We start from the raw sequence: 286,298 nt of genomic DNA, 5'->3' as shown, positions 1-286,298 counted from the left end.
AGAGAGAATCATTCCCCCAGGGCTCTTAAAAAAAATACAGTTTAGAATAAGTGATTTTAGGGGCCCAGATACATACACTGAAACTGATGGTTATTTCCATGACTGTGTTCCCGTAACTAAATCTCCTCAGTTTAAGATGAAGAAAGTCCAAGCCAAACGTTTACAGGTGATTTCAAATAATCACCATCACAACCGTCATCCAAATTCCAATATACCATACCCCCACACTGCGCTAAGTACTTTCTATACCCTAGGTTATTTAATCCTCATACTGATCCTGAGGAATATTTATCTCTATTTAAAGACTAGGTAATTGAGAAAGAAACTTCATGGACAAAGGTCTAGTGAGGGGCAGGGTTGAAAGGTTAACCCAGGTCAGTCTACAAAGCTTCTACAATTAACCATGCCACAACAGTGCTTTCTTCTATCTCAGAGTTCGTGCATTAAGGCCCCTGACAGCTGCCTGTACACAGCACTGGATGACCTAATGATGCTCTCACTCAACATTATATCATGATTTTAAAACTCTGTGAAGGAGGCATGATTGTGTCTACTTTTCCCCTGAAGATATCAAGGTACAGAGAGAATAACTTGCCCAATGTCCCACAATGAGCAGGTGGCAGAGCGAATTTCAAACTCAGGTCTCTTGATTTCCCTTCTGCCCAACCACAGCATATCTCACAATGGAGACTTGTACTATAGTCAAGAAACATACATTTTAAAACTGACAGCCTCAAATTCAGTCAAGTTTAACTTAGCTTTGCTTGCAAAATAGAAGAATGAAACCGAAAAGGATTGTTACATTGAAATAAAGAACAATGAATGTATACTTCTCAGTGATGACTTACAAGCTAACAAGCCATATCTGGCTCTGTCTAGACTATATCACATGTCAATTAATTAGTATTTGGAGAACTCAAGACCATTTGAGTAAGATACAGCAAATTAAAACTACAGCAAACATGCTGAGCTTTGAGTTTCAAGAGCCTCACTAGGTCGACCCCAACCTGTACATCATGAAGCAGGGAGAGAAAGAATGAAATGCCAGCACCAGTTCATGCTTCCCACTACGGTCCTTTCTTCCCCTTCTTACATCTCAGAGAAGGAAATAAGACAAATGCTTTTGCCTGGTTCCCCTTTACTTAAACAGAGAAATATAGAAGAAGTAGAACTGCGTTTAAGAGGTCTTTATTCTATTAGATCCACAAAAAAATGCTGTAAGATATATAAGGAAGATTGCCAAACACAGTACAATGCTGGTTTAATAATAACGAAATATATAAGTAGGATCTTACGTTTAAATTTTTTGTAATATATTGTCCCAAAACAGATAATTATAGAGATGAGGATATCAGGAAGGGCATATAAATTCATACTCTTGAACTCCAAAAGACTTAAGTTGGAAGTAATAGCAAACTCCAAGAAGGGGCAATTCAAAAACTGTAATGGGCTTAGTGCTGCTATTTAAAGTAATGAAACATTTTCTCTGCTTTCTGGATTCAATTCACCAAATGATTTCCTCAGCAGGTCAGATATAGATTTGCAGAAAGTGGAAAACATTTTCCAGGAATAAAACAACTGATCCCTAAGAACAGCTGCGTTTTCTGAATAATAAATCTTAGCCTGACATGCCTAAATTCCTCAGTGCTGTCACTGATATTCTCGACCTCTTCCTAACCTTGCCAGACTCTCACACTTCATGTGTACTGAACACTATGACTGTGAGAGCACCACTGTACTACGTGACCTGGACTCAGCTGCTTAACTTCTTTTTGCCTTAGTTTATCTGGCTCTAAAACTGGGGTAACAATAGTACCTACCCTCATGGAATGGTTAATGAGGATGAAACAAGTGCTTAAAACGGCCTTGGCACATAGTAAGTATTCAGTAAACCTCGGCTATCATCATTATTCCTGTTACATAACAAAGCTTTCCTCTGAAAGTTGGAAACAACTTGGCTCACTCCGTTCAGAGGGTCTGAGATATGGACAAGAAACAATTCTGCTTTAATGCCTGACCCTTAAGTTTTGATTTCAGAATGAGAACTAACTAAAACAATCTCATCCTATCTAGTACTTTATATGCCTTCCAAAGAATTTTACATTTACATAATTTTCAGATCTTCTAACAATACCATGAAGGAAGTATAATATCAATTTATACTACACCAATTCTATAGAAAGGGGACAATAAAGTCTAGTATGACGCTTTAATGGTTATACTGCTACCAAATGGCAGAGGCCTAAATGCCAGGTTTTACGACACCCAAGCCAGTGTTCTTTCAACTATGCAAGGTAAGATCTCTTTGGAGCAACTGAACCATTCTACTTTATTAACTAAAGTCTGTTCTTTATTCAGATTTCCCTAGTTTAACCAAATGTCCTTTTTCTGGTGCAGGATCTCATTCAGGATACCAGATTACATTTAATAGTCAGGTGTCTTTAGGCTCTTTTTGGCTGTGAGAGCTCCTCAGATTTCCTTTCTTTGATGACCTTGACAGTTTTGAGGAGTACTGGTCAGGTATTTTCCTCAATTGGGATTTCTCTCTCAACTGGGATTTGTCTGAAGTTTTTCTCATGATTAGACTGAAGTTTTGGGTTTTGGGGAGGAAGACCTCAAAGGTAACATGTCATTCTTATCACATATCAAGGGTAGTGCTATCAACATGGCTTATCATCAGTGATGTTAAACTTGATCACCAGGCTAATATCTGTCAGATCTCTCATTGAAATAAAAGTTAAAATTACTTTTCCCCCTTTCCATACTCTACTCTTTGGAAGGAAGTCATGCAAACCCATAGTTAAGGAGTTAGGAGTATCTACATACATTATGTGAAATTTTCCTATGTGGGGGATTTAACTATTCTCTCCAATATATGTATTTATTCAATCATTCACGTAGGGACTCATGAATATTTATTTTATAGTTTGGGTTATAATCCGATACTACTTTATTTTGCTGCTCAGATTGTTCCAGCCTTGGTCACTGGGAGGTTCTTTGGGGGGTTCTTCTGTCCCTTTGACATACTCCCAATCATTGTGATTTCCCTTCAAGCTCTTCCTTTTTTTGTGGCTCAGGATACTCCAAACTCATCTTGTATATTTACTGCCCCAGTCCTAGACTCAGTCACTTCTCCAAGGAGTCCTAGATTCCTTTTGTTGGAACCAAGATGTGGGCACTAGATGTGCTTTCCATCCTAGTTATTTTTCAGCCACATAACAGCTAACAAAGATGCCTCATTCTGGCTGCACTGATATGCACTGGGAACTTTAGTAGAAGAGCTCAGCAATTTCCTAAATTACTTTTTTTGTGGGGGCAGTGGGGCCTGCACTATACAGCTTGTGGGGTCTTAGTTTCCCAGCCAGGGACTGAACCCTGGCCACAGCAGTGAAAGTGCCAAGTCCTAAAAACTGGACTGCCAGGGAACTCTTTTTCTTTCAAAGAACAGGTGAGTCTAAGCAGCAAAAAATAATATGCAAATAATTTCCATTATAAGCTAAGCAAATCATCGGGCTTGCTGCATTGTAAACCAACACAACAGTGTTATTACAGAACTGCAGAAGGATCCTTAGAATAACAGAGTCATTTGTCGGGGGTCATCCGGGAGAATGCTGATAGTATCTTCGGCTTTACCACATAACAGACACAGCATGGTATATTCCTGGAACAAGAGAAAGTGCACAATTACCTTGAGGAACCAGCAGAAACAGCCTTCATAACTTTCTCTGGTAAACCTGTCCTCTGTAAATTGTCATGGATATACTATCTGTACAGTACATCAATTTCTTCAACTTTCTTCCTATAAGTGAAGTCTTAGGTTTAGTCTGTGTATCCCACAACATTTTCTTTATATAAATTGAATACATGCTGATACTCTATGCTGTAATTACTATGTATACAAGAATGTCATCTTGGAAAGGCATGGCTATTTCCTGGATTTAGAAAACACATATACTGGGCTTACTTAGTGCTGCCATTTAAAGTAATGAAACAATTTGAGTGTGCGCCCCTGAGGACAAATTTCTGGTCTTAGAGCCGTTCCTTTCTAAATTATTCAACGCTAATATGCAACAGAAACGATTTTTAAAACAACAAAAAAGGGGAAAACATTTCCAAACCCAAAAGGCTTTTATAACTCCAGAAAAAATAAACAATTATGTTAAATCCACTAGTATCTCATGTCTCATATTTAGATAGCTAGTTTTCTAGAATTTGATCTTTCTAAGGAGTTTTATGTTTCCTGGACTTAACAAATGTCCAGACTGGCGACAGAAGGTATTTTGTTTAAAGCAAAAATCCTTAGGGAAAAGTTCTGTTTTTATAGCTGTTCCTTTCTAGAATTTGTAATATGGTCATAAACTATAGAAACATATTTCTTTCAAATCTTTTACTCAAAAACCTTTTATCTTCTTTAGGAAAACAAGCATCTACACTAAATCTGTTAGTATTTCCACACCTGACATTGAGATTGCTGGCTGCCTGGAAATTGATCAGTCAAGGCAGTTTGAGTTTCATGGGTCTGAACAGTCACTAGAGAGGGTCACAGAGGTAAATAGTGACTACAGTACAAAGACTCAGAACCAGCAACTGCTACCATTTCTTGCTAGAGAGTTCAGCAGGAGGACTTAGTTACAGTAGCAGAAAGACTGTTTCTTAAAAGACCACATTTAATTTTATAGTCTATTCCACTCACACAGTAGAAATAGAGGCTAGAGCTCTGCAAACAAATAAGAGTCTCATTAATCAAAAATAGTTAAAATCCACTCTCTCCAAGGTTTTTCAAATTCTGCTTTTACTCACTAGACATTATTAGTAGAATGTCAACCTCTCACTGGAAAAGAAGAAGAAAATAATAATAAAGCCAATATGGGAAAATATGTGAAGCTAGACAACTATTTGAATTTTCTACCAACCTACCCAATGACAAGTTTTCTTTAAGTGCCTAAAGGCTCTGTAATATGCCAGGCACACTGGCAGACATGGGAAAAGGCAAGAACAAGGTCTGACCTTGCAAAATTTACAGTGTAACTTGACAGAAAGAAAAAACCTAACATATGGTATAATCTGGAAAAACTGTTACATCAGTAAGACTGATTATACCTATAATCTTTAATTTATAGGCAGTATGGAATCCAAATTTCATTGCAGGTCAATTATTTGGAATGCAGAAGCAGTTTCCCACAGAAGTAACATTACACAAAGCAGTTAGGTTCCCAGGGAAATCCAGAGAGTCTTTTAAATTTATACTGTACAAGTCCTATAGAATCTAACCACACAGAGAAGTGTTTCTGTGGGAAAATATGCCTAGAATTCTCACTTGGGATGCCAGGAACATATCTTCTCATGCTGCCAAGACTATGGGATCAGGACACTTTTCACCCAAACTGGCCAAGTTAGGAGAATCAGAATTCCCCCTAGTCATTCACAGAGATCTTCAAAGATTCCACCTGGGCAAAGCCTGTGGGGAGTGATCTGGAAGAAATGCTGGGATGGGTGGAATCCCCTTTGGGCAAGATCAGATCCTGTGTTTTACGTTGAGGGTCCCATAGGCCTCTTCCCTCTATTACTACCTGCTAATTCTGACCCTCAGTCCTCTCCTTCCCTGGTCCACAGACAAAGAAAAAGCCGTCTCAGTTTCCTTCTTCTTTACAAAGGTAAATATATAGCCCTTTTAATGAATTTTAGGGTGATATAAAAAATACAGGATGCCTGTAATCACGTACAACTTATTTTCCATTTAAACTGTACATATGTCTCTACTTTCCCCTCGACACTTGCCATCAGAAAATCTTATTTTAACAACATTGTTAAAAATGAATCTGTTTACAAACAGAATCTTTATCTTTTAGAGCTTCATACTGAAATATTTACAGAAGTAGTAAATGTTGGGATTTGCTTCCAAATAGTCCTGAGAGGTACAAATAAAGCAAACTGAGGCTGAGAACTGAAGACTACTATGCTATTCTGCCTTCTTCTCTTTTGCACACCCCGTGGCATGCAGAACTTCCCTGACCAGGGAGTGTCCCTGAGGCCCCTGCAGTGGAAGCACGCAGTCTTAACCACGGGACCACTGTAAGTCCTCGTCTGCCTACTTCTGATTTAAATTTCTCATAAGACATTTCAAACAAAGCAAAATATTACCAACGCTGGGAATCCCACCCTGAACCTGAACTACTATTGGAATAAGATGGAGGCTGGAGTGGGGTGAGGCTAAGGGAAGTAAGTCACAGCAGCTGAGAATGAGGACTCCTTGGGATCATCAGGCTGAGATGGAACTAACCAATTGGCTAGTCACGAGTTGGGGGCTGCAATAGATACAAGAAGAGTTCAAAAAAGGGCTGGATTACTACGAAGCAGAAGGAGACACAATTTAAGTACAGCTTAAAAGAGGTAAGATTTAGTTAGCATGAACATAGTGAAAGGGACAAGTTAAGTAAAGGAAACTGCACGAATAAAAACAGTGAAACGGAACAGGGCAAGTACATCGCATAAGGAGTAGCAGAGGAGTGGCAGGATGGTGTGTTTCCAGAAGATTAATTTGAGGGCATGACTACAGTGTGGAGACTGCTGCAGTACTTTAGGTTTCAGCGGTATGGTCCCTCACATGAAGCGTGACAGTGGAGCCAAACAAAAGAAAGAGAAACAAAGGGCGAAAGGAGGGCAGAGGGAACGTTAGGGTTAGAGGAGACCCGGGACATGCCCTGTAGGTTTCATCAGAGACTGAGTATATGTGTGCTCAGCATCTGAGAGAGTAAAGAGAAGGTTCCTAGACCAGAGACCAAAGCTCAGGAGAAAAGATGTTAGGGAGAAATAGGAAAGGAAACCACAGAGAAAGCAAGGGAACTGTCAAAATGATTTAAAAAGAAAAAAAGTCTAGCACTATGGACCCCAGAAGATAAAATGCTCCAAAAAGACAATGGTTAAAAAAACCAGATCCAGAAAGATGTTAAGAGAGATGAGAAGGTAAGGTCATAGGATTTGGCTACATTATAGGGAATCTATGAGAATAATTTCAGTAAAGTGAAAATGAAATTTGAAAGTAAAGTGAAATTTGAAATTCGAAAGTAAAGTGAAAACCAATTTTTAGATTGTTAGGAGGAGCAAAGGGAAATAAGGAAAATAGGGTAAAGAGCTATTCAAGTAAAGAAGCAAAAGGAAGGAGAGAGATGATCAGAAGATGAATCAAAGCAGCAGCTGAGTGAAACAAAAGGATTCTAATTTACTTTTAACAAACAGAGAAGAACTAGATATATTTAATGTAAAAATGCTTTAAATCTCACTGAGAAAAAGCTAGGAGAGAAGGTAGCATGAAGTTCCTGAGGAAATGCATTGTGGGGATAACAGAGAGGAGGAAATAAAAATTTCTACAACAGGAGGGAAGGAGGAGAGACTAAAGCTGGGACAATGCTATGAATGGTGTGCAAAAGGAGAGCAGTGAGAAATGAGAGAAAGGGAGGCTGCCAACCCAGGGAGAACCTTGGGATGGGAAGATTGGACAGTATACTGGAGCCAAAGACAGTTATTCTAGAAAAGCCAAAGAGGTAGTCTGAAAGCATCATTTTAAGACAAATATGCTGATAGCAAAATAAAGAACGTGGGGCTGGCAGGGAGTGGATGTTGGGAAAGAGGACTGGAGGTAGAGTCCAGTCTAAGAGTTTATTCCCAAGAGAATTCCACACTATCTAGGCATTGTGACTATAGCCATCTTCCTTTCCCTTCTTCCTACCCCAGAGAACTTCTGGGACAGCTTTGAAAATGGCTGTGCTCAGTCATAAAGGAAAATCTCCTAGGTTCTGGTCTCGTGGTGGTGACACACTATGGCTCAATGAGGGCATAAACAGGCAATCTCACGATTCACTTAGGGACTCTAAAATCCTCACAGGTGCTTCAAGAACCACTGAAAAATAGCTATAAGCACACCCGTCCTCCCATGAATGGAGAGAGATGCTCCTTTAAGTCCTTGACATGTTCACTCCCCTATTTGGCCACTACTCATTCACTGAGATCTTGATTTTGCCCAAAGAGACACCTATCATATAAGAATCTTTGAGGCATAATTTTTGGATGCTGGGGAGATGTGGTCAGGATGTTATTTAGATGGACCACAAGATATTAGACCAGATTCTGACAGGTGACTAAGTGCCTTCTTCCACACTGAAGTAAAAATGAAAGTGGTTCTCCTGTACTATTTTATAAGATTCCACTGTAGAAGATTTTTTTCCTTAATCATGGTAGTACCAAAAAAAAAAATTCCCTTGACAGTAAAAAGCTCTTACCTGACGTTTATATCCTATGAACATGTAGTTCACAGGAAATAAGTAACTCAATCTGAAGCCTTGAAAGCAGAAGCAGTGAGGGATGGACATGGATGAGTGTGTCCTTGGGCTTTCCAGTTTGTCCTTGGCTCTCCCCTACTGTCCAGCTTTTCTTCCTCACTGTTAGATCTGTGAATCTTCAGCAAATGCAGGCCTATACCAGCCTGTAGGATTTTGTAGAATTCTTCACATGCTCTCACAGTTGTATAAGGACTGATCTTTTAATAGATCCCTATTCTCTACCCTTACAGTGATTCAGCTTCTCTCCTCCAACCATGATACACCTATCATGTTAACTTAGCAAATAATATTCAAATATCCTATCAAAATTGAAACCACAGAGTTGCTGACTACAGTCCTACAACAGAAACAGATAATCTCACTATTACGATTACCATGCTCTACAGAATGGTGGCAGTGGGCAGATCAACACTTAAAGCCAACAATTGTGCAATCAAATAACTGGGTAGAGAAAAAAGAGGCACAATGATAACCTTATAAGAAGCCATAAGGTGCTATTCTTTATAAGCAAAAATGACAGGACAGCGATATCATCTGTAAGGCATGCATTTTGCTTTGTGACTCTTGTGAAGACAGGTTTGAACAGATCAACCCACACCTAAAGTATCTGTCTCAACTTACACAAGTGGAAGAGAGGGACGGTCTCCTCTAATATCTGCAAGCACTTCATTTATGAAGATTATACCTAAATTTGTCAAGTGTACTCTTATCCCCCTTCCCCTCAATCACACCCACATATATACATTTACCTGAAATTCATCCATGATACTGAATGTATACTCATGCCTGGCTATTACGTGATGACAATTCTTACAAAGATCTGCTGAAACAGAGAGAGACTTAAATAATTAAATCTTAGATGGTGTCTGAAGACAGTAAAATTTCTATTCTTAGCATGGTATTGCTTTAAAAGAATCTTAACTCTGTCAAATTTAACACAAAGGAAACCCATTGTAATGTCCCTCTTGATAAAAAAAATACAGACCCTATTACACAGCAACACTATATAATTAAGGACCTGAACTCAGAGACTTAATGTGCAATTCCCACTGGAAGCTAAGGTAAGCAATTAACAGATATGTGTATTTTTTAAACTAGCTGGACCTACCTAATTATACAGGAGCTTTTATTCTCAGGAATGATAGAAACTGTGCTACTACCCAAACATAATCAAAAAGTTAACACAAGACATTAAAGTGAATTTAGCAGTAACAAGACTCTAGTAAAAACAATATTGTAATAACTATGATATATTGAGTGCTTATTATGTGCCAGATACTGTTTTAAACACTTTTAATCTTCTCAAAAACCCAACAAGGTAGATACTATTCTTATCACCTTTGTGAAGTGAAGTGAAGTCGCTCACTCATGTCTGACTCTTTGCGACCCCATGGACTATACATGGAATTCTCCAGGCTAGAATGCTGAAGTGGGTGGCCATTCCCTTTTCCAGGGGATCTTCCCAACCCAGGGATCAGGTCTCCCACATTGCAGGCAGATTCCCTACCAGCTGAGCCACCAGGGAAGCCCTTTGCAAGGATAAGTAAAAAAACGCACACTGTGTGTCAATAACTAGGAAGACCACGCCAAGTTAGGAAGTGTTGGAACCAGAATTCAAAACCAAGCTTTCTCACTCCAGAGCCTTCGCTTTTGACCACTATCTTCTAAGTGTTTTATTTTAGAAAAATAAAAATTAAATATGCTAAAAGAAAGAAGAGTCTTCTAATATAGCACATTTTTCTATTTTCTGACTCTATTCTAAAGGCTTAGTGTCTTTTTATACCCGTCTTTAAAAATATCATTATTTACACATTTATTTCATATAGTCAGAACATACCAAAAAATCAGGAGACAATCAAAAAGGAAATGTGACTAGTTAAAACAGCTGCCACAATATCTCAGCAGTAAAGTCTGCTGCTGCTGCTAAGTCGCTTCAGTCGTGTCTGACTCTGTGCGACCCCATAGACGGCAGTTCACCAGGCTCCCCCGTCCCTGGGATTCTCCAGGCAAGAACACTAGAGTGGGTTGCCATTTCCTTCTCCACTGCATGAAAGTGAAAAGTGAAAGTGAAATCGCTCAGTTATGTCCGACTCTTCGAGACCCCATAGACTGCAGCCCACCAGGCTCCTCCATCTATGGGATATTCCAGACAAGAGTACTGGAGTGGGGAGCCATTGCCTTCTCTGCACTAAAGTCTACATGTTCGTAAATTTACTCAGAGATTCTTAGTGCCAACCTCAGAACTGATTTTTTATTATACATAGTTATTTATTTCATTTCCCAGTATCAAGGATGAGGAACATCGCATGAAGATGGCACCATCCTTACAGCAGCAAAAGAAACGATAGGCTGACAGTAACAAAAGAGAACAAAAGCTATAAAAGCAGAAATAAGACTTAAAAAAACAGTTTCTCAGAGCCATTTAGTATAAGGACAAACAGCCCTAAACACTTAAGAGCTGCTGAAGCACATCACTGCATTATACTATAATAGAAGGTAAAAATTCACATGGATGACCCTAAGTTTAAAAAAAGTCCCTATATCTTATTTCAGAAGACACAGTCTTTAAAGATAAACAAAAGAAAACTGGTGCCTAAATCATAAGCTTCAGCTATCTGCAAGTCATTTATGTGGAATATATGATGTTGCTAGATACATGAGATGTTACCTATATTCTCCTCTTAAAAAACTAGTGATTACGTGTTGCAATATGGTAGTAATATAGACCTCATAATACTTTGCACAACCTAGTTCCCAAAAGATGACATCTGCTAACAGACTTAGATGTTAAAAAAAGTCTACTTACGATCATAGGTAACTATTTCTTCTCCGTCTTCCTCTTTCAAAGATTTGTTTGTGATCAGCATAAAATCTCGCTTACTGCACACTGCACAGCCTGTAAAGTTCAGCAAGAAAGATCCATTTTCCAGGCAGATGTTACCCTAAAATAAGAAAAATAGGGATTTAATTTTCTTTTGAGGGGGGAGATTTAATTTTCTTATATTTCAAAATCCTTGGAGAAAATGATTAATAGACTTAAAGTCTCTAGAGGCAAAAAACATGACCACAATTTACTTGCTTGAAGTTTATGCCAAGTAATTTTTGAAATTACTAGCTTTCCTCTAGAAGTATTATTCATAGTAAATAAACCTGAGGCAGTGTTAAGGCTGCAAGTCTCTGAAGTCTGCAACTGTGTTTGAGAGAGAAGACTAAATGCAATTAGGAAACAACTTAATGAAGTTTTAATATAACACATGAAAAGGAAAAGTTAGAAAATCTAATAGCCAACACCACTAAATGAGGTATCATAAAACTAGAATGAAAATTTAATCAAAATGGAAACTCTGAGCTAATAATAAAAATGATCTTATGCAATGTGATACTCAGTTGACTGTTGAAAAAGCATTTTCTCAAGCCTTAAAAATATCAGAAAATAAATACAGATAAATAAACTTTCAGCTCTTATAGATACCAGTCCTTAGGATATGTGTGATTCAAGCAAAGAAGGGAATTTCTGCAATTCATCAGATTGACACCATGACATTTAAAAGAGAAAGAAACTGTAACTAAGAAACTAAATAACATATGTTCCTGGCTCAAGTGAGGCCTTTGCTAAGGCCTTACTAGTAATTGTTCAGAACTTAATTAATTCATAAGCAACCTAACTGACCTTATTTATTTATACTGAAGTATAGTTGATTTAACAATGTTGTGTTAGCTCCAGGTGTACAGCAAAGTGATTCAGTTATACATACACATGTATCTATTCTTTTTCAAGTTCTTTTCCCAGTTACATGATTGTTGTTGCTGTTCAGTTGCTAAGTCATGTCAACATGACAACAGCACGCCAGGCTTCCCCTTTCTTCACAATCTCCTGGAGTTTGCTCAAACTCATGACCATTAAGTCAGTGATGCTGTTCAACCATCTCATCCTCTGTTGCCCACTTCTCCTCCTGCCCTCAATCTTTCCCAGCATCAGGGTCTTTTCCAATGAGTTGGCTCTATCAGGTGGCCAAAGTATTGGACCTTTAGCTTCAGTATCAGTCCTTCCAATGAATATGCAGGGTTGATTTCCTTTAGGATTGACTGGTTTGATCTCCTTGCTGTCCAAGGGACTCTCAAGAGTTTTTTCCAGCACAGTTCAAAAGCATCAATTCTTCAGTGCTCAGCCTTCTTTTACAGTCCAACTCTCACATCCATACATGACTACTGGAAAAACCCAGTTTTAACTATACGGACCTTTGTTGGCAACATAAGGTGTCTGCTTTTTAATATGCTGTCTGGGTTTGTCATAGCTTTTCTTCCAAGAAGCAAGCATCTTTTAATTTCGTGGCTGCAGTCACTGTCCACAGTAATTTTGGAGTCGAAGAAAATAAAATCTACCTCTGTTTCCACTTTTTCCCCAACTATTTGCCATGAAGTAACAGGACCAGATGCCATGATCTTAGGTTTTTTAAGGTTGAGTTTTAAGCCAGTTTTTTCACTCTCTTCTTTCACCGCCATCAAGGGGCTCTTTAGTTCCTCTTCGCCTTCCACCAGCAGAGTGGTATCATGTGCATACATGAGGTTGTTGATATTTCTCCTGGTGACCTTGATTCCAGCTTGTGATTCACCCAGCCTGGCATTTCACATGATGTACTCTGCATAAAAATTAAATAAGCAGGGTGACAATATACAGCCTTGATGCACTAGTTTCCCAATTATGAACTAGTCCACTGCTCCATGTCCGGTTCTAACTATTGCTTCTTGACCATACAGGTTTCTCAGGAGGCAGGTAAAGTGGTCTGGTATTCCCATCTCTTTATGAATTTTCCACAGTCTATTGTGATCTACAGTCAAAGGCTTTAGTGTAGTCAATGAAATAGATGTTTTGAAATAGATGTTTTTCAATGAAACAGATGTTTAGTGTAGTCAATGAAATAGAAATTCCTTCGCTTTTTCTACAATCCAACAAAAGTAGGCAATTTGATCTCTGGTTCCTCTGCCTTTTCTAAACCCAGCTTATATATCTGGAAGTTCTTGGTTTATGTACTGTTGAAGTCTAGCTTGAAGGATTTTGAGCATTACCTTGCTAGCACGTGAAATGAGGGCAACTCTATGGTAGTTTGAACATTCTTTGGCATTGCCTTTCTGAGGCTGGAATAAAAACTGACCTTTTCCAGTCTTGTGGCCATTGTTGAGTTTTTCAAATTTTCTGGCATATTGAGTGCAGCACTTTAACAGCATTATCTTTTAGGATTTTAAATAGCTTAGCTAGAATTTAATAAACTTTGACAAAAAGCCTGTTGAGGTCTGAACTGTTACTGCCTTGAATCCAGAAAAGTTGACTGTCAAAGACTCCAAGAAATTAAGGAATTTTTTAAAAACTCTTAAAAGAATAAACATCTAAATACCATGTTCAAATAAATTATTAACAGAACTCTGAGCAGAAGTGCATACATAAACACAGGCACTTAATACAATATGGTCTAACCTCTGTAATCTGACCATATAAGCAGGGCAAATGTAAACTCTAAATACTGAAGGAAGAGAAAAGATACCTATGTACATGTTGTGAGGTAAGGAAATAAATTCTTGAAATGGGAAAATGCAAGTAAAGTACCTAAGAAACTGATGGGGCTTTCTCTAAGGGCCCTGGTCATTTGAAAGTGAGGGTAACCTTCATCAGTGAGGCATGATTATTTTATTAGATAAAGCAAGATTATTAATGTCCAAATTTGGGAAAGAAAATTAAAGAATACAGTATTCAGAGAAGCGTTTGAGGTTTTCACAGCAGGAGGAAAGAAAAGAATAAAATCTAAATCAACTCCACAGTGATAATAGTAAGCTATAACAGTTTCAAGAAGATAGGAAAAAAGTCAAAAGTTAACAATCTTTAGAAAGTGTGATTCAGCCAAATCCTGATTGAAGATCTGTAAAGGTATACAAATACATAGGAAAAAATGGTTAAATACTATGATGATTAGTATGAAAGTATATTATGATAAAATCTTACAAATTTGAGAAATCTGCAAAAATATTGACAAGGATTGGGCCAGTTTGTTTCTTTCAAAAAACTATTATTTCAGATAGTATAACTTATCAGTGTATACGTTTTGACAGGGAGTACTTAAAAATGGAAAATATAGTTTTTAAAGAACCAAATTTTATTTTGCTGATTTCCTCTATTTTCTCTCTATTTCATTCATTGCCACTCTAATCTGTATCATATCTAATGCTTGCTTTGGGTTCAGTCTGCTCTCACTTTTTCACTGTCTTAAAGTGGAAAGTTAAGTTACTGATTACAGATTGTTTTTAAAATATTTATTTATTTGGTTGCTCCAAGTCTTAGTTGTGGCATATAGAATCTAGTCCCCTGACCATGGTTCAAACCCAACACCCCTGCACTGGGAACGATGAGTCTTAGCCGCTGGACCACCAGGACAGTCCCCTGTGGTTTTTTTTTTTTTTTTTAATAGACATTTTAAAATGCAGACCATCATTTTAAAGCATCCATTTCCATACAACTATTTTACAAATTATATATCAGACTCAGCATTTAATCAAATATGGTTTGATGCTGAACAACAATTTGGGCTTCCCAGGTGGTGCAGTGGTAAAGAATCTGCCTGCCAACACAGGAGTCGTGGAAAATTCCCTGGAGTAAGCTATGGCAACCCACGCCAGTATTCTTGCCCGGAGAAACCCATGGGCAGAGGCACCTAGCAGGCTATACTCCATAGGGTCACAAGGAGGCAGGCATGACTGAGCAAAATGCACACGCACACAGCAATGAGTACATGAACTTTCACAGCTTAATTTTACAGTAAAGTATATAAAACAATTTCTATTTTAAACATGTAACCAATTTACACTGATTACTTCCCTCTGATTAGTCTAAATTTATGCTCCATTTCTGTATGGCTTGGACTTCCCTGGTGGCTCAGACAGTAAAGCGTCTGTCTACAATGTAGGAGACCCGGGTTCGATCCCTGGGTCAGGAAGATCCCCTGGAGGAGGAAATGGCAATCCACTCCACAACTACTGCCTGGAAAATCCCATGGACAGAGGAGCCTGGTAGGCTACAGTCCATGGGGTCGCAAAGAGTCGGACACGACTGAGCTATTTCACTTCTGTATGGCTGCTACATTACTAAGAATGTTAAAGCTGAAACTTGAACTATATGAAGTATAGGTTTCATTTCTAGTTTGATATAGAAATGTTTTATTACAATTTTGTGCCTAATCAGTTATTTTGGAAAATGCAGTAGAGTTCTAGTTCTAACTGGTTTGCTAAATGCTTTTCTAAATGAAAAAAGTAATCTGCTTCATAGATGAGTAAAAAAAGTTGTTCAAAAAATTAGTATGGTTCATTTCCAATTCGATTCAAGTCTGACTTCAAGTTCCTGGTGTAATATTACAAACAAGAGGGCCAGAGCTCTGTAAGAAATCTAGGCTGTGAAAAACATTCACCACCAAAGTCCAGACATTTAAGGAAACCAAGTGAAATGAAAGTCGCTCAGTTGCGTCCGACTCTTTGCGACCCCATGGACTATACAGTCCATGGAATTCTCCAGGCCAGAATACTGAAGGGGATCTTCCCAAACCAGGAATCGAACCCAGGTCTCCTGCATTGCAAGCAGATTCTTTACCAGTTGAGCCACAAGGAAAGCCCAAAGATAAACAATTAAATATTTATTACCTACTCATTCTGCATTTAGACCTACCCAACATGTTAACCCATCATTTTTCTCTGCCAAATTTTTGGAATAAGTGGACTATACTTGCTACCACCACCTTAGTACCTTTTCCTTTGCTAGGTTCAAGCAGAGTGGCTTCTGCTCTTACTGTCCTTAAAAATATCTCATGACTTCAAAAAATCCCAGAGTTGGAGGGATCCCTGAGACTTCAAGATATCATTTAGTCTCTACTGAATGAAAGGAAGAGTTCAATTTCTCTAAGGTTACCCATTCCATTAAAAAAAAAAATCTGTTAGAAAGTTCTTTATTCTGATTTAAAGCCTATAGCCCCCTAACAACCATCCACAAATTATTTCTGAATCTGCCTTCTGGAATTTCAAATAAAAGTCCAATTCTTCCTCATGACAGTTTTTAATCACTTTAGAACAGAATAAAAATCAGAGAAAACTGCTTCAGGCACTTTCCTGGTTTTCCAATCACCTCAAAACTTTACTTTTATTTTCTTCTTCCTATACTTTTATTTTCACTTTCTAAATTCATTTAATCCTTGAAGCTCAGTTCTTGATAGTGGTTGATTCTCTACATTCTTTTCCTAAGTGAACAAATTCTTCCTGACTCCTTTATTTGGTTGACTCATCTGTTTGAATCTCTTACCCAAACTGTCTTCCTATATTTTTAGCCTATTTCTGGAGTGTTACAGTTTCAACCTCAGATGAAACATGATTTAAAAAAAAAAAAGCAGTCTGATCATTTGTTCCCCCAATTTTGTTTCTCCTTCCCATATGGCTCAAACTTCTGTAATACTTCCAAACTTCCCAGCTGCCTAGATAGAAAACTCTTGAGATTATGAATGCTCTTCCCTTCTTCCCTCCTACATTAAACTGGTTTAGTCCTGTTAATTCTTTCTTTGATATGACGTCTTCATCATCCCATGCCTGTACTACAGCTGCCATTTGGTTTCCCCAAATGCTCTGTAGGGCTGTCCTTTTACATTTCCCCCCATCCCATCATCTCAACATACAACCATACGATCCACTTTCCTATATAGCAGGTTTCAGAGTCATTTCCTTGTTCTTTTTTTTTTTTTTTCTGGATGGCTGCCCAAAGCCTAAAGCGTGCAGTCTAAACTTCAATATAATTTTTGTCTTCTGATGAGCTCAACTCTTAAAAATCCAACTATATATATATATGTTTTTTTTTTCCCCTGGCCTCACCTTGGCATATGAGATTTTAGTTCCCGAACCAGGGATTGAACCTGTTTCCCCTGCAGTGGAAGTGGAGGCAGGGAACTCCCCAATTTAATATCTTATATTATCCACAACAAACATCTTCCTCATGGTGCTTATAATGTGCAGTTTTCAGTACTGGATTCACAACAATCTCTCTTTAAACTTAAAAAAAAAAGTATGGAATAGACCATAATACAGAAAAGTATGTGAAATGTAAAGGCATAAGGCCTCTACCTATTAAGTGTCTGTAGGACCGCAGTTGTGATAACCAAAAATATCTCCCGCTATTGTCCAATGTCCCACAGGAGGCAAAACTGCTCCCAGTTGAGAGCCACTGCTTCATTCACTCATGACGTTCCATTCTATGACCACACATTTTTCCAGCCTGGCAGCCCACTCCAGTATTCTTGCCTGGAGAATCCCATGGACAGAGGAGCCTGGCAGGCTCCTCTGGGAAGAGCAGTCCATGGGGTCGCAAGAGTCGGACACGACTTAGCGGCTAAACCACCACCACCACAAACAATGCTGTTATGAACATTCTTATACCAGTCTCCAGGAACATGCATTTATTTCTCTAGAAACAGAACTGCCAGGTCATTCAGGATACATCTTTTAACTTTTTTTTTAATAATGCTAGACCTTTACTTTCAGAGGTTATACGATATGAGTGTTCATGATGTATTATAAAACCCTCCCAAAAGACTAAGTATTACTCAAATTATTAAAGAGACAGAAGCAGCCTATATGAGAATCCTTGTTATTTCCCCCAGTCTTCAGTTCTTCCTTTCCTTTTCCATCCTAGTCACAACTATCCTTTAAGTCTCAAATGAACTCCACCTTTCTTTGAGGAGAACACCACTATTTCCTATTGCTCTCCCCTTTCTCTACACCTGAATAGCATTTAGGTACTAGCCATTTTTTGCTAGCCAAGTGACCCTGTAAACGTACGCTCTTCGACGGCTGGCAACTAAACACACATACAAATGTTCAGTCGATATACGTTGAACGAAATGAGAGTAAACAAGCTTCGCAATTTCCTGAGCTTGAAAGGAACAGAGATTTAAAAGAAAGTTAACAGCAAGGAAACCAGAATTCCAGTCTTGCCTTTCGTACTAACTAGAATGTGAACTTTTGGCAAGAGATTTCCCGCCTCCAGGCATTAATTTCATCAGCAAAACTGGGTTAGAACAGATGACTTCAGAGATTCCTTCTAGCGCTCGAATTCGGGAGGAGCACTGAATGCCATCAAATCAAGCTTGAGGATAAGACCAGGGTAGGGGTGGGGGCTTCCTCTGTTCTCGGCTGGGTTGGTGGCGGTGGTAGGGGTTTTTTTTTTTCCTCCCCTGGAGCTCAAGAGAAATTAAACGACGGCTGCTCCCAGTCTCCAGGGTGGGGATCTGCAGGAAACGACGGCTGAAGGCCGTCCCCACTGTCAGGCGCCTAAAAACAGCTACCGGGTCACTGGATGGGGTGGAGCGGCTGAGTCCGCCCCACGCCAGACCTCCCAGGGGTACGAGAAGCCTCAGGGGCGGCCATGGGCCAAGGGAGCGGGCAGTTTTCGGCGCCCACTCGCTCACCCGGTTGGGATATTCCTTCTCCACACAGTCCACACACATCGCGACACAGTTAACAGCGAAGATCCTTCGGTGCTTCCGGGAAGACGAAACCTCGCGAGAGTTCAAAGAAGGTCGCCGCATGCGCCCAAAATACTAGATCCTGGAGTATTTGATCTCAGGAACCAATTCCAAGTCTCCGCCCCTTAGCAACGGTTGTTAGGGCAGGGTCTGGTCTCTCAGACAACAAGAACTGAGAGCCAAGAGGACTTAGGGAACCTTCCTTATAGAGCGGAAGAGACCGTGGACCTTGTGGCGGGAAGGGGAAAGGGATCTTGGACCTCGCAAAATTCTAATAGGTGCCTTCCTGAGGCTAGGCTGACAGAAAGGCAAGTCACAAAACTCACGAGAGGGAATTCTTTCTCACTTCCTCGACTTACTCCATATACATAAAGCTGAAATTATAATTTGGATACATTCTTATACCATTTCTTAGGGCAGTGAGAGTGATAGTTCAGATCTTGGCAGGTGAATAAGCAATAAATGAAGTGTTTGGGAAGAGCCACTTATATATAGGTCTGCAGAGAATATCTTAAAAGTGTTAATAAGAAATGACCATCCCAGAGCCCTCTGGAGGAAACCAAGGAAATAAGTGGTTAAAGGTCTTATCTAGGATAACAAAGCTACTCAGCCAACCAAGATAGGACTTGGTTCCTACCCTGGGCTCTGCACCTTTTTAATACAGTAGCCAGTAGCCACATGTGGCTATAAAAGCACTTTTAATGTGGCAAATTTGAACTGAAATGTGTTGTAAGTATATCCTGCACACTAGCTTTGGAAGACTTAGTATGGAAAAAATGTGAAATATTTCATGAGTAATTTTTATATTGATTACCTGTTGAAATAATGGGGCTAAATAAAAATTATTAAAATGAATTTCACCTATTTTTAAAATTTGGCTACTATAAAATTGAAAATTACACATGTAACTTGCATCATATTTCTACTACTTGGGGCTGGCCTATACAGTTCTCTCTTGATCAATTTTTAAATGTGTTGTCTGTTTTTAAAGCCTAATGCCAACAATTTTACTAACTACTGTATCTATTTTATTCAGTTTTATAGACATTTGTTGAATGCCTCACTATGCAAAGAATTGTGGGGACAACAGAAAGTTGAAAAATACATTGTTCTTTCGTACTATCCAGATATTCACAAGAAAGTCTGAGAGATAAAATGAGCACAAATAGATATAATTAACTGGCAGATTGTGGTGTCAGTTCAGTTTAGTTCAGTCACTCAGTTGTGTCCGACTCTTTGCTACCCCATGAATTATAGCACGCCAGGCCTCCCTGTCCACCACCAACTCCCGGAGTTCACTCAGACTCACGTCCATCGAGTCCGTGATGCCATCCAGCCATCTCATCCTCTGTCGTCCCCTTCTCCTCCAGCCCCCAATCCCTCCCAGCATCATGGTCTTTTCCAGCGAGTCAACTCTTCGCATGAAGTAGCCAAAGTATTGGAGTTTCAGCTTTAGCATTAGTCCTTCCAATGAACACCCAGAACTGGTCTCCTTTAGGATGGACTGGTTGGATCTCCTTGCAGTTCAAGGGACTCTCAAGAGTCTTCTCCAACACCATAGTTCAAAAGCATCAATTCTTCGCTGCTCAGCTTTCTTCACAGTCCAACTCTCACATTCATACATGACCACTGGAAAAACCATAGCCTTGACTAGACGGACCTTTGTTGGCAAAGTAATATCTCTGCTTTGGAATATGCTATCTAGGTTGGTCATAATTTTCCTTCCAAGGAGTAAGCGTCTTTTAATTTCATGGCTGCAATCACCATCTGCAGTGATTTTGGAGCCCAGAAAAATAAAGTCTGACACTGTTTCCACTGTTTCCCCATCTATTTGCCATGAAGTGATGGGACCAGATGCCATGATCTTCATTTTCTGAATGTTGAGCTTTAAGCCAACTTTTTCATTCTCCTCTTTCTCTTTCATCAAGAAGCTTTTTAGTTCCTCTTCACTTTCTGCCATAAGGGTGGTGTCATCTGCATATCTGAGGTTATTGATATTTCTCCCGGCAATCTTGATTCCAGCTTGTGCTTCTTCCAGCCCAGCGTTTCTCATGATGTACTCTGCATAGAAGTTAAATAAGCAGGGTGACAATATACAGCCTTGACATACTCCTTTTCCTATTTGGAACCAGGTTGTTGTTCCATGTCCAGTTCTAACTGTTGCTTCCTGACCTGCATATAGGTTTCTCAAGAGATTGTGGTGTGGGCGCATAAAATGGAGAGACTACTTCCAGGTGGATTGGGAAAGAGAAATTTAAATCGTGAAGAATGTGTAAGATTTCAAAATGCAGAGAGTTTTAGTACATTAATTTCAGATGGACCATGCCAAGGCGTTTGGATTTTATCCTGCAGGAAATAAGGAGCCACTGAAAGTTTGAGCAGGAGAGGGATAACAGAATGTGATTTAGAAAGATTATTTTAGCAGCATTTTATTAGGGTTGATTAGAACTGGAAGAAATTGTACATGGAAAGGCAGACACTAACAGGAACCACAAGGGGGAGATATATAGCTTTCTGTCTCATCAATAATAGAAAACAGGCATGATTTTTAAAAAACCTTAACAAATAGAAAATTATGCTGCAGTCAAAGATCTCAAAGATTCAGTTTTTAGCGTGAACAGATTTAATTTTTCTGAGGCATGAAAGACAATCTTCATATTTACCAGCATCTTTTTTACCTTCCCAGAGTGAGATAGTATCTTGTTACTAAAATGAGCAAGTGAGTAAAAGGCCATCTTATTCACAGGCGTAAAAGTTCGAGAGCTGATGGCTATCCACCTGATCTTGCGTGGCCTCAGCCTGCAGCGCTTGAAGCAGGCTTTCAGTTCCCCAGCCAGAGACTGAAGTCAAACTGCGGCAGTGAGAGTATAACAAGACCCAGGTCTGAACAGCTTTGCAGGAAATGAACTTCCACAAAGAAATGGAAAGTAGTGAAACAGGTAAAGTGTTTATCAGGAGAAAGAAGACTAAATGTGAATAGACACACAGGCGAGCTCAGAGAGAGAGTCACGCCCTCACATGCTGGGCTTAGTTGCTCAGTCGTATCTGACTTTTTCCGACCCCGTGGACTGTAGCCCACCAGGCTCCTCTGTCCATGGGGATTCTTCAGGCAAGAATACTGGAATGGGTTGCCATGCCCTCCTCCGGGGCATCTTCCCAACCCAGGGATCAAACCCAGGTTTCCCACATTGCAGGTGGATTCTTTACTATCTGAGCCACCAGGGAAGCCCAGTTCTGCATCCACATGTGATTTATCTCAGGGCTTGCGTGTGTGTGCACGCATCTCTTAACCAAGATGGACTCTAACTAAGAGGCCTGTGGATAGATTGACATCACTCCATTTTTGATCTCCCAGGAGCCTGTCTACACATGCATAGTTAGGAAGTTCTTCTTGACTTCAAGAATGAGAAATATGTTGTCTCTATTTGGGCAGGGCTTAGCTCCTCCTTTGGAGAAGGCAATGGCACCCCACTCCAGTACCCTTGCTTGGAAAATCCCATGGACAGAGGAGCCTGGTAGGCTGCAGTCCATGGGGTCTCAAAGAGTCGGACATGACTGAGCGACTTCACTTTCACTCTTCACTTTTATGCATTGGAGAGGGAAATGGCAATCCACTCAAGTGTTCTTGCCTGGAGAATCCCAGGGACGGGGGAGCCTGGTGGGCTGCCGTCTATGGGGTCCCACAGAGTCAGACACGACTGAAGCGACTTAGCAGCAGCAGCAGCAGCAGCAGCAGCAACAGCAGCTCCTCCTCTGCTTCATCCTGGAGCATCTGTCCACAGGGGCGGACTCCTGCTGCTCAGCCTGAAGCCCATCTATCTCCTGCTTCACACCCAGTGACGTTTTCCATCCAAATCTGACTATGTCCAGGGGAGAGAGGCAGCAAATGAGACTGGTGGGAGGAGGTGAGCAGGACCAGAAACTGAAGTGTGATTATGGTAATAGAAATTTGAAAGTCTCTGAGGTTGACAGGTGGAAGAAAAGAAAATAGAGACCGCAAAACAGAAGCAGATTAGCACCTGAGAGGAATGGACCAAGCAGTGGTATAAAATTTGCAAAAAAAAAAAAAAAAAAAAAAGTTGCCAAAAAATGTATTTTCTTTTCTTTTACATTAACTATATAAAATAAAGTTTGCAATAACAATTTTAAGGGTTACCTTCTAATAGCATTTTCACTGAGATAATACCCACAGGAATCTTTAATACATACGTAATGTCAATAATGTATATCATACATGCCCATGTGTTGCAGTTTACACATGATATTATCTCTTGGTAAAAGGAATCCATAGGAAACTAAATGTTTAAAATGGTTCAATTTCATATGCTAAACTACATTTCTGGGGCAAGATTTAAGTTTTCCCTTAAGACTGCAAACTGAATCTCTTTTTAACACCCTTCTTTTCTAGTACCTTTTTTCTTTTGCCTTTTATGATGCTTGAAGCCCAGAGGCTGCAAGGATGCAGTGCTGAGCATGCCTGCCCTCTTTGTCCTTTGTTCAAAGGGATAAGGAAGCACCCCAGAGCCTTAATTTCACAGGTGGAGGGAAGCTCATCTCCAAGGAGAAGCTCATTTCCTGGGTGAAGTTATGTATCATTCTTTCCATTGTCTCTGAGGGAAGTCATGAAATAGGAGTGGTGTCTTTACCTGACTTCACCTCCCTGGGATAAATGAATTAGCAGCAATCCTGGGTTAACCCTGTAAGCCCAGGTGAGCCTGGCTGAAGGCAGGTACAACAGAGCTTCTGAAAGTTCAGGGCTGGCCTCCGTTTTTTTAAATCTCAGTAGCCAAGTTGGACTTTCTTCTTTTTATGGTTCTCATAGCTATTCAGACTATAAACCCAAGCTTTTAAATACATGGCATTAAAAAGCATGGGACTAGCTACTGTTTCTTTTTATTCTGTTTTCCTCAGCTCTCCTCTCTCTTCACGCACAGATAACCATTTCCATATGCAATTTTCATGATTTATGTCAGAATCTAAGATGTAGTAGCCTTCGGGAAAATATCACTCAAATCTTACATGGATTTAATAATCAAAATGTATGTAACTGGGTTTTAGATATGCTTTTAATTTTAATCTATGTCTAATGTATGCCCCAAGGATATAGTAAGTCTCAGAGCAGACTTTTATTCATTACTACCTATATCAGCTCTGAGATGCCAATGAGTTTGGAATTTTCAGAAAAGTCAAGGGAGTAAGGAAAGGGAAGCCAAGAGGCTCCTGTTTTGCCCTGGACAATGGCCAGCAGAGGGAGGGTTTACATCAAGGAAATGCAGACACAAAAGCCATAGGAATCAAGAAGCTTGGGTAGGTTGTTTTTTGGCTACCCTACTGAGCAACTTTCACTTCACTTCACAAGGCTTGCGGGATCTTAGTTCCTCTATCAGGGATTAAACTCAGGTCCACAGCAGTGAAAGCCGGAGTCTTAACCACTAGACCACCAGAGAAAACCATGAAAAGGGTAGTTTTGACTTGGAATGGGGAAGGAATACATAAACGCTGCATGATATACTTGGGAAATAACATAGTGATATAAAGTTATAAGTTTAGATTCCAGTCCTAATCTTATCTTAATAAAAGTAGAGCCATAAGCAAGTCTCTTACTAGCTGGGCTTCAGTGTTTTTATCTGTAAAATAATGACAACAATGAATATAACTACTGTGCAGGATTGCTTTATAAAATGGTACACAAATGTTTTAGATATATGAGTAAATACACGTGATTCAAGCATCCTAAGAAAAAGAACTCTGGCCATAAGCACAAGGTAGTAGAAGAGAGGATATTAAATTAGGAAAAGGTGGGGATGGATAATGACTGATAACCTGCTCAGCTTCCCTTGTGGCTCAGCTGGTAAAGAATCTGCCTGCAATGCAGGAGGCCTGGGTTCAATCCCTGGATTGGGAAGATCCCCTGGAGAAGGGAAAGGCTACCCACTCCAGTGTTCTGGCCTGGAGAATTCCATGGACTATACCCATGGGGACACAAAGAGTCAGACATGGCGGAGCGACTTTCACTTTCAACAGCCTGCCCCATGTGTGAATCTATGGCTAGCTGAATTGTATGAGACTCTGTATTTTAATTTGTGCAAGGTGGTTTGTGAACACTTGGAAAGACTGAGTGAGCGTGTTGCTTTGAAGAGGACTCTGTGGGGGAAGAATTGTGCTTGGGAGGGAAACCACAGGAAATAGAGAGCAAAAATGCTACTGCAGAAAGCGGTCTTAGAAAGTTACCTAAAGGTCCAAAGAGACAGGCACTTCCCTGGTGACTCAGATGTTAAGGAATCTGCCTGCAATGCAGAAGACCCAGGTTCAATCCCTGGTTCAGGAAGACCCCCCTGGAGAAGAGAACGGCTAGTATTCTTGCCTGGAGAATACTGTGAACAGAGGAGCCTGGTGGGGTCGCAAAGAGTCGGTCATGACTGAGTGACTGACCCACACACACAAAGAGGCAGGAGCTTTCTGTGTAAGTGCTACTCTGGGTTCATACCTAATCAACAATTCCCAGCCCTATTGCTGGTTCCTTGTACGTTTTCTTCTTGAAAAAATCATCTTTGAGAATTAATGAGAAAGTGTATACCAAGGTCTGAGAGAACTGAGGCATGTTATTAAACAACTATGCGAGTCGGTGGGCTTCACTTGTGGCTCAGCTGGTAAAGAATCCGCCTGCAATGTAGGAGACCTGGGTTCGATCCCTGGATTGGGAGGTTCCCCTGGAGAAGGGAAAGGCTACCCACTCCAGTATTCTGGGCCTGGAGAATTCCATGGACTGTACAGTCATGGAGTTGCAAAGAGTCAGACACAGTTGAGTGACTTTCACTTTCATGCACGTCAGTGCTGAGACTGTAACAGAATCAGCCTCATTATGTCGCTTAAAAAGCTCCATGATTGCCTTCAGGATAAAGACCAACTTGCTTACTTCAATATTCAAAGCCTTTTAAACAATCTGGTCCCAGCCTACTTTTCTCACTGCATGTCCTACCTCCTCTCCTTTTGCTGTCCTTCCCTCGTCATGCACACTTCCTATTTGTAGTCTCCCCAGACTTCTCATGGCCCTACCTCACTAACTTCCTCCAGGTCTTCTCTCAAGCTTTTTGTGTTTTGCTCCCTCTGCCTAGAATGGCCCTTTCTCTGCCTGTTGGAATTATATTCAGTGTCTTAGATGCAGTTCGAACATAACCTCTTCCAAGAAGACTGAATATTAGTTTCTTACAATCACACAATTCATTCTTCAATATGGAAGCCATAGTCATCACTTGATTCCAAACTTCTTGAGAATGATGCCTGTTTCCCAGCTTTTAGCATTATGCCTGACACACAGTGGGTGCTCAGTAACGTTTTTTGATTGGTTGTAAAACCTGAACACACAGTTTCATCCCACCTACCACCTTATACCAAATTTCACGCCCAAAAGCAGTCACCATTCCACCTGTCTCATTTAGACTTCACTGTGTTCACTCCAGGTCATTTGCTTTAAGTGATTTTAAAAAGTGAGAAGGAAAACATTTTTTAGGAGAAGGAGTTTTGGTTTTAAAAAAATTTTTTTAAGTCCAATATCCTTTATTGCTAAGTCATGTCGTCATGCTGTGCCCACCAAAAGGAAGATTCTGCCTAAGGAACAAATGACTCAACAAGGAAAAGAAAAGTGCCCCAATATCATTCAATTTAACACCTCATTGCTGCTCTCTAGGAAATGATCTGTAAACTTAGAGTTCAGTTTGTCACCTCATTCCTGGAAATTTAACAATGTCTTTCTGACTTAAATTGATTCTATACACTGCTTTTCCTTTTATAGGTAATTAGATCCACAATGGTTAGTTGATTTGGGTTGAAGGGAGTAGGTGACTTCTACCAGCATGATTCATTAGTCCTCTTTTACCAATTCAGTTAATACTTAAGATGTTGACATCAAAGAACCTTCCATCAGAAAATTTTAAATGGTGTTCAAAATGTAAATATATCTGGAAGAAGTAATGTTATAACATTAAAGCTCAGGGATTCAATTTGGTTCCATTCATATAATGTTTGGAGTACCTATCCCATGCCTGCCTTCACTGTGTGTGTGTTAGTCACTCGGTTGTGTCTGACTCTTGGCAATCCCATGAACTGTAGCCCACCAGGCTCCTCTGTCCATGGAGTTCTCCAGGCAAGAATACTGGAGAGGGGTGCCATTTCCTCCTCCAAGGGATCTTCCCAACCGGGGGAATCAAGCTGAGTCTCTTGCACTGGCAGGCAGAATTAAAAGTTCAAAAAAAGAAAGAAAGAATTGGTGGACATTAGGGGTTATTGGACAGGATGTTCTCTAGAGGGGGGAACAACACGTGCAAAGATACAGAGGCATGTGGAAACAAGTTTGTAAGGCTGGTGTATAAAGTAGGTAGCAATCAAGTGAAGGATAAAGTTTTGACCACAATGTCAGGGAAGACTAACTTCATAATTACTCATAATATAGCCCTGGTAGAAGTTAACATGTAATAAATTTTTTAATTGCTCACTTTTCTTCCAGCATCACATTTATATATACCAGCATCACATTTTTCACCCAACTTGTTGTGTGGAGACATACAGATATGGATTCACATCCTGGCTGTGGCCCTTATTAGCTGTGACATATATTTAAGGTATTTAACTCCTCTGTGCCTTTTCCCTCATTTGCAAACTGAGAATACATCTACCTCATCAAGTTGTTGAAAGAATTGAAAGAGATAACCTACTTAGCATAAGATCTGATACACATACTAAGTTAGCTATATTGATGAAAATGAATCCAGAGAACCTAATAAGGATATAAGAACAAGTGGGCAATAATCAAGGTATTGTAGTTAACAGCAGCCCAGAGTACGCCAGAGGAAAAAGAACTGTCAAGAAGCTGTCTAACATAGAACTCTGCCTCTAAGAAGAGCAATGCTTAAATCAACAGTATTTGACCCTGCCTGCTATCAAAGGCCCTAAGTATATCTGAGGAAAAGATGAGGTAGGGAATAGAACAAAATAAAATCTCAAGCAGAAAAAAAGGATGAGAGAGAAAGGGAAAAGGAAGCAGAATGATTGGACAAAGGGGATAGGAGACACTTTTCAGAGGCACATCTGCCATTAAGTTGCCTATTTCTGGCTTAAACTTTCTGAAAGAGATGGTTGCTTTGAGATAATGAAATGAAAGTTTTGGGAACAATAAGAGGTTATATATTCAGTTAGTGCCAGACAGGGCTAGATATAAAAATATTCTAAGTAGAAGGAAGAGGGGCATCTCTGGGAATATTTGAGAGTCTTCTTTTCCAAGGAGCTCTTCCTCAAACTTTAGAGAACACTTAGAGACTCACTAGCTAGATTATTATGTTTTTAAGACCACTGATGTCAGGAAGGGCTGAGAGATTGCTAGTCAGTAGAATGGAAAATGTTAGGACAAAGGTTTACAGATGAAATCTCTCTGAGAACCAAATTTTAGAAAAGCAATCCAGAGTAAAGTTCCTTGCGTTATTCCATTTAAAAATGGATGAATGCTGCCTGATGCTAGCCACCTAGTTGGCAGGAGGCATTTTAGTAAGATCCAAGCCATCAGTAGTTCAAATGAATTGGTTTTCCTTTCAGGAGCTTTCCAATAGCCCCTAACACTATCATGTGCACCTTCACGTGATTTTTAAAGATATATATGTATTTATTTATTTGGCTGCACCGGGTCTTAGTTGCAGCATGCGGGATCTAGTTCCCTGACCAGGGATTGAATCTGGGCCCCCTGCATGGGGGACATGGAGTCTTAGTCTCTGGAGCACCAGGGAAGTGCCTCCATGTGAATTTTGACTTGATGCTCTTTTGTAACATGACTCTCTGTCGTGTGTTTACTCCTGAGAGATGATTCTGTCCTAATTATTTCTTTTCCACTTGTCTTTCACTTTTCAGTTTGTATTCTGGTTTATTTTTGGAACCTAAGCTATCATGACTGCCTGCTGCCTTTTTCTGTTCTTAGGCCTTAGTCTTTTCCTCTTTTGATTATTGCTAGTTTAGCAGAGATGATGCTAAAAAAAGGGGGCAGATGTTAATTAAGCAAAACAAGTCAAGCAAGTCAAAACTTCCAAATATTTGGTTTCAGGTTAGTTAGAGACAGCAGCATTTTCTTAGATGTGGTTTTATTTTGATGTGAGTTACATAAGGTCTCTTGTTGAGACTGTCAGCTTTCTTCTGTGTGGCATCATGACAAAGCAATGGAAAGGAGATTCTCTCAAGATAGAGGGCAAGGACACGGCTAAGTAACAAGGGCACAAGGCAGAATCATGTGCCAGAGGCCACGACCCAGGCCTCACCATAATCTTGAAGACATTTTTTGATGTTACTATCTCTTTCTAGGGACAAAGAGAATTTTGTCTCCCTGCCAGAATGATAATTGAGTGAATTTACAGCTTTTGTAAATTCACTCATACCCCAAGTTTCACTGCTAAATAACAGTGAAAACATCATCATGATGAAAGACAGTTCTTTGTATATTGTGTGGAAGACACTGGCCAGGCAGCAGGTGAACAAAGAGGGAGAATACGTGATTTGTACTCATAGGATTGTCTGTTTTGAAATAAAGCACATACGCTTAAATACATCCATTCATTTTAACAAACGAACAAAACCTGCCAGACAGCACAGACTGAGGGCTAAATGAGTAATATGTAAATAGGTGATCATACGCCTCAGTTTGCCCCAGCTTATGCCTGTTGTTGCAGAGTAATTGTACCCTCTGTAACTCTCAAACATCACAGTTTAGATAGCAAATTATATGATCACCCTGTGTATAGACCAGTGGTCTAGGAATTAAGGGAAGGGAGTCCTTATCGGTGGGTAAGACAGTTGGTGGGGAGTTCATGGAGCTGGCCAAACTTGAGCTGGGTCTTGACAGAGGCAAAAGGAGAGCGTTCTATAAGAGAGAATCTAGAGCAAAGGTACCGCCATGGATGTGGAAATAAAGATAGCCATGGCCCAGTTCCAGGGGACACTGCTCACATTATGTCTCTGTGCCTGAAGCCCTCTGGATTGTGCAAGTGTTGGCTCTAAGGGTGTGTCTTATTTGGGGAACAATTAGAAGATCCCTGTAGCTGGAGAAGAGAATTTGTGTAGAGGATGTGTGTGAGGTAAGAATAGAAGCAAGCAAAGAACAGAGAGTGGCGGATATTAAATGCCAGATTAAGAAATTTAAATTTTTATCCTGTAGTGGGCTGGAATTTAGCTGAAGAGTTTTGAGCAAGCAATGATACTTTCAACAAAAAGGTTTTAGAAGATTAGTATCCTCAACGAAAGTGTTTAGTGTACTGAAAGAAGAAGAACTTGCTTCAGAAGTGTTGGAGGGACTTCCCTGGTGATCCAGTGGTTAAGAATCAGCCTTCCTAGGCAGAGGATGGGGGTTCGATCGCTGGTCTAGGAGGATCCCACTTGGCTCAGGGCAACTAAGCCCAATGAGAGAAGCCCTCACACTGGAACTAAAGAAAGCCCATGGCGCTGCAATAAAGAGCCCACACGGCACAAAAACAGTGTTGAAAATCCCTACGAGAAAAGTGTTAAGTGTCTACAGTAGTGGCAGTAGAGAGAAGCATGAGGAGACAGACTTGAGAGAACTTGCAAAGACGGGATTGATAGTATGTTGGTAACTAGGCCAGTGATGTAAGGACAGGAGACAATCGAGAACTGCTCAAAATTTAGATCCTGAGAACTGAGAAAATGATAGGATCCGTGATAAATGTGGCAGAGTTGAAAGAAGTTAGCTTTTAGGGGACATAGAGGAGTTCTCCTCCAGACACGAGAGTTTGAGATGCCCATTTGGAAGTGTCCAACAGGAAGTACTGGAGCTGAGAGAGGCAGTGACAGCTAGAGATGTGGATTTAGGAATTCTGTAGATCATTGAATAATTGAATGAAAAAGTTTTCTCCTGGACTTCCCTGGTAATCCAGTGGCTAAAACTCTGGGCTCCCAATGCAGGGGGCCCAGGTTCGATCCCTGGTCAGGGAACTAGATCCCACATTCCTCAATTAAGACTCAGTGCAACCAAATAAATAAATATATTTTAAAAAAAGAAAAAGTTTTCTCCTTCAATATCAGAAGTAGTAGGCAGCCCAAATTATCATCTGAATTGCAATTATATTTTGTAGACTAGGAAGGAATACAACTTGCCAGGATTGCAGAAGAGAGATCCCTGAGGTGGAAGGAAACAGAATGTAGTCAAGAGGAACAAAGGAAAAGAAAGTTTCAAGCTTGAGAGGTTGATTGACAGAACCAAATGCTGATCAAGGAGGACTAAGCTGAGAAAATTCATAGTTTTGGGTGGTGAGGATGACATGATTCTTTATTGTAATTGTGGAAGTGGGCTCCATATTATAAGGGTTAAAGAATGAGAGATGAGGATTTTAGGGACATAATAAATGAAGGCTGATCTTATGAAAAACTTGGCAGTAAAGGGAAGAAAAAAATATGATGAAAGTTCAAGGATTAGCCAGGATTAAGGAAGGACTTTTTAAAAGAATATGATAAGGAATTTATGTTCTATATTAGACTGTAGATAGCACTTTATTTGCTTGGAATAAATTCTGATTTTTAAAATTGCTCATAGTACCTTTCTTCTTTTGAATTCCAAGCAAGAAGCTTACTAGAGCAAGGAAGGAAAAAAATACAGATAGGAAAAGAACTGACAAGAATTCAACAGTTAGTCATCAACAGGTGATGAAAATAGACCCAATCTCTTCCACGTAATTAGGGCCCCTTTCTGTTCAAGTGGAAAGTGTATGTATCTGTAGCTGGGGCAGACATTTGAGTTAGGAGAGGATCACTCTAAAATACCGAGAAGACATGGGTTTTGTTTTTGTTTTTTTGAGGGTTCTCTAAACCCTGAAAACAACCCTCAGTTAAGAACCTTCAGTTCAGTTCAGTCACTCAGTCGTGTCTGACTCTTTGCGACCCCATGAACTGCAGCACGCCAGGCCTCCCTGTCCATCACCAACTCCCAGAGTCCACCCAAACCCATGTCCATTGAGTCGGTGATGCCATCCAACGATCACAGTGGCCTATCAGTTTCACAGCCTGACATCCGTCCTGCTTGCCACTTCCTCGGCCACCACCCTATTCAGGCCCCCAGTGTTTCTCACTTTGACTGCTATAATAGACTGTCTCCTGTCTCCCACTCCAGTTCTCCTGAGCACTGCTGGCAGATTAACTTCCTAAAGCACAGCTCTGATCCTATCTGTGCCTTACTTAAAAGCCTTCAGCAAATTCCTATTGTCAAATGGAATAGGTACAGGCTCCTCACCCTGGCTTTTAAAACTAGCTACAGTAGGGCTTTGACTTAGCCTTTCTGTCTTAATCTCCACAATTTTCTTATATTCAAACTGATTTATAGCCATGAAAAAGAGAGAGTCAGTTGGTCTTTCTACCAGGATTGGTCATGTGAAATTTCTCCATGAAAAGTAATAAGGGCTTCTCACAGAAAGGAAGGTAGGAGGTATGGGGTCATTTTCCATGTCTTGTTGAATGTGATCTTACTATCTGAACTCTTCTCCAAAATTTTTGTTTGCAAGTTGTATAGGGCATTTACCAGAGTCTGCATTATAGTAGAGCCATTTGTGTGCTTCTCTCTCCATCTTATGGGAGTGACTGCAGTCTGAGGCCAAAAATCACGTCCTCATCTTTTATCCCCTCCACTGCTAAGTCACTTCAGTCGTGTCCGACTCTGTGCGACCCCAGAGATGGTAGCCCACCAGGCTCCCCTGTCCCTGGGATTCTCCAGGCAAGAACACTGGAGTGGGTTGCCATTTCCTTCTCCAATGCATGAAAGTGAAAAGTGAAAGTGAAGCTGCTCAGTCATGTCCGACTCTTAGCGACCTCATGGACTGCAGTCTTCCAGGCTCCTCCATCCATGGGATTTTCCAGGCCTTACACTAGGGGTGTTCAATACATTAAAAAAAAAAAAAAATTCCCTGACTATATTGAAAAGAGGTTGTGGAGCCTTAAAAAACCTTGTCTTGGTCCACTGCCTCTCAATATGTCCTTACTCGATCCTATGAAGATGCAAATGTTTTTATTTTTCATGTAGCAACTGTATGTCATTTACACGGATATCATGATGCTATATGTGTGCTGTGCTTAGATGCTCAGTCGTGTCCAACTCTTTGCGACCCCATGGACTGTTGCCTGCCAGGCTCCTCTGTCCATGGAATTTTCTAGGCAAGAATACTGGAGTGGGTTGCCATTTCCTTCTCCAGGGGATCTTCCTGACCCAAGGATCGAACCCGTGTCTTTTGCATTTCCTGCATTGGCAGGTGGATTCTTTACGACTGAGCCACCTGGGAAGTAAATTGTAAATAGCTAGAAGACAGGAACTTTTTATTGTTTAACCTAGTGTGCATATCATGTTCAACTTAAGGATTTATGTACATAGCTCTCAATAAATGTTTTATAATAATAATTTTTAATGATAAATCCATTCACAGTGGGTTATTTAATAAATCAAGTGTTCTTTTTAAAAAATGAGGTATATGAGACTTCCCTGGCAATCTAGTGGCTGAAATTCCATGCTTCCACTGCAGGGGGCACAGGTTCGATCCCTGGTCAGAGAATTAAGATCCAGTATGCTGCATGGCCAAAAATAAAAGCAAAAAAAATTGAGGTATAATTGACTTATCTATTTCAGTTGTGTAATGTAATGATTTGATATTTGCAATCACATACACATATATACAAATACCATATATACTGATATATATTTGTATAACAGTATTTGTATTGCTGTGAAACGATCTCTACAATAAGCCTAGTTAACATCTATCACCACATATATTAATAGTTATAAAATTTTTTTCTAATATTGAGAACTTTTACCATCTACTCTCTTGGCAACTTTCAAAAATGCAATACAGTATTGTTAACTATAGTCACTACGCTGTACATTGAAATCTTACCCATGACTTACTTATTTTATAACTGTAAGTTTGTACCTTTTGATCTTCTTTGCCCATCTGGTCCACCCCCCACCTCCACCTCTGGCAACCAATCTGTTCTCTGTATCTATGAGTTTGTTTTCTCTTTCTTTGTTTGTTTTAAGATTCCACAAATGAGATCATATAGTATTTACCTCTTTTGTCTGGCTCATTCACTTAGCGTAGAGATCCCCTGGAGGAAAGCATGGCAACCCACTTCAGTATTCTTGCCTGGAGAATCTCCATGGACAGAGGAGCCTGGTAGGCTATAGTCCATGGCATCACAAAGAGTCAGACACAATTGAGCAACTAAGCACAATATCCTCAAGGTGTTGTAGCCACGTGTTCCGGGAAACAAACTCACTCAGAAGGACAATGCAGATAGTGGAGTGCAGCTTATTACACTGGAGGGCCCAACGCAGAGTCTCCTCTTCGCCAAGGACCCCGACCAGTTTTTGCGAAAACGTTATATACCCTAAGTGTACGTGCCCAAACCCACCTCCCCAAATTCCCTGAACAAAGGAAAAGAAAGATATAGTCAAAGATAACCCGTGATTCATATGCCTTAGACCTAGGTAGTTAAGAGTGGACAATTATCAATAGGCCCGTGGTCATACCCCAATAAGCATAATAGAATTTATGATTCTATTCAGTTACTCAGATAATTAGGGTATTCTTTTAGGTGACGGAGAGTCTAGTTATGAGCCCTGGGGCTCTTCTATCCAGGGGGTCTGGTTTTCTAGTTGCTTTGTAATTTCCATAGAGACTGGGCATATAGATCAAAGTCCATAGTCCAGCCCAAGATGGAGTCCTGCTTTCAAGACGGAGCCAGTTCTGTCTGTTTCCTTCTTCAAAGGTCCATCCATATTGTCACCAGTGGCAAGATTTCATTATTTTTTATGGCTGAAAAATATTCCATGTGTGTATATAAGTACACGCATTTCTTTATTCATTCATCCACTGATGGACATTCTTACATTGGTTCCATATCTTGGCTATTGTGCATGGGAGTGCAAATACCTTTTTGAGTTAGTGTTTTCATTTTTTGGATAAACATCCATTGGTACTAAAAAGCAAAGTTGCTGGATCATATGGTAGTTCTATTTGTAACTTTTTGAGGAAACTTCTTACTGTTTTTCGTAGTGACTACACCAATTTACAGTCCCACCAACAGAGCACAGGTGTTCCCTTTTCTCTATATCCTCACAACTCTTTTTTCTTGTCTTTTTGCTAATAACCATTTTAATGGATGTGATTGATATCTCGTTGTTTTGATTTGCATTTTGCTAATATTTAATTATGTTGAGCATCTTTTCATGTACCTATTGGCCATCTGTAAGTCTAGGGTCTTAAACTAGGATGGAAGAGTATGTAAAATAATGTACAAAAATGTTCGATTTTCTCTGGGGAGCGGTCCATAGCTTCCATCAGATAGTCACAGGTATCTATCAAAGAGAAAAGAGTGAAAGCCATTTTTATGAATTACTAAATCTGTGGAAATGTTTTTACTTTGTCCCTATTCATTTCTTGCAAAAGAATTTTTTAAAGTATCAGCAGTTGTCCCACAGACAATAGAACTAGCACTGATAGAATCATTTAGAATTAATTCCTGATGCTTCTTCCAAACCTCTATGCTCTTCTCACTTTTGCTAAGTATCTTGCTTTGACTAGACTGAAGTACTGAATAATGCAGTCCCAGACATGTCGTATAAGGATCTCACCATTTGTTACATGCATCTTCCTTTTCTCTCCTTTTAATGTTAAGAGGGTTTTGCTATTTTCACAAGAAATTTTTACTCTATGCTCACTACCAAAATCCCTAAGCAATCCCATCTTTTTCATGCCAACACTTTGACTCGTCCCACAGTTTTGGTTAAAAGTTTAAGAGAAAAAAACTCTTCTAACAGGGCCAGTCTCAGTATTAGATCATTAACTCTTCCTGATAAGCTTTAGAAAAAAGAAGTGGAAAGTAAGCATTGATCTTATTATTAAAAACTTGCATCTTGTTTAATTTTCTTTTTTACAAAAGTGATCTCTTTCCTCTGACTGTTAATGATTTTTTTCTGTATCTTTCTTTCTCCCTCAGTCCCTTTGTGATTCACTTCCCTCCAGTGGCTTAATTTAGTTAATGTTCTCATTAGTGCAACTTTTACTCCAGCAGATTTCTTGGGCTTTCACATCAGTGTATTTCCATATGATAAACTCCATTAACAAGTCTGAACATTCAGGGAAAAGAAAGCAGTCATTCAAAGCAATGGGCTCTACTTCCTTTGCTCTCATCTTCTGATCCAACTTTCTCGGCTATTTTGGAGCTTCTTCAGCAGATAACTCCATCCGAAGAAAATAAGCACTGAGCTGTGGCATCGAAGCTGATGGCTGAACAGACTTATTTCCTAATAGGTACTGTTCATATATGTCATCACCATCAGTGAAAAATATATGTATATTTTTAGATTCAAGAAAGACACAATCCCTCAGAATGTTTTTCAAGCCATTTTTTCAAATAGTGAGGTAGATTTGTCCTGATACACTCATCTTTTTCTTCCAATCTCCAAGCTTCTCCAGACATGGTTAGGAGAATTGTATCATCTGGGTTATGGAATCAAAAACCTAAATGAACCACAACAGACTATTTGATCTGACATTCTTTTTTTTTTTTTTCAGTCCATCTTAATTTTATTCTTGTGTACGATGTGACCTACACAAATAGATTTAATCCCCCACCATCACCACCCACGTTAAAGGCTAATTGTTCCAAGACCAGGTAAAATAGTTCAATCCTTCCTCCTGGTTTTCTTGCTCTGTTGATGTATTTCATTAGGGAAAGCCACAGGTGCAAAGGAAAGTCGTGAGATCTAGGCTCTGATCACAAACGCCACTCACTACCATGAGCCTTTGAGCCTCAGTCCAACAGGGTCAAGGTCTGAGAATGCCGAGTTCCTGGAGACGCCAGCGTCACACAACAGGGTGGGCGTGGTGGGAATGGGCTCCCAGCTCCTAGGGGGCTCCAGGTGTCAGGCACAACCCTGGGGGCAATCCTGAGCCCCCCCAGGCCCTGCTTGCCACCCCGCCGACCCCGGCCTCACCTCACAGGGCCCCACAAAGGGGATCTTGGCCTTCAGCATCTCTGTCTCTTGATCTGACATTCTAAGTGATGCTTCTCAACCTATACTATCAGATGGTAAAGAATATGCCTGCAATGAGGGAGACTTGGGTTAGATCCCAGGGTTGGGAAGATCCTCTGGAGAAGGGAATGGCTACCAACTCTTGTATTCAGGCCTGGAGAATTCCATGGACAAAGAAGCCTGGTGGGCTACAATCCATGGAGTCTGAAAGAGTCAGACATGACTGCTGCTGCTGCTGCTGCTGCTGCTGAGTTGCTTCAGTCATGTCCAACTCTGTGCGACTCCATAGACGGCAGCCCACCAGGCTCTGCCGTCCCTGGGATTCTCCAGCCAAGAACACGGGAGTGGGTTGCCATTTCCTTCTCCAATGCATGAAAGTGAAAACTGAAAGTGAAGTCACTGAGTTGTGTCCAACTCTCAATGACCCCATGGACTGCAGCCCACTAGGCTCCTCTGTCCATGGGATTTTCCAAGCAAGAGTACTGGAGTGGGGTGCCATTGCCTTCTCCCAGACATGACTGAGTGACTACCATTTTCACTTTACTTTCACCGTATGTTGCTAGTGACTGGAGAGTCTTAAAATTGATACTTGGGTCTCATCCCTAAAAGTTCTGATTTAATTGATGAGGGTGGGGTGTAGGAGCGGGGATCTTTAACAGCTAATAATGTATGTCTGTGCTCAGTCACATCCAACTCTTTTCAACCCCATGGACTGTAGCCTGCCAGGCTCCTCTGTCCATGGGATTTTCCAGGCAAGAATACTGGAGCTGGTTGCCATTTCCTGCTCCTGGGCACCTTCCCCACCCAGGGATTGAACCCGTGTTTCCTGCATTGGCAGGCAGATTCTTTACCACTGCACCACCTGGTCCCCAAAAGTCCCCAAAAGCTAATACAGTGACAGGCAAAGATGAGGGCCAGCCCTCTAAAGTAAAACAGGACTAATACAATCAGCTGCAAGCAATGAAGCCAAAATAATGCTATCCATATGATGTCATAATACTGTTGTAAGACAGTAGAGGGCAGAGTCGACAAATTTATATAAACTGTTTTAGGAAATAGCAATTAGTAATGTAATCTTCAGGTAATCTAACATAATCTAATGTGAACATTGTACTCTGTAGTCATCTTTTGTCACAAAGCTTTCATTTACTGCTAAAGACAAATTACTTTTTGTATGTTGGAATTTACTGGGAAGCCCCTTAGTGATGCCTGATCAATAGTATTATTACATAATTTGTGTATTTTTGAGAGAGCAAAGGGACACTTGATTCTGCCGGGACAATAAGTGTAAGCCACGATTGTCTTCGGTAAGGGACAAGTTACCTTACGGTCACTATGTCTTCTGTGGGATCTAGTAAAGAGCCAGAATTTGCAACATGGCTTAGGAAGTAAAGTAACCAGTGGTAACTATGTACTTATGCTGATTATTACAGTCTTCACTGTTACATTTATGTATGGTCATCTATTACTGTTTAAGCATCTCGGGCAATTGAAAAGAAAGTAAAGACATGCTTTTAAGTATCAAGCATTATACAGTCTGCTTGAGAAAAGAAAATTAATACATGAAGCTGCATGTTTTTCAAAGGTGAGTGATAATTGATAATATTATCAATTATCAAGATTGATTAGGCAACCTTAGGAAAATCAAACAGTTAAGGCAGAAGTGGTAAAGAATACAAAGTTACAGAGATGATTAGCCTTGGATTGAACGCAATGGCTGATTTGAAGGCTTGACAACTCTTCCCACTGTGCATAAGATGTATCAGGGAGTGAACATGTATCAAGCAAATCCAGCATGTGATGACTGAGAGAATGGTGAAAAGCTGGGCCCAATTTGTGTAACAACAGTTTTTTACCTTCAAGGCACATATTTATTTCATTATCTGAATTACAGATGAAACTATTGACTTATTGTTTTCCTTTAGTTCACTGCTGTTTTGTCCTTACCCTAATCCTCTTCTCTATCGAAACTTGCTCACAGGAAAGGATCTAATATTTGCTATTTATATTTAATGATATTTTCCCCAAATTAAAAATAATTTTGTCATTTGTTATGAAAATGTTCTATATGCACAAATAACCAAATATTATAGAAGAATAGAGAAGGAAGTAAGAATTAGTGTTAATTCTATTAACTAAAAATAATTTAAGATTTTTTAGAGTATCCTTCCTTAGTCAATTTAGGATTATTTGATGGCTACTTAAACAGTATTTCATGATGTCTTTCCCTATCAATAAATATAAAACCACATTATCACTTAACTGGTTACATAGAATGTGTGTGTGTGTATACCTGCTATACTTGGTTTAATTAATTATATTGTGATGAACATTGAATTCCCGATTTTTCCTTTTAAAAACATTATTATAATGAACAGCTAGTATGTCTTTACTACAAGTGTGAGTGAGTGAGTGAGTGAAGTCGCTCAGTCGTGTCTGACTCTTTGCGACCCCGTGGACTGTAGCCCACCAGGCTCCTCTGTCCATGGGATTCTCCAGGCAAGAATACTGGAGTGGGTTGCCATTTCCTTCTCCACTGGAATCTCCAACCCAGGGATCGAACCCAGGTCCCCCGCATTGCAGGCAGACGCTTTAACCTCTGAGCTACCACAAGTGTAAAATATGGAAAGCTAGAGCTGAAAGAGTCCTTGGAGACTAGCTAGTTCAATGCCATCATTTTGTGGAAGAAAAACGAAGACAGAGAAAGGCTAACAGGGAGTAGAAGCCAGGTCTTTTGACTCTATCTACTGATTTTTTCAGACAAGCCTATTACCATCTTTTAAAAAATTGCTTGGCTATTAAAATGCCACTAAATGGCATTGACTTTTCCTTACTCCAGTAGCTGAAAGCCTGTACCTTAAAAACTGACTCTTCCCAAGGTCATTTGCATTTTAATATTGGTTTTTAGTTATGGAATAAGCTAAAAGATTCATATATAGATAATATTAGATCTTTGGAATGAGGGTAGGGAATGCCTTAAGTGCTTGAAATAGTATGGGGCAAGCTCTGACTCCAATTTCTGGCCATATTTGGTAGAGGGGAGGAGTGGGAGTTGAGAAATAGGTTTAAGCAGTAGTTGAGGTCAGTAATGGAACATTGATGTTCACTCACAGCTTTGAAACACTTCCAAAAGAAGGGTCAAAAACTTTCACTTATTTTGGTTTCTGCTATGGAAGGTCCAGAGCTAGATGCTTAATTAAGTGTATTGTGATGTTTAAGGTGATGATGGAATAGAAAAGCAGTACTGAGTTGTTACTTGCACATACTCAGCATAATTGGGGGCTAAATTTTTAATCTAATTATTGACTTAAAAAATTAGTCTATAATATAGATCATTTACATTAACTATCATGGGATCTGTTAATTAAAAAACCCATGAGATACCGCTTTCTAGATAAATAACCGTTTCGTTAGAAAGGGATTTGGAGTTCTGTGTGATTTTTGGAGAATCACTTGAACTCTGAGGTTCTTGGTTTCTTTGTCTGGCAATAAGAATAATGATAGCAATTTACTTCATGAAATTGAATAAAAATGATTGTATGGCATTTGGCAAAAAGAAAATGATAAATCTTTTAAAAATATAATTTGCCATACACAAAGGAAAATGAAGAAAAATTATGTTTTTGATAAGAACTAGTTATCTTACAAAATATATTATGTTTGAGTTTCTTGTAGACTTTAAAGCATTCAAGAAATATTCAAGCAGAAGTTGAGCAGCTGCAGATATATCCCACTGAATAGAAAATGAGATGAATTTGCAGAGGTAATGAAATCTTTCATTGCAATATCTTCCCAAATTTTATTGAAAATTTCCCAAAGGTTTTGGTTAATATTATGAAAAAAAATGTGTAAACTTGGAAACTGCTCACTTACAAATTAAAGCAATTAACAAGATCATTTATGCTGGCAATAATTATCACATAAGCACAAAAGGGTGTAATGGTTGGATTGTTAGCACTCTAGCTGTCATTCTTTGTTAACAAACTCAAGTTTTAAATTTTATTTTCTCCCCTTGATTTGAGTTCCTGGCCTGATAAATATTTATAAAAGGAGAGAACAAAGGTTTCCGGTTTAGGTACTTCTGATTATCCACATACAGATGATTCACTTTGTGGAGTACCCAAGATAGAGCGTTAATGTCAAAACAAGATCAACTCACTGCTTATGATGCTTTCTGATCCATCTTCCTATATTTTTAATCTTTTGGCATATTGGACCATGGGGATTGAAGAGGGGCCACTGTCCAAGGATGAAGTCTGAAAACAGCACTGAGATGGTGGAATAAACAGACAAAGTTCACATATCTGAACCATTACTATTGTATTTGCTGTATCTCATTATTGGAGAAGCAAATGGCAACGCACACCAGTACTCTTGCCTGGAGAATTCCATGGGCAGAGGAGCCAGGCAGGCTACAGTCCATGGGGTCGCAGAGTTGGACACAACTAACACGTTATGAATGGAACATCGGAAGATGGCAGGTGAACTTCGCAGAGCGTGTGAACAGAGAGCCTGCTTTATTGATTCCATTTCTCATCCACAGGCAGTAAGTCCAGGTGTGAACGTGTCAAGGTGACCGAGGAGTTGGTGAAGTTCAGACATAGATACTACCAATTATGTTTTAGGGATGTGAATTTATTTAGATAACTACCTAAACATAAATAGGAAAATGATCTTCCTTAGAGGAATATAAATCACAAATTTATATTTTTACATCAAATAGAAATAACCTTGAATTACCTACTTCTTTGGTTGACCTCCAGAATTTGCAACTCTCTTTCAGTTCCCAAGATTTGTTTATTCATTAATTTATTCATTCCCTCATTTACTTGTCAGGCCTTTATTAAGTATATCTTGTGTGTCAGGAACTGTGCTAAGTCCTGGGAAACTCAAAAAGGTATTCCAAAAGCAACAGGGAGCCACTGGGTGATTTAAAGTAGTGGAGTGACATGATCAGATTTCCTTTTCTGAAAGTGTATTTTGGCTACTCTGTGGGGGAAGAATTGAAAGAAAGTGAAACTGGAGAATGGTACAACAATCAGGAGGCTTATAAGAAGCAATTCATGTGAGAAAAGATGAGGTCTGGGTTATGGACTAAAATTATGGCCCACCCCCCAAATTCATATGTTAAAATGCTAGCCCCCAGTACCTCAGAAAGTGACCAGATTTGGCGACAGAGCCTTTAAAGAAGTAGTTAAGGTAAAATACGGTCATACGGCTAGCCCTAATCCTGTATGGCTAGTCTCCTCACAAGAGGAGATTGGGACACAGACACACAAAGGAAAGAGCACGTGAAGACAGAGGGAAAAGAGGGCCGCCATCTTTGACTTGTATACCAAAGAGGGTCAGAAGAAACAACCCCGCCAGAATCTTGATCTCAGACCTCTAATCTCCAGCATAGTCAGAAGAAACAACCCTGCCAGTATCTTGATCTCAGACCTCTAATCTCCAGCATAGTGAGAAAACAAATTTTGCTGTTTAAGCCACCCAGTCTGTGGTATGCATCATGGAAGCCTGAGCAAAGTATTAATAGCACAGCCTGAACAAGGCAATTGCAGAAGAGAAGTGCCTTCAGACATCAGAGTATCAGCACACCCCAGTATAAGCCTGGTATTACATGTGCACAAACTCACATCCTTTAAGTAACAGAAAATCTAATCCTGAAAAGGAAGGAAAGCTCAGGCTCAGCTATGGAAGGAAAGATGCTCAAAGCCTGGTTTGTTCTTCCATGCACTGGTACATAACAGGATGTAAGCTTTGCTCTTCCACTTCTTTCCTTTATTGGAGGGAAATGTGAAATCAGTTTCACTTGCTGCTTTAAAGAGTGGTCAGTTTGGTATTTAGCTTCAGGTTCCTTCCAGGGACCCATCTGTTGGAGGCATTGGAAGCGGAAGTTTGGTCCTTTGTCCTCAGGGCCCCTACATTGTAAATGGTTTTCCAACCGGTCCTGCTGCTGCTTTTTTTTTGGAATTTGTGGAGAGTGTGGTTCCCCTAGATGTTTCCAGAAATGGAATGGAAATTTCAGCCAAATTTTATGAAATGCATCTCTTGGTGACAAGGTAAATAAGGAGGGAACATTAGTTTTTTAAGCCCTAAGCACTATTTTGAAGTTTTCTCTTCATTATCATGAGTTCTTGATTTTTCCACTGTTAGCAAGAATTTGAATGAAGGGAATATTGGATAGGGTTGGGTTTATTTGGTTTGGTAGGTCTGTTTTTAAGTAGCTTTCTGATACATGTTCATTTCTAAATCACAGCAATTTTAAATTTCAAACAAATAACTTAGGTTTTGTGATTCAGTAAAAAATAACTTTAGGATTAATTTCATTCAAGGCATAGGAAGTTAGTCTAGCCTATATTCTTGGTTTACAGTTTAAATTTTTTTCAAGTTCTTGGGTCTTAATGAAATCAAATTAAATCAAATTTTAAACTATACATAAAATTTGTAAACTATGTTTAAAAATCTCCATCTTGCTTTAAGCTGCTTTTACTGGGAATCTGAAAATTCATAGTTTTCTTCAACGCTGAGAAATTTTATTCTACTTTCTCCTTATAATCAATCTCATCTGTGCTCTCTTTTCTCTTCTTTTGTAACTTCTATTGAACAGATACTGGAGTTGAGGCTCTCACCTCCATGGCTTTCAACCATTCTCCCAAACTTCCCATCACCCTGTTTTTTCACCCTGTGTTTGAGGAGAATTTGTTTCCACTAATCTGCTCTTTGACTTGATCAGTTCTTCTGATCAGCTAATGGGTTTTAAATTTTAGGAACTACTTTTTAAATTTCTATGTTTTCTCACTGATTCTTTTTCATGGATACAATATCCTTTCAAATCTTGTTGAATAAAATTTAAAATCATTTCAAATTTATCTTCTGTTTCCTTTTCTTAGTTTCCTCTGATAATACTTCTTTGTTAGTTGAGTTTGGTGCTTTTCCTCTGACAGAATCTTTGGTGATTTTGATTGTCCGATCATCTTTCATTTGAGAATCAGTTTGCTTGCCTGTTCTGTTAATCATAGCCTCTCTTCAGGAACTGTGAAGGAAGGGTACAATATGCTATCCAGAGAGAGTGAAAGTTCCCTCTCACTTCCAGGGGTCAGTGGATACCTGGACTCTGCCCCTCTGGTCCCAATAGCCCCACTAACTTCATCCCACAGGCAAACATTTGATATCTAATGCCAGCAGGGGAGGAGGCTCTTCAGTGAATTATTCAATCCTAGGTTCCCCTCCGTGTCTTATATCCTTTGACTCCTACTTGGAATCCCCTTAAATGATCAGATCCTGTCTCTCTTTTATATTTCAGTATTTCCTAAGAATTTCTGGAAAATTGATCACATTTTTTCTTATTTCCTTGTGCTGTTAGATTTCTATTCTCTTTAAGACATATATATATATATATATATATATTTTTTTTTTTTTTTAATGAGATTTGGGATGGAAGAGAAGGTAGATGTGTGGGCTCAATCCACCATCTTGATCCAATCTCTACGTATTATTTTCTTTATTATCTCCAACTGTTTATCAAATAATACAAGCTCAATGTAAAACATTCAGAGAATACAGAAATGGAAAATTCCTTCTTGTGTCAGATTCCTCTAATGTCCCAACTTATATCCTCTTTTCTCCTACTGATTTTAGCTGGAGCTGGGTCGACATTTCTGTAAGAGCTCACCCTCTCTTCCTGTATAAGTAAAAGCCCCAATTCTTGGTTGACAACTTCTGTCTCAAATGCATACCTTCTCTCTGGCCCTGGAACTGTAGATTGCCTGTTAGGAGTTTGCTTGGTAGCTCAGAAGTGTGGGATGTCAATATGGAATAGGGGGTTAGGGTGGCAGCCCCTTGACCAACCAGGATGAGGGCCAATCTCCCAACTTTCCTTTTCTTTAAAAAAATTAATTAATTTATCTATTTTTGGCTCTGCTGGGTTTTCACTGCTGCACCAGGCATTTCTCCAGTTGTGGTGAGCAGGGGCTATTATTGTCCGGCTGCAGTGTGTGGCCTTCTCATTGCAGTGGCGTCTCTTGTTGCGGAGCATGCGCTCTAAGGGCATGAGAACTTCAGTAGTTGCAGCACCAGGGTTCAGAATTGCAGCTCGAGGGCTCTAGAGCACAGGCTCAATAGTTGTGACTTGGGGGCTTACTTGGGGCTTCCCAGGTGGTTCAGTGGTAAAGAATTCACCTGCCAATGCTGGAGACTTGAGTTCGATCCCTGCGTCGGGAAGATCCCCCGGAGGAGGAAATGGCAACACACTCCAGTATGGACAGAGGAACCTGCAGGGCTCCATGGGGTCACAAAGAGTCAGACACTACTTAGCAACTGAGCACAAGTGCATGGGTTTAGTTGCTCTGTGGCAAGTTGGATCTTCCCAGATTAGGGATTGAACCCATGTCTATGGCACTGACAGGCAGACTCTCTACTTCTGAGCCAACAGGGATGCCCCTCATCTCCCCGATGGACAATTCCAGGAGGCTTTAGGTACTCTTCTCAGAAAGTCCCTACAGAATTCATCCCTGCTGCCCACAACAATGACTTCAGTTATGAACCCTTATATGAGATTTTCCTTCTTACCTATTTCACTTTGCCCAATTTCTCATTCCCACTCCCTGGGATCTGCCATTTCCCTCCCTCATTTGACAATACCCTTTTCCTCTGTACTTCTAAACTTCCTCTCTCCCTCAGTCCTAATTTATCATTTCACTGTAACTCTATTAGCTGTAAAGCATTTGGAGATGCTGTCAGGATAACAGGCTCTGGAGCAAATGAGGTTGTATTGAATTATTTAGCTTTCAGCTGAAGTGGAGATAACTGAAGCAGCTGGGCTGGTTTGTAAAATCCTAGGGTAATCTGTCCACTGATTTGGTGCTTTTATCATATTAATTTTTCCTTCATGGTTGAAAATTATAAATTTTAGGGCTATAAAGAAATATATGTGGGCAACTTCAGTTTAGAACCACAAACCTAAAGCTAAGGAATTATCTGTTTTAGTAGTATATAATTATGTAGCTGCAGAGCTGCAATTCTAGGGAATCATGAATTTATTTAATAAGTTTATTCACACAAGGCTTTTTAAAAACATAAATACATAATTTACTCCATTTTTTTTCTTTCAAAAATAGATCAAGGATTGCTACTTGAGATATATGATAGTCTCAGCCTTTGAAGCTGGCCTGTTTTTCTTGAGTGTTCCTTGCCAGAATTTGGTTCTTAATTTTTAAATGAAAGAGACCTTTTTGTTTCTGAAAGTGAAAGTGAAGTCGCTCAGTCGTGTCCAACTGTTTGCGACTGTGGACTGTAGCCCACCAAGCTCCTCCGTCCATGGGATTCTCCAGGCAAGAATACTGGAATGGGTTGCCATTTCCTTCTCCAGGGGATCTTCCCGACCCAGGGATCGAACCCAGGTTTCCCACGTTGCAGGCAGACGCTTTAACCTCTGCATCTAACTCAGCTAAAAAAAAAAACAAATGAACTCTTAAATGTTATCAGAAAGGGAAAAGAGTGGATCATTGCTAATCTAATGCATGACCACAAATATTCTTCTATTATCTTCCCTATATTACTAGAGTGTCTTGGGAAATTGAGCTTAATAAGGGCCCAGAAAACAAGATGGGGGTGTGGAGAGTTGTGTGGCTTTGTGACATCTGTGGGGTTTGCCCCACTTAGCACAAATCAGGGTCTAAATACTCACTCTCAAGACGTGTGACTGCAGCAGGAAGTGAAGTATCTTTGCATATGTTCAGTATATAGACTAAGAACTCACATCTGGCACTTAAACACCCTTTTCCTGGTGAATCCTGGAAAACAACATAATTATACTCCCAAGCAAATAACTCAGTAGCAAGACTGTCCCGTTGTGAAGAACACCAGGCATCATCAAAGTTAAAACTCTTTTCTACATCTCTGCACTTCACATCGCCACTGCCATCTCCAAAACACCTGAGATTCCCTGGGTTGTTGTCTGGGTAGCAACCGTTCCAGCAAGGCTGATGGAGAAAAGAGATGAAAACTGCGGAAAGGTGTATCACGAAGGCTTGCTGAACAATGACCTTGTATAGTAAGAAAGTCAAGAAAGTGGACAGCCTTGCAAGCTGCCACTTCTGTGTCTCTCCCGAGGTGAGCGGAGGTGCTGTTGTCTTTCCTCTTTGGCACCAGCGTTTCTAGTGTTTTCTCAGGCCTACAGCATCCCACCCCACCCAGGCTTGCGGCGAGAAAACCTCGGCTCCCTGGAAACCAGGGCCGGCCAGGAGATGTCGGTGGGCTGGGGTGGCAGCTTGCCTGTTGATTACAGTCCCTGTAACATGCAAACCGTGGGACTGCGCGCTGTGCCCCTCTGGCTTTGCGGGGTCTGCCCAGACCACACCAGGTTTGCAAACAGAGACACCGAGCTCTCGGGCTGGGGGCGAGGGTCTCCCGCCCAGTGCCCACGCCAGCCCTCCCAGCGTCTGCTCTTACTGCCAGCCCCGAGAAGCCTGCCCCACAGTGCGCTTTCTAACACACCAGCCCCCGGGAACAATCTGTCTCTCCCCAACCCGCCGCAGCGAGGGCGCGCTGCCCGGGCGCCAGCCTCTCCTAACCTACGGCCTCAGCGGGTCTTTTAACATATTTGAAAAGCCTGACTGTATACAGTTGGGGACGCGGGGTGGGAAAGGTTGGAGAGCTCATTTTCCTGGCCAGGCTTGCCGCTCTGGGTGCACGAATTAGGCCGGAGCTGCAGCCAAATCTTTTCCCCGCTGCAGGGGGCTCGGGGTAGCGCGCGGTGAGGGGAGGTGAGCGGCGATGGGGGCGCTGCGGACCGCTCCGGCTTCGGGTGGCCCGGACTCGGGCCGTCCTCCGGGAGGCGGAGGCTGGCCGGGGGAGCCGGGCGGAGGCCGGGCAGGTGGCCCGGGGCTCGGAGGCTGATTGGCAGGTGCGGGAGTGGGTGGGGAAGGCGGGGGCTGGGCCTGGCGCTGCGGGAGGCTGCGGCCCCGCCTCTCCGCCCCCGCCGCGGGACTATCTGGTCCCGGCAGCAGCGATGTCCCCCGGCAGGAATGTCCCTCCTCAGATAATGTTATTTATATCTCTGGGCGGGTCCGCGGCTCGGCAGCACCAGGCGCCCGGCGGCCGCTGTGCCAGGAGCCCCGCGCTGCCCTCCTCCCCCTGCGCCGCCGCCACTGCCGCCCCCGGGCTCGGGGTGGCCGCCGCTACAGCCCCAGCGCAGGTGAGTCCCGGGAGGGCCCCGCGGCCAGAGGGAGCTGGGTGCGGGTGAGGATGCGCGAGGCTGGGGCGCGCGGCGCGAGCGCAGAGGAGGCGCTGGGCCCAGGGGGCGCGTGACGCACGGCGCCCAGGGGACCGGGTGGGGGCCCAGCCCTGGGTGCCGGGCGTAGAGCCCGCGGGAGGCCCTGGCGGCTGCGGCAGAGATCGCCCCGGGGCGCGGGAATCCGCGTGGGTTTCGGAGGCGCTTAGCGAGCTGGGCGCTTGCTTTGGAGAGCTGGATCCTGGAGCATCGCCCGGGGGCGCTGGGAGGGCAGTGAGCGGGATGCGTGTTCTGGTCCCGGGGCTGCTTCCCCCAGAACCTTGGCATGGGGACGAAGAGGGTTCTGCCTTTAGCCTGTCCGACCTCCCCATTCCCCTCTCTGCTGGGTTTCTCAGCCCTGGGGCTGCTCAGATTCCCTTCTGGGGAACTTGTCTGCGCGCTGCTGGCAGCTCCGCGCTCAGGCTGGGAGAGAAGGGCAGCGGAAGGGCCCGGGGAACGAAGCGGAGTGGCCGGGTGCAGCCCCAAGGAGAGGAGCTCAGCGTGCCCCAAACTATCCTCCAAGGACCCTTACCCTTCCACTCCTAAAGAGTTCCACTCCTCCAAGCTGCTACATACTACAGTCACCCGCCTCACCAGTTTCTCTTTCTCCAACAACTTGGCCCTGAGAAACAGCAGAAAGAGGAAGAAATTAATAGCGTTAAGACAATCCCCAACTTCCACCAACTCGCCCAGACTTCCAAGGGTGGGGAAGTAGTGGCGGGCTTGAGTATCGTTTCCGTGACAACGAGCCCCAGGTAGGGTTCTTGATTTTCAGCCTATTAATATCCAAACCACTGTTTTCAGTGAGCAATTAGAGGCTCCAGGAGTTAATAATAACACGCTGAAGGAAAATGAAAAGAAGCCATAGTTTAGCTTCTTAGATGCTTCAGATGGGGGTGGTAGTGGTGGGTATCTAGTGACAGTATTTTTGCACCCAGAACTCCTGTGCCTTGAGTCTAGGCTGTCACTTCTAGGTAGGCGGCAGCCGTGCAAGACCCACAGCGGTGAGTTAGTCACGATCTATATACTTCAGTTCCTAAGGGAAATGATTCAGGTGGCTCTTGAATGAGAGGAGTCTGCAAATCAAAAATTTTAGGCACCTATATACTATTTGCTACCCGATTCTTAGTTTCACAGATGGTACCAAATTTTATTCTAGAATCCCCTCTTTGATCACCCTCATATCCTCTGATATGACCTAGAGCAGGTCATTTCCTATTCCAGTTTCAGACTTTAACTCTTTTGCTAGGAGACCTGGGTTCCAGAATGTCTTGGGCAACTCTTTTTTTTTTTTTTTTCTGTAAATGCAAAATATTTAAGAGTACTGAATGCTCAGTACCCAGCACAGCTAGGCTTGTACTTGCCCAAAGGCTGTGGGCTAATTAGAAAAAGAAATATTAAGCTCACATTGAAGAAAAGCCCACCAGCCTTGAGACCACCTGACTTCTCAGCCGGTGGGTTATTTACACAGAACTTTATCAAACCCTGAAGTTAAGTATAGCTGAAAGACATCAGCCCTACACTAAAAAAAGGTGGCCTTTAGACACCACCGCCCCTTAGCTCTTGCCCTTAGCTTTATAGGTGGTCCAGTCACAATGACTGGGGATGAGCCAGTCCTGTTAATCCCAATTCTCGGAAGACTCAGTCCGCTTGTGGAATTGAAAGCACCCCAAACCTTTCAGGCATCCAGGACGGGCCTGGGTGCACAGGCGTATCAAGTTTTCCTGAGTGGCTTGCTCTGCTAAGAGCTGGAATACCACCTTTTGCTCTGGTCATTGCTTCCTCCAAATGTTCTGAAGGCGTCTTTTAGCAGAACACCTGCTAGATGGTTAGCTTCAGGGTAGGTAAAGGTTGGCCGGAGGCAGACTCACACCTGGGATCCTATATGACTAATTAAAAATGACTGTTTTAGGCAAACTAGCTGTGAATGAAAGTGTTGAACTAAATTAAAAATCTGACGAATCTGCCACAGTTCTGGACACAGGCTGTTTTTAGTAAATAAAAGTAATGGACTTTTTTTTTTTTTTTCCTGTTTTTTACATACCAAACCAGTGCCTAACCCAGTACCTGGCTGTGGTGGACACTCAGTTAATCTTTGCTGAATAAATGAGAGAATGAGTAAATGAACGCTCAGACTTTTCTTTATATTATCCTACTCAGTTGTCATTCTGTGAGGTAGCTCATATTATCAGCATTTTACAAGTGAGGAAACAGGTTCAAGGAGATTAAATAGTTTGCCTCACATCATACAGCTGATGAGTGGTGGGGCTAGGATTCAGACTCAGCTGGTCAACCTTCTTTTTGAGGTTTGGCAGTCAGCAGTGGATATAGAAGTACAAGGTGGAAAGAGCTGGTATAGGGTTGTCTCTTAGCTTCACAGTCTTTCACTCCCCAGACCTTGGGTGATAATTCTGCATATATCAGAGAAGCTTAAAAAGTATTGCTGAAGGGACGGGCTACCTCCTGGACTGTTCCCACCAGTGCCCCCTTCCCTGTGGCAAGCCACCACTGACTTGTCCTCCACAGGAGATCCTCCAACCCTAGCAGGATGAAGCCTGCTATTCTGAACCAAACCTGCAAAGCCCCCAGGATTCACTTTCAAATCACATGGGTTATTTCTCTCACACTTTCCAGAAGATCTGTTTTGCAGGAAGAAAATAATCATGAATATCAGTCAACACTTTGAGGAAGAGCAGGTATCAATGTTAAAATAAGCTATTTACATCCTGTTGTAAAAATATATATATTGCTGAAGGTATGGGAGACTCACTTGCTCAGAGGTATTTAGCCATGCCCATTATGTGCCTGTCATTGTTTCAAGGACAGAACTGTAATTTTGGCAGTAGTCGAAGCATGGGTTTTTTTTGAAAACAGATTTTCCTTTCAGTCGTGGATGTGGCCAGGAGGGCTTGATGATGCATGGGGACAGGGTGATAGGACAGAAGATAATTATAAAAAATTCATGAGGCAACGCTGTTGGACTGGGAAGGGACCTTGGAGGTCACTGAGTCTAGCCTTCCATTTGTGTAGCTGTTTGCTTACAGGTGAGGCCCACCAGTAACGCACCTGATGATTCCTGTGCAGCAGTGGTACGGATCTTGCCTGCTTCTTATCATTTTAGCCTGCTTCTTTCCTTTCTCCCTCTCAAGGCCAGTATTGGGTTTATTTCTTGAAGTTCTGCCTAATATTAAACCACTGCCATTTTCTTTCCTCTGAGAGAGATTGTGAGAGGGTATATTTTCATGTCCAATACTTCCATCCTAGTAAAATCTTTAAAAGGTATTAGAGATAGGATAGAAGACATGAAGGGGCATTCAACTCCAAACTGCTCTATAACCTCCCCATTGCCTGTTAGGTATACAGATGTATGCGGTTTTGCACAATAGGTATTAATATCTTGAGTCGATACAGATTTTAAGACAAATAATTATGTAGCATTTCTGGAACAGTGGAGAAGGAAAAGACTTTAGAGAGTTATTGAGACTGTCAAATACCTGTTTTAATCTAAACCCAGTCACTAAATTGCTCTTGAAGTATGTTTTTCCAAATTTCAAAATCAAACACAAAATTATGCTCTCTGTTCAAGACCTGAAATGGTAGAAAACGTGACCAGCGGGAAGTTTAGAGTGATATAAAGTACATTTCTTCATAATTTTTAAAATAACCTTGACCTGCAGATTAACATTTATCAATTGACTTGGGAGGATCAAGAATGAAAGTAACTCTGCTGTGTGGGCTGATGAGAAATTTAGTTTTGGAATGAGGACTGGCAGGGAATTCATGGATGCTGGGTGCTGAAATCATATGGATATGACTAGTTGCAAATTACCGTGGAAAGAAATATTTTATCTTAAAAGTAGTTTGTATCGACTTAGTTTTTTTTTTTTTTTTTAACAGCTGTTCAGTTACTCCTCTGCTTTAGATAAGACACCTGGGGAGAAAGAGTAAATGCGGTGGTCTGTGTGCCCGAATCATCATGTAGCATTTGCTGCGTTTATCACAGAGAGGCAGCTTTCCCTCTAACACCCCCAGAGGGGAAGGTTACCTGGTTTCAGAGATGGAGATGGTGATTGAGGGAAGGTGTAGGAGGCAGTCAGGAGAATTCACTCTCAGGTCTGGCTGCACTCACTGAATTGTCAACTCCCCTTGGTAAATATTTAGAAAATGTCATAGCGCCTTTCCCTTTGTTGCTGTGCTTATTTCTTAACTCACAAGCCAGGCACTCCACCTTCTTCCATTTTCATCCAGCCTTAGCTGACTATCAAACCACCAGGGGATTCCGAGCCTTCCAGCTCACAGTCTTAGAGGGGGTCATAGACAGAAATGCCTTCTCAGTGGATTGTTATCTAGCTAGCTTATGCCATTCCCAGGCCTCCTTTTCATTTTTCTTTTGCCTTTTCCTGGTAACTAGAGATATTACAAAGCTGTCGTGTCCTCCTACCTCAGTGAGGCCTTTTCAGGCTTTGCCATAATGTTTAATTTCTGCATTATACCTGTGCAGACCTGGCCAAGGGTATAATTACAAGGGCGATTAAAACCCAGACACATATCATGTTAGCAGTGGGGGCAAAAGTGGGGCTTCCTTTCTTCTTTTCATTTGAATGCTGTAAATTTAGCAACTGAAAAGGTACAGGGCTAAAGGAAAAAAAAAAGACTTTGTGATGAACTGGGCTCAGATCATCCAGGATATTTATGAAAAGAATAACAGGGCACCTTGACAGCTAAAGAACAATAATTGCTTTGAATTATGTTCAGCTCAAGAGTTTCCTCCATCTTGAAAAGGAGAAACTTGGATAATCCTGAAAATAGGTTGAAAATCATTTCCATTTATACCAGATGTAAATATGGGTGTGGCTCACTTGAGAATTCAAAGCACCTCAAAATGAAGCATGCCTTGAAGACATAACTTACGAGGACCAGAGATTTCTAGCTTCGTTCTGTCCCTCTGCTCACTTCCGGCCTGTTTCCAGCAGCCCCTTTGTTGTTGTTAAGTTGCTCAGTCATGTCCGACTCTTTTTCGACCCCATGGACTGCAGCACACCAGGCTTCCCTGTCCTTTACCATCTCCTGGAGCTTGCTCAAGCTCATGTCCATTGATTTGGTGATGCCCTCTGACTGTCTCATCCTCTGTCCTCCTCTTCTCCTCCAGCCGTCAATCTTTCCCAGAATCAGGGTCTCTTTTTTCTTAATTGAAGGATAATTGCTTTACAGAATTTTGTGGTTTTCGGTCAGACATCAATAAGAATCAGCCATAGGTACACCCATGTCTCCTCCCTCCCCAACCTCCCTCCCCATCATTGGGGTGTTTTTTTAATGAATTGGTGCTTCGCATCAGGTGGCCAAAGTTTTGGAGCTTCAGTTTCAGCATCAGTCCTTCCAATGAATATTCAGGACTAATTTCCTTTAGGATTGACTGATTTGATCTCCTTGCTGTCCATAGGACTCTCAAGAATCTTCTCCAACACCATAGTGCAAAAGCATCAATTTTGTGCTCAGGGTTCCTTATGGTCCAACTCTCATATCCATATATGACTACTGGAATAACCATAGCTTTGACTAGATGGACCTTTGTTGACAAAGTAACGTCTCTGCTTTTTAATATGCTGTCTAGGTTGGTCATAGCTTTTCTTCCAAGGAGCAAGTGTCTTTTAATTCCATGGCTGCAGTCACCATCTGCAGGGATTTTGGAGCCCAAGAAAATAAAGTCTCTCACTGTTTCCATTGTTTCCCCATCTATTTGCCATGAAGTGATGGAATTGGATGCCATGATCTTCATTTTTTGAATGTTAAGCCAGCTTTTTCACTCTTCTCTTTCACCTTCATCAAGAGGCACTTTAGTTCCTCTTTGCTTTCTGCCATAAGGGTGGTATTGATATTTCTCACAGCAATTTTGATTCCAGCTTGTGCTTCATCCAGTCCAGCATTTTGCATGATGTACTCTGCATAGAAGTTAAATAAGCAGGGTGACAATATATAGCCTTGACCTACTCCTTTCCCAATTTGGAACCAGTTCATTGTTCCATGTCCGATTCTAACTGTTGCTTCTTGACATGCATACAGATTTCTCAGGAGGCAGCAAGGTGGTCTGGTATTCCCATCTCTTGAAGAATTTTCCACACTTTGTTGTGACCCACACAGTCAAAGGCTTTAGTGTAGTCAATGAAGCAGAAGTAGATGCTTTTCTGGAATTCTTTTGCCTTTTCTATGATCCAACAGGTGTTGGCAATTTGATCTCTAGTTCCTTTGCCTGTCTAAATCCAGCTTGAACATCTGGGAGTTCTCAGGTCTGTTGAAGCCCCTTAGGAGTGTTCAGTCAGTTTCACCTTCATGAATATTTCCTTCAGGGTGAAAGAGTTAGAAAAGGCCTTTCATAATACTGACTCCAAGCCGTAAGTCATAGAGCCTTAGAGCTTGAAAGGCCTGAGAGAGCCACCTGAGAAATATTTAGAAAGAGCAGATGTTGGATACCTATTGTATGCATTACCCTGTCATATCCTGAGGACATAAAAAGGTGTCCAGTGGAGACTCACTGGTCTGGTGGGGAAAGGACTTGCAAACAGTGATTCTATAGGACGCCTGAGAAATAGCCCCACTGGGGAAGAGTCTGATTCAGGCTGGAGGGTGTCTGGGGTTTTCCTGATGGAAGAAGGGAGAATGGGCTCGGGTAGGACTCTAGCTCACAGCCTGTCAGAGGCGTGCAATCGAGTGTGGTCAGATTAGGAGAAGAGCAGTAGTTCTCTGTGCCTGGAGTATAGACCACAGTCCACGAATGGGCTAGATATGTGACCCTAAACATGGCATGAGTTTAGTGTGTGAGGAAGTTGAACCATTGAAGGTTCAAGTTGAAATCAATAAACGTTTTGAGCAGAGGAGAGACCTGATCAGATCCTTGTTTAGACAAAGCTCACTGGCGGCAGCAAAGGGAATGTGAACTAAGATCAGCCAGAACAAGATGATGACCACACATGATATACGGTTCACTTAGTTTTCAGGAGGCCTTTGTTAAGTGTGTCACTTCATTTTATTCTGCAATGACCATGTGACAAAACAGGGAACAGTCAAGGAAACAGGATCAGAAACATACAAGGGTTTGTCCAAAATCCCTGAATTTGTGGTAGAACTTGACTGCAGTCAGTGTCCTTATTTCAAGGCTGGGACTTTGTCCAGATCTTCTCAGTGGAATAGCTGAATATTCTGGGCCTTCATGTTGAGATAGTAATTGCTTTCTTTCTCCTGCAGAACTTTCAGTCTAAGTTCTTTGTTCCTGGAGAGGAGAAGAAAAGTTGTTACAGTGTTTACTCTTTAGCCACAAAACCTTAAGAGTGGCCCTTCAGCTTCTACATGGATGATGTTACAAAGTAGTGTCAAGCATACATGTGGATTCCCAGCATGCTATAGATAAGTGATGGATTTATATGTCTATTAATTGATGTTTTGGCTTCTTCAGTCTCTTACCCCAAATTTACTGGATGTTATTATGCATATGTCTCATTTTGGGCTTCAAGAACCTCTTTTTGTCCAGTGATCCTATGTGCCTTGATTTGTGCTTACTTCAGTCTTCAACAAATACTTAATGAGCTCTCATTTACTTGCCAGTAATATTTTAGGCCCAGGGGATACAGCAGTGAAGATGGTAAAAATAGCCTGACATCATGGAGCACCCTCTAGTTGGGTGAGACAGGTACTAAACAACAACAAACCACAGATGAACATCTATCATAATTTTAGGTGATAGAAAAGGAAAAATAGTGCGAAGAGAAAGAGAGGGAGGTGATTCTACCAGTTGATGTAGGATGGCTGGGAAGGGCCTCTCTGAATTTTCCGTTGAGTTGAGACCCAAATGGAACAAAGAACAGGGATGAGGATGTTTAGGGGGAAGAGATTCAGGTCGAGCGGGAAGGTCCAGAGACGGGTGTCACTGCTATGTCCATGGAGTGGCAGGAAGCCAGTATGTCTGGAGTGGAGGGATCCAGAGGGGAGCACAGGTTGTAATGTTGGGGAGGAAACTGGGTCTGGATCATGCAGGCTTTGTAGCCAGGTGACAACTTTGGGTTTTAGCCCTACAATTAGCCCTTCCTGTGACTACAGGAAGCTGTGGGTGGGGATGACTAGTTCATATTGGTGTTCTAGGAGAATTTTTTCTGGCTGTCCTGTGGAAGATTGATTGTAGGAGAGTGAAATGAAAGCTACTGCAAGTGGTCCAGGGTAGAGTTGTAGACCCAGTATGATGGTGGTGGGCGTGGAGAGATGCAGCTGGCTTCCAGATGAATCAGTTAGGTAGAGTTGATGGAACTTGGATACAGAAGATGGGAGAAAAATAATAAATCAAGGATGATTCAACTGGTTTTGATCTGAGCTACTAGCAATGAAAAAGCCATATAGTGAGATGGGGATATGTCTTATCAAACGTACTGTGGGCTACTATTTTTAATTTTTATTTTCATTGAGGAATTGATTTGGAATAGACTCAGGCAGGTAATACCAGAAAGGTGTTTTATTATGAGTGACTCATCTGTTTGTTTTGAGGTAAAGCCTCAAATGTGCAGTTAGTTTTCTGTCCTTTGTACCTTTACTTTTAGGTCGTTCTCACAACGTCTCGATTATGTGACAGAAATTAAGATGCTATACAGACAAGGTTGAGATACATTTCACTTTCTGTAATTAGAACTGTTTTCAATTTGCTGATTAGAGCCCACTTTTTTAACACTTTTTGGTTATCATTTTTAAAAAGAACTTTTAAAATTATGAAGTGAATGGTTGAAAAGTGTATCCACTCTGTTCAAGGGAACGCAGTGAAAAGTAAAAGTCTTTCTTCCCCTCCCTTCAGTCCTACTCCTAAAAAGTTACCAATGTCAACCATATCCTGTGTATCCTTTAAGAAAAATTCAGTGCATCTATAAGCGTATGACCTGAGACATACTTCCTGAGTCCCGAACATTTCTCCCAGAGTCCTTTCCATCAGTCTTCCTGGAACAGTCCTGGCCCAAGTAATCTCTCCCTTATCCAAGTTTGTTACAGGTCTAGTTACATATACTACTTAATTTGAACATAATTATATACTTCTATTTCTATTTAGCTGTTCTGGAAAAGTGTTAGTTGCTCAGTTGTGTCCAACTCTTTGCAACCCCATGGACTGTCCATGGGATTTGCCAGGCAAGAATACTGGAGTGGGTTGCCATTTCCTTGTGTCCATCTATTATTCAGCAAGACATATCTTAAGAGCAAGAACTGATTTGAATTGTATTTTATCAGATTATAATTTGATATGAATTATAGTCACGGGTCTTACATAAAGCTCTGCCTAATGATTCTACACATAGAAATTCAGTTGGTAATTTTTGGAATGTGCACTTTGACAGTCGATCCCTAGTGGGGCAATGCTGGGACACTGGGATTATTTTAATTAAAACTTGTCAGATGATAGCTGCCAACAAAGCCACCTTCTTAGTGGGTCACAAAGGTGTCCATTCCCAGGGAATGGTAACCGGATACTGCTCCTTTGGATGAAGAGCTTTCTAATATGCTCGGGCTCAGTTTCTCATCCCCTCCTCAGATGGCATTGCATCTAAATGTCAGAAACGAGATATTTTTATTTGCCCTGAAATGAACAGGTATTTAATGAGCATGCATGTGTGCGTGCTCGGTCGCTTCAGGCATGTCTGACTCTTTGCAACCCTATAGACAGTAACCCGCCAGGGGATTACTGTGGGATCTGTGCGATTCTGTCTGTGGGATTCTCCAGGCAAGAATACTGGAGTAGGTTGCCATGCCCTCCTCCAGGGAATCTTCCTGACCCAGGGATCGAACCTGCATCTCCTGCATTGCAGGCAGATTCTTTACCTCTGAGCCACCAGGAAAGCCCTTAATGAGCATGGCAGCCATTCAATTTTTTAAATTAGAAAAAGCATATATAACATGAAAGTTACCACTTTAACTATTTTAAGTGCTCAGTTCAGTGACATAGGGCTTCCCTTGTGGCTCAGCTGGTAAAGAATCTGCCTGCAATGTGGGAGACCTGGGTTTGATCCTTGGGTTGGGAAGATCCCCTGGAGAAGAGAAAGGCTACCCATTTCAGTATTCTGGCCTGGAGAATCCCATGGACTGTACAGTCCATGGGGTTGCAAAGAGTCAGACACGACTTTTGCTTTCAGTGACATAAGCACACGCTCATTGTTGTGTAGCCATCATCACCATCCATGTCCAGATGTTTCTCATTTTCCAAAACTCAAACTCTGTACCCACTCAACACTAACTCCCATGAATCACCTAGCAACCACCACTTTACTTTCTGTCTCTATGTATTTGAGCGCTGTATATGCCGCATGTAAATATCAATAGATCAAATAATACTGTATTTGTTCTTTTGTGACTGGCTTATTTCACTTAGTATGTTTTCAAAGTTCACTCTTGTTGTCATATGGGTCAGAATTCCCTTCCTGAATAGTATTGCATTGTATGTATTTTTTCACATCTTTATCTGTTCATCCATTGATGGGCACCTGAGTTGCTTCCATTCTTGTCTGTTGTGATTAATGCTGCTATGAACATGGATATACGAGCATCTCTTCCAGAGTCTGCTTTCCATTCTTTTGGGTATATACTCAGAAGTTACCCCAGTATATTGCTGGATAGTCTATTTTTAGCTTTTTAAGAAACCAAACTATGCAGTTTTAATGTTTCTCCCTGATATTTGTTGTTTTCAAAGGGAAGGACAGAATCTGTTAACATCCTCACCTTTGGGACTGAACTGATCTTGAAAATTGTTCCTTTGAGAACTCTACCTTAAGCAGCTAGTTTGTCATCAAAGTTCTTCAATTTGTCCTTTAATTAGTTACCTATTTTTAAACTGTAGACATTTAGAGGACAGGCAAGAGATGTTTAATTTGCTTTGTAGAACGTGGAGCCCAAGCTCAAGGGGTAAGTGTGTAAATATTACATGATGATTGTTTCAGCCAAAATATATCCTTGGGCTGAATGACAAGAGTTTGGGTTGCTTCCAGCTCCTTTTCTCTTGCTGTTTGCCCTTGGGCAAAGAACCTTCTTTTCTGACATATTTTTTCAGTGATGTGTGTGTGTATGTGTGTGTGATGGCACCTTAATATTTATTATTATCCTTTAAATTGCTTCAGATTTTCTTGTAATGATTGAACGTTACCTCATCTGACAGCCACTCCCCTTCCCCAGGACCTGGGGTAGCACCGAGTGCTTCCTCCTGCATATTTTTGAGTACCTTCCTCATTCTTTTGTTATAGGAAGGATCATCTTGTTTTTTAATTGACCACTTGCCTTCTACACATTTAGGCCATGCTTTTTGTGATGGGGAACAGGATTGCACTCTTTTTTTTAAGTTAATATTCCCAGCACCTAGAGACTTGCTTGCTACATGGAGGGGAGTGACTCAAAAATAGTTATTGATTACAAAAGTAAAGACTAATGAAATATTATAATTATAATGTAATAATGAAACATTACTATAATTGCATAATTAGAATAATGAGTTTTTCTAATTCAACATTTATTATGTGCTGGCACTGTGCTGAGAGTTTTTATATGTATTTGTTATTTCTATTATCATCCTAATTAGATGAAAAAAATCAGTCTTAGAGAAGTTTAATTACCCTAAATTATATACCTAGAGGATCAAAGCTGAACCCTGGTATATTTTTCTAGAGTGCTCACCTGGAGTCACCACACCCATCATATTTGGATATACATCAATATTCCACAGGTCTTAATTCTAAGACTTTTTTCCTTTTATCCTGCATCTTTAATGATCTGAATTTGGAAAGATAATTAGTTGTATACCTTTATGTGTTTCTGTATATTTTCAGTGATTTACCTTATAGGCTTGAATACCCTGATTAGCTGTTAATAATGTTCTGAATCCTGTTTCTGAAATAGTTCTTTGACATCTGAGGATGAAGATGCTAATTAGTATTATACAATATACCCTCTGTCATAAGGCAGCTCTCCCTATCGCTGTTCAAAGGGGTCTGATATGTCAGACACAGTGGCCTCCTTCCAGATCCAAGTCCCAGGTTCTCTGCAATATTTGACCAGTAACCGCTCTTGCTTGAAACTGTGCCCTCTCTTGGCACCTTTCCTCTCCTCCCAGCTTGCTTACCATTGCGTCTTTCTGGTTTTTCTGTTCCTTCCTCTCTGTGCTGTGCCAAGTTGCTTCAGTCACGTCTGACTCTTGGCAACCCCATGGACTTAGCCCATCAGACTCCTCTGTCCGTGGGATTCTCCAGGCAAGAATACTGGAGTGGGTTGCCATCCCTCCAGGGTATCTTCCCAACCCAGGGATCAAACCCACATCTCCTTCCTCTCTATCAGTTTGCAACTATTGGGGTGGCTAGTGCATCCAAATCTGTATCTCTAGCCCCAGTCTCCTCTCTCAGTTCCATATCTGCCTTCAAGCTGTCTACTAGCTGTCTCCATTTGGCTGTAACAAGAGGTCCAGACTCCCCATGTAGCAATGGGACTTCCCAGTCCCCTTCTTTGCCTCCAGACCTGCTCTTCTGCCCTTTTTCATAGCTAGGTTCATGCTGTCACCATCCTTCCAAGTAAGAACCTCAGCAACTTTGTAGTTTTTCTTCTTTTCACACTTCTACATCCTATTGGCTGCCAGCTCCTATTCATTTTTCCTCTAACAATTTCAAGTTAGTTTCTTTCTTTCAATTTCCACTGTCCCTATTCTTATCTCACGTTTGAATAATTGGCCTCCAGTCTCTGTCTTCCTAACCTGATCTCAGAATTATTTTTAAAAACATGAGACTGACTGAGTCCTTCAACTGCTTGAAAATCCTTAAGGGTTCCCTGTTGCCCCCAAATAAAGTTTAAACAGGCAGACAGGGACCTTTTCAACTTGTTCTAACCTTCTTTCCAAGCTTCATTCCCTCTCCATTAACCCCACATTGGGATGCAATTTTTTTTTTTTTTTCTGGCCACACTGAGTGGCATGGGGAATCTTAGTTCCCTGACCAGGGACTGAACCATGTGCCCTGTGTTGGGAGCTCAGAGTCTTAACCACTGAACCACCAGGGAAGTTCCCATTTATCCCACATTGGATGCTTGTGACTGTTTAAATTTGGGGTGCATTTTCATGCCTCCATGACTTTTCTTCTATTGTTTTCTAGGCCTGGAATATCGTTTTCCCTTTCCTCGACCTTGAACTTTCACACAAATACCGCTAAAGGCCCTGATCAAACATAACCACTTTGATTCTTTCCCTCTTCTCTAACCCAGGAAGACACCTTACTCCCCTCTGAGTTCTTACGCTGTCACTTTTCACATGGTACCCTGGCTGCTTGTACACAGGTGTGGCTTTCCTCTAGATTATGAGTTCCTTGAAGAAGAGATATTTGTCTGGTGCCCATGGGTGCTTAACTCAGGGTCTGGCTCATGTATGATGCTCAAAAAATGCTGATTAAGGGGACTTCCCTGGTGGTCCAGTGGTTATGATTTTGCCTTTCAATGCAGGGGGCGCAGGTTTGATCCCTTGTTGGGGAACTAAGATCCCACATGGTGGAGTTGGGTGATAGAGGAAGTTTTAAGAATATCTAACCCAGAAAATAGTCCCCCACATTTTGACCTATAGAAGATTGTGAAGAAGGGTTAATGGGAGGCACCGGCTGTTGACAGGGGTGGGTAAGAAGTAGAGTGCGTGCTTTAGACCTCAGGAGGCTGTCTTCCCACCTCTGTATGCCCTGATTGCTTTTCGCTTAGTGGAGGGAAAAGTAACCTCTGACTTCTAAGTTACATCATCAGAATATGTGTATTGCTAGAAAAATTTAGTTACTCATCAAGAATACAGTCACTCCTACCTCATTTTTCAGTGAATGTTTGAGGCTGACCCTCAGAATGTAGCTATGTAAAGATCTTTCAGTGGGTGTTTTAGGCCAATATACACAAGATTTGCTTTATCATGGTGAAGAATTAAGAAAGGCATTTCAGAACTAAAAAGACCCCCAAATTCCTGTATAGAGGTTTTGTGTTTTTTTCTGGGTGAATTTAACCTTTGTTTGCCCTTAAGGCATGTCAAAGCAGAAACAATCTTATAAAGTATTACAGCGTAATTCTTGGTATGTTCTGCCCTCCTTTTTGCCTTACCCAGACAAAAAGTGAGTTTCACCAGGGGCTGGACTCCCAGCATACTGCTTGCTCAGGCCTTTGAGTGTGTTTTGTTTCTTTCAACAAAATTCTTTGTCATGGACACACTCCCACTGCAATCCAGCCACTCTCTTCTTTTGCTCTGTTCTGTGCCCAATTGATAGGAGTTGGTTTTTAGCTTCCAAAGACTATGAGTGGGGCTGCTAGACCTTTATAAACATGTGCAGAGGTTCTGAGGGGAACCAGTAAATAAAAGGTCCTCATAATGCTTTGGAGAGGGACCTCCCTGGTGGTCCAGTGGTTAAAACTCCCCGCTTCCACTGCAGGGCAATGGCTTCGACCCCTGGTAGGGAAACCGAGATCCTGCATGGAATAGCCAAAAATATTTTATTAAAATGCCTTGGAAAGATGTGTCTGGGATAAAGAGGGCCATAGAGGGACCCGGAAGTAAAGAAACAAAGGAAGGAGGGACTTGGCCAAGACAACCAAAGGCCCCAGGGAGCCCTGAGGGGCATAATTAGGTCAACAGACAACGCCAACAAATCTGATGCAGAGGTGACAGTGAGCATAGGATCAACTAATAGCTACCTCTGGAAGGTCTAGATAGAATGGCATGGAGGTCAGCGCTCACTGTCCTTCTCAAGGTGCCATCATAAAGGCTACCAGCAAGCCGACTACTGGTTAGTGGCCTGGCTGCATGCTTTTTGAGTGGACAAGCCTTTTTCTTTTATTTTCAGGGATGCTTTACTTTGTAGTACGTTAGCTGTGCTCTCGTCTTGGTTTTCCCGTTTAAAATCTAGGCTATTGCTGACGGCTCAGGCTCTTCCTTTCTCTGCAAGGTGGATGTGTGCATTCTGTACGTGCTTTCTGCAACTGCTGGGAAATATCAATGCCCAGACACTTCAAGTCTGAAGCAGGAGGGTCCCTCATGGTAGAAAGTTATCAGAAGAACAGAGGTGTTTACAGGCACAGAGAGTGAGGTGCTGTGTTAGAACTGAAGCAGACTGCTCTGGGGCAGGAAGTAGATACCCTCTGCAAGGCAGGGACCTGCACCTGTGAGGACAAATGAGGTCACTTGCATTCAAAGCCGTGTGCAGTCACTTTGTCCAGGAGACTGGAAAAATACTCGGACCAGCAGCAGGTCGTTGGGTGAGCTGGTAGGTGCGTAAAAGAGCAGGTAACTCAGTACTGTGCCCTCAATGTAGCGACTCTATCAGCAGCCTCGGTTTAGCTGCTCTCACTGCTTCTGACCCAGAAAACACTCAGAAAATGACTGCAGTGAGACACATCTGCAAGGTGAAGCTTTCAGTCCAGGTGGGGGGAGGGATGCGGAGCTGATCCCCAGGGTTCAATACTTACTTCCTAAATGTGCTGGGAGTGAGCTTGGTTTATACTCCGACCCAGGGGAAGTCACTTTACATCTCGCCCTGTTTCCACCAGCGAACAGCGCCTTCTGCTTGTTTTGCATAAGCCTTGTGCCTCCTCTGCGGAAGAGGCAGGGAATGAACTGGGAGCTATAAAACTCCTGGCGTCATAAATCTTTGCAAACAGCAGTCTAGTGAGCAGTGTATTTGGTTGGCAAGTAATCATCACAGTCTATACTTGGTTTCTCTGCCTGTGAAATGGTGGGAAAGCTTTCTCATTGAAATGTGAAAGAGGTCAAAATGAAATAGTGGATTTTCCTTTTTAAAAACCTGATGCTTAAAGCATCAAAACAGCTCAAAGAGAGATGTTCTACAGATAAAATGTGCTCTCTGCGCACCTTGCAGACATCCCCTAATAACCTAGAAATTTTCTCCAAAGATCATCTGGTTAAGCTCCTCAGCTCCCTTTTTTATGATACCAGTAAGGGAGATCTGCGGAGGGAAGGTGGTTTGCCTGAGGTTGCAAAATTAGCTGGTTGCAGGGCTACAAGTGGAACTCAGCTCTCTTAATCCATGGCATAGTTCTTCCTCTCTCCCTGTTTCTCCTCCTCCCTTTCTTCCTCCTCTCCCTACAGCTCTTAAAAACTGGCTTTAAAAAATTGCAACATGAACACATATCCATGATAAAAATAATTCAAACAGTACAGAAGAGTGTGAATGGCACTCCTACAACTATTACTGGAGGCAACCACCCTTAACTATTTCTCATATATCCCTCTAGAGATTTTTCTAGGCATGTATAGACATATACACATAGATATAGGTATGTGGTTGTGTTTGTGTATGTATGTGTATATAATACACACAGGTTTATGTATGCATATGTAAGTGTATATAACATATATAGGTTTATATGTGTACATATGTGCATAACATGTATACATGCACATATGTGTGTATGTGTGTTGTGGTTATTTTTTGTACTATTCTGCACCTTGGTCTTTTCATTTAATGATGAGACACTTTGGATGTCTTCTGTATCAGATTATTAGATTGCCTGCTTTCATTCTTTTTAAAAAAAAATTATTTGTTTGGCTGCCCCGGGTCTTAGTTGTGGCATGCAGGATCCAGTTCCCTGACCAGGGATCAAACCCAGGCCCCCCACATTGAGGGTGCAGAATCCCAGCCACTGGATCACCAGGGAAGTCCCACCTGCTCGCATTCCTAAAAGCAGTATGGTATCATATACTTCTATCTCTTCATGATGACTTTAATACGTACAAGCAGCACCATGGAGTTTATCATGTTACCGATGTAATAATATTTTATATTAGCATCCAGAGAGGGGAAGAACTTCTATCAAGGTCAGGTGGTTTGAGAAATCTGAGACCTTGCTTCTGTTTCCTGTTGCTAGTTAACTTGTGAGCCCCTGTCATATGTCAGGTATCATGCTTGGGACTTTAAGTGCCTTAACTCATTTAATTTCTCACAACGGTCCATTGAGTTAGATATAATTCCTCTTTTACTGGTGAGGAGGTTGAGGCTGCTCAAGCCAACTTCGCTTAAGGGTCACACAGTCAATCAAGTGCCAGAGTCCAGGTTTGAACCCAGATCTGCTTGACTCCAGAGCCTTTTTCATTGTCTGAAATCTGGGGCATTAGGAAGAATGGTTATAGTGGGTTTGAAGTTCAGTTTTCATAGCTTCCAAGTTTTGCTGGTATAGGCGTAGCTAAGGGTCTACTTAGGAGGCACTAGTGGTAAAGAACCCACCTGCCAGTGCAGGAGACATAAGAGATGAGGGTTTGATCCTGGGTCGGGAAGATCCCCTGGAGGAGGGCATGGAAACCCATTTCAGTATTCTTGCCTGGAGAATCCCATGAACAGAGGAGCCTGGGGAACTACAGTCCATAGGGTCGCAAAGAGTCGGACATGAGTAAGGTGACTTAGCACAGCACAAGGATCCACTGCACACTCCAGCAATGATGTGGAGGACCAAGTAGCAGTGGAGCAGAGAGAGAATGATGTCGGGAGGAAGGACAAGAGGTGGCTGCATTTCAGGGCACAGTACTGTCTGTTATGAGCTAGACTGTGAGGGAAACACAGAGGTGATTGACACACAGCCCTCTACTCTGCCTTGGGAAGTTTCTGGTTTGGCAGTGGGGGACTCATGTGGAACTGAGTGTATCACAAACTGCTCCAGGGTCTCTAGGAAGCTAAGATTGGTCTGGACCAGGGACCCTGGGAAGGCAACCCTCACTGAGGAGCAGCCATCTGAACTGATCCTGGAGACAAATGCCAGTTGCCCTCTGGCCACAGAGGGGAGAGGGCATTCCACAGGGTAGATGAGGGCACATGGGACATAGGAGTCTGGTATGGCTGCAGCAGAGGATGAGGTAGTGACGAGGGGTCTAAGAGGTAGGGTGGGGTTGGACTGTAGCAGCCTTGAATGCTGTGGAAAGAGCTTGTAGTTTAGATGCCAGATCCTGGAGCACTATCCAGATATTTGAACATGGGAGTGATATGCTGTCCTTTGTGTTTTAAGACATCCTGAAGAAATATAGAGCTTCCCTTGTGGCACAGAAATATAACAAAAGGCTCAAGTGGGTCCAAGCCAGGGCAATGGAAGTGGAAGGGAGGGGATGAATTCAAGAGATTCTGAGAAGTCAAAATGAGAAGTCTGATCTTCCTGTGCGAGATCAGACCCCTCGTTTCTCTTTGTGAGCCCTGACACATAAAGGGTCAAACATGTTAAAATTTGCCAGTATCCTACATTAAATACAATGTTTTTGCTGCCAAAAATATTTGAAGAGATTTTGGAATTATTTTTTAGCAAGTATATTAGTCTTTTTAAATTGAAATATAGTTGATTTACAATGGGTTAGTTTCAGGTTTATAGCACAGTGATTCCTGTATATGTATATATAAATAACACACACATATATATACATATGCTGCTGCTGCTGCTAAGTCGCTTCAGTCATGTCCAACTCTGTGCGACCCCATAAACAGCAGCCCACCAGGCTCCGCCGTCCCTGGGATTCTCCAGGCAAGGACACTGGAGTGGGTTGCCATTTCCTTCTCATATATATATATATATATATATATATATATAGCTGTTGTTGTTTAGTCACTAAGTCACTTCCAACTCTTTGCAACCCCATGGACTGTTTGTAGCCTGCCAGGCTCTTCTGTCCATGGGATTTCCCAGGCAAGAATACTGGAATGGGTTGTCTTTTCCTCCTCCAGGAGATCTTCCCAACCTAGAGATCAAATCTGTATCTCCTGCACTGACAGGCAGATTCTTTAGGTGAGCCACCAGGGAAGCCCATATATATGTATATATATTCTTTTTCAAATTCTTTTTTTTTTTTTTCAAATTCTTTTTCCTTAAGGTTATTACAAAATATTGAGTATAGTTCCCTGTACTATACAGTAGGTCCTTACTGGTTATCTGTTTTATATAGAGAGTGTAAATACGTGAAGGACAGGGCAGCCTGGCATGCTGCAATCCATGGGGTCGCAAAGAGTCAGACACAACTGAGCAACTGAGAACAACAGTATGTCAGTCCCGAACTCCTAGTTCACCCCTCCCTCCATTGGTATTATTCTTAATTTTGATTTTACAGTCTTAATTTTATACTCTGGTACAAGTCAGTTTTTTTTTTTCAAGTCTTAGAGTATTTTTGCCGGTCCTTAAAACTCAGTGGCACTGAAGTAGAGGGGAAGGGGAGCTAATGAATGTGACAGCGTTCTCTAGCTCAGGTGTCTGGCATATTGGCATTGCTGATTTACTGAGATTTACATCTTAGAAGAAGGAGAGGCTCTGAGAGTGGGGAGGAGGCACAAAGAAAGAGTTCAGGTGACACAGTGGAGGGGGGAGCGTCAGTGGCCTGTTTCAGTGGAGCTGCTGCAGTGATTCTGGAGGCCAGAAGCCGCTGGGGCTGGGGGTGTTGATCTGACAGCCCTTAGTCAGCCCAGAAAGAAGAGACGGTCACATGAGGGTAAAGAATAGACTTTAACTTTGGGCAATATCCACATTTAAGGGATAGGTGGAGGATCTAGAGAACATGATTGTGATGTAGCAACACTGAGGATGAAGGAACCAAGGGAATCTAAAGCCATGCAAATCCAGCTTCAAGAAAAGGATGGTTAATAGTGTCTGGTCAGGAGGAGGCTGAGAGGAAAGGCTGGGAGGATGCTGTTAGCCTTATGAGAGGCTCAGTGCAGTTCAGTTCAGTCGCTCAGTCGTGTCCGACTCTTTGCAACCCCATGAATCGCAGCACGCCAGGCCTCCCTGTCCATCACCAACTCCCAGAGTTCACTCAGACTCAAGTCCATCGAGTCCGTGATGCCATCCAGCCATCTCATCCTCTGTCGTCCCCTTCTCCTCCTGCCCCCAATCCCTCCCAGCATGAAAGTCTTTTCCAATGAGTCAACTCTTCTCATGAGGTGGCCGAAGTACTGGAGTTTCAGCTTTAGCATCATTCCTTCCAAAGAAATCCCAGGGCTGATCTCCTTCAGAATGGACTGGTTGGATCTCCTTGCAGTCCAAGGGACTCTCAAGAGTCTTCTCCAACACCACAGTTCAAAAGCATCAATTCTTCGGTGCTCAGCCTTCTTCACAGTCCAACTCTCACATCCATGAGAGGCTCAAGTGACCCTCAAAGTTTTAGTGGAAGGTCTCATGCCATTATCAGAAATAAGAGTGAAGCCATGGTGAGGAGCAGAAGGCAGTGAATGCAGACCATAAAGAAAGTTTGGAGAGAGATGTTTTGCACTGAGAGGTTGAGGAATCTTTGGAAAGGAAGTTGGACTGAGAAAGGATTGGTGGCTGGTGGAAGTCTGGGGGGCTGAGAAAGCACTGAGTGGTAAGGCTGACCAGCCTGGTCTCACCTGTGCCCTGACGTTGATGAAGTGTGATCTTTATTTTTTCGGCTCCAAAATCACTGCAGGTGGTGACTGCAGCCATGAAATTAAAAGGTACTTGCTCCTTGGAAGAAATGCTGTGACCATTCTAGACAGCATATTAAAAAACAGAGATATTGTTTTGCCGACAAAAGTCCATCTAGTCAAAGCTATGGTTTTTCCAATAGTCATGTATGGATGTGAGAGTTGGACTATAAAGAAAGCTGAGTGCCAAAGAATTGATGCTTTTGAACTGTGGCATTGGAGAAGACTCTTGAGAGTCCCATGGACTGCAAGGAGATCAAAATAGTTAATCCTAAAGGAAATCAGTCCTGAATATTCATTGGAAGGACTGATGCTGAAGTTGAAATTCCAATACTTTGGCCACCTGATGAGAACTGACTCCTTGGAAAAGACTCTGATGCTGGCAAAGATTGAGGGCAGGAGGAGAAGGGGACGATAGAGGATGAGATTGTTGGATGGCATCACCTACTCAATGGACTTGAGTTTGAGTAGGCTCCGGGAGTTGGTGATGGACAGGGAAGCCTGGCGTGCCACAGTCCATGGGGTCGCAGAGAGTTGGACATGACCGAGCAACTGAACAGAACTGAACTAAACTGATCTTGTGAAGGTTATCAAGTATTTCCACATACAAGGCCCCATGATGGGATCCCAGTGCATCCCACAGTGCTGTGAGGCTGTGAGGTGACTCTGCTCCTTGTTCTCTGTGCCTTGAGTAGTGCCTAGCATGGGATGATGGATGCATCACTGTGTATTTGTCAGAGCACTGGTGGACTCAGGCCGCCTGTCCCACAACATACCGAGGCGGGCTCTGTCGCTTTTCTTTTTTCATGTTCTACTGTGGGACATATGATGTAGGTGCCGCTCATGCAAGTTGGGAAGCTTAGTTATAATGCAAACATTCTTGCAGGCACACCTTACACCTACCTGCAGTTCCCTCCCTTTTCTCAGTGGCCCACCATCTCAGGTCCTGACTCTCTTAAAAATGTGGACAAGTAAATTTGCCCTGGGACTGCTTCTCTGCCTCTCCATGCTGAATTCTGGGGCATCTCTGGACTTTCTGTAGAAGCAGGGAAAGAATATATGATGATCCTTAAGGAAAAACAAAGGGGTTCATTCAATGAGTTGGTGAAAAATGAGTCTCCTTTGTTGATGGAGATAAGAGAGGATCTGGTTTCCTGAAAGCTCTCTGGGTGTGAATGCACTTTCTTTGCTTGGTTCATGTCGCTAGGGGATTTCCTTGATGCCCAGTGAACAAGAGGGATCTTTGCTAGGAAGTCCAGCTCCTACCACCTCAAGCTGTATTTTGGGGAAAGGCAGAAAGCCAAGGATCAGGCTGTATTTGGTGTGATTCTCTTCGATTCTGAGAGTATGAAGCCTTTCATTCAATGGGAAGAACCTGACTTATGGCTTGGCAGTTTTACCTTTCCTGATTGTGGTGAGGTGAGAGACTTTTTATTTATAGCCTTTTCAGGAATACTTATTTTCCTTTCTATTTACAAATACCATAAAAAGTTTTACTAATGTTAAATGTTGCAGACATACAGACCATAGAAAATGAAAGTTCCTCATTATCCATCTTCCTTATCTGCTAGATAATCATTCACTAAAATTTGATGTATATTCTGCCAATATTTTTTACATATATGCTAATAAAATATATGGTTGCTATTTATTTTTACAGAAAAGGATTTCTATTATGCATACTATATTGTTTGGCAGTTTACATTCTTTTGCTCATCGTACACAAGGTCATCTTTCCCATATGTATACTTGTATATTTCCATGGTTTCAGTGTATGAAGAAACCACACTACTTAACCATTTCTTGTTGTCCATGCAGCGCAGCTTGACAGGATCTCAGCTCCCCAACCAGGGACTGAACACAGGCCACAACAGTGAAACCCTGAAATCCTTAACCACAGGCCACCAAGGAACTCACTTAATCAGGTTTTTAAAAATTATTTATTTACATTAAGTGATATGTTAGCATCCAGCATGTAATATCTCTTTTTAGTTGCAGCATGAGAACTCTTAGTTGTGGCACATGGGATCTAGTTCCCTGACCAGGGATCAAACCCGGGTCTCCTGCCTTGGGAGCACGACATGTTAGCCACTGGACCACTAGGAAAGTCCCTAACCAACTTTTTTTTTAAACCAATTTTTAATGATGACAAATTAGAATATTTTTACTTTTGTGGGTTTTTTTTTTTTTGGCTTTAATCAATAATATGGAGCTAGTTTTAAACTCCTGGAAGCAGATAAACTGTTTAAGCTAAAGTGTGCATGCATGCTTAGTCATGTCTGACTCTTTGCAACCCCATAAACTAGCCCACCAGGCTCCTCTATCCATGGGATTTTCCAGGCAAGAATATGGGAGTGGGTTGCCGTTTCTTCCTCCAGGGAATCTTTCTGACCCAGGGATTGAAGCCACGTCTCTTGTGTCTCCTGCATTGAGCAGGCAGATTCTTTACCAATGAGCCACCTGGGAAGCCCCATGTAAGCTAAAGGGGCTAGAAAATAAGGCCAAGTTTGTTGGGAAAGTGGAAGGCTGTCTCTGTGATTCTCTCCATTCTCTCCTGACAGACAGGATAGGGAAAGACCTCTCCTGCAGCCCAGGACATTCCCCTGCCCCTTCTCCCCAGCAGGACCCTGGCACAGACCTTTTGTTATGGAGTGGCTTGGACCGGACTTCCCTGCCATTTCATTTTGCCTCTCCTGCTTCCTTCCTTCCTTCCTGTCTTCCTCCCATCTTCCTTCCTCTTTTTCACTCAGTGTCCAGTTGCAGCTTCCCTCCCATTCTCCTCTCTTCAGTCCCCCATGAGTGTCCAGGCTCTGCCGCTTTCCTCTCCCACAGCCGGCCTCCCACCGCTCCTGACTTTGATCTCATTTTATCCTCTGCTCATGTTTCCAGTTTCTCTGGGTGGTGCCCTTGTTAGTATCCTCTGGCTTCCCCTGTGGTCTCATCTGCAAAATATTTTAAATCTACTGCTCTCCCAAGTCACTTGCCCTACCTTTTAAAGGATTTAATATCAATACAAACCAAGCTTAACACAGCTGCCCCTTTGCCCCACGTGCCTGGTACTTATCCTCACTCTCTGTTCACTGTACTCTGAATAGTAAATTTCCATTCCTCATGAGGCGACTTCATTTCTAGTGGAAACTCCTGCTCTGTGTTGTGGCAAAGAGAGTACATGCTTTGGCTATGGCCCGACCTGGCTTCGAGTCTAGGTTTCAACACTTACTAACTCTGTGGCCTCGGCAGGTAATTTAATCTTTTTGATCTTCATTTTCCTCTTTGGTAAAATGGAGAATAAAGATACCTACCTTGCAGATAGGATTGCTCTATGGACTGGATAAAAATGTGTGTCAGATGGCAAATGGGAGGTGAGCAAAAATGATAGTTGCTATTGTCATATAACTTGGTTTCTCTTTAGCAAACTTGTGAATTTTTAGTTAATCTCATTACATGGTATAAGGGGTCAAAGAAAATGTATCCAAGGTTCTACTAGAAATGGATCCTATAATGATGTGTAAAAATTTGAACATAAATATTTGGCCAATATTTTTGGCAATAGTAAGCAACATATTAATAATAATTAATAAAATGAAAATTTTGGGCAAGAATTTAGATGTCTTTTTGAAGAAAACTGGTGCCATTTTAATCTTTGATAAACTCCCAAATGAACTGGGAAAGTCTTTGCTGAGAAACTCTTTATGCACATTTGTAGCAAGGATTAAACCACAAAGAACATTCTTCAACTCAGTTGCTGGACCTCAGAGGGAGAAAAAAATCCAGATTCTAGAAACCATTTGAGATAAATGGAAACCGCCATTCTCTGGAAAATACAAATGCTTTCTAGCACAAGGGACTTCAAAAACCAGCCTGCTTTGGTTCCTTGCAGAAGGCCTGCTGGATTTTACGGTTTCACGCACAGCATTCTGGAGTCACTTGGTTTGGAGTCCATTCTTCATCTACTGATTTCTAGTGCTAATCCCCCAAAGTGATGTGCTGGACAGAATGGGCAAATGATGAGATTAAAACACAGGCAAATCCTTCACATCCCAAAGGAAAACCAAGCTCTTTGTTCCTTGCACACAGAGGTCGTGATCTGGTCCAAGGCCTCCAGCAGACCAACAGCAGGTAGAACTTGCTTTGTCTTGGCCAGCGAGGCTATGGCCTCTTCCACACTTGCGGTGAGTTGTCCTCCTTCTCATGCCCGCTGAGGAACAGATTTTGAGGACTTCTGTTCTTTAGGCAGAGCCCATCTCTTCTGAGGTGTGTTGAATTCTCGTATAGACAGGCATTCCATGAAGCCTGGGAATCTTTCATTGCCTTGGATGGAGGGGTTAGAAAACTCAAGCCATTCTGTTTGCAAAGTTTGCTCCTGCTGATCCTTTGGGGGCAGGTTGGATAGTACAGTCTCTTCCTTTTCAAATGGAAGAAGGCTTTGTGAGTAAGAGAAATGACTCACCAAGAGCATCCCAAAGTTACCATCAGCAGGACTGAATTTTCCCATCAAAGCCTGGCGACTCTTACTCCCTGGCTGAACTTGGCTGAGCCTTGAGGGGCGTCTTGCTGAGCTCACTAAGCAGATGGCTCCGAGGCAGGTCTGTGGAGCTGACAAAGTTGGTTGGTCTGATGCAGACGGAAAGAACTTGGCGGTGGGCTCCTCCCACCCCCGCCTCCGGATCTTCCCTCTCAGATGGCTGTTGTGCAGAGTCCTGGGGAGGAGGCCTCAGGGAGGGATCTTGGCCTGACCTTGTAACCTGTGCTTCCAGAAGCTTGTGTCTGTGGAGACGAGCTGCCTTGTAGAACAACAGCTGGCCTGTCTGCTCCCGAAGCCCGGTGCCTGGAGAGACGGCCACCCTGGCTTCACTGCTTTTTTGCCTGCTGAGCCAGTAGAAGCTATAGACCCAGCATTAGCCCATGGCTCTCTCTTCCCTCCCCCGAACCAGGCAAGGAGGCTGCGAGGCCCGCTGGGCGCGGTGTGTCCTTGCCATCTGCCAGGCCTCACTCCTCGGGCCAGAGCCTGGGCTTCCACCAGGGCGTCCACGGCTCTGCCCAGCGTCCAGCCCTGCAGCCCGCTTGGTGACACCGGCCGGGTTCCCACTGGGGTCCTGCTCCAGTCCTGTGCGGCGCTGTGGCTGAGAGAAGGTGGGAGGGGTTTGGAACTTCCTGCCCTGCTGGTGTTCAGACACTCACCACAGTCCCTCGGTTGCTTGCTCTGTTTTGTGTGTGTGTTTCGACTTTTGTGGTCCCAGTGGCTGCAAGATGAATTGTATCAAAGATCCAAGTTTGGAGGCCACTTACTTAAGAAGAGCTTACCTTTCTCTTCAGCCAGGTACACTGTCTTAGGATACAAGGGGCGATGATGTCTTGTGATAGAAATACTTTATCTAACACAATCTCTCTCTCTGTCTATCAACCCGAACCATAAAGAATAATTGTTTAAGGGGTTGTTTTCATATTTCAAAAAGAATAGTGTTTAGGGGGTGTGTCAGGGTCCCCATGTCGGTGTACTCATTGAATCACCTAGACTTTTCTTCTTCTCCCGGGCATCTCCTTGAAGCTTGGTCTGTCCGTCTCACACGTTTTCACCTTCTCTTGTTACTTTTTCCAAGCTGCTGCTTGTTTGTTCTGTTTATCATTCGTCCCAGCTTTCTGTTGGTTGGGAAGCCCTTTGCTTGGTTAGTCACCCATGGGGGTCACCCTTCTCTTCCACGGAGCCTGCTACTTGCAGGAGGCCCTGCTGTCACTCGGCCAGCATGGTGGTGAGAGGTGCCTACTTTCTGGCGAGTTGCCATCAGTCAGTGAAGGGCCAGGGTCCCCAGGGTGATTTCATGGGGCGCCACTTCCTGAAAGTGGTGAGCGCGGAGCCAGGCCCATCTAAGGACGTCAGCCACCCTTCTCAGCCAGCCCCTCTGTGCACAGAGAACTCATTTGTAGGCAGGTTTCTGGGGTGTGGTAGCGCTTTTGTTTTGCTCACCAGGAAATAATACCAGGTTTCTCCGTGTTCCACTTAGTGAAGGGCAGAGCCTTGGCCTGGAGCGGCGATTGTCTCCCAGATTCCCAGAGAGTCGGGTGGGCAGTGGGTGACTTGAAGAGCGTCCCTCTTACCCACGTGGCTTTCCGGGCCTGGCCTAGTGAGTGGGGATTCTACAAAATCAGCTGAGACCTAAGCGATATAGCGAGTCGGGGATTGGACCCTGTCGTGGAGGGAGAAAGAATAGTATCCAGTCACGGGTATGGAAGGTTTTGGCCCAATGATAAGTGCTGATGTGTGCACCATGGGAGACCCCAAGCTATTCTGAATTCATCATCCTTCCCTCTCTCTTGCTGTTTTCCTAGAGCCTCTAGACATGCCCAGGTTTCTCTCATTGGTTAACTGTCCTCTGGCCCTTCATCTCTATCTTGTTATTGTTGTTGCTTTAGTCGCTAAGTTGTGTCCAACTCTTTTGCAACCCCCAGACCCCTCTGTCCATGGGATTGCCCAGGCAAGAATACTGGCGTGGGTTGCCATTTCTGTCTCTAGGGGATCTTCCCAACCCAGGGATTGAACCCCTGTCTCCTGCACTGGCAGACACATTCTTTCCCACTGAGCCACTTGGGAAGCCCCACATCTCTGTCTACCCACCCTCAAAGCTTCATACCCTCCCTCAGCAGACACTGTGAAGGAATGGGCTATACGTATGATTTTACTGTCATTTATTCCACTCGCCACGTCCCTGGGCTTCCATCCCCACAACTTTATAGAAACTCTTCTCACTGTGGTCACCAGTTACTAAAGCTCCCTGGGTACCTGATGCTGCTATTTGCTCCCTGCTTCCAGAAATCCTTTCCCCCAAGACTTCTAGGTATGGTCATCTCCTGCCTTCCTTTGTTCTTTGCTGGCTTCTCCTCCTCAGTGTACCCCCAGGAAGGAGTTCCCCAGGGTTCCTCCTCAGCTTCCATTCTGAACACTTACAGCCTCTTTTGGGATAATCTTGCCCACTTTCAGTGGTTCTGATGCCACCTATTTATCTCTGATTCTAAAATACCTCCAACCCAGATGATTTCCTTAGGACTTGAGCACTCAGCCTCCAGCTAAACATTCCCCTTGGAGGTCTCACGGGTGTCTAGAAACTCTAATGTTGGCCTCATACAAGCTCTTGCCCCATTTGTTGCCTACTGATTATTCTTCCATAGGTATCAATGTAAGGGCCACTTGCTCAGGGAAGCTGTCCCATGTCCCCCGGACTAGGTGAAGCTTCCTTGTTAACCTTTAGCCTAGATCTCTACACTTTCCTCTGCAGCATTATACAATTTGTAAATTATAAATTAATTATTTGTAAATATTCATTGGCTATTTGCCTCCTCCACTGCACTAAAACACCATGAGAGCAAAAAGCCTCTCTCTTTTGCCTCATTATCACATCTCCAGCACCTAACACCATGGCTAACACAGCTTTAGGGCTGATACGTATTTCTGATGCATTGAAATCTTCATTCCTTTGGCCAAATTTCTTCCTTCTCTTGTAATCACCCTCTGGGTTAATAGACCCACCACCCACTTAGTTACTCAAGGTGAAGTCATTCTTGACTTCTCCCCTCTTCTAACTTGCCGTTTCCACTAAAACCATCAGTATCCTGAATAGTTTTGTGACCTGATCTCTCTTCGCCGCCTTGACTACCTACCCTGGTTTGTGGCCCACAGCATCTCTTCTCTCTGAGGCTACTCCTACTATAACATCCTAACCATCTTCTCTGCCTGTTATCTTGTCCCTCCCCCTTTAAATCAATCCCTCCACACACCTACCAGAGGGATCTTTCTAGAAGGCAAATCTAGCCACTCCATCCATTTAGAACCCTTCACTGACTCCCTGTTATTCAGTTTCCTTAGCATGGAATAGAAAGGCCAACTGTGATAGGGCGCGTGTCCATTTCACATCCTTCACCAGGCTCCTGGCTGTTTCTCCCTTCCTTCGTGCCTGGGATATGCTTTCCTCTTACTGGGAATGCCTTTGCCTGCCAGGCCTGCCTCCTCTTCTCCATCTCCCACAACTGTACCTAGATAACTCCTGACTCTGATCCCTACTCCTGGCTTCCCTGGTGGCTCAGATGGTAAAGAATTGGCCTGCAATGCAGGATACCTGGGTTTGATCCCTGGTTTGGGAAGATCCCCTGGAGAAGGGAACGGCTACCCACTCCAGTATTCTGGCCTGCAGAATTCCATGGACAGAGGGGCCTGGCAGGCTACAGTCATAGGATCTCAAAGAGTTGGACATGACTAAGTGACTTTCACCTCACTGATTTCCTACTCACCCACACTTGCAGAGGCCTGCTATATGCTTCTGCTGTGCTCACACAAAGCATTGGGTTTTTCTCTCTCTCCACCTTGGAGTTACTGTCAATGTAACCCCCAAACAGGGTTTTTATGACTATCTCACATACTCATCCACCAGCGCCTAAGAACAAAGACCAGGTTTTAATCATCTTTGAAACTCCCGTGCCTAGCAGTGTCTGGCACATAGTATGCCTTTTAAAGAAAAGAACCGACGAGCTCAGAACAATGGGATTGAGGAACAAACTACTACTATTGATATTAATAGGTATTTTTTTCTAGGTGCCAAGAATTTTTCTGGGTATTTTACATATTTGAAGTCCTTATTTTTTTATAACCATCTCATGTAGTAGGTAATGTTGGTTCCTAGGTAGGTAATGTTTGACCTAGGTGGCACAGCAAATAAAAGGCAGAGCTGGAATTTGAATTCTGGTGGTCTGCTCCAGAGCCCTGGCTCTGAATCCTGTCATTGTACCGCCTTTCCATTAGCAGAGATAACATCCATGGACTTTTAAAAAACTGTGCCTCTAACTTGTTGTGCTGTTCAGAGAGTCTGATATGGGTCTCTTTCCTTGGAGGGTTAAAAGAATCCAAAAAGGCCTAAGTGAGCAGGGAATGGGTCTCTCTAGACATTTCTTCTATCCAAGTACTAACCAGGCCTGACTCTGCTTAACTTCTGAGATCAGACGAGATCAGGCGTGTTCAGGGTGGTATGGCCATAGACTCTCTAGGCATTTCTGTGAAAAGTGAGTTATTGCTAGGGAAGTAGTGTTAGGTTTATGAGGAATATGACCACTAGATAGATGGAAAGCAGACCATATCTGGCCAGCTTGTCCCACATGTAGCACTTCTGTGTCTAATGCCTCAAAGACCACCTTCAACCGTCTGGTCCTTTGACTATCACTCTATTGGACAAAGGTGGGAACACATTTAAACTCTGGCATCTTTGGTCCCTCAGAGCAGAGTTTGATGGGAAGAAAGGGAAGGGGAAGAGAGAGAAAGAATGATAGCATTATTGGGAGAAGAGGCTGTGGAGAATAGGGAAACTGAGGTCCTCATAAAATAATATAACAGGCAACCTAACGTTCAGGTTCATGGTCAACTTATTTTGAAGCCAATAGGAGGTATGTGTTTGTAATTCAGAATTTCTTTCTTTTCTCTTCTTCTTCTTTAGTAAACTATGACCAAGGAGTCAATGACTAAGTGATATACTGACTATATTGCAAAAAACATGATACAGCCTTTAAGGGGATGGGTTTAGAATTAGCCTGGAATTCAGAATTTCTTAGATTTAGAAAAATTATACTGTGTTTGGGGTGGCATCCTATAATTGGGCGTGATATTTTGGCAGCAAAACATTCACATGAAGGTGGATGCTGCTGCTGCTGCTGCTAAGTCACCTCAGTCGTGTCCGACTCTGTGCGACCCCGTAGACGGCAGCCCACCAGGCTCCCCCGTCCCTGAGATTCTCCAGGCAAGAACACTGGAATGGATTGCCATTTCCTTCTCCAATGCATGAAAGTGAAAAGTCAAAGTGAAGTCGCTCAGTCATGTCCGACTCTTTGCCACCCCACAGACAGCAGCCTACCAGGCTCCTCCACCCATGGGATTCTCCAGGCAAGAGTACTGGAGTGGGGTGCCATTGCCTTCTCCTATGAAGGTGGATAAATGAAGAATATAAATTAGCCTAACTTTGTTCAGGGCAGACTCTACCACCAAATGAATTACAAATTTTTCTGTGCTTTCAAAGCTTTTTGAATTTCAGAATTGTTACAGATAAGGGACTATGCTCTGTATGACGTCTAACTGGGTCTGAAAACTCTGTGAGTATAGATGTGTCCAGGTATGGTACATGTACATAGTAGGTGCTCATTAAATGTCAGTTGATTTTTTTTATTAACATAAACGTGATGTAAGTCAAGAGTGTTATGCTTCTGTTAAACAACCAGCTCTTATTTATTTTTCCATTTTTTAAAAATTTCAAAGTGTATTTATTAGCAGTCAATTGATGAAAACAATGTCAGAGGAGGCTTGTTGGGCTATAGCCTTAACGACTCATCTAAACCATGAATGGAAAATGACTAAGTAATGTACTGACAATGTTGCAAAGTTGCCAACAGGAGAGGAACCACGAGGTCATACTTCCAAAACATCTGACTGGTCCTTCACAGGGATAAGTCTCTCTGAAGAGGTCCCAGTTAGAGAGAAATGAAGGAAACTGGAGTGGGTATTAATGAGACCAGAAAAAAAAAAAAAAAACCAGGAATGTGATTTTTAAGGATCCTCAATAAAAGTCAAAAGGATTTGGATTATGATATTAGAAAACAAGTAGAGTAAGAATGATTTTCTCTAAGTATGTGTCTAGAATCAGACCTCTATCTTTATATTGAAGGTAAACTAGGAACCATCGTTTGGTTGTTATTTTTTTCAGGTAGATTTAAATGGCAATAAAAGAATGAAAACTTATAAATGTGACAGTTGTGAGTCATCAGAGGGGTCATGAAAAAGTGTCACGGACGCCCATATTCTCAGAGGGTGTTTAAGGATGCCATTCTCTGTCTTGAAGGGTGTCAAAGTGAGGGCACAGATGAGAGGGCTGAGAGCATTTTACAGGGAAGGTAAAATGGTCACCTGGTCAGAAGCTGAAGTGGAAGTGTGTGCTGATGTGGAATGCCTCCCTTTGCCTACTCATCCATAGGGTGGCATTGAAGAAAACAGGAAGCCTGTTTTCTCTTTTTTCCCCTATTTTTAATTCATATTTATTCATATTTGCTTTCATTTCAAATTGAAGTATAGTCGATTTACAGTGTTGTGTTAGTTTCTGGTATACAACAAAGTGAGTCAGTTACACATATATATTCTCTTTCGTATTCTTTTCCATTATGGTTTATTACAGATTATTGAATCTAGTTCCCTGTGCTATACAGTAAGACCCTTGTGGTTTATTTTGAATATTGTAGTTTGTATTTGCTAATCCAGAACTCCTAATTTATCCCTCCCCCACCCCCTTTCTGCTTTGATAACCATAAGTGTGTTTTCTATGTCAGTGATTCTGTTCCTGTTTCACAGGTAAGTTCGTTTGTATCACATTTTAGACTCCACATGTAAGTGAGATCATATGGTACTTGTCATTCCCTGTCTGGCTGGCTTCACTTAGTATAATAATCTCCAGGTCCATCCATGTTGCTCCATATGACATTACTTCACTCTTTTATGGCTAAATAGTATTCCATTGCATGCGCGCGTGCATGTGTGTGTGTGTGTGTGTGTGTGTATCACATCTTCTTTATTCATTCATCTGTAGATGGACATTAAGGTTATTACCATGTCTTGGCTATTGTGAATAGTAGAAGGCAGCTTCTTTCCAAGAGCTGGCCTGCTCTGTCCAACATAATGGCAAAGGGTGGCTTCCCTGTTAGGCATGGATTCCACAGTGAATTTCAAGTAGTTTATTTAGACTATAGCTGAAAAAGGAAGGGACTATAACAGGTCAGCATTTCCCAACAGCTGGCACTGTGTCTCATGGTAGGAAATGCTCTCACTTCAGGCTCTGAGTCCTGCTTGCTGTTTTAACTTAGGAGTTTGGTGGTTCCTCCCAGTCTGGGATTTACATTTCTGAATTGATGTTCTGATTCAAGGCCAGTGTGTCTTGAAGGAGCCACAGTCGATCTGTCAAGGTACCTGAAGGCTAGATGAACAGGCTTTTCTCTACGCATCCACTTATTCCCCAATGCCCACTGGATCCAGCTTGGAAAAGTCTTCCTAGAAGCCCACATGAGGGTCCTCTTAGCCTGAGCTCTGGTCTATAATTGAAGAGTGCTATCTGCAGATGTGTTCTGCCCATTCTCCTTTATATGGCTAGACCACACCTTCAAATGGGGCCAGGATTTTGGTATTTGATGTTTCTTTGGGAGAAGACCAGCAGCCAAGTTGGTTTAAACTGGCCTGTTGAATCATTGTTTTCTACTGAAATTCTATTTCAATTACCTGAGGCTTTTTGAACTAAGTGTGCTAAAAAGTGGTTAGGCTTGATGCTGCAAAGCTTGTGGAAAACTGGGGAAATCACACCTGGAGATGATTCGACATATAGACAAGTGGCTTTTATGGCTGTTAAGACATATGGGGGCACTTCTCCAGCAGTCCAGTGGTTAAGGCTTCTCTTTCCGGTATAGCGGGTACAAGTTCAATTCCTGGTTGGGGATCTAAGATCCCACATTCCTCAGAGCCAAAAAACCAAAGTATAAAACAGAAGCTATATTATAACAAATTCAATAAAGACTTAAAAATGGTCCACATTAAAAAATCTAAAAAAAAAAAAAAGACATATGGGGATGTGGAGCTACTGGTGGATGGTGAGTTCCTGATAGCTTAATGCTCTGGCTGCAGACCACCCTAGATCTTGATATCCATGCTTTCAACAAATGCTTCTACACACATACACACATGCACACAGATGCACACACATACACACAGCTCCTCTGCCCTGAGGTTGTGTTTAGAGCTCCTGATGTCCTCTTTCACCTTATCAAGCAGAACTAGAGCAGATTGGAATTTGATTGTTGAGTTGACTTCTTTCTTGCTGTCAGCCTTCAAGAATTTGAAGGATCAGTGAGACAAAGGCCCAATTTAAACAAGCCGTGCGTATATATGGTTCATGCAGTCCCTGACTACACTCAGTTACATTTCCTTGTCATCGTCTTATTGTAAGGCAATCATGAGTTCCTTGAAGGCAGGAGATACTGTCTTTCCCCACAGTAAGCAGCCATAAGCCCTGCAGGTGCTCAGTAACTATTAATTGAATTAATCAACTGCCACAACACAGGTGCACACATTTATCTGCTTTGTGCTTTCATCCAGCGATAGATACAACTTGTACGTTCAGCTGCCCCAGGAGCATGGCTTCCCCACCCCCACCCCCCATATCTGCAGGGCTTTCTGCAGCTGCCTGTCATCTAGACCCCTGTAGCTACACATGTTCTGAGGCCCCATCAGTCCTCTTACACACAGCTCATGTGATACATACACCAACTTTGAGGGTCTCTACAAACCCCTGCTCTCTCTCCCTCCCTCAGTGTTTCCTGACCCTTCGAAGACTTTTAAGGAGAATGAGGTCCACCTCCCACTCCACTTCTGGGGCAGGGTTTTTAATTACCGTGTGGGCTTTTGTTCTGTTGTTAAGATCAGGCTTCTCAGTGCAGGGAGAAGGGAATTCCAGTCATCCTGATGCATTATAATCAAGTTACTTACCACAAGTCAGGAGTAACAGTTCTCTGCTTTCATTCTGATCGCAGCAGGTGATACAGGGAAGGTGCAGCTCGAATTTCACTAGGTGCTTTAAGCCATGGCTGCAACGGTGCTTTATGGTGGTGGTTTCCATCTTTTAAGAACTATTCAGCCAGTAAACATTTTATCTTGACTCCATGATCTACCGACTTTATGCATAAAACGTAGTTCTGTGTTTTTAAAAACCAACAAACATTGGCCCCAAATGTCTGACCATGAAATATATTTAACAAATGACAAGCACATATTAAAAGCTGAAATGCTAAACTTTAAAGAGTCAAAAATAATTTGACTCAGAAATGAAGGGAGTCGATGAGGCTGTTGCTGAGTCTTTGTTTCCCAATGTCGGAGACGCACATGATACCACTTGACCCCAAAAGCAATAGCTTCACATTGTCAACCGCTATTGTGCTAAGTCGCTCCAGTCATGTCCCGACTCTTTGAGACCTAGTTACGGATTACTTTGGATCTTTCATTTTCCAGTGTTTTTGCGTGTCTGTGCATCCCTTTGACCCTATGGACTGTAGCCCGCCAGGCTCCTCTGTCCTTGGGGATTTTCCAGGCAAGAATACTGGAGTGGGTTGCCATGCCCTCCTTTAGGGGCAACCAGGGATCAAACTCACGTCTCTTACGTCTCTTGCATTGGCAGGAATGTTCTTTACCACTGGCACCACCTAGGAATCCTGTCAAAGGCTCTTACCTTGTGGCAAGTCTGATGCTGGATAATCCCGTTGCCTCCTGATACCAGTGTCGTAAAAAGAACTAAGGGACAACTTTCTTCTCATCTCTAGAATCCTACAGTTTGGTAAAACTTTAAGAACACACAGTGCTCAGAAAGTATTTGTGGAGTGAATGAATAATTCAGAGATGGCAAGTTTTGTTCTCCGGGTTACTGGGAAAGAGGAGAGTGGCAGGTATTTTGTAATAGGTTGACAGTTTCCAAAGACACACAGACTACTTGTGCCCTGCAGTCAGTGTCTGTTCTGTGGTCATGAGCTTTCTGTACGTGTTCACAATATATGTATCAATAGTTATGCAAAGTTATTGATGTTTGGCGGGCTAAACAGCTACTTCTGTTCAAAGGCAAACGCTTGTTGTGTGTGGGTATTTTCTGATAAGGATGTCCACATGCAGTGGGTGTAGCAAGCTGTGTAGGTACAAAGAGAGATAAGTTGGGGAGTGGGCTAATTCTGCCAAGCCCAGATAATGGGCCGGGGCTTAGAGGAGTTCACTTCAAATGCAAGCCCCGGCCTAGTTTGGTTATGGGTTACTCTGGATCTTTCATTTTCCAGTGTTTTTGTGTGTCTGTGTGTCCCTCTGTCTCTCTCTTTTATAAGGGGGTGTTATATGTAGACAGAACAATAGCTCGAGGTCTCTGGATGTCCAGGTCTTATATCTGGTGGGTTAGTGACCTGAAATGGTCAGGCCTTCAGGAGGAGCCATGTGCTTGCCTCTTCTAAAGTGGCTTGCTGTGGTCACAAAGGGAACAGGATGCAGACAGACTTCTAAACACCAAGCAGAAACCTTAGAGCAGGTAGGATCCCCTGAATGTGTTTTAAATGTATTTTGGGTAGAGATGGGATGTGGTGTCGGGGAGAATAGTAAACCTCAGTTTTATACATAGGAGGTGTTTCTATAATGGGACCTCTGGCATCATCTTCACGTTTCTTTTTGACTGAGGCTCTGCTAGGTGTCAACATGGATTACTGGACTGTTAACAAAGTTAAAATTTACCATGAGTGGCAATTCATCCTAAAGTCAGACCAGTTGTGGGTTGCACCTCACCCCTTGCTTCTACAGTTGTGTGACCTGGGGAAGTTCCTGAATGCCAGTAAGCTTCACTTTCTTCCTTTATAAAATGGAGAAAGTGGAAATTACTCACAGCTGGTTTCATTATCAATACACTCCCATGTAGGCCTGGCACTTAGCATAATGCATCTCATGTACTGAGTCATCGCTGAATACGTGTGTTACTGTTTTTGTTATTGTTATTATCATTGTTGTTCTGTGATGGTATTCTGCAAACATTTGTTGTTGGAGATACAAATTTCTATCGTGCGTTGGGACCTGATCTTATCCCATGAATAGCCAGAGGTCTGACTGCATAAAATGCAGGGAGAGGGTTTAGATGGGAAGAGCTGTGGACAGCTCACAACTGAGGGCATTCATTCACTGGTAATCAAGGGTAACTGTAAAAATAAAGGCAGGCTGGGTTTTCTAGCCCTCATTTTTACACAGGAACTCCTGTTAAGCAGCTCTTGGCGGGCACCACTGTCACTTATTCATGTGAGGACAGTCTACTCAGCTTGGGGGCACCATTTTGAGGATGGGTAGACTGCTATTGTCGAATCTCCACTGCAGCCTGTTTTGTTGGATTTTCTAAAAGCCTGGCATATAACACTTCTATACTTCAAAAATAATCTAGGGACTTCCTGGCAGTCCAGTGGCTAAGGCTTTGCCTTCCAATGTAGGTGGTCTTCGATCCCTGGTCAGGGAACTAAGATCCCACATACCTCAGGGCCAAAAATCCTAAGACGTAAAAACAGAAGCAATACTGTGACAAATTCCGTGAAGACTTTCAAAATGGTCCACATCAAAAAATCTTCTAAAAAATCTAATAAAACATATTAGGTTGGCTAAAAGGAAATATTCAGAATTAGTAATGGTCCTGTCCTAGGCAGTTCTGGAATGGAAGGTTGGATGGTGGTGGTGGTGGTGGTGGAGAAGGTGGAATGGTTCAGGTCAAGGCATGGGAGCTAATGCTAGGAGAAGATGGTTAGTGTCAGTGTTCTCCATGCCTGCCAAGTGACACAGGGTGGGGAAGCTGCCCACGTGGGACAGGCAGCATCCCCCTCTATGCAAAGCCACTCTTGTCTCATAGCCCAGCTCCTCAGGTTAGTTTGACAGCTGATGGCCTTTATCCAGAGAAGGCAGCTTGAGCAAGCCAGAAACCTGTCCTAACTCTCAACAAAATGTCACTCCTGTCCCTTTCTTCTAGCCTGAGAAGTAAGGATTGTGATGGAATAAGGGCATTGTGATGGGCTGTGACCAAGGGAAAATGAGAAAGTCAGGAAGTTACTGTTGTGTTTGTTGTGAAGAATTGTGATAAATATTCAAACGCTGATTTTATCCCCACCCCCACCCCATGGAATAAAGACATCTTTCCCTTCTTTGGAAGGAAAGAGGGGGCGTCAGATGACAAATCTGGAGTGGGATCAGCATGACTGCTCCACGTCCCTCCCCGAGTCTTTGACACGCGGGAGATGGTTGCTTCCTCGTGTCTGCTCCCAGCACCATCAAAACTTGAGAAGTGCAAAAGTGTAGCCTGCTTGTTTTCATCAGAAGTCTGTCATCCAGCATTTGGAGGATCTGCACAGATACCAAAAAGGGCGAGATGGCCAGTCCCTGAGTAGATGTCACATAAACACTGGATACCATTTCTGATGATTAAAGAAACCCTCTACTTCTGCATATCCCTGGCTTTGAAGTGCCATCAGTAAAGGCAGGGGAAGAGCAGTTGCTGTTTTCTTGCTGGAGAAACTGAGGTACGAAGAGGGGCAACAATTCATTCTTCTCAGTTGTGAGGCCAGCCACAGACCTGGTACAGCACACACATATTCAGGGCTGCACCCCGAGCCAGGCTTTCTGTTAAAGACTCTTAAATACATCGTCTCATTTGATCCAAACAGCAGTGCTGTGAGGTGAGGATTGTTAACTCCACTTTGTTTTTATTGGTATATAATTGCATTACAATGTTGTATTAGTTTCTGCTGTACAATGAAGTGAATCATCTATGTGTATACATATATCTCCTTCCTCTTGAACGTCCTTGCCACCCCCCAGATCCCACCAATCTAGGCTGTCACAGAACGCTGAGCTGAGCTCCCTGCACGGCAGCTTCCCACTAGCTGTCTGTTTCTCACACGGTAGTGTATATATGTCAGGGCCACTTTCTCAGTTGTTCCACCCTCCTCTTCTCTCCCTGTGTCCACCTGTCTGTTCACTGCACCAGTGTGTCTATTCCTGCCCTGCCAACAGGCTCATTAGTCCCATCTTCCTGGACTCCATCTATATGCGTTAATATGCAATACTTGTTTTTCTCTTTCTGACTTACTTCACTCTGTGTGACAGACTCCAGGTCCATCCATATCTACAGGTCCATGCAGATGGCCCAGTTTTATTCCTTTTTATGGCTGAGTAATATTCCATTGTAAATATGTACCAATCTTTATCCATTCATCTGTCGACAGACATTTAGGTTGCTTCCATGTCCTGGCTATTGTAAGTAGTGCTGCACTGAACATTGGGGTACACGTGTCTTTAACTCCACTTTATATATAGATGAAGAAACAGAAGCTTAGAATTTTAAGAAATGGCCTAAGGCCACACAGCTAATGAGTGGCTAAATTCGGGGTCATCCCATGGCTGCCTAACTCCAGATGTCGCCAACCACTTGCGGGGCACTGCCTGGTTCACTTTCCCAAGTCAAAGTCACCTTAGTCTACTATTTCTGGACTAAATCTCCCATGTGCTACCCTGTGGTTCTTTCTGGAAGCTAGCTCAAACCCTTGGAATGGTCGAGTATTGCTACCACATACTAGAGAATGTTGAGGCATAGCGAGCTTTGGGGAGCTATTTGCTGACTATTTTAGCAATGACTGCTCATTTCTCCACACCGTTCAGATGACCGCCCCTGGCTTATGTGTCCACCACCCTGGCCACACACACACGCCTCCCTGGGAACGGCAGGCACTTGGCACCTCTCGCTGCCCTGGCCCCAGCCAAGCTATTTGGAGTCAGGCCTCTTTAAGAGAGGAATGTGGTAGCGGTTCCTTTGCAAGCAGCTCAACCTGATTATGGGGTGAGGCACTGACGTACTGTCCAGTTGCTGTCCAGTTCTGGGTAGCCCACTTCCAGTGCTCAGAACCAGGGGTACCCTGACCTCAGCTGCGTTCAGGTGATAATATTTGCCGCGCACTTTAACAGATGGGCGGAGAGTGTTATCAAGCTGCAGCACCTTGGAAAACCTGCAGAAACCCTCTTCTGGCTCCACACATTGGGTTTCCCTTCTTCTGAAAATAGATGGATGTGTGTGGTGTTAAGGAGGGACCCTAAAATTAGACTACAGCTTCAAAGAAGAGCTGGGGGATTAAACACAGACATTTCCCTTCCGATGCTGCCACTGGTTTGTCCTAGGAAAATTACCCCACCTTGCTTTCCTGTCATCTCTCCATCTGTGAGGATTTGGGGGAGAAAGGTGCTTGGAGATCCCCAGAGGAAATGTGAATCTGATGCCCACTACAGGCCTGGTATATTTGTGTTCTGAAATCTCAGGGTTGGATTAACTGTGACCCTAAAAGGCCTCGTGGCCTCCCAACATAGATCATCTTTCTTTCCTGTTGCCTTCCTTGATGTTCTTGTTGCCTGGTGTTGAGCTGGGTGTGGAAGAATCTGTCCCAGATGATTTAAAAACTGTTTACAGGCACCCTGATCCTTTGATGTCTCATTCCTTCCTGCAGAGGGCTCAGGTCAGGCAGGGCTGTGATCACAGTGGTTAAGGGCAGGGGCTCTGAGCCCGATTGCCTGAGTTTGAATCCTGGCTCCATTGCTTGCTGGCTAATGGACAGGGGCAAATCGCCAAACTCTCTAAGCCTCAGTTTCCTCACCCATAAAATGGGGATAATAAGGGTTATAAGCAAATGAGACCTAAATTAACTTAAAATTTTTTGACACAATGAAAAGGCAACCTACTGAATGGGAGAAAATATTTGCAAATGGTGTGACTGGTAAGGGATTAATATCCAAATATATAAACAGCTCATACAGTTCAACATGAAAAGAAAAACCCAAACAGCTTGATTAGAAATATGCAAAAGACTTGAATAGACATTTTACCAAAGAGCACAGACCGATGGCCACCAGGCACATGAAAAGATTCTCAACATCACTAGTCATCAGGAAATGCAAATCAAAGGCACAGTGAGATATCACCTTGTATCTGTTGGAATGGCTGTCATCAAAAAAACAAAAATAACAGGTTGACAAGAATGTGGAGAAAAGGTAACCCTCTTACACTGTTGGTGGGAATGTAAATTGTTGCAGCAATTGTGGAAAACAGTATGGAGGTTTCTCAAAAAACTGAAGATAGAACTATCAAACTCTCATATGACCCAGCAATTCCACTCCTGGGTATATAGCCAAAAGGAACAAAAATACTAATTTGAAAAGATACATGTTCCCCGATGTTTGTAGAAACATTATTTACAATTGCCAAAGTATGGAGGCAACCCCAGTGTCCATCAGCAGATGAGTGGCTAAAGGAGGTGTGGTAGATATATACACACAACAGAAGGCTTCTCAGCCATAAAAGAGAATGATTTGCCATCTGCAACAATATAGATGGACAGGGAGGGTATTATGCTAAATGAAATAAGTCTGACAGAGAATGAAATGTATGATATCACATGAGTTTTACAAGTATTTTCTCCCAGTCTGCGGCTTATATTTTCATTTTCTTAACAACATCTTTCAAAGAGCAGACATTTTTATTTCTGACATCAAATTAATGAGTTCTTTTCTAATACTTGATCTTCTATGGATCATACTTTTGGTGTTGTACCTAAAATATTTTGTTTAACCCAGCATTCCAAAGATTTTTCTCCTGGTTTTTTTTCCTAGAGGTTTCGGGTTTTGCATTTAGGTCTATAATCTATATTGAGTTACCCTCAATATGTGTTGTGAGGTAGAGTTTCATTTTATTTTTCATTTGATGTCCAGTTGTTCAACACCATTTGTTGAAAAAGACTACCCTTTCTCTGTTACATTGTTTTGACACCTTTGCCAGTAATCGTTTGCTTATTGATCCTGGACATGTTTTGTTCTGTTTATACTTAAGTATTTCATGGCTTTTGGGGCGTGCTTTATTCAATTAAAAAATGTTAAATTAATAAACAGTATCAACCTACCTGTGAATATCTTGTGAATATCTTGATTCTGTAGTCATATACAAGATACTAGAATAGCATTGGAAAATTCATCAAAGTCCTTGGTTATGGTCAGGCCAGCAGTAAGGCTGAAAGGTCTGAGTATAAATCTAGAAGGTAGGAAATAGGGCCTCATTCTGCATTTCTCTTGCTAAGTTCTTTAACTCTGGATGGTTCCTTCTCCCACCCAGAGTCTGCCTCCTAGCACAGGTCATACATTGAGTTAAGGCTACACCTTTCAGGGGCTCTCTAGGCAAAACTGACTTTCCCTGTAGGTATAATACACAGCTGCCTCCCTTACACAATTTGAATGTGCTGAGTGGCCTGTCCAACCAACTGCTTATCACCCATTTGTCTGGTTTGGCTCTAACATTGTATCTTTTATATCCATCGTTTGAATAAGGTAATCTATTTTCATAAGGTACTTATTAAGATGAGTTTCCTGGGAGAGATACTCTGCCCCTTGGGAAGGCAGATACATCAGTTTCATTCAGTTAACATGTTCCACCCAGTCCCTATGATATGCAAGGCAAAAGTCCCTACCATATTAAAGGCAAAAGGAAAAGAGGGGAGCGGAGGGTAGGATGGTTAGACAGCATCACCAACTCAATGAACATAACTTGAGCAAACTCTGGGAAATAGTGGAGGACAGGGAAACCTGGTGTGCTGCAGTCCATGCGGTTGCAAAGAGTCAGACACGACTTAGTGACTGAACAACAGCAACAACCATAGGCAAAGACTTTCAGGGTGGAAGTGGCATCCTTCTGTTTGCGGAGTTTACTGAGATAAGAAATTAGGCTGTCAGAGTCAATTTCGTTTTGAAGTAGGGACGGAGGTAGGTCTAAAGGACGAATTAGACTTGAGTCATTAGGCTCAGTAGAGGAACCTGGTATTGAGGGAGGTTGGGAAAGCTTAGATGCTTGAAGCAGAGTTGAAAGGGAAAGACAGTTGCAGAAGGGGCAGAGGGGTAATGACTATAGACTCCATCGACTATGAACTTTTCTTTTTGCTGTGAGAGTGTCTGTATTGAGCAGACTCAAAACTTGATACTGAGAGATACTGCATTTTTTTTTTGTAAATAAGAATACCTTGGGGTTTAGGGTACTTTGTAATTTATACATCATTTTCATATAACTTTATAGTATCTATACAATAGCTTTATATGGTAAATGATGAATATATTGATTAGGGCATTGTAACTGCTCTAATAAAGAACTGTAAAAAATAGAATGTTATTTCTGGCTCACATCATAGATGAGTAAATGAGTATAAATTGTGGGGGAGACTTTGTTCCCCATAGTCATCCAGGAAAGCAGGTTCTTCTCATCTTGGCCCTTTAGTCTAGACCTTGAAGTGGTGTCGCTTGTGCTCATTCAGTCACACAGCCACACCTAACCACAGGGATGACTGGAAGAGGCCTCCAAGCTGTTTGTAGAAAAAGCCAGTCAGGCATTGTTAGGCCTGATCCTGCGCATGGAAGCACAGGGTATTCCCATTTTACAGATGGGGAAAGCAAGGTACGACATGGGTGACGTATAGATAGAAGAGCATATGACTACTAAGTTAAGTATAGGAGTTAGGATCTCAACCCGGATCTGCTGTTTTGATAGAGCAGGCACAGTAATACTAACAGCAGCGATAACAGTAATAATATCTAATAGTTTGTGAATGTGGGCACATATAAAATGAGGCAGTATATATTGGGTTGGACAAAAAGTTCATTTAGGTTTCTCTATGCTAGTTCATGGAAAACCCGAAGGAACTTTTCAGCCAACCCAATATCATGGTCTTAGTAAATTCCATGTTCCCTTCCTCGCCTTGGGCTTTGCTGCATAGTCCTACAGAGAGCCAAGTCCTTTTCCTGAGGACCGTAGGCAGCAGAGTGACTGCATGAGCCAGCAGTGGGGGCTTCCCCATCAGCAGCACCCAGAGAAGAAGGCTGAGTGGATTCCAGGAGCCAAGAGGTGCTTTCCCTGCAGGGTGGGGGACCATGCACAGGAGAGGCAGGCCCTACAGGGCCGGAAGAGGCTGCCTGTGGCTTTGCTGGGAGACAGGAGCCTTGCCAGCAACTTCCTGTGGGTCTCCAGGGGACGGCCCAACTGCGTCAGGCTTGTGCCCTGGGCCAGAATGGGGAGTTCTTCTAGCTAGCTCCCGTTCCCTCGGGAGTCCTTGTGGGCCTGAGCAACATCTAAAAGATTCATTTTAATTGAATTATTTGAAAAGCTCTAATGTGAATGAATACCAAGTTGGCACCCATAACTTATATATTATTTATAGGTTCAACTCTTAAAGTCGCTCTCTTTGTTTGGGTAGCAGAGCTGTAGAGATAGAAACCATTCTGTGACTGACATTTCTGTGACACATGAAAGAATATCTAAAAGACTTCTTGGCTGAGTGGGCGTGGCGTCCCTGTCTAGATGAGTTCTGGGTGAGAGGAGGCTGCTTTCATCAGTGTTTCAGTGCTGGGTGAGGAGATTGAGGCATGGGTTGAGTCAGAGCTGCTCTGAAAGGTTTCAAGATGGGATCATAGGAGCTGGATCCTGTTGCCACTGCCCGCTCTTCTGCCAGCACAGTCCAGCAAAAGAGGAGGTGATGGAAGGATTGTGATATTGAAGCAGCAGGGACAACAGCGAGAACATCAGGACCAGCCCGCATCCACAGCACTCCTGTATGTGCTGTGTCCCCAGCCTTTTCACCACCTTGACCTCCAGACTGGCCATCCGATAGCGTGTCCTCTGCAGGAGCTGTTCTTAGCTCTTCAGGAGCCCTTCTTGGCATTTCTCCCTTCTCACCCATTTGTTCAGTGTCTTCTAGCCTCATTTTATGTTCCTGGAGTTATCCTGGGTAGTTGGGATGAAACGAGTGAATAAGACTGTCCCTGGCTTCAAGCCATTTATTATCTATTGGGAAAGACAGAAAAATAGATTATTCTCCTAGGCCATGGGAAGTGCTCTGATGACAGTGAGGGGAGCCTGGAAGATGTGCCCCCACCTACTGCCACTGCAGGGGACATGTGTGGAGATGGGGAGCTTTCTCAATAGAAGTGAGGCTGAGATGAGTTCAAACAGATAAGAAATTACTATGAAAAAGAGGAATGTGTTTCAGGCTTATGTGTATACATGGGTGCGTGGTCAGTCATGTCCAACTATTTGTGACCCTATGGACAGTAGCCCTCCAGGCTCCTCCCTCCATGGGATTTCCCAGGCAAGAATACTGGAGTGGGTTGCTGTTCCCTTCTCTAGGGGCTCTTCGCAACCTAGGGATTGAACCTCTGTCTCCTGAGTCTCCTGCAATGGCAGGCAGATCCTTTACCAGTGAGCCACTGTTTCAGGCTTAGGGAAAAGTATATGCAACAAGATAGATAGATAGATAGATAGATATAGAGAGAGATAGAGAGCTGAGGACCTGAATCGAGTTTGTTGTAACTGGAAAGTAGGATTGCAGAAGTAGGGAGGGTTGGATAGAATAGTGTTCAGGTAGGGGATAAATCACAAAGGGCTTTGACTATGACTTAAACTATGGGTTTTAAACTTCCTTCTTAAAGAGAGAGAAACTATTAAAGTATGGAAGTGACATCATATTTATATTCCGAGAAGATCTTTCTGACCACAAGGTAGAAGATGGGTCGGGATGGTAGGCAAAAGAGCCAACGTGGGTACAAAGAACTCATCAGGAAATCACGAGGCTTGAGATGGCGGTGGTGAGAAGTGAGGGGGCGCAGTAGAGACAGAGAAGAATGGAGATTTGAGAGACACTGAGGGCCTTAGTTGATAAGATGCTGGGTCCTATCACCCCAGGTTTGAGTTTGGGCCATTGGGATATCGATGGACTAGGACCATGGCTATAAGGACCAATGGTGATAGATTCAACTGGGGATAATGTTGAGTATGAGTGGCCTGTGGTCCTTCAGGTGGATGTTCAGAAGTCAGTTGAAGGTGATAGATGGGAGTTGAGACAGACTTGGAAGCCATTTGCATGAGATCATTTAGGTCATAGAGGTGCAGGAGATAGTCTAAGAAGAGTGTGTAGACAGACCAAGAGTGGAGCAGCCCCAGGATAGAGCTCTGGGGAACATCGCCATTCAAGGGACAGTAGGGGAAAAGAAGCCCACAGAGCAAGCCAAGGACAAAGGCTCAGACAGTTAAGAGAGAAGGAGGAGCAAGTCCTGGAAGACAAAGGAGGTGATCTCAGGAAACTTGGGGACCACTAAAAGAGCCTAAGCCTCCTGAGAAGTCAAGATAAAGGCCTGAAAAACATCTGTTGTTTTAAGGAACTAGGAAGGGAGGTGTCCATGAATAGCTTCAAGAACTGATGGGGGAAGCCAGCTTTCAGTGCAATAAGGAGTGAGTTAGGTATGGCATGAGGAGGTTCTCATGAATATATTATAGATAAATACACTGTATCTATTTTTACTTTAGAAGCAGAGGCTTCATCATACTTCTCAGTTCATCGTCCTCATTTTCTAGTCAAGGTACCTCTCCTGGTTGGTTGGTTGGTTTCTTTCGTCCCCATTTCCCTAACTCCATCTAGAGGCAACCATTTTCATGTATTTAAGTTTTCCTTTTGTTTGAATGGCTTCCCTGGTGGCTCAGCTGGTAAAGAATCCTCCTGCAATACAGGAGACCTGGGTTTGATCCTTGGGTCGGGAAGATCCCCTGCAGAAGGGAATGGCTACCCACTCAAGTATTCTTGCCTGGAGAATTCCATGGACTGGTGGGCTACAGTCCATGGGCTTGCAAAGAGTCGGACACGACTGAGCGACTAACACTTTGAAGTTATGTCAGTGGTGTGCTATAAATCTCATTCTGTTTATTTTATCCACTATTTTTTAAGATCCTCCATGTGTACATTCATCCCATTTTACTGTCCATCCCCAAGTGATGGACACACCGTTTGTCTTCGCCTCCCCGCCACACAGTCAATGCTGCGGTGAACTTCTCTGCATATGTACTCTTTCTTGACCTGTGTGAGAATTTCTTCAGTCTGTATGCCCAGGAACAGGGTTGTAGATATGTAACCTGACTGAGAACTACACACTAGCTTCTAGGATGGCTGGGCCAGTCCATACTCCCACCAGCAAGCAATATACAAGGTGCCTGCTCTGCACATCACCACCTCGTGTTATCCAGTTTGATAATGTTTGCTTCTGGTGTCTCCTTATTTTAATCAGCATTTCTTGTTAGCTAATGAACTTGAGTATCTCTTTTTAGGGTCTTAGCCTCTTGGATTTCCTCTTCTGTAAATCACCTGTTCTTATTCTTGGCAACTTTGTCAAGAAATTTGACTTTGAAAGGGAGAAATGAAAGGACGACAAGGAAGAGTTTTATTTAAGATGAGAAAGACTTAAACGTGTTAAAATGAAGATGGAAGGAAGAAAAAACTAAAGACTCATCTTACTCCCAGGATGGGAAGGATGGCTAGAAGAAAAGATGATGAGGATCTGGCCTCACCAGGGATTAAACATGAGACTGGGGGAGGGAGTGGAACTGAGGGGTCAGCACGCAGACCAGCAGCAGCTTTCCCTGAGCCCACCCGGCTGCCCCCTGCACCTGGTGGTCATAGAAGCAGTGTGGGATCCATGGAGCTGAATAGAAGGGGAAAGGTGACCTCCCTCAGCTTCTAGGAAAACGCTACATTGTGTTTCTAAATGTGTGAAAATAGCATTTGTTTTAAATTGCCAGGAGAGAGGAAAGATGCCTGAATTTCAGCATATGGGTTGCTCCAACAAATAAAGTTGTAGAAACACATGACACAAAGGTGGGAGCGCAGGACACGTGGACCCTCTTCGTTGGAGCAGAGTTAGCATAAGAGAGCGTATGCGCTCAACACCAAATGGCATAGAACTCCAGGTTAGCGTGTGCGTCAGAGAGTTGCTGAAAACTATGGAACGGAGGCGAGTCATTGTGAGGAGGGCTGTGCAGGATGGATCGAAGAGGTTGAGTGCAGACAAATTTGGACCATTACCCATGTCCTGGTGGGTAACGGTAAGGGCCTGGAGTGAAATGGAAGCTTTAGAACATAAAGGTATGAGGGATAAAAGACACTTTACAGAGGCTTAATGACTGGCTGTGATGATGAATCAATATTGAGTAAGTGCTCAATGCACGTAAGCGGGCTGTGTGAATGCGCAGTGAATGGATCGGGAATAAGGTGGGATAGTGGATCTAGAGTTTGAGCTTAAATCTTGAGGAGGAGCAGAACATTCACTGAGCACCTCTATGTGCCAAGCACAGTGCTGGGCACTGCAATAGAATAATGGATGAGACAGGCTTGGCTGCTGCCTGCAAGGAACCTATAGTCTAGGCATGCTAAGTCACTTCAGTCATGCCTGACTCTGTGCGACCCTATGGACAGCAGCCCACCAGGCTCCTCTGTCCACAGGATTCTCCAGGCAAGAATACTGGAGTGGGTTGCCATTTCCTTCTCCAATGCATGAAAGTGAAGTTGCTCAGTCGTGTCTGACTCTTAGTGTCCCCATGGACTGCAGCCCCCCAGGTCCCTCCGTCCATGGGTTTCTCCAGGCAAGAGTGCTGGAGTGGGCTGCCGTTGCCTCCTCCGATAGTCTAGGCAGGGAGAGGCAAAAAAAAAACGAAGGTAGACTGACAAATGCGTGAGTGATCACAGTTATGGTAAGGGCTGCGAAGGGGTCAAGCGAAGGGCCCAGATTGGGGATGACAAAGGACTTAGTCTCTATGGAGTGCTGGGGGGGGGGGGGGACTTCAACATGGGAATATTCCCTAAGAGGAGGCCTGAGAAAAGAGGAAGAGCCAGACATGCAAAATGCTCCAGAAAATGTCCCAAGCTGAGGACATGGTGTCCACAAGAGCTGGAGCTGGGGGAGTGACAGTTGAGAAGAGCTGAAAGGAGTCTTGCAGGATGCAGGAAGTGGTGGGGGGCTGGGTTGGGGAATGAGCTTGGACCAGGAGGCTGGGCACTAGGGCTATAGTAACATAACCTTACTGTCATGATCACACCTAACATAATTGACTATATAATTCCTGGTTATCATCCACTATTCAGTCCACAATTCAGATACCCCTCGTTGTCTAAAAACGTGTTTGGGTGTGTTTTGGTGTTGATTCAAATCCCAAAGTATGTGATCCATTCACTGTTGCATCTCCTGAGTCCCTTTTGATCTACAGCAGTGCCTACCCTCTGCCTCTTTTACAGTCTGTTTGTTTTAATGCCATTGACTTGTTGAAGAAGTGGAGCCAGTTGTCTGCAAAATGACCCACCTCCTGGATCTGTCTCTTTGTTTCCTCATGTTGTCATTTAACTTGTCTCTTCAACGTATAATTCCTATAAATGGAAAACTAGTTCTACAGACTTGATCAGATTGAGATTTAACTTTTTTGGTAAGAATGTCATAGGTCATGATACTCTTCATAATTTCTCGTATCTGGAGGCACAGTATCTTATTGTCTTATTCTTAATGATACTAAAACTCATCACTGAATTCAGGTGTTGGAAATGTGATCTTATATAATTCTCCATCAACATGTTATTTAATAGTTTCATTTTCCTTATCTTTTCCAAATCAATTGTTTTATGAAAAATATCTCAGCTATTGTTGTTCAGTCACTAAGTCATGTCCAACTCTTTGCGACCCCATGGACTGCAACACACCAGGCTTCCCTGTCCTTCACTGTCTCCCTGAGTTTGCTCAAACTCATGTCCATTGAGTTAGTGATGCCATCCAATCATCTCATCCTCTGCTGCCCTCTTCTCCTCTTGGCCTCAATCTTTGCCAGCATCAGGGTCTTTTCCAATGAGTCAGCTCTTCGCAATTATTTCAACCTATTCTTTTAAAATTTATATTATTGAAGTATAGTTGATTTACAATATGTTAATTTCTGCTGTACAGCAAAGTGATCCTGTTTTACACAAGTATATACTCTTTTTCATATTCTTTTCCATTGTAGTTTATCACAGGATATTGAATATAGTTCCCTGTGCTAAATCAGTAGGACCTTATGTTTATCCATTTTATATATAATAGTTCCCATTGATAATCCCAAACTCACAGTCCATCCCTCCCTTACTCCCCTCTCCCTTAGAAACCACAATCTGTTCTTCATGTCTGTGAGTCTGTGTCTCTTCTGTAGATAAGTTCATTTATGTCATATTTTAGATTCCATGTATAAGTGTTATCATATTGTTTTTGTCTTTTTCTTTCTGACTTATAGTATGATAATCTCTAGGTTTATCCATGTTGCTGTTAATACAAGTGGCATTATTTCATTCTGTTTGGTAGCTCAGCAGTATTCCATTGTATATATGTACCACCTCATCTTTATCCATTACCTATCAATGGACATTTAGGTTATTTCCATGTCTTAGCTGTTGTGAATAGTGCTGCTATGAACATAGGAGTGCCTGTGTCTTTTTGAATAGTTTTGTCAGGATATATGCCCAGGAGTGGGATTGCTGGATCATATAGCAACTCTATTTTTAGTTTTCTAAGAAACCTCCTTACTGTTTCCCAATATGAAAATTTACATTCCCAACAGCAGGGTAAGAGGCCTCCTTTTTCTCCACAGCCTCTCTAACATTAACAATTTGCAGACGGTTTAATGATGGCCATTCTGACTGGTGTGAGGTGGTACCTCACTGTAGTTTTGATTTGCATTTCTCTAATAATTAGCAATGTTGAGCATCTTTTCATGTGCCTGTTTACCATCTGGATGTCTTCTTGGGAGAAATATCTGTTTAGGTCTTTTGCCCATTTTTTGATTGGGTGTTTGTTTTTATTGTTGAATTGTATGAGCTTTTTATGTATTTTGAAAATTAAGGCCTTGGTTGCATCATTTGCAAATATTTTCTCCCAGTCTCTAGGTATTTTAATCTATACTTGACTACTTCAAATATTGAGACCATAGTACCTCCCTGTGCAGTTTTCATCAGAGAAGAGAGAGGTAACTAGAAAAGTCTTCATGGAAGAACAGAAATTGGGCATTCAGGTTTTTAATTTGATGACTATAGAATTTGCTTATTTGCAGGAAGGAGGCCAGTGGCTATCTTGAAGGAAGTGAGTTGGGAGAGAGAAGAAGTAGGACAGGGTTATAATAGCTTTCTGTAAATGTAGATATTAAGCCCAAGAATCAGAATAGAAGATAATCTTTACAAACCATGTAGGGACTTCCCTGGTGGCCCAGTGGTAAAGACCCTGCATTCCCAATGCAGAGGACCCTAGTTCAATCCCTGGTGGTGGAACTAGATCCCACATTGCCACAACTAAAAGTTTTTTTTTTTTTTTTTTTTTTTTAGTGTATATTAAGATCACCTCTCCCCTTGCCTTTAATCATTCCCAGTAGACATTTGCCTCTGTGTTGGATGTGCGGTGCTGATAGGTGGTGTTAAGATAGAGGGTTGATGGCCCAATCCCTGTATCAGAGCTGGGCAGCACCTGTTCCCCAATCAAATCCCTGTAAGAACTGTTGGGGCCAGGATCCCACCCCTCCTCCCCCATCCAAGCAGCTGCAGCATGACTGAAGCCAGTTCTTAGTAGGAGATTTTTCCATGATGAAGACGGGCAAGTTGTGACATGTGGGCCTGAAGTCCCTGCCTGTTGATAGAAACTGGAGCAGAAGGGTCTGGGCAAAGCGTTACCAAACAGTAGTGAACCAAAATGGCCAGGATGTTGCAGATGGATGGATATCCTCGATGGTGGCCACCATGGAGAGAAATCTTGAGACTTTAAGAACCCCCAAACCATACCCTGCTAATGATGAACTGGCAGCCAGGCTGGGTTGGGATGGGAGCTGTGGAATGTGGGAAAGCAGAGCATGCTCTAAGGAGAGGCAGTGGCTTGGCCCAGGCACAGCTGGTGGTGTCCAGATGCAGGAATGGTCATCCACAGGTGGTACGCTTGTCTGGCCCTCACTGTCACCCCATGGTGCCAAAACTCCCCTGCTCTGCTGTGCTGGGAGCCTTGGGCTCAGCCTCAGCCATACTGAGACTGAGCCGTAATTTCTAGGTGGAGACGTCTGCTAGACACACGAAGGTGCCAGACTGGAGCTGGGGGATGGGGAGGCGGGTGGGGGTGGAGATAGATTTAGAGTACTCTGCACTGGGTGTCTCACTGGTTCTCATGCTGTTTTAGTGAGTGTTTATGTATTTATTCTTTAAGGTGTCTGTGAATATGCAGTGAGATTACGATCAAAGGGAGTAGAGGAATGTTCTGTTTTGGTAAAAAGCATTGGCAGGAAGGTTTCAGGGAAATTTTAGGATTTAATCTTCTGACCTGGGTTGGCATGGTACCAAAACACATTAAAAGCAGGCTAGAGGTAGCATAAAGGGGCAGGACAAAATAGGAAGCAAGTAAGGGGTCAAATCTTATAGCTAAAGACAAAGAGAGACTCTAAGATCTCTGCTTTAAGACTGTATTTAAGCTATTGTAATAGCCTGTACCCATGACCCTGCTAAGGAGACAGCGCCAGCCTGTATTTCTTCTATTTCTCACTCCTGGGCTTTGTTACTGCTCACATTTGTGTGGTCCAGGGAAGAGGAGATGGGGTGCAGAGAGGAAGGAAAAAACATCTATCCTCTTCTGCTCAGATACCTTGACAGCCACTTCCTGGGTTCCTACCCACCCCGGGGATTAACAGGACGTAGCACATGGGGTTGAAATTCCGAGGCCTAACACCTGATCTCAAAAGCAGATGGTCCCTAGGCACACCAGAAAAGGGTGGAGCTGTGGGTTGCATCAGTGGTATTGTGAAATCCATTTCCCAGGCAGGCGCTCGTTATGCAAGTGAGTGTGCTGTGTAAGCGCATGAGCTTTTCAGTACAGAGCTGTGGGCAAGTTTTCTAGTGACCCAACCCATCCCACTCAAAGTGTATCCTGGAGTCATGGGGTGACAGAAGCCTACCAGGTGAGGCTGAGCCTCAGATTGTGGTTTTGGAGACAGACTTGCTCAGCTGCTTGTCAGGCCGGTAGATGGACAGGGAAGGCAGGTTCTCCTGGACACAGACCAGAGAAGACCCACCTACACTCTGACAAGGCCCTGGTGGTGGGTCATGGGAAGGACTTCTAGCGGGCTTCAGAGTAAACTAGGGAGTAAATGGACATGGAACTACTTCTTATATTTTTTTTTCCTGGATTTGCTGGCAGGGAAGTGAGGTGCAGTTTGGGGCCTGTTTCTAGCCATTTAAATGCTGTCCACCATACTTAGGGCTCAGATGGTAAAGAATCTGCCTGAAGTGTGGAAAACCCAGGTTCAGTCCCTGGGTCAGGAAGATCCTCTGGAGAAGGCAATGGCTATCTACTCCAGTATTCTTGTCTGGAGAATTCCATGGACAGAGGAGCCTGGTGAGCCACAGTCCATGGGGTCACAAAGAGTTGGACACAACTGAGTAACTGACATACCCATGGAGGGCCAGTCTGACTGCAGAGATTACTTATATCCCTAAAAACATGACTGAATCGCCTCAGGTCCAGCTTCCCCTCCAATACCAATTTAAATGTCATTTTCACGGCCCCACATTTGGTTAGGTGTTCCCACCATGTGTCCCCAGCATATGCTATTCTTTTCAATCACGGTGGTTTCTTTATTGCCAGGCCTTGCAAGGGACATTGTAGCGGTTATGGGTGACCCTGGGTTGAATTTGTTTTTAGGCAAGTTTTGCTTTGTTTTCCTGGCATCACCATCCGTAGCTTTCCTTTTTTCTTATTTTCTTCTCCTGCCTCTCACACCCGATTCTCTCCTTGCCACTGAGCACAGCAGCCCACCCTTACCCCCTTGGCCCTGGTGGGATGCCATCTGGGCAGGCCACTGGGGTGGGAAAGGCTGGGGAGCCAGAGGAAGAGGGCCTTTCTTTAGTTTCTGAGTCTCTTTCCTTGGTGTTTGTCTTTGGGGACCTGACCCTTCTAAAGAAAAAAGAAAAAACACCTTGAGTTGTGTGTTTAGACACGCACATGTGTTTTTTCACGTTCCCGGCAGAGCCACTGCCTGGCTGCTACCTCCTCTGAGCTCCAGTCGCAGGAGGCAGGGCGGGTTTAAGCAGGATGAATGGCTGTCGAGTGGCTGCTCCTCTGCACCCAGGGCCATCAATCTTGTCTTGAACGCCCAGCCTGCTGGTCTGCCCGCTCAGGCTCATCTTTCTGGGGCAGACTTATTTACGGAGCCGCTGCAAAGGTAATCTCACTCCCCAGGCTCCGCGGCTGGCCTGGGCCTTGCTCAGCTCATCCACTCTTAAAAATAGCCCAAGATGAGAAGGAGAGCCAGGGTCCGGTTACCTCCTGCACGCAGGATCTGATCTCATCTCCCCGCGTGCGTCTGGCAGCTCAGCCCAGCTCAGCCGATCAGCCTGTTGGTCCCGCCCCGCTCACAGCTCCGAGCTGCTGGTGATGTCCCTTAAGGGGTCCCTCCCACCCACCTCTGCCTGGCCAGCTGAGTGGGACATCTCAGCCTAGGGAGCAGCACACCTGACTGTGGGAGATAACAGGTTGTCAGAGGGGATGAGGGTGTTCTGGGTCCTAGGTCTGGAATCACAGGGCGGACCTGGAGGGATGATGGCTGACTTCCCCATCTTTACCCTCCCCTCCCCCAGTAGCAAACACCTTGGCAAGCTCTGGAAGCTGAGGAGTGCCCTCTGGCCCCCTGGGCCATGTTCTTTCCTCACCTGCTTCTTTAAAATCCACCTGCCCACTCGAAGGGGGTACAGCGGCCCCTTCCCAGCCTGGCCTCCTTCCCAGCCAACAGCCGTCATTCCTTAGATGACCTTGGGGAAGCCTCATCTTAGCAGGCCCTGGTTTCCTCCCTTGCGCAATTAGGGTGGATAACTCCGGCTCCAGTCTTACCTCGAAGGGATGTGGTGGGACTGATTAGTCAGGTGAGGGAAAGAGAGCTTGAAGGGTTTCTGTCTGAAAAACAAAGGCCCTGGTTCTGCAGTGATGCTTGGGCTCGTTAGCTTGCTTCATTTCTTCCTCAGGCACGCGTCTGCTTGGGTGGCTGTGTGTGTTGGATGACTGTGTGTGTGCACACACACTCCTGGAGGGAGTGGCTTACCTCACAGCTCACTAGTTGTCAACACTTGTCATTTGTCTGCCTCACAGCCTCCCCACCCCCTCCCCCTTTTGTCCTCTCGGATAGGAAGGCTCTGGGCTCCCTGTTCTCTTTTACAGACTTGATCTTGAAGTCTCTTAAGCTCCCTGGGGGGATGACTGAAGGACAGGTACAGGTTAGGCCGTTAAGACTGAACGGAAGCCCGTCTTGCTTCAAAAGCCCAGGACATCAGGTCCCAGCCTGGTTGCTCTAGCCTCCTTCTCCCTGACCTTTTCTCCCTGACCTTACCCTCATCCTCCAGCTACATCATAAGATTGCTAAATGTTGCCACACCCTTTCTCACCATCAGCACTTTGCACCTGCTCTTCATTCCTTTTTTCTGGACTCCTTCCTTTTCATCTCCCCTTTACAGGATGCCTCCAAGCTCCCTCTAGGAACCCGCTTAAACTCTCTTTCCCCTGACACCCAGCGTCCAGCATGTGTCCCTCACACTACCCTTCTTTCCCAATTGTGCCAAAGCATCACACCTTACTGTACTTGCTTCTTTAATCATCCCGCTTGCTGCCGGGTTATAAGCTGCATGAGGACAGGGCCCTTCTGTCTCACTCATAAGGTGCTATGCCTGGCATAGCATCCACCTCCTCGTAGGGACTTGGCGCATATGTGGATTAATTATGAATGAAAGCATAAGCGTGACACATGACAGGCGAGTAGGGACCCAGTGTTCCTGCCACCCGTGTGCACAGCACGGATGAGCACACACAGCTCTGTCGTCTGTGGGATCCCCTCGCCACCACACCCCACCGTCATGCTGACCACCTCGAAGGGACAGCAGGCTGATCTGGCTCCATGGTCTGTCCTGAGATGCAACCAGAGAGCTTGTCCAAGCACCTGGGCACACTTCAGAGAAGGCAAAAGCAAGAGCCAGCTTTCTGACTGTTGGCTGCAGGCCAAGAACTCAGAGGGTTCTTGGGAGCCTCTGGGAGGAGTTAACATTCCCCAGTGCAGCTTCCAGGTTGGAGGCACCAGTGGCATCTCAAAGCTCATGCTTGCCTCTCTCCCCACTGGTTCCCGTTTGAGTCAGACTCCACCAGCTCCCAGCTTCTCCCTCTCCTGCCCTGTCCCCACCTCCCCTCCAGGTTGGGTCCCCAGGTCATAGGGTAGCGCTGCTCTGCCCAGTTCGTCCCTGCCAGCCTCTGGCTCCCAGGAGAGCCACCCGCCTCTGTGGCCGTAGCAGCGGGTTTGGAGGAAACAGGCTTGCTGCGTCCAGCACCTCCACCTGCTGGCTGGCCTGACCCTTGCCGCCTGCAGCCCTCTGTCCCCGCTGGCACTGTCCCCGTTACTGCTGTCGCTGCTGCTGCAGCAATATTTTCTGCCGGGTGACCCAGTGACCCCTGGTCAGCTGTGGCCTGGCACAGGGCACCATGTGCCGCTCCCGTAAGGATCTGCTCCTACCAGCCACTCCAAATAAGTTTTCCTGAGACAAAGTCCGAGGGGCTGGGTGCTAACCCTCTGACTGTGTTACTGTCCCCCACCAGGGACCCTTCCATGAAGACTGAGGCAGGCGTAGCTGCGGACAGCCTGCTGACATGACATCAGCCACGGAGTTTGAAAACGTGGGCAACCAGCCACCGTACAGCCGGATCAATGCCCGCTGGGACGGCCCGGATGATGAGCTGGATAATGACAACAGCTCAGCCAGGCTCTTTGAGAGGTCCCGGATCAAGGCCTTGGCAGGTACTCTTTGGGGCCGTGGGGGCTAGGACAGCCGCTCTCCTAATCCCAAGGTTCGCTGCCCTCCTGCCTGTGATGAATCCCCTGGGTGTGCTGGCGTGAGCCCTGGCAGGGAGGCGATGGAGATGTGGCCACGTGGCTCAGAGGCCAGGGCCCCTTGGGAGTGAGCACAGGGTAGGCAGCCTCTCCTCCCACGTGTCCTCAGCTTTCTTCCAGGCGGAAAGTGGTGCCAGGTGGGCCCTGTCCTCTGCCCTGAATGACCTGTGGCTGCAGTCAGAAGTAAAGAAGAGGTCTGGGCGAAAGAGCCTGTGAGGGGTGGGTCAGCTGGGCAGAGGGGCGTGGGCCTCATTCTGTACCTCGATCTCCTGCCTGGTCCTGGATAGGGGAATTCTCATCATCTCCTCTGTGGCCCCAAAAGGAAAAAGGGCGATTTGATAGGAAATGGAGAACAGATAAGATCTTCCCCACACTGCCTCAGAGAGGAGGATTTTCTGGACTAAACCTCTTATACTTAAACTGGAATTAGATTTTTACTTAGCAGGTTCATAATAGATGTGTGTGTGTATGAGAGAGAGAGAGGGGGGGGTGGAGAGGGAGAGAGAGATCTTCAAATCTCTAGTAGAAATGGCTTCTCTTTCCCCTGCTGGCTGAGGTCTGATTCTTGAGAATTTTTCCCCCCACCAATCACTATGACCATTGCCTCCCTGGAACCTGTCCCAGGGTAGCTGTGTTCTGACCCTAAGTCCTCAACCAATAAAGAAAGCTTAGGTCCTGTGGTGGTGGGGGTGTGTGTGGCTTTATCCCAGGAAAGGGGTGGATTCCTTCACCTGCTCCATCAGTGACTGGCCCAGATCAGACTTGTTTCCCCATCGGTGGTGGTTCCATCTTCCGCCTGGTATGAAGGGCACAGCCTTTCCCATAAGCACTCTCTGGGGTGGTTCTCCCTCCGCCAGTGCTCAAGGCCCTCTCTGAGGTTGCTGGTGGTTCTCTTCCACCTCCCCTCCCTGCGTTCTGCTCCCTGGTGCCCAGTTCTCCAGCACCTGGAGGCGTGAGCAGGGCCTCTCTGAGACCATGATGACCCCTCATCTCAGGAGTGTCCAGGCCTCCCATCCCTGCAAAAGGGATGCTGTGTCTCACTCCTTGTGGTGGTGGGGAATCCTTTCAGGTCTCAGCCATCACCCGTTTGGTCCTTGCTCTTTGCAGGAAACTCCCTTTCTTCTTCCCTCATTTCCTCCTCGCCACCCCTGACCCCACAAAATCCTTCCTTGGTTTTCCTTGGGGATGTATAACAGCACCAGTCCCTTGCTTTTGCTTATGTAATTTTAACCTCTTTAAATAACCAGGCTTGAAGCCCTTGCCTTTGCCAGTCTGGTTTCACTTTCTCTGTGTCTTGTGCTGGCTAGGTCTGGCTGCCGTGACCCTGAGATACACCTGCGGGGAGAGGGTGCCATACTCCATAAAAGTTTGTCAAAGGGCAGCCTGAGGGGTGGGACTGTCTTTTGTGTTTCACAGATGGCCTGTCTTTGAAGAAACCAGGGTAAATTCCATTTTAACCATTATCAGTCATATTCCTACTGTGTGCAAAGCTGAACCTCTACCCAGACATGAACGTGGATAAGGGGGAGCACAGAATTGGATTCAACATAGTATCTGTCTCTGAGGAGTTTATGATCTATTAAGGAAATAAATGATGTTCATAATTATTGAGCAAGAATAGAATTAGAGAAGAACTATGGGAAAGACACATAATTAAATAGCAATGAGAGAACAAAGCGGGAGACACAGGGAGAATCAGGGACTTGTTTGTGGAAGAGGTGATCCTTGGGCTGGGGACTGGAGGGTGTGTGTGGCTCACAGGACAATGGGTTTAGAGCTGGTCCAGTTGGCTGATATGTATGGCAGCCTGGTCTGATTGATGCGCAGCCTGGGAAACTGGTGGAAGTAAGTTGAGCCGGTTGATCGGGAAAGAGCATCCTTCAGCCTTGTATCCCTCACTACAAGTGTACATCTCCTCTGTCATAGCATCTGGAAGCCCCCAGGAGGAGCAGAACCACAGAGCATAGAGTTACATGCCTGGATCTTAGCCGTTTAGAACATCTGGCTAGCAAGTACACATCCAAGTTTGGAGTCTATTCAGGGTGTTTTTTTTAAACAAATAAAACCCTAACCAGTTTACTGACTTTCCTCTCCTGAGAGTCCACTCTGAGTGATCTGTGGGAGAAGCTAAAGCTTTGAGAAGGTCCGAGGCAGAGTGGCCAAATTGACTATTCTGGTGGGTGGGCGGAGCAGAAGCAGGGAGCAATAGCCTCCCACACCCAGATCTCTACCGGTTTTAACTTCTTGATGTTTTTCTCTTCAGTGCCATCCTTGGGGCTCCCCTGGCAGTCTAGGCAGCCGTCAGCCTCTCCAAAGAGGCTGAGGGAGCTGAAGCTACCTTTGGTCTGCACCATTTCTGCATTCTCCACGGCCGCTCCTCACTCCTAGGTGTATTATTGCAAGGAAGGCATGCAGCCTTGTTTTTCTTTTAAGACGGTGGTGATCTGCTTCATAGGTACACGTGGCAGGGCTGGGGAGGTTGGCCTGGCCTTTTCCATCTGAAATTGAAGGTCCTGGAGTGAGGAGGAAAATGTCACAAGACCCAGATTCAGGTCCTGGTTCCACCGTTGAGGCTACCACCTTGGAGGAGAGTTCAGTCTCCTGTTTTACAAAATGAAGACCGTAGTATTTTTCCAAGATTGTTGTGAAGATCAAGTAAGATAAGGTTTATGAAAGTTTTTTATTAATTAAATCCCTTGATGAATATTAGTATTTACAGGAAATCTATTTGGGAACAGTATTTTTTTTTTTCCAGCCCAGCGGCTTGTGGGATCTTAGTTCCCCGACCAAGGATTGAACCCAGGCCCTTGACAGTGAACGTGCAGAGTCCTAACCACTGGGCTGCCAGGGAACTCCCAGGAATATTAATAGTACCTTTCTGTCCCTTGTCTTCTCCCAGCTTCAAATATTTGAGATCATCAGTCCAGACAATGTCCCAGTTACCTTGGCCATTCTGGGGCCATTTTCTTCCCTCTTAACCACCACCCTGCTTTGTCTTAGAAGGGTTGGGTCTGAAAAGGAGCCAGGAACCAGTAAAATTAGGCTCATGCTTGTGCCTGGAGCTCTTGGCTTTGTCCCCAGGGACCCAGGGGCCACGGGGACAAAGCCCCCTGCTGTGTAGCACTTTCTTCCTAGGCATCCAGTCTGGATCCCAGGTGTGTCTCTGCCATTAGCTGGGTGATGGGAAGACCCGATGAACCAAGGATGACGGGGCCTTCTTAGATGCCCTTCTTAGTGTGGCAGTGCCTCCTGGTCCCTCTCTACTTAGTGACCCGTGGTTAGAAGACTTGCATTTGGTTAAGTGGACTCTGTCTATTCTGCCTCCTAAATCACCTTCCTCTGAGCTCCAGAGGAGACAGTCTCTCTCCTGCCTTTCAAATCATTCCCAGCTCTTCCTCCCGGAGTCAAAATAAACAAGCCATCTGGTTATTCTGCCTGGAAACCTCCACCTTGGTATACAGATACCTGACTTCTCTCCAGAATGAATTACTCTGCATTTGAAGCTGGATCAGCCTGACTAAAGCAAAGGGGGAGGTGGGTAAGAAGATGATGTAGGAGGCTCCTGGATGGGGATGGATTTGACCTTGGTGATGCAAGGGGAGGATTGGAAGCCTGGTAGGTCCCCGGGCAAATGCTGCTCTCAGTGTTGGCCTCTAAAGCTGGCAGCGCTTCTTGAGGTTCAGTGGCGGGTGAGTGCTGAGGCTTCTTCCTGAACAGGAAGCCATCCTCTGCTTTGATGCTTGCCTCTGGCACCTGCCTGCTTGTGGGACTTGCCTTGAAAGACTGGAGGAAGGAAGGCAGCTGGAGGGTCCACGTTCCCATCCCTCCAAGACTTCCAGCCTTTGCGTCTCCCCCTTTGTGTCTCACCCCATCTCCTGTCCTTCCTCCTGGGCGCCACCGGGTAAGCACTTGCTGGTCTGGATGAGGGACTGCAGGCTGTGGGGATTTTCTGGCCCGAACGCCCAGAGGAGGCCTCTTCCCTGCACACAGCCTTGCTCTCAATTGTGTACCCCCAAGATTTGGGTGAGGGTGCTGGCTCAGGGCAGATGTGACCCAGCCAGGGGGGTAGGAGTGGAGGAAAGCAACAGAAATGTGCCCCGAGAAGAGAAACCCTGTGCCTTATCCTCGCCACGTCCCCTGCTTGTCTTGCGCACACACACAGCTCAGCCTCCCCGCCTCTCAAGTGCCGCCCGCTGTGTAACTTCCAGCTCCTCAGTGCAGAGACATCTGGACGGCGGTGATGCAGAGAGCAGGCTGGGGCCTCCTGAGGAGGCTGTGGCGGGGGGAGGACCGACATGTCCTTCCTCCCCTTCTTTGGCCCATTGAACATTTACTAAGGGACAGACTACTCAGAGCCTCCCTTTTAAGACCAAGTGCACGAAACTGTGTAGCCCACTCTGCTTTTGCCTCTAATTCGGAATGCAAGTGATGTTTCGAACTAGAGGCGTGCCTCCTTCCCGCATTCTCTCTGTCGCCTTCTTGCTGGAAATGAGGTGAGGCCGATGGCGAGGTTGGTCAGGGATGATTCAGAGAACGCAACAGGGCACTGCAGGCTGTGTCCCTGTGCTCTGAAGCATGCAGCTGCTCCGCTGGGAACCGGGAACGTCTTTCAGACCCACTGAACCCAGGCCCCCAGGTTAAGGTCTGTGGCCAGCAGGCTTTCCATCAGAGCCTTGGGAGAGTGGTCCTCGGACGCAGCGGTCAGTGGTGCTCCCCCCGCCCTGCTGGCCTTGACACCCCAGTCACTCCTGTGGATTCCTGCCTGGTCTTGGTGGTAAAAAATGATGCTTGGCCTCCCCCGACTCTCCCCTTTCCCCACCTGCCCCAGGATGATGCTGAGCCCAGGTGCCCCAGTTGCCGGAGAAGAGCTTTGTGTCCAGAGGGTGAATGATTTCTTTCAGAAAGCAGGGCTTCACCACGGTTGTGCCAGGAGGGTTCAGCAACTTCTTGGCAGCCTGGTAAGATGACAATTTCCAAAAGCAGCTGCTGGAGACCAAAAGCCATCCATCAGATGTGCACAGCCCAAATGTCTCTCTTAAGCTACCTGTGAGAACAAAGATGGTGTCATTAGTGAGAGCTTTTTAAGATGTTTTCTTCTGTGATTTAAAAACGTGGAATGGAGTTCTATTTAGAGACCACATATTGGGAAAATGTACTATTCACGGAAATATCTTTAATCATCAGCCATCATTTTAATGTACTGTCAGAAGAAAAAAAAAAATAATTGGCTCAGCAGCTTTCTCTTGGAGGTCAGCCATTGTGAGTCCCCCTCCTTCCCCTGAGACAAACCACTGTGCAGAGAAGCCTGCTGGTTACCTGTGCAGCCCAACCTACGAGAGAGGCCATCGTGCCGACTGCACTGTGTGGTCAGGGCAGTTTTCTCCTGCCCAGGGCATACACTTTCTCCCATCATCCCCTCTCAATAAAAGGGGATGTTCTTCTCTGAGAATGCTTTGCAGAACTGCGGCCCTTCCCCTTCTCTGGGTGACTGCTATCTATCATCATGAAGATGCTTTATCAAATATTAATACAACGAGGTTAATCATGAGATGCTGTTCCCTCCCCGTGGGCTGCAGTCTGAGTGAGCCATGTTAATAGCTTCCTCCATCGGCAGGCCATTCCTGTGGACTGTCAGCTTCATTCCCAAAGACAGGTCCTGACACCAGGCCTTGCCTGTGCTTCTGGCTCCTGGGAGCAGCCAACACCCCCGCCCCTCTACCCCCACAGGGCACCCCCCCTGCCTGCTGCTTGGCTGAAGAGGTGCCAAGAGTGTCATTTTCAGAGCAACTGAAGCAATTGTTCATTATCCCTTTATATCTTGTCACAGAGGCAGAATGACAGGGAGGCCGGTAGCTGCGTCTCAGGCAGCGTTTTGACTCCAAACCCTTTGGCCTTCAGACTCTGAAAACTGGATCAACCAGGGAGTCTCATTCTATAGGCTAGTGAGAAAGAAATCAATCAAATAGTCACACATGAGAGAGTAGCCTTGAAACATACACATTACCGTATGTAAAATAGATCTCAGTGGGAACTTTCTATATGTCACAGGGAGCTCAACCCAGTGCTCTGTGACAGCCTGGAGGGGTGGGATGGGAGTGGGAGGTGGGAGGGAGGCTCAGGAGGGAGGGGACACATGTATTATGGCTGATTCATGTTCGTGTATGGCAGAGACCCACACAACGTTGTAAAGCAATTATCTCCCAATTAAAAATTGAAAAAACCACACATGTGTCTTTGTACATGCAGACATGTATGTCATGACAAATTAGGATAAATGCTATGAAGACTGACTAGGAATTGTGCATTTATAACATAATCCACAGCTTATAGTTTGTCCAAGGAGGAGTGGGGGCTTGTTTGAGTAAGAGTGTGGGATGAGTGAGTGGAGATAGGAGGCGCAGGTAAGAACCAAGTCACCAGGGGCCTTCAAAGGCCCTGAGTATCCTCGGGGTCCTGGCAGGAAGCAGCAGGTAACTCATAGTGGTGATGTTTGATGAGGGGATTGCTTGCAAAGGACCGGCAGAGTTGAAGCATCAAAGGGTGGGAATTTTCAACAGAAGAGCTGTAGGCTTTCAGGACAGAGACTGTGGCCTTCAGGAAAGGGCCTGACAGACAGACGGTGCTGCTCCCAACCCATCAGCATGCATCCCAACCCAGGGATCTAACCCAGGTCTCCCACATGGCAGGCATATTCTTTACCTGCTGAGCCACAAGGGAGGCCCAAGAATACTGGAGTGGGTATCCTATCCCTTCTCAAGCAGATCTTCCCAACCCAGAAATTGAACCGGAGTCTCCTGCATCACAGGCGGATTCTTTACCAGCTGCGCTATGAAGGAAGTTAGCATGCATCCCAACCCACCACAAAGAAGTGATGTGGTTACGTTTAGCTTTGAAAGATCATTCTAACCTCAATGGGGAGAACAGGTTGTGGAGAGGCTCCATAAATGTCCAGGAAAGAGAAGGTGGCAGGGAGAGTCAGCTTGGTGGCCACCAGGAGCAGAAAAGTGGTTCGTCCCCACCATTCAATTCTTCTCCTCCTGTTGCCATCACACTTTCCCCAGTGTGGTGACCTTGGCCAACTTACTTTCCTTCTCTGGGCCTTGGGTTCCTCACCTGTAACATAAGGGGCTTGAATCAGATGTTGCAGGAGGACTTTCCAGCTCAGAACCTGGGGAGAAGCTCCCTGAGGCAGGGCTGACCACGTGTCTTTACCCTGACACGTGTTCTCATGCGGCCTCGTGTTCTCAGCAAGTGTCCTCTCTCCATGCAGCCACCACCTGCATGCATGACAGCGGTGCTTGGTGTTTGTACAGCTTCTTCGTGTTCTAGGTGCTTTTTATCCAGATCTCACTGGCCCTTCAACCACTCTGAAGTTGGCAAGGTGTAACTATTGCCCTCCCCTTTCTAGACAAGGGAAGTCCCACAGCAGGAAGGGCCAGGACAAGCCTAGAATCCCAGGCTATTAAGATCAGCCCTCTGCTGTTGAGGCGACAGCACTTGAATGTCCTTCAGGTCTGCATTATCTCCTCCTCGGCACTCCATCTGAGACATCTCTTCCCATGTTTCCTTTCACCACCAGCCTCTTGAGCCTCTTTAATCAAAACCCTGAACTCGTTTTTACTTCTGTCTTACAGCCTCCCAGTGCTGTCACCTGCCAGGGCCAGCTGCCCCTTGTCCTGGGATATTGTCCAGATCATCTCCTGTCATTTCATTCCCAGAGTTCACATGTCAATGAGGCCTTGGCACATCAGACAGACTTTTGCTGCTGCCTCTGAGCGAGTTTCCTGGCCTCCAGCCTCTCCCTTGTCCAATCCCATTTATGCAGGGTGGTTAGAATCTTTTTCCTCCAGCAAATTTTTAGTGAGGTATCACTTTATCTGGCTCTTCTTTTCCTGGAGGATAAAGTTCAGTTTTCCATAGACTGTCCTTTGACTTCTTTGCTCCAGTAAACTCTTCTCACCCTCACCCCCAAAGCATGCATGCATACACCTTCACACACATATGCACACACATATACAGGTTTGCAAGTTTTCACCAGAGACCCCTCCTTCTTTCCCTGCCATTCAGGAAGTATTATCATCTTCAAGCCCTGGATCAAAACTAGCCTTCTTCACATGCTGTGCTGTGCTTAGTTGCTCAGTCATGTCCGATTCTTTGCGACCCCGTGGGCTGTAGCCTGCCAGGCTCCTCTGTTCATGGGGATTCTACAGGCAAAAATACTGGAGTGGGTTGCCATACCCTCCTCCAGGGGATCTTCCCAACCCAGGGATCGAACCCAGGTCTCCCACATTGCAGGCAGATTCTTTACCATCTGAGCTACCAGGGAAGACTGGTGGCTTCATTTCTTCATTTGTTCACATGAAATATTTTAAATTTAAACTTTTCCTATAATATATAAAAACCCCATTTTATTAAAAAATACATAAAAATCCTCTTTTATATTTTAAAAATAGAGTGATTTATAGCTTTAAACATTTTTATTACATAATATATATTTAGTGTAGAAAAGATTAGAAAAACTGATTAAAAAGAAAGTATAGACATTTGTGAATACCCCATATAGATATTATAATGTTTATGGATACATTTTTGTATTTATACATATACATAGACTATGTATATGTATAAATATAAACATCATCTATAATCTTAAACTGTTTTTCACTGAGAAATATATTATTAATATCTTCTCATGCCTGTAAATATGCAGATTATAATTTTCATGGCTTTATAGTCTTCCTTTGTGTTAATCTACCCAGATCTAGTTAACCAGCATCTTAGTGTTTAACTTTGCTCACTTTGAGAGTCAGTCTTGTGTGCTTTATTCTTGCATTTAAAGGAATCTGTATATATTCAAACATGCATTGGCATATGTAGTAAGCATCTTTAAGTTTTCTCTTAGCATCAACCCTAGTTGGCTTTGAAATCCTTATGGGCGGAAGAACTGTGCCCAGGCTGTTCACAATGCCAGTATGATGAAAGTTGTTTGGTGGAAAGAACACTTCCTCCCCAGACTGAACAGGAGGAGGAGAATTTGTGCCAGCAGGATCATTTATGCCATGTTCCTGAGAGTCTGCCCCACGCTAGGCATTATGATGGGTTGGTATCTATACCGTTGGGGTTTGTCATGAGTTTGGATATCCTTCTCTCAGGTTATCTAAGCTCTTGGCTTCCTGGCATGAAATGGAGGGAAATCCCTTTGTAAACCTGCAAAAAAAGTAAATGCTTCTTTCCAGGCCAGGCTATTGATCCGAGGTCTCCCTTGGTACCTTTTCTCCCACTTGCCTTTCTGACCACCTAGCTTTACCCATAGCTTAAAGCCATGCTCTGGTGAAAATTCAGACTTCCTTAAGAAGGATACATTTTGACTTTTAATCAGTCATTTGTCCTTTGGGATTTGAGTTCCATGTCCCATTTTTCTTTATGACATCTGTTGTTTCTTATAAAAGTTATGTATGTACATTGCAGACATTTTAGTAAACATAGATAAGCAAACCAAAGTGTCACCCACAGTCTTAACACACCACTATAATATAGTATATCATTAGCTTTTTTCTATGAGTCTATGTATATAGGTCTACAATATTATATTGTAGTTTTATATTATACAGGTAGTTTTATAACCTGAATTTTCCCTTAAAATATAATATCTTTTCTTGCTATTGGAAGTTCTTCCACCTTATTCATATATATGAATGTGCCAAAACCATGAAATAATCCCCTGTTGAATATTTGGGCTGCTATTCTCTACTTTAATTTTTTTTTCTACTTTTGAGAGCAGATTTCTAACAGAGATAAGAGAGAGAGACAAGAAACAGTCAAGGAATTTTATAGGAAGCCATAGCAGGAATAAATAGATGGACCACCTTACCTGCCTCCTAAGAAATCCGTATGCAGGTCAGAAAGCAACAGTTAGAACTGGACATGGAACAACAGACTCGTTCCAAATTGGGAAAGGAGTACGTCAAGGCTGTATATTATCATCCTGCTTAGTTAACTTCTATGCAGAGTACATCATGTGAAAGGCCAAGCTGGATGAAGCACAAGCTGGAATCAAGATTGCCGGGAGAAATATAAATAACCTCAGATATGCAGATGACACCACCCTTGTGGCAGAAAGTGAAGAAGAACTAAAGAGCCTCTTGATGCAAGTGAAAGAAGAGATTGAAAAAGTTGGCTTAAAACTCAACATTCAGAAAACTAAGATCATGGCATCCGGTCCCATCACTTCATGGGAAATAGATGGGGAAACAATGGAAACAGTGACAGATGTTTTTTTTTTGGGGGGGGGGCCTCCAAAATCACTGGAGATGGTGACTGCAGCCATGAAATTAAAAGACGCTTACTCCTTGGAAGAAAAGCTATGACCAGCCTAGACAGCTTATTAAAAAGCAGAGACATTACTTTGTCAACGAAGGTCCCTCTAGTCAAAGCTATGGTTTTTCCAGTTGTCATGTATGGATGTGTGAGTTGGACTATAAAGAAAGCTGAGTGCTGAAGAATTGATGCTTTTGAACCGTGGTATTGGAGAAGACTCTTGAGAGTCCCTTGGACTGCAAGGAGATCCAAGCAGTCCATCCTAAAGGAAGTCAGTCTGGAATATTCACTGGAAGGACTGATGCTGAAGCTGAAACTCTAATCCTTTGGATGCAAAGAGCAGACTCATTTGAAAAGACCCTGATTCTGGGAAAGATTGAAGGCAGGAAGAGAAGGCAACAGAGGATGAAATGGTTGGATGGCATCGTTGACACACTGGATGTGAATTTGAGCAAACTCTGGGAGATAGTGAAGGACAGGGAAGCCTGCTGTGCTGCAGTCCATGGGGTCACAAAAAGTCAGACACAACTGAACAACAACAATTCCCATCTCAGTTCTCCAGACTCAGTTCTTTTCCCATAAGTAGTGTTACCAACTTTTCATGTATCTTTCCAGGAATGTTTTTTGCATATATTAGCAAATAGTCTATATTGTTTTTCTCAGATTTTCCCCACCATATGTTGTCCCTTATTATCCTTTTTTCCCCACCCAGTTTATCTTGAAGATCATTTTATATTAGTACACAAATGGCCTTCTCATTCTTTTTGCAGATATAGTATTCCATGGTCTAGACATAATTTTAATTTAACCAGCCCTCTATTGGTAGACATTTAGAGTATTTCCAATCATCTGCTATTTCCAAAAATGCAGTGAATAAGCTGATATGTGTCATTTTGCAAATGTATGTCTATCTGAAGGATAAATCCCTAGAAATGGAATTACTGGGTCCCAAAGTAAGTACAGTTATAATTCTGATCCATCTTGCCAAATTGTCTTTTACACCCTCTCCAAAAACATATGAATGTTTTCTCCCCCACTTCCTTGCCAACATGGTATTTTATCACACTTTTGGATCTTTGTGAATCTGATAAGTAAAACATAGTGTCTTGATGTACTTTCATTTTACTTTTGTACTCTTAGTATGAAAATTTTCAAACATGTGAGAAAGTAGAGATAAAAGTAAAATGAATTATCACCTAAATTTAAGAACTGTTAATATTTGGCCATATTCGCTTGTTCATGTTGGGGCTGAAATATTTTTAAAGTGAAGATGATTATGACATTCTCCTCTTATTTTATCATAATAGGTTAGCATGAATATCTGAATAACAAGAGCATTTCCCACTTAGCTATAATACTGTCACTGCTGCTGCTGCTAAGTCGCTTCAGTCGTGTCCGACTCTGTGCGACCCCAGAGACGGCAGCCTACCAGGCTCTTCTGTCCTTGGGATTCTCCAGGCAAGAACAATGGAGTGGGTTGCCATTTACTTCTCCAATGCATGAGAGTGAAAAGTGAAAGTGAGGTTGCTCAATCGTGTCCGACTTTGCAATCCCATGGACTGCAGCCACCTAATAAAATTAATAATTCCCTTATACAATCTAATACCCACTTAATATTCAAATTTTCCTGTTGTCTCAAAGATGTCTTTTATCATTAATTTGTTTAAACTAATTAAGGACTGTGTATTAGGTTTGTGTGTGTTTTAGTTTGTATTTCTATAATGAATAGCTTGGATAATTTTTTATACATCTAAGAGACTTTTATAATTTTTTTCTGTTAACTCTTTGTTCACATTCTTACTTCTTTATGCTATTGGATTATTGGTCTTTTTTCTCATTCGTTTATAGATTTTCTTTACCTACAAGGTAAGTTAGCCCTTTGTGATGTGAGTTACAAAGACTTTGCCTCATTTGTTTGACTTTGCTTATGGTATTTTATCCCACACAAACATTTTTTAATGCAGTTGAACTTTTAGTCTTTCATTTTACAGCTTTGGATTTTGTGTTGGAATTAGAAAACCCTTCCCTACACTAACATAAAAAACATTCTACTAAAATTGATTTTGGTATTTTTATGGTTTTCTTTTCTTTGTTTCAATTTTTGACCCAAATGAAATTTGTCTTAGAGTATGAGATGTGAATTTAACTTAATTTTTCCTGGATGGCCACTGAGTCTTATCAGTTCAGTTCAGTTCAGGTGCTCAGTCATGTCCGGCTTTTTGTGACCCCATGGACTGCAGCTCACCAGGCCTTCCTGTCCATAACTAACTCCTGGAGTTTACCCAAACTCATGTCCATTGAGTTGGCGATGCTATCTAACCATCTCACACTCTGTCGTCCCTTTCTCCTCCTACCTTCAATCTTTCCCAGCATTAGGGTCTTTTCAAATGAATCAGCTCTTCGCATCAGGTGGCCAAAGTACTGGAGTTTCAGCTTCAACCACCAGTCCTTCCAATGAACACCCAGGACTGATCTCCTTTAGGATGGACTGGTTGGATCTCCTTGTAGTCCAAGGGACTCTCAAGAGTCTTCTCCAACACCACAGTTCAAAAGCATCAATTCTTCAGCACTCAGCTTTCTTTATAGTCCAACTCTCACATCCATACATGACCACTGGAAAAACCATAGCTTTGACTAGAGGGACCTTTGTTGACAAAGTAATGTCTCTGCTTTTTAATATGCTGTCTAGGCTGGTCATAGCTTTTCTTCCAAGGAGTAAGCGTCTTTTAATTTCATGGCTGCAGTCACCATCTCCAGTGATTTTGGAGGCCCCCCCCCAAAAAAAACATCTGTCACTGTTTCCATTGTTTCCCCATCTATTTCCCATGAAGTGATGGGACCGGATGCCATGATCTTAGTTTTCTGAATGTTGAGTTTTAAGCCAACTTTTTCAATCTCTTCTTTCACTTGCATCAAGAGGCTCTTGAGTTCTTCTTTACTTTCTGCCATAAGGGTGGTGTCATCTGCATATCTGAGGTGATTGATATTTCTCCCGGCAATCTTGATTCCACCTTGTGTTTCTTCCAGTCCAGCGTTTCTCATGATGTACTCTCATGTAAGTTAAATAAGCACGTGACAATATACAGCCTTGACGTACTCCTTTTGCTATTTGGAACCAGTCTGTTGTCCCATGTCCAGTTCTAACTGTTGCTTCCTGACCTGCATACAGGTTTCTCAAGAGGCAGGTCAGGTGGTCTGATATTCCCATCCCTTTCAGAATTTTCCACAGTTTATTGTGATCCACACAGTCAAAGGCTTTGGCATAGCCAATAAAGCAGAAATCGATGTTTTTCTGGAACTCTCTTCCTTTTCCAGTGATCCAGTGGATGTTGGCAATTTGATCTCTGGTTCCTCTGCCTTTTCTAAAACCAGCTTGAACATCTGGAAGTTCACAGTTCACATATTGCTGAAGCCTGGCTTGGAGAATTTTGAGCATTACTTTGCTAGCGTGTGAGATGAGTGCAATTGTGCAGTAGTTTGGGCGTTATTTGGCATTGCCTTTCTTTGGGATTGGAATGAAAACTGACCTTTGCAGTCCTGTGGCCACTGCTGAGTTTTCCAAATTTGCTGGCATATTGAGTGCAGCACTTTCACAGCATCATCTTTCAGGATTTGAAATAGCTCAACTGGAATTCCATCACCTCCACTAGCTTTGTTTGTAGTGATGCTTCCTAAGGCCCACTTGACTTCACATTCCAGGATATCTGGCTCTAGGTGAGTGATCACACCATCATGATTATCTGGGTCATGAAGATCTTTTTTGTATAGTTCTTCTGTGTATTCTTGCCACCTCTTCTTAATATCTTCTGCTTCTGTTAGGCCCATAGCATTTCTATCCTTTATTGAGCCCATCTTTGCATGAAATGTTCCCTTGGTATCTCTAATTTTCTTGAAGAGATCTTATTATCAACACCCTATACCCAATAATCCATTTTTCCTCTTCATATTTGAAGTGCCACCTTTATCAGATGTTAAATGCATATATATACTTGGGACTATTTCTGTTCCATTAATGTGTCTATCCATATGACAGTATCACACAGTTTCATTATTATAACTTTATACTATAATATTTGTTAGAAAAAATACCTGGGAAGATTGGTTACCCTTTATTACTCTTCTTTTCTGAAATTTTCTTAGCTATTTTTATAATGAGTTTTCTAGTTGTTTTTCTAGTTTCCCCTCAAATGTATATTATATATATTTAAATAACATTAAATATATAAATTTAGGATAAATTGACATCTTTATGATATTGAGTTTTCCTATACAACAATTTTATGTGATTTTTTTCCATTTGTTCAAGTCTTTGGTGAGCCTTTGGAGACTTTCTAGATTTACATAGAATTTGCACAATTTTTTAAAAATTTAAGCTGAAACGTTTTGTCATTTTACTATCATTGGGAGTTTTCCAAACTCCTTTTTCAGGAAATGATCTTGCCATCACTTCAGTGGGTCCTTTAGCCTCTAGGATTAAATCTAAACTTCTTAGCTTTTCCTTCAAGGCTTTCCACATCTGATTTAAAACCTGTTTCCCACATAGCTAGTCAGCAACTCTTGAACAAGCACCACCCTTTTATGTCTCCCGTCTCGCGGGTCCCCTCCTTCCTCCTCTGCCTGTGCAAAATGGTTTTCTTCACAAGCCCCTTCTTAAATGATCCAGTTAGAAATGACCTCTCTCCTCTTTGATCCTTAACTATTTATTCTGTCTGCTTTTTATCTGATAATAATCCAGTATTACCTTGTGACAGCTTTTGTATTATTAAAATGAACTGCCCTTTATCTCGTCAGTTCAGTTCAGTTCAGTCGCTCAGTCGTGTCTGACTCTTTGCGACCCCATGGACCGCAGCACACCAGGCCTCCCTGTCCATCACCAACTCCCAGAGTTCACCCAAACCCATGTGCATCGAGTTGGTGATGCCATCCAGCCATCTCATCCTCTGTCGTCCCCTTCTCCTCCTGCCCTCAATCCCTCCCAGCATCAAGGTCTTTTATCTCTTCAGTGGCTATAAAACTATTAGAGGGTCTTTGTCTGGTTTCCTCACCTAGATTTCGAGGCCTTTGGGGAGAGTGAGCCTCTCATGCTTCTTGCAGCGACTGGGCCCTGCAGCCAGAGATGATAGTAACATCAGCGATAACAATGATAGTTCACATTTACGCAAACTTTCTGTGTGCCAGGTACATTTTAAGCACTTTCCATGTATGAACTGATTAGTGGGTAAATACTTGAATTGTGTTGGGTTTATTTGACCTCAAACTAAACCTTTGAAGGGAAATGTAAAAAAAAGATCAGCTGGTCAGAATACCCAGACAGTGATTCTAACTCGCTGATCAGAGAGGAAGGGGAATTTTCTAGAGAAGGAGGAGGATGGCCAGAGTCAAGGAAGAGAGGGGAGAGGAACAGGCAGGAATGGAGAGGCCCTGAGCTTGAGGGTTGTGGAGATGAGTATTTTCTGAGGTTCTGGTGGTTTCAAGTCAGGCCGTGCTGGTAGACTTGCCCCTTGCCTTTCACTGGCAGAGTTAGGGCTCCAGAAATAAGGCCTAGCCCATGGCAGGGCCTTGCTGAGGCCTCTTTTCCACAGTTGTTCCCTACAGAATGGCCCAGGTCCCCAGGGGACAGCAGTCCCGATGCTTGGCTATCTCCCTGGTCTGTCCACACCCCAGGGTTCCCAGCCCAGCTTGCTCTGCACCACCCCCCTCCCTCTCCTGCACTCGGACAGCTTTGCTGAACACCTGATGGGAGTGAGCGTGGAGTGTGTTGATGAGAAGCGGCCAGGGCTACGAGCTGATGGAAATCATCCCCACCTTGGGGCCTGCCTCTCCTTAACAGTCGTGAGCCTCTTGGAATATTTCCCCCGTCTCAACACTATAAACTGTTTCAGGGTGCCTGGTGTCCTAGGCAATTGCACCCCAGCCTTCAAGTAAAAGGTAGCCAGGAGGCTACCTGCCTGAGCTCTAAACCTGCAGCTCCAGCATTTAGAGGGCTCATACACATCATTTGTTGAGAACTGGAGAGCTGTAAGGGTGATTTACATCTGTACTGATCCACGTGCCAGGCAGGCAGCCTAGAATCAAATTCCATGTCCCAGTTAGAAGCTGTTCCTTACACTTTGCTGAGCACAAGTAAACAGGTCTCAGCACCCGCATAATGAACTCTTTAGATTCTTAAAGACAAGAAAAGGTAAAGGAAAGAAAGGACTTTGATTTTTTGAGACAGTTACGTCCTAAAGGACAAAAATTCCAGCCCCTTGGACAAACGCTCTACAACAGACTAGAAAGGTTAGCTTCTTACGGAGCCGGTCTGATCTCTAGGGAATGCATTGTGGCATAGGGCTGAGGCTGGCTCTATTGAATCTAAACATGTTCCAGCTTAAATTCAATTGCTTTCCTTCCAAAATATCATCAAAAGTTTAGATACATTTTGCTGAAGCAGACCTTGAAATTAGGGAAGGGTTCAGTAGAATAAGGGTTTTTTCCCCCTTGAAACTTTGCCCAGAGGCCCAGAATAAATAAGCCACATTTTAATTTTATATTTGTTATGGTGGATTTGTACAGTCAGTTGTAGTATTTTTCCTCTTCTTAGAAGTCTTATTTAGATGGCTTCCAGAGAATTCTTTACACATGACTCCAGAACTCATCATATTTATAATCAAGTTTGTCTGCATCAAGGAGGGGACTCATTCCTGTTCTTGAATGCCCCACCTCCACTCAAAGCCTGGCACCTAATGTCTGTACAGTGAGCAATTGCTGAATTAATGAATAAGCGAATAAAGGGTCTGAGTTGCTAACGCCAAAATAGCCACAAAGTGAGAAGGAACTGGATGCTGTGAGCCTCAGGAACCGCCAGGAGTATCCCCTCGAGGCCATGCTGGCCGGGCTCCTCTTGTTGTTAAGTCAGATATTTAATAATTGAAGAAGCCAGCCCTTCCACGGTTTGGGCTCAGTTGAGCCAACATTTATCCTGCTTTCACGGTGCTGACATTCCCTCCTGGCTGGACTGCTCGGAGTCTGCCCTGACTGTGACCAACCTGAGCACACTCTCCCCAGGGACCCTCCATGGCCCAGCCCATACTGCCAGGTCAGCTCCCACCTGGAACCCTCAGCCACAATGCCCAGAAGCAGTTTGCCGCAGGCTGTTCACTAAGCTGCTCTCCTTGTTTTTATCTTTTCTGCTCCTCTTCTCTCTCTCTTTTACCCTGTCCTCCATTCTTTTTGACGTCCCCGTCCCTGTCTTCTCTCCAGCATCTCAGTCAAGCTTCCCAGCCCTAACCAAACAGATACCAGCATTTATTTTACAGTAACTGTTTTAACGGAAGTACTAAGAGGTAGCCCACCTGAACTGGCAAAGCCTGGGCCAGCATCTTGGTTTGGACTGAGACTCATTCAGGCCGGGGGTGTCAGCTTCCCAGGTCTGAAGATGGAAAATCATGCCTGCCATTCTGGAGGCAAGAAAGAGAACTTAGTGCACAGCCTCCAGCCCAAGCCCCAGCTACCCTTCACCCAGCGTGGATCGCATTTTCCACATGATCTCATTGTCTCCATGTTCTTCCTTCTCCCTACATACCAGCAGCTTCTTGAGGGCAGGCAGTGTGTTTTGCTTTTATGTATCAGGAGACCTGGAATAGGAGCTGGATAAACCTCCGCACAGCCAGCTACAGTACAGCTCTGGAGACCTACTGTGCTCCAGGCTTTGGGGATATAGAGACGCACAAGATAGACAACTTTGCTGGACTCAAGGAGCCTGCAATCTTGCAGGAAAGACTTTCAACGAATCCAAGTACGAGGAGAGATGAGCAATGCAGATGTAGGGGTCAGGGCACACCAGGGGAGACCCAACCTAGGGGTCACAAAAGCTTCCCAGTGAAGCACTGTTTCCGCTAACTCTTAAAGTATGACTAGGAGTTAGGTGAAAGGGATGGGATGAGGTAGAGGGGCAGAGAGAAAGCCTTCTAGACAGAGGGAGTATTTGTTGGGTGAGTGGACAGGTGAACCTGACGTTGAAATCTGAGCTCGCTGACCCAGGGGTATAGAGCATTTGATGGGCACAGGCAAGCAGGTGACTAGGTTCGGGGCACCTTGATACCATGGTGCTGGAAGTTACCAAAAGGCTGCGCTCTGGTCACCAATGCTCCCCAGAGGTGAATAGGATAGATGGGACAGAATAAATATACCCACCTCCTCTGCCAGGGATGGGGCAATTCTGGGTTAAGATGAAAAACTCTCTGGCCCCGTATCACATGGCAAATGGACTCTACCAGTCTCAGGCACCTCACCCAAGGCTCTTCTCCCCACCCAGACGAGCGGGAAGTTGTTCAGAAGAAGACCTTCACGAAATGGGCAAACTCGCACCTGGCGCGTGTGTCCTGCCGCATCACCGATCTCTACAAGGACCTGCGGGATGGGCGGATGCTCATCAAGCTGCTGGAGGTGCTCTCCGGAGAGATGCTGGTAAAGCCCCTCCCCTGGGCCCTGTGGCTGGTCCTGGGTCCCTTCTGCAGGAAAGACACGGCCTAGGACCTCTCCACTTCTCGCAACCTGCAGTAGTAATGATGCCGTGTATCCATGTGACTGATTGGTTCTCTGAACTTATTCATCTAAACGTGCTGTGCTTAGTCACTTAGTCATGTCCACCTCTTTGCAGCCCTAAAAACTGTAGGCCGCCAGACTCCTCTGTCCATGGAATTTCCCAGGCAAGAATACTGGAGTGGGTTGCCATTTCCTACTCCGGGGGATCTTCCCAACCCAGGCATCAAACCCACATCTCTTGTGTCCCTTGGATTGGCAGGCAGATTCTTCACCACTATCCCCACCTGTACGTCCCAGCATAAATGCAATGACTTTCCATCCAATATATCAGTCAAAACTTTAGTTAATTTTGCTGAAGTGTCTCAGAATTTCTTGCTTTTTTCTGGCCACTCCCACCTCCTTCATATTCCTTCATAAGAAGAGTCCTTGACTTTCTTCTCTTGGGAGCTGGTTATCTTTGTCAGGCCGGCAGTGAGCTTACCCTCAGCCTCCTTGCAAAGGCTAAGACAGATCCTATTACCCAGCTGGAGAATTTGCATCCTTTGTGCAACCAGGAGGAAAGAATGGAAGATATTTTCCTGTGTGTCCATCACTCTTACAAGTGGAGATTTATTTCAGGCCCTCTCAGTTGTAACTCACCCAGCAGCAGTGTTGCCACTGCAGGAGAACCAGGTCAAGGCTCATGTTTTGTTCAGTCACTTCCACTGTGACCTTGGACCTACCAGGCAGGACCTTCTTTGTCTCATTTCTCCCATGTGTAAAATGATACCTGTACTTGATGACGTAGGCTAAGATCCTTGGGGTTTGAATGAAATATTCCACATTCTTCTGTTGCCTTTTCAACTCCAGGCTGAAGTTAAAGAATGCCTCTTACCCTTCACTGAAGGCCCACTAGAGAGAGTTACCACTAAGAACCCTTCAGACGATGTAATTACTCAGCAATGGTGGTCCCTTGAGCTTCGGTTGGGGCCATTCAAGGGTGAGAAGGGAGGAGGTTGGATGGCAGGATGGACCCATTATCAATTGCCAAACTGAAAACCACTCTTATTGCCAATCAGCAGTAAATAGTTCTAGAAGTGTGCCTGGCGCATAGTAGGTGCTCAGTTAACTCCCTGCTGTGTCACTTATCTGAATGTCATCTATTACCACTCAGGAAGTTCTGTTTAGACCGAGGAACAGTACTGGTACAGCGCACTTGCAGAGCTCTGGGTGCTCAAGGGAGGGAACCCCCTGAACTTTGCTGAAAGTGGGGGTTGGAGCGTTGTTTAAGAGTGAGCTGGGAGGTGGAGTTTGGCATGGAGGGTGGATGCTGATGATAGGAGCTGGTTCAGGTGTGACCGTGAGGTTCTTCCCTGCCCACGGGGGCAATGCCGTCCCTCAGCCAAAGCCCACAAAGGGGAAGATGCGCATCCACTGCCTGGAGAATGTGGACAAGGCCCTGCAGTTCCTGAGGGAGCAGCGCGTGCACCTGGAGAACATGGGCTCCCACGACATCGTGGACGGCAACCACCGCCTGGTCCTCGGCCTCATCTGGACCATCATCCTGCGCTTCCAGGTGGGTCCCCAGGGCCTAAGAAGACGGTGAATGAGTGTGAACATTCACGTGCGTGTCCCCAGCGACAGTGCTTGTAGGAAGGAGAGACCATCCTGAGCATCACCAACTTGCTGAGGCTGAGCGTGAGCAGCCCAGTCAGTGTCGTGGTCTTTTGAGAGGGAAGCTAGAAACTGGGAGCTGGACTGAGATCTGGCCGCTTTCGCATGGGTAACTCTTTGGTTTTCTAAATAGTTTGATTCAAAATTTGCAAAGACAGTGCAGAAAATCTGCTGCTGTGTTTTCCAGTCAGAAGCTTTTCTCTTCCTACCCTGAAAGTCCAGGTCTGTTATGTAAGGAAATTTAGGAAGCCCAAGGGGAGGAAAGCAGGGTCTTCCACCTGCTGGTCTGGGGCAGAAAGAACCTAATTGGAGGAGGGAAGAGCCGGGAGAAGAAAAGTAACACTCAACTCCCACCCTGAGGATGTCCTGCAAGCGGTCTCGGGTGTCCGGTCCTGCTCACTGCAGGTGTGTATGATGAAATGGTAATAACAGCAGGACCAGGGAGGATGAAAAGGCAAGAGGAGTCGCTAATCCAAATGCGACCGCTTCCAACAGTCATGCCGTCCCACGGCCCTCACAGCGTCGTGCCTCCCGAGGAGGAATGAGGCCAACGTGCATTTATTCCTGGCCTCCCCTTCAAGTTTCTGATTGGAGGCATCTCCTCTGACCTGGGAAGTACGGCAGGGTAGCAGGCCTCTGGGACCCGAGGCCTCAGCCTATGGAGTGGCTGCAGGGCTGGTAACCAGAGGAGGAAAGAGGAAGTGGGGGTCTTCTAGGGAGAGCTCTGGGCCAGATGCAAATCTTGGTCTCCTCTCTCTTGTTTCCGTGCCCCCAGATTCAGGACATCGTTGTCCAAACTCAGGAAGGTCGTGAGACGCGCTCGGCCAAGGACGCGTTGCTCCTGTGGTGTCAGATGAAGACGGCAGGGTATGCCCTGGGGACCAGCCGCTGCCATGCCCCACCACCCTCTTCACCCCCCACCCACATATTACCCAGAACTATGGCAGCTTGGGCATATTCAATGCAAAGTCTGTCCTGACCTGATTCTTAGAGGCCCGGAATGTAGGATTCTATCCCAAAGTTGCCTGGGTCAGACCGTGGGGTCTGTGGGGGTGAGTGTCTCTTGGGCCCATCTGATGGGGGAGCCTCTCTGTGGGACTTAACAGCTGCTGTCTTGTTGAAGCTGTTCGAGAAGGGTCAGGTCCACCCCTCTCCTTCACACACTTGTAGGAACCACAAAAGAATCTGTTTCTTAGGTCTTAATGTTTCTCTTGGATGCAGCTACCCCCACGTCAATGTCACCAACTTCACCTCCAGCTGGAAGGATGGCCTGGCCTTTAACGCCCTGATCCACAAGCACCGGTGAGAAGGGCGAGCAGGCTGTGGGAGCCGGGGAACCCTTGCAGGGAGGAGGGTTTGGATACTTTGCACTTAGCATGTAGGTTACTATCCAAGCTCCACAGGAAGGTTAAACCCACTGTGCCTGCTCCTCTCACCCTCAGCATCCTACCTCCCTTAAATCCTCCTTTCCCACACGCTGGTGCTCGCAGCTCCCTCCTCCATCCCATGTCCTCTTCTCACTCCTCCGGCTCACCCACTTCCTTGCATCCGCCCAGGGTCTTTGCCCTGTTGGTGGGGGACACCATGCCCCCTGCCCTCTAACAGTCTGGCTTCATCCCCAGGCCTGACCTAATCGACTTCGATAAGCTGAAGGACTCCAACGCCCGGCACAACCTGGAACATGCCTTCGAAGTGGCCGAGCGTCAGCTGGGCATCATCCCGCTCCTCGACCCTGAAGGTGAGCTGGTGCCCACCAGACGGGCAGGGCACCTGGTGGCACGTGGCGGTGTTGGGCAAGCCGGGGACACAATGCGGGCCTGGGGCCGGACCAGGCCTCTGTTCCGTCTGCTCTTCAGCTCCAGACTGGCTCCGATGCCTCTCTTGCCTGCTTGGGAGCCATTGTAGTCTCCCCCTCCTTTTCCCTTTTTCCTTGCTTTGTGGTCATAATATGGATTTCATCCTCTGGCTTAAACCACAGCCTCATTCCTCTTCCGTTCTTGCCTGTCACTCAGTACGTGTAGTTAAACTTCGTGCTGGAGACACAGGGAGATGAACCCCTTGAGCCTGACATTTCCAGCTTCTAACTGGTCCTGAGAGCCCACACTTTCCCCTTGCAGATGTCTTCACAGAAAACCCTGATGAGAAATCCATCATTACCTACGTGGTGGCGTTTTACCACTACTTTTCCAAGATGAAGGTGCTGGCGGTGGAGGGCAAGCGAGTCGGTAAGGTACGGAGCTGCTGTGAAACCAGGGCCCCCGGGTCCCTGTTCACCGTGTGCAGGCCTTGACAAACAGTCCCTTTCTCTCCTAAGAGCTTTATGTCTCGACCGCAGCCATAGGAAAGGGCTCACATCACTCCCCCCAACCTCCTCTGAAGCCAAGCATTGCCACATTAATGGCTCACAAGCTGAATTCCAGCCCAGGTTGATGATCTGTCTTCAACAAGGTCGTAGCTCCGAATCCACCTTCCTCCTGCAGACCCATGTCTGATGAACGTTCCCTCAGAAACAAAACAGGCTTTTACTTATTAGTCTATTGTGCTGTCAGATCTCTCAGGCTCCCATAGCCTACCCAGGAGCCACCCCATTCTACAGACCCTCACGCTGGGTCCTCAGCTCCTCCAGGGTAGGGACCATTTCTCATTCATCTTTATGCACTGGTGTTGAGTAAAGGCAGTGCCTGGAAGCCTTCCATCCTTGTTGTTCAGTCGCTCAGTCACACCCAACTCTGCGACCCCATGGACTGCAGCATGCCAGGCCTCCTCTGTCCCTCACCATCTCCTGGAGCTTGCTCAAACTCCTGTCCATTGAGTCAGTGATGCCATCCAACCATCTCATCCTCTGTTGCCTCCTTCTCCTCATGCCCTCAATATTTCCCAGCATCAGGGTCTTTTCCAATGACCTCGATCCTTAATACTCATTTTTAAATAAACAAGACTTTGGCTCCTCTGGTGACTGACGTCCTGGGACAGTGGGCTTTCCAGTCTTTTACAGGGTGAGAGAGGGCAGGGAGCTGTTGCTGATCCCAAACACAGCCGGGTCCCTCCTGTACCACCTATCCAGCCCTCTGCTCAGCAGTGGTCTTGGGCTCTGGGGACAAAGTGAACATAAACGCTCTAGGGCTGGCGAGGAGGAGGACCACCTCGACTGTGGTCCCTGTTGGCCTCTGCACTGACGTCCTCACCCTTCTCATGAGGATGAGTCACAAGGTGATTCCCTAGGTAATCGACCACGCCATTGAGACCGAGAAGATGATTGAGAAGTACAGTGGGCTGGCCTCGGACCTGCTCACCTGGATCGAGCAGACCATCACTGTCCTGAACAGCCGCCAGTTCGCCAACTCCCTGGCTGGTGTCCAGCAGCAGCTGCAGGCCTTCAGCACCTACCGTACCATCGAGAAGCCATCCAAGTAAGGGCCCGGGCACCTGGGAGGGTGGGCATCAACTGCTGAGAAACCACCTCCTAAAGGTGAGAGGGCGTGGAGAAGGGATCTGAGAGGCGTATCCTGGAGGTCAGAGAGCTGCCTATCTGTCACCTGCTTCATCCTGTCTTGTCTCCCTGCTCCCAAGCTGTCAGCCTGCAGGAAATGGACATTGAGTAACCCCTGACTCATAGCCAAGGAAGTACTTTCTCAGATCCAGATCCCTGAGTGGGGAGCAGAAGTGAAATCTCAGGCTTCAGAATCTCTTCAAAGAACCTGTGCTGGAGACTTCCTCTTTCCTGCACACCGAGCTGCGGGTTTGTTCTCTGGTAACGACCTCTGCGTCCGCAGCCCCAGAGCTCGCCACGTGCGGCCTCCTTCATCATCAAACACATCCTTCTTCTCTCTCGTCTGTCGCTGCTCATCCATCAGCAGAGCACTTAGCCTGCCTCTCGGGACCTCTGCTCCACTGCAGTGTGTGCAGGGCCTGCGTGCACATATGCACACGCAAATACAGCCACGCGTGTGCACACACACGCACACATACATACACAGCATTCTAGCTCCCCTGCCCTCAGCTTGTCCAGCTCCCCTGAAACAGATTTCTAGCTCATCAGTGGTACCTATGCTTCATTCCTCCCCTGCTCATTCACTCATGACTTGCAAATAGGGAAAGGCCAGACGCAGACTCTAGAAAGTACTATAAATGAGTATCTGATTTCTGGCCTGACACTAACCATGTTTATCAAGGTAATACCTCCTGTGAGTCCACCCGGCACTGCACACAGGGGTGGTAGCTCTTGGCTGCGTGAGACAGTGCTCGAGGTCACAGCCTCCTTGACGTGCCTATGAGCAGCAGGTATATGGGCTGGCCTCGGGCTGCCTGGGATCCTTGCTTACCAGCTGATCTGTGGCTGCCACAAGGAGGAGGGAAAAATGGGTAGATACTTGACCATGTGCAGAAATGGGAAAATACTCAGTTACCTGGAGCTCGTCTGGACACTGGGTCCTAGACGAACCCAGTTCTGGCCATCCGGCTGCCATCATCCCCTCCCCCTGACATCCTCCCGGAGCCCAGCCTTTCCTCCCCCCTCAGAAGCATCTGGACTTTTGGACAGTTGTCAGGACAGCCAACTCATTAATACTCAGGTGAAAGTTGCTTTCTGTGCAATATGTTCTTACGTGGATAATGCTGCTTCAAAGGCTTATTGACTCACTCCATAAAAAACTAAGTAAAGAGCTAGTTGGGAGCCCTTAGCATTTAGAACAGGGAAGAATTTCTTTGTATCGATTGGTAGAACTTGATACCTACAGGAATTTCCAGAACACTTAGCCATTCCCCCATGGAAACAAATGATGAGCAAACACGGCAGTAGTTGTGTTTTCTTTGATTTATGTTGCAAAGACTTAACCCCTGTTAGGTCTCAGTTGGTGAGTATGATAGACTAATGTTGTAACAGGTAAAACATATAGATCCTCTATCCTTTTTTACTTTTTAAAAATTTTACTGAAGTATAGTTGATTTATAATGTTGTGTTTCTTTTTACTTTTTAAAGAGAAATATGCTTTGCTATCCAAGCTCCAAGCTGCCAGGGTTCCATGTTTACTTAAGAAAGAAAAAAGGGCTGTGGGAATCTCAACCCTCATCACCCAACCTGTTTTTTCAACAGGTTTCAGGAGAAGGGGAATCTGGAAGTCCTACTTTTTACCATCCAGTCCCGGATGAGAGCCAACAATCAGAAAGTGTATACGCCCCACGATGGGAAACTGGTGTCTGACATCAACCGGGTAAAGTAGCGTTTTCCATTTCATGATGCCACTGGCTTAATTCAGCTCCTGATAGAAGCACAGGGAATGGTCCCTGGAAAGGGTTAAGTCAAGCCACTCTCTGTGGTGTTGTTAATGACACAGCTGGCTATTGAGGGTGCTGTCTGAGCCTAGCCCTGAGAGGTCAGACTCTACCCACCATCCTTCCATTCAGGGGTGGGGAGAGGGGCAAGATAGGAGACAGGGATGAAGAGGTACAAACCTATCAAATAAATAAGATGCAAGGATTTAATGTACAGTACAAGGAATATAGCCTGTATTTTATGATAACTTTATATGAAGTATAATCTATGAAAGTATTGAATCACTATGCTATACACCTGAAACTGATACAATATGGTGAGTCAACTATACTTCCGTTTAGAAAAAAGAAAAAGAGGCATATGCTACACAGTTCCAGCTCAAATGCCATGAGAATGGGGATTCAGCAGGCTTGCCAGTGGGTTAACTGAGCTTCTCCTAATGAGGGCATAGGGAATGGTTCCTGGCAGGGTTAAGCCAAGCCACTCTCTGTGCTGTTAATAATGACCAGCTGGCTGTTGGGGGTACTATCCAAGCCTAGCAGCGAGAGGTCAGGCTCTACCCACTGTCCACCTGTGAAGTCCCCTCTTCAGATGCCCAGAGTCCAGTTTATAGCCGATTCTCTATAGAACCTGGAGGGCTTTTAGGGAATATCGACTACTTTTAATGAAAGTGAATGCCTTGTGACACTTTGGAGATTTGGAGGCCTACCACCGCCTGGAAATTCCAGTGGGATGGTGGTGACCGTTTACTCAATAGGAATTTATTGAGCACCCACAAAGGCAATAACACTATATGAAACCAAGACCGACTTACAGGAAGGCCAGTTTAGGGGAAGAAGGGACCGGGAGGTCGTGATCAGTGTTCCCTGAATCTTCAGTTGGCTTAAACAGGAAAACTGGAAGGCTAGGTTCTGTCTAGATTCCTCAAGTCACTCAATACTGGTGAAAGAGTCGGGATGGGACCCCCAAATCCCAAGAGCTCTCATCTGCACCCCCGCGCAGGCCTGGGAAAGCCTGGAGGAAGCTGAGTACCGGCGGGAGCTGGCCCTGAGGGATGAGCTCATCCGGCAGGAGAAGCTGGAGCAGCTGGCCCGGCGCTTTGACAGAAAAGCTGCCATGAGAGAGACGTGGCTCAACGAAAACCAGCGCCTCGTGGCCCAGGTAGTGGGGTGCACGTGGGGCTGCAGGTAGTGGGGCGGGCGGAGCAGAACAAGCCTCTCCACAGGCTTTGCAGCCCTGTTCCCTGTGATTGGGTGGGTCAGGATTGACATCTGAAAAGGAACTCTCCCAGATCGACTAAGTCTCACTTTTAAATTATTTATTTTTGGCTGCACTGGGTCTTCATTGCAGTGCATGGGCTTAGTTGCAGCATGTGGGATCTTAGTTCCCCTCCAGAGATCGAACCTGGGCCCCCTGCATTAGAAGCGTGGAGTCTTATCCACTGGACCTCCAAGGAATTCCCTATTAAGTCTCATTTTAGGAAAGAGCCACACAATCCAAAAACGGCCCCAAAGGTTATCCCCCATGAGCCAGGAGCATCACCCAGAGCCAGAGTTCAAGTCGACATTTCAGGGGTCCTCTGGGGATGCGATGGAAGCCATGCACCTTGTGGGTGTCAGACATGCCCCTTGGACTCTGGCCTTCAGGACTGTGTCACATTTCACTAGCTAAAAACTGACCCCAGGACTGATTCTCCATGAGAGCATCTGTCCCTTCCCACTTGGATCTTGGCATCAAATTAAATTCCATCCAGAAGGGGGAAGCAAGCATTCTGAAAGAACTGGAGAGTGTGCAGGCGCCCCAGAGAGCACGGGGCAAGCCCTCTGTGTGCAGCTGCAGGGTTTCTAGTAAGAAGCCCCTTCCTGCCCAGAACAGGTCCTCTCCAGGCAGGGTGGTGAGTGCCAGCAGGTGGGAAGGAACTCTGTCAGTGATAGTCACCCAGGGTTACACCCACACGGATGGCCCAGTGAGTAAAATCTCAAGCTTCTTGCCAACGTTCTTGTGAGACATTTGGTCTTTGGAACTTGTCTCTGATAAGGCAGGCTGAAAAAGATGGCAGAAGGGCTTTCTCTTGCAGAAGTTGCTCCTAAAAGACCTGCCATTTCTCTGTGCTTGGGGACCAACCAAGGGGACCCTAACCAAACCGCCTGTTTTTCTCCCTGGGGGACAGGATAACTTCGGGTACGACCTGGCAGCAGTGGAGGCCGCCAAGAAGAAGCACGAGGCCATCGAGACAGACACGGCCGCCTACGAGGAGCGGGTGCGGGCCCTGGAGGACTTGGCCCAGGAGCTGGAGCGGGAGAACTACCATGACCAGAAGCGCATCACGGCCCGCAAGGACAACATCCTGCGCCTGTGGGACTACCTGCAGGAGCTGCTGCGGGCCCGGCGCCAGAGGCTGGAGAAGACGCTGGACCTGCAGAAGCTCTTCCAGGACATGCTGCACAGCATTGACTGGATGGACGGCATCAAGGTGGGCCTGGGCACCCCCGCCCCCTCCACCTGAGGCTTCAGTCAGCTGTGCTTCCGTAGGCACCTCCCAGCCCCACGGCTGAGTCAGAGCAGAGCATCTAAGGCAGCAGAGTGTCTGATGGCATCTGCCTCTCAGCAGCTTAGCTTGCTCTGCTCCAGTCTGCCGTATCCCCGGTGATCAAGAAATCTGGGGTTCATAGTTACACAGGTGCCGGCCTGCAGGGCCTGGACGAGACAGGCCTCCCTCGGGAGCCTGGAGAATCGGGCTCTGAGTAATCACGGTCTGACTCTAGTTGGCATCCAGACCTTGGCATCCAGGGCCACTGAGAAGCCTGAGTCTCCTCTCCCACTATCACAGTGGCTCTCAGCTAGGGACGCACAGCAGACTGACTGGGGCTTTCTTTTTTTTTTTTTTTTTTTAAGATTTTCTGATACAGGCCATTTTTTTCTTTTTTTTTAAATTTTAATTGGAGGCTAATTACTTTACAATATTGTGGTGGTTTTTGCCATGCATTCACATGAATCAGCCCTGGGTGCACATGTGTTCCCCATCCTGAAGATACAGGCCATTTCTAAAGTCTTTACTGAATTTGCTGCAGTGTTGCTTATGTTTTATGTTCCGGTTTTTTGGCCCCGAGGCATGTAGGATCTTAGCTCCCCGACCAAGGATCAAACCCATATCCCCTGCACTGGAAGGTGAAGTCTTAACCTCTGGACCATGAAGGAAAGACCCCATGGAACTTTCTTAAAATACGTACACCCAGCTCCCACCCCTGGGGCACACGTGGGCAGACTGAGTATAGCACTTGAACTCTTGAAAGATGCTCCCGGGATGATTCTGATGGGCACCCCCAGTGGGAACTCCTGCTCTGTAGCCTCTCTTCCATTGAGCAGCTGCATTTTCCAGCTGCATCTGACATCCTGGTCCCCAGTGCCATGGACCCTCACTTAGGAAGGTTATTCTCCTAGCATGTGGGTCTCTTCACCTCTCCTTACTCCCTCTACCCTGTCTGTCCTCTTCACCAGGCTCACCTCTTGTCTGCTGAGTTTGGGAAGCACTTGTTGGAGGTCGAGGACTTGCTACAGAAACACAAGTTGATGGAGGCTGACATTGCCATCCAAGGGGACAAAGTGAAGGCCATCACCACAGCCACCCTGCAGTTTGCTGAGGGGCCAGGTAAGGCTGCGGGCTGAGGTTTTTCTGTTGAGGCCTCTGGCCCAGCACTCCAGCACCCCAGGGTAGATAAATCTAGCTGCAAGAAAGAAGTTTGAGGGAGAGCAAAATTCTCCAGAGAGCAGGCGACTGCTTCAGTCATCTATTATCAGAAAGGTGTGTAAGCACCAAGAAGGCATCCTTCTTCTTTCATCCTCTTGGCTAGTTCAAGTCTTAAATAGGTGACCCCTGCTGCCTCTTAGAAGAATCATCTAGAAATTAATGCCTGGGTCTTTTTAAAAAGAATTTCACATTATGCATTTCTACTGAGAGCTGATCCAACTTTTAACCCCTCTTATTCCTGGAGCTTTAGTGGAAACTCATTATAAAGAACCAATTAAAAGCCTATCCTCTGAGCAACTGAGACCCTCTGCATCTAATCCCAAAGCCCCAGTGAGATGGCAGGTTCTAGGTGGTGTGGTTCTAGATCTGAAGCTTGCCCAGAGATGATGAAGCCCTTGTCCCCTTTGTCCTTCCTCTTCCCATGCCACCCAGGGTACCAGCCTTGTGACCCCCAGGTCATCCGGGATCGTGTCAGCCACCTGGAACAGTGCTTCGAGGAGCTGAGCAACACGGCAGCTGGGCGCAAGGCCCAGCTGGAGCAGTCCAAGCGGCTCTGTAAGTTCTTCTGGGAGATGGATGAGGCCGAGAGCTGGATCAAGGAGAAGGAGCAGATTTACTCCTCCCTGGACTATGGCAAGGACCTGACCAGCGTGCTCATCCTGCAGCGTAAGCACAAAGCCTTTGAGGATGAGCTGCGCGGGCTGGATGCCCACCTGGGCCAAATTTTCCAGGAGGCTGAGGGCATGGTGGCACGCAAGCAGTTTGGGCATGAGCAGATTGAGGTCCGGATCAAGAAGGTGTCTGACCAGTGGAATGAGCTGAAGGACCTCGCTGCCTTTTGCAAGAAAAACCTCCAGGACACTGAGAACTTCTTCCAGTTCCAGGGCGATGCAGATGATCTGAAGGCCTGGCTACAGGATGCCCACCGGCTGCTCTCAGGGGAAGACGTGGGGCAGGATGAAGGGGCCACACGGGCCCTGGGGAAAAAGCACAAGGACTTCCTGGAGGAGCTGGAGGAGAGCCGCGGAGTGATGGAGCACCTGGAACAGCAGGCGCAGGACTTCCCCCAAGGGTTCCAGGATTCCCCAGACGTGATCAACCGGCTGCAGGCCCTCCGGGATCTCTACCAGCAGGTGGTGGCCCAGGCGGACGTGCGGCGGCAGAGGCTGCAGGATGCCCTGGACCTGTACACGGTGTTTGGGGAGACGGACGCCTGTGAGCTGTGGATGGGCGAGAAGGGGAAGTGGCTGGCCCAGATGGAGATCCCGGACACGCTGGAGGACCTGGAGGTCGTGCAGCACAGGTCAGAGCTGGCCCTCCCCTCTCACCACCCACTACAGTCTCCGCTCCTAGTCCCCAAACAGCCTCCAGATCAGCAAGGCCCTCTCTGAGGGGCTGTCAGATGCCCTTTGTCCCAGAGGCCAGGCACCAGGAGTCACAAGGTCTCATCTGGCTCTGTGGCTTTGGGCACTGCACCCCCCTGGGGCCTTTCCCAAAGGGGTTCTTTCTAGTCCAAGTGTTTGATGGCTTTTCAATAACAGCAGCCTTTGTTCAAATGAATTGTATATGGAACCCCTGATATGTAACACAGAGGAAAGCGGAGGGGACATGATTAAGGGGGACGTGAGAGGCTAGACCCCATAAGCTCTGTCTTTTGGTGGCAGTCCCTAAACCACATGAACCCTCAGGGGCCTCAGAGACCAGTCTGTAACCTGTCAGTCCAAGCCACTCTCATTTGCAGTATTTGAGTTCCATCAACACTCCAGCATGGCAAGGCTTGCCCCCAGCATCCTGAATATGGAATCCAAGGAGCTGAGAGAAAGAGGCCACTCCTTGATCCTGCCCCGGTGGTCCCATGCTGATGCTGGAGGGAGGGACCTGGGCTCTTATCTCAGAGGGGTCAGCTTTCATAACACAGGATGCCCACAGCTTCAGCAGCGTGCCCTTCTCCTCCCCAGGGACGGAGCACCTGACTGGAGAGGTATCCTTCAGGTGGAAGCAGTGGAACTGTGTTCATGAGCAGCAGCTGGGCCAGTGGAGGTGTGGCAGGTGCTTTCTGTAGCCGTCAACACCACCCACACCTCATTTTTCCTCCATCTCTGTTGAGGCACTGGCCTGTATAAGTAACCAGGTCTCTCCTAGCCTCATCCAGGAAATGCTAAACCATGAAACTGGACCCATGAACCAGAAAAGAGGGAATGTCAGCACACCTTTCTCCTTTCTCCCCTCTTACCTGGTGGAAGGAGGTGGAAGGAGAAAGCAAGAGCAGGGCAGAAAGCAAAAGCCTTTAGCAATCCTCATTTTCTCTGTCCACATCAGGTTTGACATCCTGGACCAGGAGATGAAGACGTTGATGACTCAGATTGATGGCGTGAACCTTGCTGCCAACAGCCTGGTAGAGAGTAACCACCCACGCAGTGCGGAAGTGAAGAAGTGCCAGGACCACCTGAATACCAGGTGGGATGTGGAGAGGGCTCGGAGATGGGGGCTTCTTTTCTGGCACATCTGTGGGGTGTGGCCCAGAAGTCAGGAGGCCTGCTATGCATGCCAGGTTTGTACCCTCAGCGTTCCTGCCTCCATCTGGCATGGTCTCCTTCTGACCCTGGAGCTATAGCCCCAGGGAGGAGGGACCTGGGTGGTGACCAGCCCAGGGAGAGAGGTGTGTTCACAGAGCTGCAGTGCTGTGCCTGGAATGGGTGTGTGCTGAGCAATGGAGGAAATGCCCTGAGTGCATCCACAGTTAGAATCAGGCCATGTGGTTCTCAGGCCACATTTCCCCGGACGTTCTTAGGCAGGGAAGATTGCTTTCTGAGAGCTCTTAAGTACTGTCCATAAAAGAAAACTCCTGCTTGTGCCAAAATGCGGCATTGATAATGAGACTGGCTTGAACGAAGAGGAGAATTAGCAAGAAGCCTTGAGCACACGTCATGGCCAGAAGGAAAAACAGGCCTTAAGGAGCCTTTGGAGAGGGACTGCTTAGGATGTAATTGCCACACCAGGACAGCGCATGCACCTGTGTTCTGTTCGGTGCCCTGGGCTTTACATGCGCAGCACCATGCCCATTGCCTCGCCACTGCCCCAATCCATTACCCCACACTTGTGCCTGAGCACTGCGCTGCCTGAGGCAACCGAGAGGTGGGGTTAGGGAAGACTTGGCTGTAAAGAAAAGGAGCAGCCCAGGGGGCTTAAGAGGAGGCAAAAGGCAACCCCCTGATACTTGCGAGCCACCAGATTGTCTCAGCATCCAAAGAAGAGGGCTGTAGTTCAGGAGGGTCCCCTGCCAGCTGAGGTTTATGCCAAGGAGGGGGATGCCTCCAGCTCTTCTTTAGGCTTGGAGGTAACAGTGATGCGTGTGTGTGCATGTGTGTGTGTGTGTATGAGAGCTTGCACGTGTGTGTGTGTGTATGAGAGAGACAGACAGGAAGAACTTGTCAGCCAGTAATCTGCTGCTTTGAGGAGCTATAGTCAGAGAATGCTGTTACAGACACCTAAGCCTTGCACTGTCCTAAGTGGAATACACCAAGGTACTTGCCATCCTTAGAGGCCTGGAAAGGTAAGATGGCTTTCCACTACGTCTGAGAATTGAAAGCTTCCTGAGCCACATATCCCAGACAGCCTGCATCCTGCACAAACGCTTCCTCCCCATGTAGCCCACCCCACTGGGGTCAGTCCCTTTTGTTAGAAAGTTGGATCTCATCGTGAGTGGAAATATGCCTCCTTGAAATTTGTATACATTGGTTCTGGCTCTGCCTGTTAGAGGTATTGAAAACTTACTGCAGTTCTTCTTCCACGTGATAGCTCTTCGACTGTTTCTGAAGACAACTGTCCTCCTTCACCTGTACCCACGGTTCTGCCTCCATGTGGGTGCCGTTCTCTCTACAGGGTCCATCCTCCTCCAACAATATGGTCTAAACCATGCTTGTTTTCAAGCCAGTACAGGTTTCTCTCCTTCACAGTTTCCAGGATGAAAAAGTATCTTTCCTCGACTGATTTAGAGTTTCACACTCTACCTTTTATTATAATTACTTTCATCTTTTAAGAACTTTTCTTCTAGACTGTAAGTAAATGAAGACCAGTATCTTATAGTGTCCACAGTATCTTATCCAGTGTCCACAGTATCTTATCCAGTGTCCACAGTATCTTATACAGTGTCCACAGTATTTTCTACAGTGTCTATGGTATCTTATAGTGTCCATGATATTTTCTAGTGTCCACAGTATCTCTCTCATACAGTGTCCGCAGTATTTTATACAATGCCCATGGTTTCTTATACAGTGTCCACAGCATCTTATATAGCGTCCACAGCTCTGAGCGCCAAGATTTTATTGTCTGAGGCTCCCTCTGTTGGGAATATTCTTTTCGCAGGTATCCTCACTCCCACACGTTACTCAGATCTCAGGTCACATGTCCTCTTCTTGGTGCAGTTCACACTGACCACCCTTTTCACAGTATCACCTCCTCCTTCCCATCCAATTCCTCTGCCTCAATCCCATATTCTTGCTTCCTTTTAATTTTAAAGATTTTTAAAAATTGCTTATTATTTATTTTTGGCTGCGCTGGGTCTTCATTGCTGCATGCAGGCTTTCTGTAGTTGCAGTGAGTGGGATCTACGCTCTAGTTGCAGCGAGCAGGGGTTACTCTCTGACTGCAGTGTGCGGACTTCTCATTGCAGTGGCTTCTCTTGTGGAGCCCAGGCTTTAGGCATGTGGGCTTCAATAGTTGCCACCCACAGGCCTTAGAGGTTACAGAAAAGGGCTTAGATGCCCCGCAGCACATGCGATCTTCCTGGACCAGAAAGTGAGCCCATGTCTCCTGCATTGGCAGGCAGGGTCTAAATCACTAGACCACCAGGGAAGCCCCCCCTTTTTCCCCCCTTTAAATTGGATTTTTAAAAACTGTTTATTTGGGGGTTTTTTGATCACAGCACATAGCATGTGAGATATTAGTCTCCCAACCTGGTATTGGGAGAAGGCAGTGGCATCCCACTCCAATACTCTTGCCTGGAAAATCCCATGGGCGGAGGAACCTGGTAGGCTGCAGTCCATGGGGTCGTGAAGAGTCGGACACGACTGAGTGCCTTCCCTTTCACTTTTCACTTTCATGCCTTAGAGAAGGAAATGGCAACCGACTCCAGTGTTCTTGCTTGGAGAATCCCAGGGACGGAGGAGCCTGGTGGGCTGCCGTCTCTGTGTTGCACAGAGTCAGACGCGACTGAAGCACCTTAGCAGCAGCAACCTGGTATTGAAGCAGCGCCCCCTGCATTACAAGTGCAGAGGTTTAACCACTGGACCACCAGGGACTGGTGCTTAACTTTTCTCCGTTGTACTTGTCACCACTTGATGGAGTATACACTTACTTGCCTATGCCCATTTGAATGGGAGCATTTTACTTCATCTGTGGTTCTACCCCCAGAGCCTAGAACAGTGGCCCAAGACATGTACCTGATGCTTGTGTGATGTAACACCGTGCGTGACTGAGGACAGAAAGGAAATGAGTCACTCAGCACTTACCGAATATGTGATTACCTTCCACCATACACATTCTGGTCGACCAATATTATCTTCTAATATCTTGGGCCCAGGACCACACCTGGACTCCTGACATGGCCTGGCCAGTGCTGCCTAGAGCAGCTCTAACAACATCCCCCCTTTTGGAGACGGTGCAGGGGAGGGGAAGGTGGGTTTGGGAGGCAGACGAGACCCAAACGTCACCCTGTCCCCTGTGTGGCCCCTGCCTGGTGGCTGCAGTGAGGCCATACCAAAAAGAGCCTGGAAAGTCACCATGGAACCTCCTTCCTGGGGGCACCGCCAGATGGTCTCCTGTGGCTTCTGGATGGGACTGGGAGGCCTCTCAGCCCTGGGGCACCTCGCTTTCCTTTCACAGTAGTTTCAGACCACCTTGGGGGGAACCTCCAGCCCCTTTCCCTTAACATCCAGCCTCAGCAGCATCCGTGTTACAGGCATAAAACTCCTCAGAGGTCAGGGGCCTTACCTCTGGACTCTTCTCCCCTCTTTCCTGGAATTTCCCATCCTTTCTCTGGGCTCCTCCTCCTCTCTCTTGGAATTCCCGATCCTTCCCAGCCCTCCTCCCACTGCTTTGCAGACCTGTCTTCCACCCCCAGACTGCGGTCACCCTGGGAATGCCCACAAATATCTGCCCAGTCCCTCTGCCTCCTCCCTCTACCTCCATCCCCAGGTGCCTGGGCTGCAAAGATGAGTGACTCAGGGCCCCATCCTTAAATAGCTCACTGCTGGTGAAGTGTTCATTGAAGCACAGCTCAGAGGACCACCGTGTGACCTGCTCTTACCACCCCTCCTGCTCCTCATAGCTCCCTTAGTCCTCTCTGCCTGGTGTGTGCTATGTATGTCGTATTTTATATTATTGTTGCTTGATGAGTTTATCGTACTTTCTTTCTAACTCATACACTCCATGGAGCAAAGTCTGGCTATGACTATTATTCCCTAAGGGCCAAAGCCAGAGTAAAGTCTAGCTATGACCGCATGTTCCCAAAGCTCTTCATAATGCTTATACGTTGTGGGTAATCAAGAGAGATGAGCTCAGTTAGCCTGCACGTTCAGCATACTCTCATGTGCTTCCAGGTCACAGTGAGGCAGGATGAGTAAACCCAGGTCCAGGGGAGGTGTCCTTGGTGGTGTGGACCCAGGCTACTGAGCGGCTCTTTAGGAGAGGCTTACTGTGGGCTGCACACAAGTTGCAGGACATCTGCCCATCTTCTGCACACGCCCCAGGTCCATTCCACACTGCACATGAAGGTTAAGATGTTTTCATTACAATCCCAACTTCTCCTTCCCCCTTCCTCTTCTTCTTCCTTCTCTTCACTACGACTGTTTTCTTTGACAACCATGCTGGCTTTCCTTAGGCCCTGGGCACTTGGAACATGGTCTTAGACATTTGTGTGGTTCCTCTGGGGCAGCTGGAATCCTGTGTCATAAAGCTTTCTTATGGTTGATAATGGGGTGTTTCTAATTATTTTCAGTAAAGGCATACCTCAGAAATAATGTGGGTTCAGTTGCCGACCACCCCAATAATCAAATATCAGAATATCAATATCAAAATAAAATGAGTCACACACAAATTTGGGGAGTTCCCAGTGCATATAAAAGTTGTTTACAAAAAGTACTGTAGTCTACTGAGTGTGCAACCTCATTATGCCTAGGAAAACAATGTACAAACATTAATTTAAAAATACTTTATCGCTAAGAAATGCTCATCCTCTGAGCCTTCAGTGAGGCATAACCTTTTTGCAATAGTAACATCAAAGTTCACTGCCCACAGAGCACCATACAAGTATAATAATGAGAGAGTTTGAAATGTTGCAGTAATTACCAAAATATGATAGAAATAAAGTGAGCAAATGTTGCAAAAATGGCACTAATAGATGTTTCAACAAGGGATTGCTACAGATCCTCGATTCATAAAAGAAAACAAAAACAAAAGCCCCATAGTATCTGTGAAGTACAGTAAAGCAAAGCTGAATAAAACGAGATATGCTTGCATTTCAAAAAATCTGGGAAATTGTAAGTCTTCCTGAATTTCAGCTACACATAGAGCTTATATACAGAACATCATGTTGCTTTATTGATGATTGTAATAACAGCACAGCTCACCTCCTGCTAATGGAAAGCTCTGGCAGTTCTGTTGTCTTGGGTAAAATTGCATAAACTGACTCATTACAGTTTGCTGGAGAGATGACTCTTTTTTCAGTGTGCAGGTTCTATCAGGGGAGACTCTGGTGGGAAATCTGGAACGGACCCCCTGTGGGAAGGGTGAAGGAAGAGGCTGTCTGACTCCCGTCTCCCTCGGCAGGTGGCAGGACTTCCAGACCATGGTGTCCGAACGGCGGGAGGCAGTAGACTCGGCCCTCCGGGTGCACAACTATTGCGTGGACTGCGAGGAGACTGGCAAGTGGATCATGGACAAGACGAAGGTGGTGGAGTCCACAAAGGACCTGGGCCGGGACCTGGCGGGGGTCATTGCCATCCAGCGCAAGTTGTCAGGGCTGGAGCGTGACGTGGCTGCCATCCAGACCCGTCTGGGCACGCTGGAGCGGGAGTCACAGCGGTTGATGGCGTCACACCCCGAGCAGAAGAAGGACATTGAGCAGAGGCAGGCATACGTGGAGGAGCTGTGGCAGGGCCTAAAACAGGCCTTGAAGAGCCAGGAGGCCTCCCTGGGGGAAGCCAGCCAGCTGCAGGCCTTCCTGCAGGATCTGGATGCCTTCCAGGCGTGGCTATCCACGACCCAGAAGGATGTGGCCTCCAAGGACATGCCCGAGTCCCTCCCGGAGGCCGAGCAGCTCCTGCAGCAGCATGCAGCCATCAAGGACGACATCGACAGGCACCAGGAGACCTACCAGAAAGTTAGGGTGTCTGGGGAGAAGGTGACCCATGGCCAGACAGACCCAGAATACCTGCTCCTGGCCCAGCGGCTAGACGGCCTAGAAAAGGGTTGGGACGCCCTGAGCCGGATGTGGGAGAGCCGCAGCCAGGTCCTCACCCAGTGCCTCGGCTTCCAGGAGTTCCAGAAAGATGCCAAGCAGGCTGAGGCCATCCTCAGCAACCAGGTAGGGAGAGGCAGTAGGGGCTTGGGGCATCTCTCAGGGCAAGAGAGAATTTGTAGGTTATAAGCCTGCAGAAGTGCTCCAGGGCTCAGGGATCAAATTGGGCTTTTCTTAGATTCTCTGTAGCTCAGGAGACAGTCCTCTTTGCTCCTTATCAATGCCCTTTCCAGTACCATGTCCCAAACTGTGTCTTATTCTTGGGCCAGTTAGAGGCTTGTTGTTGTTCAGTCGCTCAGTCATGTCTGACTCTCTGTGACCCCATGGACTGCAGCGTACAAGGCTTCCCTGTCCTTCACCATCTCCTGGAGTTCACTCAAACTCATGTGCATTGAGTTAGTGATGCCACCCAACCATCTCGTCTTCTGTTATCCTCTTCTCTTCTTGCCTTCAGAGAAGTGAATTTTTCCCTGGATGGCTATCCTTCCATGTGGCTTTGGGTACCCTGCTCATCAGGTGCCCGGGGCAGGGGCAGGGAACAGGACTCAGGGACCTTCCTCCTTGCACAACTGCAGGGGGCGCCATTCATGCCGTAACTGGCATGGCTGCACACGGTGCTCCTGCCCGGCAAGGGCCCTCTCCTCCACCTCCTCACCTCCATGCCTTGTCTGGAAACTTGCTTCAACAGGAATATACCCTGGCTCACTTGGAGCCCCCAGACTCCTTAGAAGCTGCAGAGGCTGGGATCCGGAAGTTTGAGGATTTCTTGGTGTCTATGGAGAACAACCGGGATAAGGTTTTGAGTCCTGTGGACTCTGGAAACAAGCTGGTAGCTGAGGGGAACCTCTTCTCAGACAAGATCAAGGAGAAGGTGCAGCTGATTGAGGACAGGTACTCTCTGCCCCAAGGGTTGGGGGGCCGGAGCCAGGTAGGGTAGTGGTGCGGTACACAGCACCCTCGTGACTTGTGTTCCGGCTTTCCTTGCAGGCACAGGAAGAACAACGAAAAGGCCCTGGAGGCCTCAGAGCTTCTGAAAGACAACCTGGAGCTCCAGAACTTCCTGCAGAACTGCCAGGAGGTAAGGCTCCAGCCAGGCTGGCCACTTTGCAGGAGATTACCTCTAGAAGCATGGTGCCCTGGAGGTGGGAAGTCCTTTCTAACTCAGGAGGCTGGATTCTAAAGGCAGAGAGCTCTGGGCTCATAACGGCTTAAGTGCTTCATCCTCTAGAATCTTTGGTTTCAATTTTTTTTAACATATGTTAAGATATCTTTTAATTTGTCAAGTCTGGGGCAAGATTTCTCAACAAGGGCCCTGAGGACTACCTGTATTAGAATCACCTAGGGTCCTGGTCAGGGTTGGCCTGAAAGTCATGTGACCTTTGCATTCACACAGGGCCCGCTGTGTACAAGGGCCTCATGTTTGGTTTAATACTCTGCTGTTGCCGGCTTGCAATTCCCAATGACTTTGAATATTTCCATTTTACACCAGGCCCTGCAAGTTATGGAGCTGGTCCTGGCTCTAGTTAAACGCAGACTTCTGGGCCCCCGTTGGGCCTAGATGAATCAGAACTTAGGGGGTGAGAGAGAGAGCAGCATTCTCCACAAGCTTTTCGGTTGGAGAACCGCTGACTCAGAAGTTCCTCACTCAGCCTGGGGTGAGCTGTCCAGGGAAATCTTTACCCTGCACTCCTAGGTCTCTCCATGAACAGTGCTTCCATGTGGAATGGGGCTTCCCCTGACATTTTTGTTGCTTCCATCCTCATACCCCTTTCCTCTCAACTCAAATGACTTTGTCCTCACCCACCTCTGCCCTTGGTACAAACCAAGCTTGGTGTAATGCCAGGACATCTTGGAAACAAGAGAGACTCGAAAGTTCTTCCTTTACTTCCTTTATTATAGGATCTGCCCTTGGCTTTGTCCTCAGATAACATTTTTTCACCCTACTGCCAAAGGGTGGGTTTAACCATCCATTCAGTAAACACGTGTTGAGCTACTGCAATAGGCCAGGCCCTGTCCTCAGTCCTGGAAATGTGGAGAGAAGTGTGAATATCCCTGGTGTTGTACTGCACATGCATGCTCTAGAGGGGAAGACACGGGGGAGCCTGTGTTTCAGCCCTGAGACCACGCAAGTTAAGTTTCCTGTCCAGGAGTTAGGGATCCTGAGTCAGAGGGGAGTACTCTGTTGTGTTCATACTTCCTCCCCTTGGCCTTCTTCTGCAGCCAGAGGTGGCAGCAGGTTCAGCCATGAACCCCTGGCCAAAGAGGGACACTCAGGGACCATGGATCCTATTTTTTCTGCCCACAGCTCACTCTCTGGATCAATGACAAGCTGCTAACATCTCAGGATGTCTCCTATGATGAAGCTCGAAACCTTCATAACAAATGGCTAAAGCACCAGGCATTCGTGGCAGAGCTGGCTTCCCACCAGGGGTGGCTGGAGAACATTGACGTGGTGAGCAGAGCAAGTGGTGGGGTCTCTGCTTGGGGATACTTCCTTGAGTGGGGCTGCACATGGGGGACGGACACTGGCCCAGAGCTTGCTGAGCGGTAGAGAACCTGGATGTGAAAAACTTCTCCAAGTAGTAGTTAAACCTTGGAACTCCCGGTAATCCAATGTTAAGCCTGCACAGAGTGGGTGCCTCCTGTGGGTCACTTGAGTCTTGGGACAGTCCAGACACTAAGAACATGAGCCTGTGCGTCCAGTGCCAGGACAGCAGTAATCTCTTGTCTGCCATCCATCGTCCTCACCAGGATGTCCTGCCCAGAGGCAGGGAGATCTGTGAGATGAGCAGAGTGGTCCAGGGACTACTGACCCTCATTGTTTGGATGGGCAGAACCACCAGGGAATTGTCATTCATAGCAGAGGTCCTGTTTGTAACAAGCTTGTCCAGAGGCCCAAGTCAAAAATATGGCTGGAGTCAGGCTTGGGAAGAAAAAGAGAGGAGAAAAAGGAGCCTCTTTCTCCTGTGGCTATCCGGAAAAAGCAGGCCTGGGAGCCACACGAGTTTGTGTCCATCGTAGTGCAGTATACAGGCTCCAAGCCAGGCTGCCTTAACGTGCCTCAGTTTCTGCTGCAAATAACTCTTGAGGTACAGAGGTTTTCAGCTAAGCCTCATCCAAGTTCTAGACAGATCCATCGCCTCACCGACCTCCCCTCAGTTAGCCCTTGGCAACCATTTGGAGCAAGGCAGCTCTCCACGGGTCCTCTCCAAGGTCATAGGGTGAACACTTCTCCTTCCCCACATAGGAAGGAAAGCAGCTGATGGAGGAGAAGCCCCAGTTTGCGGCCCTGGTGTCGCAGAAGCTGGAAGCCCTGCACCAGCTCTGGGACGAGCTTCAGGCCAACACACAAGAGACGGCTCGGCAGCTATCAGCTGCCAGGAGCTCCGACATGCGCTCGCAGACCCAGGCCGACCTCAACAAGTGGATCCGGGCCATGGAGGACCAGCTGCAGTCAGACGACCTGGGCAAGGACCTGACCAGTGTCAACAGGATGCTGGCTAAGCTGAAGGTGAGTGAACGGGTTGCAGACTGGGGCCGTTGGCATGGAGGGAGTCTTGGCAGCAAAGCTGCAACCTGAAAGGGAGTACCCGCCTGTCCCCTTAGCTAGGCTGGCTTTTATCACGTCTCCCAGTTTACAACCCACCTCCTACCCTCTGCAGTGGGTAAGTCAGGGATGGATCCAGACAGGGTAGTAAAAGTGTGCATAAGAAGTGTAGCATAGGTGCTCAGAGGAGCAATAGGTAAGATGGGGGCAATCCCAGAAGACTCCCTGGGGAAGGCTGAGTGCAAGCCAGGTCTTGGAGGATTGGTGGGACGTGAACAATGAGGAGGAGGAGGGGCTGGCCAGGTGCCAGGGCTGGTGCCGACACCATCCTCTCATGTCCCAGCGCGTGGAGGACCAAGTGAACGTGCGCAAGGAGGAGCTGGAGGAGCTGTTCGCCCAGATGCCCTCGCTGGGAGAGGAGGCGGGGGATGAAGACCTGAGCATCGAGAAGCGGTTCCTGGACCTTCTGGAGCCGTTGGGGAGGAGGAAGAAGCAGCTGGAATCATCCAGAGCCAAGCTGCAGATCAGCCGGGACTTAGAGGATGAGACGGTGAGCAGGCAGTGGCCCCCCCGCTTCCCCAGCTGTCATCGGGGTGGCTGGCTGCTGCCCAGGACAGTTCTTGGCAGGAGACGTCTGGTCATCTCACCACCTCATTTCACAGGGTGGTTGTAATGATTACATTAAACATAAAAGTAAGCCAGTGCCCTTTGAAGGGCGGCTCTCCCGTGGACTTTAGGGGCCAGACAGACTTGGGCTCGAGATCCCTATGTTGCCACCCACCTTGAAGTGACCAGGAGCAACTTACTTGGAACCTCAGTTCAGAGCATCGAATGCCCCCCTTTTACAAAACACTGATGGGCTGTTGGGAGGAACAGGAGGGACACAGTAGGCAGAGCTGTGTCTGACCCATGGTGAGTGATGAAAGGGTGGCCGTGGTTGTCATCAGCTCTCTCCTGCCCTCTGGTCTCCGCAGCTCTGGGTGGAGGAAAGGCTGCCTCTGGCCCAGTCGACCGACTATGGCACTAACCTGCAAACCGTGCAGCTGTTCATGAAGAAGAATCAGGTGAGTCCTGCTACCTGGTCAGTCCCTCCTGCCCCAGCCACTCCTCAGGGAAGAGGGCCCAGCTCTGACGACACAAAGCCCCAGCAGCAGATTACAGACTACTCTTCTTGTTGACAGTTTCAGGGTTCCCAGTCTGTGTGTGTATTCTCATGCAGCTTCGGTGATAGCAGAGAGAATTCTAGGGGAACCGTGGGGGTTGGTGAGCGGGAGTGAGGGGTCCAGGTGCCTTGGAATTTGAGGCCATTCAGGGCACAGGATCTGGAGGCCCTGCCCTGGGGTTTCACGTGCTTTGTAGCTTCTGTATTCCTGGCCTCCCTGAGAGGAGGCTTGTAGCTCCTGGCATCTCTCCTGTCGCTGCTTTGTCCCTCTTTCAGGGCTAAGCTTGGCCCGTTGGGTCTCCTCCGGGCAAGTAGGCTTCTACTCTCTGAAACATGTGAGGATGCTGTGGGGCTCTAACCCCCACTTCCTTTAGAGGAAGCCACTAAACTTGGACCCTGAGCCATAGGAGCAAACATCCACTGGCTGTTCTGCTGTTTTAGGCCTGACTGGGAGCTGCTGTGGCCTTGGTCAGAAGCCTGGAAGCAAGCGGAGGCTCTCCCCCTGTCAGGGCTGTAGGGAAGCCTGCGTCCTCTGGGAAGGCCAGTGGCGTGGGCTCATGGTCTGACCATGCAGTCTGGCCAGGGGCTGACTGTACCCCTGCTCTTAGTCGGAGTCCCTCCTGCCTGGTTTGCTCTCTGGCTCAGGAAGCGGGGCGGGGCGGGCAGCTGCAGTGTCGATCAGGGAGAATCTGGGGACTTAGAAAAGAGCAGAATGTCCCAGAGTGACAGTCGGTACTGCAGCAACTTGGGAAAGGAAGGTCATGGCAGACAGTACTTACTTCTTCCAAAAATGTCAGCAGCCAACATCTGCCGACAGAACCCAGCAACTGTGTAAGGGTCTAAATTAATTATACTAAAAGTGGTTTCTTCAAAGTTCCCTCTAGCCCTTTGCTTCCAGTTGGCATGATCCTGGCACTGACGCTCCAGGGGCAGCACGTAGGTACCCAAACTAGAAGGTGGTGGAGGTGGGGGTTCCACTATCACATCAGCCTCCAGTTAAAGGGGGAAGGCTGGCAGAAGACAGTATCCTCGAGGCCCCAGTTTCCTCTACTATAAAATGAGCCAACTCTGCTCACTTCAACACTCAATACTTTAGCCTCAGAGTTATTGTCAAATGATTTTCACCTCCCTGGGCTGAAGATGGCTATTGCACGAGAAGGGCAAGAGTAATATGGATGGGGTTCCCCTTAACATGAACGGAAAGACAATCTCTTGGGTGAGTGTGGCTGCTCCAGTAAAGATGATTTTAAGCTAGCCTCACTAAAGCTGAAATCCCATTTTATCATTCCTTCTACTGCAGTGGTCCGTGGCATCAGACTTCCCCAGAGGGCCTGTTAAAACACACTTGACCGGGCTCCACCCTAGATCCTCTGCAGCAAACTCTGGGAGCAGAGCCTGATAACTTGCATTTCTATTAAGATCCTAGGTGATGCTGATGCTGCTGGCCTGGAACCCCACTTTGAGAACCACTGCTCTAATGGTGTGACTAGAACCCAACCTGCAAGGTGCCTCATGAAGGGTTCTCAACTCTAGCTGCACATTAGAATCACCCAAGGGAACCTTTAGACATACGAATGCCTGGGTCCCATCTCAGATCAATTCATTAGGATCTCTGGGGATGGGGTGGCCCTATCTATGTCTAGTTTCCCCCAGTGATTCAATGTTCAACCAGAGTTAAGAGCCACTATCCAGCCTGGCCTGGCTCCCACCTCCCCCTGAACTTTCTGTCTTATCCCTTTCACCCTCCCTCACAGTATTCTAGCTTGCCTGGCCCCTTGGACCATCCAGGTTTCCTTCCAGGGACTTCCTTGACACTGGCTCTGTCCCCCTGCCAGCAACACTCACCCTCCAGATCTCTCTGGAGCTTCTTTCTCTCATCTGTCACGTCTCACTCAGATGTTATCTGTGCAGAAAACCCTTCCTGGACCCCCAGCTAGAGTGGCCACTGCCACGCCTCGGAGAACAATCTTCATCTCACTGGTGTCTGTCCCTCGTAGCACCTGTTATCTACGTTCATTTATTTATTTACTTGCTTACCCTTTCCTCTACTAGAGTGTACGCTTTATGAGGGCAGGGGGTTTGTTTATCTTGTCCCCATATTGTTCCTAGAACCTAGAACAGGGCCTGTTACCTTGGAAACAATTTAATAACTAGGTATTAAAATGAATGGAGTCAAGGGACAAGATGTCCTAAGTAAGCACACTGAGCAGAAGCCTAGGAAGGAATTTGCTTAAAAGGAGAGAGACAGAAATAGCTTTCTAGTATACCTGAAGAGTTCATAGATCTCAGGGAAAGTAAGCAGGCAAGTGGCAGCTGACGCCTCCCTGGGTTGTTCGAATACAATTGCAGAGACCACAGGAAATTGTCTGAGCTGAGCAGTGGGTTTTTTTAATACAATTGCAGAGACCACAGGAAATTGTCTGACTCGAGATTCCAAGCATCAGGTGTAAAGGTGCCTTTCAACAAGTTAGGTGACTTACAGGCATTGATAGTTCCATGTATTTTGAATGCTGATGGTCACAACACTGGCCCTGTATCCTATTCTTGCCCATCACCAAAGTGGGAAGAAAATACCATTTTGGTAACTGAAGTCTCAAGCAGGAAATAATAAAAAGCTCAGAAAAGATTTGAGAAATAGAAACAGGAGAAAACAAAACAAAATCCTGCCCTGAATAAGGAGCAACTGCTGACTACTGTTTTATACAGAGTAAAAGTTGCTAAAATCAGACCTCAGAAGGCCATTTAAGAGTCATTTTCCTCTCCTCCACCATGCGCAGCAAAGAAATTGAGCCCTACTGAAAGAGGAATAGGGAGCCGTCAAGGGCTCCAGCTCTGGGATCCAAGAGAGCCGTGTTCAAATCCCACCCTGTCACTCGAAGCCCACAGGGACTTAACCGCTCTGTGTTGGCGTCCAGTGTTTATCTCAGAAGCTCACAGGAGGGTGAGAGGAGAGTGGGTGGACCCAGCACTGCGCTGGGCACATGGTCACAGGCCGTTTTAATGGCCACCCACTCTGCGCAAGCTTCCCTAAGTGGTTCGGGGCGAGAGGTGCCCGGGAGGGGCCCTGGGCTGCCCTGCATTGTGGGAAGGCCAGCCCCTGAGCTCTTCCCCTCTGGCCGCAGACACTGCAGAACGAGATCCTGGGCCACACGCCCCGGGTGGAGGACGTGCTGCACAGGGGGCAGCAGCTGGTGGCAGCAGCTGAGATCGACTGCCAGGACGTAGAGGAGCGCCTGGGGCAGCTGCAAGGCTCGTGGGACACGCTGCGGGAGGCAGCAGCCAGCCGGCTGAAGCACCTGCAAGAGGCCAGCGAGGCCCATCAGTACTACCTGGATGCGGGCGAGGCTGAGGCCTGGATCGGCGAGCAGGAGTTCTACGTCTTCTCTGACGAGAACCCCCAGGTTGGCTCAGGCAGGGTCCAGGGTTGGGAGCCAAAAACAGCTGAGAAGAAGAGCCAGGGGGGAGGTGGGCTATCAGGGGGGCACCTGGAAGGCCAGGTGTGTGAGGACTGAGGGCAGCAGGCAGGGGTCCAGGTGCCTTCAGGACGCCCCTCCTCTTGAGAACGTATGATGCATGTACTCCAGCTGGGTGCCCTGTTTGCCAGTTCAGTTCAGTTCAGTTCAGTCGCTCAGTCATGTCCAACTCTGCGACCCCATGAACCGCAGTATGCCGAGTCTCCCTGTCCATCACCAACTCCCAGAGTCCACCCAAACTCATGTCCATTGAGTCGTTGATGCCATCCAACCATCTCATTCTCTGTCATCCCCTTCTCCTCCTGCCCTCAATCCTTCCCAGCATCAGGGTCTTTTCAAATGAGTCAGCACTCCGCATCAGGTGGCCAAAGTATTGGAGTTTCAGCTTCAACATCAGTCCCTCCAATGAACACCCAGGACTGATCTCCTTTAGGACGGACTGGTTGGATCTCCTTGCAGTCCCAGGGACTCTCAAGAGTCTTCTCCAACACCACAGTTCAAAAGCATCAATTCTTCTGTGCTCAGCTTTCTAGTTAGATTTGCTCTAACCCAAGAATTCTGTACATTTTTGTGTGTGTCAGGGGTTCTGTGCAGATGTACTGTGGTGGGAGGGTGTGAGAGGTGAGGTTAGGGGATCTCTAAAAGCTGGGGTGATACAGGAAGTTTTCATGAGGAGAGAGGTTGGACCAGGGCCTGGGAGGGTGGATGTCAGGTAAGAATTGAGGGCATCGAGAGGAAGGTGGGATGCGGGCATTGCCAGGCACCGGGAGTAGCAGGAAGAGACCACGCGCGGTGCTCCTGGGGTGTCCCGCAAGCCTGGCCCTCCCGCACCTCCTGGCCCGTCCTGGCTCATCTCACCCAGATGAGATGAGCTCATGCCCTGACAATCCGCTTCCTTGCAGGATGAAGAGAGTGCCATCGTGATGCTGAAGCGGCACTTGCGGCAGCAGCGGGCAGTGGAGGAATATGGGAGGAACATCAAGCAGCTGGCCGGCCGGGCCCAGGGCCTGCTATCTGCAGGCCACCCCGAGGGGTGCGTGTGCCTCCGGAGGCGACCTGGCCAGCTCCTGGGCACGCCCCCCGCCCCTGCCAAGCAGGATCCCTTCAGGTCCAAGGGGAAAACAGGAATGGTTTTCCCCAAGTCTACGGGTTTGAGAAGGCTACCTTCTGGACTGCTGGTTGGCCCCAGTTCCCTGTTGTGTCCTGGTTTAGTGTGACTTCAAACAGGGCTGATGGAAGGAGGCCTGGTTGGCAAAGAGACTAGGGAACAGAGTAGCAAAACTGCCTGCGTGGTGAACTGAGAGCTCCCATCTTTGGGGGAGTTAGTCTTCAGCATCTTTTAGCCTAGTCTAACTTTGCTTTTTGTGTGTAGTCCAGAAGGTAGGTCAGGATCTCGCAGTGTCTCTGCAAAATCATCATATGCCGTCTAAACTGTTGAGTGGTGTGGGTGCAGCGTCAATGGAGCCCACTGGGTCAGGCACCTCAGGCTGCCCCCAGGCATGGCCCTATCCTCAGGGCACCCACAGCAGCCACTTCAGGACCCCCAGGGACTGAAGAGCCCCTGGTACTGCATATCCCTCCCTAAGGAGCCAAGCAGGCCTGCTGCTGGTGGAGCCAGGCTCAGACTGCCCACTCCCCTGCCAGCCTCCTTGGAAGAATAGTGGAAAAGTTCTCCATCCAGACCAGTCTCTCTAAGCTTCTCAGAGTCAGGGGCAGGGACAGGAGGCAGCTCCTGTCAGGGGACACATTTCATCATCCCCGAAGCATCATGGTCTAAGGGATGGTTCCTTTTCTCCCAGCTCTTCCCCATGAAAAGTCACTGCCATATCTTCAAAGCTGTGCTCCCCCACGCATCCAGGCCTCAGGGCTGGGAAGGAGGAGGCGGGCTCCTTGAAGCTGGCTGCCCTGGGTTCTCGGCCGCCCCCTCTGAGGACTTTTCTTGCTTTGAATCCCAGAGAACAGATCATCAGACTTCAGGGGCAGGTGGACAAGCAGTATGCAGGGCTGAAGGACATGGCCGAGGAGCGCAGGCGGAAGCTGGAGAACATGTACCACCTGTTCCAGCTCAAGAGGGAGGTGGATGACCTGGAGCAGTGGATCGCAGAGAAGGACACGGTGGCCTCCTCCTCAGAAATGGGGCAAGACTTTGACCACGTGACTGTGAGTGTCCACGGCCCCTGCTTGCTTTGTCTCCCTCTAATGCAGCAGACCTGGGAGCTGTCTCTCCCCCTCCACACTCACACACACTCGCCTGCCCGGTGCCATGTGCCGCAGTGACGAGGGCTCCCCCGTGTGAGCTCAGGCACCCTGGGGAAGGTGTCAGAGCCCAGCTCCAGGTGGTGGCAGGTGCCACTGGGAGTCTGTGTGATGACACCACTGAAGCCCAAGCCCTGATAACCGATAACCGCGTTTCCATCTACCCTTGTCCAGGTGCTCCGGGACAAGTTCCGGGACTTTGCCCGGGAGACTGGGGCGATTGGGCAGGAGCGGGTGGACAACGTGAATGCCATCATTGAGAGGCTCATCGACGCGGGCCACTCCGAGGCAGCCACCATCGCCGAGTGGAAGGACGGGCTGAACGAGATGTGGGCGGACCTGCTAGAGCTCATCGACACGCGCATGCAGTTGCTGGCCGCCTCCTATGACCTGCAGCGCTACTTCTACACCGGTTCCGAGATCCTGGGCCTCATTGGCGAGAAGCACCGCGAGCTGCCCGAGGATGTGGGGCTGGACGCCAGCACTGCGGAGTCCTTCCACCGCACGCACACTGCCTTTGAGCGGGAGCTCCACCTGCTGGGGGAGCAGGTGCCTCTGGTCCCCAGCTGTCCCTCCACCTCACCCCTGACTAGCATCCCTGGGGCCCTGTAGTGTCAGGTCCTCTCCTGGCTTCTAGAGAGGAAATCTCTGGAACAGGCACTCCCTAGAGAGGCAACAGCTCCAGGCAGGAAGGCAGGGAGCAGAGGCTTTCAAATGTTCTTTAGCTTTAGAGCTAGTTCCCCAGTGGCTCAGATGGTGAAGAGTCTGCCTGCAATGTGGGAGACCTGGGCTTGATCCCTGGGTCAGGAAGATCTCCTAGAGAAGGGAATGGCTACCCACTCCAGTGTTCTTGCCTGGAGAATCCCATGGACAGAGAGCCTGACGGGCTACAGTCCATGGCGTCGTAATGAGTCGGACATGACTGAGCGGCTAACACTTTCACTTTAAACAGAGCCTTTCCCAAAACCCAATGCAAAGTACCTTAAAATGCAATTTATCTGGTTGTCAGAGTGTTACAGAATCATTAGTGAGTCTACACGTAGCGCTTTCCTAGCACCAGGTACTGTTCTAAGCAATACACTCAGCCACACTCTGAGGAAGGGAGTAATGGCTTCTGCCTTTTCTAGATGAGGAAAGCAAGGCATAGAAAGGTAATTAAGTTGCCTGGAAACATGCAGCTAAGCAGTGGAGCCAGGATTCAGATCCTGGCAGTCTGGCTGTAGACTTTGAACACTTAGCCATGGGGCTGTTCAGCCTTTCCAAGTGGCAGCTGGAGGGGGGCCCAAGATCAGCCTAGACTCCCCCCCTCTCATCATGGGGTGCCCCCTAAGGCACTTCTATAGGCCCATAAGGTTCTGCAGAGTCCAAAGTGGTGAAAAGGTTGAGGTGGGCGGGGGGGCTCGGTCACTTTGGGGGTGCTCACCGGGCTTCCAGAGGAACAGGGAGAGCTGGGCTCACTTGCAGTCTTGCACTGACGCAGTGGGATTTCAGGAAAAAACACCAAAGTATTAATAGGTGGGGCCCCTGGGTCACCAAGAAGGGGACAGCCTAGGGATTTGTCCTCCAGCTGGAGGTGCCTTGGGGATGCCAGAGCCCTTGAGGCAGGTACAGCCCCACCAGGGTCTCGGGAGTGAGGCTTCACTGCCCTGGGGCCGGCCTCAAACAGGGGATGGCATCACAAGAAGGATCTGGAACAGGGAGTCGAGAGATGCCTCCAGTCCCAGCTGTGCCCTCTCCGAGCATGAGTGACCTCGGGCCAGTCGTGAGCCTCCCTGCGGCTCAGTTTCCTTGTTTCAGAAACAGGGATAAGAACAGTACCTCTTTGATGAGATTGTTATAAAGACAGAGAGAGTCATAAAAAGTGCTTAGAGCGATGCCCGGTATATAATTACTCTCATAATCCCACATCAAAGGGCACAGAGCCCCTCTTACTCCCAAATCCTCATCAGAACTCAAGGGGCGCTTTGGGTCAGCAGAGGTGCCAAAGCAGGGAGCCTTCTCTCTAGCACCCAAGAAGTGGGGAGCCTCTAGTACCATCCTCAAGAGGGAGACCCAGAGGAAGCAGACACTCTCATCCATCCTAGGCCCAAGACATGTCGGCCTGGGGAACAACAGTCAGTTTTGCCCCATCACAGGTACAGCAGTTCCAGGATGTGGCCGCCCGCCTGCAGACGGCGTACGCTGGGGAGAAGGCAGACATCATCCAGAACAACGAGCAGGAAGTGTCTGCCGCGTGGCAGGCGCTGCTCGATGCCTGTGCCGGGCGCCGCACCCAGCTGGTGGACACGGCAGACAAATTCCGCTTCTTCAGCATGGCCCGAGACCTCCTCTCCTGGATGGAGAGCATTGTCCGGCAGATCGAGACCCAGGAGAAGCCCAGGTGAGAGCAGCAGCCCCACCCCCGGCCCACTTTGTCCCAGAGGCTGGCGGGCCGGGATGCCAGCCCGTCCTGGAGGGGTCTCCTGGACTGTGGGCACGCAGGAATCCCCAAGGGGCCCCTGAGGCTGGGTCCAGGCAGCATCTTAGTGGCTCAGCTGCTACTGGGAGGACGACCATTGCAGAGTAAAGAGTCCTGAGTGCTGAGAAACACATCTGTCACTCAGATTCCGTCGTGGGACACAAGTGGCCACAGTTGTCAGTGAAAATAAGTAGTTTACACATCAAAAGCTGGGCAGGCCCAGAAGTGGTCACTCTCCCCCTAGCACGGGCTTTTGGGGACCTTTTCCCTAAAACTCGGGAAAGGAGCTCATTGCCTATGAGAGATAGAGGCAGGTGTGTGGGCAGTTGGCCAGGATCAGAACTCACTACACACTTTGTGCCCATCTCTGGCCCTCTGCCTCTAGGGCGCCTGTCCTGGTGGTCAAATTTTTTTTCTTAACGTCTTGACTGAGCTTATAATTCACATGCCACGCCCTTCAGCCGTTTAGAGGGCGCCGTTCAGTGTTTGCTTTGCATAGTCACAGTGGGACAACCCTCACCCCAATTTTCATCACCTCAGAAAGAAGCCCGGTACCCCTTAGCAGTCATCACCCCACTCCTGTCTCTTTGCAGCCCTTGGCAACCTCTAATCAGCTTTGTATATCTAAATTTACCTATTGTAGACTTTTCACATGAGTGGGATCACAGAATGTGTGGTCCTCTGGGACTGGCTTCTTTCACTGTCCACAAGGTTCATCTACTTGGCATATATCAGTACTTCATTCCTCTTTATTGCCAAATGTAATGTGTGTGTGCGTGTGTGCGTGTGTGTGCGTGTGTGTGTGTGTGTGTGTGTGTGGCTGCTGCCCCCCTGCCCATGTCCTGACTACTGGCCGAGGGAGGCCACTAGGGCATCAGTGTTCCTGCTGGACCAGGCAGCTGGCAGGACTTCCTGGCTGTCCAGAGAGAGAGGATGGAGTGGGATCAGACTCCCAGGCAGATGGGGGGCCCCCCCTCTGATTGGAACTTGATGTCAAGTGGGCCAGAGTCACCCTGAGTCTCCCTTTTCACCAAACTCCCAACCCTGCCCCCCAGGGACGTCTCCTCGGTGGAACTCCTCATGAAGTATCACCAGGGCATCCGGGCGGAGATAGAGACTCGCAGCAAGAACTTCAGCACCTGCCTGGAGCTCGGCGAGTCCCTCCTGCAGAGGCAGCACCAGGCCTCGGACGAGGTGGGCCGGCGGGACGGACACGTGTGCTCGCCTGTTCTCACCTCCACTCCTGCCGGGCCAGACAGCTTCCTGGGAGGGAGCCTGTGGGCCCTGGAGGCTCATCTTTCTTTCATCCCAGGAGCACTGGGGCTCTGTGTTGGCCCAGGGATTTACAGCTTCACCAAACCCATTCAAGGAGCTGTCCGCTTCAAAGGGCGAATGGGCTCATAACCCTCCTAAACCCTCTCGTGTGTGTGCTTTGGGCTTGGCGACCCCTGCTTCCTGAGTGAGGCATATTTAACCCCAGAGAGGTTAAGTAACCTGGCCAAGGCTGCTCAGCTGGCAGGGCCAAGACTTGATGCCCTGCGATGCACTAGAGCCTTACCCTGTGACCAAGGCCAGCCGGCTTTGCAGGGCCCTTCCACACACCGCCTCCCACAGTGGGGGGAAGGGTTACCAAAGCCTGAGCTGCCTTCCCTTTCTTCCCGCAGATCAGGGAGAAGCGGGAGCAGGTGGTGTCCAGGAGGGAGGAGATGAAGGAGAAGTGGGAGGCCCGCTGGGAGCGGCTCCGCATGTGTGAGTGAAGCCTGGGAGCCAGGCAATCGGGGAGGGGTGGGGGCGGGTGCGGGGAGGGGTGATGTCACAAGGCAGTGGAGGAGACGAGCCCCCCAACACACACAGCACCACTCATCAGCAGAACTCAGGGCCGGGAGCCTCGGGGGTTGGGGGGGAGGAGGTTCACGGAGAAGACCCAGCAGACACGCTGCTGGAAGCCCACCTCTGACAGCCAGCACACCTACTCCCTGTCTGCGCTCTGCCCCCACCCCCGCCTCCTGCCGGGCTGGCGTCCCGTAGAGCTGTGGCCTCTCCAGGGGTCAGGGTAAGGCTCTAGTGCATCCCAGGGGTTTGACCTGTGGTGTGTGCTGCCCAGAAGGGGCTCTGTCCTCCGCGGCTGGAGACCGGAGGGGTGGGGAGAGCCCACCACTTGGGTAGAGGCTGCGCAAAGACCTGGACTCCCCCACGGCTGCTTGTGCACGTCTGTGAGTGAGCAAGACAGCCTGGGAAGACAGCCCAGTCCGCCTGCCCGCCAGCTGCACGTCTGTCTATGAGCGGACCTTCCCAGGCCGCCTAGGTCCGGGGGGCGCTCACAGACCCCGGGCCTTGTTGTCTCGGCAGTGCTGGAAGTGTGCCAGTTCTTCCGGGATGCCTCCGTGGCCGAAGCATGGCTGATCGCCCAGGAGCCCTACCTGGCCAGCCGGGACTATGGACACACGGTGGACGGTGTAGAAAAGCTCCTCAAGAGGCACGAGGCTTTTGAGAAATCTGCGGCCAGCTGGGAAGAGCGTTTCGCTGCCCTAGAAAAGCCCACCACGGTGAGCTGGCGAGGGGCGGCCCAGAGCAGTGGACAGCCTTGGGGGTCCCTCCAGTCAAGAGCTCTTAGGCAGTTTTGGGGGACCTGTGGGCAGTGTAAAAGGCTGAGCAAGTGGGGAGAGTGGGAAGGAAACAGGAGTGGGAGGAAGGATGGACTTTTGAAGGCAAGAGACGAGAGGGGCTGATTCCAGAAGGAACGAGCATCAGATATGTTGGGTACAGGGAGCCTCTTTCGGGGAAAGTTGTCTCAGAGCAGGCTCCCCTCGTGGCTGCTCTGACTCCTTGGCCTTTCCCTTTCCTAGCTTGAGCTCAAAGAGCGCCAGACCCCAGAGAGAACCGAGGAGGAGCCTGGGTGAGTGTGGGGAGGACTGACTGGAGCACTCTGCTGAGGGAGGGGAAGGACGATGCTTATACTCAAAACAGGCCCCCTGATGTTTTGACACACCATATGTGACCTCTCATACCTGGGCCACTAGTCAGAGAAATCCAGAGTGTCTGGAGCTTAAAGGCAGAAAAGTGACTTCATTTCCCCCCAGTCCTGGGTGTCCTGGAGTCGTCATGGGGGAAGGATGGGGGGCAGGCCATGGCTGCTGCACCATCACCCCCTGTTCTGGGAACCAGCTGAACACGTGTCCCGGAGGCCGGGCTGCCTGGAACCAGCCTTTTCTGAAGCATCTGCCTTCACTTTGCAGATTGTGGAGGGTCTGCCGGACTGCAGACTTGACTTGTGTTTTGGGGGGAGGAGGTGGGAAGCCAGGCCTTGGAGATGGGCCACGGCCTCCAAGAGGTGCTCATTTCTGAAGTGGGACATTGTTTTCCATAGGCTTCAAGAGGAGGAAGGCGAGACAGCGGGGGAGGCTCCCCGAGGTCCCCACCGAGCCACCACTGAGAGAACGTCCCCGGTCAGTTCCCTGTCCCAATTGTCCAGTTCCTGGGATTCATTGCTGCCAGAGACCCATCGTCCCGACTAGGCTCTGCAGGGGCAGAAGGCCAGGATGGGTACACCCCCACCTCCCCAGAATCTTTCCACCACTCTTCCTTATTTACTTAGCTTATTTTCTAGAATAATTCCCCTCCTCCCCTCAATCAAGAAGAAACTGACATGCCAGCCCGCTGACATGACTCTCTTAGTTTGGTTTTATGTGGTCTAATAAATTTTGTTATATAAACACATCCCCATCTCCATCAGGGGGAACAGTTTATACAGCAGGAATAATCCCCTTTTAAACACTGTCCTTTCCCTCCAACATTGTCCGCAACTCAGTACCCCCTGCACGCGCACACATCCACACCTACTCACAAATGGGCCGTGTGGTTTCCCTGCCCCAACCGTGGCATTTAGGGGAGTGAAGTGGACACGTTCACCCTCAAGTAGACTTCTTCCACTGAAACAGAGGCCCTTCCCCATTTTGCACCTTCCTGGCCTGATGCCTGTGGGTCAGTGAGCTGGAGACAGAGATGATTCTGAGGCAAGAATAGACTTGAGGAAGCCCTTTGGGAGGAGAAGAGAGCCCTAGGGATTCTGCCTCAGAGGTCTCCAACTTGTAGAAGGGAGGATGGAGAGGAGGGGGTCCCCAAGGCCCAGATGTCTTCAGGGCCTTGCCTGGCATAGAACCTTTAGCTGAAAGGACTCGGGAAGTCTATGCAGGAGGTCTGGGAGGCTCTGACCCAGTTTTGGGGAAATGTCCTGGGAGCCGCTGACTGAGAAGAAAGCAAGAACCCAGCATGTGCCTTGCACGGCTTTGCTGCTGCATGTCCACCACCTGTGCAGGTACCCAGTTGAACTTGCCTGAACCTTTAGTAGTTCTTGGTGGAAATTTCTGGTACGACATCAACCCCAGAAAAATGCATTTCCTGCGCAGAATCCCTGTCAGATCTAGATTTCGGCCCTTCCCACACTTTTGAGACACACACACACACACACACACACACACACACACACGACACACACACAACACAGACACACAATCTGAGCTGCCTCCAGCCCCACCAGAGGCCTCCCTGAGCTGCACCAGCACGTCATGTCCAGCAGAGGGCACTCCTGAGCTCCCACTGGAGGGTCTCTCCTAGGAGTTCCCTCTGAAGATCCCATTGTGGCAGTGTGGGGGTCTCCGGTGAACTCCGCCCTGGCCCCTCCTTTCCCAGAGACAGCCCCCCTGGAAGGAGAGAGAACTCTGGTGGGGGCTGGCACGGACTGCGGACACTGGGGCTGTGACTGTCCCCGCCACCTGCGCTTCAGCTGTGTGTCCCTGTGTGTCTGCATGTGGTGATGTCACAGGTCTGTGGGTTCCTTTGTGACCGCCTGAGCGATCCATCCATGGTCTGTGTCGTGTACGTCTGTGCAAATGTAATTACATGTGCATCAGAGCCACCTCCATCCAACACCTGAATGCCGCTGGATCTGGGGGGAATAAAACCTGCTTGGACCTGAGAGTCTCTCTGGAAGGAGGAGTGAGCCCACACTTGAGACCCTTCCCAGAGAGCCAGCCACCCTGCCAGATGGGGCAAGTGGCCTGTGCACCGTACCAGGAAGAGACCAGATGGCGAATCAAATGAACACCAGGCCCAAGGCCTCATGCAAACAGATTTCCTGCTGCTTCTCCTTTCTGAGCCCTTTGTTGAGTTTCCATGAGGATCCACAGAACTCCAAGGGGGAGAGTGGGATACCCCCTTGTTCTTTGATATGAGAAGAGTGGAGAAAGAGTCCCATGCAGGTTGGAAAACCTTTCCAGAAGCTACAGGCCTCTCCCAGGAAGGCTGGCTGCAGGAAGTTCTGCTGAGCCTTCTCTCGGGCTAGGCCTGGCTCTCACGCTGTTCTGTGTCTGCAGTCCGGTGTTGGTGCCCCGTGGGACAGATCCCTGCTGTGTGTGGTCTGGTGTCGGTGTCCCGTGCGATAGATGTGTGCACTGTGGCTCCCCGTGAAACCCATCACTAGTGCATGCCGGCTTCCTGCTTGGGGGAGCAGACCAGGCACCTGAACCCCTGTCCAGACCACTGCGCAGCCCACGGTGACCACCGTACCAGCCCTGCCTGCTCCTCCGTTCCCGGGTGTGTGCACACACACGTACGCACAGGCGGGGGCTGGAGCACTATTCCACGCATTCGGTTTTTTCCTCAAGCATATCATTATCGTACAATCCATTGCCTCCATCACCTCCTAGCTTTCCATGTTAGAGCATGTTCTGATTTAAAAAAATAAAATCCATTCTACAGGTAAGTATGCAGGAGTGCGTGAGATCAAGAAGAAACAAGTTTTCACAAATGGCAAAATTCCTGGAGTGAAATTTTGGGAGTCTGGATGTTGGGTTCTAGTCCTTCATTGTAGAAATATCCTGAGAGATTTTAGAGAAACCTCCTAATCCTCCTGGGTCTCCTTGCCCTTTATAGAGCTCTCTCTGCAGGATTACAGAAAGTCCAGAACGTTCCTGTATGTGAACCATGTACCTAAATAAAGGGAGGGTTGGGAGAGAAGGGTTTCCCCACTTTTGTGGTGTTCTCAGCTCTGAGGAACCTGGTTCAGTGGTCAGGTGCCAGCTGGTGTGAGGCTGCAGATGGGAAGAGATGGCAAAGGGCTAGGGTGTTTTCCTTGGTTGCCTGGGGAAGACAGGAAGGCAGGGTTGAACCTCTGCTCCTGCCAAGGCCAGGAGGTGGCCTGAAGGCCTACCCTGAAGGTGGCCCTGGGGTAGCAGAGGAGGTCTGGCAGCAGGCTGAGCCTCCTCCCACCACACCCTCCACATTATGTGTCTCCCCTTCATCCTGGGGCAGCTCTGGGGAGGGCTTTGAGGTCCTGCTAAGCATCTTCATCTGCTTGGCTCTGGCTGCCTTGGAATCCTCAGTGTAACATTTGTGGTGAGATGCGGAGGTTGATTTATGGAGAAGAAATGGTATTGTAGAGGATCCGAGACAACCCAGGCTTGGGGGCCCCCAGCCCACAGCCCCGGGGGCCTCTTCTGTGCCCTGTGCCTGCTCTAGCAACTCTCCCAGTGGAGCTGCTGTAATGATGAGCGAGAACCCTGAAAAGCGTTGGTGCTTCTAGTGGGCTGCCACAGCAAGAAAGAATCTGCCTTCGGGGTTCACTGTTTTGGGGAAAATGTGCCCTGTCTTACTCTGAGCCTCAAGGATGGATTCCTCTGTGGTGCAGGGACTCTGGGGCCAGGCCGCTCCAAAAAGCAGCTGCCTGGATGCGTTTCATTATTAGGCCTTCATCAGGTTGTCAGGGAAAATCTCTCTTAGCCAAGAGCAGCTCACAGACGTCACTCTTCCCCATGACCTCCCAAGACTGCCTGCAGCTGCCTTCCCTGAGGGAAGACTCGCCAACTCATCTGGGATGAATAGGAGAGTCCAGACCCCCAGGTCCCTTGTCTCTCCCTTCCAGAGCCTTGGAGGTTGATGTGGCTTCAGGCAACTTACCAGCACTTTCGAACATGAGGGATAGTGTCCCGGGACTGAGTGGGCACTGGATTGCAGCAGCTCACCTTTCAGCCAGTGCCTGGTGGCTCCAGCTGCTGTCAACACCTTAGCAATACCCACCCACCACACCCCCCACTCCCAGTCCCCAGTACCAGCCTCCGCAGCAGGCAGCCTAGAGCTTTAATCAGCTGCCAGAGGCCAGACTCTGACGTCCTTAGAGGGAAGGGATGTGGGTGTGGACGCAGCAGCTGTGTTTCTTCTTGCCTGAGCAAGCTCTCTCCATCCTTTCTACCAGACCGTTTCTCCCGCCCACTCCGAGGCTGAACTGAGCTGCTGGTTCAGGTGTTTTTACAGTGAAGGCAAATGGAGTGTTTGTCCATAATGAGCAGACCTGGTCAGGAAAGAACATCAGTTTTCCCACGAACCGGGGTGTGTCTGTCTCCCCAGAATGCCTGAATCAGCGTGGCAGGGCTGTGTCTGCCTACAGCCTGTCACCACGCCCTGGCACTCTGGGGAAACTGGCTCTAGGCTCTTTCTGGACCTCTGTCCGAGGCTGGGTGTGCCCCACTCTCTATGCTGAGGTTGGGCGTGATCTTCCCATCCCTGCTGCTCAAAGGTAATCAACCCCTAGGTTTGTCTGCCAGTCCATGTTTCAGAGCATCCCAGATCCCGATAGACCCAGCATGGGACTCAGTCAACACTGAAGGCATCTCAGAAATGGGGTTGGAAGTTGCCAGCTTGACTGCTGGGTGTCAGATCCAGATGGGGGAGTCAGTGTCTTCCTTTTGGTCTGAGTGGCTGGCTCAGAGACATCAAGCAGCTTCCAGTTCCTCATGGCAGGGACCTGAAGAGCCCACACTGGTCATAGAAATGGCGAAGAGAGCCCCTGAGGAAGCCTCATTCTCTCCGCCGGGATGGTCATGGGGGAGACCTTCCCTGTGCAAGGGGACCCTGCACACTCCCCTCCCTCCCCCTCACTTCACCGGGTGGCCCTCTGCTCTGCATCCCTCCCTTGTCTTCCCTGGTTTCCAGTGACTGGACTCTCACCACAGTCCTTCATCTCTCAGTTCAGTTCAGTCGCTCAGTCGTGTCCGACTCTTTGTGACCCCATGGACTGCAGCACGCCAGGCCTCCCTGTCCATCACCAACTCCCGGAGTTCACTCAAACCCATGTCCATCAAGGCGGTGATGCCATACAACCATCTCATTCATCTCTTAAACATCCTCCAGAAGAATTCTAACAGTTGGCCCCCGGGGCACAGGGCTGAGCCACCCTGCTGCCTTTCCCAATCCTCATGAGAGCTTCTCCCCTCAGCCCCCAACCTGGAGGACTCCCCACCTGGCCGGCCTCAGCTCTTCCCACGCGTTTCCCTCTGTCCTCTCTTCCGGCATTTGTCTCTGCTCACCCTCTGTTCCCATCTCTCAACTCTTCTCTTGCAAACAAGTGTCTTTTGAACAGCCTTCCTAGCCCGCCTCCTGAGAGCCTTCTCACCCAGACAATGAAAGCCCAGACCACAGACATTTAGGGAAGGAAGAAGTTCTCGGCTGCAGAAGTGGCCAACTTCCCCTCTCTGTCGTCTCGCTATTTGGTTGCCTGAGGCACTGAACCCTAGGTCTTGTGTGGCCCCCAGCCCCTCTTCTGGCCATTTTTGATGGCTGTAACACAGTCCCGCTGCCTCAGCCCGTCAGCCACGCATCTTCTGTAAGCCAGACTCCCCTTTAGACCATGAGCCCCACTGGATAGCCCCTTTTACCCGAGCAGTAGTGCCACCCCGTCTCTTGCAGCAGGATTTAGTGGGAAGAGCTCAGGGTTTGGGACCAGACCACTGCATCCTCAACTTTCTCTCAGTAGCTGTGTGACTCGGCTCGTTACTCATTCTCCCTGACCCTCAGTTTCCGTCGTCTATGAAACAGGCGTAGTGGCGCCCACCTCTCAGAAACGGTGTGAGGACAGGAATAGAGGATGTAGATAGAACACCCAGCAGGCTACGGTCTTCATTCTCCCTCCATTCTTTCCTCCATCTCTCACCACAGTCCTTCAGCTCCTAAACGTCCCCCATAAGAGTTCTAACACTCGTTGCCAAAACCCTCCCAAACCAGCCTTCCTGCAGCGCCCCTCCCTGGAGACCCCCTACACACACTCGAGGCTCAGTTCTTGCTGTGAGGTAGGTGGGCAAGACCTCTCACAGCCAAGGTTGGATAGTCTTTGGGGTGCATCCCTGTACCCCGTTTCTCATTTACCACCATTTCCTTCAAAGAGAAGTTCACATGCGTTTCCTTGCTTGTTCATATATCTGGGATCACTGAGCATCTTCTAGAACCTCTCAGAGACCCTGTGGTCACACCCCAGGTGGTTTTTCTCCCTAGCTGGAGACTTGGTTGTCTGTGTGTGGGCCCCTTATGCCACCTGCTGGCTGGGTCTGGAACTACACCTTCAACCCCTTTATTCTGGGTAAGAAATGGACCCATCCTGTCCCCCTTCCTTTCACCTTCTTGAAAGTCCTCTGGGGAGGAGACATCTGCCTGCTTTCCCCCGCCCAAGTCAGCTTCCTAACAAGGCAGGACCCTACAAAGCCAAGCATACAAGACTCTGCAAAGACTCTGAGGTGGCCACGCCCTGCCTGTCAGGAGCTCAGGCCTCTCCTTGTCTGATTACAGTCCTATGAGGTCCTAAAAGGCTCTCCTGTTGCACTCTTTCCTCCCCTGATGATCCCCCAGCAGCCAATGCTGCCTGTCCCCTACCCTCCTCCGATGCATTGATCCCAGAAGCCAGCACACACACCTAGCTCAGATGAGCCCTACCCACCCAACTCAGATGTGCCCCACGCACCCACCCACCAGTTCCCTGGGTCCCTAAACCAGAGAACAGAAGCTCCAGGGCTTATTCCAGGCACCATCTCAGGCCCTTCTCTCTCCTGCTCTTACTCCTACTCATGGTCTAAACTGTCCATCCTCCCGACCTGATACCCAGAGTTTCTCCCAAATGGCTGGATCCTCCTTTTTTCAGAATGTCCCCCAGCTCCTCTGGGCAAGGGCTCTAGGCTGGGCTACCCCTCAGGTGGAATCTATGCATCCTCCTGCTGACCGAAGGGCCAGAGCAGCACGCCTGCCTTCTGCCACGTATCACGGAGGACAGAAGGGAGTCAGATCATCTCAGCTATCCAGGGCCTTTGAATAGAGCCTGCCTGTCCCTACAGCACACAGGTAGCCGACCCCTCCTGGTGTCTGCTGTCCACTGATTCCTCTGCCTGCAGAATCTGTATCAGAGCGCAACATGGTTCCTGGAACAGCAGAAGTGCCTGCCCTGCTCTCTTAGAAGCTGGCACAGAACATATTTACCCCTGGAGACTATAAAAGGAGGACCCTTTTGCCCAAGCCATGCCCCTGTCTTTCTCCTGTGTCCCTTCCCCCAGCCCAGGAGGGAGAGAAGCCCTGGGTCTGAAAGGAGCAGCTGCCACCAGACCCCTCCGCCTCCCGCCCTCATTCTTGGCTCTCTCCTCCTCAGGCCTTACTTAGCCTTCAGGATAGAGGGACAAGGATATGTTTTAAATTGTCTCCATGTGAACAGTCAAGAGAACAGAAGAAATTTTGCATACATCGGAAAACCCCTATTTTCCAAAGCCCACCCATGACCTGGCTGCTTAACTTTTGATCACACTGGCCATGGTCTCTGACTGTCCCTGCCAGGGAATGTGGATCAGGCACCCATCAGGAGGAAATGGAAGGTGAAATTAAGCCAGGAGGCAGTCCTGGAAAAATGTGTGTTTTCAAAGGAGAGTTCCCAAAAGGAAAGGAGCATGGAAATGAAAGTATATGAATGTAGACACACAAGCCTGTAGTAAAACCAGTCCCAGGAGGGCAGAGGCTGAGTGAGGGGGTGAACAAGGCTGAGAGGTTCTGCTGGGTTTCCCTCCCAGCATCTGCCAGGGCATCTTCCATGAGCCACCAGGGAGTCCCGGAGAGCCTGGCCCATTGCCAGGAGGAGCAGAGGGGCCAGCTGGAGAGAGAGGCTGAAAGGCTTCACTACCTCCCCAACCTCTATGCCTGAGTCAGAGGGTTGGCTTGACTAGGTGCACAGAACCCAGGCTCCCAGACTCAACCTGCCTCTCCCGCCCTTCCTCCCTGCTGGAGGATGATCCAGGCAAGGCCTTAGGGGCTCCAGATCCTTGTGGTCAATTCTGGCTCATTGCCAACACTCAAACATATAAAACATATATGCAAGATGGATAACGATGGGTGTGGCCCAGCCACAACTCTCCAGAGGTTCTAAGACAAGGAAAAGATGAGAACCTTAAGGACGTGATAAAAAGTCAGGCCTGCCCAATTCTTCAGTGCATTTCTTAACTGGAAATGAAAGCTATATGACCCTGGGTAAGTCACTTAACCTCTGAGCTCATATTGTCTCATAGATTGAAGGTGTTAGACTAGTGATTTTCAACCTTTTCCAGCCATATTACTCCTTTCTTTAAATGGGATCTTAGGGAACCCCAGATTAGTTTATTGACTAGTCCTAATTTAGAAAAAGAAAAAGTTTAGTCGCTCAATTGTGTCCGACTCTTTGCAACCCTATGGACTGTAGCCTACCAGGCTCCTCTGTCCATGGGATTTTCCAGGCAAGAGAACTGGAGTGGGTTGCCATTTCCTTCGCCAGAGGATCTTCCCCGACACAGGGATCGAACCCGGGTCTCCCACAGTGTAGGCAGACGCTTTACCATCTGAGCCACCAGGAAAGTCGTTTAGTCCTCATTTAGGGGATACAAACATGACCAACTTTACCTTTCTTCCAACCACTGCCGTCAAACATCACCGAACCTCCGCTTCCCATTCCTTAGCGCCAGCTCTGGCAAACATTGATCATTTTTTACTGTTAAAAAGTCCAATGAGTCTCTTTCAGTTTGAAGCTTTGATCTGATGCCCAGAATGGTACCCAGCTCCTCTCGTTCTCCATTTCTCTCTTTTGGATTTGATCCAAGGTCTGAAGGACCCACAGTGGGAAACACCGGGTCTGCTCTTTCCTGGCTCCTCCCCAGCGCTCTCGGGGCCTCCATCTTCAGCTGGGACAGAAAGTAGAAAAGAGGGCAGTGTCTCCTTACCGCCTGAGGCGGTTCTGGTCCTCCTGGGCTTTCAGTGGCCTTGGTCCCCACCTGCTTGGGGACTATAAGACCCTTCCCACCTGGTGCTCTAAGGTCCTCAGCAATCAGACCTTTGAGGCAGAGTTCTGGCCAGATGTCTCCAGCTAGGCTGCCTTCCTGGGTGCTTATTTGGCACATAGGAGACCCACCCATTCCTGTCCCAGCTGGCATTCTTGCACTGCACTCGAAAGCAGGCTGCCCCTTGTTCTCTCAGTCTGTCCTCTTCTCGCTCCTGCTGCAGTGGCACAAAAGTGGGTCAGCAAGGCTCTGCATAAGGAGGCACCCAGCCAGGGGACAAGAGTCTGCGTCCCCTTCTCATAGGCACCTGACAAAGGGCCCATGGCTCCACTAGAGGCCTCTTGCTTGGCTTGGGTGGGGGCTGGGAGCATCCTGCCTTCCATTCAGTTCAGTTCAGTTCAGTTCCTCACTCATGTCTGACTCTTTGCAACACCATGGACTGCAGTACACCAGGCCTCCCTGTCCATTACCAACTCCCAGAGTTTACTCAAACTCATGTCCGTTGAGTCGGTGATGCCATCCAGCCATCTCATCCTCTGTCGTCCCCTTCTCCTCCTGCCTTAAATCTTTCCCAGCATCAGGGTCTTTTCAAATGAGTTAGTTCTTTGCATCAGGTGGCCAAAGTATTGGAGTTTCAGCTTCAGCATCAGTCCTTCCAATGAATATTCAGGACTGATTTCTTTCAGGATGGACTGGTTGAATCTCCTTGCTGTCCAAGGGACTCTCAAGAGTCTTCTCCAACACCGCAGTTCAAAAGCATCAATTCTTCAGTGCTCAGCTTTCTTTATGGTCCAACTCTCACATCCATACATGACTACTGGAAAAACCATAGCTTTGACTAGACAGAAATTTGTTGGCAAAGTAATGTCTCTGCTTTTTAATATGCTATCTAGGTTGGTCATAGCTTTTCTTCCAAGGAGCAAGCGTCTTTTAATTTCATGGCTGCAGTCACCATCTGCAGTGATTTTGGAGCCCCCAAAAATAAAGTCTGTCACTGTTTCCCCATCTATTTGCCATGAAGTGATGGGGCCAGTTGCCATAATCTTAGTTTTACGCCTTCCATGGGGAGGTGTAAGGAGGCGAAAGCCACAGCCTTTCCCTGGGGCATTGACTCCTTAGGTGGTGATTCTCCATCAGCACACTTGAGCACATGAAAAGCTTATTAAGAAACACCAATGCGGAGACCCCACTCCAAGCTAGTTAACCCAGCATCCTGAGGATGGGTCCTGCGCATATTTTGTTAAAGCTCTCGAGATGATTGTAAAAGGCAGCCGGGGTTAGGAACCACCGCCCTCCTCCAGCAAATCCCCACCAATTGAAGAGGGTGGGACCAGTTATTCCCCCCATGAGTTAGGAGGCTCTGGGTTTCCCTGGTGGCTCAGTGTAAAATAACCCACCTACCAATGCAGGAGACATGGGTTCAAACCCTGGGTTGGGAAGATCCCCTGGAGACAGAAATGGCAACCCACTCCAGTATTCTTGCCTGGGGAACCCCATGGACAGAGGAGCCTGGTGGGCTGCAGTCCGGGCTGCAGTCCACGGGGTCGCAAGAGTCAGACATGACTTAGTGACAAAACAGCAACCTGGTGCCCAGACACAAGTTGAAGGTAACAAGTTCTCATCAATTTCCCTGGTGGCTCAGATGGCAAAAAATCTGCCGGCAATGTAGGAGACCCGGGTTTGATCCAGGGGTTAGGAAGATCTCCTGGAGAAGGAAATGGCTTTTCCTTCAGTATTCTTTCCTGAGAGAATTCCATGGACAGAGGAGCCTGGCAGGCTACAGTCGCAAAGAGTCAGACATGACTGAGCAACAAAAACTTGAGAGTCGTACAACATCCTAGTACAAATGTTTTTTTTTCTTCTATCTCAGCAGCAGAGCCCTTTCTTCATTTGAAATCTGACTTTGAAATCTTGTCAGAGCCCAGGTCTAACTCAGTCAGAGTTGGAGCCTCTGACCGGAAGCCAGGGTGGTCACCTGGAGTCGGGCAAGAAGCAGGGTCAGAAATCCCCTGGCCCAGCCCCTGCAGCTCACTCTAATGACCTGCTCCTATTGAGGCTGGAGAGGGGAAGAGTTTGGGGAAACAGGCCAGGTGGACACCCACAGCGGGTTGGGGAAGGGCCAGGGTGGGTCAGGGAGGGCACAAGAGAGAGGAACCAGACTCGGGTGAGGCCTGCTGACCTCCCCTGTTCTGCCGTGAGTGGCCGCCCGGGTCTGGGCCCTCAGCAAGGTGCGCTCCTCCCATATTCCCTGAAGCAGGGGGAAGAAGAGAGGCCATGGCCCCAGGACCTGCAGCCGCCACCCCCGCCAGGGCCCCACGAGGACGGGCAGGAGGAGAAATCCAGCACAGACGAGAGGCCCGCCACAGAGCCCCTCTTCAAGGTCCTGGACACACCGCTGAGCGAGGGCGACGAGCCTACGACGCTGCCGGCCCAGCGAGACCGCGGGCACAGCGTGCAGATGGAGGGCTTCCTGGGCCGGAAGCACGACTTGGAGGGGCCCAACAAGAAGGCCTCCAACAGGTGTGTCGGGGAGGGGCCGCGGGGCTGCAGGATGCGCAGAGCTTCCCGGGCAGTCTGTGGGTGAGGAGGCCCTCCGCCTCTAGTCTGAGAGTTCCCGGGCGCCTTCTGGGCCGACTCCGGGGGGCTACTTGGCACGGTGGGAAAGCCTGTCTTCAGCTGTGGGCTTGAGTTCAAATCCTATGACCTCATACTAGTTACTCAGCCTCTCACTTGTAACATGGGGATGGTGAGGGTAGCCTGCTTCTCAAATGTGGTGCCATGCCTGGTGCAGAGCAGGAGAACACTAGCTGGTACTATGCCAGGGCAGGGTAACAGGTAGGTCTTGGCACTAACAAGACCTGCCTGTCCTTGACCCAGTCCCACTTTTTACCCAGTCTGGGCCTCAGTTTCCCCAGCCATAAAATAGGGAAGGAGAAAGAGCTGACCTAAATGCCATCTGGAGGGCCCTCCTAGGAATGATATGACCCTGAGGAACTCATTCAGAGGCAGTCGTGCCCTTGAGTGTTGTCTACCCAGGGAATGCCACGACCCAGAGTCTCTAGGGGCCTCTGCCTTCAGGCAGCAGTCCAGGGTCTCAGAGAAACAGGGCAGCGTCAAGAGGTTGAAGCCAGCTCTATTCTCAGGGCCAGCTGGCAACATACAGAGAGCCTGGCCTGGAGGACACACCAAAGCTATTTCAAATTCCAAAAATGAATTTGGGGCCCGACCACCCTGAAGAGGCTTATTGCTTTATATGGAGGGGCTGCAGGAGAGGGGAAACTAGCATTTATAAAGTACCTACTATGCGGCAGGCATTTTGTCAGGACTGACAAAGTTTTCACAACCACCCTGTGATATTGAGGTTTCCATTTTCCAGATGGGGGAAACCATCTTAAAGAAGTTGTCCTTCGTCCAAGGCAGGATTTTACTCCTCCTTAGCAACTGCCTTACTTGGGCTACCAGCTCAGAGAAGTTGGTGAGGGCCAAGTCTGAGCAGAGGATCCCTGAGCTGGTATCAGAAATCTGGGCTTTGTGGAATGGCTCTGCAGCCAGCTTTGAACAGGTCAAGTTCTCTCTTTGACCTTCCAGTCCTTCCTCCCTATGTGTCCTGCTAGTTCTCCACCTTTCTGCCCTCAAAAAGGAGTGGGGGAGGGGTGGTGAGGAAGAGGAGGAAGACATGCTTCATGTTTCTCAGCACTCCTTACTGTCCAAGGGCAATGTGCTCTGTATTTGTCAAAGAAGGAGCTCAGGTGAACTCCTTTATGAGCTCATGTGTTAGCTGTCTTCACCAAGCCTCCCATTTGAGTTGAGCATTGATTTGCACAAATACGTTCCTTTAAAAAAGTGCTAGCACAGTATACCAGGCATTTATCATCAATAAAACAAAATACTCCTACCACCAAAACAAAACCCTGCTCTGTTCATGTTACAGTTCTGTAGTGAGACTCATGGGATGTAGTGAGACTCAAACCCACTCCAGTATTCTTGCCTGGAGAATCCCATGGACAGAGGAGCCTGGTGGGCTATATAGTTCATGGGGTCACAAGGAGTGACACGACTGAATGAGCACAAGCACAAGTGAGACTCAAGATATGCTGGTGGCTATGAAAGTGCTTTGAAAAGTTCTTTACACAGTTGGTCTTAGACTCAACAATTCTAGAAATATATCTCAAGGTAAGATCAGAGTTTTAGGCAAAGATTAAAGCATCAGGATGTTTTGTTGCTGCTGTTCCTTAGAGTTGTGTCCGACTCTTTTTGTGACCCCAATAGACTGGTATTTCCCAGGCAAGAATACTGGAGCGGGTCGCCATTTCCTTCCCTAGAGTATCTTCCCAACCCAGGGATCGAACCTGCATCTCCTTCATTGGCAAGCAGATTCTTCACTGCTGAGCCATCAGGGAAGCCCCAGAAGGATGTTTATCATATTGCTATTTCAATTGTGGATAAATTTTCCAGTATTAAAAGGTCTACCAATAAAGGGATTATTTTTATTTGTGATAGGATACGATATAGCTATTAAAATTATTTTCAAGAAATGTTTGAGGATTCAAATATTTGAGGATGGGGAAATACTCATGACATAGTGTTAAACTTAAAAGTACAAAATTAAATTGAATATACAGTATAATCCAATTTTAGTTATATATGTGAATAGAAAATAAACCAGAAGGAAATACATAAAATGTTAACAATAGTAGACTTTGGTAGTGGAATTACATGCAGATGATTGTTTTTTATTTGGCCATGCCACGTGGCATGTGGGATCTTAGTTCCCCCACCAGGGATCGAACCTGCACCCCTTGCGTTGAAAGTGCTAAGTTTTAACCACTGGGCTGCTAGGGAAATCCCACATGTAGATTATTCTTAATTGTAATTTTTTTAGTTATAAAATGTATTACTCTTGATCACGGTAAAATTGGTGTAGTTAAGAAAAATGGTAAAGCCTCCGGTATTCTTACCTGGACAATCCTGTGGGCAGAGGAGCCTAGCAGGCTAACATTCATGTGATCACAAAGAATCAGACACGACTGAGCAACTGAGCATGCAAGTGAGGACTGTAGGTGACCTGCCTGTGTGTACCTTCACAGGTCCTGGAACAACCTGTACTGTGTGCTCAGGAATAGTGAGCTGGCCTTCTATAAGGATGCCAAGAATCTGGCCCTGGGGGTGCCCTACCATGGAGAGGAGCCCCTGACCCTGAGACATGCCATCTGTGAGATTGCTGCCAACTACAAGAAGAAGAAGCATGTCTTCAAGCTGAGGTGAGGCCCTGCCTGTTCACCACTCCTTCCCTGATGGCTCGATCTGGCCTAAGTGGCCAGTCAAGGTACCACTGTATGTGACCAGCTGCAGGCCTGAGGTGCCCCTCAGAGATTTTTCAAATAAGAGAGGCTGGTGATCCTGATTTCTGCCTCTCTCAGAAAGCTCTGTGCTGCCTGACAGGGTCCTGGTCATGGGAAAGCTTGGGGAGCTGGGGGTCAGAGCCAGAGGTGGCCACGGGGGAAACCCTTTGTCCTCCTAGGCTGAGCAACGGCAGCGAGTGGCTCTTCCACGGCAAGGATGAGGTAAGTGCAGGGCCGCCAGGCCCTGACCTCCCCCAACAAGGAGCAGTTGGGAGGGACCCGTGCCCCTTGGGCTCAAGGCTCCATCAGAAGGGGTTGTCCTAGAGGCAGCCCGTCCTTTGAGGATCCTGACCCTCCCGCCCTACAGGAGGAGATGCTATCCTGGCTGCAGGGCGTGAGCACGGCCATCAACGAGTCCCAGAGCATCCGCGTCAAGGCACAGAGCCTGCCCCTTCCCCCCATCACCGGCCCCGATGCCAGCCTCGGCAAGAAGGACAAGGAGAAGAGATTCAGCTTCTTCCCCAAAAAGAAGTAGCCTCTCGGGCGCCCGGCGGGTGAAGCCGGTGCGTCGTTAGGACATGCGGGGACTAGCGCCTCCCTCCTCGGCCGGACCTTCCTCCTGCCCACTGCCCGGCCGCCGCCGCTGCCTGCCGCCTGCCTGCTCTGAGCTGCCGGCCGGCCGGCCGGGCGCGGGCCCCGCTGCACTGCGATCGCTGCCTTCGCCCGCCCAGCCCGGCCCGGCCCGGCCCGGCCCAGCCCACGCCTGCCTCCGCGCCCTCCGCCCCGGGGCCCCGCACACAGCGAGTGCGGGCTCCAGGGACGCGGCTCCCAGCTCCGCGGGCCCTCGGGGCCTCCGAGTCTGGGGGCAGGAAACGATTTTTGAGGCCCACACGCTCTTCTCCCGACCCTCCTTACGAGGCAGAGGGGAGCCAGTCCCCACAACCCTATTCCCACACAAGCTGGAGGAGAAGGCTTGATGGGGGTTCCTCAGATGCTGAAAAGTGAAAGTGAAGTCGCTCAGTCGTATCCGACTCTGTGACCCCATGGACCGAAGCCTTCTCTGTCCATGGGATTTTCCAGGCAAGGGTACCGGAGTGGGTCGCCATTTCCTTCTCCTGTGGATTCCTGTCCAGGGATCGAACCTGACTCTCCCGCATTGCGGGCAGGCGCTTTACCCTCTGAGTCAGCAGGGAAGATTCCTGAGATGCTGCCCACTCCCAAAGCAAGTGTTGCTTGGGGTCCTGTCCAACTCGGTCACAGCCAGGGGAAGAGAAAAGGTCCTTGGGAAGGCCCGGCCTGCCCCCTAGGGGCGTGAGGAGGGAGTCTTCAGGTAGCTCTGGGCCAGGGGCCGCTGCCTCCCCCCCTCAGAGGTCACTGCAGCCCCTCCTCCCATAAAGGGGGCACTGTCCCAAATCGATAGGTCGTAATTGCGAGGGGCCTCCCTCCGCCTCAGCACCCCCTTGCTGCCACTGGGCCAGGTGGTGGTTGGACCCTAAGCTCTCAAGCAGCCCTCTTTTTTTAAAAACTACAGCTAGTTTAGGGCTCAGGCCAGAAGGAGGCAGATAAGACTTCCACACTGCCCGAGGCGCCACCTCTCCACTCTGGGGTCTGCGGCACTCCCAGTAGCTGCTAGACCAGCAGTACCCCACTCAGACCCCAGGTCTCAGAGAGACAGTGCAGGTCCCCATACGAGATGGTCACCGCAGCGCCTGCATTAGAGCATCCCAAAGCCAAATACTCCATGCGTCCTGTCTGCAGCTGGCACCATCTGAGGGTGCTGGCTGAACTCACAGCAAAGTTCATGACCTGTCACCCTGAGGTGGCAGATGCGGCCACACCTGGGTATTACAACCCTGGTAACAATCCCAGGAGAGCTGGGACAAATGTTGGGGCTGGAGCCATTAAGATGTGGCAAGTACCCTTGCGCAGGTCCTCCTGAAGGGCCTGACCTGAGTCAGGGGGCTACATGGGAATCTATCCCCCAATCCTAGGTACAGCCAAAAGGGGCCCTGCAACCTCTCTCCCCAGGGATAACCGTCCCCATGCTGCCAAAGTCAGACATCTGGAGGGAACAGACCACTGGTTCCACAGTATTCTTTCCACCACCCTCTGAAAGCAATACAGCTCCAGCCCAACATCTTAACTTGGGTTACGTCCAAAAGAAGGCTTGAGTTGCAGGCAGCAGACACTCCCCTGGGCAGAGCAGAAAGGACCCTGGGACCTGCAGTTGCTGTTTCCATCACCTTCCCCATGGGAAGGAGCCTTAGACACACTGAGACGATCCCCCATAACTGGGTGAGGCTAAGGCAGAAACCACAGGCCTAAGCATCTGGAGTTACTAGGCCTTCCCAGGAGCCCTTAGTGCTCGAGATCAATTACTACTATGTCAAGGGAAGGCAACTTCAGCAGACAAGAACCACAGGAGGGAAGTTCTCTGACGGGGCCTGACATGTGGTCCCACCTTGGGAGCCAGGGTCTTCATGTGTCCTCTATCTACCTATCCCTGTGGCCCTCTGTGCATCCACAGGGAACCTAATCTGTACCACTCACCAACCTCTCTACACCTAGGGGAAACCAAGGCAGGAGGCAATTAGGTAGTGATGCTCACCTGGCAATAACAAAGGCCTCAGGCACACCTGAAGGCGTGTCCTGCTCCAGGATAGATGGCATGTTCCTTGCTGAAGAGCAGGTGGTGGCAAGTCTCTCTCAGCTGTCCCCATGGGCCAATTTGTGGGAGCCAAGACACTAGGGGCCACCTTTTGCCTTCCACGTGTGCTTCTGAAGTGAGAGATTTCAGCAAGCAACTCCACAGTCCCAAGAATGAAAGGGCCTCGAGGATAAGCTAGGATTTTCCCACCCCTGGGCCCCTGGACTGGGCAAGGACAGCAACCAGCTGCATTTGACCCACCGCCTGCCACCAACTTCCCATGCACCCCTCTCCTACACCACACAGGCCCCAAGACCCTTGACCAACTGGAATGAAACTGCAGGCACCCAGCTTTGGGACTCTGAGCCACATGGGGGCGGGAGGGGGAGGTTAAGCTCCTGGCACCCTGCCAAGTTTTTTGTTTTGGTTTTTTTTTTTTTTTTTTTTCCTCCTTACATTTTCTACTTTGCAGTCTTTTAACAATATCCCCAAATAGCTCCAGTCCACACCAGCATATCAGGCTTCCTCCCCAGAGCAGTTTAGAGGAAGCTCCTTCTGGGCATGGTCAGGTGGTCCTCCTGCCCTCTCTTCTTCCCCTTTGTCCCCCTGGCCTCAGTGGACTGTGGCTGAGGGAGGTCAGGAGGGTCCTCGGGAGGCTTGGCTTCCATGCCACCCCACCCCTCCTTCCTGCCTATCGGAGGGAATGTAGAGTCCCCAAGGGTGGCTCTGGATCTCCTTCCTCCCTTCAGTGGGAGGGGGCAGAGATCCAGAAGACCCCATGGCTCGGTCCCTTGGACAAGCAAGCTCAGGGAAGATGCAACGGAGGAGGCGGCGGCAGACGACTGCAACCCTGTTGGGCACAGACCTTGCAATCTGGGGCTGGCCCTGGGGCCGGCCGGGTCTTGTCCTCCACCTGCTCAAATGTGCTTCCACGAACCAGAAGAAACCCATTTACTAGTTTTTCTAATAAATCAATAATGCTCCATAATTCTATTTGGCCTGTTTCCCTTTGAATTGGACCAAAGAGGGCTGGTTGAGTAAGCAAGGCCGGATCTGTGGACCCAGGACCACCATGGAGACAGAGAGAGGTACAGCCAGGCTGTTGACTTGTCCCTGGAGTCTCATAGAAACAACTCTGCCAGGACCCAGGTCCTGTGCTTCACTTGTGACCCTGAGAAAACTCATTCATGCATTCAGCCATCTTGTGGGCCTGCTACAGGCCTTTCTGCATGGAGCGCGGGGCAGAGATCTGAATATCAGAGTCCACACGCCTGGGGTTCATTTCTGGGGCAAGTGTGCTTTAAGTCCCTTCAGTCATGTCTGACTTTTTGCCACCCTGTGGACTGTAGCCTGCCAGGCTCCTCTGTCCATGGGATTCTCCAGGCAAGAATACTGAAGTGGGTTGCCATGTCCTCCTCCAGGGAATGTTCCCAACCCAGGGATCAAACTTGTATCTCTTCTGTCTCCCGTATTAGCAGGCAGGTTCTTTACCTCTTACACCACCTGGTGACCCAGCCAGTTAAGTGCAGGGCTGGGTCTCCTGACTCTCACTCCAGTGTGTGATTTCTCGTTATAATCTGACTTGCCTGGTAGGAACCAGCAGGCTCCTCAGCAGCTGCTCAAGTGGCCACAGACCATTCCAGGCAGCTGGTAGAACATGGGCCGGACCAGCTCAGCTTCTGCCCAGGGAAGGCCTCCTCTTGCCTCTGATACTTGACCTCATTAGACTCTGCAGACTCATCTTTAGGCTGAGTCTATCCTCCCAGGTCAGAAGACCTGCAAGACAGCTCTCCCACCTGGCCCTGCAGCCCCAGTCCTCCCAGGCAGACAAGGCAAAACAAGACTGGTCCACCAAAAGAAAGGGGCAAAACACCCAGTTAGAGATAGGGAGGCATTCTTACCCCTTGGGAATCAAAGACACTTTAGCGAATGAGATAAAGAATGAGGCCACCTCAGAAAACATGCACTTGCACCCCTCACCTGACACTGCAAGCCACCTAAGATATTCCTAGGCTCTAAGTTTAGAATCCTCGCCCCCTAGGATGCCTCTTGGGAACCAGAGAGGGAGAGAATCAAAGGCACCAGTCATGGACATATCTGTCTGTTAGAAAAACATCCCACCCTCCACCTCACCCCTTTCAATACAACTTTGGCTCTTGGGGAAAAGAGCTAAAGGCCGGCACAGTACCCCCTGACCTCACCCTAGACAGGACGCCAGGCTATGGGTAGACAGAAGCCCACAGGAGTAGAAATAACAGAGAACAACCCCCCTCCTGCACATTCTGCTGCCCCAGCCTCCTCCACCAGGACCTGGGCTTTGTGGTTTGAGAGCATGGCTGCATATTATATTAAGTACATGTGGAAGCAAAAAGCCCAAGTCTCACCTTCCCCTAAGACAGCCCTGGGCACAATCGACCCTTCCCAACCCAACCAGACCCCAGGAAGGAGACCACACACAGGTTGGTTGGTCAGCAGTGGTTATTACACCATTGGCAAATAATGAAATGTGTGTACATTAGCGACAACCACAGGGCCAGCAAGACAACCCACAAAAGTACCTGAATAGAGTCGACGAGACTTCTCCTGGGAGGGGAGAAGCAACACACACACATATGCACATATGCAGGTGCGCACGAGAACACTAACATACCACAGGATGGAAAGCAATAAATTATGGGCCTCGTGCCTGCCTGGATCCTAAGAAAAGGCACGGTTAAAGAGCAAAGCCTCCCCAGGCCAGCCTCCTATGTGTCCCCTGGGCGGGCCCTGGTCTGGCAGTGGCCAGGCAACGCTGAGGCCTGAGCAGGGCTTGCTCTCTCTGGGAAGAGATGAGCTTAAATATCTGGCTTCTTACCAGAACTATATACAAGGGAAGTGGCCACACTAGCCTCACAGGGGAAAGGGGCTCACATGGGCCTGTGCCAAGCCGCCGGCAAGTCCCGGTCCACGGCAGGTGCTCTCCCAGGGGCGGCCTTTCTGAAGGCACGGGAAGGGAGTCACGTGAGCAAGGTGAGCCCAGCTACGAGCACGAGGATGCCGTGGTTCCTCCCTCTACCCCTCAGCCCGGCTGCACCCTCCCCGAGGACTCAGAGTCAACCTATGGTGTTCAAGGCCTGGAATTTCTCCCTCAAGTTCCGCACTCTGCCCTGCTGGCTTTGGTCCCCTGGGTCCCTGGGACCCTCTTCCTTAAGCCGATACTCTGCAGACTCCTGCAACTCCTGGTCCTTCCCCGTCTGGGCGGCTGCAGAGCTCAGTCCCTGCCCGCTGGCCGCCTCCAGCCCTGCAGCAGGGCCAGGCAGGGGCCCCTTCTCCATGACGATCATCCGCCGGTTGTCCTCCAATGTGAGGTCTGCAGTGACATGCAGGGCCTCCCCTCTGTCGGGCTCGCTTGGGGGTGACTCCCCCAGAGGCTGGGGCTGGGCCGCCTCTGGGCTCACAGGGGCCCACCTGGCCTTGAGGCTGCCACAGCGGCCCAATCTGCTGGAGGGAGCCAGCTGTGGCTCCCTCATGTTCTCCGGCAGCGAGCGGCTCCGGTTGACTGGAACCTTGCTGGGCCAGCCGCCCTTGGTCTGGAGCGCCTCGTCCAGGGAGGCATACTTGGAGCAGAGCTCTCGGACGTCGGGCCAGTTGAAGGTCTCAGTGTCAAAGGGGCTTCGAGGGCTGTGCCAGGCCCCCGGTGGGGTGGTCCTTGGGCTGGTGGCCGAGGAGCTGAAGGAGATACGCTGTGGCGACATCTCCCTGGAAGAGCCAGGCCTGGGCGAGCTGTGCTTCTGGACCGTGGACTGCTCGTGGTTGGAGAGAGGTGGCCCCAGCTTGCTCTCACCTGTGGGGAGAGAGCAAGCCACCTGAATCCCAGAGCAAGAGGACGTGAGGGCTCTCTGAACTGGCTATGGCAGCTCCCCTTCTGGGCAAGGGTGGTTGCTGGGGTTTGGGGTGTGATGGGAGAGAAATCCCCTTTACCATCTGCATCCCCCGTATCAAAGGGAAAATGAGAAGAAAGAAGAAAAGGCGGGGAAGAGGAGTCAGGAATCAAAAGGAGGAGACAAGAGCTTCTGCTCTCCTCGAAAAGAGAGCCCCATGGCCCTGTGCCCTTGGGCTTTAGAGCAGTTCCAGGGCTCACCTCAGCCCTTTTTCTGGCATAGGTTCTTTAGGGGGTCACTTCCCCAGAAGCCATCTGGCTCCTAAAAGGTGCTCCCAGCTCAGGCTTGTGGGAGGGGCCCTCTCTCCACCCCGTCGTACCTGTGCCACTGGATGGTGCGCCAACCTCCTCCTGCACCAGGGGGGCGGTGGAAGCCACCTTCTCCCAGTGCAGCGGAGGCCTGGCTGTCACCGATCTGCTCTTGATCCGGAGGCTGTACTGACGAGCCAGCTGGTAGACCTTGTTCTTGACTCGCTCGCTCACGTGGCTATCCATCACGTGGGAGAGCTGCAGAATGTGGGGGTGCAGTGGGGTCACCAGCTTCCCCTGGGCGTCACTGCTCAGTTCCCTCACCAGCTCCTTCAGCTCCCGGGCCAGGTGGGTGGGGCTGCGGGGCTCGGTGGGGGAGGCGCACTCCGGGGAGGCAGCTGCCGACTCCTCGGTGATGGCCGCCAGCTCGTGCTCCTCCAGGATAAACAGGGGCTCGTGCAGGTCAAAACCATTGGCCTGGCCTTGGCCCGGCCCCTTCGGAGTGCTCCCCTTGAGAGACTCCATTCCCTCCCAGATCTTTACCATTTCCGAGGATGGGCGGAACTCAGCATCTGTGATAGGAGCTGTGTCGCCAGTGCCAGCCTGGCCTGGTCCTGGGCTGTCAAAGAGGGCCGCCCGCAAGCCCATCTGTCTCTTGTGCCCCAGTGGAGCCTGTGGCTCCAGGTCTGGCTTGCGAAGGCTGTTGATTCTGGAGACCGAGTTTCTCACGAGCCCTTTGGGGATGAAGGAGAGGCTCTCCCGGCGCCGGACGCTAAAGCCTGCATCTTGGTGCTCTGCGTTTTCATAGTACCTCTTGATTCTGTCCAGCAACTGCCGATCTTGGGAGGAAAGCTTCGATTCCTTTGGGCAGGAAGACCTGTCTGGCTCCGCTGGGCAGCCTGGGCCCGGGGCCTCCGTCCCATTGACAGAAGGTTCGCTCTCTGCAGCCACCCCAACACTGAGGTCTGCTTCTGGAAGGAGCTGAGAGCCCAGGGAGTCTGTGGTGCCGCCATGCGGGGCTGGGCCCTTCTCACCATCATCTAGGCTGACCATACTGCTGCTCCGGCTGGCCAGCCTTGGGGTCCCGAAGCCACTGGACTTGCCCTCCTCCAGGGCCAGGCTGCTCCGCCGAGAGACGCTGCTGACAAACAGCTCAGCAATGACACTGGCCTGGTCCAGCACGGAGGGAGGCAGGAGGCTCTCAGGCTCGTGAAGGGCCCCCACCTCCTCCTCGTCGTCCTCACTGCTCAGGGCCTTAGGGTCCTCGGTGCTCTCGGCCACCATGAACTCTGCCATGTCATCAGGGGGTTCCAGCCCCAGCAGCAGCTGGTGGGGATCAAGTTGCATTTCGAGGACCTCGGGGGCCTCTGTGTCTGAGGGCATCTCTTCAGTGCTGGGACCTTCCACGGAAGCAAACACCTCCTGCTCAGTCACAGACTCGGTGTCTGGCTCAACCTGGGGCAGCACAAAGGGCTCGCATGAGACAAAAACCTCCCTCAGGGGACCCGTGGAATGTACGGACAGCGTGGTTTGCTCAATGCCTAGTGAGAAGGGGCTGCAGTTTAAGAGGCAGGCAATCAGATGGAACAGCACTCGAAAGCGGGGCAGCAAGGAGAGGCTGACCCTCAGTCACCCTGCAGCTGGGTTGCTGGGCCCATGTCCTCAAAGCCAAGGAAAATTCTAGGAATGCAGAGTGGTAGCACCTCTCAGTGGCAGCCTACCTGAGTGGTACAAGGACAGGGTGAGAACATGCAATACGGGGTCAGATCCACAGCCCCAGGACTCCCCTTCCTCAAGCCCTAGTAGCTCCCCACAGGGAGGCTGTTCTGGGTTGAAACTTGGGCCTAAATGACTCCTCTGAAGGGCCAGGGTCTCCTGTGTGGGTCAAGATCCAGAGGGCAATAGGACCATGTGCTGAAATCCATTCAGGGGACGAAGATGGAGATGCAGTTCCTCCTAGGCAGCCTCTGCCTTTGTGCCCGACTCTGCCCTTGCCCAGCAGATGACAAAGGAGGAAGCAAGGTCGACAACTCCCTTCTGACCACATCAAAGGTCATTTGAATCGTAAAATCAGCCAGTATAGGCAGCTTTCCAGAAGGCTCGTTAGGGAGAAGACGAGACAGTACTCTAAAATCTGAGGAACCAGACCTGATTCCAACCGTTCTAGTCTAGCATCTGCACAGAGGGACCCAGGAGCTAGGCCCTGGGTTGGACACTGTCCAACACAATGACTGCCAGCCACTTGTGACTCTCAAGCATCTGAAATGCAGCTAGTCCATGCTGCAAAAACTTCACACCGAAAAGTACAAAATACCTCATGAGTAGCTTTGATACTATGTGTTGAAATGATAATAGTCTGGATATACTGGGTTAAATAATCTTTTACTGAGACTACTAGAATATTCAAAATTATACATGAGACTCACATTCTATTATCATTGACCAGCACCACTCTAAACCCTTTTCCAGTGTCACCTAGGCTATAAGTCTTGTCCTAGCTGTGAGGATCACCTTGGGGGTCTAGGTTTCTTGAAATTTTCCTTGTATCTCTGGGAAAGCAAAGGACTCTGTTACATATAACCCACAGATAGCGTTGGGCTGATGGTGGGGGTGGGGAGGAAAGAGTGCAGGCTTCTGGGTCACAGACCCAAGTCTAACCTGAGCTCTGCCCCTTAGAAGCTGTGCAATGTCAGGCACGTCACCTAACATCTCTGAGTCTCGTTCTCCCTGGTAGAGCTGGTTCAGAAAACAGAAGGAAGAAACAGAACACCAGGCATATAGAGCATATAGAAGTAGATATCAACACCTTATTCCTTTGCCAGGTGAGACAGGCATGATTTAAATGTCTGGTATGCTGGCAGGGCAGGGCCTTATGCTCTATGCAAGGAAGCCTGGCCAAGAGGACCTAAACTCTGGTCACTTCCAGTAACTGTGTCCCTTGGCAAGAGACTGTATCTGCCACTTAGTAGCTTCAGTCATTTCCGACTCTGCGACCCTGTGGGCTGCAGCCTCCCAGGCTCCTCTGTCCATGGGATTCTCCAAGAATACTAGAGTAGGTTGCCATGCCCTTTCCTCAGGAAGATCCTGATCCAAGAATTGAACCTGAATCTCCTGAATTGCAGGCAGGTTCTTTACCACAGAGCCACTAGGAAGCCCCAGAGAGAGGGGTACTGTTTTCTAATTCAGAGTAAGAAGCTGTCTGTCACCAAGCCACATGCCCACAGGCCAGACAGGTTTCCTGAAGGCATGAGAGTCCTGGGGAGCAAGATTCCCTGTCCCCATGGGCCTAACAGGAGAGCCATGTCTGAAAGCCCCGCCTACAAAGCTGGAGATCTGGGCTCAGGAGGGTATGCACAATCCCCATTCCACCTGCTGGCCACTCACCTCTGGCAGGGAAGTCACAGACTCAAAGTTCAGGCACTTTTCCTCAGGAGTTGGAGACTGGCTCCTGGTCCTCCCGCAGCTCTTGGGTTCTTCAGACTCCCTGCGTTCCTTCCCCTGCAGCAAGCAGAGGGCAGTCATCAGCTTCCAGAACAATAGGGAGCTGGTCCCTTCTGCATCCCAACCGTGACAGCACCTCTTGAGCCCCAAGGGGGTTGGGCTACACTGAGATCCAGCGTTGGACCTGTGCCATCCAGAGTCGGCCTGGACTGCCAACTCTGGGAGACTCAGAAATCCCCACCAGGCATGCGCCCCCGGTGTGCTGACCTCCCCGCCACCCCCCAGCCTGCCCCATTAGCCATGCCCGCTGAGTAGCATGCTGGTTAGCTCCAGTACTGGAACAATGAATGCCAGGGGCTCACCAGGGCATGACAGCGAGCCGGGGGTTAAGAAACACCACTGGCAGGAATGAAGGAACAAGGATGGAGGGGTGAGGAGAGCAGGGAAGGGGACTCATGGATGGGCAAGCACGTGCCAGGAAGCATGCAAGGAGGAGGGGAGATCAAAGAGACACCTCACCATAGCGCCCCGGGAGAAAAGTAAAGCGTTGGCTCGATAGTGCCAGCAGTGGAGGGCGGCCAGCAGGGAGCTGGCAAAGTCGGCTACCTGCTCCGCCACTGCCAGGCTCTCCTCCTCCTCCTCCTCCTCCTCCTCCTCCTCCGAGCCTGAGGGCTCTGGCCTGGCCCCCTTCTCGCTGCCTTTGTGCCCTGCCAGGTCCTTCAGAGAGACCTGAAAGGCCTGCTCCTCCTCCTCCTCCTCCTCCATCACCTCCTCCTGCTCCTCCTGGGCAGCCCCTTCGGCCTCCGACTGCAGGCCCCGAGCACAGCGGGGCTGTCCAAAGTCCAGGAGCGTGCCAACACTGCCTGCGTGCTGTGCAGAGCACAAGGCCCCCTCGTGATCAGCCTCTGGGCAACCCCCCTCCTCCTGCAGCTGCTGGGGCTGGGGAGGCTTTGCATCTACAGACACCCAACCTCTGGGCTCCAGAGTGGCACGGGGGACTCTAGAGGTGGGAAGCTGGGCCTGGGGCCTGGGCAGGAACTCAGGACCCAGACAGGCCCGCCTGCCCCAGGGAGAGAGAGCAATATGAGAGGATCCAGGCTTGGGCTGGCCACTGGCAGGCTGCCACCCCAGGAAAAGGGTGCAGAAGGGTACCCCGGGCTTATTCATCTCCAGGACCCTCAAGACAGAGCCTGGCACCCAGTAAGTGTTTGACAGGTGTTTGCTGGGTAAGTGATGATGATGAGGGCTGAGCTGGGTAGTTCCCCCCAACCTGTCCACAGTCCCCTCGCCCCTGGCCTTACCTTCACTCTTGTGGCTCTGGCTGCTCCACCACCGCCAGATCCCGGCACATGGGCAAGGGGGAAGGGAGAGGGGAGATCAGTGAGCAGGAGAAAGAACCCCCTTACACAGGCCTGAGGCCCAGGACCCCCCGGGAAAGGCCTCATCAGGGGCTCCTGCTCCCAGAATCTTCACAGGACTTTCAAAGGAATGACTGACTGCACAGGAGCCCGGGGTGGGAGTCACTCGCTCCTGCTGTCAACCAAGGACAGGGAGACAGGGTACAAGGCGTGTAGGGGGAGAGCCTGGACAGCAAGGGTGAGAGGCCCCCTTCCAGGGAGAAACAGAGGCCCCTCTGCACCACCCGCGTCACCCCCACCCTGCCGGTCGCCCGCTCCTCCCGCTCACCCTCGCCCTGGGGCTCAAGGGGATAGCCGACCATCGCTCCCTCTCTCACCTTTCTCACTGAGTTGCCTGAAGAGATGTCTGGTCGGCTCTGAGGAGGAGAGCAACGGGCAGAGTCAGTGCAGGCCGCAAACTGCCTGGCCTGGCCCTGGCCCCACACTCACAGCGCCACCGGCCCATCACCAGCTCAAAGTCCACTCCAGCTGGGCCCCCATGGCCTGACAAAGGCTGCCCTCATGCCCAGTCCACAGGGAGCCACTGCCCACCCCGGCTCGGGGGGCTCTGCTGTGGCTGACAGCCCCCAGAACGAGGCCTGCCCACTAGCCCTGCTGGGGCCCTTGGTTCTGAGGCCACAACCCCACACTGTCCTCTTGAGAATGACGAGCCTCTCTTGGGGGCCCTGGCCTCCACCTCAAGCCCCGCCTCCCTGCACAGAGCACATCAGGGTCTTAATGACACCCAAGCCCCTTCACAGAGCCCCCGCTGGAAAGCAGAGGTTGCATCCAACTTGCTATGGCCTTTAAGGCCTGGCACCACGAAGCCCCGCTGCCTACTGGGGAGTGTTGCCCAGCTGGACAAGGGCTGCCCAGGACCCGAGGACAGAATATACCCATTAAGCCGATGGTGTCAGCACCTTATACCCAGCCTTTCTGGGGACAGACCTGAGATAGAGAGGCCAGGATGAGAGGACAGGTCTAGAACCTCTCTACAGAGCCGTGCCCTTAGCCCCTACTGCCCTTGACCACCTGGCATCAAATGGCAGCCCCACTATAAACTGGGAGTCAGAAAGGAGCTCTCCTGAGGTGCCTCAGCTGTTCCTGGAGAACTGTTTTTTCTAAATGCGCACAGGCACACACACCTACCCTCTACCTGCATCGAGGTAACCAGATACCTAGTCGTTTTTAAAGTGAGAAATACAAAAGGCTCTACTCTTTCAGTTTAAACCATGTAATCAAGAATATTTAACAAGAATATTTAAGATGACAACAACACCTGATTTATCCAGAGAGTGCACTTATCTGCCCATCCCAACTCTCTGCAAGTATGAAGCAGAAATAGGCCTGGAGGCAATCACAATAGACGACTGAGAACAAGCTCTCCCACGGGCCCGAATCCTCCCTCTCACTGATGTCCTGACTGCTTTTATACACATTTCTTACACATTCAATCGATTAATTTGTAACAGAAGAGGGAAGAAGGAAGGGCTACTACAGAAAAGCATGCAGACTAATAAGAAGGAACACTATTCAGTGGAAAGACGGACGTGCTTAACTGCTCTGTTGTGTCTGACTCTTTGTGGCCTCATGCACTGTAGTCCGCCAGGCTCCTCTGTCCATGAGTTTTTTCAGGCAAGAATACTGGAGCAGGTTGCCATTTCTTCCTGCAAGGGATCTTCCCAACGAAGGGATTGAACTTGTGTCTCCTGCTGCGTCTCCTGCATTGGCAAGCGAATTCTTTCCCTGATGGCTTAGTGGAAAGGAATCTGTCTGCAATTCAGGAGACTCAGGCTCAAACCCTAGGTTGGGAAGATCCCCTGGAGGAAGAAATGGCATCCCGCTGCAATATTCTTCCTTGGGAAATCCCATGGATAGCCTATGGGGTTCACAAACGAGTCAGACATAACTTAGCAACTCAACAACAACAAAACTAAAACACAAAAACAAAACCCAACTGTTTTAGTGTTTACAGGCTAAAACCTCAGCCTGGGGAAACTTCAGCTCTGAAACGGCTCATTTCCCAAGTGCATCGCTTGCTGCAGCTGATGTTATGACAGGGAGTACTATTATTACCACTGCCGCCACTTACTAAATACCTCCACATATTAGAAGCTTCCAAGTCAAAGCTATGGCAAGTTAAGAGGTAATGTTAGAGGGATGAGAGAATTACAGAAGAAAGGACAGAGAAGCAAGAGGGGCCAGAGACTTAGGAAGTAACACTCCCAATTTGAGGCTTTTAACACATGGCACCAAAGACCTTTTGCAACCATGGCAAGTTTGCCTAAGGTTTGAGATCCATCAGGAACACCACCAAACAAAACACACAAGAGCTTTCCAGACGCTGCTCGGCTTCATCCTCCAGAAAACCGAAGGCTCTACGTCAATCCACACAGTTGTTCAGGGGACCTGTGGGTCTTGCCAATCAAACCCCACACACTGTGGGGATCCCAGCCAGGACCCAGCTCCCATCACTACTTAGTCTTTCTCTTTAGGGGTCTCTGAGATGGTTTTCACCCCAATTCCCACCCCAGGTGGTAGTTTGACAAGTGCCTGGCCAAAACTAGATCTATCCCTGGGCCTCAGACTGAATGAAGAGGGTGAAAATTGACACAGAAAACACACACACTCATCACTACAAGGGCAGAGAATAAAAGCAAGGTTTTCTCTTCAATAAATGGTTCATTTCAATACTTCCAAGTACACAGCAGCAAGCCCAGTCATGGAAGAAAACCCAAGAAAGGAGAACAGAACTCTTCCCTGAGACCCAAAGTAAATATTTCCTGTCTGGATCTGGTGCCACTTGAAATCCAACTCATTTTCCCCATGTCCTGCCTCTGCTCTATTCCAAAACTGGGCTGTGGACCATCCATGACGTCCAAGCATTACTCTGGCCGACTCCCAGTGTTCCAAATGGCAAAGGAGGAAGGAGTCAACTGTGGGGGCGCTAAGCAGGGGTGCCTGGAACAAACCTTCCTAGGGCCTTGTAAAAGGAGAGCTGTCCAGCCCTGGGTAGGCAGGAAGGTGCCAGAGGTGCCTGGTGGAAGGCAGGAGGCTCCAGATGTACCCATCCACACCGCACTTACCCCCCCCCCCCCCCCCCCAGCCCTTCCTAGGATTTCCAGAGAGGTGAGAGCCAGCCCCAAATGCTGCTGTAGAAGGTTCGTTCCCTGCTTGGTTAAAGGTCCTGAAAAGAAGCCTCTGTATCCACAAAGTCCCTGCCTTACCAGACTGCCGGCGCCCCTGGTGCACGTGGGTGGATACGTCGTCCTGGGAGCCCTTCTTCAGGCGCTCTGGGCTGTGGCGGTACCGATTGGGATCTGCACCCAAGAGAGACAACCAGGCCTTTGGGATACCATCAGCCCATCAGCTGAACTCTGCCCACCCCCGAGCACAACTCTGCTGACCAGCCCAGCTCCAGGGCCACAAGCCTACAGAGCTCTTTCAACCTCCCACGTACCAGGAGCACAAGGCACATAGCATCCCGCCTGTCATCAGCACCAAGCCCTGGCCTCGCAGTAGACCCCCAGCCTTACAGAAGGAGCCTCCCCCATCCTCCCTACTCTCTAGACTCTAAGTATCCAGCAAAGCTCCCCCAGGATACAGTCCGACCAAGAGACAAGCACCACTAGGGACAAAGCAGGCAGGAAGTGTGAACTTACAATAGGAATCCATTTCCAAGATGGCTTCTTTGGCCTGGAAGGGAAGGAAACCCACCTCGTGGCTACCTTGCTATGAGCCATTTCTCCCTTGGCCTTGCAGTACCAGGGCCTCCCACAGGGCTGGTACAGAGGACCGAAGCATCCGCTGAACTGATCCCATTGTCCAGTGGGGCCAATGTCCGGAAGGTGAGGCCCCAGGGTTCCCCGGAGCTGGCTCTGAGGGACAGCCACTCCCGGCTCCCCATCAGGCACCCCGGGAACTCACCTTCTGGGGGATGGTGGTGTGGTGGTTGTCCAGAATGAGCCTCTTGATGTGGTGAGTCCACCTCCGTTTCTCCTCCACCGTTTTGGCCTGGGCAGGCCCAAGAAAGGAGGAGGAGGTTACCATGACAGGCCTGAAGCCATCTGGCGTGGGCTAGGCTTCCGCCGACGGGGGCCAGAGGCAGAAAGCAGGCTTGGGGTGCTATGAGGCTCAAATCCTCAGCACAAGCCCGAGAGATAACCCCAAGGACCTCTGCCTTCCACGGGGAGACTCCAAGGCGCCCGCCGCCGAGGGAGGGGCGGGTCTTTTCCCAGCCTGCACCCGGCAGGCCCGTCGGGGTCTTGTCCTGGCCCGCCCCTCACCTGGATGTTGTACTGCTGCTTGCCGTGCTTATAATGCGTGACGGTGAAGCACAGGGACTCTCGGGTACTTTCAATCAGCATCAGGGAGGAACACTGGGAGGGCAGGGGGAGATGGCAGTCAAGCCTCTGGCAGGGAGCCAACTGGGGACCCCACCCTTCAAGGCCATCAGGGGAGGCAGGGTAAGTATTCTTCTAAAGGTGGAGCTGCGTCCAGCCCAACCTGAGGCCCAGGCAAGTCTGGCGCAGAGCTGGAAAGTGGAACCAGCCCGTTGGGAAGGCGGGAAGCAGGGGAGGAGGAGGTGTGGCCTGGTTACCGGGATGTGGCCCTTGTAGACAAAGTGGCCGCCCCGCTTCTTGGTGACGAGCAGCGCTTTGTCAAAGAGGAAGAAGGTCTTCTCGCTGCGCACACGGTGCACGCGGAACGTGCCCTCCAGGACGAGCTCCCCGTAGGTGGTCAGGTCTGGCCCCGTCCAGTTGAGGAGCAAAGACTGAATCTCCTGCAGCAGAGAAGCCCCAAGCCCCAGGGTCAGGCCGCTGGAGACCCTGCTGGGACCACGCAGGGCCCCCTGGAGTCACCGCCTGGGTTTCAGAGAGACATGCTGCACCAAGGGCTCCCCCGAGAGAAGCCCGTCTTCAAGGACACCACCCTTCAGCTCACATTCCCTCTTCCACGCTTCTTCCTGCCCGAGCACCCCTGCCTGCCCGCCCCTCCAGCTCTCAGCTCCAGAGCACCTGGAGCCGGACCGCGTGCTCGTGCCTCCTCTTCATGTCGTTGATGTACCAGGCCACGCACGTCATGGTGTCAATGGCATCCTCCACCACCTCAAAGCCTTCCTCTTCCTCATCAAAATGCTTGGCGATCTCCTGTGCGGGGGACAGGAGCTTAGGCTCAAGGGCCCTGCCCCTCCCTCAGGCCCCCATGTCCTCGGGAGGAGCCCCAGGTTACCTGGAGCAGCAGGTGGTACTTGAGGATGCGCTGGACCGGTTTGAGGAGATAGGAGCCCAAGGGCAGTGAATGCTGCAGCAAGTCCTGCTGGTCCCGGAAGAACTTGGCCTGCTGCTTGTCCTGCATGCACTCGGTCAGGGCGGCCACCGAGCTGCCAGTGGGAAAGAGGCCGTCACCAGAGGGGAGGCTGGAGGGGGAGGTGGGGTACTCTGGACTCGCCAGATGGCTCTGCCTCCCCTCTCCATCCTAATTACTCACTTGGGGTAGTTGTTGCAATATTGAGTGTAGATATCAAATTCTTGGCTCTAAAGAAAGACCAAAAACAGTCATTTTCAGGGAGACTCGCATTTGCCTGTAAGCCTGGGTGTATCAAAGGCATGACCCTAGGCCCCAGAGCACACTCTCCCCAAGCATCTGCAGATTCATCTCTGTACCCATCCGTCTCGGACATGCCATCCACCCAGCACCCCCCAGAGCCACCCCAAATGCCCTTGATATTCACCCAGCACTTCCCCCAGAGAGAGGTCCCTAGCAAGGCAGGATGTGCCAGGACCCAGCTGTTCTTACCCTTTCCACAAAGCAGCTGGCCACGGCCACGGGGTCACTGTTGCAGCTGTCCAGGTCTCTGAGTAGCTGGCTAGGTGAAGGGAGGGTGGTCTTCAGACCGTGGACCACTCACAGCCTCCATGGTCACCAACACACCCCCCCGCCCCAACCTCCTGGTGCCCAGACACACATCAGCCCTGGTGTCAGTGAGCTCCACCCGGGGCAGCAACTACGGAAAGGAGCCAGCACCGCAGCAAAGATGGGGGCAAAACAGAGCCATGCGCTCCACCAGCAGGAGAGGGAGAAGGCACACCAGTACCCACCTCAGAAGGGGACACAGCTCCTCTGCAGGCAGAAGGAGTCAAACACACAGAAGCAGACATTAAAAGGGGAAGGAGATAGGGAGAACTAGCAAGGGACCGAGGCCCCCAGTTCAGAAGGATGCAGAAAACGGGAGAGACAGGGTGAGTCCCACCACTGCTTGTTCTGAGACGGGGGCACGAGAGGAACACCCGGCCTCCCTTCCTGTGCTCCTTCTTGCCCAAGCCCACACCCTCCGGTCCAAGTCTCCCCTGCATCGGGCCTCCCAGCTTGCCCAGCAGTAAGTCCCTCTGCCCATCTTAAGGGGCCTGGGGCAAGGTTCCTCCTATCCTGTCAATGCTGTGCCCTCAAGCTCTGCTCCTCCCAGCCAGTGCCCACTCCCTGGGGAGTCTGGGGGCCCTGGCAGCAGCTCATGTGTGATCTTCGTGGAGCCCTTTTGTCCCTGAAGCAGCCGTTCGCCAGGCCTTGCTCAGCCTCCCTCTTCGTTCCTTGCCAGGCTTGTACGTTCCCCTACCTAATGGGTCAGATCACCTCCAGGGAGCCCCAGCTTCCCACAGAATCAGGGGGAATGTGGAGAAGAATGAAGAGATCTGCACGTGGGGGACCAAGATGAGAGGGACGGGGAAACAGCCTCACGTGCAAGGGTACAGCAGTCCCTGAAAGGGCGCTGGCCCAGCCTGGACCCAACATGAACACCGCCTCACACGAGCCCCTCTGCCCATCAGGTAGCATACTGGGCCCAGGGCACACAGGCCCAAAGGCCCTCTCTCCTGAAGGGAGCTAACTGTACAGGGAGGGACCACCCTTCCCCACTTCGGCGATCAGACCCCGGGCCACGCATCACAGCCCCCGAGTAAGACCAGGGATATCGGGGCCCCTCTCCAGGCCCTGAGATGGGGCTCACAGTAAGAACATGGGGTGTGTCAAGCTCCCTCCATACCTGTTCAGTGCATAGATGCTTTCTATGTTCCCAAAGAGGGCGCTGACTTGCTCTGGGTTCAGCAGCCCTGGCGTGTCAATGAGCTTCAAGAGGTAGTCCTGCGTGGAGAGAGTCGTCAGAGCTCAGCCGCAGCCCCGGCGCAATGCGGTCCTGCCCCGTTGCCCCGCTCACCATCCATGCCTCATTCCTGGGCTGCATTTTCCTGCTGTGCCCATTTCACAGATGTCCCCTACTGCCCTGGGACGACTGGTCCCTCCTCACAAATAATAATACCCACTTGGAATCGCAGAATGTGACCTTATTTGAAATAGGGTCTTTGCAGATATAATGATTAAGGATCATCAGACGCTACCACACTGGATGTAGGGTGGGCTCTGAATCAAGTGACTGGTGTCCTTGTAAGAGGAGGGGACACAGACAGACTCAGACAAGGCCATGTGAAGACAGAGGCAGATAATGGGGGGCGGACAGCTACAGGGCAAGGAACAGCGAGGGTTGCCAGCAGCATCCAGGAGCTAGGGGAGAGCCCTGGAACACACTCTCCCTCAGAGTTTCCAGAAGAAACCAACCCGGCCAGCAGTCTTGAGTTTTGACCTCTGGCCTCCTCAACCAGGACAAGATAAACCTATGCATCTTGGCTTCCCCCGTGTGTGGCTGCCTGTTAGGCAGGCCTAGGAAACAAGCACATGTCCCTCCAAAGGGCAGAGAGCTTCCTCAGCAGCAGCCACACAGTCACCTTCTCCCTTGCCCCTCCCAGTGTGAAACACTGGCACTGGCCCTTCAAGGCCCTGCCTCTTCAATTTACAGAGAAGGAGTCTGAGGCAGGGGTTACCAGGCGCCTAAGACCCCACGGGCAGGAAACAAGAGGAAGCTGGGCGCTGTGCAGGGAGGGGCCCAGAGCCAGTTTCTTCATCGTGGCTCTCTCTTGGCTAAGCACAGGAGTCCCCACTCTCCACGAAGGGTGCCTACACCCCAACCATCCGCAGAAGTTCTGCTGGCCCAACTACTGACGGGACCCCCAAGTCACAGGGCGGCATGAGCGGCCAGCAGCATCCGGGCGGGCGCCGTGAGAGAGGCAGATCTCGGAAGCAACATGTCAGGGAGAACTTTCCTCCTCCCATGGATGGAAGTAGGGTTTTGCTCAAGAGCTGGGCCACCGGAAGCCAGAGGCCAGCCCCAGCCCCGGAGGAGAGCGCCGTTCCTCCAGACCTCAGCCCCCCGAAGCCTCACCTCCACGATGCTACGCAGGTCCCGCACGTACGTGCGCTCCGTTTCCACGATTTCCCGCACCACCCGGCCCAGGTAGCCGAACTTGTCCGCAGGCGCCACCGGCCGCGTGCGTTTGCTGAAGGGCGACAGGGACCCCCGCATGTTCCGCCAGCCGCTGGAGTTGTTGTTGCTGTTGGGGAGATGCTGGCCACACGGGGTGCCCTCCCCATTCTCGGCCAAAGCCTCGGAGCCACTGGGCTCCTCCATGGCCCCGTGGCTGTCGCGCGAGGAGCCGGACGAGGAGGTCGTGGAGGTCAGGCTCGCCGGCCGCTCCTGGCTGCCGTTCTGGTGGAGGGAGGCAGAGACGGGCATCCTGGCATCGCTGCCTGGCGGGGGCGTTCCGGGGAGGTTCTGGGCAGGACAGACAAAGGGTCAAACCTCTGGAATCCTCTCAGGAACAGAAAGTAAAAGGGTGGCTGCCAGGGGCTGGGGGAGGAGGGGATGGGGAGTTACTGTTTAATGGATACAGAGTTTCAGTTGTGCAAGATAATGGGAGGTTCTATGGATGGAAGATAGTGATGGATACACAACAATATGAATGTACTCACTCAATGCCACTGAGCATTTTAAAATGTGGATTTTATGTTACATGCACTTTACCGCAATTTTTAAAGCAACAATTCTGAATCTCAAGGAGGTCCCTTCCTTGCATCTACGAGGATCTACGAGGATGCCCAAGTGACATTCCTGCCTGTCTTAACAGCGCCACCTCCATCCTTCCCAGAGTGGAAGAAAGGTGGACCACATCCTGGGTCAACCAAGGGCTCAGAAAGCTGAGGCCCCAGAACAGCTGGCAGCGGTCAGGGGTGCCTTCTGATGCAATCTGCAGCCCAGCCCCTCTGCTCCTGCAAATCACCCAGCCTCCCAGAGCCTCTGCTTCTCACCACCTGCGAGGAGGTGAGGCTGTCCTGAGGCTGTCCCCTGCAGTATGCAGTGAGCTGCTGGGTGTACAGCTTGGTGCCCAGCACAGAGCGACGGCTCCATAAGCCATCAGAACAGTGATAGTACTGGCAGCCATCAAAAAGCACTCTCCAGGTGTCCACTGGTCAAGGATCTGGCTCTTAACAACCTATATGCCAGAGAGTATGTGGGACTGCAAAATCTTTGGGGCACCAGTGGCTTAACCACGAACCTGAAACCTGGATACTGATGGGGAAGACAGAGAAGATGATGCAAAGGCTGAGCCCATGTCACCTCCTTGCCCCAGTCCCTGGTGCTTGCTTCTGACTCAGCCAGGCTCCAGGGGCACCGGAAATTCCCCAGGGCTGAGGCACAGGTAAGTCTCCCGAAGCTCCCTTTAGCACAGCCAGGTCAGGGCAGCACAGCAAGCAGGAAACTGCTCCCAGGTGAGGCAAACATAGCCTCAGGTGGACTTTACTCCCTAAACAGGCTCACAGGTAGGCCAGCCTGAAGCAGCAAGTTGGGAAGGCAGGGTGGTAGCTGTGGCCTTTGGGAAAGTCAAGGACACTCCACCCCCCACCCCAGAGCACCAAAGCCCATCAACATCACTTTCCAGAATGTTCATTTGACTGCTCTTTCCACAGGAAAAATGTTCTAAAGCATCTCTTCCACCCCTACTGTCCCAATGCCTTCCACCCCTAGCGCTAGGACTCAGAAGTGACTAGACCACAAGTTAGAGCTATGAGAAGGGTCAAGACGGTGCTATCACTCTGGCAATCTTGAATTTGCCCCCCTGGTTTTCTGTGCCTCTACCCCAACTTGGAACCAGTGTCCCCGCCTGGGCTCTGGCTTTTGCAAGTGTTCTTGCTACCTGGCCATTACTTCCTCCCCAACACCCACGCCATACCCCTAGCCTGTGTCACTTATACCAAACCTTGGGTCTCAGTGAGAAGCCACATACACCCAGAAACCAAAACTGGGGGCCCCTTCTGTGTACTCTTATAGCATCCCAGGGTTATCCCTTTTGTAGCACTCATTGTGTAAGACTCCCAGCCGTAGGCAGTGACCTAAGGGCAGGGGCCTTAAAACGTGATCTGCAAATGGCAAACAGATAATGATGGTAGACGAACCAGTATGACTACCAAGCTAAAGTCAGGAGCATGAAGACGTGTTTGCCATGCACGCTAGCCCAGCGAGGACCCTCCCAAGCACAGCAGATTCCCACTGCATGTCTCGGCTAGGGGAGGGGATTCCCTCCACGCAAGCCTCTCATCTTGCAGATGAGAACACCGTGGCAGCGCTGGGGCCAGTCCTGACTGCTCCCTCCTTCCAGATGCAGTCAAAGGAGTAATTAACAGGATCACCTTGGTGAAATGAAGCATCTCAGGAGAGCCTCTGGGAAACACAGCACTGCTGCTTTCTCCTGCCTCCTCAGAAGAGCCAGCTAGTCATTTCTACCCACCGGCGGCCTGTCCTTTCAGACAAAGAAAGAGACCCGAACTCCGCCCCAGCCCTTAACCCCAGGCCCGGTGGGACTTGCTGAATAGCCTCTGTGAAGTGATTGACCTTCTTGTGACTTAAAAATCTGTGTATCTCAGCAGTGATTATTCATCTGTGCATGTACCATTTTATATAACACATTTTGTGTTTGATTTAATTCAGCAAACCTGTATTGAATATACTCTGTGTGTCAGAAAATGTGTCCTTCAAAGCAAGTGAACCATCAGGCACACCCCCCCCCACCCCGTCTCCCCTCCAGCCCCCAAGGCCTGTCAATCCCAGCTGGAACAAAGGGGTAGGGACTTGTGGCCTAAGACCTTTCTCAGATGAAACCTAGGGTCAGTCAGCCCCTATGGGGATGCTAAGTGGAAAAGGCCCAAGTCTCTAATGGACTTCACAGCTGGCCAGGTCATGGCCTCAAAGTGAAGGATTAGTCACAGCCCCCCACCTCCACCCCACACAGTCTCTCAAGAGATTTCTCTCTAAAGGGTATCTTCAAGGTCCCTCATTAGGGACTCCATCACCATAGGGTCCCCATGCACACTTCAAAAGCCCAGGAACTAACGCATCTTTCCTACTTGGAGAAATTTTCTCTGACTGCACACAGCCACCTGCCTGCAAACCAAGCTCATATTTTCATAGCACCCATGCCCAAATCCTCCTGCGGTTAAAAGAAAGCATAATGGCTAACAGCTAAAAATGGTCCAAGTGCTGTAAACATAACGAGGTTTTTATCTCATAACAACTCTATGAGGTCAGTACCATTATTATCCCCATTTTACAGATGCAGAAACTGAGGCCACAGAAAGAGCATGCGGTAGAGCCTGGATCTGGACTCAGGCACTCAGGCTTCAGTGTGAGTGCTCTTCTGCCCCTGCCCACTGATGGCTGCCTCCCTGATGGATTTCACACCAGCCAGAACCACAGCAAAGGATTAGTCACAGCCCTAGATGCCATGGCTTTGCCTCAGCATAAACCATGAGGAACATATTAAGACATAAAGGTCATGGCTTTTAATATTTTACTTCCCTCACAAAGGCCAATGGAGGTTAAAAAAAACATTGAGAATTAAGATTCCTTAAGGCTATTTCTAGACCTCCTACTATGTGACCTTTGCCCATTTACCTTTTCCTTGGAACAACACAGAAAAACACATACTCCTGGTCAAAGGACTGCAGGCGTTAGAGAAGGCAAGAAGCAGGAGGGCACCAGGATCGGATTATAACTCCTCGGATGATAAGAGAAGCCCTGCAGTCACCAGGAGACCTAGGTTCACAAGGCTCTCGTTCTTTCCCCTGGGCAAGAGTACTTGCTTGAAAAGAATACAGAGACCCAGAAAGGAAGGGTAAAGAGCAAATGGAGCAGTCAGGCAGAGTCCAGGTGGGACTGTTAGCAGACACCATCAGATAGTGAGGGAAAAGAGACATCATACCCAGTGTGAGTGCCCTCTGGTTCTAAAAACCCAATCTCCACCCTTCTGTAGTGTTCCTGCCTGGAAAATTCCACGGACAGAGGAGCCTGGCAGGCTATGGTCCATGAGATCGCAGAGTTGGGCACGACTGAGCAAGTGAGCACACACACACCTTTCTGTAGTGGCGTTCAGGCCCCCACAGAGACAGTGGAAGCACCTGCCTACGGAAGGGCTCCCGGGTACAGCCAACCTTTCCTTCCTCTCCATGGACTGGCATATCACCCCATACGGTAAGATTCACTCCAAGGCCACAACTGGAACTCAGGGGTCTTTAAACTCATCTTGGAAGACACTGTCTGCTGGGACAGTGGGCGCCTAGAGGAGGTGATAGACAGCAGCCAGACCCCAAGCCACAGCCCACTGTATCACCCTGGTCTCCAACTCCCTAAATATCCCTCCTCACTGACCCCTTCCATCTTTTAACAGGAGTCAATCCAATCAATCATCAGCCAGTGAGTCAGTCTTCTAGAATACACAGCGGAGAAGCCCTCTGTGATAGGGTCCCTGAGACCTTTCTGATCGGCCCCACAAGCTGCTCAGACATGCACCTTTGAGAGTTCGGGTGCAAGAGAGAAAGGGAGATCAGTTTCTTTTCTTTTTAACTTTCTCTAAATTTAAACCTATTCCACACCCTTCCTCCACTCACACCTCCTGGGGACCTTCCCTGAACACTCCCAGGCAGGGAGGCAGGCAGGCTGCAGCAGGCCTCTGAGTTTCCCAGGACGGCTGACTGGAGCCAGGTTCCACATCCTTCTCCTCCCTGCGAGGCCTCAGCACCGTGCCCCCGATCTGACCCAGGCTCCTGCCTCCAACAGAAGAAAATGACCAGCCAAACCCACCAGAGCCCCCATATTCTGTCCTCAGGCCTCTTGTCAATAAGGCAGTAGGACCCTGCTCCCCAGCTCCACCCCAGCTTCAGGAAGAAGGTCCCATGGGGGCGCTCACCTGGATTGAACCTTCTGGAGAACCTCTGCTTCTCTAGTCCTGGGAGTCCCCAGGACTCGCTAACACTCCCTTCCAGCCCTCCTTCAGGGGCCGGCAGGCCGAGAAAGCAGGAGGCTGTACAAGAGGAGCTGTGCAGGCCAGCACTTGGAGACACTCCAGAAAACATTTTGCTTCAGAGAGGCTGGGTCCAGGTGTGGAGGCGGCTGACGTCATCCTTTCACCTACTACCCTTCTCTCCACACCCGGGAGACGGAAGGCCGACATGCCACTCCTGCTCTGGAGGCAGATGGAGCGACAGAGGAGCTCGCCCAAAGGCAACTGCTCCAAAGTCCAGTGGCCCCGGGAGGGAAGGGGAATGGTCATCTGGTACCCGCATGTGGGCCAAGTCCCTCCCTCCCTGGGGACCGCAGGCGGCACAGCCCTCCTTTTCTCCACCTTCTCTCATCTCCCAACACCTGCTAAGTATTCCAAAGGTTCTTCAACCCAGGCCACAACCTTTGATCTTCCCCTCATTGCACTGTGAGGATCTGCTCACCCATAAGGTGCCAGAAGGGAGATACAGAGAAATGCTACAGCTCTGCCAGACAGACAGGGCGGGAGCAAGGTGAACCTCCAGAGATCTCACCTTGAGATCCTGAGCCCAGGTGTGCTACACGTGCGCACGCACACACATACAGCTCAGTATCACAAGGGTCTACACACACACACACACACACACACACACACACACACAGTGTGAACTTCCAGAGATCTCATGTTGAGATCCTGAGCCCAGGTGTGCTACACACACACACACACACACACACACACACAGCTCAGTATTACGAGGGTCTACACACACACACACACACACACACCCCAGCTCAGTACCACCCAGCCATGCTGCTGCCTAGCACTGTCCTCACAAAAGACACACACACACAGAGATCCTGAGTCCAGGTGTGCTACACACACACCCCAGCTCAGTAGTGTGAAACACACACACACACCCCAGCTCAGTAGTGTGCTACAAACACACACACACACACACACACACACATACCCCCAGCTCAGTACCACCCAGCCATGCTGCTGCCCAGCACTGTCCCCACAGAGGCCCAGCTCCTGAGGGTCTATTCCTACGGTTCTCTGGGCCAGGAGAGGGTGGGCAGAGGTGGGTGACCTCTCACCACACCCTCGAGGCTTTCCTGAGGATAAGGAGGATCCCTGAGAGGGGCTGGCTCTTTCCTCTCTCCCTCTGACCCTCCTGTCCCTCCCCGGGGACTCAGGGGCCCCAAGCACCTAAGGACAAGGAAAGCTCTCCAGGGACTGTGTTCCTCGTGAGCAACGTGACTATCACAGAGGCTGTGCGAACTGTGTGACCAGGGTTTCTGGGCCACCCAAACCCAGGCCAGCTGGCTCAAATTCCTGTTCCCTCATGAATTCATTTTCCCTCATGAATTCCTTTTCCCACCAACCAAGAATAGCAGGGGGCCACCAAGTGTGCCTGAGTCAGCTGCTAGAAAGGACTCTGGTTGCCAACGGAGCCCTCCCACCTGAATTCTGGGATAGAGTCTGGGCCTACAGACTAAAGTCCAGAAAACTCCCTCGGCCTGGCCTTGGAAGGGAAGGAAAGCCCCTGGCATCTCATGTCAGTGGGAATACCGCTCACCCACACCTCCCCGTCTCCACCACGCACAAGCCCAACATCTGCTCATGTTACTTCTCAAACCTGCAAGGTGTCCCAGACATTCTCTCCCTCCACAAATGTGGTCCAGTCATCATCCTCAGAAAGGCCTCCCTAACCATCACCAACCCATCCAACATACACAATGATGCAGGCCAAAAATGCTTCTCCCCCAGGAATATCTACATCTTAATCCCCAGATACAAGGAGCCTATCTATGTGGATAACCTTATATGGCAAAAGAAATTCTGCGGGTATGATCAAGTTAAGGATCTTGAGATGGGGAAGATTGTTCTAGATTATGTGGGTAGGCTCACGGTAATCACGAGGGTCCTCACAAGGAGTCAGAAGCTGATGTGACAGCAAAGGCAGAGGGGCAGAGCGAGAAACCGGTCAATGCCAGGCTGCTAGCTTCGTCGACGGAGGAAAGAGACCACAAGTCAAAGGATCTAAGCAGCTTCGGGAAGCTGGAAAGGACAAGAAAACAAAATCTTCCCTGGAGACTCCAGAAGGAAAATAGCCCCATAGGCCCAGACTGACATCTGACCTCCAGAACTGTAAGATAATAAATGTCTGCTGTTTCATTTCTTTTTCACTGCGCTGGGTCTCTGTCGCTGTGTGAGCTTTTCTCTAGCTGCGGCAAGCAGGGGCTACTTTCTAGTTGTGGAGCGGGCTTCTCATCACAGAGGCCTCGCTTATTGCAGGGCAGGGGCCGTAGCACGCACAGGCTTCAGTAGCTACGGCTTCCAGGCTCTAGAGCACGCAGGCTCAGTAGTGGTGGCACAGGGTCTTAGTTGCTCCGTGGAATGTGGGTCATCTCGTGTCTCCTGCATTGGCAGGTGGATTCTTTCCCACTGAGCCACCAGGGAAGTCTGCATGGGTGCTGTTCTAAGGCACTCAGATGGCAGCGTTTGCTAACAGCAGCCATGGGACACTAACACACAGGCCCTTCTCTGAACTCAGCTGAGCCTGAGTGTCGCATACAGCACAGGCCCTTGGGGTTCTCATGTGCAAGCTCTCCTTCCAGACTAGACAGTAAAAACCTAGGGGGCTGGGCCTTCTTTCACCCCCAGAAGGCAATGCATGCACTAGGTGTTCAATAAATTTCTGCACTTCTCCACTCCCACAGTAGTCAGACGAAAGACAAACAGTAGCCACAGTCAAGACCTGAGACAGTTCCTCCTTGTCTAATGAGTTTCCAATTAGTCACTGCCAGCAAGTTTCCAATTCACCAGGAGGCACGCAGGAGCAGTGACTGCCCCTTCACCCCAGCAGCCCCACACTCTAGGCCTCAGAATAGGGACGGGAGCAGGGGCGTAGCTACCCTGCCATGCCAATATTAAGTGACCAGCCACAAAAACTGGAAGAAAAGACCACTTTGGAGTTTGAAGAAGGGGCTATAGCAAAAGGGCCCTACAGATATCCCAGGAAAAGTCCACCCGGAGGTTTCATCGAAACTGAAGGCAAAGGAGAGCAATTACTGTGGATGAGAAATTGCTATTGCTCATAGCCAGGGTAGGTCACAGCTTGTCACTAAGCAGGAAAATGACACAGACACAATGTCCCCAGAAGATGGAGGGGATAAAGACCATGCTAGAAATCACAGACATCCTCCAGGCCTCACCTCTCCCATCTCCAGAGGCTGACAGGACCACCCCTCCTTATCAGCAAAATTCAGAGACCCAGCCCCACAAATTAACCATCTAGTTGCTCCCCGTACACCCACTATAGAGGGTGCTTATTTTGAGGCCGCCAACCTTGAACCACACCTTTAAGAGTTACAGCATTTACTATTGCATCAGATTCAAAGGCATTGGAGAATTTCAGCGGGAAGCAAGTGGGAACAGAGGGGCCCACTGGATCTGAGTTCTCAGATGAGAAGGAGAGAATGAGCAAGTACCTCAGTACATGAGAGTCCAGAGAGCAGAGATTAAGTGCAGTAAACGGATTCACAGGCTTTGGAGTCAGGCAGACGTGGTTTGTAACCCAGTTACTCTGTTTTACTAGCTATGGGTGGCCTTGGGCAAGTCACTGAATCTAACCAAACTTCAAGTTCCTTTACCCATAAAATGAGCACAGCAATACTACCAACTTCACTGGTCTCCAAGAGCGAGAGGATACAAGTAGAGCAATTTGAACAACTGTCACGCAGTATACCTTCCATAAATGGTAGCAATGAGAAGGATGGATGAGTTACTATTTGTCCATAAGCATCAGGATAAGAGATTTTTCTGATGCATGTCTAAAAAAGTAGACCCATATCTCAAGTCAATAATAGAGATACAAGTTTAATCATGTACCACCCTGACCTAACCCTCCCCTCCCCACTTCACCCTAATCCTGCCAATCATCCATCATCTATGATCCCAACACAGATTTGGACAATGATCTCTTAAGGGCGAATATAAAGCAATTCAGCTGGAAACGGAAACAAGTCTGATATCCAGGCCCCACAGAAGGTCAAACCAGAGATGAAGTTTGAATGAGTCAGTCCTCTGCTGTAGCAGGCAGGGCGCATTCCTCTGGGTTCCGCAGGGAGAACAGGGCCATGCGGAACAACGGGCCTGAGCAGGAACAGAACTTACTCAGGTACCATGAGGTAGGGAAGCAATCGGTGGAAACCACCCTTGACACCCGTCCTTGGATTTTAAAGAAAAAATGTAATTCAACTCCAGGGTAGACAAATGAGAGAGCCAGGACTTAGAGGGGAAAGCCCCAGTGTTTGCCCATTTCCTAAATCACAGGGAATATCCAAGAGGGGAAGGCAGCAGAATGGACCTGAAGAGCCCTGGTACTCCAGCCAGCACGGCTCAAAACCAACGTTAGTTCTACTCCTAACTTGCTGGACAACAGGGAGCGGGGCAGTGAGCCATCTGTACCGCAAGGTTTACCCCCTCATTCAGGGATAAGACTAACAGCCCTTCCCAAGTCATGAGCTTCAGAATTCACTGCTCAAGTATATTCAAGCACCCACTTTGCACAAAGATACTGTGGCAGCCTTGTGGGTTGACACAAAGATGAATCACACACAGAACCCGCTCTGGAGAACAAATACTGTATCAGAAGAAACCAGACAAGCACATCAATGACCAAAGGAAGCAAGGACTTCCCCGGCAGTCCCGTGGTTAAAATTCGGTGCTTCCACTGCAGGAGGCACAGGTTCGATCCCTAGTTGGGGAACTAAAATCCCACAAGTCACGCTGTGCAGCCAAAAAATAATAATACTAATAATAGTTTTTAAAAAATAGACACATCAACAGATTATCCACAAACCAGTGCCTCAAGTGCTGGCACAGAAATGCACATAAACTCTGCTGACGGAAGAAGTAGAAAGTGCTACCTGGGGGACCCAGGCAGCTTTAAAGGAGTGACATTTTTGCTGCGTCTTGAATGATGACAAAGCTCCTGCCAGGTGAGGAAGAGCCCTAAGGGCACCTGGTACAAGGGTGGCAGCACGCAACAGTGGAGTCCTCAAAGGACCTGGACCACGCAAGGACCTGGGGCGTCTGGCAGCAAGGGGATGGGCACACCTGGGCCAGGCCTGGAAGACCCACCACAGAGACTCGGGGAGACAAAGTGAGAAACTACCCCTAAAATATACAAACTGCTAGGTGGTGCTATGGCCGCAGGGGTCTACACAGCCAGAATGTTCATGAAGCATCCGGAAGCCGAAGATGCTGGCTGTTTACAGAGAGCTTCAGGGAGAGAAAGAGATGGGGAGAATGTGCTAGGAAGAAGGGTGACACCTATCCCAACCCCTACGAAGTGGGAAGAAACAAGGCCCCCAGTAAATGTGGAGACATGAAACTACTCAGACACGAAATGTTTCTAAACGCAGGGGGGTGAATGCCAAGTCTAGAAACTGAGATGCCAGGGCTTAACTAGAAGGGAATCTTCCCCTGGGATTCCAGAACAGCAGCTCCCAGCTGGGGGCATTGTGTGGGGGCAGGGGGAGTCAGTGTTGCCACCTGAGGGTTTTACCCTTCCCCAAATTCCCTCCCCAAGCAAATCAGAATTAAGGAGGCTCCCCCAAACACAAGTTGGTCTTCAATTCCAAGCAACAGCAGCAGCCCCCCTTTATGAACTGCTGCCATCGGTCACACACCCTGATTCTCCTGACCCTCAGGAACAAGAGCAAGAGCTCCAACCAACACTCCCTCATTGCCCTAGATGCCTGACCCTGAGCCTGGCACCTGACCCAGACAACTTAGGAAAGTAGGTTTTCCAAGGCATAACTTACAGACTCACACAACAAGGTCAATTCTCAAAGGCAGATGGCCTTTTGGAGAGCAGGGCCTCCTGCATGACCCTGTCCCTCAGGGATCCCTAACCCAGACCCCAGGGGGCCCCTCTGCACCCCAAAGTACCCGCCCCCACCCCACCCCAGATCCCTGCCTTCCCTTCTAAGGGGCCTCCACCAGGGAGGCCAGAGAAACTCATCCAACCAGTTTCCAGGTGGGAGGAGAGCAGCTTTCTCCTTCAGCTGAGCAGTTACACATGCAGAGGGGGCAGCTGTCACCAAACCCTAGATTCTGGGGCAGGCGGGTCCACATGGGCATGGCCTAGGTAGCAATCCTGTTCCTGGAAAAGCCAGGCCTTGATTCAGGGCTGAAACTCAAGGCAGGGGAGGGCAGCAACCTGCCCCTGACCTCCTGGCTTCTGCAGCCCAGAGCTCTGGGAGGGGTGGACAAGGCCCTGGTCTGGCGGTGTCCACCAGGAGAAGAGTCCGGGTCAGGGACAACATCCTTCCACCTGCCCAACCTGCCAGCACCCCTAGATTTTATCTAAAATAACCACCCTCTGTGGATTCTGGGAAAAGGAAACTTCCGGAAAACGTGGGAGATTAACTCTGCTTTTCCCAGGGTGTGCTGGGTCCCTCTACAAACAGCCCCTTCCCTAATCACCCAACTCCGAGTGTTCAGAGATCAGAAGACCCTCCAAAGCCCCTCGCAGAACCACGTGCAGTAACTCAAAGAGGAACACAGGATTCTCGCTCTTGCCCGGCCTCAATGGACACATCCCCTGGAAGAAGCCTGGGCAGGATTTTAAAAAGGGACCAACTCAACCTGTCCTCAGTTTCTGAAGGCCCAAGGGAGAAATTTAACTTTTGCCCCAAAGCCTGTGGCCAGCCGGGTTTCAGAGCAGAGTCTGGCAAGACTCGGAGGCCTTTGATAGTGCTGCTCCTGCCCCATTCGCACCCCCTGGCCTGGCCAGCCGGGTACCTACCGCTTTCCTCAAAAGGGCTCCCATCTGAGCACCAAGAGGGCCGCGTGGGGCCCGGGAGCCGCATTCGGCCCTGGCAGCCGAGCAGTTAACAGGCTTGGGGCGAGCAGAGAGCTGCCACCAACAGCCTCGGGAATTAAAGCGCCCGCCGCCTCCTGCAAAACCTCTTCAATAAACGTTCTATTCAGAATCAGTTGCGCGTGTGGGTCATACTTTCTGCATTTCTTTCATTCCTGATGCCCGGGGGGCCCCTAACAGAGGAAATGGAGCTTCCCACCCCAACTCAGCAGGTCCCCGCTGGGTGAAGACCCAGGTCACAGCCCGGCCAGGTGAGCGCCACCAACCGCTGAGGATGTGCAAGTGTCTCCAGCAATTCAAGTCTGGGGACGCTAACTGCAGGAAGTCAAATAGTGAAGACACTTGAACAAAGCGGGAGCATTCACCAGCACAACAATAACCCATTTATGCAGCTCCTCCCCCACCTCAGGCCCTCAAAGCCTGAGGATATTAACCCTCACAACAGCCAGAGACAGAGGGGAGGGATGGCTGCAGCGGTTGGGAATTATTTCCCTGTTTTACGGATCAGGAAACTGAGGCACAAATGGCTCCCAAGATGCTGAGCTGGAATAACCTCAATAGCAGGCAATGTGGTAATAAACATTCTCTATGAACTCTGCCTACCACAACCGTTTGTGTGCTAAGTCGCTTCAGTTGTGTCTGACTCTTTGCGACCCTATGGATTGTAGCCTGCGAGGTTCCACTGTCCATGGGATTCTTCAGGCAAGAATATTGGAGTGGGTTGCCATTCCCTTATCCAGGGACTCGAACCTGAGTCTCCTGCATTGCAGGTGGATTCTTTACCGCTAAGCCACCGGGGAAGCCAGTGAGGCGGAGCTATTTACTCACTCACCAAAAGCCGTGCAGCAGGAAAGCCAGGGTTTGGCCGGAATTCCGGGGCTCCTCACTATTCCTCAATCCCAACATCAGTGGGGCCAGGAGATACAGCCAAAGACGGATGGAAACATGTCAACCCTGCCCACCTCGTGGGGACGCCTTCTGGCACTTTCTGCCCTTTTACAAGTAACACTATGCTCACAACAAGTTCCTACAGCATGGAGCAAACCTCAGAAGGAGGCCAACATGGAGTTGGCTGGGAATTCATAACCTGCCCATTGATGCCTCCAGATACCACTTCTGTGTCAACATGTGACCCAGGGGCCAGCACACAGGTTGCCTTCTCTACCGCAAGCTCACAGCAGGAGTTCTGATCCACACAGCTGACTCAGGCAATGGGCACGTGTCCTAACTTGTTTTCCGTGTGTGCTGCCTTCTTTACTCAGTCACAGCCTCCTCAAGGTTAAGGACCAGATCTTCCCAGGGTTTTGTGCATTTTCTTCCCCCAGGGCTTCTGATGCTCCAGTCCTTCCTACTGATTTTGGCAGCTGTAGGACTCATGCCAGAAGAAAGCTGAAGCACACAGGAAGGATGATATTTCCTGGGCTCTTGTAATGGGAGGAAGAGATATCTCCAGTGGAGACACGGAAAAAGGTTTGGGGATGGAGAGGCAAACTGTTCACCTTCTCTGCTGCCTGGTCAGGCTCAGCCCGGCTGAAAATTGCATCATCAGGGCTCAGATAACTTCCATTTAAAAACAGGACTACTCACAAATATTTGTTGACAGTATAAACCACACGCCAGGTGCTGGGGACACAGCAGTGAATAAGACAAATCTTTACTAGCATGGAGCTTACACTCCAATATAGAAGACGATCACAAAAGGTAGACAAATATCTGATATATTCCTGGACAGTGTTAAGTGTTATGAAAAAGGTGAAAAAGAGAAAAGGCAGTATGGGGGTGGACAGTGTTAGTGAGAGAGGCCTGGGAAGGCTCTGTAAAGGTGACTCGTGGCAGAGACCTGTATGACAGGAAGCAGCCAGACACACAAAGTTCCTCCGCCAATCTTTTCCTCTGCCCCACCTCAGCCCACCACCCACACATTTGGTATGTCCTAGACCTCATCATCATAGTAAAGTAAAAGTGAAAGTCGCTCAGTCGTGTCCGACTCTTTGCAAGCCTATGGACTATACAGTCCATGGAATTCTCCAGGCCAGAATATTGGAGTGGGCAGCCTTTCCCTTTTCCAGGGGATCTTCCCAACCCAGAGATCAAGCCCAGGTCGCCCTGATTGCAGGCAGATTCTTTACCAGCTAAGCCATAAGGGAACCCCATCATCATAGTAAGTGCAGACTTACGATGCTTTTAAGCATTCCACTATTTCTCAGCATAAAAATTACTAACCACACAATAAAGCAAACCATGACAAGCAAGTCAGAAGATGAAAGAAATTGATACTTCAAAAACTAGGAATAAAAGAAAAATCTGAAAAAGACTTTTGAAAAAGTACTAAACGGAAATAAAATAGTTGACCTTTGAACAATATGGGGCTTCGGGGCAGTAGAAATCCATGTATGACTTTACACCCAGCCCTCTGTATCCATGATTTCTCATCTGCAGATTCAACAAGCTGCAGATTGCGTGGTACTGCTGTTACTGTTTAGTCTCGGTATCCAACTCTTTTGAGACTCCTTCAGCCCGCCTGAAAGAGGTGGGAATACCAGACCACCTGACCTGCCTCTTGAGAAACCTATATGCAGGTCAGGAAGCAATAGTTAGAACTGGACATGGAACAACAGACTGGTGCCAAATAGGAAAAGGAGTACGTCAAGGCTGTATATTGTCACCCTGCTTATTTAACTTATATGCAGAGTACATCCTGAGAAATGCTGGGCTGGAAGAAGCACAAGCTGGAATCAAGATTGTCAGGAGAAATATCAATAACCTCAGATATGCAGAGTGCAGATGGCACCACCCTTATGGCAGAAAATGAAGAGGAACTAGAAAGCCTCTTAATGAAAGTAAAAGAGGACAGTGAAAAAGTTGGCCTAAAGCTTAACATTCAGAAAACGAAGATCATGGCATCTGGTCCCATTACTTCATGGGAAATAGATGGGGAAACAGTGGAAATAGTGTCAGACTTTATTTTGGGGGCTCCAAAATCACTGCAGATGGTGAATGCAGCCATGAAAGTAAAAGACGCTTACTCCTTGGAAGGAAAGCTATGACAAACCTAGACAGCATATTAAAAAGCAGAGACATTACTTTGCCAACAAAGGTCCATCTAGTCAAGGCTATGGTTTTTCCAGTGGTCATGTATAAATGTGAGACTTGGACTGTGAAAAAAGCTGAGCGCCAGAGAATTGATGCCTTTGAACTGTGGTGTTGGAGAAGACTCTTGAGAGTCCCTTGGGCTGCAAGGAGATCCAACCAGTCCATTCTGAAGGAGATTAGCCCTGGGTGTTCCTTGGAAGGAATGATGCTAAAGCTGAAACTCCAGTACGTTGGCCACCTCATGCAAAGAGTTGACTCATTGGAAAGACTCTGATGCTGGGAGGGATTGGGGGCAGGAGGAGAAGGGGACGACAGAGGATGAAATGGTTAGATGGCATCACTGACTCCATTGACGTGAGTCTGAGTGAACTCCGGGAGTTGGTGATGGACAGGGAGGCCTGGCGTGCTGCGATTTATGGGGTCGCAAAGAGTCGGACACGACTGAGCGACTGAACTGAACTGAGCCCGCCAGGTTTCTCTGTCCATGGGATTTCCCAGACAAGAATACTAGAATAGATTGCCATTTTCTTGTCCAGGGGATCTTCCCAAACCAGGAATCAAATACACATCTTCTGCACTGGCAAGCAGATTCTTTACTATTGAGCCCCATGTAATACTATAGTATATATTTATTGAAAAAAATCCACATATAACTGAACCCACGCATTTCATATCCAGATTTTTCAAGGGTTAATTGTATACAATATTGACATGTTAAACTCAATAGGTAAATTAAATAGAAAATTAAATACAGCTAAAGAAAGAATTAGTGAAATGGGGGGAAAAAAACTGAGGAAATTATCCTGAAATAGATGTAAAGAGAAAGATAGAAAATATGAACATTAAGAGACAAGATCCAGGGCTTCCCCAGGGGTCTAGTGGTTAAGAATCTGCCTGCCAATGCAGGGGACGTGGGTTCGATCCCTGGTCTGGGAGGACCCCACACGCCATGAGCAACTAAGCCCATGTGCCTACTGAGCCCGCACTGTAGAGCCCAAGAGCCCCAGCTACTGAAGCCCACACACCTAGAGGCCATGCTCCGAAACAAGAGAAGCCCCTGCTCTCTGCAACTAGAGAAGGCCTGTGTGCAGCAACGAAGACTCAGGACAACCAGAAACTTAAAAAAAGTAAACAAATAAATCTTTTAAAAGAGAGAGAGAGAGAAGATCCAAAGAGTTCCAGAGGAAGAAAAGGAAAAGAATTAAAGGAGAGGCAATTTTCAAAGACAGAATATATATGAATTTTCCAGAACTGAACACCTCGACATCTGTCCTCATATTGAAAGCACAACTAAGTTAAATTATTTTTTAAGTCCACATTTAGACCTATCATACATAGTATAAATGCCGATTATCAAAGACAAAAAAGAACATCTTAAAGGATTATAAGGAAATACTATGAACAAACATATGCTAATGAATTAGATAACTTTGATGCCATGGAGAATGAAAAAGCTGGCTTAAAGCTCAACATTCAGAAAACAAAGATCATGGCATCTGGTCCCATTACTTCATGGGAAATAGATGGGAAAACAGTGGAAACAGTGTCAGACTTTATTTTTTGGGCTCCAAAATCACTGCAGATGGTGACTGCAGCCATGAAAGTAAAAGACGCTTACTCCTTGGAAGAAAAGTTATGACCAACCTAGATAGCATATTCAAAAGCAGAGACGTTACTTTGCCGACTAAGGTCCGTCTAGTCAAGGCTATGGTTTTTCCAGTAGTCACGTATGGATGTGAGAGTTGGACTGTGAAGAAGGCTGAGCGCCAAAGAATTGATGCTTTTGAACTGTGGTGTTAGAGAAGACTCTTGAGAGTCCCTTGGGCTGCAAGGAGATCCAACCAGTCCATTCTGAAGGAGATCAGCCCTGGGTGTTCCTTGGAAGGAATGATGCTAAAGCTGAAACTCCAATACTTTGGCCACCTCATGCAAAGAGTTGACTCATTGGAAAGACTCTGATGCTGGGAGGGATTGGGGGCAGGAGGAGAAGGTGACGACAGAGGATGAGATGGCTGGATGGCGTCACTGACTCGATGGACCCGAGTCTGAGTGAACTCCGGGAGACGGTGATGGACAGGGAGGCCTGGTGTGCTGCGATTCATGGGGTCGCAAAGAGTCGGACACGACTGAGCGACTGAACTGAACTGATGCCATTCCTAGACAAATTCCTAGAATGACATAAACCAATGAGGATTTGGGAAGGAACAAAAGATCTGAAGAGATCTGTTAACAAGCAAAGAGCCTGAATTAAGAATTTTTAAACTTCCAATAATGAAAAGCCTAGGACGCAATGGCTTCACTGGTGAATTTACCAAACATTTAAAGAATTAACAGCAATTCTTCACAAACTCTTCCAAAAAGCAGAAGAGGAACGAACACTTCCTACACATTCTATGAGGCCTGATAAAAGACCAAACAAAATATCACAAGGGAAAAAAAAAGCTACAGGCCAGCATCCCTTATAAATGTGGCTATAAAAATCCTCAACAATACACTAACAAACTGAATCTAGCAACATATAAAAAGGAATATACACTATGACCATGTGAATTTATCCCAGAAATACAGGATTGGGTTAACATCCAAAACCAAAAATATATTAATATAATTTTAGATATTAATAGAATAAAATATAAAAACCATCTGGTCACCTTAAATAGACCCAGAAAAAAACATTTGACAAAATCTGACACCCTTCCATGATAAAAACACCACACAAGCTAGGAATAGAAGGGAACATCCCCAGTCTTATAAAGAACATACAAAAAACCCCACAGATACTTCATCTCAATGGAGAAAGAAGAAATGTTTTCCCCCTAAGATTAGGAATAAGACAAGAATTTCCCCTCATGACACTTCTATTCAACATTGTACTGGAGTTCTAGCCAGGAAAATTAGGCAAGAAAATGATATAAAAGACATTCAGGAAAAAAAAAAAAAAAAGACATTCAGATTGAAAAGGAAGAAGTAAAAGTATTTCTAGTTGGCTTAAAACTCAACATTCAGAAAACTAAGATCATGGCATCCGGGCCCATCACTTTATGGCAAATAGATGGGGAAACAATGGCCACAGTGAGAGACTTTATTTTGGGGGGTTCCCAAATCACTGCAGATGGTGACGCAGCCATGAAATTAAAAGACACTTGCTCCTTGGAAGAAAAGTTATGACCAACCTAGACAGCATGTTAAAAAGCAGAGACATTACTTTGCCAACAAAGACCCATCTAGTCAAAGCTATGGTTTTTCCAGTAATCATGTATGGAGGTGAGAGTTGGACTATAAAGAAAGCTGAGTGCTGAAGAATTGATGCTTTTGAACTGTGGTGTTGGAGAAAACTCTTGAGAGTCCCTTGGACTGCAAGGAGATCAAACCAGTCAATCCCAAAGGAAATCAACACTGAATTTTCCTTGGAAGGACTGATGCTGAAGCTAAAGCTCCAATATTTTGGCCACCTGATGTGAAGAACTGACTCATTTGAAAAGACCGTGATGCTGGGAAAGATTGAGGGCAGGAGGAGAAGGGGACGACAGAGGATGAGATGGTTGGATGGCATCACCGACTCTATGGACATGAGTTTGAGTAAGCTCCAGGAGTTGGTGATGGACAGGGAGGCCTGGTGTGCTGCAGTCCATGGGGTCACAAAGAGTCGGAGACGACTGAGCAACTGAACTGAATTAAATCCATTGATGACATGATCTCGTGTATATAGAAAATCTTAAGAAATTCACTAATGAAACAATTAGTGGACTCCACTAACGAAAAGAATCTAGTAAGATGGAAGGATACAAGAGCAATACACAAAAATCAATTGTATTCCTATATACTAGTAGCACACAATCCAAAATGCAATGAAGTGAAATGTCCTGGTGGTCCAGTGACTGGTACTCTACACTTTCACTGCCAAGGGAATGGGTTTAACCCCTGATGGGAGAACTAGGATCCTGCAAATTGAGTGGCTTACCTTCTCCCCTCAAGAAACAAAACAATCCCATTTGTAACAAAGCATTGAAAACTGTGGAATATATTTAACAAAAGGAATGTAAGAATTGTATATGGGAAGCTACAAAACACTTGAAAGAAACTAAAGACCTGAATAAATGGAAGGATATCCCATGTTCATGGATCAGAACACGTAACACTCTTCAAGTTAGCGATACTCAGTAAATTAATTTACAGACTCAATGTGATCTATTTCAAAATTCTAGCTGGCATTTCTGTAGAAATTTACAAGACGATCATAAAATTCGTATGGAAAAGCAAGGGAGCCAGAATAGCTAAAACAATCTTAAAAAAGAACAAAGTTGGAAGACTCACAGTTCCCAACTTTAAAACTTATTACAAAGCTATAGTTATCAAGACTATATTGACATACAGATAGACATATAGATTAATGCAACAGAACTGAGAGTACAGAAATAAAACTCTACATTTATAGTCACCTGCTTTTCATAAGGGTGTCAAAACCATTCAATAGGGGAAGAATAGTCTTTTCAACAATGTTATATTCACAGCTATATTCACATGCATAAGAATGAATCTGCATATCTAGTTCATATCATGCACAAAAATTAAGTCAAAATGGATCACAGACCTAAATGTAAAAGCTAAAACTATAAAACTCCTAAAAGGAAATTTAGAGGTAAGTTTTTGTGAACTTGGGCAAGCAGTGGTTTCTTAGATACAATAGGAAAAGCACAAGCAACAAAACAAAAAAAATAGATAAATTCAACTTCATCAAGATTTAAAACTTATGTTTCGAAGGCACTATAAAGAAAATGAAAAGAAAGTAGACTAGATCATGTTACAATGTATACAAATATTGAATCATTAAGTTGTATATCTGAAACTAATAATATATCAATTACACATTATTTTTGAAAAATTTTTAAAAGAGAGACAGTGAAAAGATAAATCACAGAATGGGAGAAAATATTTGTAAACCTGATAATAGACTTGTATCCAGACTATATAAAGAACCCTTACAACAACAATAAAATAACCCAATTTTAACATAACAACAATTTGAATAGATATTTCTCCAAAAATATATACAAATGGCCAATAAGCACAAGAAAAAATGTTCAACATCGTTAGTCATTAGGAAAATGCAAATCAAAATCACAATTAAATCCATTTCATACTCACTCTAAGATGGCTAAAATCAAAACCATGTTCAATAACAAGTGTTGGAGAGGATAAAGAGAAATTAGAACTCATATATTGCTGGTAAGAAATAGTGTAGCCTATTTAGAAAACAATTTAACAATTCCTCAAAAAGTTAATTTATAAATAATCATCTCCCAGTAGGTCATATAGAAGCTAGGAGATCTATATGCTGCGTACAAAAAGTTGTACACAATTGTTTATAGCAATATTATTTATAATACAAAAAAAAGTGGAAACAGCTCAAATGTCTATCAACTGAAGAATGGATAAACAAAATGTAGTAAACCCATATAATGGAATGAAAAATGGAGAACTGATAACCTGCCACAACATGGATGAAAACACTATGTTAAGTGAAAAGGCTAGTCAACAGAACGATACATTGTATGAACTCATTTATGTAAAAGGTCCAGAACAGGTAAATCTAGAAAGATAAAAGTAGACTAGTGATTGCCTGGGGCTAGTGGATAGGGGAAATGACTGCAAAAAGTACAGTTTCTCTTAATAAACTGTGATAATAAAAATGGCTTAGATAGCAGGCTTTCCAGTTGGCACCAGTTAAAGAACCTGCCTGCCACTGCAAGAAACTTAAGAGACTTGAGTTTGATCCCTGGGTCAGGAAGATCCCCTGGAGAAGGGCTTGGCAACCCACTGCAGAATTCTTGCCTGGAAAATCCCATGGACAGAAGATCCTGGTGGGCTATAGTCCATAGTGTCTCAAAAGAGGTGGACATGACTGAGGCCACTAAGCACACACGATTAGACAGCAGAGGGAATTCCCTGGTGGTCCAGTGGTTAGGACTCTGCACTCTCACTGCCGAGGGCCCGTATTTGATAGTGAGAGATTTTACTTTCACTTTTCACTTTCATTCATTGGAGAAGGAAATGGCAGCCCACTCCAGTGTTCTTGCCTGGAGAATCCCAGGGACGGGGGAGCCTGGTGGGCTGCCGTCTATGGGGTCGCACAGAGTCAGGCAGACTTAGCAGCAGCAGCAGCAGAGAACTAGGATCCCACAAGCTGAGCGGCAGGGCCGAAAGAGGAAAAAAAAAAAAAGATTAGATAGCAGGGATAGTTATACAATTCTGTGCATATATACTAAAAAATGGGTAAATTTTAAGATATGGGAAATATATCTCAATAAAGCTATCAAATCAACTCTTGAAAAGTAAAGAGTCAGCAGGAAAAGTATAGACTGCTTAATAACTAGCACTGGGAAAATTGGCTATTTCTCTGGAAAAAATAAAATCAGTTCCATCTTACAAGGCTGAGTGGTTCTCAACCTTGGCTGAACATAGAAGTTACCTGGGCCATTTCATAACCATGCCCAGGCCCTACCCCAAGATATTTTCATTTTATTGGGCTGATCTGAAATGAAGCTCAGACAGGAGTACTATTTTAAAAAGCTCCTTATGAGGCTCTAATATGTAGCCAGAGAGAAGAACCATTGTCACATACAGAAAATACACTCCAGATGAATTTAAAATGTTAAGAGTAGAAGCAAAACTTAAAAAAAATTTTTATATCCCTGGTGGTCCAGTGGTTAAGAACCCACCTTCCAATGCAGGGCTTCGAGGGCTTTCCTGGTAGCTCAGTGGTAAAGAATCCTCCTGCCAGTGCAGGAGACAAGGGTTCAATCTCTGATCCAGGAAGATCCCACATTCCGAGGAGCAACAAAGCCCGTGGGCGACAACTTTATTGAGCCTATGCTCTAGAGCCCAGGAGCCACAACTGCTGAGCCCACATGCTTGCAACTACTGAAGGCTGCATGCTCAAGAGACACCACAGTGAGAAGCCTGCACACCGCAGCTACAGAGCAGCCCCTACTCACCACAACTAGAGAAAAGCCCGCGCAGCATGAAGACACAGCATGGCCAAAAATATATAAATAAAATTTTGTATTGAAAGAGCGAGAAGACCTCGAGTTACAACAAAGAGCACACATACTACAACAGAGACTCAGAGCAGTACAAACAAAAAATTAAAATTAAAGAAAATTTCTAAGAACCCATTTAATAAAAATCAGGGTAGGAAAAGATTTCTTGATATGAACAAAAGACTGGCAAATGTGACAACATTAAAATTTAAATTTCCCTATGAAAAATAACTTTAATCAACTTAAAACAATCCAGAGCTATATGTAATGAATAAAACCCACAAAAGACTATGAATCTGCCTGCAATGCAGGAAATCCAGGTTCAATAGCTGGGTCAGAAAGATCCCCTAGAGGAGGAAATGGAAACCCACTCCAGTATTCTTGACTGAAGAATCCCATGGACAGAGGAGACTGATGGGCTACGGTTCATAGGGTCACGAAGAGTCAGACAAGACTGAGCAACTAACACTCACTTTGTTTCATTTAACACTTATACATAGATTTTTTTTTTTTAATTCCTAAAAATCATCAAGAAAATGGCAACTAGAACTCTGAAAAAGTACCAAGAACCTGTAACTTGTCAAAGCATGGGGAACTAGGAGCAAGGAAACAACGGGTAGAGACTTTACATTACATTCTGGGGCTTGAATCACATGGATGTATTACTTGGTTTAATTTTTTTTTAATGCAAAAAGCAAAACCTCACAGAATTATAAACATGGATTGGCAATAAACATGAAAAATGCTCATCCCTATCTTCAATCAGAAGTGCTAATTTTAAGGGGCAGTTTATAAAATAATTTTAAAATTACATCTACTAGATTACAAGACACAATCCAAATGTTAGTGAAATAGGGGCTCTTGTGTTTCTGGTAAGAATGTATACTGATTCACAAATCATGCAGGGACATTATTTGGCAGTATCTTCAAAAGCACAATTTATAACCCCATAATCCTACCACTGACATACGTGGTAGAAAAGATTGACACATGGATGATAAACACAGGATACTGGTGAGAAAAATGGAAACAATCTAAAAGTCTGTCCATAAGGAAGCTATAATTATACAACAGACACCATGTAACAGTTCAGTGAATAAACTAGATTTAAATATTTCAACATGGATAAATCTAGACAACAATGTTTATTCAACATGATGCTATACATCTCAAAATCAAAACAACAGGAAACTATAAATTACTTACAAACAGTAAAAACTATGAAGACATGCATAGACGTGATAAACACCATATTCAAGAGAATGTTACTTCTGGGGAGGGAGGAAAGAGAAAGCAATTAGGAGGAAAAAGAAAGCATTGACTGCATCTGTTTAACATTCAAATGGCAGAAATAAATTGGGGAAAATTACCATTTGCCAGATCTGGATGGTGAGAAGACAGGAGCTCCTACGCAGGGGCGGGCCCCACCACCCTGGACATGACTGGAACGACCAGCATGGAAGCTGAACAGCACAGCACAGCACCCTTCAGCAGCATCCAGAACCCAAACAAAGGAACAAAAGCTCCTGATGGAAAGAGGCCTGGGATTTTTGAAATTGCAGCTCCTCCCTAACATTTTCTGGCCTCGGAAATGTTGTGCAGCACTCAGGTAGAAGCTTTTTAAAAAATGGAAAGCGCTCTCTGGGATAACTGGCAGTCTGCTTTGGGTGGAGCTGAATTAAGTTTGGGCCCATCCTGGCTCCACAGTAACACAGTAAAACCTTGACCAGCTGGAACCCCTGCAGAGAGAGCTATCCAAAAGGCACATTTTTTTAAGAGTGTGCCCAGTTTCCAAAGAGTCTGGGGTAGAGCTCACATGTGCTCTAGAGTCATCTAGAAGTTCAGACCTCATCTCTGCTAAGTCTTAGCTGAGATCCCAGAAAAGTGACCTATGTAGTGTGAGTGGATTCAGTTTCCTCATCTGTAGTTGAGGGTACCACCACCTACTATGCCTTGTTGAGAAGATTAGTGATATTACCTAAGAGTCAACACTTAAAAAATTGTAGTCAATCTGACTGGGACATCTTTCAAAAACATGTTACACACTTCCTGCCCTCCCTTCCCAAATAGTCAAGGAAACATCATTTAACCTCCGCTTGATGACTCAGGGTCACAATTACCAGCAAAGCATCAATTATCAAAATGATGATGCCCCCCAAGGCCAAGGTGTGCCAAGCCACTCCCCCGACATAAATAATGACCCCTGGCTCTCACACTCATGCCTGTTTTCCACAGTGTCTTGTTCTCCATCCACTCCATCAACTGTCATTGCACTGTGGTCACTTTTCTTCTCTACATTGGTCTCTTTATACTCTCCTTTGCTGCTGCCTTTCAGTTGTAGGCTTGGAAATTGGATGACACAACTCCTACATAAAAGTTAAACAGGGTCTGAGGGAGCTGGTGTGAAAGAAAATGCAGGCACTTGAGTCTTAGTCGACCTGGAGACCTTCCTGGCTACTTGCAAATAAGCAAGGCCACTGGGTGGCCATGTTGTAAATACGGTAGAAGAGGGCTTACAGGACATATTATGGGATGAACTATTTTCAAGACTAAAAGCATACTCCACTTGGGACACAACATGCAAGGGGCAAACTCTCAGCAGGCCTGGGAGGACTGGTACCAGTGACCCGAGGCACCCTTTCACTTGTCCAGGCTAGAGGAATACAGAGCTGCCTGCCCCTGTGCCGCAGGTGTTGACCACAGCTTCAACTTCTTAGAATCTTCTACTCTACTAGGACAGAGTAGAACATTTGTGAAGAGTGTGAAAATGTATCTAATTCCTAAAGTTTCATTCACACAGTAGGATTTTATTTATTCACCAAATGTTTACTGGAATCCTACTATGCAGCAAGCACTGGAGACGCAGTGATGCACAGGACAGACAGAGCCTGCAAGAGTACTGGTTCCCTTTTCCTGTCAATAAATACTTGCCATCTATTGCTCAAGAATCTCTGACTTATACACATATGCGCACACACTTATAGACAAACATACATACACATGGTCTTGTGGCCTAGGGAGCAAAGTTTTTTAGAGCTTCCAGTACCTGTAGAACCCATCTTTCCTCCTGAGATCCCGTTACCATAGTGAAATAGACTTGACTCCTCTAGCATCCCTCCCTCCATTCTCAGCCAAATTCCAGCAACAACTAGAGCAACCCTTAGTACCCTCAAATTCTGTTTCCCAAAAGGCAACATGCACAGTCGCCACTGTGCCCACTGGAACCTCATTCAAGTCCTATGGACGGCCCCAGAGTCTGCTCAGCATGAAACAGAGTCTAAGAGTCCTTAAAAATCCATTCCTTGAGCTTAAGCCAGGAGGCTTCCCCCCCGCCGCCAGAGGCTAGCAAGAGAACTGTAAAAAGTCCCATTCTCTCTTGGGTGGCATTCCCAGACGGCAACAGTCCATCCAGGGCTAGGCTTGACCCCCACCACTGCCTTCTTCCTCTAACTGCATGGTATAAAAACTGGAGCAGATGAGATCACGGAGCCCAGACTGTTCTCATGATGGGACCCCAGCACAAGCTCATCACACCCTGTAGATTACACTGTTCTCCATGCTATATGGGAACAAAGATGGTTCCAGCAGAGCTCCTGACTTCAGAGAACTGCTAATCAAAATAAGAACAGAGCAAAGACCCTGTTCACAAGGCCAGTCTTTATCCCAGACAGCCAACACCCAGAGGGGTGGCCATCGACTCTGGATGTACCTCCTTCGGATCACAAACTAGTTAACCCTGCCCATTTTCATTCTCCTCTGACTTGAGGTCACCCAACATCACAAAATAGCTTGAGGCTGGTTAGGGCCCCCCTGGAACTTCCTCTGAAGCCAGATTACACCTAGTTTTACCCGGTCTTCAGGCACCCACTGGTAGGCTCAGAAAGCTCCTTCACCTCAAGGGCCTCCCTGGCTGTCCGGTAGCTGAAACTGGGCTCTCAGAGGGCGCGGTCTGGCTGATGACCACTTCCCCAGCCCCCGCCCTCCACCGCCCATCGCTGCTTCCTGAGCCCGGCTCGGCCCCCAGGAAACCGCTCCCCGCTGCTTTTGACAGCAGCTATCTTTGAGCTCAGGCACCTCCCTTTGAGGTCCTGATTCGGCTGAGAAGGGAAAAGACTCTTCAGATTGGCTGAATGGAAGCAGAGCTGAGCAGAGTCCAGCCAGACTCAGCACTCAGTGTCTGTCTGTTCATGTTACTTGAAATTCTGGTCCATGGTGGAGCCTACTTGAAACTTTTTCTGGGGCTGCCTGAGCCTCCATGAGCACCCATTTGCACCTCTGCAGGCTCTCCTCAAACAGCTCCACCCACCATCTGCCCAGCCTTCCCTGCCCCTCCCTCATTTTCACCAGCCTTTTCTCTCCGTCTCCCAGCAGAATTCATCTTACAGACGTTGGGGGAGAGACAGCTAGCCTTTCCAGCTGTGAGGCAGGGTAGAGAGGCCAGGGATGAAGGTGTGATTCATCAGGGCTGGTTGGAAGCAAGGGAAATTCCAGAGCAAGGGAGGATCAGGGCTGCCCCCAGTTCACCCTAGAAGCAGCACACACACCTGGGAAGCCCACATCCTCAACAATCCCCCAGCCTTGATTCTAGGAGAGGGTTGAAGAGTCTCACCAACTACAAAAGTCTGCACTAAGTAGGGTTTCCATTTTCACCTGCCTCCAATTCCCCACTTGCTTCAAGCTTTTCATTTAGCAATGGCAATAAAGAGCTTGGGCTACCCCTGCAGAATTTGGTTGGAGAAATAACAAAATAGAAGACTCTCACTTACTGAAGACCTCTACAGACTCTGCGAAGCATCAAACAGACGTTAGCTCATTGTTCAGTCTCACAAAACCGTACGTGGTAGGTATGATGACTAACTCCACTTTACAGGTGAGAAACACAGGCTCAAAGGAGGTTAGCACCGCAGGGCTAGGAAGCTGTCAAGCCCCACAGTGAGTTCCTTGAACTGGGTTTCAAGAAAAGGAAATCAGAGACAAGGAAAATTCTTCCTTCAGGCATTATTGAAGAGCCCTTCCTCGGGATGTCTCCCAGGACACCCCATCTCAAACACCATCCCTCCCACTCCATGACCCTACCCACTCCATGACAGCTCACATCCACCTTTCCCATCACATTACTCTGCTCATCATTAACTTGCTTTTCATTATTTATCTTGCTTGTTGTTGGCTTCCCCCACTAGAAGACAGCTCCATGAGGTCAATGACTCTAATATACTTTGTTCACTGCCGTGTCGCCTGCGTCCAGCATTGTATATAGCAGATGCCAAAAAACTCTTGAATGAATGAAAGAACCCTTTAAAATAGAACGAAGGGGTGTGAGTGTAGAAGAAAAAGAGGATGATCCATCCATTCAGGGTGGATCTGGTGAGAGAAATCTGGCCAGGGTGAGCTGGGGGCTTCAGATGGAACCTACAAGAGGAAATGAGGTCTGCCAGGTCCCCGGTGGACTCCAGTAAGGCCTTCCTGCTGGCAGAAGTGACTTCCAGCTGACAGGGCCCCAGCCTGAGGGCTTCTGCTGGGGAGGGCCGGCTTGCAACTCTGAAACAAAGGCCTATGGACACGCAGCTGGCCAGGACTGAGCAGCCGCTGGGTCCAGAGGGGCAGCCTGGGGAAGGCAGGGGGGAACAAATGAGCTGAAGACAGCCCTCAGGGCAGCTGCAAAGGCAGCACCTCCCAGTGCCCAGAGTCCCCTCAACCTCTCAATACAACCAGGAAGAGCTAGATGGCTTCCCGATTAACCCTTCAAAGTCAGTGCTCAGCCTGGGCTTGAGGCAACCCCCAAGCTTGGAACCAGAGCCTTCATAAGGTTCCAAGAAGACAGCAGAGGTGAAGGGGCAAGCCGTACATCTGGAACACAGTTCCTTTTCCCCTCCTGCCCTGGACAGCCCTCAGGCCATGGCCTTTGGCCACTTCCAGCGTAAACAGAGTGACCCTGGGATGGCTGTCGATTTGGTAGGGCAAATGTTTACCCTAGAGCTGAGCTATTACAGGCTGGGAGAGTGTCTACAGTTGGCTCCTGGTATCTACCATCTCCTTGTGGCACACATGGGACGTTTCCAATAAACTGTAAAACTCCCGGGGGCTCCTCCTAGCCACACTGAGCCTTCATTTTGTATGGGAGTTTATGCAGCACTTTCCACATACCTGGCTTCCTCTGATCCTTACCAGGCCCCTCTAGGAGGAAAAGTAGGCAATACTCAAGAGGAAACTGAGTCAGAAAAACACTTTGTGACTTAGGTCATGTTGGGAAAAGCACAGGTTAGACCATGAGTCCCTGTCTGCCCACTAGGAGCTCGGCTCCAATCACCTCACATCTCTGGGCTCTGCTGCCTCCATGTGTAAATGGCACATCCAGGGTGCCTTCCAGCCCAAATGACTCAGTCTTTGATGCTACACAGTAGAGCCAGTGCTAGGCTTCCAGGCCAGGGCTCTTCCCACTCTCTCCCTGTCCCACTTCCAATTAAAATCAGTAAAAACAAAACAAAAACAAAGCTCGAGGCAGCTCTTCAGCACATCACTCTCTGCTTCTAGGACTTGGCTTACCCCAAGCCTACTCCCTGACCCAGCCCCAGAGCAAGGTATCCCAGGTTTAGATATCCAAGGGGCTGGGAGTGGGGGCAGCAGAGACAGAAGCCTATTAACAGTGGGAAGATGAGGCTTCCCAGGACCACAGGGAAGAGGATAACAGAAAGAAGGGGTACAACTTTTCTGGGTTCTTACTCCCTAGGTTTTCTGCTGGAAATGGTTAGGGTGAAGTCACTCCCAGTTAAGCCACTCAGCACTCCATCCCTAGAGGATGGAATGGCACTTGCCTGAAGGGAGGCAAGCAGTGCTCAGCGCGCAGAACCCGGGGGGCTGTCATTACTCTCCCTGCTTATTATTTCTTTTTTTTTTTTAATTTCTTTTGTGTGTGTGTGTGTGGCCTTAGAGCCTTAAGGACTGACTCCAACCAGAAGAAGCTTTAGGCAAGTAGTGTAGTCCAGGAATTTCTCATTTTCCAAGTAAATCTCTCAGTCAAGAATTAGAGTACCTTTCCTAAGCTAAATCTTCAGTGAAGAGTCCCAAACTTGCAAAATTCGCCTGCTTATTATTTCTTGAGCAAGGTTGGTCTGACTGAGCTGCCCAGAGGTGGGGCTGAGGAGACTCTGGGAACCCCAGTTAGGGTTCCCTGGAGGATGATGCGGTCCGGATCGCCTCCTGGGGGGCCCACGACGGTAGACAGGCAAGTGACTTCTAGGATGAACTCTTACAATGGCCACAATAACACCAGCCGCCCACCCCAGGCCACACCCCTCCCTCCTCTCACTATTACACTTCCCACTCCGTTCTTCCTTTTGTTTTTCAAAAGTAGCTCCAAAGAGTAAAAGTAGCTACCCGAAACGTCTTGAAATTGGCACGCCTTCTCGTAGCTTTCCAAACCAAACGGCTGAGAATAGGGAGAAAATGAACCAAACCGATTTCGGGAGTGGGCGAGGTCGAGGTAGACAGTGGCAGGCAGTGGCTTCTGTGCTTTCGGCTCCCCGACACCCCACTTCTGGCACCCATTCTAACCCCTCCAGGACGTGAGCTGAGATTCCCAGAGAGAGTACCGTGTGACACCAACCCGGAACAGGCTGCTGGCGCCTTCGGGCTCCCGGGGTCAGAGGCATGGATCCTTCCCCAAAAGGGTCCACCCCGCCCGGGCCGCAATCCGAGGCAAGGACCAGCCCTCCCGCAACCTAGCGCGCAGTGGGCGCGGGTGGGCGCAGCCTCGCGGGCTTCCCGAGTTTCAAATTGAGCCTTTTGGAGCCACCCGGCCCATTCGCTCCTCTCGTTTCCGGGGTGGGGGCTAAAGCACAGACAATGTCTCCTGGCACGATCCTCCCGCGCTCCAGGCCTTGGCTAGGACGGTCGCCCTGGAAGCAGCCCACGCGGCCCCGGGCCCCCTTCTGCCTCCCGCGAGTCCTCACCCCGCAGGGCGCTGGGCCGGGTGCCTGGGAGGGTGCGGGTTTCAAAATCACCCCGGGCACTGCCGCTGGGCCGGCGGCACTGGCGGAGGGCGCGGAGAGAACCGAGGGACACTCACCGAGCACCGGCTGCCCCACCGGGTCCGGAACGCAAGGCGCGCGAAGCCACCCAGGTGCCGCCGCAACGCAGGCGCAAGTTTGAAAGTCGCTCCGGGAAGGGGCCGAGACTGCCGGCCGCTCCCGCCCACCGCCAACCCCTTGGCTGCCGGGGCGCGGCCAGCTGCGAGCGCGGCCCCCGGGGACCCCAGCCCGCGCGCGCCTTCCCAGTGCTCAGCAGGAAGTCGGGGCCGAGCCGAGCTGGAGCAGCCTCGGGAGGGGGCAGGGAGACTGGGAGGGCGGACCAGGAATTTTTCCAGTGGGTGGAGACTCGGGCCGGCGGCTGGAATCCCGCGATTGGCAGCTTGGCGGGGGCCGGGGGAAACCTCGCGGCACTGCGAGCTGGAACCCGGGGTAAAAGCTGGGACGGCGGCGGCGGGGCTCGCGCGCTGCTAATGATTAACGCCGCAGGTGGGGTTCGCGCCCGGAGGAAGGCTACCCGCCCGGGAGTCACCTAGACGGGCTAAGACACAAAGACGCACGTGAGGTGGGGGCCGAGGGGGTCACCCTGGTGTCACCGCCTCCCAAGAGGGCACCGGACGGCCTAAACGGCCCCGATTTTACGAACAGGAAAGGCCCTAGAGTGGGGATCGAATTTGGGAGCCCTGACCCTTCCAAAGCCGGGCACCTCGGCTTTTCCGAGTCAGAAAGTCACGTCTTGAATTCCTCACCGAAATTCGGTTCCCGTGACCCTTTACAGATGTAAGTCCAAACCTCTGAGAAACGAGCAAGAAAGAGATGAAGAAGCCGAAAGCTTGGAGAGTCCCCCAAGATACTGTTAGATGAGAAAACCAAGAGGCAGAACCCCGTGTAATAAAAGACCCATTTTGGTACAACGAAGAGAAACTGTCCCCTGTTCTGATGTCTGTATGTAATCATTTCGGCATGGGAAGGTGCACACCTGGAAGTGAGGGGCTGAGGGCGGGACGGAGACATTCAATAAGGACCCCTGGCTTTTGAGCCAGAGCATAAACTTTAAATAAGCCGGAAATAATTCGTCAATAAAGGTGCTAAAAAGGAAAAAAAAAAAAAAAGATGCTGTCCCAGCACAAGACAGGAAGAGAAGCCCGGGATGGGAGGAAGGGATGGGACACGGGCATCAGAACCTCTGGGTATATTTGACATTGGTGTGTAAACATTAAGTGTGTCTAGTAAAGGACGAATATTCCTGTTTAAAAAAACAAGCCCCCCAAAAAAGAAAAGCTACTCTGGGAAATGCAAGCCCCAGGTGATTTACAGGGAGGGGAGGGGCGGGCGCGGAAGGAAATGGCTTTCAGGTGACTTTGAAACTGGATCTAGGCCGAGGGTACGGCGAAGACTGCGGCGCTCCCGGCTACCCACGGCGGGGGGAAGGGGTAGGCGCTGGGCCTAATCCGCGCGGGAAGCCGGGCGCACATTCCTCTGAGAGGGAGGGTCGCACATTCCTGCGGGAGGGAGAGCCTGCTCCAGCCTAGCAGAACCCTGCCCGCCCCGAAGGGGAAGGTGAAAGAGATTGCGGAAGGTGGGGGCGGGGGCAGGATCGGAGGTTAACAGCCACCGCGGCTCAGCCAGAAAAGGTCTCCAGGCTCCGAGCTCCGGGGAAAAGAGAAGCCCCAGTCCTCTCCTGCGTTCCAGAGTGTAGTTCAGCCTCAGGCTTCTGCTTTTTCTTTGATCCTGCTTTCTTCTCTGATCACCCAAATCCTATCAGTCCTGCCCATCTCAGATTCCAGCTTCCAAAGAAGGCTTCTGGCTTAAAGCCACAGGTGGTGCAGTGGCAAAGAATCAGCCTGCCATTGCAGGAGGTGCAAGAGACGAGAGGGTTCCATCCCTGGGTAGGGAAGTTCCCCTGGGGGAGGAAGGAAAACCCACTCCAGTATTCTTGCCTGGAGAATTCCAAGGACAAAGGAGGCTGTTGGGCTAGAGTCCACTGGGTAGCAGAGTCCCCCTTAACTGAGTTACTGATACCTCATTGGTGAGCAGTACCCCTCACCCCCAGCCAGGACAGGTAATCGAGGTTGTAGTGGTGGTTGTTCGTTGAGTCTGACTCTTTGCCACCCCATGGACTGCAGCTGGCAGTTACTGATAGTAATAGTAACTCATTTAGTGAATGTTTACCATTTGTAGGGTTCCTGATATGCTGCAGTGTTTACAAACGCTGTCTCCCTCCATCCTCACAGACACCTTGTGAGCTAGTGTGGAAATCAGGTTCATCGACAAGTGTTGATTGGGAAGGAAACCTTGCTTTATTCGGGAGGTCAGCCACCTGGGGAGATAACCTACTCCTAGCCAAAAGCCAACTCTGGAGTCTACTCCCCGTGGAAAATTTTTAAAAGGAGAATCATTTGGGGAACATGTCAGAGTCTTTCTTACATTCCACTGTGTGCAGACATTCTCCTGATTGGTTGGTGGTAAGGTAACAGGTCATACCTGACTGGTCTAGTGGTTTTCCCTACTTTCTTCAATTTAAGTCTGAATTTGCAATAAGGAGTTCATGATCTGAGCCAGGGTCAGCTCCCGGTCTTGTTTTTGCTGACTGTATAGAGCTTCTCCATCTTTGGCTGCAAAGAATATAATCAATCTGATTTTGGTGTTGACCATCTGGTGATGTCCATGCGTAGAGTCTTCTCTTGTGTTGTTGGAAGAGGGTATTTGCTATGACCAGTGTGTTCTCTTGGCAAAACTCTATTAGCCTTTGCCCTGCTTCTTTCCATATTCCAAGGCCAAATTTGCCTGTTACCCCAGGTGTTTCTTGACTTCCTACTTTTGCATTCCAGTCCCCTATAATGAAAAGGACATCTTTTGGGGGTATTAGTTCTAAAAGGTCTTGTAGGTCTTCATAGAACCATTTAACTTCAGCTTCTTCAGCGTTACTGGTTGGAGCATAGACTTGGAATACTGTGATATTGAATGCTTTGCCTTGGAAATGAACAGAGATCATTCGGTCATTTTTGAGATTGCATCCAAGTACTGCATTTCGGACTCTTTTGTTGACCATGATGGCTACTCAATTTCTTCTAAGGGATTCCTGCCCACAGTAGTAGATATAATGGTCATCTGAGTTAAATTCACCAGTTCCAGTCCATTTTAGTTCACTGATTCCTAGAAACTGATTCCTAGTTGACGTTTACTGCCATCTCCTGTTTTACCACTTCCAATTTGCCTTGATTTATGGACCTAACATTCCAGGTTCCTATGCAATATTGCTCTTTACAGCATCAGACCTTGCTTCTATCACCAGTCACATCCACAACTGGGTATTGTTTTTGCTTTGGCTCCATCCCTTCATTCTTTCTGGAGTTATTTCTCCACTGATCTCCAGTAGCATATTGGGCACCTACCAACCTGGGGAGTTCCTCTTTCAGTGTCCTATCTTTTTGCCTTTTCATACTGTTCATGGGGTTCTCAAGGCAAGAATACTGAAATGGTTTGCCATTCCCTTCTCCAGTGGACCACATTCTGTCCCTTATGATTATAAAGTGGAAGTGAGAAATAGATTTAAGGGACTAGATCTGATAGAATGCCTGATGAACTGTGGATGGAGGTTCGTGACATTGTACAGGAGACAGGGATCAAGACCATCCCCATGAAAAAGAAATGCAAAAAAGCAAAATGGCTGTCTGCGGAGGCCTTACAAATAGCTATGAAAAGAAGTGTAGCGAAAAGCAAAGGAGAAAAGAAAAAATATAAGCATCTGAATGCAGAGTTCCAAAGAATAGCAAGGAGAGATAAGAAAGCCTTCCTCAGCAATCAGTGCAAAGAAATAGAGGGAAACAACAGAATGGGAAAGACTAGAGATCTCTTCAAGAAAATTAGACATACCAAGGGAACATTTCATGCAAAGATAGGCTCAATAAAGGACAGAAATGGTATGGACCTAACAGAAGCAGAAGATATTAAGAAGAGGTGGCAAGAATACACAGAAGAACTGTACAAAAAAAGATCTTCACGACCCGGATAATCACGATGGTGTGATCACTCACCTAGAGCCAGATATCCTGGAATGTGAAGTCAAGTGGGCCTTAGAAAGCATCACTACGAACAAAGCTAGTGGAGGTGATGGAATTCCAGTTGTGCTGTTTCAAATCCTGAAAGATGATGCTGTGAAAGTGCTGCACTCAATATGCCAGCAAATTTGGAAAACTCAGCAGTGACCACAGGACTGGAAAAGGTCAGGTTTCATTCCAATCCCAAAGAAAGGCAATGCCAAAGAATGCTCAAACTACTGCACAATTGCACTCATCTCACATGCTAGTAAAGTAATGCTCAAAATTCTCCAAGCCAGGCTTCAGCAATATGTGAACAGTGAACTTCCAGATGTTCAAGCTGGTTTTAGAAAAGGTAGAGAAACCAGAGATCAAATTGCCAACATCCGCTGGATCATCAAAAAAGCAAGAGAGTTCCAGAAAAATATCTATTTCTGCTTTATTGACTATGCCAAAGCCATTGACTGTGTGGATCACGATAAACTGTGGAAAATTCTGAAAGAGATGGGAATACCAGACCACCTGACCTGCCTCTTGAGAAACCTGTATGCAGGTCAGGAAGCAACAGTTAGAACTGGACATGGAACAACAGACTGGTGCCAAATAGGAAAAGGAGTACGTCAAGGCTGTATATTGTCACCCTGCTTATTTAACTTCTATGCAGAGTACATCATGAGAAATGCTGGACTGGAAGAAGCACCAGCTGAAATCAAGATTGCCGGGAGAAATATCAATCACCTCAGATATGCAGATGACACCACCGTTATGGCAGAGGGTGAAGAGGAACTAAAAAGCCTCTTGATGAAAGTGAAAGAGGAGAGTGAAAAAATTGGCTTAAAGCTCAACATTCAGAAAACGAAGATCATGGCATCTGGTCCCATCACTTCGTGGGAAATAGATGAGGAAATAGTGTCAGACTTTATTTTTCTGGGCTCCAAAATCATTGCAGATGGTGATTGCAGCCATGAAATGAAAAGACACTTACTCCTTGGAAGGAAAGTTATGACCAGCCTAGACAGCATATTCAAAAGCAGAGACGTTACTTTGCCAACAAAGGTCCGTCTACTCAAGGCTATGGTTTTTCCAGTGGTCATGTATGAATGTGAGAATTGGACTGTGAAGAAAGCTGAATGCCGAAGAATTGATGCTTTTGAACTGTGGTGTTGGAGAAGACTCTTGAGAGTCCCTTGGACTGCAAGGAGATCCAACCAGTCCATTCTAAAGGAGATCAGTCCTGGGTGTTCATTGGAAGGACTGATGCTGAAGCTGAAACTCCAATATTTTGGCCACCTCATGCGAAGAGTTGACTCATTGGAAAAGATTCTGATGCTGGGGGGGGTTGGGGGCAGGAGGAGAAGGGGACGACAGAGGATGAGATGGCTGGATGGCATCACTGACTCGATGGACGTGAGTCTGAGTGAACTCCGGGAGTTGGTGATGGACAGGGAGGCCTGGCGTGCTGCAGTTCATGGGGTCGCAAAGAGTCTGACATGACTGAGCAACTGAACTGAAGGTAACAGGGCCCTATCCCAGGAATCTTGCCTGATGCTCCACCTTGATTTGGGGGGGCGGGAGGGGGTGGGGCGCAGGGCCTTAGTTTCTGCAGAAGAACTCAAAGATGTTGTGTGTGTTCCTTGATTTGGACCAACTTGCCTAGTGGCTCAGTGGTAAAGAACCCACCTGCACTTTAGGAGATGTGGGTTTGATCACTGACATTTGTAAGGAAGATCTCCTGGAGAAGGAAATGGCAACCCACTCCAGTATTCTTGCCTGGGAAATCCCATGGACAGAGGAGCCTGGCAGGCTACAGTCCATGGGGTTGCAGAAGAGTCGAACACAATTTAGTAACTAAACAATAAATGTCTTAGAACCCGGACCCTGCCCCATTTCTGCATCTTTGTTTCTTAACTTTTCCTCCTTTGTTTCTGCATAACCTCCCTTCCCTGTAGCTGTTTGAATCTGCTCTTTAGAACTCTAGGAGGCTAAAGGAAGTCTGTTTTCTACAAACGAGAAATAGGGAATACGGAAAGGAAAGGATTTGTACCTGGGAGGGTCCCACAGGGTCTTTTTCCATTTCGCTAGTAAGTATGCTTATCCCCATTTTACAGATGGGATAACAGGAGGTCCCAGGGATCTAGCCACTTCATTAATATTATATAACCAGCAAAACCCAAGCCTGACAAGATAGGTACAATATCTGAGGGCTTACTATGCGTCAGCCATTATTCCAAGTCCCTTATACGAACGATTGTAGTCAGAGAAGAAGAACGTGAGGCAAAGTCACGCAGCTAGTGTGTGGGAGACCTTGCGTTCATAATAAGAGAACATGGCTCTTCAGCATTTCTGCTTTATTTTTGACACTTGCTATTCAATTCCCGCCTTGATTATAATGTCTTGCGTTGCTTCTACTTGTTTTAATGTATAGCTCATTTCCTAAAAAGAATGGAATCTTGCCTTGTGGCAGAAGTCATATAGGACATATCCAGTAGCATTTGTTCCTCAGTTGTGTCCGACTCTGTGACCCCATGGACTATAGCCTGCCAGGTTCTCTGTCCCTGTGATTCTCCAGGCAAGAATACTGGAGTGGGTTGTCATTCCCTTCTCCAGGGGATCTTCCCGACCCAGAGATTGAACCTAGGTCTCCTGCATTGCAGGAAGACTCTTTACCATCACAGAGCAGTGCTGAACTCAGATGAAAGAAGACAATCACAAACCAGTTAGTCCTAAAGGAAATCAGCTCTGAATATTCATTGGAAGGACTGATGCTGAAGCTGAAGATAGAGTTTGGCCACCTGATGCAAAGAGCTGACTCATTGGAAAAGACCCTGTTGCTAGGAAAGATTGAAGGCAGGATGGGAAGGGGACAATGGGATGAGATGTTTGGATGGCATCACTGACTCAATGGGCATGAATCTGAGCAAACTCCGGGAGATAGTGAAGGACAGGGAAGCCTGGCATGCTGCAGTTCATGGAATTGCAGAGAGTTGGACATGACTTAGCGACTGAACAATAATAATAATAAAGAATAAAACTCTGTGTCTGGCCCAGCAGCTCTAGACTGAAGCCACTCCGAAGCACAGAGCCTCTCCTTTAGCCTTTTGCTTTAGCGGCCTCACCCTTTCTGCTATTAAGTCATTTATTATGATAATAACACCTTGTGTCTCAGTAATGCCTTTAATCCAAGATCTCAAAGTATTCTAACTCATCTTCAAAGTACCCCCACTGAAATGGGGAGTTGGACTTATTTTTCCCCATTTTATGGGTGAGAAAACCAAGACAACACAGAGTTGGAATGACTCACTATGGAAATCAATGGCAGGGTTTCTTCTCCCAGCCCTTCCCCTCCTCCTTCCTGACTCTTGGCTGCCAACATTTGCATCTACATTTCAAATCCCAGAGACAAAGGCCATTGAGTTTTCACAATAAAGGACATTTCCAAACTGTCATCTCAGCTGCTCTATTGTGGTAGACCTCAGGAGAGGGAGGGGATGTAAACACAGTGAAGGTTCCCTGGGGCTCTGTGCCTCCAGCCAGGAGAAGGAGCTAGGGCTGGTTGGCCGGGTGGGGAGTGAAATCCCAAACTGGGAGGAAATCTCTGTCAGCAGGGAATCCCTGCAACCTACAAAGCACCACCAAACTCTGAGGCCTCAAAGCTTGAGTTTCAAGCTGCATTTTAGCCGTATTTCTCAAAATCTGAATCACAAGCCATAACAACAACGGATACAATAGACCTCATCAAAATATAAAACTTCTGTGCCTCAAAGGATATCGAGAAAGTGAAAAAATGCCAAGAATGGGAGGAGGATTTTGCAATCATATATCTGATGAAAGACTGTATCTAGGATATGTAAAGAACTCCTTAAACTTTATAATAAAAAGGCAAATAACCCAAATTGTAAAATGGGCTCAGTTCAGTTCAGTCCAGTCGCTCAGTCGTGTCCGACTCTTTGCAACCCCATGAATCGCAGCACGCCAGGCCTCCCTGTCCATCACCATCTCCCAGAGTTCACCCAGACTCACGTCCATCGAGTCAGTGATGCCATCCAGCCATCTCATCCTCTGTCGTCCCCTTCTCCCGACCCCAATCCCTCCCAGCATCAGAGTCTTTTCCAATGAGTCAACTCTTCGCATCAGGTGGCCAAAATATTGGAATTTCAGCTTTAGCATCAGTCCTTCCAATGATCACCCAGGACTGATCTCCTTTAGAATGGACTGGTTGGATCTCCTTGCAGTCCAAGGGACTCTCAAGAGCCTTCTAAGGATCTAAATAAGACATTTCTCCAAAGATGTGCAAATGGAAAATAAGCACATGAAAATATACTCAGAGTCATTAGCCATCATGGAAATGCAAATTTAAAAAAAATAGAACTATCACTTCATACTTTTCTGTTTTTTGCCAGTGCTGGGTCTTAGTTGCAGCACACAGGAAGCTTCGTTGCAGCAAGCAGGCAGGATCTTGTCCCCTGACCCCTGCATTGGGATCAAACCCAGGCCCCCTGAATTGGGAGCATGGAGTCTTAACCACTGGACCACCAGGAAAGTCCTCACTTCATACCATTTAGAAAAGCTAAAATCAAAAGCACATAATAGGGGTGGGGAAAAAAGACACATAATAATAAGTGTTAAGGAAGAAGTGGAGAAATTAGAACTCTACTGTTAATGAATGTAAAATGGTGTAGCCACTTTGGAAAACAGTCTAGCAGTTCCTCAAAAGGTTAAACATGGAGTTACCATATGACCCAACAATTCTACTCCTAGGTATATACCGAAGAGGAATGAAAGCGTGTATCCACACAAACCCTTGTACACAAATGTTCATAGCAGCATTATTCATAATAACCAAAAGGTAGAAACAGTCCAAATGTCCATCAACTGATGAATGGATAAACAAAATGTATATCCATATAATGGACTATTATCCAGTCAAAAAAAGGAATGAAGTACTGATTTATGCTACAACATGGATGAACTTGAAGATTATGCCAAGTGAAAGTAGCTGGTCACTAGGACACACATATACGTAATACCATTTACATGAACTGTCCAGAATAGACAAATATGCACAAAGTAGATTAATTGTTGCCTAGAGCTGGAGTCGGGGTGAAGGGAGATTGGATGGAGGAAGGGTGATGTGACTGCTAACAGGATCGGAGTTTCTTTTAGTAGTGATAAAATACTAAAAATATTTAATATACTAAAAATCATTGAATTGTATATTGTAAATGGGCAAGTTGTGTGTATGTGAAATACATCTCAATGAATCTGTTTGGTGTTTTTTTTTAAGTAGGCCATTATCACATGTTCCAGAGTTACCCAGGCTACCTATATTCAGAATCCTATCAGAATCTTCAGCAGTCAGGGACCCAACTCTTCATGTCCTCAGAGCACACTGAATGAAGTTCACTATGCCAGACAAGACAGTGATTCAAAGCCACGCAGCCCCCAGGCTTCCTGAAATGAGTAGAATGGAAGGTCTGTAACTAACTCTCCATTAGAGGAGAAAGGGTAGTGACCTGGGCAAGGGGCAGTGTGTGCACGGGGGCTGCTTCCTGAAGTTCTTTGTCAGTAACTTCTTTCCTTCAGTCTGGACTCCTTAGTGAAGCTCAGTCATGTCAGCCTCTTTGCAACCCCATGGACTATACAGTCCATGGAATTCTCCAGGCCAGAATACTGGAGTGGGCAGCCTTTCCCTTCTCCAGGGGATCTTCTCAACCCAGGGATCAAGCCCAGGTTGCCCACATTGTAGGCAGATAACCAGTTGAGCCACAAGGGAAGCCCCTGGATTCCCTAAGTGTCAGAAAAATCTTACATTGGAAAGGGGAAGAAAGTGTGGGGGATGAAGGAGAGGGAGGAAGACAGCTCCTCTCCTTACTACATTCAGGTTCATGGCTGCTGCTGTGGAGAACTCCTGAAGGAAATGAGCTGTTTATTTGACTTTGTGTCTACAACAGAAACATTTGCCAATCATCTGTGGTTTTTCAAGAACCTGGGAGCACATGTGAACCATTTCTGGAGATCACTTTTGTTATCAGTAGATAAAAGAGCTGTAAACCAGCATTTACAACACCTGAGACCTGAGAGTTGGCACTAAGACGTCAGCCTTTGATGATCTAGTGGTGATTTATACACAAACATGGTATTCCTTCTCTGACTTCTGGCCTCCTATAGCTGAGACTTTTCAGACCTGAGCGTTCGTAAAAATTGCCTGGAAAGTTTCTGACTCCAGACAGAAACAGACCCCAGGAATCTGTGACTTTTTAATTAAGAAAGTCAGAAAGACTTCTGGCCTTTGGGCCAGCAGTTTTTCTATTTGCATCACCTGTCAATAAATGAAGTGTAAACGTGGAATAGTCAAGCTTTACCCAGCCTAATGTTAAAGCAAAAAATTTTCTGAGGTGGATTAAGAAACTATTACATGAGATGGTGTTTGGGGTTGTCTGTTGTACAGTTGCTCAGTCATGTTCAACTCTTTGAGACCCCATGGACTGCAGCACATGGCTTCCCTGTCCTTCACTATCTCCCGAAGTTTGTTTAAACTCATATCCATTGAGTCGATGATGCCATCCAACCATCTCATCCGCTGTTGTCCCGTTCTCTTCCTGCCCTCGATCTTTTCAAGCATCAGGGTCTTTTCCAATGAGTCAGTTCTTCCCATCAGGTGGCCAAAGTATTGGAGCTTCAGCTTCAGCATCAATCCTTCCAATGAACACCCAGGACTGATCTCCTTTAGAATGGACTGGTTGGATCTCCTTGCAGTCCAAGGGACTCTCAAGAGTCTTCTCCAACACCACAGTTCAAAAGCATCAATTCTTCGGCACTCAGCTTTCTTCACAGTCCAACTCTCACATCCATACATGGCTACTGGAAAAACCATAGCTTTGACTATATGGACCTTTGTTGGCAAAGTGATATCTCTGCTTTTTAATATGCTGTCTAGGTTTGTCATAGCTTTTCTTCCAAGGATAAAGCATCTTTTAATTTCATGGCTGAGGTCATGGACCATAGTGGTTTTGTCTGAGTACTTCATATATCTATGCAATTGATATCCTAGAAGACTTGCCACTTCAACATGAGAACTTTCCAGACCTGGTGTTCATAAAACTGCCTGGCAAGTTTCTGACTCAGAAACAGACCCCAGGAATCTGCATTTTTTTAAATAGCCAAGTGAGTCAGATATAAGAGAGATTCATTAGACCACACTTTAAAAAACATGAGTCTGAATTCTGTTTTGCATCTTTTCCCCTCCTGGTGCTCCTTCTCCCTGCCCTGAAACACAGGACTCAAGATAAAAACCCCCCAAATCCCTCCCAGTGCTCCAAAGATAAAAGGGTATGGCTTTTAAGAGCTCAGATGTTGGAATTAATCGGGCTATTATATTTAATCAGATGAGAGAGTTCCGCCTTGATTCCATGTGTAGTGCTTAATCAGCACCTTAGAGAGAAGCAGGGTGGGGTGCGCCTACCAAGTGCTATGCTGTAACTTTCAGAAAGCAAATTAATAAGAGCTTAATTAGGAGGTGATTACCCAGTTACTTGCAGATGGAGGCAGTTCTTCCTGACTGTAATTTTGGTTGTTGATGTTTTCCTCTCAGACAGGGGCCTCTGGGTTCCCTGGCTTCTCTGTCTTATCCAAAGAGGATGCAATAGCTGTGCCGAGGCGACAGTGGGGCCCAGACCTGCCTAACCCTTCCTTTGGTTTCTATGCCAGACCACACAGGAAACATGGGTTGGTTACAACCGGATTAGGGCAACTGGGACCAGGTCCATCTCGTCTCCTAAGCCACCGGCATCTTCTCCACGGAGAATGAAGCATCAACGGAAGGGTGGATGGAATAACTTCGTTTGTCCATCTGAACAGTGACCAGGCTCCCAGTCAGTCCCCACTTGGTCCTGTCCTATTCTTGAAGGCACTCCCTTCAAAATCTCCAATCCCTTCAGAAGCAGGGCCTTGCCTGCTCTCTCACTCTCCTGCTATATAACTGCCTTCCTCTAGGTCTTAGAGGATTGCCAGGGTTTCTTCCAATCCTGAAAATCATGGATCCTACCATCTGAATGAACCCCACACTAGATCTTTCAGCTACAATAAGCTTTTTCCCCTGCACCTCCAACAAGCTCTTTCCCCTGCACCTCCAACAAGCTCTTTCCCCTGCACCTCCAACAAGCTCTTTCCCCTGCACCTCCAAGCTGGTCTAGGGAGAGAAGCCTCCTGATTCTCTGATCCAAACACCCTTATCTCAGGCCTGTGGTTGTCCTCAGCTTGTGCTGTGATGGGGACAACACAGTACCAGGCTAGTCAACAATCCTTTGAGGATTGCCCAACAACCCCTGGAGACAGGTAGTATTCTCTCATTTTACAGATGAGAATATTGAGTCTCAGAGAGGTCAAGTACCAGGTCCTAGGTCCTGCGGTCCTTAATGGCAAACCCAGGACATGTTCCAGGCCCCTCTGCAGCCTAAACTCATCAGGCTACCAAAGTACCCAACCCTTGCTCCCAAGGAGCCCTAAACCCAAGCAGAGAAGGTAGAAGCAACTTAAGCAAATTAAACCCAAGATAAGAAATGCCCCCACCTTGTTTGGCCCAACAAAACCAATTGAAAGTATAAACTGCCTTTCAATTCACCAGAAAGCCTCTAGGCTCACTAGTGAGATATAGCCTTGTTCCAGGGGCTGGAAAATTGAACCAATGGGAAGAAAAGGAAGAATGTTTTCAGGGTCATAAAGCAGATGAGGTGGGGGTGGGAAGCAAAAGTCTCTAAATACTTGTGACATGATGTCTCAAGCTAGCCGACTATAAAAGGTGAGGCAAGGCCTTTGCCTGGCAACTGTAGACTTTTAAGCCCTAATCATAGCTCTGCTGCCTGTTCCCAAGGAGTGGTCCCCTTGCTAGAACTCCGGAACATCCTGTCCTCTCTGCCCCGGGGAGATACAGAGGGAGAAAAGCAGGGGTTTGCCAAGTGCTGCTGAAGGGAGTGGAGAGTTAGTCTCCTTCCCGCTGGGCTCAGAGGCTCCTGTAGCATCAACTCCCCACTCCAGAACCTTCCTCAGCCCCAGATGTCCTCTGTGCCACTCCTCCTCATTAAACCTCACAGGTCCCACTGCAAGGCTCTCCCTCCCCCAGATCACCTGCCTCTTTGTGGCCCCAGGGAAAGGCAGGTTCTCAGGCATCCAGGCCAAGGTGGAGGGCTTTGCAGTCCCACTGGAAACAGGATGGATCAGAGCACAGACTTGGGGGTCAACAGACCTGCATGCTAGCTCTGCTTCTTAGGCAAGCCACTTAATCTCTCTCTGCCTTGATTTCCTCATCTGAAAATGGAGTGAATAGCAGTAGTTCTATCTTAGGAATAAGGGAGAAAATATCTGTGAGGTACTTAGCACAGTTCCTAGTCCACAGAAAAGAATAACTAATAATGCTATTTTTATTTCTGCTTCTAGGTGTTAGGCATCCAAGCCCCACACTTCAATATGCTAGTTTTCCTATTGCCATGTCAAGTCAAAGAATCTTATAACTGAAAGAGACCCTGGAAGTCACTTAGTATAAACATTTTTTCTCTATGGAATGCTCACACAAATATATCTCTAAGAATGAGATAATATCAGTAAAGTACTTAGCATGTGCCTGGGATATAATAAATGCTTGGTCAATGTTAGGGTTTGTGAGAGTTAATTTTATGTGTCAGCTTGACTGGATCACAGGATGTCCAGACATCTGGTTCAATGTTGTTTTTGGTTGTCTGTGAGGATGTTTCCAGAAGAGATTAGCATTTGAACTGGTGGACTGAGTAGAGTGTACCACCCTCCCCAATGTGTGGCCTGCATAGAACAAAAAGATGAAGGAACTTTGAATTCAGTCCCTGTCTGACGGCTGAGCCGGAACATAGATCTTCTCCCGTCCTCAGCACTCTTGGTTCTCAGGCCTTCAGACTTGGCCTGGAACCTACAGCATTGGTGCTCTGGTTTTCAGGCCTTCCAAACTACACCACCAGCTTTCCTGGGTCTCCAGCTTAGAGATGGTGGATCATGGGACTTCTCAGCCTCTATAAGCACATGAGCCAACAGCTTATAGTAAGACTTTTCATGTATATATCCATCTCCATCCTATTGGTTCTATTTCTGTGGAGAACCCTGACTCATACAGATTTTGATGTTCATTTGTTTATGTAGGAAGGTAATATTTACTAAGTTACCCCCCATCTATTCATCCATCCAAGGATGTTCTGGTTGCTGGGAGATACACACTTTAGAATAAGATGTAGCATTGCCCCAGGAGGGAAATGTGTAAACAAATCAAAAAAGGGGAGTCAGAAAACAATTAGGGAACAGCTGAGGGCCTAATTGGGTAGTATTTTCTGTGCTCTCAGAAGTGACAATGATCACACCTGAAGGGAGGAAAGAGATTCCCTCCCCTTTTAGGAATGACTCAGAATACATACGCTCACACACTGTTAGCTTTCCAAGAATGCGGACATACGCTTATGTCAAGATCTTCTCATCACTCAAAAGAACTTTAGGAACTTCCCTTGTTCAATAGTTAAGAATCGGCCTTCCAATGCAGGGAATGTGGGTTCAATCCCTGGTCAAGGAACTAAGATCCCGCATACCTTGGGGCAGCTAAGCTCGTGCACCACAACTAGAGAGCCCGCACACCACGACTCAGACCGGAAGCAATCAGAAATAGATCCAGAAGGAGGAGTGACCATGCAGTAGGGACCCTAGTTTCTCCCACGCGGCTCCTGCCCCAGCTCTGAAGATGTTTCCAAAGAGGAGCCAGTTCTGACCTGTGCCTTTCCTCACCCTATGCCCAGCCCCCTGGCCTGCACTCCTCCCCGAGGGAGCTCAGAGGAGTCTGAGACACATAGACGTTTCTCTTCCCCACTGTCCCAGGGGACCTAGGAGACGTTCCCTGGGAGGTCTCAGCCATCAGCAAAGATCTACTTTCTCACGTCTTCTCCAGTCTCTTCCTCTGCTCTTCCTGCCCCTTGATCCCCATTCCCTCTAGCTTTGCTAGAGGAATGTCACCCACTGTCATCGTGGACGCCTGAGTGGAGTTCATCTCCCCTGAGCAGAGCTGCATACAGACTGGACTCCTGTGGCTCTCACACTTATATCCTCAAGCTTCTAGTCCACAAATATTCACTGAGGTGCTATTATGTGCCAGGCCTTATGCTGGATCCTGTTGGAGACACAAACATGTCAGGCCCCATCTCTGACTTTGACCAAGGGAGACAGAGTGACAAGCTGTGAACATGTAACAGTAAAATCTTTAGAGTGCCATTCTAGACAATGAAAGCAGGCATTGGTAAAAGACCGCTCTCAGTTCTTTGATGATTATAATTGATATTAGAGGGTAGAGGATATTAGAAGCCAGAGGGTAGAGGCTGGGGTGGTCAGGGAAGGTTTCTTAAAAGAGGTAGTCTCTCTTTTTTAAAAATAATTTAAAATATATATATATATATATATATTTATCTTATTTATTGACTTGTTTGGCTGTGCCAGGTCTTAGTTGCAGCATGTGGGATCTAGTTCCCTGACCAGGGATTGAACCTGGGCTACTTGCATGGGGAGCACAGAGTCTTAGCCACTGGACCACCCGGGAAGTCCCTGTCTGACCATTCCTTGCTGGTATCTTAGCAAGGACCTGAACTTGATCTTCCAGTAGAGACTTCCTCCTACCAAATATCTCAACCTAAAGGGAAAGGCTACCCACTCCAGTATTCTGGCCTGAAGAATTCCATGGACTGTATAATCCATGGGGTCACAAAGAGTTGGACATGACTGAGCAACTTTCACTTCAATGACTTTGTATTAGTTTTTTGGTTGCAAGTGACAGAGACTCAACATAAGCTAACTCTAGTAGAAAGTTGTCTTTGATACTGTCTTCAGCTTTAATTGCTTCTTATAATTGGAAAGTCCGTGGAAGTCCATTAGTTTGCAAAATATTGAGGTACGGCTGGCTCTAATTATTTTCCAAGGCTCTGTTTTCTCCCATTTTTCCTCTCTACTGAGTTCCACTTTCCAGGCTGGCTCTCACTGGGAGGCAGGAAAGCTGGCTGCTAGCAGCCCTAGATTCATAATCTCTGAACTTATCCACTCCACTGAAAAAAGACAAAGTATCCCTCCTAACCGTCTTCTCGGCTTCTTGTCAGGGAACCTGACAAAGCAGGTAAAAGAGATTCACTGACAGCTTCTAGGTCCATCCACATCTCCACAAAATACCCAATTTCATTCCTTTTTATTGCTGAGAGTCTGTCATACAGAGTGAAGTAAGTCAGAAAGAGAAAAACAAATATTGCATATTAATCCATACATGTGGAATCCAGAAAAGCGGTGGGTGCCGAGCAGGAATAGAGATGCAATGATGTCGAGAGTCAACATGTGGACCCAGGGTGGGGAAGGGGAGGGTGGAAGAGACTGGGAGAGTAACACTGACATATACATACTACTGTGTGTGAAATAGTTCGTGGGAGCTGCTGTATGGTACAGGGAGCTCAGTTTGGTGCTCTGCGATGGCCTAGAGGGTGGGGTGGGGGGTGGGGTGAGGGCAGTCCAAGAGGGAGGGGATATACGTGTGTGTGTGTGTGTGTGTGTGCACACTGTCATGTCCGACTCTTTGCAACCCCATGGACGGTAGCCTGCCAGGCTCCTCTGTCCATGGGATTTCCCAAGCAAGAATACTGGAGCAGGTTGCCATTTCCTTTTCTAGGGGATCTTCCTGACCCAGGGATCCAGCCCGCATCTCCTGCATCTCGTGCTGAGGCATGTGGATTCTTTACCACTAGAGCCACCGATATATGTATACATATATAGCTGATTCACTTTGTTGTACAGCAGAAACTAACACACCATTGTAATGCAATTATACTCCAATAAAAAAGATATTAACTTTAAAAAAAAGGGTTCGTTGATGGAGTCCCAAAGTTGGCTGTCATGTGGGGAATACTCGGTGCTGAGGGGTGGATCTAAAAGACAAAAAAGACAGTCTTGGACAAGTACGGGGAAGAAAGCAAGGCTGCGTCGCATTATTCTGAAAACCTCATATCCTGTTACAGACGTCCCAGACACATGTCCCCACTTCCTTCCAAACTCTAATGACCAGTCTTTTCACAGGGAACCAAATGGTTAATTGCCAGGAGCGATGGCCTACAGACAACAACTGTCTATCAAAGGACGGTTAGTTACTGGATGATCACTGAGGTGTGGTGTTTTAGGACAGGGATCTAGATCAGAAGACCAGCTTAGGTGGGAGCACCTTCACACCCTGGAACATTCATGAAATGGATTTGGTGGCAAGCAGAACCAAATCCCTGCTGCAAGCCAGAACTCACTTAAATAGTTTGCAGCTGTCCTCTGTCACTTCAGTCATGTCTGACTCTTTGTAAGCCCCTGGGCTGTAGCCTGCCAGGCTCTTCTGTTCATGAGGATTTTCCAGGCAAGAATACTGGAGTGGGTTGCCATTTCCTCCTCCAGGGGATCTTTTCGATGCAGGGATTGAAAATGCAGCTCCTGCAACTCCCGCATTGGCAGGCGATTCCTTACCACTTGAGCCACCTGGGAATCTAGAGGGCTTGGGTGGTACCTTCAGGTGGTTCCACCCTCAGGAAGAGCAAGATTTCAGAGCTCAAGGCTGCCTTAGACTCAGTTCTGAGTGGGGGACTGAGGGCATTTCCACACTTCTAATTCTCTGCTTTTAGATTCTCAATAGGCAGCACTCTCTGGATGTCCCCAGCCTAAGGAAGGAGCAGCTTCAGTCACTTCAGATCACAATCATAAAGAAGAAAAGACAGGCAGCTTAGGGCAGCCTGTCAACAGAGCTTTCTTTGATGATGGAAATGTCTTATGTCCACAACGTGTAGTGTCCATTAGGGTAGCCACTGGCAATGTGGCTAAATGCAATCAAGGGGCTGAATTTTTAATTTTATGTAATTGCAGTAAATGTAAATCTTGATAGCCACATGTGGCTAGAGGCTATGTATTAGACACAAAGCCTTGGAGAATATCCTTCCTTCACCCACCTCCAGGGCATGGGAGAGAAAAGGCAGGATAAATTGGAACAGAACATCCCAATCAAGGATCTACGTCAGAAAAGGCAGATGGTGTAGAATGGGAAACGGGGAAGACCCCTGGTGTCAACTTCCTTCCTAGACACAGACATCAGCTGCCTGAACTCTGACAACTGTCACCCAGCCCCACCCCACAGAGCCACTGGCTCAGAAAAGGACCTCACAAAAGGTCATCTGAGGCTACCAGGTGGCCCCGACACCACAGTCCAGTGAGGAAGGAAATCACTTCCACGCCTCCCAACAGCCCCATGGGGAGCTCACGGCCCCCACCCCAGGCTTCAGAATTCCCATACCCCACAGTCTTCCCCCGCTTTGGGATGTGTCTCATGCCCTGCCTGAGGACCCAGTTCACATGGCCACTAATGGCCAGGCCCCTGTGGGGTTTCAGCTCCACATGTGTTGACCAAGTGCCTCCCAGATCATCAGAGGAAAAGCTGAACTTAAATAATTTCCTTTCCAAGAACAATCTGTCACCTAACACTGTGGGAAACCGTCCAAGCTAGCCAGCACTGGTGACATGGCTCCACCCTCAGCCTCCAGCCCAGAAAGGGATCTGCTCCCCCAGGGCGGTCAGAAACTAGGTGAATGGATCCTGACAACCTAGCAGAGCCCTCCACCAGCCTGTAAATCAACACAAGACACAGGCCCAAGACTCAAAAGAAAAGAGTGAACTTGCGGGAAAGTGAGATGATTAATCAAATGCCTTTGCACTGAACTCAGATCACAGATGCTTACAGGCACCAGAAGCCACAGTAGGGCACTGGGTAGGTATGGGCAGGGCTGGGAGAATGCCAACAATGGAAAGTACCATGAAGGTGGATGGATGGGAGGAGGACGATGTGTCAGGCTGGTGTCAACTTGGCTTCTTTCCATGTGCCTTCCATGCCATTCATGCTTCTTCCAGCTTCCAGACCATCTCAAGAAATCGGGTTTTAACTAACTCTCTTGCTGTCAGGAGAAGGAAGGCAGGAGCCCAAAAGTCCATGCCCAGAGCTTGCTGTAGTCTAAGAGGGACTTAAACAAGTTATGGGTCTTCTCTGACCGTAGTTTCTATATCTATTGGGGATATCCTTTTTATTTTATTTATTTATTTGGTTGCATTGGGTCCCAGCTGCAGCACATGGGGCCTTTTGCTGCAGCACACAGACTGTCGAGCACACAGGCTCAGTAGTTGTGGTACGCGGCATGTAGAATCTTAGTTTCCTGACCAGGGTTCAAACCCGGGTCCCCTGCATTGCAAGGCAATTCTTAACCACCGAACCATCAGGAAAGTCTCTAGGATATCTATTTTTAGAAGTAAATCAAGCTTATATACAGGTTCATTGCAGCATTACTTGCAACAGCAAAACAGGTGAAAGCAACTCAAGGGTCTATCTTTATGATGAACAAAGAAAACGTGATACATACATACAATGGAATATTATTAAGCCCTAAAAATGAGAGAAACCCTGTCACATATTACAACCTGGATGAAACTTGAGGACATCATGCTAAGTGAATAAGCCAGATATTGTATGCTTTCATTTATATGAGGTACTTGAAGTAGTCAAATTCATAAAGACAGAAAATAACATGGTGGTTGCCAGGGGCTGGAGGGAGGAGAAATGAGGAACTATTTATTGTTCAATACGTTTAGAGTTTCAGTTTCACAAGCAGAAAGTGTTCTAGAAGTCTGTTGCACAACAGTGAATACAATTAACACTATTGAACTGTATACTTAATTTTTTGGTCATGATTTTATAATATGTTAACACAATAGAAATTTACAATTAATTATCTGTTTCTATATTCTCTTATCGTTCCTTATCATCACAAATGCCCATTACAGAAAATGTGGAAAATTGAAAAAGAATTTCTCATAAGTTTCATGAAAGTAAAACCAGTCTATCATTTCAAGGTAGTACCATGGGGTTTATAGGGAATAACTAACACGTCCCTGCCTTACTCTGTTATTCCTTTCCAGAGACAACTGGCTTGACAGGTCTCAGCCCTTAGATGGTCATCACCCTCCCACAAAGGAATTGGCTCCTCAACATTGGATTATCAACCTCAGATGCCTCTGACTCCTGCCTAAGAAAGATGAGAATTTAACCCACTAACCAACTCCCACCCTTCACCCTAATCCTCTTTATTTTTAGTCATGACAATTATCAGTTATTCTACTGGTTATCTTTGTTCTAAAATATTTTTAAAATTTAAATTTATTTTTTAATTGAAGGATAATTGCTTTACAGAATTTTGTTGTTTTCTGTCAAACCTCAACATGAATCAGCCATAGGTATACATATTTCCCCTCCCTTTTGAACCTCCCTCCCATCTCCCTCTCCATCCCACCCCTCTAGGTTGATACAGAGCCCCTGTTTGAATTTCCTGAGCCATACAGCAAATTCCCATTGGCTATCTATTTTACATATGGTAATGTATGCTTCTATGTTACTCTTCCAATACGTCTCACCTTTTCCCCTCTCCTCATGTCCATAAGTCATTCTTGGTCTGTTTCTCCATTACTGCCCTGTAAATAAATTCTTCAGTACCATTTTTCTAGATTCCGTATATGTGCATTAGAATATGATATTTATCTTTCTGTTTCTGACTTACTTCACTCTGTATAATAGGTTCTAGGTTCATCCACTTCATTAGAACTGACTCAAATGCATTTTCTTTTTTTAATATTTTTAATTATAGTTTTTGATTGGGGCTGAGCTGAGTCTTTGTTGCCACGTGACGGCTTTCTCTAGTTGCAGCCAAGGGTGGCTGCTCTCTAGCTGCGGTGCACGAGTTTCTTCCTGCAGTGGCTTCTGCTGCAGAACACAGCCTCTAGAGCGTGGGCTCAGTAGTCGCGGCTTAATTGCCCCTCAGCAAGTGAAATCTTCCAAGACCAGGGATCGAACCCATGGCCCCTGCATTGGCAGATGGATTCTTAACCACTGGACCACCACGAAAGTCCCTTAATACTTATTTGTCTGCACTGGGTTTAGTTACAACACGCAGGATCTTCAATCTTCCTTCCAGCATGGGAAATCAGTTGTGGCCTGTGGAATCTGTTTCCTGACCAGGAATTAAACCCTGGCCCCCCTCATTGGGAGCTCAGAGTCTTAGCCACTGGACCACCAGGGAAGTCCCTCTATTGGTTATCTTGGTAACTTTAAGCAATGTACTTAAAACTCACTTGATTGCTGGCTGGGTCAATTTTTGATAGTCTCCTAGCTCTGTAAAATGAGTTTACTAGGGCCTTTTACCTATCTTTCCATCAAGATGCCCCTTCTAGCCCCACCTTCTGTCAGTCGTATGCCTACATTTGTATTGTTATGTTGATAATATTCATTCCATTTTTCTCTTTCACAATAGATAGTTTCTAGGAGCTAAACATCAGCCCGCTGTGCTAACACCATTGAGACTTTGCCAGTGTGTTTCCTCCATGTGGCAGTACTGCATTTACCACGCCGTGGGTCCACGGATACAAGAGTTGACCTTTCAGGAGGCGAGTTTGGTGGACATGAGGAGCTCCCGTTCTTGGGCAAATGCTTTGTTTCTACAGACTCCTCGCGGTTAAAAACAGCAATGCAATAGCGCAGAGATTGTGGAGGACACTTTCTTAACCCTAGGTCTCCTGCATTAGAGGCAGACACTTTAACCTCTTAGCCACCAGGGAAGAGCCTAACTCAAGTCAACTGTTGTTAAATATAAGCCAGTCCCTTGTGTGTCCCCTACAGAAAATCTTCCCAGGAGCCTGGATGGTCCCTAATTAGCAACTCACTCCTTTGCATTGTGTCATCAAATATGCAAATATTCCAGGGAGTGGCCGACACCATGGTACAACCCAGTTCATCAGATGGCTGCCTTCCTGTGTGTCAGGAAGGGTGAGCTGGCCCTGATAAGCAAGTTTTGACACCAGGAAGGGAAGTGGGTGGCAGACTGGCCCTTCTTACTTTCTAGCTTCAGAGCAGCTCTCCAAGGCTGGGGAGGTGGGTGGTGGGCAGCAGCAGGAGAGCTTGAGGTGCCACCACGGCTCCAGCTGTGCCCAGGGGCAGCATCCACCTCTCCAAGGCAGTGTGCAGGCCCCCAGCTGCACAGAGCCAGGGTGAGAAAGACAGTGAGGGGGTAGAAGGAACCAGGGAAGAAGGCTAAGCCTCTGGGCACACTCTAAGGAAAACCAGAAGGGGCTTCAGAAAAGAAAAGTTAAAGGGGCTTCAGAAAAGAAGAGTCAAGGGGTGTCCCAGCCTGTCTCTAAATTCTGGTCTAAGCTGAAGAAGGCTTTTTCTTGGCTGCACTGGGTCTTCAGGTGGCACACAGGCTTTCTCCAGTTGAGGAGCACAGGTTCTAAACATGGGCTCAGTAGTTGCAATTTTCTGGCTTCTCCAGTGCAACGTATGGGCTTAGTTCGGTACCAGGGATTGAACCCAAGTCCCCTACATTGGAAGGGGCTTCCCTGGTGGCTCAGGTGGTGACGAATCTGCCTGCAATGCAGGAGACCCAGGTTTGATCCCTGGGTTGGGAAGATCCCTGGAAAAGGCAATGGCAACCCACTCCAGTATTCCATGGACAGAGGAGCCTAGAGGGCTACAGACCACGGGGTTGCAAAGAGTTAGACACCATTGAGTGACTAACATGCCATGCCATGCCCCTGCACTGAAAGGTGGATTCTTAGTCCCTGGACCACCAGGGAAGTTCTTGCTCTTGCTTTTTTGCAACAGCTCATATTGTTTGTGAATTGCTTGCTTTGTGCTTTTTTCCACCATATGACTGCAGGCTCCATGAGGGTAGGGTCTGCCCTGTCTTCCCTCGACCCCTCCTCATCCCCAGCACAGTGCATGGCAGGTCCTGTGTGTCTGAGTTCTATCTGCTGATTGAATCCAATAGGCAAATCCTTGAGCACTGGGCTCTTTGGTTTGCAAATGCTTTTCTCCTCAGCAGATCTATAACGTAACTCATCGCTGTCCTTCCACACTCTGGCAGTGTTGGCTCCTTCCAGGTGGGCTGAATCCTATTGAAATGCTAAGAATCAAAATGTTATAGAGTTGTCTCTTCAGCCAAAGCAAGGGTCTTAGGATTTGGCTTATGGTGCTGGGAAAATCCAGGGCTGGAGTATCGCCCATCAGATTTCTCAGTTGTAGAGTGAGTACCTGTGAAAGAAGAGGAGTGACCCATGTGTCAGGAAAAGTGGCTTTGGGGGTCTTAATGGATATTTGACAATATTTTCTGTATTACTGGATACACTCACACCTGTGGGAATTGATGTCCATACAAGATTCCTCACTTTAGCTTTGTTCAAAATAGCACAAGATTAGGAACAACCTAAATGTCTTATCCCTTGAGAACTAGTTGAATAAATGATGGCACCTCCACATAATGGAACTCAATGGAACCATGAAACAATGAGGAAGACATTTCTGTACTGATATGGAACATTCTCCAAGCTATATTTATTGTTAAGTGAGAAAAAGAGGCACAGAACAATGATTGTGTGGTTGCAGGAAGGAGGCTAGGTGCTTTGGGGACAGGATGAGAAGGGGACTTTGCTTTATACCCATTCCTGCCTTTTGAATTTTGAATTATGTGGCTTATCTTTTAAATATAAATACAATTGAATTTTGAAATAAATAACAACAAATGCTTCTTTTATGCCAGGCTATATCTTTCAAATTCATTTTTTAGTTCGAGCACAGCTCTGTAAAATGGCGAACATTATTCCCATTTCCCAAATAAAAAGATTGAGACTCAGAAAAACAAGGCATGTGCCTCAGTCCATATAGCTACAGAGTGGTGTAGCTGGGATCCAACCTGGAAGTCAAGCGGACTTCTAGGTTTGATCTGAGGGCTGAACCTCTCTTTCTGCCTCAGTTTTCTTTCTCCCAGTAAGATCAATGGGTGCCTCACCCCCAGGAGACCCGTTTATAAGCAGCCACTAAGGAGCCAATTCAAGGAAGCCCATGCCCAGGACACAGCAGAGCTCTTAGCAGGGAGGTTCTGGGAGCGAGTCTAAGGCACGTGTGTATGTGAGTGTATGAGTGTGTGAGAGAAGGTACAGCTGTGTGTGTCTGGGCAGATGGGAATGTGTGCACATGCGTGAGTGTGTGAGCCTTGTGAGAGGGTGTGTGCAGGTGTGTAAGTGTTTCTGGGTGCATGTGAACGTGTGTGGGCTTGTGAGGGTGGGTGTGAGCACGTGTAACTGTGTAAAGCATGTATGAGTGTGTGCACTGCGGCCTGGCAGAAGGAAACCAGTCGTGGAGATGAGTGAGGGACATGGGAGACAGAAAGTAGAGCAGGAACCTCCATGGGGAATGGGAGGAGGAGCAGGGAGTGGAGGCTGGGGCAGGCACAGGTGGAGCTTGGGGGAAGGTGGGGCAAGGCCTCTGCGCTAGGCGAGCCCCTGGGTGCTTGGGGCCAGATGTCAGCAGGGCCCGCACGCCTCAGGTCAAGGGCCCAGGAAGCACCATTCCTACCCCAGGATGGGGCCTCCCCTGGCCCCATCTATATCTGATGAGGGGGGCTTACCACCTGAGACCCAGCGGAAGTGATAATTAACCAGGTAAAGAAACCTGTGTGTAGCTGGAGGTGCAGATGGAAGGATCCACATATAGCGGCTCACAAGCTGGAGGCTGCCTCCCTCTGCCCTCAGTGCTCCCTAAACAACACTGCCGGGCCACACGCTGGAGCTCAGAGATGACACACTCTGCTCCTGCGAGCCTGGAGGTGGAGGGAAGGCGGCCTGAGTCCAGGGGGTAGAGAGTGGGGGAGGGGATGTTTTCAGAGCAGCTCGGCTGGGCTCAGAGGGTCAAACGTCTGCACCGCAGGCAGTCTCCTGTCCACGCAGATGTGGCCCTGGCGCCCTCCACACCTCATCCTGGCTGGCTGCGGCCATCTCTCCACAGAGTGCAGGGGTTAGCATGGTTAATGTGGCAGTCCAGCCTCTGTTCTGTCAACTGAAAAAAAAATATATATATATACAATTCTCAACTTCTAAGTGTGCATTTTCTTTTCAGACAACATGACTGAATTTCCGTGTGTGTGTGTGTGTGTGTGTGTGTACACACTATGTGAGCCAGTGAAAGAGGTCATGGAATGAAGATTGTGTAGCCCTTAGAACTGAGGGAAACATCACGTCCACTTAAGAAAGCCTGCGGGTCGTCCCTGGTGTCCAGTGGCTAAGACTCTGCGCTCCCAATACAGGGGGCTTGGGTTCAATCCCTGGTCAGGGAACTAGATCCCACATGCCACAGCTAAGACCCAGCAAAGTCAAACAAATAAATACCTATCTTTTTTAAAAATGGAGAAATAAATAAATAAAGAGAGAGAGAAGGCCTGAGCTACCAGGATAGTGAGCAGGGAAAGGCATTGTCCTGTGTTGAAGTGTGTCCCCCGAAAAAGATTTTGAGGTCCCAGTCCATAGTACCTGTGAATGCAACTTTATTTGGAAATAAGGTTTTTGCAGATATTCAAATAAAAATGAGAACATCAGGGTGGGCTCTAGTGTAACACAACCGGTTTCCTAACAACAAGAGAAAATGACGGACACGCACACAGAGGACACCAGGTGAAGATGAAGGTAGGCATTGAGGAGAGACCAGGGAGCACCCGGAATTGCCAGCAAGCCCCCGAGAACTGGGGCAGAGGCAGGAGCAGAGCCTGCGCACGCCCCTCAGAAGGAACAGCCCTCTCAGGGCCTTGACCTCGGACTCCCAGGCTCCACACCTGTGAGACAATACGTGACTGTTGTTCTAGGCCACCTAGGTTTTGGACCCCTGGGAGATGAATCCAGGTGCAGTGACAATGGTCAATCACTCGTGCTTGAAGTCAGAGCTGAGCTCCACTCCCAGGGCACCACTTACTAGTTTTGCCGCCTCAGGTAAGTCACTCCAAGCCTCTGAGCATCCTCTTCTTATCCTTCACATGGGACTAGAAAAGAGCGCAGCCTTGGACTTCCCCCATGGTTCAGTGGATAAGAATCCACTTACTTAACTCAGTGGTAAAGAATCCGCTGCTAATGCCGGTGACCCAGATTCAGTTCCTGAGTCTGGAAGATCCCCTGGAGGAGGAAATGGCAACCCGCTGTAGTATTCTTTCCTGGAAAATCCCAGTTCATTGGGTCCCAAAGAGTTGGATGCTACTTAACAACTGAGCATGCAAGTATGCTGATGCAGGACACAGGTTTGATCCCTGGTTCGGGAAGATTCCACATGCCTTGGAGCAACTAAGCCTGTGCGTGGCAACTATTGAAGCCCTTGCATCTAGAACCTGTGCTCCTACCCAACAAGAGAAACCATTCCAATGAGAAGCCCGAGCGCCAGAAACAAAGAGTAGCCCCTGCTGGCCACCGCTAGAGAAAGCCTGGATGCAGCAACCCCACTGCATGGGTTGAAGACCCAGCAGAGCCAAAAATAAATACATAAATAGAGCACAGTCTCCCAGGACTGTCCTGAGGGTATGGGTTTGGCCCCATGCCGGGCATATGGCCAATGGCTTAGAAAACCGTGGCTGCTATTGCTATTAAATTCATGTCAATGTATGGCAAAACCAATACAGTATTGTAAAGTAAAATAAAGTAAAAATAAAAATTTTAAAAAATAAAATGCTCACTGACCTAAAAAAAAAAACCACCACACTTGTTTCTAGGGTCTCTTTCAAAATTCCTGATAACAAAATAATCTCCAACATGCCTGACATCCAAGCATGAGAAGCCAGAAAGCAGAAGAGAAAGTCCCATTTGTGGGGGCCTGTTGTACCAGGCACAATGCTGTGTACTTTCCCAGAAGCAACTGAAATTAGAGCATCACAGACTCGGGAGTGTGAGACGTGAGCCTGGGGGAGGATCAGCAGGAGGGGATGGAAGGGGAGAGGTAAGTCTGACCTGGGAGCCAAGGCAGGGGCCTTAAGAGGAAGGGACTCCCAGGCCCGAGTGCCCTGGGCCTGCCTCTGGCCAGTGGGGAGGTGCCGGGTTGGGGAGGCTCAGACCACAAACATCACCCCAGTGGAGCCCGAGTCACCCGACTGCAATAATGCTCCTTTCTGCCCTGGTGGAGACAGAGGGCATTGTGTGTGAGGGCTGTGGCTGAGCCCCGAGGCCAGCAAGCCCCTCAGAAAGGCAGGATTGTCTTGGGCAACCTCCGTGGCCCGGGGCAGCCGGCCTGCACGTCACAACAAACCCAGAGCAAGTGAAGGGACAGCCGCTATCCAAGAACAGGGAGCCTTTGAGATGCCAGATTTCCAGACTCCAAGGAGCCAGGAGAGAGGAGGAAAACAGGAGCTTTGGGAAAAGCTGGGTAATTCGGAGCTGAGGGATCATTTTGAAGACCCTGGGCTAGAGCCTCAGGAAATCTACATTACACCCAGAACAGCTGTCAGGAAAATCAGTGGTTTAAGAGCAGGAGTGTGAGGTCAGCGTCTGGGTTCAAATTTCAGTTGGAACATTTTCTGACTGAGCAACTTGGGGTAAAATTGTAAATGAGAAATAGTTTCCTTCCCTCTAAAGACAAGGGAGTCATAAGGATTAAATGGATTGATGTCTGGTCGGTTCGTAGGCACTCAAGGAATATTAGCTGTTATAATGATTTGTTTGTTTGTTTCTATTTTTTGGCCGCCAGCACGTGGGATCTTAGTTCCCCAACCAGGGATCAAACCCATGCTCCACGGAGTGGAAGCCCAGCTGCTGCTTCTTTTTTTTTAAAAATTAATTTATTTTTTAATTGAAGGATCATTGCTTTACAGAATTTTGTTTTCTGTCAAATGAAGCCCAGCTTCTTAAACACTGGACTGCCAAGAAAGTCCCTTATAATGATTTTACTAATCTATATTGTTCCAAATGAGATCAGAAGTTCAGAACGCTTAGCACAGAGTCCCGTACCCAGTACAGAGATACTTAGATAATGCTAGCCTTTGCTCTGCAACCCTGACATCTCTGCATCTCCAGTTTTCGAGGGCTGGGAGGGTGGCTTCTTTTCTTTACAGACATCCTTTCTCCGGCAGCGAGCAGAAGTGTTCAGGGAACCTGCCTGGACTCACACTGGGCAAATAATCCTGCTTGCTTCCTCCGCAGGGCTGGGCCCCAGCCAGCCTGCCAGCAGCTTCTGGTCTGCAAGTGGGAGAAGGCAGGGAAGTGCAGAGACCCTCCTTCACCTCTCCTGGGCTTTGCCTCCCTGAGAATCCATCTCCTGTGCTCTGCCTGAGCCTCCACCTGGCCTAGTTCTCCGGACGGCGTCTTTCCTCTGTCTCACATTCAGGCATCAGGAAGAGCTAATCTCCTCACCCCAGTTAGCAGCCAAGCAAGCTTCCAAAGGCTCAGGCCAGCCTGGCGCGGCCCTCCCTGCCTCTCTGTTCAGGACCCTGCAGAAATCGGGAGGGAATGCGTCTCCTGGGCTGGTGCCCAGTTCTGACTGAGGCTGGGCCGAGGGCCCCTCTGCATCCCTCCCCCACAGACACACAGGGCTTTCTAGTCAGATTATGCCATGGAAACTATGCGCACGGCCTGCCCCGTTCACATGGCCTTGGAAGAAAAAAATAACAATCTTCTCCGTCTGCCAGTACCCACAGTCCTAGCAGGCTTCAGCTACCAAAGGAGGCCTCTCATGTGAAACAGGTCCCTGCAAAAATCTCAGAAGGACTTGTCTGGGGGTGCCCTCGAGTCTCTCCCCTCCCCCAGCACACAGCCCTCTGCCCCTCTCCTCAGATCTGGACAGCTCACTGGCCAGGGATAAGCAGCCTTATATGGCTGTTTCCTTCTGAGAACAAATCTCATCTCCAGTATCTTCCTGAGACCTGAAAGCCCTATTCTGGTGCTCCTCCAGCTCCTGCCTAGCCCTCCCACCCCCCACCCCCACCCCACCGCCCCTATAGGATGGAGTCAGCAGGACGTGTCCATTCAGAGTCCCCCTCGCCCTGCTTTCTAGGCCTATGGTAGCCAGAAGCCACACGTGGCAACTTAAAAGTTCCTTAATGACAATGTTTCAGCTAAGAAATTCCATTCTTTGTGTGCACTAGCCACATTTAAAATGCTCAATTGCCACCCGAGGCTAGAGATGGCACAGTACAGATATAGAGCATTTCCAACACGGAAGAATGTTCAGTGGTGTAGCACTGCTCCAGACCAGGCTCTGGAATCCCCTGGTCCAAAGGCCCCCTGCCCCAATTTACCCCTCCCCCTCCCCTTCCCCTTTCCCTTCCAGTGACCATACGTTTGTTTTCTACCTCTATTTCTGTTCTGCAAATGAGTTCATTTGCACCATTTTAAACTTTTAGAAATTTTTATTTACTTATATTAATATGAAACCACTTCAAAAATGATTTATTTATTTATTCACTGTTTTTTTGGCTGTACGGGGTCTTTGTTGCTGGGCAGGCTTTCCTCTAGTTGCGGTGCTCAGGCCTCTCATTGCAGTGGCTTCTCTTGTTGCTGAGCATGGACTCTAGGGCTTCAGACTTCAGTAGTTGTGGTTCCCGGACTCTAGAGTAGAGGCACCATAGTTGTGGCACCTGGGCTTTGTTGTTACACTGCACGTGGGGTCCTCCCATACCAGGGATCAAACCCATGTCTCCTGCATTGGCAGGTGGATTCTTTGCCACTGAGCCACCAGGGAAGCCCTGCAGCGCTTTTTAAAATCCCACAGATAAGTGATGGACTTGCCTGGTGGCTCAGTCGGTTAAGAATTCACCTGCAATGCAGCATATGCCAATTCGATCCCTGGATCAGGACGATCCCCTGGAGAAGAAAATGGGAACCCATTCCAGTATTCTTGCCTGGGAAATCCCTTGGACAGAGGAGCTTGGTGGGCTATAGTCCATGGGGTCTGTTTGACTTACTTTACCTGGTAAGACAATCTCTAGGCCCACACTACAATAGATAACTATTAATAATAAGGACCTATTGTATAGCACCGGAGAAGGCAATGGCAACCCACTCCAGTCTTGCTTGGAAAATCCCATGGACAGAGGAGCCTGGTAGGCTGCAGCCCATGGGGTCGCTAAGAGTCGGACATGACTGAGCGACTTCACTATCATTTTTCACTTTCCTGGAGAATCCCAGGGACAGGGGAGCCTGGTGGGCTGCCATCTATGGGTCGCACAGAGTCGGACACGACTGAAGCGACTTAGCAGCAGCAGCAGCATTGTATAGCATGGTATTACTCAATACTCTGTAATGTAATGGCTGTATGGGAAAAGAATCTAAAACAGAGTAGGTGTATGTATCTGTAGAGCTGATTCACTTTGCTGTGCACCTGAAAATAAAAACACAACACTGCAAATCAACTCTACTCCTATAAAAATTCGGGGAAAAAAAAAAAGGCTACTAGTCAACCTGGGCCTATGATGGCGTCTTCCTGAGTCTGGCCTTCCTAGAGCAGACCCCATCACCAGTGTGCACATCACTAGCAGTAAAGGTAGCTGACAGGGGCTGTGGAACTGGAACCTGTGAGCTGAAGAGTCCCCTGCATGCTCACGAAGCCTCTCAAGGTGCAGGAAGAGCTGGGGTGGGAGGGAGGGGTGGGAAGGAGGACGGAGCTATTTAGGGGCTGACCGGCTCTCTCTGTGCAGCCACATTCCCACGCAGAATCCGAGGATGCCAGGAACGCTAACTACAAATCTGGCCTTCTGGGTCTGGTCCTTCTGAAGGAATACTTTTCCAGGTAGAAAGATAGAACACATTTTATTTAACTGTTAAACTTTTAAAATCTTGACTTTATTAAGATGAAATTTCCATACCAAGACTTCCCTGGTGGCTCAACGGTAAAGAATCTGCCTGCCAATGCAGATAAAGGTTAGATCCCTGGATTGGGAAAATCCCCTGGAGAAGGAAATGGCAACCCACTCCAGTATTCTTGCCTGGGAAATCCTGTGGACAGAGGAGCCTGGTGGGCTACAATCCATGGGGTTGCAGAGTCAAACATAACTTAGTGACTAAACAACGCAACAAGAGCAACAATTCGCATACCATGCCAATCAGTCAGTGAAAGTGAACAATTCGATGGTTTTTAGCATCTTCACAGATGTGTGCAACCTTCATCACCATCATTTTTAGACTTTCTCATTACTTTGGAAAAAAAACTGTATCTTTTAGCTAACCCCCTCAACTGTTAAACGTTTCATCTGTAGGCATGTGGCAGGTAACCTCCACTGGTCTGCAAACTTGAACAGAAGTTATCTCCTTCTCACATCTATGGTTAGCTCCCTGAGGCCAGAGGCCAGCTGTGATCCTCCTGTGCTCCTCACCTGCACCATTCCTGCCACACAGTAGGACCCAGAATACTTGCTGGCTTCCCTGTTATTATTTTATTATTATTATTATTTGTGGCTGTGCTGGGCCCTCAGTTTGCAGCCCTCGGACTTTCCTTAGTTGTGGTGAGTGGGAACTACTCTTCGTTTCGGTGCTAGAGTTTCTCATTGGGTGGCCTCTCTTGTGGAGCACGGGCTTTAGTAGTTGTGGTACACAGGCTTAGCTGTCTCATGGCATGCAGAATCTTCCCCAGCCGGGACTGAACCCGTGTCCCCTGGATTGGCAGGCAGATTCTTAACCACTGGACTATCAGGGATTCATTCTTTGTTGTGATTACGATGCCTTTCTGTGGGCATGAGAGAAGTCCAGTGACCCCAGGCAGGATGGGGAGGGGTCTGGACATCATGTTATGTGAGGAACCATGGACGTGCTAAGCCTGGAGAAGCTGGGGGATGGAGTGGATAGAATAATTGCTCAAATCAACCATCACACAGAAAAGGGACTGGGAGTCCCGGGTCAGAATTCCAGAACCCAGGTTTCCAGCCAGAGGCAGGCTGAGCCGTGGCAAGCGCAGGTGGAAAGGGAGTGAGCTCTCAGGACACGTTCACGCAGAGCCTGAAGGACCTCTGCTGGGGTGCCATAATGAGGCTTCCTGCTTCAAGCAGGTCAAGAGTGGGCCCGGAAGAGTCCTGCGAGTTCTGAGAGTTCTCTTCCTTTTCTGGGACCTGGGCCTAGAACTCTCACAGGGCACAGGGATTTCTAAGGAGACACAGAAGCTTTGCTGTCTTTGTTTTCAATTTCCCACCAGCAGCAGGATTCAGGCTTCTTCTTTTCTGAATTCAGGTTCTAGCCCTTGCCCTTCCTCACCTGCCTCCACCAGCTCCAGGGCTGCCACTTGGGGCTGGCGCTGAGTGCCCCTCTGAGGGCCCCGGGGTGTGTCCACATGGGAAAGGTGACCGGGTTGGCATGTGGAGTTGAGAGTCTAGCAAGTGAGCTGAGACTAATAAACCCAAGAGACGACAGGTCCAAACAGGTCTCGGGGAGGTTTTGGGAGCTGGGGCCCAGGTTGCAGAACTGAACAAAGCGCCCTGTGTCAGGCTGGGCAGGAGACCACGCGGCCCTGACCTGGGAGCAGAGGCCTTGCCCAAGAAGGGGCTTGCACCTCCTGGGGTAGGGGTAGGGGAGAGGGGCTCCAGGTATCTGGGCCAGGGGTCAACGTGTGGTGACTCCAGTGATCAAGAGAGAGAGTTACCTGCCACTGGCTCAACAGAGAAAAGGGAGGGCTTGGTTCCTCCAGATTTATCATGATTGATACAGGTGGAGCTGAAGACCACAACCAAGGGCTGGACACCCCCAAATGGATGCACAGATGGGGTTCCCTCTGGCTGCGGAAGAAGGAAAGGGCTCCCCTGTACTAAGTACCTGGCCCTCGACCCAGCATTTCCACCAGCTTACACTTACCTGGTGTGCACTATGTGCCAGCCTCTGTCGAGCACCACATGGGTCCTAACGACCCCCCCCCCCCAAAGAGGACACTGAGTCACAGAGAGGGCAGCCACCTGTCTGAGGTCACACACCTTGCCAGGGTGGAGCCAGAGTTCCGACCCTGGTGCCCTGGCTCCAGGCCAGGCTTCACCCACTCTGCTGGCTGTTGCCCTAGTGCCTTTTTTTCATTCCCACAGCAACCATGGGGGAGAACTCGCATGACCTCTATTTCCCGCAAGCATGCAAGCTGAGGTGCAGAACAGTGAAGTGTCTTGTCCTCATTCATGCCCTAAATAAGCCTCGAATTCCTGCTTCCATCTGGGTTGGGAAAGCCCACCGTCCATCTCCCCCACTTGTTCCGGGAGGAACAAGGTGAAGGTTATATGGCTGGGTTTTTCCTTTTTTTCTTCTTCCCTTTTTTTTAAGTAAATGTTACTAAGTTCTGTTAAGGGTTGCCAATGATCCTTTTAAAAATTTCTTTATTGATTGATTGACTGTGCTGGGTCCTTGCTGCCGCTCACGCTTTCCTCTAGTTGTGGAGAGACTTGGCCACTCCCTATTTGCAGTGCGCAGGCTTCTTATTGTTGTAGTTTCTCTTATTGAGGAGCACAGGCTTAATAGTTGGGGTGCACAGGCTTAGTTGCTTGGAGGCATGCAGGATCTTCCTGGATCAGGGATCGAATCCTCGTCTCCTTCATCAAGCGGATTCCTTACCATTGAACCACCTGGGAAGCCCATGGATGGTTTTTTTTAAACATAGACTCTGTTTTTAAAGAAATAAATTTAAAAAAATTGTGATGGTTGTATAATTGGGCTAGATAAACTGACTGAACCTCAAACAAATCAGTAGCAAGCAAGTGAGGCTTTGATTTAAATTTCTTCCTCAGCATTGTTATTGTAACCTCAGGTGCCGGCTGCTCACGCTGACGTCGTGTACTCTCTCCAGTTGCACAGGCGAGAGTAACACGGGTTTTACCAAAACCCTTTGTGGGATTGACCCGTTTCCTGCTTGAGAGTAAGTTATACCAGGCCCTGAATTAAATTTTTGCTTCTATTGTCTTCTCACCAACCCCAACCCACAGCCTGCCCCCCAACCTCTACTCCCCTCTGCTGTGTCTAGAATAGTGAGAAAATGCTCTGTTCTCAGATTCAAAGACCAGGTCTGGTTCTGTTATCAATTATCTGCGTGAGGTCAACCTGTTGACTTAACCTTTCAGAGAAGCATCTGGAAAATGCAAACACTGAAACTAGGGACCTTCAAGGTCTCTTCCCAATCCAGAGCTGATGCTCAGTGTTATCCATTCACTCAGTTAGCTTGAGACAGACACCCGTGCTACCTGCTGGAGACACCAAGATTACTGTAACTGATCACTGGCCTCAAGGAGCCCACAGCCCAGTGCTATGATATAAATTCTGTGTGGCAAATGTCCTAAGAGAGGCAAGTCGGTACCATGATGGTTGAAAGCATAGAGTTCTTTTACTTAGAAAACAGAGACCCACAGAGAATAAATTTATGATTGCTGGGGAAAGGATGAGGGGAAGGGATAGCTAGGGAGTTTGGGATGGACATGTACACACTGCTATATTTAAAATGGTTAACCAACAAGGACCTACAGTACAGCACATGGAACTTTACTCAATGCTATGTGGTAACTTGGATGGGAGAGGAGTTTGGGGGAGAACGGACACATGTACATGTATGGCTGAATCCCTTCTGTTTACCTGAAGCTATCACAACATTGTTAATTGGCTATACCCCCAGTACAAAATAAAAAGTTTTTAAAAGAGAAAAAGCTTAGAGTTCTTGCTTGGAGGACCAAAAAGGCTTCAAGGAGAAGGACATCTCTGAGCTGAATGTTGCATGATAAGAAGGTGGGAAGGAACATTCCAGCCAGAGAAACAGCATGTGCAAAGTCACACGGCTGCCCAGCACAGCATTGCCAGTCCACTGCAAGCTGTTTGGCTGGACTAGAGGTTGTGTACGTAGCAGAAGGACATGAGTCTTGAGAGATGGGTAAGTGCCGTGTGATATAGGCACGGGGAACTACAGTCTTAGGTGGAGACATGACACGGTGTGATATATACTGGGAAAGTTCACATCAGTGGCAAGAAGGACGAAAGCAAGTAAGCAAGTCTGGGTATAGAAAGATTGATTGTAATCCTTCCAACAATCCAGGTGAGAACCAAAAGGGCCTGAATGTAGGCAGTAGTGATGGGGATGAGAGAAGAGAGACAGCCATTCTTGCAGGTGAAGGAGGAAGAAGGTTCAGATAGACTGAATATGAAACAAGCAGTCTAGGAGGCTTCTTAATCTCTGACTTGGGTGTCCAGGTAGATTAGAGACACAGAGGAGGGGGACTTTCCTGTGGCCCAGTGGTTAAAGAATCCGACTTACAATGCAAGGGAAGTGGGTTCAATTTCTGATCAGGGAACTAAGATCCCACGTGCCTCAGAGTGACTAAGCCTGGGTGCCAAATACTGAGCCTGTGTGCCCTGGAGTTTGCATGCCACAACTAGAGAGCCCGTGTGCCACAACTACCGAGTCCATACGCCACAACCAAAGGTCCTGCATGACGCCATGAAGACCCTGTGTGCTACAACTAAGACCCAACACAGCCGCATAAATAAATAAATAGAGAAAGTGCGTGATACATCAGAGGAAAAAAAAAAAGGAAACAGAAGGAAGAGCAGGCTTGCGGGAGAACTGAGGAGATGACTATGGGAGAGTTAATGAAGTAGTTGTTGTTTATCTGAGTGGATGAGAATTTAATTAAAAAAAAAAAAACTTGTATCATTTAAAACACTGACCCTTATTAGTATGCCGGCAAAAACACTCCCTTGATGGGAATTCCCTAGCAGTCCAGTGGTTAGGACTTCACACTGACACTGCCGTCAGTTCAATCCCTGGTCAGGAAACTAAGATCCTGCAAGCCGAGCATCAGGGCTAAAACAAACAAGCAAGCAAGCAAACAAACAACACTTCCTTCGAAATGACTCCTTGTTCCTAAAGTTCTACAGTAAGGGAGGTAGTGTTTTGAAACACTTTCCTGAGCAGTGAGCGACATTCTCTCACTGCACCATGGGGCTCATTGCCTAGGGAAAGAGAAAGGTGGATATTGTCTCGAACAAAACCCATGGGGCAGGGAAGAAGGAACAAACGACAAAACAGGAAGTCCCTGAGAATCAGAAAGAGGAAGTGCAAAGTCCTGTGCTGCTTGGAGGGGGAGCGGGAGGGGTGGGAGGCCAGAAGCTGAAGCTCTTCCACCCATGTCAAACCTTGCTGCCAGCGTGGAGGATAGTAGAGAACCTCCACAGAGGTTGAGAGCAGACCAGAAACACAAAATATGCATGCCCTGCTCCTCCACTGGAGCCCTGGGGTGCCGCCCACACGGCGTGTCCCCACACCCACCTGAGGCAGCTCAGGAAAGCAGAGATGACTGCACCGTATGTTTAGTCTGGGAGAGGGACTGGAGATGTCCCCATTCCCCCTGCCTTCTTGTTGTCCAATTGCTAAGTCATGCCTGACTCTGTGACTCCAGGAACTGCAGCATGCCAGGCTTCCCTGTCCTTCACCATTTCCCAGGGTTTGCTCAAACTCACGTCTATTGAATCAGTGACATTCAACCATCTCATCCTCTGTCACCCGCTTCTCCTCCTGCCCTCAATCTTTCCCAACATTAAGGTCTTTTCCAATGAGTCAGCTCTTTGCATCAGGTGGCCACAGTACTGAGCTACCCTGGTAGCTTAGATGGTAAAGAATCTACCTTCAATGCAGGGGACCCCGGTTTGATCCCTGTGTTGCGAGGATCTCCTAGAGAAGGGAATGGCAACCCACTCCACTATTCTTGCCTAGAGAATTCCATGGACAGACCATGGGGTTGCAAAGAGATGAACACAACTGAGCAACTAACACACACACACACACAAAGTACTGGAGCTTCAGCTTCAATGTTAGTCCTTCCAATGAATATTCAGGGTTGATTGTCTTTGTATTGACTGGTTTGATCTCGTTGCTGTCCAAGGGACTCTCAAGAGTCTTCTCTAGCACCACAGTTCGAAAGAATCAGTTCTTTGGCACTCAGTCTTCTTTATAGTCTAGCTTTCACATCCATATGTGACTGCTGGAAAACCCATAGCTTTGACTATTTGGAGTATGGCCTGGGAGAAACCCAGACATGTCCAAGGCTGCTAGGGAATGCTGAGTTGCTTTGAAAATTGAGATCTTGTGGACCTGTCTTCCAAAGTGGAAAACAAGCAGCTACATGAAACAGGTGCAGGTGTCTATGTACAGAACCAGCAGACAGGACCGAGGAGCCAGGTAAACCAGCAGGCCCTACCAGCCAGGACCTCAATCATGGATGCCTGCAGACCTGGTGGGTGAAGGACATCTCTGTAGACGTCACTGAGGACCAGAGGATGACTCAAGGTTCAGGATCCAGACCAGCCACCCTGTCCATTGTCCCAGAGTTATATACAGCATGGGGACAGAAGGGGGAAGGGGCAAGAAGGGTACACCTGGAGAGCCAGCAATAGTCCAGGCAGGGACTGAACTGAATATTTATCCAAAAGCAGCTGAACTTATCTAATAAAATGATTTTAAAGTGAAAGAGATTCATTTTCCTTTAATTGGCAAGTTTAAATTCTCCCACCTAAGATTAATGGGAATAAGAATTTGTGAAGAAGCTTATGTTGGTTCTAAGAAATAAAAGCCTAAATTATCCTCTTTTTTTTTTTTTTTAACATAGCTGAGCTGTAGTATGTAATTGCTGACACCTTTCCCAGCTTGTTTTTAAGTCAGATCCATGAGGCACAACTTATATACAGTACAGCTCTGTCTGCGGGTCTGGATATTTAATGTCCTAATCCTGTTGGTTCTCTGGCACGGTTGCTTTTCTTTTCAAGCTCTTCCTTTTTGCCCTCTTTTCAGGTCCCTCCCCACCCACCACGCTCCTCTCCTCTTCACTGGCTGGCCCTCCCTCACTGGGTACCTGGGGAACCTACGCACACTGGCCTCGCTCCCTTTTCAGTCCAAGCACCCCCCCTTCACAAGCTTTTCCTCTTCTTTTCATCCTCTTTCATGACCTTGGTTTTTGCGCCCAGGCCATTTCATGATCTTGTCTGCCATAGATGCAGCCTGCTGCCCAGCAACCTCCCAGCATCACTTGGTTGGTTGGTTGGTTTGGGGTTTGTTGACAGTTGGGTTTGTCTGTCTCAGTGAGGAAGAAGCAAGAAACCTCAGCACTGCAATTTCCTTCTCACCTCAGAGCGATGGTGACAGATTCTGAATCTCCAGGGCAGGGATGGTGTCTTGACAGGCCTGTTGAGTGTTGCCTTCGCAGCGGTAAAGAAATAAGAAGGTGAAAAGGCTAAGACAGGAGGGAACAGCATTTGTGCTCCTGCCCCAGGGCTCAGTTTCTGAAAAGGGAGGACCTCCGAGGTGTTTCTCTTCCTGCCTGTGTCAGACCTTTGTGAGCTGACTGCGCCTCAGAGAAGCCACACCCATCTTTTTCACCCTCTGTGGGTCTTTGCAAAGGGTCATGCAACTGAGTGTCTCTCGGGGTCTCAAGCAGGGAGGGAACTTGCTGTTGGGGGCTGGTTGGGACAAGCATATGGGAAAGAGCCCAGCTGTTGGATGCTGGGTATCTCCCTGCAGGATAGCATTTCCCTGGTGTCACTGATGCCTGGATCTGACTCAGGGGCCAGCCCAAGGGAGCACAGGCTGCACTCGACTTTTTGATGAAACTGTTATCAGTGTCACCAAAGACCTTAGGCTTTATCAGTGCTTCGAGTGTAGGAGGGGTAGGGATGCAGTGTCTGTGTTTATTCAATTCATGATCAAATGACTTGGAATTCAGCTCTGGAGTCAGACTACCCAAGAGGCTTTGGGGTGGACAGGAGACCTAAATAGACAACTCTCCAAAAAAGACATACAAATGGGCAACAGACACATGAAAAGATGCTCAACATAGCTAATTATTGGAGAATTGCAAATCAAAACTACAATGAGGTATCACCTCACACCAGTCAGAAAGGCCATCATCAAAAATTCTACAAATAATAAATACTAGAGAAGGCGTGTAGAAAAAAGAACCCTCCTACATTGTTGGTGGTGATGTAAATTGGTGCAGCCACTATGGAAAGCAGTATGGAGGTCCCTTAAAAAACTAAAAATAGAGTCACCATGTAATCCAGCAATCCCACCCCTGGGCATACATCCAGAGAAAATTCTAATTCAAAAAGATACATGCCATGTTCATAGCAGCACTATTTACAGTAACCAAGACATGGAGGCAACTTAAATGCCACTGAGAGATGAATGGACAAAAATGTGGTGTGTATATACACATTTATGCATATATATACGCAATAGAAGGGCTTCCCTCGTAGCTCAGTAGGTAAAGAATCTGCCTGCAATGCAGGAGACCTGGGTTCGCTCCCTGGGTCAGGAAGATCCCCTGGATAAGGAAATGGCAACCCACTCCAGTATTCTTGCCTGGAGAATCCAATGGACAGAGGAGCCTAGTGGGCTACAGTTCATGGGGTCGCACAAGTCAGACCCCACTTAGTGACGAAACCACCATCATCACCATATGCAATAGAGTATTACTCAGCCATGAAAAGAATGAAATAAAGCCATTTGCAGCAATATGGATGGACATAGAGATTACCATACTAAGTGAAATAAGTCAGACAGAGAAAGACAAATATCACACGGTATCACTTACATGTGGAATTTAAAAAAAATGATACAAATGGATTTATTTACAAAACAAATAGAAAGACATAGAAAAAGTTATAGTACCAAAGAGCAAAGTATTGGGAGAGAGAGAAATTAGTAGCTTTGGATTAAAAATTATACACTACTATGTATATATATATATAAAAAAAACCTAAAAAAAAAAAAACCTGCTGTATAGCATAGGGGACTATATTCAATATCTTATAATAACCTATAATGGAAAAGAATCTGAAAAAAATGTATATATAAAACTGTATAACTTTGCTATATACTTGAACCTAACACAACATTGTAAATCAGCTACACTCCAATGAAAAAAGAGGCTTTGAGGAAGTCACCTAATGCCTCAGTTTCTCCATCTGTAAAATGAGGTGGTCATAGGAATTAGCCCACTGGATTGCAGCAGAAATGGAATGAGGGAATCCATAGGCACTTGGCACATAAAATGGTAGCTGCTACAGTGATGATTATTTCCACTTAGGTACTAAACATCCTAAAATCTCAGGATGAAGCTAAAAAGCAGAAACCCCCCAAGTCTCAGGGTAAGGAAGCTTACTGACACCCTCAATGAAAGCAAACTCAGACCCACTAAGGTGGGTGGCAGAAGCAAGATTCTCATGCGGGTGGGGAGAGGTGCAGCTTTCCTTGCCCGTGGTGACACCAGTGAGATTAGGGAGAAATCTCCAGGGGAAGGTGAATCTTGGGGACAGAAACAAATGATCCAGCCACCCTTCCCATGCACACAGCATCCGCGCAGCTGGGGTTGACCTTGGAGGAAGTGGGTTTGATTTTATTGAGGAAGCCAACATGTTTCCTTGTGTCCAGTGTGGCCTCCGTGTTGTTCATATTATTGGTTTCCAGGATGTGAAATGTCATCCTAGGACAGAGCCTGGAAAATAATGGGCTGAATGCCTCCTTAGAGAGCTTTAGCCAATATTGAAGAAAGTGGCTTCACCTTCCCTTCAGACTTAAAATTCATTGCTATTTATAGAGCAGCAGTAACAGTTAAGGTAATAATGAAAGCAAACTTTTTTTAGCAATTGCCATACAAAGCTCACAACAATCCTGTTAAGCGGGTATTACTACTATTCCTATTTTACAAAATAGGAAACTGAGGCTTGATGAACTTAAATAGCCTGCTATGGTCATAAAGACAGTAGATGGCTGAGGGTGAATGTAGGCTTTTCTGTTTTGGGGGGTTTTGATTTCTTTTTCTTTCTTTTCTTTTTTTTTTAATGCTTCATTGAGATATAATTGACAGATAACACTGGAAATATAGAGTATACAATGATCTACTTGATATTTGTATATATTGTGAAATAATTACCATAATAAGGTTAGTTAATGCATCCAGGAACTCACATGGTTACCACGTGTGTGTGTGTGTGTGTGTGTGTGTGTGTGTGTGTTGAGAGTATTTAAGGTCTATTTTTGGGCAAATTTAAAATATATGGTATAGTATCGAGAACTATACTTTGAGGTGGCTCAGTAGTAAAGAATCCACCTGCCAAGCAAGAGACCTGGGATGGATCCCTGGGTCAGGAAGATGCCCTGGAGAAGGGAATGGCAACCTACTCCAGTATTCTTGCCTGGGAAATCCCATGGACAGAGGAGCCCAGCAGGCTACAGTCCACAGGGTCGCAAAAGAGTTGGACAAGAACCACAATGAGGTACCATCTCATGCTGGTCAGAATGGCTGCTATCAAAAAGTCTACCAACAATAAGTCCTGGAGGGGGTGTGGAGAAAAGGAACCCTCTTACACTATTGGTGGGAATGCAAACTAGTACAGCCACTATGGAGAACAGTGTGGAGACTCCTTAAAAAACTGGAAATAGAGCTGCCATATGGCCCGGTAGCAATCCCACTGCTGGACATACACACAGAGGAAACCAGAATTGAAAGAGACACACGTACTCCAATGTTCATCACAGCACTGTTATAATAGCCAGGACATGGAAGCAACATAGATGTCTATCAGCAAACGAATGGATAAGAAAGCTTTGGTACATATACACAATGGAATATTACTCAGCTATTAAAAAGAATGCATTTGAATCAGTTCTAATGAGGTGGATGAAACCAGAGCCTATTATACAGAGTGAAGTAAGTCAGAAAGAAAAACACCAATACAGTATATCAATGCATATATATGGAGTTTAGAAAGATGGTAATGATGACGCTATATGCAAGACAGCAAAAGAGACACAGATGTAAAGAACAGATTTTTGGACTCTGTGGGAGAGGGCAAGGGTGGGATGATTTGAGAGAATAGCATTGAAACATGTATATTACCATATGTGAAATAGATTCCCAGTCCAGGTTCGGTGTATGAGACAGGGTGCTCTGGGCTGGTGCACTGGGATGACCCTGAGGGATGGGATGGGGAGGGAGGTGAGACGAGGGTCAGGATGGGGAACACATGTACACCCATGGCTGATTCATGTGAATGTATGGCAAAAACCACCACAATATTGTAAAGTAATTAGCCTCCAATTAAAATAAATTGAATAAAGAAAAAAAATAGCCAATACTCTTTATCCTTAAAAAAAAAAGAAAAAAGAGTTGGACAAGATTCAGGGGCTAAACAACAACTGTGAACTATAGCCACTGTGCTGCACCTTAGATCCATCAAATTTGAGGCTATTTGAATTCAGAGCCTGAGTTCCTATCAATATCCTCTCTTTTAGAGGATTCTAGATCACATTTCAATCAGTGGGAAAAGTATGTGCAAGATCTTCAGGTATTTCTTTTCTCCTTAAAGTTCTGGGACATCTCGAGGCTCAGCCCTTAGAAAACAAATGGCTCCTTTCTGCCGCCTAGAGGACACAGCCTACATTAAAGGCAAGAAGGTATGGGGAAAAAAGTGTGCTCAGATCCAGACAAGTCCAGACCTGCAGAAAACAAATCTCAAAAACGAACACCATTTAGTCCATGAAAAGTGGGTGGTAATGGGTTGGGGACCTCCTGGATCAGCAGTGAGAACAGTGTATCAAGGGTAAGACCTGCAGTCAGATTGGAGTCATTTTTGACATGTGCCCAGATAATTCACATGTTTACAAAAATGCACATGATTCATTCATCCTAAAAGGGTTTGAAGGTCACCTTCCATTCACAGTCCGCTGTCACTTTAGCAGCTGGCAGACCCCAAGGGACTCAAGGCTGGGTCCCTTCCTGAAGGAGGAGCTAAAGGGGCCCCAGGCTGAACAGATTCTCCACTGTGGACAGAAACTCCATAAAAGCAGAAACTCATAAAAGCAGATGGAGGAGGCTGAACCCTGCCCAGATAAGAGATAAAAGACAATATATATTCCGCATTCTTGAAGTTAAGGAGAGCTTCCCAACTACATACGTGCAGAAAGGCTACTTGGAGGTCAAAAGAGAGGGGGTGTCACTTCATACCAAGTGATGTCAGATACCCACAGACCTCTTCACTAGAATCCATCTTCACTAAGAGATGAGCTCACACACATGGAAGGACTCGGAGGTAAACCAAATACGGATTCAGAATCAGGCAAAGCAAGATGATTGGTCAAAGGAAACCCAGCAGAAATGCCTCATGTAAGTGATTCAAACTACCAGGAGGGCATGACTCTCTCTGAGCCCACCCATGTGTCTATCCACACATACTCTTTTCCTCCCAATAGACACTTCACTTGTTTCACTGCTTTCCATCTCTATGTGGAAATTCACTTCTACACCGCCGATAGGCTAGGGCCTTGCCACTAGCCACTGTCCCTGGTGGTCTAGTGACCAGGATTCAGCGCTCTCCCTGCTGCTGCCTGACTTCAATCTTTGGCCAGGAAAACAAATCCTGCTTCAAGCCGCTGCAGGCTGAGGCTACCTGAGATTGTTCCCATGGTCAATTGCATCACCTCTCAGGTTCTGGGCTTCCTAATTGAGAAAATGCCTCATGTTCTAAATGGTGTGGAAGCCAGGAGTTCCAGATTGTGCTTGCAGACAGTAAAATTGTTCTCTACCTAATCTCCCAGGCCTGTTTCCCTTTCAGCAACAGGAGAAGGTGAATGGCCAAGATTCCCTCCTGCTCCAAGATTCCTGAGTCTCTTTCAGTCCCAGTTGAGAAGCTCCAGGGAAACCCTGAGTGACCTGCTTAGGAGGCTGGGCTCAGCAGGGCGCAGACACCTCCTCCTGCCTCCCTGTTCAAAACTCTTCTGTGGTCTGTCTCCTCCTGAAGTTCAGAGCTTTTCATGTCTTTGTGATTTGCATTCACAGCCGCACTGTGGGAGCCTCTTTTTCACTGCCCTGTGGGGTGGACCGTTGACTTTCTGTTCACAAAAAGGCCCTGAACATGAAGTTGGTTTAGAAAAGGAAAGTGCTCTAGAAACCGAGAAATAGAGTTTCTGAGATCATGACCTCTGGAGTTAGATAGACCAGTCTTCAGATCCTGGCTGTTGCTGCTCAATAGTTGTATGATTTGGGGCAAGTTGCTCAGCCATTCTACCCTTGGTTTCCTCTTCTGTAAAATGGGCATGAGAATAGTACCTATACCATTGGGTTGTGGGGAAGATGAAGTGAGAAGCTGCCATGAGAAATGTTTGGTTCATACCTGGTACATGATAGGTATTCTGGAATGTGCCCCGACTGCTACAACTGGGAATGGCAAGGTAGTTCACAACTGATACCTCACACAGAAATTTAGTATCCAAGCGACTCCTTGAGCTTGTCCTCTACAATGATCCAAAATGCTCTTTGTCCCCTCTTTTCTTTTTTTCTTTTTCCTTTTTGGCTGCACGGCTTGCAGGATCTTAGCTCCCTGACCAGGGATCAAACCCAGGCCCCAGCAGTGAAAGCACCAAGTCCTAACCACTAGACTGCCAGGGAATTCCACACCCTGCACTCTTGTTTAAAGATGTTCTTTTCTTTTTTAAACGGTTTATTCATTTTGGCTGTGCTGGGTCGACATAGTTTCTCTAGCTGCGGTGCACAGGCCTCCCGTCGCAGTGGCTTCTCTTGTTTCAGAGCATGGGCTCCAGGCACGCAGGCTTCAGTAGTTGCGGCATGTGGCTCTGTTTTTGTGGAACAGGGGCTCAGCAGTTGCGTCTCCTGGGTTCCAGAGCATAAGCTCAAGTAGTTACGGCAAGTGGGCTTAGTTGCTCCACGGCCCATGGGATCTTCCCCGACTGGAAGTTGAACTGGTGTCCCCTGCATTGCAGGGCAGATTCCTAACCACTGGACCACCAGGGAAGCCTTAAAGATGTTCTAATGAAGCTAAACTCCCTTTCCCAAATTCCTCCAGGTGGGTCCCCATGGGTCCGTGGACTCATAGTGCCACCCTCAAGTCACTGGCTGGCATGGCCATCTGGGGTTGGGGCTTTGGAAAAAGTGATACATGAGGGTCTACAGTAGGCCAAGGCCTCGAAGGCGTCCTTCATAGGAGCCGGTTCAGCAAGCAAGAGCTGGGAGGGCTGAAGTGGGACCTTGCCTGACACTTGGTTGTTTGCAGTTGGAAAATGAGTAATTACTGCCTTTGCCGTAGAAACAAGCTACCTCTTTTGACTAAAACAAAAATAAAATCCACAAAAACATCTAGCAAACAGGCATATGGAATTGACCAGAAAGAGGACTAAAGTCTCAAGAACAAATTGCTTATTGATTGAAGCAAAAGGTCTTAATAAGAACTGGCTTCAGCACAAATACAGCTTTTGAATCCGCAGCATCTCACTCCAACCCAAGTGACCTGCAGGTGGGGCCCAAGGAGCCTATATAGAGATGATGGTCAGGTATAGAAAGCACTGGGCTCTGGTCACATGATTCACAAAGGGCCCCCTACTCTGGCTTCGGACGTCATCTCTAGATGACAGGATTGAGAGACATTGATGTTTGGTGTAGATCTCTAAGTCCAAGTTCCATCGCTGCCTGTAGAGCACTTCATGTCATAGATTTAAAATAAATCAGGGCATTATAGTGCAAAAGCATAATTACCTTTACTCTATGTTTCTGTGTATTAATCTGTCAAATATAAACTTTTAAAATATAGCACAGTTCCCAGCAACCTTTTGAGTGGGGACATTTCTTCACACTTTAATATTTGTTGCTGTTCAGTCACTAAGTTGTATCTGACTCTTTGCCACCCCATGGACAGCAGCACACTAGGCTTCCCTGTCCTTCACTACCTCCAGGGAGTTTGCTCAAACTCATGTCCATTGAGTCAGTGATGTCATCCAACCATCTCATCCCCTGTCATCCCCTTCTCCTCCTGTCCTCAATCTTTCCCAACATCAGGGTCTTTGCCAATGAGTCAGCTACTAGGAACCTTAAAAAATGCACCTAACTGCAGGTTACTCTCAACCTCTAAGTGGCCCTGGCCAAGATCTGCTGTTGAGAGCAAAGAATTCCTGCAAAAATGGTTTTTCCCTTTTTCACATTGATTTTTCTCAAGACTTTCTTGCTTCTCTGTAAGAGGAGACAATCTGGTAAAGGATCCGTCTCCTCATTTAGAGGAAATCCATCTGCAAGAACAAGCCCTGAAAATTCCCCTTGTTCAACCAGACTGAAGGGCCTCTGAGCATATTCACACACGGAATGTCTGGCTCCCTCCCTACACCCACTCCACCAGGGTTTGAACTACAGACATAGCACATTTCTCTGTATTCCTGCCAGCTCTAAATCATGGCCTCATGTAGCACCAACGTGAGGTTTTCTTTACCTCTTATGTAAACCCCCAAAGCCTGCAATAAAACACATCCAAATTTTCACTGGAGCATTTGCCACCTGCTCCTGGTCCCCCTAAGGTGAAGCTGTGATACTTGGCCTTGAAGTCTGAGATGTTTTTGTTAATGGGACACACCTCAGAAATCAGTTTCAAGAAAAAAGGGTAGAAGCCTCCCTCTGGAACTTCCTCTCTTGAAGTTAATAAAAATGTCAGTGATGGACTGTGTCCAGCGGGGCTGCTGGCAGCCAACGTACAGTCGCAGATGAACTGCAGCCACGCCGTTTTCCCACACAGGCTGCCGACATCTCACCCTGTAGAGACCAGCTCTTCTTTTTTTTTTTTTTCTTTCATTTTTACTTTATTTTATTTTACAATACTGTATTGGTTTTGCCATACATTGACATGAATCCACCACGGGTGTACATGCGTTCCCAAACATGAACCCCCCTCCCACCTCCTTCCCCATAACAACTCTCTGGGTCATCACCGTGTAACATGTATACTATCATGTAAGAATTGAATCGCCAGTCTATGTCCGACGCAGGATACAGCATGCTTGGGGCTGGTGCACGGTGAGACCAGCTCTTCTTAGGAAACACAGCTAGCACTAAAACCTCATAAATCTGAGCGTTGATCCAGAGACTCCGCAGTTTCTGTTTCAGGGATGAACTGTTCACTCAATAAATGTATGTATCAGGAATTCCCTGGTGGTCCAGTAGTTAGGACTCCTACGCTTCCAATACAGGAAACCCAGACTCGATCCCTGGTCAGGGAACTAAGGACACAAAAGTTTAGCATGCCCCCCCAAAAGGAAAAAAAATATGTATATTTTAAGGTAGAATTTTTAAAAGTTGGGGTACAATTCATATAATATAAATACCATCACCTTAAAGTTTACAGTTCAGTGTTTTTTAGTATATTTCCTGTATTGTGCAACTATTACATCTCTCTAATTCATGTGAAGAGATTTTTTTCTTTTTTTTATTATCCCCCCCCTCCCACTAACCCCTAACAACCACTGGGTTTTTTATAGATTTGTCTATTCTGGACGCTTAAGTGGATTCATATAATATGCAGCCTTTTGTCTCTGGCTTATTTCACTTAGCATAATGTTTTCAAGGTTGTAACAGTACGTTATTACTTTTTATGGTTGAATAATATTCCACTGTATGGATACACCGCATTCTATTCATGCATGCATGAGCTGATGGACATTTGGGTATTTCTGCTTTTTGGTTATTATGAATATTACTGCTATGAACATTTGCATACAAGTTTCTGTGTGGACACATGTTTTCAGTTCTCTTGGGTAAATACCTAAGAGCAGAATTGCGCACACTATGGTGACTTTGTTTAACTTCCTGAGGAAGTACCAGACTCTTCTCTCACTCAATGCATGTTAACCAGCTCCCACACCCTCTGCACCAGGAACCAAGAGCACAGTGGTGGACCTGGCAGGCCTGGCTACTTGCCCTCTGGGGCATGCAACTCGGCAGAAGGAGACATTAAACAGATTATTAAAAATAATGATAAAAAACAGCACAAAAAAAAAAGATTACTTGTACAAATTCCAAGAAGGGGAAGTTCATGCCGCTATGAGACTATAATACAGGGAGGCCTGACCTGAGGATTGAACCAAGGTCATAGGACAAGAACACAGGCACTCTTGAAACAACAAATTTAGGACCTGTGATACCAGAAAAACCTCCTAATTAACGGGAAATTGAAATGAAGAAGTTCTGTAATTAAGTGGGGTTTTGAAATCTCTCACCATTTGGGGGCAGAGATGCTCCACCCGCCCCTGTGGAAGGTCTGAAGTGATTTATGGGAATATTTAGCCATGGAAATGTGACAAGGGAACAGGCCAATAATGTTTGAGGATAACAATGAATAAACTCTCAGGCTGCCTTCCTCCTCCTCTTTAAGGCCCAGGAGAATTTTCTCCCTTCACTTGCCCCTGCCTTCCTGACTCAGACCTTTGCAGCTTTCCCTTCCTGAGGCCCTTCCCAACAGCCACTTACAAAATCAACCACCTATTGTTTAAAGTAGCAGTTCAAATTCAGCCTCTCACAGGAAGAAGGGAAGCTCTGGAAATGTCAGCAATTAACTCCCAGGAATGTGAAAGTTTAGTTTGACCTCAAGAGATGAATGTTGCTGTATTTCAAGTGGCAGAATTTTATGAAGTTTCGTTCCTGCTGAATGAATGTAAAATATGTGTACTGTGGTCAAGGCACTGGGTTAGGTGCTCTAGGGAGATACAGAGAAACAGGGGTGTTGGCCTCAGTCCTGTCCTTAAGAAAGTGTCCAGTGAGAGGGAAGAGCCTGATGAAAGATATACACCGCATATGTGAGTCCCGTGAGGCTGATGGATCCATAAGAGAAAGAGTTATGTGGGGGAGGAAGAGAGGTCTCCTTGGGTTGTGTTGGGAACCCCAGACTTCACAAAGGAAGTGAGACTGAGGATAAACAAATAGGCTTTACACAGGCACCCAGCAGGGGAGATGACTTTCCAACACAGCAGATGACAGGTGCAAAGGCCCAGCAGTAGAAATTTGAAAGATATGCTAGGTATAACATAGAGGTTCCTGAATGATGCTTTGTTTTTTTAAAAAATGGAGACACCTTGAAGTTTCTAGTTTTAATCGAATAGCCCCAGTAAGGTCTGAGGTTTCTCTTTCATCCCTAAACAAGGAGATATCAAACTATCAGGGTGCAATGATCAGAAAGAGAACACTGCTGGCTATTCAGTTCCTTTTTCCCTCGCTTCACCCCAAGTGTGGGCAACATCCCATAAGCTTAGGGTCCCTTGATGCAGATGACACTGAATATATGCAAAAGAGCTCTCTTCTGGCTGATCCTGGCTGGTGGTGGTCGTTGGAGGAGCAGGGTGGGGCCTCTACCAGGGTCTCTGGGATAGGCTGGGATCCCTCCACCCATCCACACATGCATAGGTCTTACCTATCAGATGTGGTATGAGACTTTTTGCTTTCCATCCTCCATTTTGTCACTGGTTGGTTCATTCCTGTTATCAGACAGAGTGCCTGATGAACTATGGATGGAGGTTTGTGACATTGTACAGGAGACAGGGATCAAGACCATCCTCAAGAAAAAGAAATGCAAAAAGCAAAATGGTTGTCTGAGGAGGCCTTACAAATAGCTGTGAAAAGAAGAGAAGTGAAAAGCAAAGGAGAAAAGGAAAGATATAGCCATTGGAATGCAGAGTTCCAAAGAATAGTGAGGAAAGATAAGAAAGCCTTTCTCAGCGATCAGTTCAGTTCAGTTCAGTTTAGTCGCTCAGTTGTGTCCGACTCTTTGCAACCCCATGAACTGCAGCAACCAGGCCTCCCTGTCCATCACCAACTCCTGGAGCCTACCCAAACTCGTGTCCATTGAGTCAGTGATGCCATCCAACCATCTCATCTTCTGTCATCCTCTTCTTCTCTCACCTTCAATCTTTCCCAGCATCAGGGTCTTTTCAAATGAGTCAGCTCTTCACATCAGGAGGCCAAAGTATTGGAGTTTCAGCTTCAACATCAGTCCTTCCAATGAACATTCAAGACTGATCTCCTTTAGGATGGACTGTTTGGATCTCCTTGCAGTCCAAGGGACTCTCAAGAGTCTTCTCCAACACCACAGTTCAAAAGCATCAATTCTTCTGCACTCAGCTTTCTTTATAGTCCAACTCTCACATCCATACATGTGAAAAACCATAGCCTTGACTAGACGGACCTTTGCTGACAAAGTAATGTCTCTGCTCTTTAATATGCTGTCTAGGTTGGTTATAACTTTCCTTCCAAGGAGTAAGCGTCTTTTAATTTCATGGCTGTAATCACCATCTGCAATGATTTTAGAGTCCCAAAAAATAAAGTCAGCCCTCAGTGCAAAGAAATAGAGGACATCAATAGAATGGGAAAGACTAGTGATCTCTTTAAGAAAATTAGAGATACCAGGGAAACATTTCATGCAAAGATGGGCTCAATAAAGGATAGAAATGGTATGGACCTCACAGAAGCAGAAGATATTAAGAAGAGGTGTCAAGACTACACAGAAGAACAGTACAAAAAAGATTTTCATGATGCAGATAATCATGAAGGTGTAATCACTCACCTAGAGTCAGACATCCTGGAATGTGAAGTCAAGTGGGCCTTAGAAAGCAACACTATGAACAAAACTAGTGGAGGTGATGGAATTCCAGTTGAGCTATTTCAAATCCTAAAAGGTGATGCTGTGAAAATGCTGCACTCAATATGTCAGTAAATTTGGAAAACTCTGCAGTGGCCACAGGACTGGAAAAGGTCAGTTTTCATCCCAATCCCTAAGAAAGGCAATGCCAAAGAATGCTCAAACTACCGCACAATTGCACTCATCTCACATGCTAGCAAAGTAATGCTCAAAATTCTCCAAGTCAAGCTTCAACAATACGTGAACTGTGAACTTCCAGATGTCCAAGCTTGTTTTAGAAATGGCAGAGGAACCAGAGATCAAATTGGCAACATCCACTGGATCATTAGAAAAGCAAGAGAGTTCCTGAAAAACATCTGTTTCTGCTTTATTGACTATCCCAAAGCCTTTGACTGTATGGATCACAAGAAACTGGAAAATTCTGAAAGAGATGGGAATACAGACCACCTGACCTGCCTCTTGAGAAATCTGTATGCAGGTCAGGAAGCAACAGTTAGAACTGGACATAGAACAACAGACTGGTTCTAAATAGGAAAAGGGGTACGTCAAGGCTGTATATTGGCACCCTGCTTATTTAACCTATATGCAGAGTACATCATGAGAAACACTGGGCTGGATGAAGCACAAGCTGGAATCAAGATTGCCGGGAGATATATCAATAATCTCAGATATGCAGATGACACCACCCTTATGGCAGAAAGTGAAGAGGAACTAAAAAGCCTCTTGATGAAAGTGCAAGAGGAGAGTGAAAAAGTTGGCTTAAAGCTCAACATTCAGAAAACGAAGATCATGGCATTTGGTCCCATCACTTCATGGTAAATAAATGGGGAAACAGTGACAGACTTTATTTTTGGGGGCTCCAAAATCACTGCAGATGGTGACTGCAGTCTTGAAATTAAAAGATGCTTATTCCTTGGCAGGAAAGTTATGACCAACCTAGACAGCATATTAAAAAGCAGAGAAAAAAAAAAAAAAAAAAAAGCAGAGACGTTACTTTGCCAACAAAGGTCCATCTAGCCAAGGCTATGGTTTTTCCAGTAATCATGTATGGATGTGAGAGTTGAACTATAAAGAAAGCTGAGTGCAGAAGAATTGATGTTTTTGAACTGTGGTGTTAGAGAAGACTCTTGAGCGTCCCTTGGACTGCAAGGAGATCCAACCAGTCCATCCTAAAGGAGATCAGTCCTGAGTATTCATTGGAAGGACTGATGTTGAAGCTGAAACTCCAGTACTTTGGCCACCTGATGTGAAGCGCTGACTCATTTGAAAAGACCTGATGCTGGGGAAGATTGAAGGTAGGAGAAGAAGGGGATGACAGAGGGTGAGATGGTTGGATGGCATCAGTGACTCAATGGACATGAGTTTGAGTAAACTCCGGGAGTTGGTGATGGACAGGGAGGCCTGGTTGCTGCAGTCCATGGGGTCACAAAGAGTCGAACATGACTGAACTGGACTGAACTGAACTGGTTCATATCTATACTCCCCAGACTTCCTCCACAGGAATCTTTGGAATTTCTCTGTTCCTTTCCTTTTTCTGGGGCTTCCCAGGTGGCACTAGTGCTAAAGAACCCACCTGCCAATGCAGGAGACATAAGAGATGCTGGTTTGATCCCTGGGTCGGAAGATCCCCTGGAGAATGGCATGGTTTTTATTGAATAGTCCCAGTAAAGTGTAAGTTTTCTCTTTCATCCCTCCAGTATTCTTGCCTGGAGAATTCCATGGACAGAGGAGCCTGGAAGTCTACAGTCCATGGGGTTGCAAAAAGTTGGACACGACTGAAATGACTTAGCAGGTATGCACTTCCTCTACAGAACTGCTTCTCAATAGGGTTGCTGATGTCCTCCTTGAGCAGTTTTGGAAAAGCGTAGGTGCTGGTTTTGGTGGTCTCAATGCTGGAGAGGGCACTATTGACTTTTAAAAGATATTTGTTTATTTTCATTTACTTATCTAGCTATACTAGGTCTGAGTTGTGGCACGTTTTTTGTTGCGGCATGTGGAATCTAGTTCCTTGACCAGGGATCGAACCCAGGCTCCCTATATTGGGAGCACAGAGTTTTAGCCACTGGCTCACGAGGGAAGTCCCCACTACTAGGTTTTAGTAGGGAGAGATCACAGAGGCCAGGAGTCCTCCTGTGATTGTTGGAAAGTTCTGTAGGAATTGCCTTATATCTCCCATGACATTGGCATGTTCCCTGAGACATTTCTATTGGTAAAACAGCTTATTTATAGATTAGCAATCTATTTCGCTAGGCTTTGAGCTTTGAAACCTATTAATAACTCCACTTTACACGTAAACACAATGTGATTTTGCAAACTTTTATATGCTCAGATTTCCCCCAAATCCCACCACCCTCCACCCCATCCCAGGAATACAACTACCATGTAAACAGGAAAAATTGCACTTTGTCTTGTATAGAGTTTTAGAGCGTTCACCATTTTGGAAAATCACACCACCCACAGCATCTCCACTCATGTTTTTTGAGTTGCCCTTGGGATACACCTGTAGTAGTCTGCACCTGTGCGGCTCACATTCAAAGTGATGCTGTGAACAGATGCAGGAATCTGACTTCTCTACTGTAACTGTGACAGCAGCCACACTGGAGAACTTACATTTTGAAAGACATAATACTTGATTATAAATTGGTTTCCTTTTCCCTTATGTCACAGTTGGACATTTGCTACATCATATTTTCCAAAGATGCCACACCAACACATACCCCATGCCATAAGCATATGCTTCTTACAACATGGTATTTATATTACTCTATTGAATTCACAGCAGGGGGCATTCTGTGATCGCTTTGCTTGTATTTGGCTAAACTTTTATAACAGCCTTGACCAGTAGAATGTGGTGGAAGTACACTGTGTGAGTTCTGAAACTAGGTGTAATGGTTAGTTTTATGTGTCAACTGGGCTGGGCCACAGTGCCCAGATATTTGGTCAAACACTATTCTGGATGCTTCTTTGAGGATTTTTGGGGGATGAGATTAACATTTAAGTCTGCAGGCTTTGAGTAAAGCAGATTGCCCTCCATGATGCGGCTGAGCCTCATTCAATCAGCTGAAGGCTCGAATAGAACCAAAGACTGACCTCTCCCAACAAGACGGAATTCCGTGGCAGACCACTTTTGGCCTTGAACTGTAACATTGGCACCCCTCTCTGGATCTCCAGAATACTGGCCCGCTTTGTAGATTTGGACTTGCAGCCTCCATAATCACATGAACCTATTCCTAACTCTGTGTGTGTATACACACCCTTGAACACTGCAGGGATTAGGGGTGATGATCCTCTACACAGCTGGAAATCTGTAGTTCCTCTGTATCCATAGTTCCACACCTAAGGATTCAATTAACTGAGGATAGTATAGTACTATCTATACTATTCAAGAGTATTTACTCTTGAAAAAATATCCTTTTATAAATCCCTGGACCCATGCAGTTCAAATCCATATTGTTCAAGGGTCAGCTATATGTGTATATATATATATATATATAGAGAGAGAGAGAGAGAGAGAGAGAGAAGCTGCCTTGTTGTGAGGAAGCCCAGACCATGTGTGGAAGCCACATGTGGATGTTCCCGCCAACAGCGTCAGTGAGATTCCCAATTGAAAGCCAGTATCAGTGACCAGACGCATGAGTGAAGACACATTTAAATGATTTCAACCCCTAGCCTTCATCAACATCTGCCATCTGAAGCCCTAGATATCACAGGGCAGAGAATAGTCATTCTCACTGTGTTTGATCTGAATTCCTAACCAATAGAAATCTTGAGATAATAAATAATTTTGCTTCAAGACTTAGTTCAAAATTTTAATCTAAATGATTCAGTGCTTGAAAGACCAAGATGGATACGGTCTCTAAAGAGGGTGAAGATTAAAACTGCAAGGAAGGCTTTGCTCTCAAATCTGTGAAAACTAAATATACCCTCCCTAATCTACAGACACCCCCACCCTAGGTGACTTCTTGAACAGGTGTTTTAAGTGATGAGCCAGAGTAGAGCCCAAACCACACCCTCCAATGTCCAGCTTAGAGAGATGCCACTTCCCCTCCCAGTGGCTACACACCTGACCCTTAGGGTCTGGCCTCCCACATGTACCTTCAATCCCCACCTTCCTACATTTGAGACACTGATGGCCTGCCTTTAGGATAAGCTACTGGCCAGGAATCCCTGGCTGCCTTCCAGAACTTCTGAAATGAGGAGACTTAGATGGGCCACCTCCGGATTCAGAGTGGAGCCCTCTGGACACCTAGAGGAAATTCAATCAAGCCCCAGGCTGTTCAGGAAGAGATAGATGCTTGCCCCAGCAAGGGACAGGAAACCTGGATTGTGAAGTAAGAGCTCCATCCCGGGGCTTTGCTTCAGACTTCAATGCTTTAGCCTGGGGATCTGAATTCAGGCCAAAGAAAATAATTCTAACTAGTGGCTGATTCCAAAGACAATGCCTATGATGATGACGACAAGGTCTCAAAGCAGAGCAGCCAGGAGGGAACCCGGGAGGGACCCAGCCACAAAGCTGGAAAGCTAATGTTTGTACAATGACAGTTCTTCATCCCTTTGAAACATGTTCAGGCAGTAAAGGCAGCTAGAGGTTGTGGAAGGCTTGCCATGTGCCAGGTATCAGGGTAAGCTCCTTACCAACATTGTCTTTTTTTTCTTTTAACTTTTGGCCCTACCTGAATTTCTCTGGTGACTCAGATGGTAAAGAATCTGCCTGCAATGCAGGAGACCCAGGTTCCATCCCTGGGTCAGAAGACCCCTTGGAGAAGGGAGTGGCTACCCATTCTGGTATTCTTGCCTGGAGATTTCCAAGGACAGTGGAGCCTGGCGGGCTACAGTCCATGGGGTTCCAAAGAGTCAGACACAACTAAGATGCGACACTTTCACTTCACTTCACTGAGGCATGGGGGCCCTTAGTTCCCTGACCAGGGATAGACCCTGGCTCCTTGCATTGCAAGGATTCTTAACCACTGGACTACTGGGAAGTCCCTCGTTGAACTCTTAAAATTCAGTGACGTAAGTAGAGTGTTAGCTATACTTCACAGAAGGAGAAACTGAAACTTGGTTTGCAAAGGAAGTCAGGTGTGTTGAATTTTAAAGCCCATCTTCCCACCCACTTTTGCTGTTATCCTGCTTTTAAAGGCAGAGCGACTGTTCCCCACTTAATTACTTGAGTGTGTGTTTCCCAAGTTCAAGGACATGCTGCAACGTAACCACAGTACAACCATGACAATCAGGAAATTGACACAGATTCAAGGATACCGTCTAATCCACGGACTCATTCAGATTTCACTGCTCGTCCCAGTGACGCTGATTACAGGCCCAGCATTCAAAGCTGGATCACAGTTGCATTCACTTGCCATGTCCCTTGAGCCTTTTTCAATCTAGGACAGTTCCTCAGGCTTTCCTCACCTTTCACGACCTTGATATTTTGAAGAGCACAGGCCAGGCCCACTATGGCATGTTCCTCAATTTGGATTTGTCTGATGCTTCCTCATGATTTATATATTTGAGGCAGGAATACCACAGAAATATTGCTGTGCTCTTTTCAGGGCATTGTATTAGGAGGTGCATAACATCAGTTTTTCCTGTTACTGATAAACACAGGGGGACTTTGAACCAAGGACTTGGAGTCCGTATGAGAAGAAAGACTGCAAGAGCCTGGAATTCTGTCCCCCACAATGAACACTTCAATGTACTTTGACCAATGGGCCAACCGACAGAGGCCGGACCTGGTCTATGAGGGGAGCAATAGAATCACTTTGAAGTTATTAGGAGAGAACAGGTTGTGTTGGCCAGGACTCCACCCCTCCTAGGGAGGGAACCTGAATGGTTGGGAAGGAATTCCCCAAAAGCCCTTTGGAGAAGAGGGTAAGGCCCCACAGGGTATTCTCACACAGCCGAAAGGGTCAAAAGCTACATGCTGGGTAAGAACAAGAATGAAGCTGATATAAGAGGGGAAAAGAAAATAGGAAGAGCGAGGGAGGAGAGTAATCATCATCCAAAGGGCTCAGAGTATTTGCTTCATGTACCTTCATGGGTGTTTAAATATATATGCTTTGCAGAAAACCATAATTTGAAAAGGTGCAGGCACCTCAATGTTTATGGCAGTGCTGTTTACAAAAACCAAGACACGGAAGCAACCAAAGTGTCCATCAACTGATGAATGGGTAAAGAATGTATACACACAAACACGCAACAGAATACAGCTGCTGCTACTGCTGCTGCTAAGTCGCTTCAGTCGTGTCTGACTGTTAGCCACCCCATGGACTGCAGCCCACCAGGCTCCTCCGTCCATGGGATTTTCCAGGCAAGAGTACTGGAGTGGGGTGCCGTTGCCTTCTCCAAATGGAATACTACTCAGCCATAAAAAGAACAAAATAATGCCATTTGCAGCAACATGGATGGATCTAGAGATTAGCATACTAAGTGAAGTGAGCTAGACAGAGAAAGACAAATATCACATAATATCACTTATACGTGGAATCTTAAAATAAATGATACAGATGAACTTGTATACGAAACAGAAATAGACCTACAGACACAGAAAATAAAAACCTTATGGTTACCAAAAGGGGAAGCTGTGGGGAGGGATAAATTAGTCGTTTGAGGTGAACAGACACAGACTACTATATATAAGATAGGTAACCAACAAGGACCTACCATTTGGTACAGGGAGCTATACTCAGAGTTTTATAATAACTTGTAAGGGAAAAGAACCGGAAAAAAGATATATACATACAACTGAATCACTTTGCTATACACCTGAAACTAACACAGCATTGTAAAGCAAATATACTTCAATTAGAAAAAGAAAAAGAAAAAAGAAGAACATACTTTATTTTGATGTACTTCTTATGCACTGGACTTGGAGCCAAGATCATTGGGTCAATTACTCAGTCTGGCTGACTCAGTTTTCTCATCTGTAAAATGAAGAGACGATACCTCCCAGGATCGCCCCGAAACGCCGCCTCATCACATATGCAGGCACTGTTGATGGTGTGTCTGCTGTGTGACCCCACTGTTCCTTGGGCTGGGAATGCAACAGAGAACAAAACAGAGAAGAATGCTTTTCTTTTGCCTCCACCGAGCTGACATTCTGGGAGCAGCCTTCCAGAGTATTCTCTAAACTGCCGGGCACTGTGCACGGTTAAGGAATTCCTGCTCTTCAGGTTACAGTGAGTGTGACCTGTGTATTACAGACGGGAACGAAGTCACAGAGGCAGTTTGAGCAATGGCGGCCCTAAGGGAAGAAAGGTCTCCTCTCAATTCTGTTCAGACTGTGTCATCTGTCGAAGGACACGTGCCTGTCTGGAAATCTGACAGAGAGAGAAAGGCAAAAGGCGCCCTCTTGCCTTTCTCTCTCTGCTTCTTTCTTAAATCTGGATCCTCGGGATTTCTCTGGTGTTCCAATGATTAAACTTCACCTTCCTATGCAGGGGGTACATGTTTGGTCCCTGGTCAGAGAGCTAAGATCCCACATGCCTCATGGCCAAAAGAGCCAAACCGTAAAACAGAAACAATATTGTAACAAATTCAACAAAGATTTTAAAGATGGTCCATATTTTAAAAAAAAAGCTAAAAAAAATAAACTGAGTCCGCCTTGTGTGAAAGTGAAAGTGTTCATCACTCAGTTGTGACCAACTCTTTGCGACTTCCACAGACTGTAGCCCGCTAGGGTCCTCTGTCCATGGGATCTTCCAGGCCAGAATACTGGATTGGGTTGCCATTTCCTTCTCCAAAATATTTTTTCTTCCAATTTTGTTGAGATATAATTGACATGCTTACTGGCTCAGTTGTGTCTGACTCTTTGTGACCCCATGGACTGTAGCCTGCCAGGCTCCTCTGTCCATGGGATTCTCCAGGCAAGAGTACTGGAGTGGGTTACCACACCCTCCTCCAGTGGATCTTTCTGGCCGAGGGATGGAACCCCTGTCACTTACGTCTCCTGCACTGAGAGACAGGTTCATTATCACTAGCTCCACCTAGGAAGCCCTGTGCCACACCACCTCTCTTTCCCACAACTCTGCTTCCTTTTGCTTCAGCTGTGCAAACTCTTATTTGGGAAATCTACATTCCCTGGTGGCTCAGAGGTTAAAGCATCTGCCTGGAATGTGGGAGACTCAGGTTCAATCCCCGGGTGGGGAAGATCCCCTGGAGAAGGAAAATGGCAACCCACTCCAGGACTCTTGCCTGGAGAATCCCGTGGAGGGAGGAGCCTGGTAGGCTACATACAGTCCATGGGGTCGCAAAGTGTTGGACAAGACTGAGCGACTTCATTCACTTCACTTCACTTCACTTCTCTTCACTTTACATTCCTATCCTTTTCAAACTTCTCCAAGAGTCATGCGGTTTCCAATTCTAAAAGCTAAAAGTATTACATGGCACCAGAGGAGGCGGACATGAACCATGTAACACGGGAGAGGGTGAACACAATCCCACGGCTGAAGCATAAACTTGTTTCTTATTTTATAAAACATTCCATTAGTTGGTTCCCCAAATAGGAGCGTTGCTTCCTGGTTTCTATGGTGATTTAAAAAATTTTCTCAAACATTAATATCCATATGAGACTGAACACGAATTCAACAAACCAGAGCTCTGTGATGGCCAGAGCTATTACTGCTTGTGAGGGACACTGCATCAGCCAAATGCCCGCCCAGCTCTGGATCGCAGCTGGCCAGGGGCACAGACCACAAGGCTCCCCTCCACCTAGGTTTCCGTTCTGATGTTAAATGAACCCAGCTGCTTGGCTTTGCTCATATTCACTGACTTCTTTCTGCTGAGGATGTTATTTTAATTTTAAGGGCAGTTTTAGATTCACAGACAAATTCAAAGGAAGGTACAGAGATGCCCCATATATCTCTTGCCCCCACGAATGCATAGCCTCCTGTATTATCCGCATCTCCCTCCAGAGTGGTGTATTTGTTACAGTTGATGAACCCACATCGACACATCATAAGTACCCAAACTCCACTGCTGTTGCACATCCCATGGGTTTGGACAAATATATAATGACTTGTGTCCATCATTATAGTATCATGCAGAGTATCTTAACCACCCTAAAAGTCCTCTGTGCATTCATTGATTTTTTTTTGGACATATTTCATCTTTCTCTAAACCAACCATCCTCAAAGGCATTGCAACTTCCCCTCTTCCGTCCATGATTACCTTAAAGTACACTAGCGGTTTCTAGAATTTTCTCAGTGTTTTTCTAGATGTGTCTGATGTATAGATTTTTCTGGGGAAGATCTGACCAACCTCCTCACTCAACTTTAATTCAATTCAACAAACCCTGAGGATGTGGTAGGGAGGATGGTCACAGACTCTAGAACAAGACAGCTCTGGTCCACATCCCAGCTCTTGCTTTTGTCCTCCAGCATGTTACCCAATCTCTTTGTATTTCATATTCCTCATCCAAAAAATGGGGATGATAATAATATAATCTATCTCAGTTACCCTGAGAATTAAGTGAGTTAATACATGTATTGGTTCTGGATAAATGTCTGGTATACATTGTAAGTATTCAACAAGTAATTGGCAAAGCTGCTTACCACAAGTCAGGCATTACCAGGTTTGGGGGACATAAAAAGGAATAAAACACAGATTCTGATTTCAACAGGATTTTTCAAGGGAGCACCCCCAAAATACATACATAGAAAATAGCAACATTTTAATACCCTCATCATGAACATTTCTAAACAAGCTAATACTATGGAATTTCCATATGGAAATTTATTGATATAGCATTAGCTCTGAATACCACTAAATAAAATAATTTTTGTTTATAACTTTTAAACACCACCATCCATTAATTCATCAACATACTGAGCATCTACTATGTTCTCAGCACTATAAAGGCACTTAGGATGTAAATGTGATAAAGATACAAAACGTTAACATATCATTCTTCCCAGCCTCCCTCTTCATCCTCTCTCCATGCCCCACTCAAAAGTCTTTGTGGCTGATACCTGGTTCCTGGGGCCTCAGAGTAAAGAGGAGAGCTGAAGTAAAGAGGAGAGCTGAAGTAAAGAGGAGAGCTGAGAATTAAGAGAAGTTGACTTAATCTACACAGTTGAGATGGGGATGGGGAGAGGTGTGAGGATTTGAGTGTTTAGGAGAAGAGAGATTTTGGTGTGATGAGTGATAACTTTGGAGAAATATGTGAGTGAAGAGGAACTTTAGAACTTTTGATGGGCCCCAGGCAATAGAATTCTGTCTTCCTTGCCTCTCATTGAAATGTCAGTAAAGACTGCTTTTCAACGTTTTCAGCGCTTTTGAATGTGAAACTGTGCCTCTTGAAAATGGTACCATGCTGAGACTGGCTGCACTAGCCAGCTTCCATGAAGGCCTCCAGTGAGCCTTGTCTCCTGATATTCATGCTTTTGTGTCATCCCCTCCCACACTGAATAGGGATAAACTGTAACAACAGCACATGCTTCCCATATGGCACTAGTGGAAAAGAGAACGCCTGCCAATGTAGTAGACCTAAGAGACATGGGTTCAATCCCTGGGTTGGGAATATCCCCTGGAGAAGAGTATGGCAACCCACTCCAGTATTCTTGCCTTGAGAATCCCATGGACAAAGGAGCCTGGTGGGCTACAGTTCATGGGGTTGCGAAGAGTCGGACACAACAAAGCACATAGAACAACAGGCTATTACAGAAAGGAAAGAGTGGGTCACTCACAGTCAGGGAAGTCAGCTACCGTGGTATGAGGATACTTAAGCACTACTATGGGGAAGTCCATGTGAGTAAGAACCACCTCCCATCCCTACCAAGAACCAACACTAGAGTGATTCTTCCTACAGTGCATCCCCCAGTCACACCAAAGAACGGATCCTCCAACCTTGGCCAACAGTTCACTGCAAGCTCATGAGAGATCCCCAAGTCAGAACCATTCAGCTAAACCACTCCCAAATTTCTGACCTGTGCGAGATAGTAAGCATTTACTATAATTTTTAAATTTCTAAGATTTGGGGTAATTTGTTCTGCAGCAACAGGTAACTAAAGTGCTGAAGGGGAGGTGGTCCGGCTTTATTAAGGTTACTCAAGTGAGCCTGCATTTCCCAACTCAGTCCATGAGTAGATATAGCAAGAGCAATACTGGGATTTCACTGGTCTCTCGTCTCTTCTGCTGAGACCTGGGCCTGCATTTCTCTAAATGAGCTTTCCCCTGCCCCTCTAGAAAAATAAAGGGTATGTTTGTTAACTGGGAGAAGAAGGATAATTCTCACAAGTGTTTATGAACCTCCTTGTAAAAGGTTGCTGCTATGAGCACATGAACGATGCTGGGATTCCTGGCCTCCAGAGGAGAGGAGTTCAATCCAGGGCCAGAGATGACGCTTGACTGCTCAGCACTTTTGTGTAATAAAGTTTGAGAGTTGCACCAGGCCCCTCATCCACAACATGCGTTTTGAGATAGCATTGGCACAGGGTGAGTCATCCTGGGCCATAAAACAATTGACGTGAATCTTGAAGAAAGGTAAATTTCCCAGCAGATACATAGGTTCATTAACATAGCTTAAGAAAACATTTCTGTGAGTAAAACATACTGGTTTGTTGAGCCATCATTGGTTCTGAGTCTTCGTTGGAACCTACTTGAAGAAAGGCAGATTCTAAGGTAAGCACATAGCATTAACGTAGCTTAAGAAAAATATTTCCATAAGAAAAACACACTGGTTAGCTCAAGCTCTGAGAAAAGTTAAGTTCAGGTGGAACCAGGTGTTGTCATGGCAATACAGCGTTTTAAAAGAAACCTTTTACTTTTGTATCAGTTCAGTTCAGTCTCAATCCTGTCTGACTCTGGACTGCAGCATGCTAGGCTTCCCTGTCCATCACCAAGTCGCAGAGCCTACTCAAACTCAAGTCCTAAAGTATTGTTTCTGAAGAACTCACAGGACCAAAGCTGGGAGAAGCTCTGTGATGAAGCAGCAGGAAGATGCTTCTATCCTCTTTGATGTTCTGCCCTTGCCCTGTAGTTTTATGAGGACTTTACTGACATAATTCCATTTCTACTCACAACCCTATGTTCCCTTAGGTCTCAGCCATGTGCCATGCATTGGGTAGGGACACAATCAAGTGACAGCTATTAATAGGATCCTCAGCATCCTTTAGTGATTTAAACTTTGTTACTTGGCTGTGCTAGGGAAGGCAGAGGATCCAGAGATCAAATTGCCAACATCCATTGGATCATAGAAAAAGCTAGAGAATTCCAGAAAAACATCTGCTTCATTGACTACACTAAAGCCTTTGTGTGCATCACAACAAACTGTGGAAAATTCTTAAAGAGATGAGAATACCAGACCACCATACCTGCCTCCTGAGAAACAGGAATGCAGGTCAAGAAGCAACAATTAGAACTGGACATGGAACAATGGGCTGGTTCCAAATTGGGAAAGGAGTACATCAAGGTTGTATATTGTCACCCTGCTTATTTAACATATGCAGAGCACATCTTGTGAAATTCCAGGCTGGATGAAGCACAAGCTAGAATCAAGATTGCCAGGAGAAATATCAATAATCTCAGATATGCAGATGACACCACTGTTATGACAGAAAGCAAAGAGGAACTAAAGGGCCTCTTGATGAAGGCTCTTTTCTTGGTCTCAGAAATCACCACAGACAGTGACTGCAGCCATGAAATTAAAAGACAGTTTCTCCTTGGAAGAAAAGCTATGACAAACCTAGAAAGCACATTAAAAGGCAGAGATATTACTTTGCCAACAAAGGTCCATATAGTCAAAGCTATGGTTTTTCCAGTAGTCATGCATGGATGTGAGAGCTAGACCATAAAGAAGGCTGAGCACTGAAGAATTGATGCTTTTGAGCTGTGGTGTTGGATAAAACTCTTTAGAGCCCCTTGGACTGCAAGGAGATCAAACAAATCAATCCTAAAGGAGATCAACCCTGACTATTCATTGGAAGGTCAGATGCTGATGTTGAAGCTGAAGCTCCAATACTTGGCCACCTGATGCAAAGAGCTGATTCATTAGAAAAGACCCTGATGCTGGGAAAGATTGAAGGAGGGAAGAGGGAATGACAGAGGACTAGATGGTTAGATGGCATCACTGACTCAATGGACATGAGTTTGAGCAAGCTCTGGGAGATTGTGAAGGACTGTGAAGCCTGGTGTGCTGCAGTCTATGGGATTGCAAAGGGTCAGATGCAACTGAGTGACTGAACAACAACAACAACAAAGGCATGGCTACAGGCTTCCCTGGGGGCTCAGACTGTGAGGAATCTGCCTGCAATGCAGCAGATCCAGGTTCGATCCCCATGTCAGGAAGATCCCCTGGAGAGGGGAATAGCTACTCACTCCAATATTCTCACCTGGAGAGTTCCATGGACAGAGGAACCTAGTGGGCTGCAGTCCATGGGGTCAAAAAGAGTCAGACATGACTGAGTGACTAACACTTCACTTTTCAGGCATGGCTACAGGCAGCTCTAGGTGAGATCATGCCAGTGTGGCAATGCTGTGGAAGAAAATAACTCCCCAGGGAAGAGCTCTAATCATCTGGGTGGGAGTCCCATGCTCACCTCCTGGGCTGTCATGAAGAAGAAGCCAGGGAGCTGTGATAGGCAGTGCTGTGATCTGAATGTTTGTGTCTCTGCA

At 47.2% G+C, this 286,298-nt stretch overlaps 4 protein-coding genes and 2 long non-coding RNA genes across 21 annotated transcripts; 2 read left to right on the top strand and 4 right to left on the bottom strand.

Moving 5' to 3' along the window:
• Positions 1–1,172: 1,172 nt before the first annotated feature.
• CHURC1 (churchill domain containing 1) lies at positions 1,173–18,923 on the bottom strand. 5 transcript variants are annotated; one of them, XM_012181836.5, is made up of 4 exons: positions 18,821–18,923; positions 11,143–11,278; positions 9,086–9,159; positions 1,173–3,661 (listed from the first exon to the last, which is right to left on the bottom strand). In XM_012181836.5, the coding sequence occupies exons 1-4, from the start codon at positions 18,857–18,859 to the stop codon at positions 3,569–3,571; spliced, it is 342 nt and encodes a 113-aa protein (XP_012037226.3). In that variant the 5' UTR covers positions 18,860–18,923; the 3' UTR covers positions 1,173–3,568. The 5 variants fall into 5 exon arrangements, with proteins under 5 accessions (XP_012037226.3, XP_014952607.2, XP_042108554.1 ...); XM_015097121.4 differs by having other exon boundaries at positions 9,086–9,156; XM_060418665.1 differs by lacking the exon at positions 1,173–3,661 and adding an exon at positions 8,277–8,479.
• A 29,093-nt stretch (positions 18,924–48,016) lies between these two features.
• SPTB (spectrin beta, erythrocytic) lies at positions 48,017–176,046 on the top strand. Of its 4 annotated transcripts, XM_060418657.1 has the most exons (37): positions 48,017–48,132; positions 82,865–83,020; positions 103,744–103,942; positions 122,649–122,800; positions 124,260–124,433; positions 125,307–125,398; positions 125,753–125,833; positions 126,154–126,269; positions 126,649–126,761; positions 127,754–127,941; positions 129,624–129,741; positions 130,806–130,964; positions 131,974–132,276; positions 133,302–133,452; positions 133,984–134,854; positions 135,871–136,008; positions 141,379–142,135; positions 142,758–142,960; positions 143,057–143,147; positions 144,375–144,521; positions 145,317–145,580; positions 145,960–146,166; positions 146,591–146,680; positions 149,901–150,179; positions 151,154–151,284; positions 152,207–152,411; positions 152,682–153,056; positions 154,643–154,887; positions 156,021–156,159; positions 156,630–156,714; positions 157,315–157,511; positions 157,812–157,861; positions 158,333–158,411; positions 169,324–169,589; positions 172,157–172,330; positions 172,591–172,633; positions 172,779–176,046. In XM_060418657.1, exons 3-37 carry the CDS (start codon positions 103,795–103,797, stop codon positions 172,944–172,946), a joined length of 6,999 nt encoding a protein of 2,332 aa, XP_060274640.1. In that variant the 5' UTR covers positions 48,017–48,132; positions 82,865–83,020; positions 103,744–103,794; the 3' UTR covers positions 172,947–176,046. The 4 variants fall into 4 exon arrangements, with proteins under 4 accessions (XP_060274640.1, XP_027827729.2, XP_042108545.1 ...); XM_027971928.3 differs by lacking the exon at positions 82,865–83,020 and having other exon boundaries at positions 169,327–169,589; XM_042252611.2 differs by lacking the exon at positions 82,865–83,020.
• LOC132660134 (uncharacterized) lies at positions 79,689–102,185 on the bottom strand. The gene is made up of 2 exons (XR_009601367.1): positions 102,001–102,185; positions 79,689–92,098 (listed from the first exon to the last, which is right to left on the bottom strand). It is a non-coding gene; the product is annotated as an uncharacterized LOC132660134 (long non-coding RNA).
• A 1,472-nt stretch (positions 176,047–177,518) lies between the features above and the next one.
• PLEKHG3 (pleckstrin homology and RhoGEF domain containing G3) lies at positions 177,519–222,569 on the bottom strand. Of its 9 annotated transcripts, none has more exons than XM_060418659.1 (19): positions 222,354–222,569; positions 216,503–216,654; positions 192,334–192,723; positions 191,104–191,201; positions 189,864–189,933; positions 189,555–189,601; positions 189,297–189,447; positions 189,083–189,214; positions 188,665–188,847; positions 188,351–188,443; positions 187,992–188,078; positions 187,727–187,760; positions 187,292–187,384; positions 184,403–184,441; positions 183,969–183,988; positions 183,187–183,537; positions 182,611–182,724; positions 179,298–180,681; positions 177,519–178,881 (listed from the first exon to the last, which is right to left on the bottom strand). In XM_060418659.1, exons 2-19 carry the CDS (start codon positions 216,545–216,547, stop codon positions 178,151–178,153), a joined length of 4,062 nt encoding a protein of 1,353 aa, XP_060274642.1. In that variant the 5' UTR covers positions 216,548–216,654; positions 222,354–222,569; the 3' UTR covers positions 177,519–178,150. The 9 variants fall into 9 exon arrangements, with proteins under 9 accessions (XP_060274642.1, XP_060274645.1, XP_060274643.1 ...); XM_060418662.1 differs by having other exon boundaries at positions 183,274–183,537; XM_060418660.1 differs by lacking the exon at positions 222,354–222,569 and adding an exon at positions 218,138–218,217.
• LOC114115882 (uncharacterized) lies at positions 220,184–223,230 on the top strand. Its single transcript, XM_060418699.1, has 4 exons — positions 220,184–220,240; positions 221,869–222,026; positions 222,245–222,801; positions 223,091–223,230. The coding sequence occupies exons 1-4, from the start codon at positions 220,184–220,186 to the stop codon at positions 223,108–223,110; spliced, it is 792 nt and encodes a 263-aa protein (XP_060274682.1). The 3' UTR covers positions 223,111–223,230.
• Positions 223,231–251,681: 28,451 nt separating this feature from the next.
• On the bottom strand, positions 251,682–260,523 carry LOC132660068 (uncharacterized). Its single transcript, XR_009601264.1, has 2 exons — positions 260,358–260,523; positions 251,682–255,861 (listed from the first exon to the last, which is right to left on the bottom strand). It is a non-coding gene; the product is annotated as an uncharacterized LOC132660068 (long non-coding RNA).
• Positions 260,524–286,298: the final 25,775 nt, after the last annotated feature.

This window comes from Ovis aries, chromosome 7, assembly GCF_016772045.2.
Source record: "Ovis aries strain OAR_USU_Benz2616 breed Rambouillet chromosome 7, ARS-UI_Ramb_v3.0, whole genome shotgun sequence".
Classification (NCBI taxonomy): domain Eukaryota; kingdom Metazoa; phylum Chordata; class Mammalia; order Artiodactyla; family Bovidae; genus Ovis; species Ovis aries.
Note: the sequence above shows the minus strand (reverse complement) of the source record. Positions and strands in the feature narration are given on the sequence as shown.

What these genes read in the sequence shown, in the direction of transcription:
- CHURC1 (XM_060418665.1), bottom strand. Translation starts at nt 18,859, where the DNA reads ATGTGTGTGGACTGTGTGGAGAAGGAATATCCCAACCGG. An exon ending in AGAAATAGTTACCTATGATC is followed by an intron (nt 9,160 to 11,142) that starts GTAAGTAGACTT and finishes TCTCTGTTTCAG; the next exon opens with CAGATCTTTGTAAGAATTGT. An exon ending in GTATCATGGATGAATTTCAG is followed by an intron (nt 8,480 to 9,085) that starts GTAAATGTATAT and finishes AAAATCCTACAG; the next exon opens with GCTGGTATAGGCCTGCATTT.
- SPTB (XM_042252611.2), top strand. Translation starts at nt 103,795, where the DNA reads ATGACATCAGCCACGGAGTTTGAAAACGTGGGCAACCAGCCACCGTAC. An exon ending in GGATGCTGGCTAAGCTGAAG is followed by an intron (nt 145,581 to 145,959) that starts GTGAGTGAACGG and finishes CTCATGTCCCAG; the next exon opens with CGCGTGGAGGACCAAGTGAA. An exon ending in AGAACCGAGGAGGAGCCTGG is followed by an intron (nt 157,862 to 158,332) that starts GTGAGTGTGGGG and finishes TGTTTTCCATAG; the next exon opens with GCTTCAAGAGGAGGAAGGCG.
- PLEKHG3 (XM_060418659.1), bottom strand. Translation starts at nt 216,547, where the DNA reads ATGGAGTGGATGGAGAACAAGACACTGTGGAAAACAGGCATGAGT. An exon ending in TGTGGAAAACAGGCATGAGT is followed by an intron (nt 192,724 to 216,502) that starts GTGAGAGCCAGG and finishes TGTCCTGCCCAG; the next exon opens with AACCTCCCCGGAACGCCCCC. An exon ending in AGCACGCGGTCCGGCTCCAG is followed by an intron (nt 188,848 to 189,082) that starts GTGCTCTGGAGC and finishes TCTCTGCTGCAG; the next exon opens with GAGATTCAGTCTTTGCTCCT.
- LOC114115882 (XM_060418699.1), top strand. Translation starts at nt 220,184, where the DNA reads ATGGCCTTTGGCCACTTCCAGCGTAAACAGAGTGACCCTGGGATGGCT. An exon ending in CTGGGATGGCTGTCGATTTG is followed by an intron (nt 220,241 to 221,868) that starts GTAGGGCAAATG and finishes TGAGATTCCCAG; the next exon opens with AGAGAGTACCGTGTGACACC. An exon ending in GCTAATGATTAACGCCGCAG is followed by an intron (nt 222,802 to 223,090) that starts GTGGGGTTCGCG and finishes GACCCTTTACAG; the next exon opens with ATGTAAGTCCAAACCTCTGA.